At 41.3% G+C, this 288,358-nt stretch overlaps 1 protein-coding gene across 2 annotated transcripts; it reads left to right on the top strand.

Annotated features, from left to right (window-relative positions):
* The first annotated feature begins 57,826 nt into the window (after positions 1 to 57,826).
* Positions 57,827 to 276,695, top strand: Rnf150 (ring finger protein 150). 2 transcript variants are annotated; one of them, XM_051205857.1, is made up of 7 exons: positions 57,827 to 58,404; positions 187,246 to 187,370; positions 204,375 to 204,446; positions 206,655 to 206,737; positions 223,874 to 223,970; positions 232,521 to 232,731; positions 276,329 to 276,695. In XM_051205857.1, exons 1-7 carry the CDS (start codon positions 57,930 to 57,932, stop codon positions 276,445 to 276,447), a joined length of 1,182 nt encoding a protein of 393 aa, XP_051061814.1. In that variant the 5' UTR covers positions 57,827 to 57,929; the 3' UTR covers positions 276,448 to 276,695. The 2 variants fall into 2 exon arrangements, with proteins under 2 accessions (XP_051061814.1, XP_051061813.1); XM_051205856.1 differs by having other exon boundaries at positions 187,246 to 187,496.
* Positions 276,696 to 288,358: the final 11,663 nt, after the last annotated feature.

The raw sequence follows: 288,358 nt of genomic DNA, 5'->3' as shown, positions 1-288,358 counted from the left end.
TAAAAATAGAACAACATATTCTGACTCTTTGAATTTATATTTGTCTTGCCATGAATTTTTACTATAAGGTTAGCAACATAAAATAACACCCTTTAAAACTGCTGGACCACAGAGATGAGAAAGTGCTTGCAGTGCAGGTATGAGGACTTGAGATCAACCTCCCAGAACCCACATAAAGAGGAACCAGGCACAGCAGTGCATACATAATCCCATTGCTAGGGAGGCAGAGACAGAAGAACACTTCGGGCTGCCTGACCAACCAGGCTGATTGAATCTGCATCATCCAGGTTCATCAAGATACACTGTCTGGACGAATAAGATGGAACCTGACTGAGGATAGTACCTAATGCCAACCTCTGGCATCCATATGCACAGGCATTAATATGGTGTGTGCTTGTACACCCAGGAAGAGATACACACGTGACGATTTCTAGGGGCAAGTTTTCTGGATGGCTTACTCCTGCTTCAAGTGTCATAATACCAAACAAAAGGTGTCAGCAGGACTAGAACCATGAGGAAGACTCCTTCAAGCGTGTTCAGGTTGTTGGTGTGCTTCTGTTGTTCACATTTGCAGGAATTGCTCCTCTTTCTGGGCCACCCCAATCTCTTAGTGGCCAAGCATTGCCCATATTCCTTCTACTTCTACTTTCCATTTGGAGTCACTTGTCTTACCCAGTTCTCATCTCTGATTTTTCCTTCTGCTGCATCTGACTCTAGCCACAAAAATGGGCCTGTATTTAAGTGGCTGAGGTCATATTGACCCAACCCAGATAAGCCAGGGTCATCTCCTATCATAATTCAATCTTCCATTATACCTGAAAGTCTCTTTTAATATGTAATGTGTTCATACATTCTCAAAATTAGGAAAATTCCAGAGCAGCACACAAGTGTGTTTGCCTAGCAGATCATCTATGCAATTTGAATCTACTTGGATTTCATTTATTAATTACACTTTACCATCTGTCATCCTCAGTTTTAAAATCTATTATTTTCTCTTGTATAAAATAATCTATTGGTTTATAGAAACTTCATTTTTAACATGTTAGAAAAAATATTTTATTTTTAATTCTGTGTGTATGTGTGGGAGTGAAGGTTTTCAAGGAGGCCAGAAGAGAGTCAGATCTCTTATTGGTAGAGCAACAGGTGGGTGTGAGTGGCCTGCAATGGTGCTGGAAACTGAATATGGGTCCTCTTCCAGTACATGAACTTTTAACTGCAGAGCCATCTGCCTCATCCCTGGAGACACTTCCTTAAGTAAAGAAAGGGAAAGATGGGAGAAATGACCAATGCAACAAAGGAACAACAATGAGGGCCCCAAAGTGACTTGTACAGAGCCAGTCCTCAAAGGCCACCATGCAGACTTGGGGAAAGTGGTCACTTTTTAGGGGTAGCCCCACGATCGTTTCATTTAAAAGGGAAGATGCTAAGTCTAAATCTTTTCCCTGTCAATCAACCACAAATATTAACTTAGTGACTGTGCAGTCTCCCTTCTAACAAACACACGAGCAAAACTGGAAATGTAGCAGATCTCAAAAACTCCATTTGGGCCCAAACCCACTTCTAAACTAGAGAGAGAACTGAATTTTCTTTCTTTTAGATCTGAAGGTAAAGAACCCTACCCTGAAGGATGTGAAGACGCAGCTGGTCACTATACAGAAGCAATTTTTCTATCGCTGTGTAGCTCTATAGAAGAATGAGATGTATCGCCCAAGGATTGTCATGCAGAAAGAAGTATCTGATTGTAATGTATGCCCTACCACGCAAACCCAGAGACATATCTGTGCTTTGATGTGGAACAAAAATAAATATGCATTAGAAAAACAGTTGGGCCTTTTGTCCTATGCCTGAAAATCTTATCATTTATCTCAACACACGGGCTATTTTCCTGCTCTAATTTTCTCTTCCCCAGTCCAGTTTTCTCTCTTTTTGTTGCCTTTACTGCCTATGACACACAACATAGAAAAGAAAAATAAAATTTTGAGGGAAGAATAATAGTTTGAAAAAAAAAAAAAAACCTGTTTCACCTCCTCAGGTCCTTTGGTTTTCATAAATCATAAGGGAAAAGTAGTGTATGAAAACATTTTATAAGCAACATATGTAAATAGCTTTTGTACTTTTACCAGATGCCAGGGGTGCAACAAAAATCACAGAAACTCAAAATAAAATAATATGACTTCTTAATACTTCAAACTTATAATGTAAAAATAAATTCAGTTATTTTCTGTTCTACTTATTGGTGAAAACTCACACACCAGTCAGTCTCCTGTTGGTATTCTAGCCTTGTCTCAGATGACCTTTAAAAGGCATGTCAATATTTATTTGATGCAAAATCATTTTATGTTTACAATGTTTATCCCAAATGGGTTAAGCATGTTCAGAAAAGACCCGAAAGGCATGCATTTATAGGAATATCTTTGACGACCTTGCCAAAATTTCACACTCTAAAATACCTTTGGGGTTTCTTGTGTGAAAAGGTTCTTTAAAATAATGAGTAGTCTTAGCTTGCAGTCATATTGAGATGAGAATTTTCATATCTCTGACCCTAAAAGCATGTATTGATATTCCAGGACCAACGCAGCAAGCATAAAATGTACCAAAGTGCTTAAAAAACAAACGTTGCCTGTGTGTTGAACTTTCCCATTTGCTGAGAAATTTTACCTTACTTACCATATTGAAGAAATTCAAGTGTCAAGATTTGGAGCCTGAATCCCAAGAGCTGCTTCCAGCCTTGTCTCAGTCATCTCATGCCGATCTCGCTTCATCCTTACAGAGGAAAATGATCATTTTAAATGGCACAGGTAGAAAGGGAGAGATGCAGATGGTGTGTAATTAATTCTGTGTAAGCACAAAATTCTAATTAATACTAGAGATGAGAGTGTAAATAAATACAGGCTTTCCATCTTTTTGTCAAAAAGCAACAAGAAGCCAATGAAGGCATTGTAAGCAGGGTGAATAGATTTTCATAGCCATTCTGCAGAGACTCTCTCAAATTCCTCTCGTCCACTAGCTTACAAGCACTTTCAGGCTCGGTATCTTCCACACCTTCTTTTCCTCTCTTTCCGTGGCTCTTCCATACACTTGGGTTTCTGCCCCGTTCTCATCATGAAATATTCTGACTCAGTGTTTTCTCTGACTGTTGGATCTGCCCATATCCTTCCTTTAGCTGTAGCCTGGCCATATCTTCACACCTGCAGCCTGCTTGTATTACCTCTCTGTTCTGAAAGAGCCCCACAGTTTGCAGAGAAGTCCAAATATTTTAACAAACCACAGATCTCTGCCTCCAGCTTCTAAGTGGCTGATTTCGAGCACTGAGCAGCTGTTATTGCTTCCCTGACCTATTTCACATATCGTTCCCAACTTTTTAACAGAAAGGTTACCTTCTGAGCCGGTCCAGAGAAGAGCTACTCTCAGCCCTCCATATTCAAGGGTGTCACTGCCTTAGAGTCAGCCAACCAGTGATAAAAATATCCGGAAATACATGTTCTTATTGAACATACGGAAAGCTTACTTCTTTTCACTGCCATCCCTCAGTGATACAAAATGACTATTTACATAGCATTTAGATAGCAGTTGGTACAAAACAGAGGCATTTTGTAGTCAAAGGACATCCTTTGCCATGAATAATGTAGGCTTCATGCATTATTTATATAGCTCATATATCAATCTGGGTCTTGGTATACCTAGACCATCTGCAAAGGAGCAAACTCACAAAAACACTTTGTTGCTTCACTTATGCCTCATAATTGTTTGTGTGCTTGAAAATATTTGGAAAGTTTGACAGAGTAGGGTACCTGATCATATAAGTAGAGGCGACTGTCTGTCCTGTTGTCTATTTCCATGCTCAGTAGCCAGTGGGCCAACATTTTACCCTATTGTTTAATCTAGACGAGATAGAATTCTTTCTTTTGCAGCAGATGAGACATGACCAGTGCAACAGACATGACTGAGGTTATGATTCCAGCACACATAATTGAACTTTAGAAGCCTACTTTTCTCAACTTCTTTCAGAGACATTGGTAAGTAGAATGAAAAACCAAGGGATCCTATAGGATGGGATCAGTTGTTAAGATTTGTTTTTGTCAGAACTGATGAGATGGCTCATGAGGTAAAAGCACCAGATGCCAAACCTCATGACCTGAGTTCAATCCCTGGAATGAACATATGAACATAGTGGAATGAAAGCTCAGACTCCTAAACGTTGTCTTCTGAGCTCTACACATGTGCTGTGGTACATATATTTCCTCACACACTCATAATTCACATGTACACACAAAAATAAATAAAAGCAATTTCAAAAGATTGCTACTCATCAACTTTCTGGATGTTGCCTTGGGAATCTCCATGTGTCTTTATACTTAATTTTCATAGGCTTCAGGAAGACAGACTGGGATGAATTAAATGTTTGTGTCCTATTAAAGTCCATTTGTTGACATCTAACTCCATCAGGACAGTATTCAGAGATGGGGTGTTTTGGAGGCTGATAGGTTTTGAAGGTGGGTCACTTATAAAAGGTATTAATGCCTGAATAAAAGAGACATTAGCCCTCTTCACTACAAGAGAAAACATAGACAGAAGATGTCAGTGTGCAGTTCACTGAAGGGTCCCCACTAGAACCCAGCTATGCAGAGGCTCTGACCTCCAAACTCTACTTCCCAGAAGTGTGTGAATTAATATCTGCTGTTTATAAGTCACCAACTTCAAGGATCTTTCATAGATCCCTGAAATTACCATTGTGAATATTAAGATGTATATAGTGTATGCTCTTGCTTGCTCATTATTGAATCCCCTTGTTAATTAATTCAACAAATATTGAATTAATATATTTTGGGCATCATGCTTTTCTAGATCATTTATAAAAATTTGGTCACTGTCTTTGCAAATGCAAATTCAAAAAGACTTAAGATAAAAAAAATTTGGAGACAAAATAGGAGAAGCTTTTTAACTTATTTTTCTTATTCTAAAAAATATATTTTAGGGGCTGGAGAGATGGCTCAGCAGTTAAGAGCACTGGCTGCTCTTCTAAAGGATCCAGATTCAATTCCCAGCACCCACATGGCAGTGCACAACTGTCCATAACCCCAGCTCCAGGGGATTTAGCACCCTCATATTGACATACGTGCCTACGAGTTACAGGTTGGAAAGGGTGTATATTTTCTTTTTCAATATCTGTGCTTACTTTTCATAAAGAACAGCTAATAGAATTGTATATATGCCATGTGTCCACTGCTATTCTGAATGTCTTAGGTGTTTTAACTACCCAACCTCCCATCTACCCAGTGTCCACAACTACTCAAACTATAGAATAAGGGATTGAGGCACAGGATCAAGGAAGCAGAAAAAGTGGGATTCAAACCAAGGCAGTTGGCTTCAAAGTCCATGCTAAGGCACTCTTCCATATGAACGGTGTGAAGATTCCACTTTTTTTGCCTCTAATTTGCTAGATCAGTCAGCCTGTGTGCCTGTTCTTTGATTCCTCCTACTCACACTGAAAGGCTCTGTATGTGAATTCCCACTCTCTATAAGTTGTCATTGTGTGAGAAAAACAAATGAGAACATCAGCCTCCCTTTATCCCAAAAGAGCTGACTATTGCAAGTTGCAACACAAAGTGTGGTGGCAATCTTTTTTTTTGTTTGTCTAATCAAGTAGAATTTTAAAAGGTCTGTGATTCTCCGTATATAATTATACTGAATTTTAACACTATGAAGAACAATTGGGATTCATAAGAAAGGACTCTTTGTAGTTCAACATAAAATAATAAAATGACACTTGTTAATGTGGTGTTTAGTTATCTGTGAAAATACTGTACATTTCATTAAAATGCAATGTCTAGATGAAAAATATCATATATAATGCATACATGCATGTTAAAGTGTCTTTTAGACATAGTTATATAAAGCTTCCAATTCTTTTGTATATGTGTGTGGTGTATGTGTTTGTGTGTGTGCACATGGGCATGTGGGTGTGCTTGCACATATGCACATGTGTGTGAGGAAGCCAGACAGACTCTTGCTGAAATTGTAGCCACTGATTTGGCTATGCTGACTGGATAAGGAGCTTCAGAGATTTGTCAGTCTCTATTTCTGTCCACACTCAATACTGGGTTATGATGAGTACCCGGCTTTTACATGGTACCAAGGATCCTAACTCAGGTCCTCATGTTTACACAGCAGGCATTTTCCCAACTGAGCCACCTTCCAGGCCCTCCAATCACCTTTCATTATCTGTAATAACTAGTAAAAATAAACTACTGCCAGCATTCTCTCGGGTATCTTTCAACACTTTAAATGTATATAACACTATGTCTTGGATGCCATTCACAGTACTTGGTGAAATGCATGAGAACCCACTATAGAAAGAGGCCAGGGCCAACCATGAACATCTGCCATGTTTTTCCATCTGTGATTCCAGGTAACTTTCTTATATTTTTGGTTGTGAGCCTAGCCTTTAATGGCTGACACATCTCTCCAGCCTTCCAGTTAACTTTGTATTGGCATTTGTCACACTGGAAATGTGCAGCTTCAATAGGATGATATATGTATTTCAAATTCCAAGTTCAAAAGTGTGTAATGACATTTTGTAAAATTATGTACTTACAGAAATCACAATGACATTGATCTGTTGTTCTAGTATATTATTTATTTATTTATTTATTTATTTATTTATGTGTATGTGTTTTGTCTTTATCTATGTTGATATACCACATGGGTTGCCTAGTGCCGGAAGAAGCCGAAATAGGGAATTGTATTCACTGGAACTGGAGTTACATTCAGACAGGTGTGGGCCACCATGTGCAAGCTGGAATCAAACCTGTATCTTATGAAAGGGTAGACAGTGTTCCTAACCAGTAAGCCTCTTTGTTCTTTGTTGGTTACATGGATATAGCCATTCTTCCTCAGTGGGCATTCTAATTTGCTAAAAAAAAAAAAAAAAAAAAAAAAAAAAAACCTTTTAGCTAATTTGCTAAGTGAAAATGAGATCAGGGAATGATTAAAAAACAGACATGTGAGGAGATTTAACCAAACCTAAAGATGTATGAAGAACCCATGTGAAATCTCATCAGTTTGTAAGCTAATTAAAAATATTTTAAAGAAAATTGAGCATAAATAATAATTATTACTTAAGTTAATAAGCAATGTTGTTCCCAGATGACATGGTTACTAAATGAAATTTTCAGTTCCAGGCATGGATTGCATCTCTAAAAATTAATGGTTAGAGAGAAATCAGAGACATTCAAAACAGTAAAGGTAATTGCTGTTGCTTTTAGTTGCCTACCTTAAATATCTAGTAAGACCCTATTGTTGAAGACACCACAAGACTTTGGCTGAAGGACACAGATAAATCAGTGTTAAAACAACCTCCTGATGGCTAGCTTTTATAACACTAGAAAGTGCTATACACTGCTGTGAAAGACACCAATGTTCTTATCCAGCACTGGCCCCCAACCATGAACAGACATGCCAGGCAAAATATACCCACTGGTGCAATAACAGCAAGATGGTCTATGGGGTAATTAACCACTGCCTTTATTGGGTTGAGGTCTGTTCCACAGGAGGTAAGTCATGCCTAATATTGTAACTAAGGTCAAAACCCATGACTAGGGAAATCATACATGTTGGTGTATCTACTCTCTGACATCCATTAATCTGCCTATCTACCTACCTACCTACCTATCTACCTACCTACCTACCTACCTACCTACACATCTATCAGCCATCTATCCTTATCAGGCTTTCTATTGTTTTTTATAGCAATTTAGGAAATTTTTGGCTGGGAATTTTGTTTGGCCTTGTGAGCTAAGGATTGGCACTCCCACTGCTGGGCATTTTGTAGGTTTATGTTCCAATTGCTAAAAGTTAAAAGCCTAGCACATTGTCTTTCTCACTTTGCTTGGGATAGTCATTTTGCCTGACATCTCTCTCATACCCTGGCAGTCCTTGATTTTGTTGATCATTCTATCCTCACTGGCCTCTATCCCCCACCCCCAAATCTTTCTAAACAAATTAGATATTTCTTTTCTTAGTTTAAATTTTCTGAATAGCATGATTTCCTTTCACTGGTGCAACAGAGAACCGGTTCCTAAGTATTTGGATCTTAGTTTACTAAAGAATTTAGAAAATATTAACTTTCTTTACATGCCTTTTGGAGATGGATTATGAAAGTGGCGGGTGACTAAAAGCTGAGTTGGAACCAGGCAATCTGATATTGGACTTACTACATGGGTAAAGGGTTGGAACCAGGCAATCTGATATTGGACTTACTACATGGGTAAAGGATTAAAACAGAGTATACAACCGTGAAGATAGGTAGAGCAAGACTATGTGAGACAGGGAGTGCTAGAGACTCAAGCCAGATCAAGAGATAATGGCCACAACTCATACCATCTACAAATCAGAGGTAGACACTCACACCATGGCCAGAGATAATCACTAGTAGTTTAGTGGTCATTACCCAGAGAGAAAGCCAGGCCACCATCTTAACAGCTGGCAGCAGTAGGGCACCACTGAAGGGTTCTGCTCCCTCCTCTGGCAAGAGTACACCAGAAACATACATTCTCAGTGGGCTTAGTCAACCTGGGCAATGGGGGATGGAAACAGTAAAGGATGTTGCAGTGTTCCTGGTGGAGCTCGACTTCAAATAGTCTGCAAGTCTGTATACAATGTGAAGGTCTGGAGTGAGAAAGGCTGTGTGCTCAGGAAAGGCTCCTTTCTTACTAACTCACAGTTAATCGATTAGGGAACTGAGTGTTTGGAAGTTCTTCCCCTTTGCTGTAGAATCTATCCAGATGCATAGCTCCTCAATGACAAGGGTACAAATCTTCCGACATCTCCATCCACACATGACTGTAAAAGGACACTGTATCCTGTGGACTTTGACCAGATACTTAAGTGAGTAAAAGTTTCCTTTTCTACATGTTTGATTAGCAGCTCTCTGACACCCTAGCCATCAAGTGAGTTTCATTTCTTTCTAGTATGTTAAGATGGGGAGTCTATGTCTTAAGGCTTTGGATCTCCATTTCAGATGGGCATGGAAGTTCATCCAAACCCTGAGATATCCACTTATGAAAGGCTATGAGTTACTGGATCCTGCTTCTTGGGAGAGAACTGAGAGAGTGAGAAGGAATAAGACAAGCATCAGGCCTGCATTTGGTAAGGAAAAGGCTTACTAGCTCATCCTGGTTCTCAATCTTGCCACTTCCTCCATCTTCCCACTACTGAGCAGAACAGTTCTGGCTCCATCTCTACCAATATATTTCCCATTGCTGTGACATGAATAGCTTACCATTTAGTCTCAATTACCATGCATCCCAATAACAATTATGCACATCATTAAGTATGTGTCACATTAACTTTGTTATATATTTTAGTTAAACACTGAACTTTGAATGTTTATTATGTTCATATTTATAGATCATGAAGCAGGGACATTTGATAGCTGCCAAAAAATAAGTTAGAAAGAGCATTTGTATGCAGAAAGAAGAATGGCATTGGGTGAGTCAGTAAGAGTTTCTATGCATGAGTGATTGCCCAAGCCCAATCAAAGAAGCAGAATAAATACCATAGCTGTGGGTGTTTTCACAGAGGTCAAATCAAGACTATCAAATAAATGCATTTCTAAAAATATTCCATTTGCAGAATGCATTTATTATTAATTATATACAGATGAAAAATCTTGAAATTGTTCAGGTCAATCAATTTCTTCACCTAATCACAATTATAGGAGGATTATACATAGTCTATTTTCTTTCTTTTATATGAAAGGTTAATGTACTGAGTAACTTTCAAAGCATTACATAATGTATTACAAACAATTACCAAGGACATTTTTATACTTATTTTCTCTTCATTGGTGATGTGAAATGTGAATCTTGTCACTCTTCAGGGCCACTTGATGATTTCCAATACCACAGGTAGTAAATCAAGGACAGATTATGTGATATGAGTTGGTGATTGGGACTAAAAGCATTGGTGGAGTGGCACTTTCCTAATGGAGGGTAATATATCTGGATGGAGTGGTGAATTGCTAATATTTGATAGATGGACTATAGGCACCTTAACACAGGATAATGTCTCTGGGTGGACTATGGGTCCCTAACATGGTACTATCTCCTAGAATACACAGATATTGATGAAAGCATGTTAGGGGGTTTTATATTTCTTCTTTTTGTCAGAAATAACAAAACAAACAAACAAACAAACAAAACAAATGAAATACCCATACTCTTATAATCCCAGCTACTGAGTGGGGTGAGGCAAGAAGACTGCTGGTGCAGAATTCTACCAGACCTTCAAAGAATGCTCCTCAAGTTGTTCCACACAATAGAAACAGAGGGAACATTGCCAGATTCATTTTATGAGGCTACAGTTACCTTGATATCTAAACCACACAAAAACTCAACAAAGAAAGAGAATCACAGACCAATTTCACTCGTGAACATAGGTGCAAAAATACTTAATAAAATGCTGAAAACTGAATCCAAGAACACATCAGAAAGATCATCCATCATGGTCAAGTAAGCTTTATCCAAGAGATACAGGGATTGTTCAACATAGGGAAATCTGTCAATGTAATCCACCATACAAACAAACTGAAAGAGAAAGACATTATCACTTCATTAGATGCTGAAAAAAACCTTTGACAAAATCCAACACCACTTCATGATAAAAAGTCTTGGAGAGACAATGGATGCAAGGGACATACCTAAACACAACAAAGGCAATATATAGCAAGCCAGTTGCCAACACCAAATTAAATGGAGAGAAACTTAAAGCAATTCCACTAAAATCAGGTACAAGACTAGATTGTCCACTCTCTCCATATTTATTCATCATAGTACTTGAAGTTCTAGTCACAGCAGCACTGAAGGAGATCAAGGGGATACAAATTGAAAAGGAAGAAGCCAAAATTTTGTTATTTGTACATGATAAGATAGTATAAATAAGTGATCCCAAAGAATTCTACCAGGGAACTCTTATAGCTGATAAACACCCTCAATGAAGTGGGTGGATACAAAATTAACTCAAAAAATTAGTAGCCCTCCTATATACAAACAATAAACTGGCTGATAAAAAAAATCAGAAAAACAACACACTTCACTGTAGCCACAAATAATATAAACTATCTTAGGATAACTTTAACCAAGCAAGTAAAAGACCTGTATGACAAGAACTTTAAGTCTTTGAAGGAAGAAATTGGAGAAAATATCAGAAGATGGAAAGATTTCCCATGCTCATGGATCAGTAGGATTAACATAGTGAAAATTGCTATCTTACCAAAAGAAATGTAGAGATTCAACACAATCCCCATCAAAATTCCAATGCAGTTCTTTACAGACCTTGAAAGAACAATACTCAACTTTATATGGAAAAACAAAAACAAAGGAGAGCTAAAATCAATCATGTATAATAAAAAATCTTCCTGGAGGTATCACTGATTTCAAGTTGTACTACAGAGCTATAGTAATAAAAACCATATGGTATTGGCATTAAAACAGATAGGTTGATCAATGGAAACAAACCAAAGACCCAGAAGTAAATCCACACACTTATAGACACTTGATTTTTGACAAATAAGCCAAAATTATATAATGCACTAAAGAAAGCATCTTCAACAAATGCTGGTCTAATGAGATGTCAGCAGATAGAAGGAATGCAAATTGTTCCATCTCTATCACCATACATACGTCCAAGTGGATCAAAGACCTCAACATAAAACTATATAGAAGACAAAGTGGGGAATAGACTTGAATGCATTGGCACAGAGACAACTTCTTGAAGAGAACATCAATATCAGAAACATTAAGCTTGACAATTAACAAATGGAGCCTCATGAAACTGAAAAGCTTCCGTAAGGCAAAGGACACTGTCAAGGACAAAATGGCAGCCCACAGAATGGGAAAAGATCTTCATCAAATCCATGTCTAACTGAGGGCTAACCTCCAAAACACATAAAGAATTCAAAATACTAGACATTATAAAAACAAATAAGCCAACACACATAAAGAATTCAAAATACTAGACATTATAAAAACAAATAAGCCAACCAAAAAATTGGGTACAGATCTAAACAGAATTCTCAGTAGAGGAATATCAAATGGCTGAGAATCACTTAAAGAAATGTTCAACATCCTTAACCATCAGGGAAATGCAAATCAAAATGACTTGGAGACTCCATCATATACATGTCAGAATGGCTAAAATAAAAAACACAAGTGACAGCTCATGCTGGAGAGGCTCTGGAGCAAGGTGGGAGTGCAAACTTGTTCAGCCACTTTGCAAACCAATGTATTGGTTTCTCAGAAAATTTGGAATTGATCTACCTCAAGCCCAGCTATACCACTCTTGGTCGTATATCCAAAGGATCCCCAATGCACCAAAGGCATTTGCACAACTATATTCATAGCACCTTTATTCATAATAGCTGGAAACTGGAAACAACCTAGATGCCTCTCAACTGAAGAATGAATAAAGAAAATTTGGTACATTTATACAATGTAGTATTTATTACTCTGCTGTTAAAAACAATAGCATCATGAAATTTGCTGGCAAATGGATGGAACTAGATAAGATGATCTTGAGTGAGGTAACCCAGACCCAGAAAGATAAACATGGTATGTACTCACTTATGGGTGGATATTAACCAGAGAGTAGAGAATAACTATACTATAACACACAGACCCAGAGAAGCTAAGTAGTAACAAGGAGGGCTCAAAGCAGAATGCATGAATCTCACTGTGAAGAGGAAATAAACTAGACATTGACAGTGAAAGGGGGAGGGTCTGGAAGGGGAAACGGAAGTGAGAAGAAGAGGGATCAGATAGGAGAAGGATGGAGGGAGGGAGTACTTGAAGAGACAACTGGAATCAGTGACATATCTGGGATGAACTAGAAACCTAGAGCAATGGAAGCTCCCAGGAATCTATGAGGGTGACCCTAGCCAAGACTCCTAGCAATAGGGGATATGGAGCCCAAACCGGCCATCTCCTGTAACCGGGCAAGACTTCCAGGGGAGTGACTGGGACATCAACCCAGCCTCAAACTCTTTGAACTACATTTTGTCCTGACTACAAGATGTGCTAGGGTAAAGGTAGTGCAAAATTTGTGGGAGTGACCAACTAGTGACTGACAGGGATACAGACTCATACCCTGAGATGGAGCTCACCCCTGAGGTCGAGGACCAGACGCAGGATACCCCAGAGTTCTAGAATGGAACCAAACACAAATGGGGGAAAAAGTCAATAAAATGATTCCTAATGACATTCTGCTATACTCATAAATTGGTACCTAGCCCATCTGTCATCAGAGAGGCTTCACCCAGCAACTGATGGAAACAGATGCAGAGACCCACAGCCAAACATTAGGCAGAGCTCCAGGAATCCTGAGGAAGAGGGGGAGAAAGGATTGTAGGACCCAGTGGTATCAAGGGCACCACAAGAAAACCTACAGAATCAACTAACCTGGGCTCATAGAGGCTCACAGAGACTGAACAGACAACCAGGGAGCCTGCTTGGAATGAATTTAAGTCATCTACATTTACGTTACAATTGTGTAACTTTTTTTTTTTTTTCTGTGAGACTCCTTACAATGGGAGCAAAGGCCATCTCTGACTGTGTTATCTGCTTTTGGGATCCATTCCTCCTATGAGATTGCCTCATCCCAGCCTGAATAGAAGAGGAGATGCCTAGTCTCACTGCAACTTGTTATGCCATGGTTGGCTGATACCCATGGGAGGGCTGCCTGTATCTGAAGAGAAACAGTGGGGGAGGAGTGGATAGGGCAGGGTGGGAACTGAGAAGAGAAGAGAGGGGAGAAACTTTCTTTTTTTTTATTTTATTATTTTATTTTATTTTATATAACAAAGTCCAATTAAATGAAAACAAACATTTATACACAATATTTGGGAATTTGGGCGTTGTTCTTTCCAAACTACTTCCTGCTGGTAAGGGGCGCTGTCATGGGGGATTCGAAGAAGATTCAGATATCCTGGCTGTAGTCTGTCAGGCTGCTTTCTCCAGCTGTTTTGAATGTAGGATCACCTTGTACTCTGTTTCAGGCGGTCTGGCGTGATCAAACCACATTAGTCTGGAAGGAATCCACAGCTTTTCATTTTCTGTGAAACAAAAATAGAAATCCTTTCCCCCAGTAACTTGTCCTTCAACATAAATTTTGGAGTCAAAGCATTTTTTAATTTGATTTATTATTTTACATGTCTATCCCAGTTCCCTCTCCCTCCCTTCCTCCCTCCATCCCTCCCTCCTTTCTTTCCTCCCTTTTACCCTCTCTGCCCTCTCACATGCACTCTAACCACCCTCCCCTCCCATCCCCCCACCCCAATTCCATATGTAGGGGAATGCCATATGTGCCATATGTGGGGTCATGTAGATCTGACAGGTCCTGTGAAGTAGGGACTAGGGCTTCTCTCCTGTCTCTAGATTGAGGCAGTTATCCCTCCATGGGGGATATGTTCGCAAAGTCCTTTTGTGCACCAGGGATACATCCTGGCTCCACTGTCTGAGGTCTCTTAGACTGCTCAGTCCTTCTGGCTGAGACCCATATTCAGGAGGGCCTGAGTCAGTCCTATGCTGGCTTCCCAGCTATCAGTCTAGTGGCCATTAGCTCCTCCTTGTTCAGGTAAGCTGTCTCTATGTGTTTCTGCCGCATGGTCTTGTCTTCTCCATCTGCATCTGGGTTCTAGTTCGACTCAGTGTTTATGTATGGGTGTTTGATCCTGTTTTCAACAGGCATTAGTTGAGGGCTCCATGGAGAAGTTAGTTGTTGATCTCACTCTCCAGGAAGGGCATTTATGATAGCCTTTCCACGGAAGCTGAGATTGTTAGTTGGGAGCAGTCTTGTAGTTGTCTAGACCTTTCTTTGTGTTCAATTTTATCTTCAAACCAATATTGGCTCCGAGAGGGGAGAAATTTTCATTGGGATGTAAAAACAAAATAAATAAATAAATAAACAAAATAAAAAGAAGGTTTTAAAAAATGAAGAAGACGACTGCAGGTTGAAGATTATCCTAGGGTACAGAATGATTTCAAGGCCAGCATGGGCAATTTCGTAGGACCTTTCTCAAAGAGAGAGAGTTAATAATTCAATAATAGAGTATTTTCCTCATATGCAGGGCATCCTAAATGCAATCCCCAGTAGCACAAAAAGAAAATCCACCATAAAGGGTTTCCTCTTGAATATTATAAACCACAAAATTACTAAATCTGACTTAATTTATACAAGCAAAACTTGTAGCTAGGTGTGATGGTACAGACCTATGATCCCAAAACTCGGGAGATGAAGCAGGAAGGTCACAGGCTGAAGGTCAGCCTGGGCTACTTAGTGAGACTCGGCCTCAAAACAACAAAGAATACTGTTTTGGCATGGGGAAGCTGCACATATCAAGGAAAACAACACCATGCTTCAGAGTTGAAGAGAGAAGCATTTGGAATAAAAAGAAAGACAGAATATTATGACAAACACAGACATTCTGTTCTTTTCCAGAAAAATTCAGATGGACTAGAAGGTCACTCGAGAAGATGGAGCACGTAAGGCTGAGGAGACTGTCACCAAGAAGCCAGCTCATGTGATAAAGAGATTGCCAAGTGCTGAGTAGAGAAGTCAAACTCCCGCAAAGCTGTGTCCACTCTCTGTCACCAACAGAAGGATGGAAAGATTTTCTTTCCTTCAGAAGGGGTAGCCATGAAACCTGCTTCTGGCCAAAGAAATATAAGATGCATTAATAGAAGCTGGAATCTCATGGGGAAATTTCTTATTTCTGACTGAGAAATAAGAGAGTAACAGAGAAACTACTTCTTCTTTTCCCTGCTCCCTGATCTTGAACATGGTGTGTGAGCAGAGACTGCTGGGAAGAGACATGGGTGTCACAGATATACCTGCCCGGGTGAGTTGTTGGCTACACACCTGCAAACAGCTTCCTGACTTCCTGCTGTCTATCTTACTACTTTTAAAACAATAGTCAGCCAGGCATTTTGGGACAGAATATCTTCTTGCTGGATACCCAATTATTCCAGATGTGTGGCATCGAAGGACAATGGACTAATTGGATGGTTACCAGAGATGACAGCAGAGCCAAGGTAGATTGTTTTCTTTGCTCTGGTTTCCTTTGTTTCCCAGGAAAGAAAATATCAGCAAGCCTAGGTCTGGATGGTGGACCCCTGTCTTTATAACCAGTTGAGCAAACTATGTAAGGAATTTTACTGTCTCTTGTCACACTAAGAGGATACCTGACCAAGGATAATTAGCACTAATTAAGCTGCATCTCTTTCCCCTGGAGATTTGTATTAAATAAAGACCATGCAAGAGCTCAAGGGCTGATAGCTGTTGTGCATCTAAGGGGCAGAATTACTGCCTGTGGCCATCAAGAAATAAAATGAAAACAAGTTTTCCCAGGTCCCATGGAACAGTGTTAAGGGGATTATGAGGTGAAAGCATTCTTTGCTGGAGTTGGAATGTATTTAAGCAGATGTAAGGGGACCCTGTGCAAAGGAAATATTTATGATCAAGCATATTTAGCTTTAAAAATATGGGGTATTTATGCAACTGAATGACTCTTCTTTACAAAACAAATAACTGTTGAGTTCTTTTAAATGTTAAATCCCATTGGCAATGAAGGAGAACCACAAAACACTCACAATACTAAAGAATGGGGCCAACAGAAGGGTGATTATAAAATATTAGGACAACCTCATAAATTCCAATAGGAAGAAGTGAGAAAATATTTATATGTGTTCACTTGGGATGTATTGACCAGCTGTCTACCAATCAATGCACCAAGTGCTGCACCATCCTGGTCTAATGCTTGCCCTGACAGGCATGGCTGAATGTCAAAAAGCTAAGCTTCTAGCAAGTAAGCAATTCTACTTTAGATTAAGGGGTCAGCTAGAGTTTCCTGGAGGAAGTGACACTGAACTTGGCCATGAAGAAGGAGTAGGCATTGATCAACTGAAGAGCTAGCATTCTGGTCAGAAGAACATAGAGTCTTATCACATTCAACTTGGCAGGAATATTTCTCCTGGTGTAAAAACACATAATGGTACAGTAAAAACATTAAACTTAACACCAGGTAGCAGTTATAGGCTACTTAGCTTTCCATCGCTGTGACAACATACTTGGGATATGTGAATTGATAAGAAAGAAAGGTTTGGGCTCATGTTTTCAGGGACATGGTGGCATATTACAGCATCGTGTACGAGCATGGTAAAAGAAAGCTGCTCACCAAATGGCATTAAGGAAGCAGACAGACAGACAAGAGCAAGCAGAAGGAGTGGGTGTTCCAAAATTCCCTCCAAATGCACCCTTTTTTTGACTTCCAACAACTAAACCAGTCACCTCACAAGCTCCACCATCTACCAATGGTGCCTCAGCCTGGGGAACAAGTTTTCAACATACCCAACCAAGACCCAAACTTAGCAAGTTATAAGCATAAACCACGGCCCACATGTACCAAAACTGCCCATGCATCTTACTCCTGCACACCCTTGTCCTACTCCTACAAAATCTAAAGAGTGGGTCCCTGTTGGTCTAAACACAGTGTGTGAATAGCAAGTAGGCTCTTGTGTCATGTTTACTACTTTAAGGCAGCCCCCACTCTTTGTCCCTGAAACCCCTTCAGTACTTGTCCTGCATCCCTGAAACCCCGTCAGAACTTGTCCTGAATCTCTGACACCTCTTCAGTACTTGTCCTGCATCCCTGACACACCTTCAGAACTTTCCTGCATCTCACACAAAGAAAAAAGAAAGAGAACATGTAAGAGAAAACTTACTTCTGCTATCTGAAGTGTGATTCCCCTCACACTGCTTATCTACAAAGTGGCCACTTGGATCCTTAGTATCACTTTGAACATGAAGCTATCCATGCTTAGAGAAGATGGTGCATTCAGGAATGCATATATGAGCACATGCACACACAGGAACAGTCACATTCACACACACACACACACACACACACACACACACATGCACACATTCACACACACACACACACACACACACACATGCCAAGGTCAAAGCACACACTGAGGACATATTGGAAACTCAGCTTCAATCATTAAAAGTTCTGTCTGAGGACACCACTAAAAAGAGTTTATTTTACTACCTTTCTAAATTTTTCTTTTCAATGTTGTACATGTTCTATAATATGCATAGTACTGTAATGTAATGCAACTTACAGCCATATCTAGTTTGCTTGCCACTAGTGAAATTGATCAAGTTCGTCAGTTGATTTGATATTTGAGGACAAACTATTGCCATTTTAATTGAAAAATATAAAGCCACTATCTCCTCCTTCAAACCTTAATTACCATATTTGTTATTGTATGTATTATTTACTTGGAGCCATAAAAGTATGATGTTCTTTATGGTCAATAGGGCATGAAAATAAACAAAAACAAATATAGAAACAGTGTTTTGTGCTGAAGGAGTTATCAGCAAGTGCCTCTTGATCTCCCCAAGGTATCCATTTAATAAGCTGAATTGTTAAAATGATGAAATACCAGGGCTCATAATTTATTCCGTTCCATTAATATTCTTCTATGGGAGAAAACAAAAATTGAGTATGAGAAATAATACAGCCAGGAAAGAGAATGCCACTGAGTGCATCAGGGACGTGGGAGCTCTCCATAGAAAAATTGCCTTCCTAGGAGAGTTTGACATTGCAGAATAATAAAGTGCCTATAGTTTCTGCCTTGATATTAATGTGCTTACAGATTGGAGAGGATGGGTGAGGAAGATGGAGAGAGAAAGAAGAGGGGTGAAAAGAAGAGAGAGACTAGGAGGGGACAGGCTTGTGGAGCCAGAAGATCATGCCAGCCATATTCCACTTTGGTCAGTTCAGGTAAGTTCCTAGGCCTGGGCCCCTCAGTTTCCTCTTCTGCCCATGGTATCTATTCTGCAGGATACAGGGAGATTGGAAATAATGATTGTAATGTGTCCAGTGCCCATTCCTCTTTGATTTATCTAGGCTTTCACGGTTGTTTTTAAGATGAACACAGAGACCAAAATATTCTAAGGGAGGAGAATGGGTGGGTAATATAACACAGGAGATGTTAAAGCGGGAGGGGAAGTGAGAGGACAGAAGTGCGTGAAAGCAGAGCGCTGGAGGGAAGGAGACCAACCAAAACAAACAGTGGATAAAAATGTGTTATTGTGTGTGCCAATTTAAAAGAGCGGGTGAAAGCAAAAAGATTGATACTATCAATAATAATGTCATGCCCATAACAAATGCATAGTTCAAAAATTAGGTTATTACAAAATAGTATTACTGACTGTAGAATTGTTGTTACTATACTTTATAAGTTTATTGAGCTTTTTGTCCATTTTGTGGATTATATAGAAGAGAACATTAAAATATATACTTGCAATTATTTTTTTTTAAAAAACCCACAGTCTAGAATCTTCAAAAGATACAAACTCTACAGAACCCCATAAGTTATCATTGTGAAGGCTTCTGGTGATACTGATTAAGGCACACTCTCAACTGCTTTTCCTGTTGTTATGATAAAACCTGGACAAAAGCAACTTGGGGAGAAAGCGTTTAATTAGCTCACAAGTCCAGGTCTTTGTCCATCACTGCCACAAAGTCAAGACAACAGGGAATTCAATCACCTGGTCACACAGAATCCCCCACTAACAGCAATGTGCTTTCAAATGGTCAGCCTACTTTCTCTATTAAAAAGATGAGTTTGTGTGTGTGTGTGTGTGTGTGAAATATATGTTTGTGTGCATGTATATGCCATCACTTTATGTGGAGGTCAAAGGGAAATTTGAGGGAATTGTTTCTTCTTTCTACCATGTGGGTTCTGAGGATTGAACTCAGATCATCAGGACTGATAGCAAGTGTATTTACCTGCTGAGTCATCTTGCCAGCTCAATATTCTTTAATCACATATAATTGAATAGTCTTATCATCTCAATTAATATAATGAAAATAACCCCCTAAAGCCATGGCCACAGGCCAACCTAATCTAGACAATCCTTTGAGATTCTTTTCCCAGATGATTCTAGATTCTGTTAAGTTGAAAATTACAATTGACCATCACAGGCACCAGTGATGATAAGGAAAAGCTTTATAAAGGGTGGTTCATTACTCCCATCATCAAACAGGAAGAACCCTAATATTTAGTTCAAATAAAGAGTGCTAGGACTTATATATGAAATGTCCCTTCAAGAGGTTCATGTGATGAAGGCTTGAGAGAAAACTTATAGAGCTCTTAGAAAGGAATTGGAACATGACGACTTCAGCTTAAACACTCTTGACCCATGTGGTAGTTTGAATGTAATTGGTACCCATAACCTCATGGGGAGTGGTACTACATGGGGAGGTGCATCTTTGTTGGAGGAAGTGGGTCACTATGGGGTGGGCTTTTTGGTCTTATATATGCTCAAGCCATATCCAGTGTCTCAGTTCACTTCCCCTCGCCTGCAGATCAAGATGTAGAACTCTCAGATACCAGTCCACCACCATGTCTGCCTACATATCATTTTGTCCCACCATGATGATAATGGACTGAACCTCTGAAACAGTAGAGGTCCAATTGAATTTTTTCCTTCATAAGAGTTGTCATGGTCACGGTGTCTCTTCACAGCAACAGAAACCCTAACTAAGACAGTCCAGTCTTCTTCATTCCTTTCTTTCTTCTTACTGGATTCCATGAGGTGAACAGCCTCCTCAATTATATGCTCCATCCACCATGATATTCTCTCTCATTTTAGTCTCCATGAAACAGAACAAGGTCAAGGGCCAATTCCATGGGCAAAACAAATCCTTTTATGTTGTGCCTCCTATATGTTGTTACAATAACAAAAAGTCTAAGCCACACTGTAGCCTTAGGAATATCACAAGGTGATGAGCTGGAAGCAATGTCTCTCCCTCATTATCCTCTTTTCCCTTCCTCCCCCTCACTTACAGATCATGTTCCTAATATACCTTTATTACAAACCAAGATGTATCTCTTGATTTTCATACACCTGGCTGTTTACTCTAGTACAATTAAATCCCAAGTGAATATTATCATTTTAAGTCTAAAGGAAGGCAGCTCCAATCTTCGAGGCTCACGTTGGCATTATGAGCACATGCCTCTCCAGTTAGTTTGGGTATAGTTGAAGCCTATCTCCTACAATGGTTAATGTCAACTGGTAAATTTGTTATCTTAAAATTCCTTTCAGTCATCTAAAGAACAAAACAACTACTGTATATAAATGAATGAGGAAGAACACTTAGCAGATACTGGTCCATTTTTCCTCTGTTCACATCCACATTGCCATCAGAGGTGAGTCAAGGTAAAGTAGCTTCTCTGCTCCTTGGCACAGGGTTTGGTTGTGTGACATCCTTTAGCTCATGAAATATAACCAAAAGTATCTAAACCATTTCCATAGGTCCCATGAGTTTACATTTGACCCTTTCAACTCTACCATCACCATAAAAAAGCAAATGACCCAGCTCATTGTTGTGTCTAGAGGAAACCAAGAAACACATTGAGTAAAGCCACTCTGCTGACCACACTCTGAAGACAAAATGTATCCACAGGCCAGCAAGTGCCTGAGGATACAATCAATTCCTATTGTGTACCACTGAGTGTCTGTGGTTCTTTCTAGAAAGTACTATCACAGCAATAACTAATTAAAGCATTAATCTTACATATAGGTATTAATATACAGTGGAAACATATTCTATTGTATATATTTAAAGCATATAACAAAAGTAATGTATTTTACCTTACTCTTAGCAGGGCTAGATATTCACATGAGAAGAGGCACTGCAGTATGATACCCTCTGGTGACAAGCTTCCCAAGAGTCACTGAAATATGTCTAATACCTTCAGGAACTTGAATTGAATATCCATGGAACTTTATGCCAAGTAGTCAGTTGCCTTTGATGTGGGCAGTGGTGTACTATATTATATCCACCTGAAGGATTGTGGAGACTCAGAAGCCAGCATCCATTCTTGAATTCAGAGCTTTTACAGCATGCCTGAAGGAAAAACCAAGACTAATTGAGAAAGTAGATCCAAATCCTCTGGTTTGTGCCACTTACCAGCAATTGATGCCAGTGGTCATTTCATTTTTAATCTCTCTCCTCTTCTACACATACACACACACACACAATCTGCTTTATTGAATGCATAAGAGAGTCCAATGTGAGTCACTGTGCCGAAGGATAATCTCTCCCCATGTATCGTGGAAAAGTAGAAAGAGTTCTAGAAAGCACAAGAAGCTCCAAAGGAGAAGAGAGATCATCTTTCCAAGCTGTGTCCCCATAAGCCAGTCCATACAGCCTTCTGTTGGGAGCTGTTTCGTTCATTTCCTAAAGAGACTGTGTTTGTGCTCATCACAAGAACCACATGGCTATTGAAATTATTCTTCTGCATTTGTGTCTCCTATAGAAGATTGTGGCTTCTCTGGAGAGCTGTGTCACAATTCTTTGTATACCTTATGTATGAGTAAGTACTATGAGCTATGGACTTATGCCCAATGTTTCAAATAGGAACATATCCATCCAAATGGAGCTAGTCAATGAAGATGTTGCTGTCCTGTGGAAAGCCTGCTTGTAACCTCCAAGACCATTGAAGAGTGAAGGTTTAATTTACCCCCCAGGCCACTTTCATGCCAGGTAACACATAAATATATGTTCCCTGAGGCCATTCCAAATATGAAATTGTTTGCCAACTGTTTTAATATCCCTGAATGGAAGCCTACTACATATTTCCACTGTAATGATTGCACAATTTTGGAAATCAATATGAAGGCTAGAGCCCTTTTTTATGAAAAATAACGATAGTTATTTTGACAGTTTAAACAATAGACTTTTCTCTTTTCAGTCAGGAAAAAAATTCTAATCCCACTTCCCTAAGCAGAGAGGCAATATTTCACAATAATGACAAGTATAAATTAAAGGGGGAGTATTTTGTCTTCTATTCAGTCAATTGTGTGAAAATGTATTTTGAAGGGCTAGAGATATGGCTGAGCAGCTAAAGACTCTTACTGTTCTTGCAGAGGACCTCAGCTTGTTTCCCAGTACCAACATGGTAGCTCACTACTACCTGTAACTACAGCTCCAGGGAAACTTAGTGCCCTCTCCTGGCTGCCACAGGATCCTGCACACACATGGTGCATGTAAACTCATGCAAGAATACACACATGCATAAATAAAAATAAATCTTTTTAAATGACTTTATATTTTATTTTTGAAGGTATAATATAATTACATCATTTCTCCCTCCACTTTCCTTCTTCCAAAGCCTCCCATACACGCCTGCTTGCTCTCTCTGTAGTGGATCTTGACAGTTCTTAAAATCTAGAGTCAACTTTTAAGTATTACACAATAACTCCTGTCTCAGGAAAAAAAATCATATACAGGGCCCCAAGAGATGAAGCAAATGTCATGTGACGTATGACTTTCCTTTAAATAACTTAGAAATTACAGAAGACTTGCCCTAAAGAATACTTATCAGTATGTTGTGTCTCATCTGATTTACAACTGTTACAAATTTTTATAATAACAGAATGTATTGTTTAACAGAATGAAATCTGAAAAGGCTCATCTTCTCTAAATTTGGTTCACTCTTTCTATTTCTTTTTATTTGCAGACTCATGGTTCCACAGCCTTATTACAGGAGTGATGAACCACCTCTAAGTCCAAACATACATTAGCATTGCACAAGACAAATGTTAGTGCTGCAATTTTTGCTTCTGAAATGCTTTCCTGAACAAATTCATCCACTCTCTTTACTTCTCTTATCATTACTGCACAAGTTAGAATTGTAGAGTGATGGTATTGAGGAGTCAAAGACCTCCAAAGTCACAGAAAAATGTTTTCAGTGACTTACAGTTGTCATAAGCCAGATGATTTTTAAGGAGTCTTAAAGATTTATCTTTGTAAATATCAAAAAAAAAGCAAGACAAACACTACAACAAAACAAAAGGCAGACCTAAAAAGCAAAAGTGAGTTAAAGAAAAAAGAAGAGTTCGAGTTAATAGCTAAGACTCAGACCTAAACAGGTGATAACTAGGGAACGGAATCCCACAGCATGTGTTCCTTTAACATCAACTCTTATGTGTGATTCATGAGGCTTTTTCTGTTACTAAACATAGAAATATTTATATCTTCTCCATAGCCTAGATGAAGCATTCTGATTCTTTAGCAATTGTAGCTATTAAGTAGTAGCTAGGGTAAAGCTATTTGGTAATAAATCCATTAATTCTCATTGTACCTTTTTCCATGAGTGGGCACACCTTCACACTGCTTGTGAAAACATCACCACTTTCTTTGTGAGGACATCTCCTGCAAACACACTTTCCATTAGATCTACAAAGCTAGATGGCCACTAAAACTTTGTTTTAGTTTTCCCCATTTCCTGCAGGAGGATTCTGTTTCCCAAGTGTTTCCCTTCCACCTAAAGGGATGCCTCTCCATTCTTGCCTTGATCTCCATGACAACCTGCATACTTTTCCTGTCCTTGTCTCAGTTTACAGTGTGTCCAATTCATAACCAACGACAAATAACAATGTTGTTGTTCAGATTTTAGCATACATCAGAACACAAGGGAGGCCTTGTAAAAACAGACTACAGAGCCAGCCCAATGCCGGGGTGAGACCTGGGAACATACATGTCTAAGGAGGTGCCAAGTCACTCTAATGCTGGTGCCCTTAGACAAGGCTTCTGGATCACAGCCAGGGCATTTGTAAACAGGGGTGCCATACTATTAAGGAGTGCTACAAAATGGTCATAGTATCTCACGGTTGCAGATTGTGACAAACAAATAAAGCACTCATGTGACTGAAAAAATAAATAATAAAACACAAGGTTGTAGAGATGTTCAAAATACTTTCCAGGCAAGCCTGAGGACCAGGAGTTCAGATATCCAGCACCCAGATGAATACCAGAAGAGCATGGCTTTCTGCCTATAATAGGAGTTGGGAGGCAGAGAAAGGCAGTCTTTGGAGCAAGAAGACCACAAAGATTAGCTGAACCATGGAGCTCCATTGAGAGACTGGTGAGTAATGGAGGTAGATGCCTGATACCTTGCCTATTGACCTCTGACCTCCACATGCACGTATGCCTATCTGCAAATATGCAGGTCTACACACACACACACACACACACACACACACACACACACACACACACACACACACAGCCCCACAATGGCTCTTTGGCTATGTCTGAAAAGTCAAGTGAACAAATCAGCACTAAGAAATATGAGTTGAAGACCAAGATCTGAAGACTCTAACACTAACTCTAAAACCACATTCAGGTGGCCTCCACTCCCACAGTATAAGCCAACTTTCCATGCCTGCATCCAGGTTCTTTATTTTCTTTTACTCACTTTCCAAAGCTATTTTGATTTGTGCTGACCTGACATTTCTAGAGTGTCATTCTAGAATGTCACATCCTTTTAGTAGGCTTATTTGTTTTGGTTTTTTTTTTTTATTCCCAATGGCTCTTCAAAACCAAACAAACAAAACGCTCTGTTATTTAGATGTTGTTTTCCCTGTGGAGTGAAGCCTTGCCAGGATGATTTGTGATCAAAACCTTCTGAGTCATTCTGCACTCACATGAACCCTTTTCCCTGCTCAAAGACCCTGAAATGGATTTTTTGAAATATCAGGGTAAAGTGTAAGTGATTTTGTCTTTTTTGCTCTTTTAGTGCCAATTCCTAAAATACTATTAATTACCACCTTGGCCAACAGAGAGAATGGTATTCCACCAGAAACAGAGACCACACCGTAATTTCACTTGATGACATATACTTGATGGCTTGCAGCATGGTTCACAATGTCAAAACTGAAAGCAAGTAAAATCTAACTGTGGCTTACATGAGAAGATACCACTCTCTGGCTGTGTGGGATCCATGGTTAGGCCTGAATGGGAAAATTTAACTCAGAAGATACACACATCATACCAAGTTCAACCGGCAATAGTTGTCACATGATTCAGCTAAACTAGAAAAGGGTAGAAACTGAGGCTGAGGATAGAGGCAGCAAGTGAACACTATGTCTCCTGCAGAAACTGCAGAATCAGTATTTGTTATGTTTGAGGAAGAAAAGAAAAGGCTACAGTAAAATTAATAAAACAGAACCTCACACACTTTATGTGTTGCTCTCATTTCATGCTTGCTACAGTGCCAGATATCCTGATCAAATCAAGGGAGAAAATGGTTTATTTCAGTTCACAATGCTGAACTGGAGTCCATCATTGAGAAGAATGGAGGTAGGGCCTTCAAGGCAGGTCTGCTTGATAGTCCTCTGACCAACGAACTCAGTCACAGCCAAAGAGGTTTAGCAGTGAACATGGACAATGCCCCAGGATAATGCTCATCTAACTTGCTTACATAGTTCTGAACCATTTGCCTGTGGAAAATTGCTGCAAAACAATCCTCTATAGACAATTTCTCAACCAAGGCTTTCCTATCAAATGATTCTAGGCTGGGTCAAGTTGACAGTTAAGCTAACTAGAATATACATGAATGGTACCTATATTTATATCCAATTTGACTTAACAAATAAAACATTTTTGTTTGTAATTAGCTTCTCCTCAAACATATAGATATAGATGAAGGAAGAAAAATATAGCAGAAATTCATGGCCAAATAATTTGTGTCTTTCAATTTTTTTATCTTCATATTCTATAATATATATATATATATATATATATATATATATATATATATATATATACATGTGTGTGTGTGTGTGTGTGTCCATGATAAGTTGGGATAGTTTTATATAAAGTAGCTCATGGATGTGTTTAAAGAAAGCAGGGATGAGCTACATTTTCATATAAAATGTTATATACCCAGGGTATACATTCATTACGTGAATGTAGTCTTATTTTTTTACAACCATCTTCTCAGACAGCTTATTGTCATACAGATGTGGAAACTGAGGTGCATTAATGAGGTGCAATGATGAGGTCATGCAAAATCTCAGGTTCACAGAGTTGAAAATGACACAGCACATAAAGAATGCACTTTCAGTCACCATGGAAACTGTCCCAGCCTCAGGCAATGCACAGATGTAGAGGCTGGAGGCTAACCTGCTCACAAATGGCACATGGGAAGACAGTCTGTATGGAAAGACAGTCAGAAGAGCAATGAGTCAAAGCGTTTTTAATAAAGACATAGTAACTTTCCCTTCATACTGTTGCATCAGAATTGGCACTGAATCAACTGGCAGTCAGGATCATGTAGTTCCAAAGACTACAGTCTAGAGTCTGTATCCTTTGGACTCCTCATCCAAAGAGACCTTGGACACTCATGTTTATCTTTCCCTCCATGAATTCCTAAAGTCAACAAGAAAGCTGTTTGGTTGAAGTCCAGTTGGAAAATCTTAGTGTGCACTGTTTCCCACATTACATCATCAGATTCCACTTAACCCATCAGAAACTATATGGAAAACCAAAGTGGGTAATGACAGTGAGCCAAGAGGTGGGCAGCCACAGCCTAATCTGACCATTTGGTGGCAACTATGAGAGATAAGCAAAACTCATAAGGTGACTAATTTGTAGATTTTATTTTAATGATTGTAACATCAAATGAACGGTATTATTTCAAATGTGGTGATTACTTGAAATTCTCATTTTGGTGTCTATACACAAAAGTGTGTTGGATGCCACTCTCACAGTTGAATGGCCTAAAGCTACTGTGGAGACTCAACAGATTTGAATAGTTCTGACATAGAGCCCCAATGACCCAAATACCTTAAAACATCTCCTTATCTGGCCCCTGCTATGACTGCTGATCCTTAGCCAAAGAACTCAGAAACCATCTCTTGCTAAAGCTTGCAGAGTGCTCTAACCTGACTTTGCTGAGGAATTTCTTATTTGTGGAATATTTCTTGCTACACTGTCAGAAATATGACATCGGTGGTTTTATTCTCGGCCATCAACTCCGAAGGTGGCAATGTTAATGGAAAGGAAGGAATGGCTAATGGAGAGGTTTCGGTTTTTCTGTATGAGACAGTCCACGTAAAAGTAAGGATGAGTTCCACACATCCTCCATCATACCTTTCTGAGGAAGAGAATGGTGGGGCAGACAAGTCTGGGACAAGAACATTAGCCATCACTAAAATTACCCACTGGCTCTACACTCTTCTTAGGTTAGGCAGTGAGGGATAATAGCAAATAAGCAAAAAAGAGAGTAAGCTAAGAATTTTTGTGCTACTGTTACATATCCTAAGACTAAGCAGTGTAAAGTTATAATTCCTAAAAACCCTGGGGAGTCAATAAATACGACCTGACAACTATTGGCATCATTTGACTTGGAATTTTAAAGCAGGTCAGGTGTGGCTCGCTGACCGGAACATTCTCCTACTGTGAACTCACAGTGACCTCCAGTGGCTGAGGAGGTAAAGTACAGACATAATTTGGTGCCCTTTTCTAAATTTTAAATGTTATTTCTACTTATTTAATAAGTGAGTACAGAGTGACACTGTGTTCTGTACATAGGCAGGTCTTGGAAGGAGCACACTGTGACAGATGAGATGCACAAGATTGTTTATCACTGACCTGAGCCCTGGGCGTAGCTCATGAAGATGCACTCCATGCAAGAGTGCATGTTTGCAAACAGGAGGTGCTAGTGTGTTGTTATTATATATAGCTTCTTTCTCCATGTTGTAAATCATGCTCTGCCCCAGTTAGGGCTTATGGGATCAATATAGGAATGGGCAATAAATCAGCTGGGCACACAATTGGGAAGAAAGTGCTGCTTCCTGAAGCCTAAATCATTAAGTTAAACCCAAGAGCACAGGGAAGCAAAAGTAACACATCCCCAGTTCTGGTGAAGTCACCGAGGTAAACACTGAGGGTTACTACTGCTTCCCGCTTCCCCATTACTGTAGCTCACTAGTCACTAAGTCACCCACAAGTCTCTTCCTTTCTCAGCAGCTGAAGTTGGTTGGGATTAGAAACTCAAACCCAGGCTGCTGAGAGCTGAACTCCAGACAGCAGTGGATGGCCATTCCAGGTATTATTTTTATTGTTACTTAAAAGGGTTCTATTTATTCATTTATTTTGAATTTAAAATATAATAAGATCATTTCCATCTTCCCTTTCCTCCAGCCCTCCCCATCTGGTTCTCTTTCAAATTCATGGCCTCTATTTCTTTAATTGTTGTTACACAGGCACACGCGCACACACATGCATGTACACACACACACACACACACACACTTATGCATATATAGATTTCCTAAATATATAAATACAATGTTCTCTGTCCATATAATGCTACTTGTATGTATATGATTACAGGGCTGACCACTTTGTATTGGAAAACCAATTAGTGGGCTCTTCCCTGGTAAGATGAAACCTGTTCTCTATATTCTTTATGACAGCATTGCATTCTCGTTTTCGGTGTGTCATCGCCTTTGTGTGCAGCAAAGCTTTGCTGCTGCTCATTTCAAGAGGACACACTGATGACATGCTGAAGGACTAGGGGAGAAAAAGTAGAAAGCACCTGAATTATTTTCCTTTATTTTTGAGAATTTCATACATAACCACAATGAAATATTATATCTACTCCCATTACCCCCTGCTCCCAACCTCATGTCTTTTTTGTTTGTTTATAGCCAACAAGTTCAATTAGTGCTGCCCATAAGACATGGATGTGGTGTTACCTACCGGTGGATAGGAATCCTGCCATGGGCCACATCCTCAATAAGGAATGATCCTCCCTTCCCCAGCAAGCATCACTGTTACAGCTCCTCAGCAAGGGGTGGGGCGGACTAACAATCATCTACGCCATCTGTGCTCTAACTCTGGCTGGCTTACCTTCTGTCAGTCTTGCACTGGTAATAACAGCTGCTGGGAGTTCATGACTGTGATAGCCACCTCCTGTTCAGAAGGCTACATGTCACAGCATCCCTTCCATCCTCTGGCTCTTATGGTCTTGTCACCTCCTCTCCCTGAACCTTGGTAGTAGTGGTGTGTGTGGTGGGGGCGGGTAATGTAGAAGTCCCATTTAGCACTGAGCACTTGGCCTCTTTGCCAGTTATCATCTGTCCATTGACTGGGTTCTCAAACTAAGGTTTAGAGAAGCCCAGGTCTGTCGACACCAGGAGCTGAGCAGGCATGGAAAGTTTGGACCCAAGCACCAAATTCTTGACAATAGTGCTATGCTGTAGACTCAGCCAAGCATATAACTGTTCACCTCTGGACTTCTTGCTGTCTGAGAGGTTATGGCCATTGTTTTGAATCTAATTCTACCCAGAATCCTGCCATTTATTGCCATTTCTTCAACACAAGCTGTCATCAGTGTCTGAGACCCCATGCTTGGGGATGTATGCACACTATACTAGGATAGCGAGAGCTTAGATAATAGATCACTCTTTATAAAAGGGAAGTTTTTGGTTAAATGTCTGAGTCTGATGAAGGGTGATATGAGTCAACATTGATTTTAGTGACAGGTCCACACCATCAGCTGGGCACGGAAGTGGTTCCCTTGCTCCGCCTGCCCTGAGGCTTACAGCTGAATTAAATGGGATGCTGCACTTGGAGTCTAAGCTGTCGATGGACACTGGTTGTCCTCTTTTCACCATCTCCACTGGCCTGAATTTTAAACAGAGCTGCTTAATTTTCAGTTATGGTGTATGGGGTCTATTTTGTCTCTAAATATATACAAGTATAGCTGAGGCTTTGGTCCTCTGAGTCTTTGCTTGCACCAATTCCTCAGTACCATTAGCCTGGACATAATCATTAGTCAGTTAACAATGAGAATTGCTCATCTTAGCATCTGTACTAACACAACGTGATGCTACCCAGGCAAAGTACAGAACAGAACAGCTTCTCTTTTTTCTGCAGAGGCCTTGGGAGTTTCTCTCCAGCCTTATAAAAGCCACATCCTCTGCCCAGGCCAGGAGTAGTCAGCCACTTATGTGGAAATAACGTAAACTGGTATTTGGCCAAAAAGCTGATAGCACTATCAGCCGGACACAGCGTCTCTCTGCTTTATGTCAACCATTAAGCAGAAATGTCCCTGTGACATACTCCTTCTGCATTGTTGAAATGACTCAATTAGCAGCACAGACTCGTCGTGTGGGGATGAGGACTAGAGCCCTTCTAAGTGCTTTTACACGTGTGCATTCATTTCAGCCTCATGGCACACAAAACGACTTGTCACACTGGAGAAAGAAAGGCACAGAGAGGCTAAAAGAAATCAGCTGAGCACAGGTCTGAGGTTTGACTTTGACTACCTGACAACAATCTACTCTTTCCCCTACACATTGTGTAGTCTGTGACCCTGGAGCACACCTTCCCTGTATTAATTAATACTACTGTATTAATTAACCAAGATCATCTACTATGTGCAAGATAGGCGATGAAAGGCAAAGTACCCGTTATCCCTATGCCATCTCACAACTAGGGAAATGGATGATGAAGAGCCTGTGTCCCTCTGGACCCTTCTAAAGTCATCTGCCCCATCACTGCCCTCTTCCTAGCTAGGTGGGTGGGTGTTTATATTGAGGTTTTCATTATTGCTTTGCCTTTACCCTACAAAGGCTATGTCAAATACAAGGCTAGTCTGCTTTAAACCAATGGATTTTACTTCTCACAAGTCTACAAAGATGTCAACCAAGTTTACTCTCCTGGGGCCTCTTCTCTGAGCTCATGGACCACAGCCACTCTGTGTCTTGCATTTCCTTTTTTATGAAGATGTTGGTCATACTTAAGATCTTCCTGATGTCCTTATTTTAATTTAAATTCCCCCTTTAATGATGCTTTCTCCATTAGTCACATTGAATTTGGTGGGGGAGGGGTTACCACTCAGCCCATAACACTGTATCAATACCTATTCCAACCACATCTCCATAATGTGCTTAGATGTCCGTAATGACTACATCCCCACCCCAACACACGTGAAGACCTCTCCCAGCCCAAGACAGAGAAAGAACATAATTATGTACACTATAAACAAGCATGCAGCTGAGAGATACTGTGAGTGCTTCCTGGGGACAGACAACTTTTCAGCTCTTCAGAATCGCCATCAGTAACCATTTGCATAGGTTAATTTAGTATCTCTCTCATTAAAAATGTCATGCAGACTTGAAACATACAGGGAAATTTACCTACCAAAAACTAGGATGGCTTTCCCCGGATTTCCACCACCCAGAAGCAATGAGTCAAATAGCTGCTGGGACATGATAAGAATAAGTCCTGAACACATCCCCCATGGAGGGATACTGCCTTAACCTAGAGACAGGAGAGAACTCCTAGTCCCTATTTCAAATGACTTGACAAATTTACATGACCCCACCTGGATGGCATTGCCCTACATGTGGAATTGGGGTGGGGGGAAGGGAGGGGAGGGTGGTCAGGGTGCATGTGAGGGGGCAGAGAGGATAAGAGGGAGGGATGGAGGGAGAGGGAACTGGGATCAACATAAAAAAGAAAAAAAAAAGAATAAGTCCTTAAAATGGGTAGGAAAATCAAGGACGTTTGGAGAAAACTTTGCTATATCATTCACAGTGAGTCTATTATCCGCTGCTGTGAGAGTGAGAACAACGATCCTATAATAGGTTTCACCTATTTCCATGAAAATAATAATAAATTTAAGCAATAAAATATGTAACAAAGTGAATGGTATTTTATTGACTGTTATGTGCCAAAATAATCATATATTCCATGTTTGCCTTTTCAAGATAGTACATCTTTTCTTTCAACATTATATAACTACATTCAACGAAAAATTTGATGCTTTTGAAAAATATATAACTGTACAATGTTCTCCACCCTGTGGCTATTAAATCCACAATAAATGTGATTCTTCAAATGGGCATCGTTGTGGCAGCAGTCTGCCCCTGAAGATGCCTTGCTGTGAGCAATTCTACAATAACATTAGTGAGCTCAAACTTGCATGTAGTGCTAGTGATTCACAGTGGACTCGCCACATCACTTACAAAGGACAAACAGGGCACAGAAAGGCCCATTGTTAAAACTGGATAGCCTGAACAGATGCCAATATTCACCACAGTTGTTAAAGTCCATGGTTTTCCCATTTCTGAAAGACAACAGTGAGGTGAGGACAATGGAGGAGTAGACATGTGTCCTGAAGTTTTCCAAAACCACCAATCTATTCCATCAATGGGGACGAAATCCAGAGCTGGAATACTGAAGACTTTTTCTCTCTGGAACATTTGCATTCCTTAGAGAACTTCAAGTTTTTGTAAATAACAAATATTGAAATATTAGGAGCATTATTTTCTTGTTCATGAAATCAAATAGCAAAAAATGTCTGGTCAATGAAGAGCCAATAAATAGAAATAATAATTTCCATGGTGTCAGAAGCTCCTCTGGACTCCAAGGTAAAGTGTTAAACTAGCACCCACTGTGTAGGACAGGCTGACCCCAAACTACAGAGATCTGCCTGCCTCTGCCTCCTAAGTTCTGGCATTAAAGATGTACACCACCACCATACCCAAGTTTTACTTTTAATTTTAATGTTATTACAATTATCTGATTCCTCCAGGTTAATCTAAAATGGTATATTTCAAAGAATAACCTTGATAATTATATAGACTGCGTTTTTTAAAAATACCTGCATCTCTGCAAGAGGGCAATGCAGTAAAGGACTCCTTAGCAAAGGTCATCAGAAGGCATGAAAGCACCCACAGGATTGAGTGCCTTGCTGCAGGATCAGATATAGTCAGTCCCCAGCACTTGTGGCCACATCAGAATATAGCCATTTGCCTTTAATCTCCAGGGACTTATTCTGGGGAAAGAGGTAGACAACGAGATAAACCACAAGAAGGAGAGTGGGTTGAGAAAACTAAAACACATTCTAAAGTCTCCTGACATGTCCAGCACATCCCATAAAATGTGTGTACCAGGAAAGCTTGTCACATTCTAGGCCCTGATGCAGACCATCCATCCTCTGAAACTGACTTTGCTCACGCTCAGTCAAGAAGGGACCTGTCCATTCCTACTTTGTTCTTTGAAGATTTCCAACTTCTTTTGTTCTTTTTATTTTAATATATTTATTCTAATTTATTGATTTAAACATAATTTTTAATTGATTCACATAATGCTCCTCAATCCCTCTCTTTTCCCAGTCTTTCTGTATCCACCTTTCACCCTGTAATATTCCTTGACAAAGGAAAACTAAAAAAAATAGATAATAAAGACAAGATAAAAATAAAAAATACAGATAAGAATATTAACTAACAAGTCACCTCCCCCAGAAGTTCCTATTAACCCTGCCTTTCTGCCATACTCTTCCATCTATTACTTCACTCATTTAGTGTTATTTTATGATATTATTGTGTATGTTTATACATAGTTGTAAAGAATTCATTCTCATTGTAATACAATTTGATTGTGCAAGAAAGAATATTAACTAACAAACAAATAACAAACAAGCAACAATAAAAAAAGCAAACACAAAAACAATCCTTTCACCCCTCTGTCTTTCCTGCCTCTCCATTACTTCTTTATTAGTCTTGGTGGCTGTGAGAGCTGCTGTGTATCATGCAGTATACCCTTGTCCACAGCTTTACTTGCAAATGTTCATTGTGTAATGTGTTGTTGGTCAGGTTCAAGGCCACTGGCTTCTGGTACGCCATCAACACTGGACTCTCACCGAATCTCCTTTCAGATAGCCTGCTGCCTGCTGTTGCCCTGGGTCACATAGGCCATGATGTCATGGTTCTTCAGGACCAGTCCCTTTATGAGCTCTAGCCCATCATGATTGGGGTAGATATTGGAGGAGTACCAACTCAAAGCCCCGGCTGAGTGTTTGAGTGGCTACTGAGTTGGTCTGATTGGCCACTGGGACCATTCCTCTCAGGTGAGGGGCAGAGCCAGCTCTCCACCCTTGTGACAAGGGGTGGGGCCTGCTTTCCCAAGTGTGTGTGGAGTCAGGTCTCCTTCAGGAGCAGGGCCAGCTCAGCATGGCCCTTGCACTTCAACACATGGGTCAACATCTGGTTCACATGGGCCCCTGTGGTAACAGGAGCAATGAACATCACTACACACCCTAACTGCACACAGTACCATGGGTCCAGACATGGCCAGCAGCAGAGCAGTAGCATGGTACCTGGACTCCAACGTGGCCCTTGGTGGTAGCCTAGACCCTGGGCAGTTTCATAGCCTTTGATGGTAACAGGAACCACAGAACTCAACAAAGACCCTAGCTGTGATAGGGCCACAGACCCACACATGGTCCCTGGGCACACCTAGGGGCTAAATGTCAACAAGGTCCTGGGTGGCAGTGCAGGCCATCCCAATCTGTGTGACCCTAAGTGGCAGCACAGGCTGCTTATATTGACATTACTGTGGCTGCAGGGTAGCCCTCAGACACCAACATGGCCCTAGGTGGGGGACAAGAACCTGGGAATCCTCATGGCCTTCAGTGGTAACAGGAGCCATGGGCAGCAGCCCAGGAGCAGATGTCACCCTGGCTCAGGGTGGAAAGCAGACCTCCCTCACCAGCCTGTCCCTCACAGCCTTCACATCTTCAGATGTACCTCTCTGCAGGACAGGAAACATTCTGCCCCCCCATACCCTACCATGTGTTTGCTCACCATCAAGATACCTGTGGCTTCTTTTCCCCACATGGGGTAAATGGTCCTAGTGGGCATATGTGTGTCCATCTCTACCTGCTTGGTCCTAATGGCTTCATTTTAATATAAATATGTATATATGTGCTTACATACACATATTTGTAAAGAAACTGCAAAGTTACTGAAATGGACCTTAAGGTTGGGTATGGATTTATCCCTGTAATCCGGAACTTAGAAGGTAGAAGTAGTGAAAATCAGAATGTCAGGGCTATCCTGGGCTAAATGAGACCCTGTCTCAAAAACTAACAAAAAGTACAAAAACAAAAAGAAATGGTAATATTAAAACTCCATTTAAAATGTCAAAGGGTGCTGGAGACCTGGCTTAGGAGTTAAGAGCACTTGCAGCTCTTCTGGAGAACATGGGTTCAGTTCTTAGCACCCACATGGCAGCTCACAATCATCGGTCACTCCAGTTCTGGGAGTATTGTCTGGCACTCTCTGCTGTCAAGGTGAACATACACACATGCAGGCAAACACTTATTCATACAAAGTAAAAATACATAAGTCATTTTTAAATGCTAGACATGGTGATACACGTCTTTAATCCCAGCATTTGAGAGGCAGAGGCAGGCAGAGCTCTGTGAGTTACAGGCTAGCCTCATCTATTTCACAAGTTCCGGAGTAGCTGAGACTATATAGTAAGATTGTACCTCAAAAACAAATCTCAAAGATGTATTAAGGATACTTTTATTAGTAATTTAAATAGTCTGTTTATACACAATGTTTAATTGCAATGTACTCCAAAATTTGTAGGGGTTTTGATGAGATGGTTTTGAAGAGAAGAATGTATCAAAAGATGATTTACTGTTGGTTCAAGGCAATTGCTTAGTTCCTGACCTGTGGGTGACGCATTTGTTTTGTGCTTCTCATTTTTCTAAATAGACAAAATTCGTGGAACAGCTATTTTCTTCCTTCCTCTAAAGAATGACGCTGGACAAAATTCATCATGTTAAACCGACCTTTTCCTCCACTCTTTGGACTCTGCCTTGCTCTGTACTGGGAACATCTTCAGCTATGCTCTGTGCTCAGTTAGGCTGATTCTGCCCTTAAAATACTCACTTGCTGTTTTTAGAGGTTAGACTAAGTCAGAGAAGAAATAATAGCAAATTCACATCTAACATCTACTTGAGTCAAAATGGCTGTTTTTCCACGCAAATCCATTTTCCTTGCCCTGTGTGCATTAAGAAGGACTAATTTCCCCAGTTTACTGTCCATTAGGTAGGATCATGTGACCAGACTCTAGGCTAAAGAATGTGAGTTGCCTTTACGCATGTGACATCTAAAAAATCAAAACCCTGCTGTCACCTTCCAGTCTGTGCGGCAGACTATGAAACCCCAGAGGATGAAGGAGCCACATGATGAAAGGTTCATTGAATGACCACTTCAAATGCTAAACTAGAACTTCATTTTTTAATTTATAATAAGAATGTGTGAACATGTATGTGTGTGCATGTGTATGCATTTGTGTGTATGCATGTGTGTGTGTGTGTGTGTGTGTGTGTAGAAACAATTAAAGATACCAAGAATTTAATAGAGCTATGTGGGGAACAGGAGGAACTAAAGGATGAGGAAGGAAAAAAAGAAATGGTGTAATTATATTTAAATTTCAAAAAAGAATTGTTAGAAAATAATTTTGTTAAGTCACTGAAAATATAGATGGAAGTAAAATAAAGACCAGAGTGAAAACAGTGTGGCTAGACCTTTTAATTTCCTCAAGAAGAGATATGGAATGTGTTGCCATCTGCAAGCTAAAACTATTTGTCCAGGAGCAGTTACTGAGAAAAAAAAATCAAAGCACATTCTAAAGTCTCCCTAATATGTCCAGAACATCGCACAAGCTGTTTATTCCAGGGAAGCATTTCATATCCCAGACCCTGATGACAGACCATCCATTGTCTGCCTCTAACATCACTCATTCATAGTCTGTGAGGAAACTGTCGGTCTTTGTCTTGTTTTATTGCACAAATAATGTCAAAGCTATGTAAAAGTAGTACATGTCATGTGAATGTACCAAAAATAGGTAAATATATACCATATGTAAATATGTCCCATATGTAAATATATCCCACATTTGTAACTATATATGGCAATGTTGTTGAAATTTTATTCAGTACAATTATTACAATAGTAAAGTCACATTCTCCTCAGGGAATGAGACATGTAAGATACTGATGCTCTCTATCTGAATGCTGGCTATTTCTCTAATGTTGATAGTGCAAAGAAGGTGGTACTGACTGAACCCTTAATGCCACAGCCAATTGGGTGGTTACTTTGGATTTAGGTCTAGCATAAGTGTCTTGGGTGGGATTTAGGTTTTATCAGATGAGCCAATCTACTGGCGAACTTGGGTGAGCTTCAGAAACTACAGGGATCTAAAACCAGCCTAATGTTTAATGCAAACATTGTTTAAGAAATATACTGCCAACTGCTCTTGGGTAGGAACATGTGCTGCTTATGCAGACAACCTGAGCTCAGTTCCTAGCACCCATGCCCAACCACCTATAACTTAAATTCTGGGTTCTGATGATTCTGGCCTTCAAGGACACCTGCATGTGTCATCTGTGTGTATGTGTGTCGTGTGTGTGGAGGGGCGGGGTTGGTGCATCCTTGTAGTCTTGGTGCTGGAGAAGCAGGGCAGGCAGATCCTTAGCTTATTTGTGAGCTTCATTTGGGTCTCAGTGAGAGACCCTGTCTCACAAAGGGAGGAGGGACCTTCTGAGAAATGACACAAGAAGTTGGCTTCTCACTTCCACATGCATGTGCACACACATACACCTGTACATATATGCACAAGTATTTGTGTGTGTGCATGCACACAAAAATACCATATGGTCACTTTATCAAAATTGTTAACTTCTGCTAAATTATATACTCTGTAAGTTTTTATGTGAGCCATAGTGATAACTGTGGAAAACGGTATGTTCTTAAATATTCCTAGAGGGTAACCCAGAGTCATATAGAAGAGATGGCCTGCCCTGAACATTGAGAATAGTTCAGTGATTTGTATCATGCTCATATGCTGACCTTCTCTCTAAAAGAATGCAACTGAATTCCTTTGCACAATCCAGGGAATGCTTGTCAGTGTTAGGTATTGTGCAATTCCTGTATAAATATTCCTATTAAGAGGCAGGACAAAATATGAATTTCAATTAATGTGAGGAACTCTTGTGTAGACATATTTTTTTTTCTTCCTTGGGAACACAGGACCAAATACTCTATTGCTTGGATTTACAATGGAATATGAATTGTTTTAATGGCTCAGTGAAGGAAATCAACCTTTCTTTTTTTTATAATTCCTTGAATATTTACATGCCATTCATTCACACAAAGTAATTGATCACATCGAATAGCAAGTCCTTTACAGATTTTACTAGTGCAGTCAGGCCTAACTTAGTCAGTGTTCTATTGTTATGAAGAGATGCCATGACTATGACAACTCTTACAAAGGGAAGAATTTGATTGGGGCTGGCTTACAGTTTCAGAGCTTTAGTCCATTATCCTCATGAGGGAGGGAGGAACATGTCCCACACAGGCAGACTTAGTAGCTGAGAGTTCTATATCTGGATCCACAGACAGCAGGAAAAGAGAGCCACTAGACCTGGCTTGGGCTTTTGAAAATTCAAAGGCTATCCCCCAGTGACACACATCCACAAACAAGGCCACACCTACACCAACAAGGCCACACCTCCTAATCCTTTCAAATAGTGCTACTTCTTATTAATCTATTGGGGCCATTTTCATTCAAACCACCATACCTTCCTGATAATGAAGTGAAAAATGTGGCCAATGGGATACAAGCAGTGTCTTGGAGAGCTTCAGGTAGAAGCAGCAGGCAGTCACTGAATATATAGGAACCCCAAGTACAAATGGAAGCAACTGCCTTTGAGACTATAGTTTCCTGATATATAGATACTCTGAGATGTAATTTGGCTCCTGGAAATCTCCCCCAACATATAAAACTTAGGAACCTGAACCCCAGTAGAATGTGAGCACTGGGTGTTTCATAAGATAGCCATTCAAGCCAGCTGGAGTTACACAAGACTTCAAACCTCTTAGGTGAACAGATGAACATTGCAATTGATACCATGTCTGCCTTGGCATTTTTGTCTATACAGCCAAAATTGTAGTTTAAAAGAAAAAAAAAATACTTTTGTACAAACTGAATCTTAGGATTACTTACTTTAGCATGATTGTTCCAAGTAAAGCAAGAGTTAGTATCAGCAAAATCATTATCTAGACCACAAAGTTGTTCTATTATATATGAGCAAATATACTAGTTCTGTGATTTTTATCCCTTGTCCCTTTCTTCCTCTTCCTCTCTAATCATCTTCCAATTGGAAATGATTTATTTTAGCCACAAAGCTTAATAAGTTTCTTATTCTTAAAAAGCCATTTTGGTAATAGCTATATATTTCTCTATTCTATGCTTCATATCTAGACAAATTTTGCAATTTGCTTATGTTTTTAGTTTTAATAATATTAAATTTAATTGAAATTATTTCTAACTCATATTCATAGACCAGTGGGTACTTTCTTTTCTCATATCAATAATATTTTGCAGCTAAATAATATCTACACCTTCACTTTCTAGTAAAACTTATATAACAGACTTTGGTGAATTTAGGGAGTTATTTAGCCAATTATAAGGGCTGGTTACTTTAGGTGTTTCAGTCACCATCCATTGTTTTTCTATTTTCGTGTGTGTGTGTGTGTGTGTGTGTGTGTATGTATATATGTAGCATGCATGCTTATATGTGTGTGGGTATGGGGGAAGGTTGCACTCACACACTATGGATGACCAAGTTTGGTGCTGTGAATCATTCTAGGTCTCTCTTCCATCTTATTCACTGGAGCAGGGTCTGGTAATCAAACTCAGAACTTGCAGATTTAGCTATTTCTGGTAGCCAGCTTGATCTGGAGATCTTGTCTCAACTTTCTGAGGCTTGGATTAAAGATGGCCTACCATATCCACTAAGTTTGGGACATCCAAACTCTGGTTCTCATACTTGCAGGGCAAGTCCTGTAACTACCATCACCTGCCAAGCACACTTCATTAAGGTAGGAACCTGTCACTGAAGACACTACTCACTTCAGACAAAGAAGTTGGAGGAATCAATCTGCAACTGACCTTGAAGCCTCTTCCCTGATAATTATCCCCCATAGTATCTGAAGGTGCTCTATAATCTACCAAACAAGGAAAGCAATCAACAGCCCTACATAGCTCTAAAGCCCACAAAACTAACAATGACCACCTGGCAAGATATCACCAATAGTACAATAGTGGTGCTTACATCCTGGAGATAAGCAACATCTGTCTAATTGGAATTAAGGCCCATTCAATAGGAAGAGATTCATGCATGGAACTATATACCTAGCCAACCTATGTCTTGAAGGGGTCATAGAACATAGAAGAGAACCTACCAATGTCATTTTTTTTTAATCAACATAGCTTCCAATTATATCCTAAATACTTATCCTTACACCAACAGGTTAATTGTGGTTCTTCTTTGTAGCAGATGGAGCTATTACAGAGACAAAATCTCATTAAAAAGTGATAATAGTTGTCCAGCCTCTATTGGTACATCCATAACACAACTACTGCATCAAGGACTTTAGGAACATTGCAGAGGAGGAAACAGAATGAGTATAAGGCCAGAGGATCAGGACACTTGCTATGAGATAGTGTCTTTTAGATATGAGAGATGCCACACCCATAAAGTCTCAATAAGTTTGGTTGCCTAAACAATTCCTTCACAATGACAACATTGATTGATATGCCAACATATATGTAGGAAAATTTACAAGGCCTTACCTCTAGATTGATATAGGCAATCAATGACCTCTAAGAGAGAGAGAGTTTTCTATAGAGATGAAACTCTGGTGGGTTATCCAACACAAAACCATGTAGTCAGCCATAAAGACACATACATACAAAAAAAGCTCATCCAGGCCATATAGTAGAAGTACTGAATTGTTTTTAGAATTGTCTGTTCAGGGCATAGTAGCACATTCATTTAATCCCAGAACTAGGGAAGCAGAGGCAGGTGGATCTCTGTGAGATCAAGGCCAGCCTAGTCTACATAGAAAGTCCCAGGCTAGCCAGGGATCCATAGTGAGACCTTGTCTATCACCTATCACCTCATGACTCCAAGCCAGCTGAATCCAAGTTTCTGAAGATATTATATAAGAAAACAAGTCTTCCCAGAGGCATCTAACAAGTAGTTATGGTTGGGAATGTTTATTCTTAATGAAGTACTGAAGTACTTCAACTTCCTGCATCCTCCAGCCCCAATAAATCTGAGGGCAAGGTTAAAATTGACTAGAAACCCACAATCCACCCAGCTACACACTCTAAGTCAGTCACTTACCGGTATTTGGTTTTATAGTTTTAAATTTTCTCACAATCACTTCTATATTCAGGAAAAAAGAAAGCTTACACACATGCATTTATACACATAACTACATGTTCCTGTTACTTTATTATGAAGCCCTTTAATATGGGTCTTTGTCAACTGTTTGCCTTGACATCATAGGTAGAGTTCCCATCTTATATCACATCATCCTTTACAGTCTTCATTTAATGATAAGTAGATGTGATACTGACAGAAGATGTGGCATGAAGTTATAGCAGCAACAGCTATACTGTTTGTTGAGAGGCCACTGTTCTTTGCTGTTTAGATTAGTGAGTTTTAACCTATTTTTGTGGGTGTTTTATCTCCATGTTAGATGCTTTTCCTTTTGCAAAACTAGAGACCGAATCTAGGGCTGCGTGCAAGCACTCTATCTTCAAGAAATCCACAGATAAGTGTTTATTTATTCAATAAATATTTATTTGTTATCTTGAGATAGATAAGAGTTTAAACTCTATTGTTGTTCAGGTAGAGTTTAAACTCACTCTGCAATCCAGTTATATCTTGAAATGAATCAGACTAATCAGAGCCACAGTAACTAGAATTACTGGCCTGTGCCATCAGGCCCAGTTTCTGTGGAATTATTTTTAAACATTCTCCCTTGATCTTTATAAATATTCCTAGTTTGCTTCCTGGTTCTGTGACAAACACTATAATCAAAAGCAACTCAATGAAGAAAGGGTCCATTTCTATTACAGTTTACAGCCCATCATGATGGAAAGTCAGTACATGAACTCAAAACAGGAACTATTAAGTGGGAAATGAAGCAGAGGCCAGGGATCTTACTGACTTGTACCCCCATTGCCTTACTCAGTCTGCTTCCTTATACAGCACATAATACCTGCCCATGGACAGTATCACCCAGAGTAGGCTGGGCTTCCCATATCAATCAATTAGGAAAATGCCCTACAAGCTTGCCCACAGGGCAATCTGATTAAGGCATTTTATCAATTGAGGTTCTCTCTTCACAGATAACTGTAGCTTATGTCAAAATATCATGTACATGTGAATGTGTTTTTTTAAAGTACAGTTTGATTATTAGTTTAAGATAACAGTCCAATGTAAAATAATAAATTAAATTAAAAAAATTTTTTGACTCCAAAATTTAAGTTGAAGGACAAGTTACTGGGGAAAAGGATTTCTATTTTTGTTTCCACAGAAAATGAAAAGATGTGGATTCCTTCCAGACTAATGTGGTTTGATCACGCCAGACTGCCTGAAACAGAGTACAAGCTGATCCTACATTCAAAACAGCTGGACAAAACAGCTCTACAGACTACAGCCAGGATATCTGAATCTTCTTCGAATCCCCCCTTACCAGCAGGAAGTAGTTTGGAAAGAACGACGCCCAAATTCCCAAATATTGTGTATAAATGTTTGTTTTAATTTAATTGGACTTTGTTATATAAAATTAAATAAAAAAAGATAACAGTCCAATGAATATTATAAAGATATTTATGACTTTGTATCTTAACCCATTAAAAGAAGTTTTTCTCTTTTTTGTTATGAAACTGTTGGCCTATTACTAGCAATTTTTGCTGGCTATCTCTGTCTTCAATATTAACTCATTTCTATCAATCTAAGTGTTTCCACGTGGTCTTATCTTACCAGAGAGATGGTCTGGACCTCTTACTCCTCTTGCATTCTACATTTTAGCTCAAGAAACTTTTCTACTCCATTATATTCTAATCCATTACGAAAAGGACCAGATATATAGCAAAAAGACAAATTTTCTATATGTTTTTATGAAACAAACAAAAAATATGTTTAATCCTTTATAAATGACTTTAAGCCCAATTTTTAAAATTCTGAACAAATTCACCCATCAAGAAGAGTAACTAGTAATAAATAAATTCTATTCCCATATTTCCTTTCTATTCCTTTTAGCTGATTTCATTTTCTTCCCCTCACCTCCCTCCCCCTCCCCCCCGCCCATTGGCCAACTTTTTATTGTAACCCGGCTCCAGAACTTAGTAGGCCTCCAGGCCTTAGCACAACTGACTCCATGATAGAAGTGCTACTCTGGCTGTAAAATTCAGCATGTAGACCGTGCTACCTGCCAAAACTAAAACACAGACCTAAGACCTAATTCATCAAAGTCCACAGTTCTGAGAAAGTCTCTAACTGTTCTTGTTTACTGAAGTATGTCAACCAAGAACACAGTTTTATTCTTAAAAACTCTCCCTGAAAAAAGGCTCAGGGATACACTGGAATTCTGAACATCCACTATAGTCGCCAGTCAGTTAATACAGACTTTCTTATTGGCTCAAACCTATGTCCAAGCAGTCTTCTCTGGTGAATACCTGACAAGGCTATGTGTTCCCTTTTTGATGCCCATACTCATTGTGTTTCTGGCATAGGTCAGACACAATATGAAGTCACTGTCTTAAATAACCAGAACTGCATTTCAGTCCAGACTTTGTGACTGGAAATCAGACTTTGTGACTGGTCAGCTTGGTTTGTTATTTTCATACATTAACACCTTTAGGGAACCCACACATTCAGCAATCAGAGAATAAGTAGTTTGTGGGCTCAATAAGTATGGTTAGGAACTTAGATTTTTAAGAATTTTATTTATTTGCTGTGTGAATATTCATAAAAGAAAAGGCCCATAGTCTAGTCAGAAGACTCCTGAGGACACAGAAGGATGAATAACCAGCTGCTGGATTAGCTACTTGGAAGTGGGGCAGCAGACCTCCAGGACAAAAGAAGAAAATAAAATGACCCCAGTTTAAGAACTTGAACAGCAATGGTGTCACTGCAAGATGAAGACTGGTGTGAGGGTAATTTACATATTCTTTCTAGGGAAGAAGTGACATGAGGTATGAAATGGGAAGTTCTACCTACTAGAGAAATACAGTAGGATTCCCTGAAGATGCCAACATGTAGTCTACCCCCTAATCTCAAAGTAAAATTGATGTGCTCTGTTGTCCTTTGACAATACAAATAATAATAATAACTGGTAAGGGGAAACTGCCCATCTTTTTACCATCCCATTGTTCTCCCTAGTGGAACTGACTGGGTGAACTTCTAGTCTTCTTGAGCCATGGTTCTCATACTTTCTTTCAGTCCTTGCACCCCCAGTCAAAGAGGAAAGTGAAAAATCTGCTCTTGTATCAATGGGCTGCTAGGACGGTTTCATCCACCACAATTCCAAGTACCCTCTGCAAATCCATTTTAAATTGCTAAGTGAGTCAAGCTTGAATAATAATGTGGATGGAAGGCAATTGCCCTTAACTTCCCTCATCCAAACACCAGGAAGAGCAAGGAAATGCAGATACAGTTACTGTGATCCAATGGAGAGAATGAATGCTGGCATTGCAGTTAGGAACGTCGTCAATTCCTAAGATTGTAATTGCTTTATGCTTCAAGGAAACTGACTCTACATTGGAGCTGTGGTGGGGGACTTCCAAAGCACCTGTGCGGTCCTGGGTTCAATTCCCAAGATTACAGGTAGACACAAACAAACTGAACAAAGAAGAGCCTGTTATTGGCATCTGTTGTGCATGATAGTGTCTAAGTTAAGAAAGCTTGTAAAGGCTTCTGGGAAATAATAAACATGTTATTTCCTTTCTTCCAGTGGCTTATCCTGCCGTGATCAAATCAGGGAATGGCAAAATATTAAGGCTGTTGACATGAGACCAACTGAGGCGATTACAGCTCAGTAGATACTTAAGAATTAGTACAGTTGGCCAAGTGTGCCAAAAGGAGTGATTAGTCTAGCTTGCAGTCTTGACCTAAATAGCAAATCAGGCATAGAGCTGGGATTAAAATTCTGACACCCAGGTTTTCAGTAGAAGGGTATCTCTCTTTATCAGCCCTGTGTGGTGAGAATTCACTGTAAAGTAAAAATTATTCTAAGGAACATCTTCATAAACAGCGAAATAGGAAGGGCAGGGAGAAGGCCTAGATTATTTCTCCCCTGGCAATTTTGAGGAAGAGTTTGAAACTCTGCTAATAGCTATTGTGCTCAGTGGTCAGTGTGTCAAACTCTTGAGTATCTTGACTTGTAGACATAACCTCACCCATCCTAGCTTGCTGGTGTATGAGGACAAGCTGATGCTAAAAAGAACACTGAAGAAGCATCCAGTTGTTAATCACACCCAATGAAAATCAGGGACTTAAAACATGAAGAACAGAAATAAAAGCACAACCATGTGAAAATTTTTTTAAAGAAAAAGGAAAAGGATGTATTGTGGTAAAGACATTTCTGTTGGTTTTGGCTCAAGTCCCAAATGAATTGTCCTAAGTTAACTTTCTATACCTTGCCTCTCAAAACATATCTGTGAAGTAAAGTCACTTGGAAAGTTTCTGGCTAATGATGATATGAGCAAAGAAGCCTAAATGAAATGTCAGCAGTTTGTCAAGGACTGTAACAGAAAGAAATCACTTGATATGTCAAAGCAGTGAAAAACAAAACTAGCTGTTTTAGGAGGCTGGTCTCCTGTTGTAAAATGGGAGAGGTTAATAAGAGAATGAAGGAAGAAGACACATGCAGCATCAATCCCATGCATCAGAAGTCAAAGTCTTCCACTTTTATTTGCAGAAGACAGGGTCTCAGAACAGTGAAGCAGGCCAGCTTCAGTAGCAAGAACCCAGGACCAGAAGAGGGGAAATGAGGGACAAGTGACAGCCTGGGAGCAGAAACAGAAAATCAGCCAGAGGCAAAGTAAGTGAAGTTACAAATCAGAGTTAAATTAAGAAATAAGGTGGGGAAGAAACATAAAACAGCCTATCAAGCAACATTACACAGTTCTTAAAACTATAGCCCAGCGCCAGATTTCTGGAGGGAAAGCCACACTCCGGGACACACTGGCCTTATGACCTCATGGAAGCTACTCCACTTTTCTTAGTTCCTGTGACCTCTTGTGTGTAATGTCAGTGATTAAACCTTCAAATTCATGGTGAAAGCTTTCTTAGCAGCACAATCTATGTCCATGCTTAGCACAACAGCTACCTGCCTCCAGAAAAGTCCTCAGAAACCTTAGTCCTGGTTACAATGTACCATTGGACACTTAACTATGTATCTTTCAACACTTACCAATGCCTACTCTAGTCTTGGCACTGTGGCAGCCACTTGGATCCTATGCAAGAAACCCAGCCTTGCTGAGTACTACCTGCCAGTCCCTCTGTGAGATTACCTTCACTAATGTGTAAAATGGAATCAACATGACTTGTGCTCTCCTATTTTTTTTCTATCTATACATAGAATTGTTAATTCCACTGTGCTAAACTGGTATATATGTTTGTAGATCTGGCATTCACCCTTCACTTGGGTTATTATGTCTGATGATCAATCATTGATGGGCAAAGTCATATCAAGTTCTTCTGAACACCCAGAAAAGTACAGCACCTTATAGAGAGGAGGTGACCATGCCCAGAGAGCAGAGATTTTCAAAGTTTTGGTTTATGATTACATAAGGTATTGTGTCGTTATTGTATTTTGAATCGTGTTCTTTCTCAAGCTAGGAGTGCACAATATGAGCTCCCGAAATAAGAGCATAGTGAGCTGCAGCTTAGGGTCAACCTGAAGTCACGAGGGTGAAGTGCCCATATTCTGTAGTGTACCCTGTTATTAAACTGTGGCATTCATCTGGGATAGGTATATCAAATGACTTTCTGTCTTAACAGTATTTTTCCTTTATGGTAGGTTTATAGGGCAACAACCCCACTGTAAGTAGGTCATCTGTGCACATAAATGAATAAACTGACATCCTTTAGTTTGAGGGTGTCTTTCCTTGACCCCTTCTTAATGTCTCCCTTATGCTTCCATGTGTCTAACACACATTATCTTCTAGAATTTTTCAAGTCTTAGGAGAAAATGTAATCCCTCATGCTTTAAGGGGAAACTTGTGGTTCACCACAATTAAAACTGCCTGCATGACCACTGATATTCTCATCATGATTTGCCTAATGACAAAATTGAGACTCTCCTCCTGCAGCATTGAATCTCCCCTTCATGTAAATATGCAGGACTGAGCAAACGGGATTGTCTATGGCTGGACACAACAAGTCTGAATAGCACAGTGTACTCTTTCATAGGAAGCTGCTTTTTAAAAATAGACATGGCAGCCTCAATGCTTAAGCTACCCCAGCAGTGCTCTGGGGTATTTGGTGAATTCCCCCCACTCCCTTGTAAGTTTTTTGTTTGTTTCTTTTGTTTGTTTGTTTTGTGTTTTTTTTTTTTTCTGGTTGCATATCAATCCCAGTCCCCTTTCCCTCCCTCCCTCTTTCCATTTCTGCCCCCCAACATCCCTCCCTTCCCAGTCCCCCCACATGCCTCTCAGGAGGGGTCATCTAAATCTGCCAAGTCATTTGGAGTAGGGACTAGGACTTCTCTCCTGTCTCTAGGTTAAGGGAGTATCCCTCCATGGGGGAAGTGCTCCTAAAATCCTTTTGTACACCAGGGATACATCCTGGTTCCAATGTCCAAGGTTGCTTAGACTGCCCAGGCCTTGTAGCTGAGACCCATGTTCAGGGGGTCTGAGTCAGTCCCATGCTGGATTCCCAGCTATCAGTCTGGGGGCCTGATAGCTCCTCATTGTTTAGGTCAGCTGTCTCTGTGTGTTTCTGTAGCCTGGTCTTGTCCTCCCTCTCTGCATCTGGAGTCCAGTTCAGCTTAGTGTTTAGTTATGGGTGTTTGCTTCTGTTTCCATCAGCTACTAGATGAGGGCTCCATGATAGTGGATTAATTAGTCATCAATCTCATTATCAGGGAAGGGCATTTATGGTAGCCTTTCTACTGTTGCTCAAATTGTTAGTTGGGGTCAGTATTGTAGGTCTCTGGACATTTCTCTAGATTCAGTTTCCTCTTCTAACCTATAATGGCTCCCTCTTTTATGGTCTCTCTTTCTCTCTCTCAGTCTTGTTGAACATGTTTTGAAAGATTTCTTTCATTTTCAGGCAGGGGTCTGGTTATCTAAGAGTTTATTACTTTGTTAAGTGGGACTGATCAATCAATTTCAAACAAAAATGTAAGGTAAAACAAGCCCATATATTGAAACTTCTACACATAACACTTCTATTAAAACAATAAGGCATGTATGTAAAGCTCTGGGAAACTGTATTTCTAAATTATACAATCTACTTTATAGAATGTCTGAGGTCAGTCTCTTCAAGCATGTCTGGCACATGGTACATGAAGGGATGTGGAGGTAGGCAGTGGCTGTAGAAGTCCATAGGACTGGGACTTGGGAAATTGAGGCTTTGCATTCCTTGCTACAGCTGCCTTTTGCTTCTGACTCAGACACAGACATCCTGTAAATTTTAAGGTCAAATCAGCTCCCCACACCAAGAACCCCTATAGTAACCTATCATTTCCACCTGGTCGGCGCTGTGGCTGCTGGAGTGTCCTCAGACAGGCAGAAACTCATCACTGTTACTATTTTAAGAACTGCCTTAAGGAGTCCACTTTATTTTGGTGCTTGGTGATGTCAACCTTTAGAAATGCAATTTGGCCTTCTTTTAGCGTGACAATAATGAAAATTCTTCATACACTCTGACCTAACTTCCTCTCTTCTGAGACCTAATACTGTGGTAAATTGCAACAAATTGCCATCTTGATACCTCTCGGCATGTTAAACTAAATATATCTAAACTTGTTGGTTCTTGACCCTGAAGCTCCTCTTGCAATCTCGATCATCATTAGAAAATGACAACTCCAATTGCTTTGCAACTTCTGTCTGTCTTTCCTACTCACACGGAATGCCCCAGAGAACAGTGCCTGGTCCTCCTCCAAAACACTCTGTGGAGCCAATCACTCCTCAGCATGTTCTAACACTTTCCCAGCACAAGTCACTCTTCAAGATCTCCTCAGTTACTTTTGGAGATCCTTAATTGCTCTCCTTGCTTCTTCACTTCCTCTAGTACTGTCAGAATAAACCTTAGATGTTCTCATATGATACCACACTTTTCTGTCCAAAACTTTCCCAGAAATTCTCCTCTCGTCCAAACTCAGTTACAAGACTACCCCAATCTTCCAATTCTTTCACTGCCTACTTCTCCCCCTCCTCTCCACCTGTGAAGAGCTCACTATTATTCCTGAGCACATCAAACACCATCTTCTGTGTTTCCAGGCCTATGTCTCCTTCCCATTACCAACAACTGATCCCCAAATATCATTCAAGTCCTTCACTCCTTGGGGACTGTATTTAGACATCATCTTGTTGGGACAGTCAACTCTGACATAAAACAGCACCTTGTGCAAAGTAAATCTCCCTCCCCTCATCTACTGCCTTTTGTCCCTTTGGAACATGTTATTAATTTGACACAAGCAAAACTTTAGAACTTAGTTCTCTCCAATTCCACCATGCATGCAAGAATCCTGCTTAGCTCTCAGTTGTCTACTCCAAGTCTCTGGAAAGCTGTGTAATAATAAATAAACATAATCAATCTTATTGCTAAATGGAAGACTGCTGTGCAGCCTTCTTTGTTGGGATGTTATGTGCTGGGAGGAGGATACAGAAAGGTTTTCTTTCTCTTTCAAGGGGCTACCAGCTCAGTGCTCCAAGTTATCCCACTGGAGTTGTGAGGAGTCGAGCTGGGAGAAAACCATGGTCAGCACAAAGCAGAAGCCTGTTAGAGTGTATCAACATCAAGAACTGAATTCCAGGTTCTCCGGAAGCCTGCACTGTGGAAACCAAGATTTTCTAGTTAATCATTTTCTCACTTTTCTTGCTCTCCTCTATTCCTCCCCTGACTCAGTCTTCCTTGGTTTAAAGAGAAATCTGGCACTAAGGAAATGTTCAGAGATCCATAAAGATGATCCCAACTAAGAATCTAGGCAGTAGTGAAGAGGCCACCTTTGATGCCCTTCCCCTATAATGAGATTGATGACACCTTAATTGCCATTCTAGAGCCTTCATCCAGTAGCTGATGGAAGCAGAAACAGGCACCCACAGCTAAGCACTGAGCCATATTCCTGGAATCCAGTTGTAGAGAGGGAAGATGGATGAGCAAAGAAGTCAAGAACATGCAGGAGAAACCTACAGAAACAGCTGACCAGACCTAATGAGGGCACAGGGACCCCAGACATAATGCTGGGTAACCAGCATTGGACCAAACCAAGCCTTCTGAATATAGGTGCCAGTTAGGAGGCCTGGGCAGTCTATGGGACCTCTAACAGTGCACAAATGGACTTTGGGAGCCCATTCCCTATGGAAGGATACTATTTCAGCCTAGAGATATGGAGGAGGGACTAGGCTGATGGGAGATGTCATTCTGTAAATATGTTTCTCATACTGGTTAATGAATAAAGCACTGTTGGCCAATAGGAAAGCAAGAGAGGAGGGACTAGGAGACAAGGAGGAAAGAGGAAGTAGGAAGGAGGAGTCAAGATGGAAGACAGAGAGCAGAACGCTGGCCCCTCTCTCCAGTAAGATAAGACCACATGGAGATTAATAGAAATGGTTTAATAATTAAGACAGAGCTAGCCGATAAGAAACAAGTAACTAGCCAACAGAATTATATCAAATACAGAGTCCCGGTGTATTAATTGGGGCTGGTGTGGCGGCGGGACAAGACCAGTAGCGAGTGGAAAAACTACTCCTTACATATGGCACCCAACATGGCTAATAAGAAGTTCCACTGAAAATTTAACAAAAGTAACAAAAGCTTAAAAAAGGGTTTTAGAAACAAAACAAAACAAACAAACAAAAAAAAAAAACAGAGAAAAGCAAGGCTTTTTGGTAGCAGCATTTTTCTCGGTTGGGTTCTGTTTTGCTAAAAACAAACAGAGATTTGTGCTGCTCCTTTAAGGGAGATTTCCTGAATTAGCATAAATGGCACAAAACCACATGGCTTTTAAGAAGCACTGCTAACAATTTATTGGTGTGAATCAGAGCTGGCAATGGCAGGGACCACATCTCCAAGCTGGCAACATGCTGCTGGATGGCAGCGTATACCAAGACAGTTACCACAGCTCTCAGTGCTGGCGGTAAAATAGCTGCCACCATCTTGGATAAGACTGGGGCTAACACAGCTATGACTTTCATTTTAGCAATGTTGTTGTTTACCAGATAAAAGACTTGTGGCCAGAAAAAGATAAAGATTTACAGTAAAGACAGATTCACACTAAGAAAAAGCGCTAAAGGCTTACAGTGTGTTCTAAAATATACATAGGCTTGGGAGAAAAAAAATAAATAAAATGGTTTTAAAAAGACAAAGAGGAACCGGGTGTGGTGGCACATGCCTTTAATCCCAGCACTCAAGAGACCGAGGCAAGCAGATTTCAAAGTAAACCTGGTATGCAAAATAAATTCCAGAACAGATAAGAGTTACACAGTGAAACCCTGTCTCAAAAAATGAAAAAATAGAAGAAGAAAGAGTGATAAATGAAAAGCTCAGAGAGAATCTGTATACTCTATGACATTATATTGTCTTTATATCGTTTGACTGCTGAAGAAACAACTGTTAAACTGGATTAATTCAATTTATATATTTTAAAAATGCTTTGACTCCAAAATTTAAATCTAAGGACAAGTTACTGGGAAAAAAGATTTCTATTTTTGTTTCCACAGAAAATAAAAAATTATGAATTCCTATACGACTAATGTGGTTTGAGCAAGCCAGACACCCTGAAACAGCATTCCTAGTGACCCAACATTCAAAACAGCTTGAACAAGGCAGCCTTGCAGACTACAGCCAAGATTTCTGTGTCTTCTTAGGATCCCCATGACAGCGCCCCCTATCATTAGGAAGCAGTTTGGAAAAAACGACGCCCAAATTTCCAAATATTGTTTATAAATGCTTGTTTCCATTTAAATGGGGTTGGTTATAAATGGTTAATAACCACAACCAATCTTTTTAAAGGTAAAAAGAGGATTATGGTATAGATATGATTACTTTGTTTTGAAATGTATTTTCATTTATTGATTACTTTGCGTTGGAATGGATTTTCATTTATTGATACAAGTTAAGGTCAATTTTGTGATGTGTATATTCTCCTTGTGTTTATATAGCTCAGTTAGAAATGTAATGTACAATTTAGTGCAGATTGTAGATAGTTATCTATAATAGTCAAAACTTATAGTTAGGTGAGTTAGTATTTCTAGATATATAGAGATGTATTTGAGATGAATAGGCATTCTTCAAACTTTTCAAAGACCTACAGAATATGGCATTTAAAATGGTTTAGGGTTTTTCTTGACAGTGAGACATAATTGCTCCTGGCAACACCACCTGCACCAGAAAGGAAGAGGGAAGATGGACATTGAAGAAACTCGTTATGGGGTTTACTTCCAATATGGCAAGATTAGCCATTTGGACAAGATACTGCTCTTGTCTGGACTGTTTGACTTTATGCTGTATAAACTGGACATGCAGGACCCACAGAAAAGTGACTGCTGATTCAAGATGGACATTGCTACAGAGTTTCTGCTTCATGAAAGAGTCTGCAAGACAGTCTACAGGACACAGAGAAAAGTAACTGACAAACTGCTAATACAAGAAGACAGTTTAAAGTTTCCTGCTTTGCTGAAGAGTCTGCCAGACACAGTATGGCCTATGGGCTGAAGAACTTTGGGTGACTGACCAGGCAAGTTGTCTCTGTCATTTCTAGAGTTTATATTTTATCCTTCTGTGGTCTTTGAGGGAGTTGAAGACAAATAGTTATGGTTATAGTTTTCCTTAGTTAGGATTAAAGATATGTTACATATAGGACTTTAGACTCACAAAGATAGAATAGATGATGCAATATTTTCTTAAATCTTACTAAATGTTAATGGACTAAATATTGTTAACTGTGATTCTTACTTGATAACTGTTGTGTTATATATTTTGCTATGTTAAGGTTAAAACCCTCCTTTTCATTTTAGACAAAAAAGAGGAGATGATGGGAGATGTCATTCTGTAAATGTGTTTCTCATACTGGTTGATGAATAAAGCACTGTTGGCCAATAGGAGAGCAAGAGAGGAGGGACTAGGAGACAAGGAGGAAAGAGGAAAGAGGAAGGAGGAGTCAAGATGGAGAGACCAGGGAGAGCACAACGCCAGCCCATTCCCCAGTAAGATGAAAGCACATGGAAATATTAGATTAACAGAAATGGGTTAATACTTAAAACAGAGCTAGCCAATAAGAAACAAGTACCTGGCCATCAGCATTATATCTAATACAGAGTCTAAGTGTGTTAATTGTGGCTGGCGCGGCTGTGGGACAAGACCGGGGGTGGGGGAAATCTTACTCCTTACACTAGGCCCTCCCTAGTGATAGATTTTGAAGATCCTCAATGGAAGGCTTCACTATCCTTGGGGAGTCAGTGGGGGTGGGTTGGGGGAAGTCAGTGGGGGACATGGGAGGATGGGAGGGAGAGGGAACTGGGGATTGATATGTAAAATAAAATTGCTTCTAAATGAAAAAAGAAACTCTTGAAAAGCATAAAAAAAGATATTGATATTTAAAAATTGACTTATTACAGGAAATTTCAAATGGTATCTCCCTAAAACTTTAACATTTTATGTTCCTATATCAAACAACAAATTCTAAATAAGAAAGACTGATCAAAAAAGAAATTTGATCTTCATAAAAGCATTATTTTAGGACTCTCTGAAGTTTTATCTGTGTATAGATACTTGGTAGTCAATAAAACATGTATTTATATGGAAAAAAATCATTTTCTCACAACCATTTAAGAGCAAGTTGCAGACAGACTGCCTGGTCAGTACTCAATACCTTGGACACACAGACCCCCTTCCAAGGATGTTTTTCTGCAAAACCGTGATGTCACCTTCCAAATCAGGAAATCACATTATAAACGTACCTCGAAGCCCACAGACCTCATTCAAACATGTCCCAATTATTTATTTTCCCATCTATTCCAGGATCCCCTCCTGAATCATCTGCTGGTTTTCATCAGGACAACTGATTCTCTTAAAGTGGGATCTACTAGTTCTGTCTTTCATTGGCTTCAGAGTGTTAGCATAGAGCTTTCATTTCATAGAATAGATTCAAAGCCTGTTTCATGTTTCCTGGTGTACATACCTGGGATATGTATATTGTGACAAAATGCTGTTGTGGCTTCTGGATGCCTCTCACAGAAGGTACACACATTGTGATTTGTTATATGACTGGTGATCTGCACCATGAGCACTCATCTGCTTTGAGCCTTCCAAGGTTCTCTTTAGTAATAGCAACTGCCCCTTGTAAAACGTATTTTTAGAATACATATGGCTAACACCCTACTCAGCATCAATGTCTATCCCTGCAGCTTTATTACCCACCCTTGACTCCTTCATGAAGCTACTCACACTCTGTCTAATGGAGTCTTCCCAGCTCCATCTCTCCCCGTGGACAGACTTTGCCACCATTCACAAGCAGTTTCTTCTCCCTAAGTTGTTTGCTTCATCATTTATTTATATTAGCATAGGTAACATCTTTTTCATTAGGTTATAACCAACTACTATCTCCATTCCAAGGCTCAAGTTGGCCTGGGTTTGGCTAAGAGCCTTTTCCAGCAGGACTCTGTGTTTATGTCATATTCCAATCATGCTTTTTAAGTGTGTCCCTGTGATAAAGTTCAGGATTTGTTTGTGCTTCCTCAGATGAAACTCCAGACTCAACCCAAATTCTTTATAGGGGGAATCACATGAGAAAGCAAAATCTTTGGGCCATTTGGTGCATACTTTGCTTACAGGCTCTGAATAAAAGGAATGTTGTGTGTATTTCTTTCCATATTCATGCACTCACACAGTGACAAACATAGGTGATAGTGTTTAAAAAGTGATTCCAAGTTCATTTTAACCCAATCAAAAATTTCAGGATCTTTTTTAAAAAATCTCTATTTGTAAATTCTGCTACTCACTGTAAAAACAAATAAACAAACAAATAAAACTTGGCTTCTGCTTTACTTAATATTTTACTTATTTGCTCCATGGCCCTGGTTTGGCAAGCTCTTGGTCTGAGCTGCCTCCTCAACCTGGCTGTCCATTCTGTCTTAACTTTTCTAAGGGAAATTGAGAGGAAGAAGTGCTTGTGTATTCTTAATGATGCCTCTTCAAGTCTGTGTCTGGGGAAACATGTTAAGAGGTAGGGAGATGCAGAGAACCACCGAGCTTTGTAAAAAGAACAGAATCCAAGTGTTCTTTCCCTTGATCTGAGGGGCGGGGCTGCGAGCCAGCAACCTTCTGCCTCCTCAGCATTGGGCACTATATAAAAAGCACTGCTCTAATTACCTAAAAGCCTATTTTTTTTAAATACAAGGAATAAGCTAGAAACACATACAAATCCAGCACATCAAGTACCATAGAGACAGAGTCTTCTAAGCCTCTCCTATGCCTGCTGCTAATTTGGTACAGCTGGGGTTCTCTCTACTCTCCTAGCAGCCACCAGCAGCCTATATAACTGCCCAAATAAGATAGGTTGTGATGGTAAGTAGACAAAAAGGCTGTACACATGTGACGGTCCCGGAGAAAGTGGGTTTTATTTTATTTATTTATTTTTTAACTAACTGGGCATCGTTTCTCTGAGAGAGCACCATGTGGAAAGAATACTGTGGGTAATTGAGAACCATCACATAAATATATAACTAAGTAAATAGACACTTTATATCACTGGTGTCCGAAGCTATGGAAACCATTTGTGAGGAGATATAATAAACACCCAGACATTTCATTGGTAAGACATTCTGCCGTTAGAACACTGCTCTAGGGAAACTATTATCCACTGGGTTGTTTTAATCCACTGGGTTTACTTTAAAACGGTAGCCTAAACAGCACTCCCTTTGGAGCTGAAGCAGTGAGTCCTCTATCACAGGAAACACAGTGACAAAATGTCCCATTCCGAGGGGGTCTTTGGTCTGAGGAAAGATGCATTTCTATGCTGCAAACAAACGCCAGGTATTGACTTCCAGAGAAGAACAGGAAAGTCTCCCATATCTACACCACAAATTGGTCCCTAAACCAGCAAGTGCACATCAACAGGGACCCCACCCCTGACCCAATAAACTTGAAACTTTCCTGAATTAGAGCGGATCAGTACTGGTTTTAAAATGGTGTTCTGACAGACACTGTCCTAGATATTCAGGGCTGGGGGGAAAGGGCCTCGTGACTAACCAGCCCTGGGACCCTCTGCACATCTCCCAGCCAATGAAAAGGTTGTTCAAGAGAGGTACAGACACTTCTCTGTATTTAAGGCTCTGGCCTTGTGCCCAATGTAAAAGCCCAAAGGTCTTTTCCCTTTTGCTCTAACTGGTCGAAGTGGCAGGCTGAGACTGAATTTAAAGGCCGGCAGAGGTCGCTGGCTCCCAGGAAGAGAGTCAGGGTGAGCGTGACAAGAACACAGAAGCTTTGACATCATACTAAGCTCCTCCTTGCACGCACACATTACACACACACACACACACACACACACACACACACACAACCGCTGTACCCCTCTCTGCACGCACGTCCCCCGTACGGCCTCCTTCCCCAAGTGACTGTCCCGGGCGTAGTCACCTAGTCCGGCCAGGATTGCAGCGCCCACTGCCCTAGGGAACCCACGCGTAGCCGGAGCCATCGCCGCGACTGCAGCTGGACGGACAGTCCTAGCACCCAGGACCTTGAACAACCTACCCCCGCCCCTCCCGGCCGTAACGAGCATAGCCGCCACCCCTCCAAACTCCAGGACCCCCGCAACCCCTATGAGAGAAGGCGACGCATAGCCAAGAAGCAGGACGCCCGGCACCCCGACTCCCCCGCAAGCGCGCGGCACCGGCTCAGTGTTGCCACCGCTATCACCCGGAAAGCCGGATGCCAGCGCCGCGCCTCGGCTGAGAGGGGACAGGGCCGGCTTAGCCCGCTCGCTAGGAATCCTGTCTCAGCAGCAACTGTGTGTCCCAGCCAGGGCCCCGCAGCCCCTGGAGTGAGCCACAGAAACAGAAGGACCGAAGCGGCGGGCCGGGGTTGGCCGGGACTGGAGAAGGAGGGACGGAGCGGGAGGAGGGCACAGGGGGCGGGGAGGGGACCCTGGAGGAGAGAGGTGGCAATGTCTCTCATCCAAGCGTGCCGCAGTCTGGCTCTCTCAACATGGCTGCTTTCCTTTTGTTTCGTGCATCTGCTCTGCCTGGACTTCACCGTGGCGGAAAAGGAGGAATGGTACACCGCCTTCGTGAACATCACCTATGCCGAGCCGGAGCCCGGGGCCGCGGTGGCGGGCGGCAGTGGCGGCGCCGAGCTGCACACGGAGAAGACCGAGTGCGGACGGTACGGCGAGCACTCGCCCAAGCAGGACGCGCGCGGCGAGGTGGTCATGGCCAGCTCGGTCCACGAGCGCCTGGCTTGCGACCCCAACACCAAGTTCGCCGCGCCGGCCCACGGCAAGCACTGGATAGCCCTCATCCCCAAGGGCAACTGCACCTACAGAGATAAGATCCGGAACGCGTTCCTGCAGAACGCCTCAGCTGTGGTCATCTTCAATGTGGGATCCAACACGAACGAGACTATCACCATGCCCCATGCAGGTGAGTGACCCCGGGGGTGCCTGGAGGACGTGGGGGAGGGGAGCCCGAGAAGCGTTTGGGAGACCCCGTGCTGCCTACTGGGCACCTCGGCTTGGAAAGTTCTTGAAGCACCAGGGACTGGTCTCTTATGTATGGACCTACTAAGTTTTGTTATGCATCGCTTGGGGACAGGGAAGGAGGTTACTAGCAGGAGAGGTTTCAGTATGTTGGGGCATATCAGAGATTCTGGTTCGGGAGAAGGTTCACAGTGGTGGGCTGACTGACTTCTCCCAGGAGATTTTGGAAAGTGAGGTTTGGGGGACAGAGCTGGTATATTCTTGTTAGTGACCCGCCCCTGGCACCTGTTTGAAACCAAAAGATCCGATAACTCATCTCTGTGCTTCATTGTGTGTCTCAAATATACATACCCGGTGCAAGTGTTTGTGTATCATGAGGCAGGTCAAATTGCCTGCCTGCAGCTGACCACTTACAAACTGCTCCCACAAAGTCAAAGTCAGGTTCCATCCCTTCTCGAGAGCCCCTTGTTGAGTTTATACAGACCATAAGTAATATTCGATGTACCAGCTCTGGTGGGGCTGTCGTCTAGACAGAAGCCGACTGGAGAGGCGCAGTGGTGAATAATAGTAATGTTCAACAAGCCATAAAGTTAGAATTACTTTGCACTGTTGTGTTGTCCTTTACCTACCTGTTTCGGTATGCTCAGGACTGTGATGCAGAATGGAGCTTGTTGGTGATCACAGGGGCAGGACTAGAAATAAGCATTATTATCCCGACTGAACACAGTCTATAAGCAGTGTTTCAGTGGGAGGGGATAACAGAAGCAACAAGGCTTTGCTATCCATAATTGTTAGCACAAGCCGCTGGTTTAGGAAACTACCCTCCTGAGTGCAGGCTTCTACAGAGAGGTGCCCGAGAGCTGGATCCTTTTTCCTCACAGGGTTTCCTGAGGTGAGGTTCCTGCAGGCAGTGGGGGGACAGGGTATGAGAGAAATGTCAGAAGGTGTTCTGAGTGGAGTAGCCCAATCAAAACTATTATTGCAACTAAAGCGCAAAGTTTTAATAAGCAGACAACTGAGATGGAATGTCCGGTTTGGCTGTGTGCAGCCCTGCTTTCTTTAGAGACAGGGTTTTCTTTCAATAGCTCATAACACCTATTAATAAACTATACAATTAACTTGCCCTGAGTGGTCAACACCAGCTATTATAGTCAAGGGCATATGTCCACCTTCAGGCAAACACGTTGGGAGGGGAAATGCCAGAGGCTTATGAAAAACAGGTCACAAAATGACAGCGTTTTTTTTTTGTGTGTGTGTGTGTGAAGAAAGGCCATTACCTTTTTAGAAAAGTTCCAACTCTGCACATCAGAGGCATCTTCTCAAGCTCAACAATTCTCCCATGGAGAGGCCTGTACTCTGACCTTGAGTCACAGGACCACTGCTTAAACTTGATCTCCAAGGATGTTTGCACTATGGAAGAGTACTCAGAGTCATATAAGGTATCTCTCAATTAACATTTAATATGGAAAATATAGATTCAGGAGTGGGAAGTAGGGCATCAGGAGTTATTCTGGGTTTTGTAAACACCAAGGTTGTTGGTTGAATTTACAGAATTCCATAAATGCTTCTTTGTGTCTGAACATGAAATCTTAAACTGGATTTCTCTGTACACAACATACTGGCCATCATGTGTTCCTGTCCAAGAAACTGTTTGCAGAACTGCAGACACATTGGATCAATTAATGGCTCACCCGTCCTTGGAGAAAGCTATAATTTGATTTTCCGCACAAAGGATGCTTAAGGCATACTGAGAGGAACAGGTTTGGTGATAGCCTAAAAGTTAGAAGCCTCGGGGACATAGTATTTCTCCATCTCAAAAATAATAACTGTTAAAGTTGTATCTACTGTCAGCTTTGAACTCCCTGTTATGCCTTGGTCAAGTTCCTGCCTTCATCAGAGCAGGAATCTTCTACAGGACAGTGTGATCTATAGGATGAGCACACTAGCCTGGCAGTCTATGGCTTACACTTGATTCTAGAACCTGAAGGCTCAGTTTCTCCTCATTACATGTGAGTCAGACTTGGGAATTCACATAAGAAGCCATGTACAGATTGCATGTCAATGGAATATTCATATTTCATTAGTTTGGTATGCAGAACACCAGGGGAGACAGTTCTCTAGCCCCTGAGAAGTTTGGAGGAAAATTAAAAGCTAATATTGCCTTACCTCTTATCGATGCCCTCATTTTGGGAGCTAATAGCTTTGAGGAGAGAAGATTTGAATTTGGAATTCTGGAGACCACCTATAATATCTATGCAAGTGCTATGATAGACCCCTAACATACCCAATAAATACAAATTCAATTAAATAGAAATTATTTTCTTCACTCTCTCCCTCTTTTCTTCTATGTTCTTTCTTTCAGATATTTTCTTTTTCTGAATCCATGGTTTTGAATTTCTGCCACTTCTGCAGCTGTCACTTCCCAGTCACAAAGATGTGGACATTCCTGATGTCAATGGCAGTTTACTTAATAGCGGATCACTCTGCTTCACTAATCCGTGGTTTTCACACTATGGAATTCATTATTTAGACAGTACTGTGTTGCTTCACATCGTGAGTGATTGAGCTAGGTGGCCCCCATGCTGTCTAATCCCAAGGACATTTCCACCTGCCTGTGGTTGTTCCTCCAAACCTGTGCAGTCAGCCCCAGTCAGATGCTAGCCTGCTTGCTTTCTTTCTGTCTCTATGTATTTGTCTCTTGTTCACAGAATATGGTTAGAATTCTCCAACATGTGGAGTTGGTCTACTTTTTTTTTTTTTTTTTTTTTTACATACTGTGCTTTCCCCTGTGTACACCATGGTTGGAATAAGTGTCACTGATTATTATTACATTTATTTTTACTGCCAAATAGTATTCCATATTTTATTTATTGCCAATTGATGGACGTTGGTTTATTTTTATTTGGGGAGTTTTACGAATGGTGCTGTTATGCATATTCTTAAACCATTTGTGTGTGTGTATTTTCTGTACATGTGTGTATTCCTCTTAGGTTTATTTTGAGGAGTAGAATTTCTGGGTATTATGGCCACTCTATGACTTTTGAGGAACTTCTACACCCCTTCCTTATGCTAGTTTTTGTTGTTGTTGTTGTCATTTGTTTGTTTTGTTTTGTTTTTGTCAACTTGGCACAGGCTAGGGTCATCTGGGAAGAGGGAGCCTCAATTGAGAGACTTCTCAATAAGACTGGACTAGAGGCAAATATGTGGGGTATACTCTTGATTAATGATTGATGTGTAAGGGCCCCGTCCAGGGTGGGTAGTACCATGCTGGGGCAGATGGTCCTCAGAAGTATAATAAATTATGCTAAGCATGACCCTGGCAAGCAACCATTAAGCAGTGTCGTTCCCCTGTGGTCTCTGTCTCTGTCTTGAATTCTTGTCTGGACTTGCCTCAGTGATGTATTGTGACCTGAGAGTTATAAGATGGAATAAATGCCATCTCCCCTAGATTGCTTTCAACCTTGGTCTTTATCACAGCAACAGAATGCAGACCAGAGCATTCGTTAAGTATCCAAGTCTTTTCCTATCACTACCACCATTATGAGGAGTTATTTCCTGAACCCCCTAACTGGCACTTGTTAAACACATTTTAATCAAGGTCAGTGTCAGATGGTATCTTCATTATGGTTCCATTTTAATGACAGTTAATTTTTTTGAGGCATGATCTTGCTGTACAGCCCAGCCTGGCTGCACATTCCCAATCACCTATCATCAGCTGCAGAGTCCTGGAGTTATGCCTATGCCACTGTGCCTAGCCTAACAGTTACTTTTCTCGAGTAAACTTTTCCCTTTTCATTTTTTTCTCCTCCCCTCTTAGGTCAGCCAGTACTTGTTCCTTCTTAGACTTTCAATTCATGTTGTTTTGTTCAGGAAAGGTAGGAAAGAAGAAAAAGGAGAGGGCAGAAGAGCCCGGGAAAGCAGGGGAGGGAAGAAAATGAATATGTCTCAGTGAGGGCTTGTCCATTTGAATTTGTGTGCCTACTACAATGAGATAAGAGGTGCATCATCTTTAGAGAAAGCATCAGGGATGAGAGCAAACAGTTGACCCTAAGTGAATTCTCCCTTCTGCTGGTGCAAGCCCTGATTTGAAAATCCAGATGCACACAAAATCAGTGAGGCCCTTGGAGTTGATCTGATGCCTGCCCAAGAGCCTTCCTCCAGTGTCCTTTGAGGGAAGGACACCGAAGCTCTCTATAGGCCTTTTGGGGGACATGTTAACTAGAGCACAGCTCCAGAGGAGACAAATGGCTTTTATCCTGGCTCTGCTGTTCTCACACTATGTGAGTTTGAGCAACTCATTCAACCTCCCAGGGCTAAAGTGGCCTCCATTGTGACAGATGTCTGCATCTTACCTACATCTGAGCTGATCCTCTGCAGGGGTCTCTCCATGAAACTGGGATTCGCCATTTTGGATAGGATGGCTGGTTAGCAGCCCTTAGAATTCACTGGTCACCACCCTCTCAGGTTGGTTTTTGTATGTGGCTGCTGGGGATCTGAACTCAGATCTTTGGGCTTGCAAACACTTGATACACTGGGTCATCTCCCTAGCCCCAAACTCAGCTCTTATAACTCAGTGACACGGAGCAACAATCAGAAACTATAGATAGACCACCTTATCCCCTGACTCACCAAACCTAGCAACCTTAAGAAAGAGCTCTTAATTCATTCCTTTATGCTTTAGTGACAGAGCAGCCATCCCATTTCCATTGGCCACCTCCACTCTATGAAAGAATGTGTTCTGCCCTTCTGACTCTCATTACACAGATGCTTTCTCTGGGCTGACACTTCATATCATCACAGTGAGGACATGAATGGTACCTGTGGTGAATCCCCATGTGAGCAGCTGTCTTCCTGAGTTACCTTGTGGAAGAAGTGGTATTTCTCTCTGTTTCAAAGACTGGACTTGTTAGCTTTCTGTTTATTGATCACAAGAATGTAGTTAAGAGGTAAATAAATCTCTAGTTGCCTCGAAAGGACTTTTGATAGCTCCTGAGAGATGGGGGAGGGAAGGGAAACTACAGAAGCTATGGATCATTTTCAGTACTTGGAAAGGAGGCAGATAGAGAACAATCCACATATTCTTGACTTCTCCAAGGTGGCAGGGAGAAAGGAGATAATGGGAGCTTCCTATGCTGTGTCTAATACTTTACTGCACAGTTTCATGCTACCTTGATGGTCCCTGCCTTACTGACTAGTCAACTTCTGCCCTTTCCTCCATATAGCAGTTAGCTGCTTTGATTAAATCAATTTTTAGGGCTCTTGTGTTTCTAGAATGCCTACCATGCAGTTTTATTTTATATTTTCTATTAAGTGTCATACTTACCTCTCAGAATATCATAGTTTTTCCTTTGGGTATTGATAATGTGGACCAAATAGGGCTTACTCTGTAGTGTGGATACCCTGAGAACTATTATATTTATCCTAGTTCTTAGAATACTGAGACAACTCCATTAACTATCACAATTTCTACATGAGAAAGTGTAGGTAAGCTGGTATCAAGGCAGAAAGGTATAGAACTCAGCCACAGATGCTGGTAGCCTACTCTTGGCATCTGTGTTTACAGTTATTTCCTCATGCTCCCTATCAGCCCAAAAGCTACTGTGAAAACTGACAGTGGTCATTAACCCTGAGCATGGGGCAATGCTATCGGGTCTATTCTTGTTTCAGAACATGTTCATGAGTCTGTATGCAAATCTATCACCAACTGGAAAATAGCATATCTGCAGTAGAGGGACAAGACTTTACATTTAATCTCTCTTCCCTCACATCTATCTCCAGCTCATCTTTTAGTTTAGCTCTGTAATGTTCTGTTTTTGGTTTCAGTTTTCTTCTTTATGGAATGTAAAGTTTGGATAAATTGACCTCTAAGAACTATTAGAAATGTATTCTTTATGCATCAAGAAATTCAGAATACATCTACTAAAATTCAATTTTTTTTACTTTTGTTGGGTTAGAAAATTCTTCCACATGCCTGTTTCCCTGCCTGGCAAAATGTAGGCTGGTTATAGCATGGTCCAAATCCACAACACCTTTTATGGCTCTTGGCCTGCCCCTTTCACTTGTGTTCTCAGGCTCAGCACAGGTAGAGTATGTTTGAACCTCAGCTTTATCTCAGTCCAACTAGGGATGCTGAGATGAAGTTGTAGAGAATAGAGTTTAAATTTAGTTTGGGGCAGAAGGGGCAAAGCATTTGTGTTATAAATGTGTTTAGAAATGGAAGGGGTTGCTTTGAGATGTTAAGCTTTCTCTGGCACTGCAGTGGGCCTGGCTGGGAAACTGAACATTGTGGAACTACCAGTCCCTGAGTTCCAGCAGGTGACTTCTGAAGGGCTCTCCCAGGCCTGAGATCACATGATCTGCTATTTAGCTGATCTGATTTTACTTCACTTTTCTGCTAAGATCCACATAAACTCTGTCCTTTATGTTGGGCCTTAAGTTTACACATCATATCACCCTCCCAACTAGTTTGTGTGCCCTTGTTTATTGCACACTAAACCATAACTCTCCCCCATCTTTCCTACAGACAGCAGTCCAAAAGTCAGGAACTTTAGCCTCTGTTATTAAAGGCCATAATTCACCATCAATGTTAAATAACATTCTTGGCAGTTGAGGTTAATATGGCCAGGGCATTTCCAGAAACTGAGTAAGTGGTTTACACTTTTTTTTTTTTTTTTTTTTTTTTTTTTTTTTGTCATAGAAATGCATGTCTGGGGGTTTGGAAGGAATTCTACCCCCTTCTTCCTAATCTTTGGTTAGAATTTGATCGCCATTCCTGGTTGGTCTTTTCTTAACTTCACCCACCCCTCAGATTCTCTTATTGGCTGTGAAATTTACAAAGATCCAGAGATCCAGAAAGAGCTTGGAGATTTATATTTAGAGCTCATTCTTGCAGCTCTCAAAAAGGGTGGTTATACCTCTGATATGGAATTAATAGCTTAGAAACAAGGTTTTTAACTTAAAATGAAGGGCCTCAACCATGTTAGTCACCGTTCTGGATGGGAACCTAGCCTACAAAGAACTGGATGTTTTGACAACATCTAAAAGTCTTCAGTTTATTCCCAGAAGGGATGTTTCATTTTCATAGATTCTTAAGAGGATCTTAACATTGCTGAGTGAATAAGAGATGTCAGGCCTGTGTCTTTCCTACTGTAAGAGGAGAGATGCTAAATTTGAGCTAAGATGAAGTCCAAATCTTGTTCAGTTTATCTCAGGCCTTGAGGGTTTGCTATAACACAAAACTCCAAGAAACGAGGCAGCTTTCAAGACAGGATTGTGCTAAGGGCCAGTTACAAGTGCTGTATTAAGTGAAGGTATTTTACAGGTACATGGTAACAGGGGCTTTTATTTTAAACTTAGATGGATTAACCATTTAGTGGTTTAATTTGTAAATGGATATTCTTCCTATAGTGCAACCAAAATATTAATGATTGTGGTTAGATCTAAATCTTACTCCTTCCTTCCTATCTTCCTACCTTCCTTTTTTCTTTTATGTGTATGAGTGTGTGGGACTTCACATCCTGTGCCATGAGTGTGGAGGTTAAAGGGACCTTCTGGACATTAGTTCTCTTCTTCCATGTGGGTGCAGGGATTGAACCCAGGTCTTGGCAGCAAACACTCGTATCTGCAGAGTCATCTCCTCACTTCTAACTCCTAGTTTTCCTACAATAAAAGAGAATTAATTGTTCTCATTGTTTCAAATTATAAATTAATTTCTATATGTAACATTTGTTCTTTGCTTGGCCTGTTCTATGATACACAGTGCTGTGTAGAAAACCTTTTAATCAGAAAGTTGAAGGTTGATTCTGGGTTGTTTTGCACTTTAGTATGCAAGGTATGGACATATATTTAAGAATAATGGGAAATTTAAAAATAATTTTGTACTAATTGTGTGATTTCTAGGGCTTGTATTAGAGTAAGGTAATGGGTACCCATATTAGGAAGGAGGTCCCCAGAAAATTCTGTCATAACCAATTCATCGTGGTGTTTCTCAATTGTTGATAGCCATTACTACTGTACCATCCACGTATACAAAGGTGGACAAAGCCAAAAGGGCACACACACACACACACACACACACACACACACACACACACACACACTTCTCCCCTGTTTCTTTCTTCTGGTCCTTCCTTCCTCCAGAAGTGGTTCATCTGGCCATCACACCATTACAAACTGACTAAAACTACACCAGAAGTGTAATACCAGATGACCCACCCAGTAGAGAGACAGAAAGAGATGTTTTGCCCTTCATTTATCTGGAAAGTTTCTGGAATAGAATATTCTTCTCGTGATGCTACAAAGCTAGCTGCCTCTTCTGCTCTCTTCCCTAACTGGCCTCAAGGCAAGCAAATGCACCCTTGCCCACTCCAAGGAGAATGACAGCAGTTGCTGATTCTCCTCCTTGGAACTTTGCCCCTTCTGCTTTCATCCTGGTACTGCTCTTGACCAGTTTTCTATCATCTGACAGAACCTAAGCTCCGTGAAAGCAAGGCTTCTAGACATTACTTTGTTTATGAGTAAGTTCCCCAAGGATTGAAGAGCCCTTTACACATGGACAGTGCTAAATAAATGTTGCTAAGTAGCCTAGAGACCAGAAAGATGGATTACATTGTACAGTAATTTTAATTTCACAGGAAAGTTCGAGTCTGACATTAAGCTCTCGTTTTCTTATGTGTCCGGTGGAGTCTCATTTGAGATGCATACCACAAAAGTGTGTATCCATTTTGAAGAATGTGAAAGAAAGAAGGTACTTGGATCAATCTTCAACTAAGAGGAAAAAGACATGCTAGCAGCACACCAAAGGATGTAAGGCATCAGAAGTGTCTGTGTTTAGATATGAGCAGTGTTTATTATCACTCAGCACTATGAATAAACACATACACAATAGTGTTTAAGGTCTCATTTTAAATGAAATACATATGACAAATAGACATTTTTTTTCAAGGAACCAGATTTTCACAGTGTTGTTTATTAGAAACATCAATCAGGAGAAGTTTTCATGTGAAAGACTTGAAATTTCCATGTCTTCTTCTGCAAAACTGAAAATCAAGAAGAAAAAAAAAACAAACGTTGAGGACTGGAGAAATGGCTGAAGAGTAAGGAATAACAGTTGCTCTTCTAGAGAACCCAGGTTTGATTCCTACGTGATGGCTTGCAACTGCCTATAATCCAGTCCTCAGGGATCCAATGCCCATTTCTGGCCTCCATGGCACTGCAGGTGATGTATATACATACACACAGCAGACAGAACACCATATTTAGTTAATAAAAGTATCCCAGCACTCAGGAGACAAAGGCAAGTGGATCTCTGTCAGTTTAAGGCCAGCCTTGTCTACAGACTGAGTTCCAGGACAGCCAGGGCTACACCAAGAAACAGTGTCTCACAAAACAAACAAACAAAAAGTTTACAAGTGAAAAGTAAAATTACTTATTTAGATGTTGTGGTGGTTCGAAAGAGGTCTCTCTTATATTATTGGACATCTTAACACTCAATGCCAATTGTGCCTCCTTGCTAGAGAAAGTGTGTCACTGGGAGTGAGTCTTGAGGCTTCACAAGCGTGTGTTCTTCCCAGTGTGCTTCTTTCGCTTGTTGCTTCTGGTTAGAGATGCTGTGGTTAGCGGTTCCTGCTGCCAAGCCTGGGGCTGGCTCCCTGTGATGATGGTTGACTCATACCCTCCTGGGATGACAAGCCCCAAATAAACACTTCCTCCTGTAAGTTGCCTTGGTCATGGTGTTTAGTAACAACAGTACAAAAGGAGTGATGCATACATAGACATGCACCCCTACAAATATAATGTGTACATACAAGCATGTGTATGTATATTTACTGTCTGGGGCTAAGGAAGGAAGACTAGAGCTTATACTTAATGCATTCAATAAACACACAAGTCATTTTCTATGTCAGAGAAAAATTAGTGTAAATCTTGCCTTTAATGCTATGCCAGTGCCAAAAAAGACAAACTTAAAACTGCTGTATATTTTAAAAGTCAGAGGAAGGTAGCAAAATCCATCCATAAGCCAACTATTCACCTACTCTATTGATTGATTTACTGAGTTTCTTGTGTGTATGAGTATTCTGTACTTATGTGTGTGCCTGGTGCCTGCTGGGGGCAGAAGAAACATTGGATTCCCTGGAACTAGAGTTATGGACGGTTGTAAGCCACTGTGTGGGTGCTGGGAACTTAACCTCTGTTAGAGCAACAAGTTCTCTTAACCTCTGAGTCATCTCTGCAGCTCCTACTCTATTTATTTACTCAATTCTACTGACTTCTACAAAATTGAGAATGTAAAATATATGTGTATATGTACATAGGTTCCAAACCGTTCAATTAGTCCAAGACTTTCTAGTTTGGTTGCATAGCAGGTCTGTGTGGTTGTTTCTTTTGTTTTATGGCCTGGCAGTGAGATATTTGGGTGTTCTTCCGATGTATGATGCTTGAGTGGGGGTATAAAACCATGTGTCAGTTGCTGGTGATGCTGATACTGAGCAGTCTTGCCCTACCTTGTCAGCCTCATATGGCTGCAAGCTGGACTAATTTGGCAGCTGAAATAAGCCACAGGAGATGGAGAATCCCAAGCAGTAAGTGATAAAGCCATCCGGCTTATAACTGGTGCTGTTCCCCCCTGCTTCATTCTATGTCTAGGAGATATTAAATGTAAAGTATCAGTAGCGCTCAGGAAACTCCAGTTACATTTGCAATTCTACTTCAACTTGTCTGTACCCTTGGCAACTCACTCCCCTCTGGGTCTCATTTTCTATCATTGGATCCTCCTGAACAGGACCTTGGTTTCCTTTACTTCCTCCTTCTGCTTGCAAAGCTGCCCCAGACAGTCCACAGAGAGCCTGATATGATCAGTCTGCCATGAAGTGGGTCCTGGGATGATGCTAATTGACAGCCAAGACTGTCAGCCACTACACGAGATGAAAGTCCCCTCAAGTTTGTTTTGTTGTTGCTGCTGTCACCAGTAATAAGATCAGGAGATGGTATGCACAGTAAGTACCAGAAAGCATACAGTGAGATTGAAACAACAGTAAGTCACAAATAATTGTGACAAAATGAGAATTTGAAATGGCATTTGTTTAAATCTAAGATTTCATTTGTATGCTAAATATTCATTATTTTGCTTATAGTCTGTTAACCTGAAGAGGGTGAAATACCACATTGTTTTTTACCAAGTGGATAGATCCCATTTCTCTCACACAGTTGTCAGCACATAGGTTGGTTTGCAGAATAGATGATGGTGATGGAGATGACTCTGGTGCCCACTGGCCTGGTCCCATGCCTAGACACCAAAGCCATAGGGGACTGAAGATAGAAGTCTGAAATCAGCCAGTGGATGAGCATGCATGCCACCTTTCTAGGAGGAGAAAGGCAAAGGAAACAATTAACTAAGACCAGATGCTTGCCAATTCAGGAGGTAAAATTTTACCCCAAGCTTTGGAGTCCCTGTTTGCTAAATGAACACAGTGAATCCACAGTCATATCTTACAGCATGTAATGCAGTAAAAGAGTACTGAATAAATGGGAACTATAATGATGATCAAAAGAAACATATTCTGAATACATTTCACCTGACCATCAATGTTCTTATCATATGAGCCCCAGTGATCATATCTGCCTAGATGTCTGTCATCCCCAATCCATAGATGCCAGCTTCTATTCTGGATGTCTGTTGTCCCCTCTCCATAAATTCTGGGTGTCTCTTGTCTCCTCTCCATAAATTCCAGATGTTTGTTGTCCCTCTCCATAAATTCTGGGTGTCTCTTGTCCCCTCTCCATAAATTCTGGGTGTCTCTTGTCCCCTCTCCATAAATTCTGGATGTCTCATGTCCCCTCTCCATAAATTCTGGATGTCTCTTGTCCCCTCTCCATAAATTCTGGATGCTGTTGTACCCTCCTCACAGTGGCCAGCTTCTATTCTGGTCTTCTTCCAGCAAGCACATGACACACTTAAAAAAAAAAAAAAAAACACCTAAGTTAAGCATTCTCCCAGTCAGGTATCACAAAGGACTTCCCATTAGGCCAGGAACCAAGTCAGAGGTCTCACCTTGCCCCCACAGCTTCCTGATACTCCACCCAGTCCAGCCTCATGCCATGAATCCCTTTTCATTACTCCTGTTCTTTGCCTCTTGCCTTAGATGGTCCAGGCTTGTTCCAAACCCAGAGTCTTTGGAGACCTCTCCCCCCAACGCAAATTTTGAAGTAGGATTATTTAAATAACTCCTCATGCATCTGAAATATTTGAGAATGACACCAAAACAAGAAAATGTATATAGCCATTTACCCATTTCACCAGACTTAATCACTATTTGTAAATCGAATTTGATATTTTCTCACACTAAGAGAAAAATACTTTCTGGTAAATATAATTTGATGACTCTGTGGAATTATGTGAATCATCACACAGGTGAGCAGGAATTTTACCTAGCTGCCACCCTCATTTTCTGCAGATTTTCCCCCCATATATGTCCTTGGATCAACCCTTCATCTTCCTGACATCGGTGAGTCATCTTCTTCACTGAGGAGTATTTCTGGACACTGAAAAAAGTTCATGTGTTTCTCATTTTCTTACATTTTTCCTGCTATCTCCTGGAATTATGTTACTTCATTCATCAATTATTCTATTCCTCTCTTTCTTTCTCCCATGGAAACACATTCCATGGGGGGAAAATAAATTGTCTGAGGACACACATGTACATACATACATACATATTTCTAGACCCTGAAAAGAAATGGTATGTAATAAATAGTTCTTGAAAATAGGAATGAGCCAGAGAATATATACTACCCATTATTCCCAGAGGCTTATGTAACAGATGGGATACTGACTTTATATTACATATTCTTTATTTGGTTCATATTGAAGATACTATTAATTTGGAGTGATTAACTATTCCATGACCTGTCAGTAGCTAAGCTGTTCTCACCTGGACTGTGCCCAGAGAACTCTCTTCTAAGCTGAATGTAATCCCTGATCAGTTGCCACCTGTTCAGAATGCTTTTCGTCTGTTTTATGGAGCTCTGCTGGGGTGGTCTGAAAGCAGACATTTATAGATAATAGCAAACAATAGTCTTTGGGAACCAGCTGTTATCAAACACAGAAGTGAATCTGAAATAAACTGTGTATAGTAGTGCTGCCTGAATTATCTTCCTGGGATGTGGGTATCTGGTCGACATTGGCCCTCCAGGAACCCTGAGTGTTTCCATAAGGACTTTTGTGGGCTGATAAATCTGTTACTCGATGTAAACACTACTTTATTCCAAACAAATTTGAAGTCCTTGGCACATGAAGAAAGATGTCAGGGTTCTCCCAAATGAAGAAAAAGATAAATGACTAATGGTCCATGAGATATGATAGGTTGTGACCTTTAGGGCCATGGGAGAGATACTGGAGAAAGCTTCAGATTTTATTTCTAAATATGAAAAGTGGTATCTGTGAAAGTGGATTTTAGATCCAATAAATGAAGTTTTCTGGGGATTGGATTTAATGGATGCATCTGAGTGTCTATGTTTTAGCTCAGAAAAACTATAGGCGTAGATAGTTTGAAGTAATGAGGTAATTCCCAAGATACTTTATCATTTTATTTCCATATATAATATCATACTTGCTATTCTTAATGGTTTCTTAACCTTTCATAAATACATTTATAATGTCAAAATGTTCCTCTTTTATCAAGTTGAAGTCTCCTGCCATCACTCCCGTGAGCATGTGCTTTAGTTTCCTGTGAAGAGTTCTCTGAACCCAGACCTTGTACACTGGCGACTTGTATAGATGTTCTGATGGCTCCCAATCTTTGAGAATATCAACCAATTGTCTTGATTAACTCTGAACCTTCTTGATGACTTTTACCTGGTGGGAGGCACCTGGCTTTTAGAGCAAGTATTTGAAGGAAGGGATAAAATCTAAACAGCTCACCTTAAAACACAACTACCTAACCTATGTTTTGTAGATTAAGAAGTCATTATGCTGTTTTCAGTCTCTCGAGTTTTGACCACCTTGAAATCCTCTCTACCCAATTATAACTCAATTCATTTAAAATAGATGCCTCACTAAATAAATAATTAAATGACTCCTGTAATTTGGCTTCTTGCTATCTGATAACTCAACTTTCTTGAACTGAGATAGCATATTAAGTAGTAACCTATTATTTACAAAAGCCTTTTGTGTTTGCTAATTTAGTAATTGTGTGAAAATATATTATAGGCAAGATGAAGAAAGGCCATTTTCCTTAGTGATGCCAATTAGAATTGTACAGTATAATCCTGAGTCTGCTCAGCATTTTTAAACTTACTCTTTGAAAAGGTGGTACATAAATGCTACAGTGGATTTGACTAGTTTGAGAATGTGGGAATTTAGTGTTAAAATGAAATTTCTGAGCAGGTTAAGATATTAAAACATACTATAATGATTATGTTAAAACAATTATAACTCACTGATTTATAAAAAATATCTTCTGTTGTTTCCTATTAGCAATTCATCACATTTAACACTATACCAATTTAAATAAGAAAATATAAACACACACACACAAAGATCAAATTTTACCTTTTAATTAGTTTTTCTGATGATTTCCATATGCCAAAATAATCAAATGACAACAGATTATATCATCATACAGGAAAACTAAGGATGCAGTCTGTCCAAAGCCCTATCATTTGGATGAGTCTCAGTCTCAGAGTCCATACATCTTTTCTAAAGAAATTTTGATGAAGCAAACATGTCAACCTTCTAGAGGTGGGGGGAGAGCTGAGCAAGATGATATCAGGATACTTACCATGCCATCTATAAATGTAGAGGTCTAGTTTTTTAAAGTGCTCCAGGTTTAGGGAAAGACCATTACAGAGGGAACCTCAGATCAACCCCAAGTGGAGTTCATTTGTCATGCCACTGGGGGCATGATGGAGTCTTCCTGACCTCCCAAGGACTCTCCTTCTATAAACTCCCCTGAAACTCAGATTCAGACCTAGGCACAGGACTGCTCAGACTTAGAGCAGTCCTGACATGAGGTTACCAAGGACTGGAGTCTGTGTACTCCTCGTTCAGGTTATGAAGTGAGAGGACTGAGGGGAACACCTGCCATAACCACCTCTGAGGGACAGACCAGCTACCCTAATAGCTCCAGAACTCTGCCTCCTGCATACGCTGCCCTCTTTCATTCAGAAAACCACACTGTGCAGGAAAAGGAGCCAAGGAATCCTTTCTACAAAATGTCTTTTCAGTTCCAGGCTTATATATTTAATTAACACCTTATTAGAGAAACTCAGAAAACCTTCATTGGATGTAATACTTATTAGAAAGAAGAGAGATTGTTGTTTATTCTGAGAACATAGGTATTAGGGAGTACATCCTGTACCTCAAGATTACTTATATTATTTCCACTCACAATCCCTTTCAAACCAAGAACTGTGTGTGTGCAATCCCAGGCATATAGGCATATGAAAGATACACAGATCAAATATTTATCGATAATCATCAAACACTTATTTTAAAACAACTCTTTGGTTTACATATAATTTACTATTTATTAAGGACAAAATGCTATTGAGATGCACATGCTTATTTACTTTTACATCTGAGATTGCTTGTGTCCTTAATATCACAAGATATAGAATATATCATCAACAGCTTTTGGAGCTGATCAATGTTTTGATTTTATAATCTAGGGCTGATAATTCATCTTCCCATTAACAGTACAAAATGGCAAAAGTGTGTAGTACAAGGTCATTTCAGAAATGGTTAGAAATTCTGTCCTAATCATAAGTCAGAATTCATTTAATAACTTTTAATGAAATGCAAGTAAGCAACACAAATAATTGTGTGTGTGTGTGTGTGTGTGTGTGTGTGTGTGTTGCACTCTGAGCAGTGGGTACTGTGCGAAGTGAACATGTGTGTTCAGAACAAAGACTGCAGTGAAATCTCCCAGACGCAGCACAGGTGACGCTGCCAAACAAACACAGTCTGGATTCATTATATGTTGGTTTTTAACTAATCTGTGGTTAGTGTTCATTCATAATTTTTGGCACTGCTGTTTTTGTGTGACCACCCCTACATTTAGTTATGTAGCCACATGTGAGGCTGTGACCCACAATTTAAGAACCAAAATGCCCAAAAGTAAAGCTGTGATTTTAACCTAGAACTTTTTAAGTTTCAAATACATTCTGAGGTGTATACAGTTTTTAACTCACTATGGTTTTTTTTAAATGTTTATATTGTTTTATAGGGGCAGATTTTCTTAAAGCTAATATGCTGTCTGGAAATATTGTTTCCACAAAAATTAGGTAATTTAACAATTTTCCATTGACATTCTATTTATGACATGTTTTCAGAATTGTTAAATTTTGATGAATAAGATGCACTTTTTATTGTAGATTTAATTACTCCACAAGGTGCATGGTAATGGCCTTTGATAGGTTATACTCCTTGTCTGTAACATTTTGGCTGAACTAATAGTTACAATTTTCATAGAATGATTTACTGTTGCTAGTCAAAAGTGATGAAATTCTTGAAGAAATCAGTTCCACTCCTACCCACAATGCTATTACTATAACGGAGGCCTATGCAAATTCATAGCAATAAATGCCAATTTTTCTTTTATACAAATCATCCTATTTCTATTCTCTGACTGTGATTTTCATAAATTCGTACATTAGTATTCACATGTGCAGACCTATATCATCCAATTATTTGAAAATATTATATCCAAGTCCAGATGAGTGACAGGACTTCCACCATGTGCATTAGAAGTGTGCACATGTAAAGAACACAGAAGCTTAGGCTGGGATTGAGATTGGCTAGTGCCTGATCTGTGTGATGGCAGAGCACTTCCACTTGCTCATTAAATTGCTACCATCTTGATCTTAAATAAGATCTTCTTTAATTGCATTTGTGATTCCTTGGCTCAGTAACTCACTTGTCTGTCTTTAGTGCTCTTTTGGTTGCTTATTTAACATCAATCTTGGTGCTGCATTTATGAAAGTCTTACAGAAAACATTAATCATCTTCATCTCCCCATCTGATTTACATTGCCCCATTCACAGAGCTGTGCTGTGATAGGCCAAGAAAGGTCTAATTGTGCAGATTTATACTCTGCATAAAGGTATATTGGTCTATATTAGTTTTCTGTCTGTAGCATCAAAATTGCCCATATACTACCATGTTACTTTTAAAGTGATTACAAAACAAATTCATATTTTCACTGATGGAAGAGATTTTAGTGGTCATCAAGTTCAGCTCATTATTTGGTTAAAAGGCATGAATTCCTAATATTATTTTGCCAATGAGATACAGCAAGTGACCAAGTTTATTGCCTCCCTCCAGCCCATGTGACACGTGACTTGTATGGCTGAGAGGAAGACTTTCCTCAGTGCTCCCACAAAAGGTTTCTAGAACATTTCCTCAGACCTCTGTCCCTCAGCCCCAATGCAAGCACTTTTAGCCTGTTGATCTGTGGCCTGGCAATGAAGATGTGGCAAAGACTGCTCTGACTCCTGGAGCACAGCTCTCCAGGGATTTACCAGGCACGTGTCTCCTTGGTGGATGCCAAGCAACAATGTCTGCCCTCTAGTCCTCCCAGCTTACTGGACTCGCCAGCCAGCTTTTCACCCCAACAGCTGCCTTCTTCCCTGAATTTATGGCACCTTACCTGATAAAGAGCAAGCCAAGAAGTCCCCAGGCACCACGTGGAAACCACACAAAAAGGTTCATACTACCTATGGCTCTTTTTTGCACTAGTCCTTCATCCCTCATGCTCTTGTAACTTTGGGAGACCTTGTCATCCCTTTTTCTCCCTCTCTGTTCCAGTGAGACTGCACTCCAGGCTGCTATTTCATGGTTCCTGTGTTTGGAGACCCAAATTAGCAAAGCCCATGAGAGGGAAAACAGCAGCAAATGTAGGGCTTAAAAATGCATCCCAGTGTGTCTGCTTCTTTCCAGGATCTCGGCTCCTCAAGTCCTTCCTATCTTCAGTGTGACTGGCAACTTAAATAGCCACCTGCTATTTCTTTTGTCTTTTAATGCCTTTTCAAAACCCTGTGTATATGTGAATGTTCTTGAGTGATTATATATGTACCATGTGCATGTAGGTGCCCATAAAAGCCAGGAGAGGGTGTTGGATTCCCCTGGAATTAGAGTTACAGGTAGTATGAGGCCCCTGACGTGGGTGTGGGGAACCAAACCAGGATGCTCTGCAAGAACATCAAATGTCTCTAACCATTGCACTGTCTCTTTGGCCTCTGTTTCGTGTCATTATTGAGAAGTTTATTTTGACACAAGCTATTACAGCATGAGCGGAAGAACAGGTCTATGTACTTTTGCTTTTGCCATTCTCTGTTCTAGAACTCCTTGCGCTCTCAGTATCTGCCATATAAACTTGCCTTTAAGAGACATCTAAAATACTTTCTCCATTTTAAAGATTCTTCCATGTGACTCTAGATATGGATGCTGTTTAAAATATTCTCTGTTACATTTCATTTGCAATTATGTTAAAGCATTTACATCATTTCACATGAATCTGACTGAATATGCTTATCTTTACACATTACATTTCAAAGGACTCAAGGGAAGAACAATTTCTTATTTACCAGGAGTAGAACTGCTGAGTCTCTGAATATGTTTTATAGAACTGAAGTGATCATAGAATTCCAGCTAATGTATATGACAGACTTCTTACCAAGTTTAGAGTTGTAATTTCTACCATGCAAAACATAAGGAAGAGAGAAATGACAATTATGATAATGTCTTATCTGGAACAAAATTGTGTTGGGCTAAGCAGCTCCACAAACTTAGCCAGGTACAGGTTTCTCCTGTAAGTTATGAAAAGGTTGTCGTCAACACCATCATTCACTAATGTGCCTTGCTCTTAATGCTGAGAGTTTTAAAGTAGATAATCTCGCTGATTGTCTCAGGAATCTAGGATGAGGGTTATTTCCAGGGATTTATGGATGAGGTTGATGTGTTGAAGCAACACACCACAAATCACTCAATCATGTAGTAACAGAACTGGGACTCAAGCCCCAGAGGCTTCCAAAGACTGAGCCATATTGATGAAGGGTGGGCATTACGGGATGCCCTATCTTTGAACTGCAATTGTCAAAGAAACAAGGCATTAAAGTCCTCATCAATGACATATGGAAGTGCTTATTACCTCCTAAAAACACACTAACTCAAGCAAATCTCTCAATATACAGAGAATTCCATTTGTGTAACTTTCAAATGGAAATATGGTACTTAAAATTCATGGGATCTAAAATGTCACAATTTAAAGAGCTAACAGTGGGTGTGTGTGTGTGTGTGTGTGTGTGTGTGTGTGTGTGTGTGTGTGTCTGTATCTATTATCTATCTATCCACTCACTCTAACAATTTTGATGTAGCTGATATTGGGTTGTATGATGCATCATTATTTCAGAGATGTGGAAATGTTTTCTAATCTCCTTAGAATTAATTAAATATGTCAGAGGCTTAGTGGGGAAATGTTATGAAATCATGAATATAGTCATTCAGTATAGAACCTGGCACATGGAAGCACTAAATAAATGATTACTAAATATAAAAATATAGATGAGTAATAATGTACCAATAGATAATCCAAGCCCTCCATCACTAAGACTGGAAATGCAGGCAATTTATTCAAATAGAATACCAAATACTAGGATACATTTTAAGAAAGCAATTAAGAGCATGCTAATACCAAGCGGGATGGGTGAAAATCACCTCTTCTGATTGGAAGAGCTATGAAGGCAGTATCCCCTTCAAAATGCAAGCTTTTGTGCCCCTGTAGGTCAGAAATAGCCAGGGGCATTGCAGAAATGGGGCTATTTTAGAGACAGCACATTCTCGCCATCCCTTCTTGAATGTTATGCTACAGAATAATGTACAACATTTCACTGTGGGATCAGCAGCAGGGAAGGGGAACTGGGGCGGGTTAATGCAGCATGAACCCTGCAGGTTGTAATAGAAATGTAATTGGTGTGCTGGGGTTTTCAGAGAAGAACTGGCAAATCCTCTGACTTTGCCTCAGGACAGTGTGATGGATTTCTAATGAGCTAATAAAAGAATTAAGTAGTTTCCCATTTGAACAGCTGCATTTTAGCTTGTTAAAATGGTTTGATCTTTCCCTGTTTTCTGGAAGTTATTTGTATGGAAAAGAGGTAATATACTTTATAGATAAAATAACTTTTTCCCAGCATGCAAATGATATGTGGGTTCTATGAGCAAAGGACAAGTGTGGGCCTCTTAATCACTGCATGTGGACTCACCATCAACAGAGAACCATTTTAGCTGAAAGCTAAAGAAATTCTCATTTGTCAAGACTATACAGTGGCCCTTGTTATTTAGAGAGACGGCTGGGTTGAGTGGCTAAAACCTGATGAGCAGTCTACACAGTCATGAAATCTCAGCCCTGTTTCAGGATGATTCGCTACCTGCCTCAGTTTCCTTGTTTATCAAATGCAAACAAACTGTGTGACGACGCTTGTTCCCTGGGTTCTTCTGCATGTAAATAGGTGTAATTTATCTTTCATTATGTTTCTCCTTATGTGACAACATTCCTGACAGAAATGATTTAAGAAAAGAAGGGTTGATTTGGGCTCAAAATTTCAGGGGATTTCAATTCACCCTGGTAAGAAAGCATGGTGGTTGCAGGGACTGCACAATGAGCTTTTCCAAGTGCCACTGACCAGGAGGCAGGGAGCCAGAGTAGAAGAGAGATGGGTACAAACTTCAAAGGCAGGACCATGTCCTATGGATTCCACAATCCCCCACAACAGTGCCACAAGCTGGGGACCAAGTGTTTAAGGCCATGAGAACAACATCTGGCACTCACAACTCCCGGTGCATGAACTATGAACAGCTGAACTACGCATGCACATGAGTTCTGATTTTGGTACCACATAGATCTTTCATCTTTGTATGTGTGTGCTGTAAAAACCATTTGAGAGTGAAGGGAAGGATTCCATGGTGCTAAGGTTCATGCTTCTTTCAGTGGAGCTGTTTCTCTGCATCAGACTTCTGCCTGTTAGCTAACATGTAATATCATGTTGTCATGAACATCATACTAAACCCATGCCACTCCTGAGGTGTAGGGGCATTAGGATGCAGGGTAGAGGTTATATCTGTGAGTTAATGGCATTATATGTCTCTTCAGTTTGGACGCTGCCCTTACAGTCTCCTGCCTTCAATAGATTTTGGGTAAATGACTAGAAATGAAAAGACTCTGATCTGAGAGCTTATATTCGGCATTGTGCTTTCCCGTACCTGATTCCATCTGTGTCTGATGATATTTCACACAGAGAAAAGGAAATGAATTCATCTTCCAGATAAATAGACTCACAAGAGCGTTGAGTCCTGGCTTTGTCAGTTGGTGAGAACTCAGCTATCCCCTCACTCTCAATTCAGAATTAGTCACTGAGTACGCATTTTTGAGTAGTTGCTGAGTAACCACCTATTCTGAACAGAGGGTGTGAAATCCTAGTCATGTGAAGAGAGAGCAAGACAGCATCTTCCTAAATGATAATGTCATCTTAGAGGGATGGATGTGTGACATTATTGTTGTGAAGAAAATATAGCTTGAACCCTCAGAAATGTTAAATGGACCAGAGTTTTGGGGAAGACTCCATATGTGTGGGGGATATTTTCAAACAAAGCAGAATGGAGGAAGCATACCAAAGCACTTAGGGCAAAGGCCCAGTTGGGTTGCAGTAGCAAAGTGAGCAGACTAGGGTGTCAAGTCAGGTGACCTGGTGACAAAGTGAGACTTCAAAGCCTATTGAGATGAAAAAGGTGCTGAGGGGCTTGAGCACTTTCTTCCAAGTAAAAAAAAAGCAGAAAAAAAAGGCATTAAAACAAACAGGATTATAGCTATTTTAGAAAATAGCTGTGTGCAGTGTACTGCAGACTGCCTGGGTGACACTGGGCTTATGGATATGCCCATTGAAAGGCTGATTGCAACAGTGTAAAGATACCAGAAATACGTTCTAAAAATCTGTGTTTGAAAATTAGAGCGTAATGACAAATAATTGGATGAATGGTAGGTGATAGCCCCATTGCAAAAGGCAATGCAGGAAAGAAAAGTGGTTTGCAAGAGAATGTGGTTTCTGTGTTGGGTATTTGGAGTTTGAGATGGAAAGGAATGTACACATGTTGGCATTATTTGATCCTGCATGGGTAAAATAGTTGCAGTGAGTGGATTCAATATGGGAGGCTATGCGAGCTGAAAAAAAGAGACCCAGAGGAGGAAATGACACCCAGAGACTGCTAACAGAAATTGAAGTTTTAATTAGAGGAAGGTCGAAATTGTGGAAACCAAGGAATGCAAGAATTTCTAGAAAGTGGTATATTTCAAAGTCTGGTACTGCTGAGAGGTCAAGACGTTGAGGCTGTCAGATCTGATATGCAACCCTGAATCGTTGCCAGTTGTGAGGATAAGTTTGAGAACTAGCTCATTGGGAGATTTCATCACTGCAAACACTGCAGGGCAGTCTTGGGCATAGGTGGTAGAGTTTTCTCCATGCTGAGGCTTGAAGTGTAGGCAGTGCTCCCACATATTATGGTGAAATACGAAACACCAGTAAAAGGCCCCCTCATGACCAGAAACTGTTCCATGTGAGTCATTGGGTGAGTTGAAGCAGAAGGCCTAGAATATACATACCCTGCCTCCTGCAACCTTTATGACTCTCATTCATGTGGAAATACTAAATTAATACTAATTTGATTTTCCTTTAAAATAAATTAATCTTAGCATACTGTACCTTTTCTTTCTTTCTTTCTTTCTTTTTCTTTTCTTTTTTTTCTGGTTCTTAAAGCATTCTTTATTAAGATCATTAAAAGTTGCAGAGACAACTTTATATTTTATAAAGGCACAGGGAGATAGTTCTGATAAAATATTCAAATTAAACAGTACAAAAGACAATTTAAATGCACATAAAAACCCCAAATGTTTGATGCAAAGATATTTTGTCGTGTCTATTAATGGTCAATGATTAAAAATATAAATTGCTGCTGTATAATAAAGATCTGGATGTGAACATCTTGATAGCATACATATTTTCTCTGTATTTTAAATTCCTAATTATTTTACTATCTCTAAGGGAAATTAATCTTAGCATACTGTACCTTTTCTACTTGGTACATTCTAAGCTTTCTAAACACTTTGATGCTTTTGGATAAATATAACTTAAAGCAGAAACACATTGTATAGCTACAGAAATTTTCCTCCTTTATATTCTTATTACATAAGCTTTGTCTTTTGATTATTTTAAATTAATAAACATTTTTGCTAAAAACAGACACAAATGTACAGATTAGGTGAGACATACACAAAGTCAGGATGATCAGTATTACTGTCTCCCACCTCTACAACTTGTCCGACTTAGAGGGTCTTTAGGGTAGTAACATGCATGGAGCTGTAAACTCCTGGACGATATGGCCTTATTCTAGAACACTTTCTGATGGACTTACTTAAGGCTGCTTTATGATGGGAGATGTCATCCTGTGAATATATTTCTCTTATTGGCTAATGAATAAAGTGCTGTTGGCAAATAGGAAGGCAAGACAGGCAGGACTAAGAGACAAGGAGGATTCTGGGAGATGTAGTAAAGGAGAGTCAAGATGTAGAGATATGAGAGAGAAGAGGTCTGGACACTCTCTCCAGTAAGATAATATCACTTGGAAACACTTAGGTTGATAGAAATAGGTTAATATTTAAGACAGCTAGCCAATAAGAAACACTAGTAAGTGGCCAACAGCTTTAAATCTAATACAGCATCTCTGTGTGTTATTTGGGGCTGACGTGGCTCTAGGACCAGGCTGGCAGGAAAACTGCTCATAACAGCTTTACAGTTAACCGTATGTGTGTGTGTGTGTGTGTGTGTGTGTGTGTGTGTGTGTGTGCACGTGCGCGCGCACGTGTGCCCGTGCGTGTGCGTGTGCGTGTGTGTACATGTGTGTGTGCACATTCCTATGTATACATTTAAACATGAATATTATTAAATGTGTGTGTATTTAAAAAGTATACTCTAAAATAGTAACAAGAGAGGCTGGAGAGAAAGCTCAGCAGTTAAGAGCAATGGCTGTTCTTCCAGAGGACCTGAGTTTGATTCCCATCACCCATATGGTGACTACTACCATCTATAACTCTAGTTCCAGGAGGACCAATGCCCTCTTCTGGCCTCTGTAGGCACCAGACATGCACACAATATGTTGATATACATGTAGGTGAAACATCCATACACACAAAATAAAAGTTAAAACAAAATAATAACTGTTTATGATAAGTATATAGGCATAATGTTCATTTTCATCATCAGATATTATGCTGTATATACTGTATCTACAATAATTCTGTATGACCAGACATATTCTCTTAACAGCACATTTGTTTACATGTCTCTGCAATATGTTTGTCTATGCCAGCTTCCTTCTAACATGAGATGAATATGTTGTGTTTTGAAGGCTACAGTGTCACTAGGCAATAAGAATATTTTTAGCTCCATCATAATCTTATGGGACTTCTATTGTACGTGCAAACTGTTGTCAATAGAAATACTGTTATTTAGTGCACGACTCCATCAGACAAGTCATCATGAACATGCTGTCTATCATCATGATGGCCCTTACTTTGAAGGTTTTCATAGCCTTCTCTAAGGGAAAACAATGTGAGTGGATAGGAAAGCCTAGAGAACCCTTTATTCACAAAACTATCCCCAGGGGCTTATTTATCCTTGCATAAAGACATGAGGTTGGTGCAACCATTACAATTTCTGGCATTTCACTCTTGAGGAAGAATTTTCAGAATGTTTGACTATATGGACTACGAAGAATTTAGAACAGTCTAAATTTAACTCCCTTACCCTAACAACAGCATACTGGATAGAGAGAACAGCACATAGTCACCAGCTTGGTGTAGTAGCACAGTTGTGTAACCCTATCACAGCAAGACAGGATTGTTGCTACCTGGAGGCCAACCTGGGCTACATAGTGAGCTGAAGCTACACAGTAAAGGTATTATATTAGAAGTGGCTAAGTTCCGATGTAGGCCTTACTTGGATGAGCTCAAAATATATATATTCTTTCCAAACTTGCAAGTCATGTACCAACAGGCTATATTCAGATTTTGAAAGGTCATCATTCACAATTAGGCTAACCATATTTTTTAACAGTAACTTTTTAAAAATAATTTATTTGTTTTTATTGTAGGTGCATTGGTATTTTGCCTGCATGCATGCCTGTGTGAGAGTGTCAGATCTTGGAGTTACAGACAGTTGTGAGCTGCTATGTTGGCGCTGGGGATAGAACCCAGGTCCTCTGGAAAAGCAGTCAGTGCTCTTAACCCATCTTTCCAGCCCCAGTAACTTTTTTGACAAAGGAAAGTTGAGGATTCTGTCTTTTCTTGTGACTGAACCAGTGTATGTGTAGAACTTTGGGTGGAATCCCCAGTCACTGCTGTTAGTATATGAAGTATGGAAGGTTTCAGAGAGGGACAAGCAGCCTTTGCTCAACATTAAATGTAGCATTCACAACACATGAAGTCATTTGAATAAGACACCTTGTCACTGGAATCTTACAGGTACTCAATTAACTTCTTTTTTTCCTATGGAACCTATGCCTGCCTCAGCCTTTCTGATGCTGGTTGCTCAGCTCTGAATTCAACTAGTGCCACTGGTCAGTACTCAGAAGTGATCAAATAAAAAGGGTCTGAGAAGGCTGAGGAGGACACTGCTGTCAGCATCTGGGAAAATGGAAGCAGTTGGGTTATGCCTGGTGTCTGTGTCAAAAACGGCGTTCCTGGATATGGCTCTCGAGCTCTTGCTTACATTGGAAGCATCGCCCACCCCTTCTGTGCTCGGAGCAGCCTTTGCCCAATATTCTCACTGGGATTAGGAGTGAGCCAATTAGGTTGGCATGCACAAACCAAGAAAACACAACCTTTGCTACTTCCCTTGCGGCAGCCAAGCCTCCTCACCCTTTGCTTTCCTTTACAGTAGCTGATGAAAACACACCATCATCATTAAGTGTTTCCTGACTGCAGTGTGACCTTGTTATATGAGTGTGGCTCAACTCTGAACTGAAGCAAAACTGCTTTCCCCCTGCAGCTTTACTGCCCTTCCCTTTAATAAAAAAAAATTAAATAGTGTTTCCAGACGTATGCATTTGGACTTGTGTGTAAATAGAAGAAATCTCAGACTCAAGCAAAAAACCATTACCTCTCAAGTTTGCATCCTAATGTATCTGAGATTACTTGCAAATAAACTATTCAATTGTATTCCACTTGTCTCACTGCATTATGATTTTCTAACTGAAGTCCAGAAACTAAATGTTGAGGAAGCTTCTGTGATACCTTCAAAATGAACTGGGGGAAAATATTTCAATTCATCACATGTAAGATAGGTAGTTACTGCTTTGTGAGATCCGTTTCATTACATACCCGCAATGGGTGTGTGTGTATAATGTTACTATGAATTTAAAGCTATGAGCTCAAGTGACAGTGTTGGATAGTTAAGCAACGCGATGCCCACAATACAGTAGTGAAACAATGTAAAGATGGCTCATGGTTTCTAAGCCCTCAGTCTAGCATGTCAGGGAAGACCACCAGTGTGTCATGGTGATGGGAATGTCTGGTGGAGGATGTTCCTATCCCAGCAGACAGGAAGCAGAGATGGCCCGGAGCCCAGACAACACCTTCTAGGCCCAGTCCCTGGTGACCTAGCTCTTCCAGGGAGGCCTCTCCTAAAGGTGACAGAGTCTCTCCAGATAGTGCCACCGGCTAGGGAAGAAGCGTGGACAGCATGAGCTTGTGGGAACATTTCAGGCTGAAACACTGAATGTGAGTAGACTCTAGAGATTTATATGTTGGTCCTTCTGAGTTGTAAAAGTGTCCCCGCGGGTCACATGTCCTGTCTCTTATCGCCTGGAAGACAGGTAGCCATTTGTTGCCTGCTGCCATCCAAATGTTAGCTAATGGCTGCTACTAGTAGCTTTTGTTATTTCCTACCATTCTAAACGTCTTTATTATTTTTAGTGTAGCCTATAGTTGTTACTTACTGACTAAAGATGAGGGTCATCCATAAGTTGGGGGACAATCTTTGTCAACTTAAAGCCAGGAGGACCTGCAAAACTTTCCTTCCATTTCACAGGAAGACGGTCTCTATAAATTTTATCACAGGCAGGGAGTTATGGGTTTACTTGAGAAAAGGGTTTCCAGCAATTCTCTCATCCATATGACTCAAAGGAGCACCTGAGAGCCACAGACAATAAAACAAACTTCAATGATCTTTCTTTTTACTTTTGTTTAGCTATTTATATTGACTGAGACAACCTTTTGGTAAGCTGTGTGGAGCTCATTCCAGGGTGTGGGCACCCTGTCTATCCCTGTGCCAGTGGATTCCCATAGTCCTCTCCTTGTGAGTTCTCCATAGGTCTCTGAGCTGTACCAAGTTTGTGTCTCATTGAAATCACTCTGCTAATGCCCAGGTGTACAGAAAGGCAGGAGGGGTCTCTGCACAGGGCTGTTGTTGTCTGAACACTCTCCCTTAGGTAGGAATTCACAACAACAGGGAGGAGGTGACATTATCCACTTCCCTTTCAGTATAAGAACAACGAGTCTGTGTCTGGAAGATGTCTAACTGGTTGAATATTGTACTGGAAGGCTGACATGTTAGTAGGCTTTAGGAAAGGCCGATGTTGGATCCGGAAGCAAGCCTTCAATGTAGGTCATTGAGTTTCCCCTGGTTTCTAACATTCCATGTTTTTAGGTCATTCTAAAATTTTAGAGCAGGGAACTCTATGGAGAATTTCTAATCAATATTTCTTCTTGCTAATAGTGCTGGTGAGAGTGATGGAGAAAGTACTTGAAAAGATTGTGGTTTTACTTCTTCCCATGGTGGACAACTGAAAGGCTGATCATAAATATGCCCACTTCCCTCTGCATCTTTGCACAGTCAGCTCAGAAGATGAATCTCAACTTAGATGTCACTGAGCTGAGTAAATGTCAAAACAGGAAAGGGTACAGTAAAATCATGCTCCTCTGTTTGACTCTGTATCATAGTGGATCAGTCTATGAAATGGAAGTCAGAACATTCCTGGCACCGTTATTTATTTAGTAGTAGCTGTACAATGCTTGTGAACAGATATGTGTTTTTATTATCACTTTGGATATGACAGAAGAAAGAATATTGCTGTATTCTATTAGGCAAGTTTCCAGGACATAAACCAAAATTACATCTTCAAACACAGAGAAAAAAGAATTTTACCTTAGGTGACAGTGGTGGCACATGCCTTTAATCCCAGTACTCAGGAGGTAGAGGCAGGCAGATCTCTGTGAGTTCGAGGCCAGCTTGATCTATACAGTGAGTTCCAGGACAGCTCAGAAACAAAATATTTTGAGCTGACCCTGGGGTCATAAGATCAGGGGAGCTGTCCATGCATCTCATTAGCTGCAGCACTTGGGAGAGTGACCCCTACACCTTGACTGAAAAACATAGTAGAGCGGGTCCTGAAGATGTAGGTATGGGAGAACTGGCCCTGAGGATGTGAAAGGGGGAGCAATGCCCCCACTCTTGCTCATCTCCACAAGGGGTGAACTAGACAGGACAGTGCTAGAGAGTGCCCCCTAGTGATAGAGACCGGATGGGGGTGGAGGGATTGGCTGGCTGACTAGCCCTGTAGCTGCCCAGGCCCAGAAACAAGTGTTGGGTATTGGCCCACTCTGACATTCACCCCATCTGTGACCTGCAGAAGCACAGTGTGTGTGTGTGTGTGTGTGTGTGTGTGTGTGTGTGTGTGTGTGTGTGTGTGTGTGTGTAGGAGGTATCAATCACATGGGCCCAGGGCTACAGGATCTCCATAGCACAGGGTAGCAAGGGGATGTCTACGAATCCCAGTGAGGGCTCAGCATTGATAATGTAGCCCTCAGGAACCAGGGACATCAAACCAAACCAATGATTCTTTGTGATGAACATCTTCATGTAAAGATGTATGGGTAAAGGGGGTTACTGTGTGACTCACTGTGTCACACTGTAGCTTCCATGACAAGATTTTCCCTTTCTCCCCTTTTAAAAATTTATTTTGATATATTTTGGTTTGTAGGGGCAGAGGGGAGATGCAAGAAATGAGAGACGGGTGGGACCAGGATGCATGATGTGAAAGACACAAAGAATAAATTGAAAAAGAAAAATTTTTAATAATCTCTCAGCTCATTCTGCCATGAAAGAATAATTTGTCTGATTCTTTCTGGAAAGTACTTTTTTGAAAATAAAACCTTGAAGATGCTAAGAGTCAAGACATGACTAAAATATAATTGGCATGCTTCTGAGTTATGTAAACAAGATTCAGATAAAGGAATACAATCTAGTTATCAGTTCAGTACTCCTACTCTAATCTTTATGATGTTTAAAAGACTAAATATTTCTCTAAGAGTATTTTAGCTTTCCAGGGAGCTTTTATTTTTGTGGCTATCAAGTGTCCCTGCTGGTGTCTCTCTCAGATGCATTAGATGAAATGGAATTGGATTTCTAATATACATCTTTGCATGCACCCGGCTCTGTATTGGTTCTGAAGATCTGAACTCAGGTACTCATGATGGTCCTGTACTACTGAGCCATCTCTACCAACAGTTTTGTTTCAGTGTGCAGCATATCAGTGAAACTGGAGGGGCCCATCACACCATATCTGGCTCAATTTTGCATACAGAAAATGTGATCGGCATATTCTGGCTTTTGTGGCCCCACCAATGATAAACTCCTAGGTATAAACCTTTCATTCAAAGTGGAACTTTTGGCCTCTGGCTTCACCATCTGCTTCGGTGAAATAGACATTGTGTCCGAAGTTAAAGTAACTCCTGCCTCCTCACAAGGCTTCTTAGGGTACTTCTTGCGAGTCCCCTATCCTTCGTTCTGGGCAGAAGACACATGCGTGGGCCAAATTTCCCGTGGTAGCTGAGCATGACTTTGACTGCTGGTCACCAAAAGTTTTTCTTTCTCTTCTGTCTCATGTAGATTCCAGTCTTACTTCTCCCCGGCTTTCTCTCCTTGTTTTTCTCTTTGCAATCAGACTTTTCTCTTCTGCTTTGTTGCAGAGAGATTCCATCCTCTCCCTGAAGCTAGGAGGCAGTCAATGCTCTGCTCTGAGAACACTAAAAGGCATTTCCTGCTTCCCCAGGCCAACTCTTTCAAAAGTAGTGTTTTCCCATCCTTTTATACAAGCAATAGTGAGAACTGTGAGCAGCACACAAGCCATACTACAGCTATAGTAAATCTTAGGATTAACTTCACAACAACTGGAAACACAGGGAAGAAACCCTAAACAGACACATTTCAGGTGGAAATACCCATAGTTAGATAATTGTAGAATAGACCCTTGCAGGGAATGGGAAGAACTCCAGGCCTGTGATTGTTAAAAACCAACTGGAAAAATACTTAGATGTGTTTTTAGGACCATGTTATCCTGGCTACAGTGAGTGGATCAAAAGCCCCATAAAGCTTCTGATGTTTCTAACCTTGACTTTCAAGTCAACTCCACTCCTTGTGCATTGAGAAAGGGAAACACAAATCAAACTGCTTCTGCTAACCCAGGAGGGGCTGTCACAGTGACTTAAAGACAGGAGCTGAGGAGAAAAACTTCTCTACTACTGGTTTAATTTTGTTTAAAATTTTGTTTACTTTTTAGGAAAGTGTGTGTGTGTGTAAGTGTGCATATATGTGTGTGCATGTGTGCAAATGTGTATGTGTCTGCATGTGTGTGTATGTGTGCATGTGTGCAAACGTGTGCGCATGTGCACGTGTGTGTGTGTGTAAAGGTATGTACACTGTGGAGTGCAGGTACCCACAGAGTTAGGAAGAGGGCATTCGGTCCTCATGTGGGTTCAGAGAACCAAACTCCTGTCCTCTACAAGACCAGATGGCATTCTTGTGCAGAGAACCATCTCTCTAGTTTTAATTTACCTTTGTGTGTGCATATATGTATGTATATATACATTTATATATGTGAAGCTATGTGAGTGTGCAGGTGGAGATCAAATGGCCACCTCTGGTAAAGCTCCTCAGGTGCCTTACATCTTATCTTTTGAGACAGGATTTCCCACTGGCCTGGGGCTGGTCACAAAGGCAAGCTGGCTGGCTACTGAGCCTCAGGGATCTGCATGTCTTCAGCCCTCCATGCTGTTAGCACAGACACAAGCCTTCATATCCTGGGTTTTTAAAATATATGGGTCCTAGGGATGGAACTCAGGTCCTCAGGTTTACACAGCAAACTGTCCATCCAGCCTGCTTTAGTACAACAAAGGAGGAGAGTTAAGATGAGTATAAAGTACAGACCCAGAGGCAAAGATGACAGAAATTCCACTAACACCACTGCACCCATCTGAGTGATAAGGTCAGAGAACAAACTCAGAAACTCAAAGTGTGTTTTCTTTTCAAGATCTTATGCCTATTCATGACAGAGCTGTGGTTAACTCCTGAAATGCAACAATGTCCACTACACCAGTGGTTACACTTTTCCTTTGGTATCACAGAATTTGGTTACACTGTGTGCTAGCCCATACCATTGATGGCTGGCTGACCAAGTAGAACACTTGGAAATCCAACTCTGGCCTGGGCAGAGGCCAAAAACCTCGAGACCTGTATACAGAAGAATAATTAGAAGGGAATGTTTCTCATTAGATCAGTTTTACCCTACTCTGGCAAATATAAGATACTTCTTTGCAGCCTCTAAAGTGATGTAGAGTGGCTGGTCTTGGGGAACAGAGAACATCAGTCTTTAAGGGGAAAATGTGGTCAAAGCTGAGGAATGTCTTTCAATTTGAGATACATGCTGAATTTTCATATGTAGATGTATCATCCATTTGCCCCCTCCCCCATGCCTGTCTATAAGGAGTTTATACGATGCCAGGAGCCACATGAAAGCAATGGCAAAGTTATCAAGTTTGAAAAACTGGCAACCCTTAGCAGTTGAATTTGTCTCTAAAGTGCAATCCTACCATTAACAAAGCTCAAATGATGGGTAAAACTGAGAAAAATGTTTGCACATATAGATCAAAGATTTTTTTTAATTATTATTATTTTTTATTTTACATGTCAATCCCAGTTCCCTCTCCCTCCCTCCCTCCTTCCCTCGTTCCCTCTTACTTCTCTGCCTCCTCACATGCACCCTGACCACCTTCCCCTCTCATTCCCCCACCCCAATTCCACATGTAGGGCAATGCCATCCAGGTGGGGTCATGTAAATCTGTCAAGTCATTTGAAGTAGGGACTAGGACTTCTCTTCTGTCTCTAGGTTAAGGTAGTATCCCTCCATGGTGGATGTGTCTGCAAGGTCCTTTTGTGCACAAGGAATACATCCTGGCTCCACTGTCTGAGGTCCCTTAGACTGCTCAGTCCTTCTAGCTGAGACCCATATTCAGGGGGTCTGAGTCAGTCCCATGCTAGATTCCCAGCTATTAGTCTGGGGCCCCATTAGCTCCTCCTTGTTCAGATCAGCTGTCTCTATGTGTTTCTGCAACCTGGTCTTGTCCTCTCCCACTGCATCTGGATTCTAGTTCAACTCAGTGTTTAGTTATGGGTGTTTGCTTCTGTTTCCAACAGGTACTAGATGAGGGCTCCATGATGGTGGATAAGTTAGTTGTTGATCTCACTATCCGGGAAGGGCATTTATGGTAACCTTTACACGGTTGCTCAAATTGTTAGTTGGAAGCAGTCTTGTATGTCTCTAGACCTTTCTTTAGGTTCAGTTTTCTCTTCAAACCAATAATGGCCCCCTCTTTTATGCTCTCTCTCTCTCTCTCTCTCTCTCTCTCTCTTCTGTCTTCTATTCCTACCCTGACTCAATCTTCCTAGGCACGTGCTTTCCTCTCCTCCCCTTCTCTTTCTCCTACTTCTCTCTCCATTCACTGCCCCCCACACTTCCCATGTGCTCTGGGGGACTTGTCCCTTCCCCCTTCTGTGAGGGACTTTATATGAATCTCTTAGAATACACCTTGTATCCTAGTTCCTCCAGTGGTGTGAATTATAGGCTGGTGATCCTTTCCTCTAGGTCTAAAATCCATATATGAAAGAGTACATACCATGTTCCTCTTTTTGTGACTGGGTTACCTTATTCAGGATGGTTTCTTCTAGTGCCATCCACTTGCCTGAGAATTTCAAGATTCCATTATTTTTATTCTTTTAACTTGTAAATATACTCCAAACATTAGCAAGAAATGCTAAGTGCATCAATAGAACAATAGCTGGATATATAAAAAGAGGCAGTTTTTAAAAAGAGCTACAAATGATCCTAAAGTTAAAAATTATTTTTAAAAAATTAGGCTGTTAGGAGCACTGGCTGCTTTTCCAGTTCAGAATCCAGTTCCAAGCACTTAGGTTTAACAGCTCACAACCACTTTGTAACTCCAGTTCCAGGAGCCTCTCTGGCTCCTATAAGTCCCCACACACATGTGGCTAGCGTGCGCACGCGCACACACACGTCTGAAAACAAAATACCACCAAGTAAAACGAGAAATGGCTCTCCTCCATATCATTCGCCATACACTTGACAAAGCTTCTTGCCATATATTCTCACAAGACTTTCAGAATCGAGTGACTTCTGGCCAAGAAACAAAGCAAAACCATACTACACCACAATAAACTTGGATGAACACTGCCAACAAAGTTAGATAAGACTCCAGGAGAAAACACTGTAAGAAAATGAAGCTCGGTTTGTATGAATTCACACACAATGGCACGATTGACAGTTTTTGCAGAATCATGGCTATCCATCAATCCTACCAGATGTAGTTGAACATTTTTCATGTTTAAATTGCGTGTCCGGTTTACTTTTTATCTCCTCTGCCTAAAACAAAATTGGTAGGTTCATAATAAAATGTGTAAAACCTTAAAAAAAAAGTGAGATGAGCAATAGTATCTTATCACTTAAATTTATCTAAGCTATTCTTTATGTATTACTTGTACCCTTTAATTATTGCTTGCTCATAAATACAGATGGGAAGAAAATATAAGCAAAGTCAAATGGATAAACTAATATTTTAAAGGACTTTTGCAGACTCTGCTATTTCTGAATGACTTGGCAATGTAAGCATCAGTGTCCATGTTTGTCCAACCTTAGGATGACAGTTCCCTTGAGATCCCTTAAGATACAATGCCATTGAAGCATGGCTTCATTCTCTGGGAGTTTTTCCCAAGCCAATGACACCAATCCTATAAGACTTGGGGGTGACATGCTCTTGATCTTGAAGATGTAAAGATGCCTGTACACCGTACAGCCATACCTCTCCTGAAGTGATTGTTAGGTGATTTTTCTGACTGAGTGTTGCAAAATGGTACAGGAAGTGACAATGTATTACAGCTGTCACATGGTGGGCAGTGATTGGAGAGTACTATAGAATATTAGGTAGTTGGTGATTTCAGAGGCATTAACACACAAAAAGCAAGGTATCAATGGGTTGTGGGATTTGTTACCATAGAAACATATCATTGCAGTCTTCTTCACATTTGACAATGAGTATTCTAAAAACTTCTCAGTCACGTGAACAGTTTTGACATAGAAATAAACCTCTTGGAATGAAGGTTGGTTACTGTAAATGAAAATGTTATAAAGGGATGTGTTACTTTTTTAAAAAGTAAAGACTTAAAAATAACCCAGAGATGTTTGTAGATGGAGAGTTGGTTAAACATTCTTTTAGCATGTAGTCACTATACCAATTATGGTCATCCGTCTCTTTTCTAGAATGCAGTTGACTTTATTAAGAGTTGCTTGTTCTTACCCAGATGCAATAACGCTGCATGACTGATGAATAAAAGAGGGGCTACAAAACAGTGTACCATCATCACAAGTACTTTTTCCTTCATGTGTGGGGCATTTAGTGATGGAGATAAAAGAGCAATCCTGCTAATCTTTTATTCACCCACACTAGCAAAAGAAAGAATGCATTTCTCTCTACAGGTTATGTATGGTATGTTATGCAGAATAAAAAGATTCATTAAAGAGCCCTCAATAGCCCAGGAAGAGGTCGTGTGGAATACAGTTCAAGGGGCAAAATGTTAAGTGTTGATTTGTTTAACAGTGTTAAAGTACTTTGTGTAACATGAATACTAATAGATGGTGAGAATATTCAGTAGGCTTAAAGAAAGGGAGATGCCTAACAAAATTCTTGGAGTTCTGCAGGGAGAATTTTCGCTTGACTTTGGGGTTCTACAGATATTTTGGGGAGAATGCTAAGAACACTGTTTGCCTACAAGAACATTAAGAAATAGATACATATGAACTGTAAGCTTTTAAAATATTCTGAGTTGAACGTTTTATGAAGTCTACCACAAACAGGCATGAAAGTGCACAAATCGTAAAGGCACTATTGGCTGTATTTTCAAAGATGACAGACCATCCAAATTAAGAAACAGAACACTAATATCACTGATTACTTCCTGCTTCCCTCCAGTCATTCAGTCACTAACATCTCATGGATGGCCACAATCTCTACTTCAAATTCCATAGATAAGACTCACCTGCGCTTGAACCTTATATAAACAGCATCATACAATAAACTCTTGTGTCTGACATATTTCAGTTAGCATTTCCTCTAATACAGGCTTGGCCTCTTTAAGGACATAATTGTATATTAATCATGTTTGTAATCTTGATTTTTGTCCCAAATTGACTCAGTAGTACCATAAATAAAAGTTTTCAAGATGCATGGATGGACATTTGAAGGGAATAAATTTTCTGACTTCCAAAGCAAGCAAACAGACCCAATAACAAGGTTTCTGTTGCTGAGCCTCCTGGCACGGAGGCAGGCCTTGGCAATGTTGAAATAGATGCAAGATGGTCCCTTGTTTGATGGAACTCAGATTCTACCTGCAATTCTACAGATTCTAGTCTGCTTTGATAATCAGTGTTTGACTTCCTTTGGCTGGTATCTCTTTCTGGTAAGCACAGAGATCATAACTACTCATTCAGCTTCCAGTTGCTGAAGACATAGCTATGTTTTTACAGAGCACAGAAGATTTTTAGACCCATGGGGAACATCAGAGAACATTAGATACCAGAAGCACTCACATTTGTTAGTATCCATAGCTAGCAAGCAAAGGAATTTTGAAGTCATTTAGGGACAGAAGAAACATGATAGCCATGATTCTTGAAGTTTCTTGGGATTTCAGCCAAGTATTCTGAGGACTTATTTACTTCATGGGGCTGGTGAGAACTTGCAGGGCTCGTATATGCATAACGAAATATGCAGTCTTATAAATCACTGTTAAGTTAATTAGAATGAAAACATGAGGGATTATTTGATCCTAATAAAGTTAAATGCCATTTTTTAGAAAGTCATCAAGCATGGAAAAATATTTAAAAATGTCCTTAAGAGAAGTAATTGTTTTTATATTTGTTTACTGGCTGGTAATTTAACAATGTGGATGGTATATGAATGCTATGCTCATATTTTAATTCCCTTAACAGGTAGCAGAGAAATGACATCCTAAGATCCTAAATTCATTGTTATAGAAGCTAAAAATATCATTAAATACCATTATTTCCTTTGTTACTACAATCAGTGAGGAGACAGAGACATAACATTAGCCATTTGTACCGTTTTGGTGGCTCTCAAGTTATTTCTCAAAGATTACTAAGAAGACTTAGTAATCTTTTTTTGTAGTATGAGTTTTGTAGATGAGGTGGCAGATGCTGGTAATTCTGTGTGATACTGCATCTAGGACGGTGCTTCTCAACTTTTGGGTCTAGACCCCTGTGGGTCACATATCAGATACTTATGAGTCATAGCAGTAGCAAAATTACAGTTGTAAAGCAGCAATTAAATAATTTTATGGTTGGGGGGGTCACAACATTAGGAACTGTATTAAAGGATCACAACATTAGGAAGACCAAGAACCATGGAGGTAGAGCATCTCTTCTACCACACTCTTTTGGCAAAGGAAGTCATAAAGGTTGGCCCAGCCAGAGTTAAGGAGAAGGACTTGTATCCGCCTCCCCATTGGAGTAGTATCCAGGTTACACTGCAGAAAGAACAAATGAGATGGGAGCTATTGCAGGGTTTACATGTGATGTCCAAGCTGTCCAATCCATACTCTTTATTGACAGCATTTATTTCAGTCTATAGTCCTCAGTCCGTACTCAGGTTCATACTGCCCTTGCTCTAGAATTACCTGTGAGCCTAATTTCTGCTGATCAGAAGCTCAGTCTCGAGTCAGCTCCAATTTACCCCACAGGCTGTCAAAAATATCCTATGTAGGAAGAGCGGAAGTGTCTTCTTGTTGATTCAGACATCTTTGTTACCACATTGGGAATAGTTTAAGAAATGTTTTTCTGTAGAGGAGTATAAACAAATAACAACAGCCTGCTAAAACAAATTATATGAAATGAACTCATTCCTATCCACATAAAATTAGAATCCATGTGTTGAGGAAACTGAGGTCACAGGGCTCTTGTTTTCTTGGAGTTTTCTCATAAGCACTCAGAAATCTCCTCACACCAGTACATTCTTGGACTGTGTTTAGTCAATCCCTAGGATAAAATACCTGATAAAGCAGCTTAAGGAAGGAAGAAGGGTGTGTTTGGATCACAGTCTCAGGGTACAGCCAGTCTCAAGGTACATGGCAGGGGAGGCAGAGACACATGAAGTTCTCTAGTGTTGCATCCACAGTCAAGGAATGTAAAGGGAGATGGCTGCTGCCACTCAGTTACCTGTCTCCTGGGACCCTAGGCCAGAAAGCGGTACCTGGCATATTTAGGGTGAATCTTCCTAACTCAGTTATTCTAATCTAGATAATCCCTCACAGGCAGGCCCACACCCTGTCTAAGTGACTTGAGAACCTATCAACTTGACAGTATTAACTATCACACTCAGTATTCGTTAATGCGTGTTTTGGTGATGTCTTATTTAGTTGTCACTGGAACTTCACATGATGTGAGAGACTTCAGCTACACAGCTTTGAGCATGTAAGCAGGAGGTGTGTACACATTCATTACACTGGCAGGAAAGACTCACAACCAGTCATGTGGCCTTTCTCAAGGTCTCTGTGCCTTTGAGCAAAGGAAAAGACAAAGTGAGACATATAACACAACTGTACCCTTGTCACGATGGTTTCCCACCGACCGGACTCCTTACCTGTCCTTCACTTTCCAAATGTCTTTTCATGACTCTGCCTTCTCCCTGGCTTGATTCTACTTCTGTTTTATCTTGCAAGTGGAAAAAAAATGTCATTTTCTAAGGACATTAGCTCAGTCTCTACCTATACAAATCAGATTCAATTAGTCATCTTCAGGTGCTTTAAAATCTGAAATGTCAGGCTATGGTTTGGGAACAAATTGCATTCTATTGTTATTTGATTGAACATCTTTTAGGAGACATTTGGACAGCTTGTTCAGAGTATGCCTTTTGCTTCAGGTATCTAAAAAGCCTGAAAGCATAGTGTAAACTTACCTGTAGACAATAGAGTGTCTACAGAGGTTAAGAAAGTTGGGGAACACAAAAAGTAGCAAGTTACTGTGTGTATATTGTACCCATTGCTTTCAGTATATAGGCCTTTTGCTTGATGGTTGAAGAAAGCCATGCTTGCTTGATGTCTGTAAATGTAGGTAACATAAAGATAAGTAAATCTGCTTCTTGATATGGAGGCTATGTTGCTTTCCCCCACCATCTTCTATTTTGTTTTCCTTCCTACTGCATGAGGTGGAAAGTCAGGATCCAGATTACACTGAGGCTTCCCAGAATTACTGGTCTAAGAAAATGTGTAACAATCCAGAAACACTAGGGGAATCCCGCTGCATGGTTATCAGTCAGGAACTGAGCCAAACACTCAAGTTAACCTTGTATTCCCAGGATACAGTCATGGTTCACCATGTATGTGCCACATAGTGTGGATCATTGACTTTGGACTTGGTTTGTAATCTTTCAGGGAATTTGGTCAATAATATGTGTAACAACACTGGATTGTTTTAGTCCCTTTCTCTGAAGCATTTAAAACAGTGGAATAACTCTGAGCTCAAATGATCCATCTCAGTGATGCCTCTCACCCAAATGTTGTGACTAGGAATGAACCCTGTGGCAAAGCTGGAGGTGCTTTCAGGAAGTAACTGCACTTGCTTTCTCTGGTACGAACACGTAATTATAGCTTGAAAGTGAAACATTATTGAATGCAGAGTGACCATAAAGTTCAGAGAACCACAGGGGGCAAATGGAACTGCTTACAGCTTTGAAATTAAACAGAATTCTCCACAGGGAGTGTCAATATGGAATAAAACTAAAAGCTTTTCTATTCCACTGATAGTGAATGGTACTAGGGATGTGGCTCATTTGGTAGAGTGCTTGCTGAGCATGCATGAAGCCATGGGTTTGATCCCCAGCTCTGTACAAACCAGACATCATCATGTATACACCTGTAACCCCAGTACTCAGGAGGTCAAGGCAGGAGGCATACAAGGTCATCCATGCCTACATAGCAAGGTTTTTGGCCAGTTTGGAATATGAGACCTTGTCTCAAAAAACAAAAGTGAATGGTGATATATGCAAAAAATCTATTATTAGCTTTAAATGGTTCTTTGAACACATTAAAATTTTGTATCTTTAAAGGAATTTTTTAAATGTTTATTGTTGTTATTTTATATTTATGGGTCTATGCGTGCTCTTGAATATACATATGTGTGCTACATATGTGCAAGAACTTCCTGAAGGTCTGAAACAGGAAGATCCCATGAAACAGGAGTTACAGGTGGTTGTGAGCCACCATGTGAGGTCTGGGAATTGAACCCAAGACTTCTGCAAGAGCAGTTAGTGCTCTTAACTACTGAAACAGTCTCTTCAGCCACTAAAGGAATATTGTTTTATCTACCAATATACTCTAAATACAGGTAGATCCACACATTAAATGATTGTTCAATTCTTATCTTTTAAAAGATCTTGTGCTAGGGTTATAACTCAGCTAAAAATAATTAAATAAGATAAAAATTAAACATCTTGTTACTTGCTTTTGTCTTTGCTTATAAATTTACATGCTTTAACATCAGGGGCTTTGTTATTGTTCAATAGTCTTTAGAGGACAAATCTGTAACACTTTCAATATTTAAATTTATGAATCTGAAGTTTCCAACATGAATCTGATCCATGTTAAGATTTTTCTGGGCAGAACGATTTTCTCAAGTTCACCCAGTGCAAGCAGAAATTCACAAGTGTGTTCACTGTGGACAAAATGGAATTCCTCCAGCGTCCTCTCTTCCCTGTCCCCAAACCCTTATTTAGTGGATAAAGCTAAGACTGGAACCCTGAGAAGCCCTGAGAGAAAAGTGGAACAGTATATCCTTCAAAATAGCAGCTCAAGTAGCATCTAAAGGTCACTGTAGTGACTGAAAGGCTGGTACAGAATATAATTCCCCAGTGTTGACATGTCCTTAGTTAGCCTGGCCTTTGCTAGAATGTGAGCATGGAAGCTGGGGCTCCGAGGCTGCCTGCATCTCCCATTGCCCAGTTTAAGCTCTCAGGCTGACTGTGCAGATAGCCTGAGGGAGATGCACACAGACCCTGTGGTGACTACAATAAGGTGTCCATCAGAAAGGCTCTCTTGGTACCTGATTGGTGATACTACTGAGAGTTGATTGGCCAATGAGAATACTGGCTACACGAATGGGTTAATCCAAGGACAAGTGTTGTGAATGATGTATGAGGGGTTGGAGCTTGGTTGGAGAAGTAGGTCACTAGAGATGGAATCTTGTGCCCAGTTTCTGTCCCCATCTCTGCCCCTCTTCCTTTCTTGCTCCTCTCTTTTTTCCTCCCCATTACTTTCCTCCCCCTTTTCCCTCTTAACTCTCCCCTCTCCTCTCTCCCCTCCATCACATGCCATGATCCTCTGCCTCACCAAGGCCCCAAACAATGGAGCCAACTATGAACTGAGGCCCCAGAAGCATAGGCCAAAGGGAATCTTCCTGCAAGTCATTCCCTCTGGTATTTTGTCATAACGTTGGACATGAACATAGGTTCACATATAAAGCAGTGTTGCAATGATAGCCCCTTATCTAAGGACAACACTTTAGAGTCACCCACTGTTCCTCAGTGGTGACAGCTACATCAGATGACCCCCATCCAGACCTGGACCTGAAAACCTGGTTGGGCAATCAGACTTCTCACCTTTGGCCCCAAAACTGTTCCTCTTTTACAGGTCACTCAGTGCCTTCCCCAAAGGGGTGGGGGGAGCTGCTGATTCCCCGACCCTCTCTGCCCCTTCCCTTTCAACATAACTTTCCCTAGAGGACTGTGCAACTCCAAAATAGTAATATCTCCAAAGACTATCAGCCTGGCACTGAATCTGAAGCCCTCCCCCTGAGCAGAGCTCTAACTGTAGCTGCCAACACAGACACAGATTTCTTCTTATCACGAGGGTCTCATTAACATCCTCAAAGGCTCATGTAGAGGCAGAAAAGAAGAAAAAGATGCAGTTCAGGCAAGTAGTTGGTCTGTCACAGGTGGACCCTTCCAAGAAGTCATCCTTAATCATTTGAGATGGTTAAGAGAGACAAAATGAAGCTTACAAAGAAATCAGAAGACAGGCCATCAGCAGACACAGGGTTGAATTTTAACAATAAAAAGAGGGAGGCAGGGAAAGTGGGGGGGCAGAGAGGCAGGGGGCAGGGAGACAGGGGGCAGGGAGGCAGGGGTAGGGGGCAGGGGGCAGGGAGGCAGAGGGCAGGGAGACAGGGGTAGGGGGCAGAGAGGCAGGCAGAGGGCAGGGAGACAGGGGGCAGGGAGGCAGGGGTAGGGGGCAGGGAGGCAGAGAGGCAGAAGGCAGGGAGACAGGGGTAGTGGGCAGGGAGGCAGAGAGGCAGGGGGCAGGGAGACAGGGGGCAGGGAGGCAAGGAGGCAGGGAGGCAGGGGTAGGGGGCAGGGAGGCAGAGAGGCAGGGGGCAGGGAGACAGGGGGCAGGGGGGAAGGGAGGCAGGGGGCAGAGAGGCAGGGACGCTGGGGGGCAGGGAAGGGGGGGCAGGGAGGCAGAGAGAAAGAATCTAAATGCATGACAGTGCCCACTATTGCATTGGCTGAGGACAGGATGCAGGCAGGCAACTTCAATTTGATAATGAACCAGGGGCCTTGTTTTATATTCCCCATTCCTAGCAGAAACAAACAGAACAGCAATCAGTTGATCCAAATATCCAAGTGGGTCAGGGAATGGTAAAAGACAGACTTCAGAGATGACAGACATGGGGCTTCCAAGCAGGTTAGAGGAGGTTCACTTCCCAGTCTGAGGTGAATCTTGGTGTCATAGATTGCTCTGGCCTCCTGGGAAGAGTGTTTTATTGCAAATGGTTTGTTTCCATCTTTTGGGGGGGGGAATGGAAAGATACTTTTCATGTTTTTTGTTTAGAATTTTATCTGAGTCTATCTTTTATTTTTAAATAAGAAATCATTTACCCAATTTCCAGCAGGATGTAAAGATGTAAATACTTTCAGGGTTTTTTTTTTCTGTCTTTAAGTAGCATTCTCAGGGTCCTGCCAGGTCTTTATGTGCCTTATGCTGTACAATCCTGTGGTGACATTGTTGGCCAGTGACCCAGTCATTCTCAGATACTTCCAAGATGATGGAGGGGTTGGGAGGCTGGGAATTCACCTAGCATATCAGAGGAGTCCAGCTCCAGGGCCTGGTGTTCTGACCACTCCTATCAAGTGTCAGGACATCAGCTAAGAGCCAGGCAATAAGCCTGAACCTAACAGCCCCATCCTGAGGTGGTGTTGGACCTGGTTTGTGGCTGAGGAAGCTGAGGCTCTGAGGAGAGATTCTGCAGTCAGGAGTGGGGGAAGTAAGAGAAAGGCCAGGCCGTCTGGCTGCACACCTCGTTCTCAGTGCTCTAGCAGCCAGGGCAGCAGCAGCTGGGTTTCACTATCACTCACTAAGAGTGAATTACCCTGTTGAGCACTGTGTGGTATTACATGCATTTTTCCTCTTTCATGAGGATATTGGAGGGTAAATCATAGGAGTGAGATTTATATATTTAACCAAATACAAATGTAAACTATTTGAAAAGTAGAAACATTTACATTGAAAGCACATATATTTTGGTCATTATTCTCTATACAAGAGAGGTCATATATGTTGAGTACTATAATTTAGAGATAATCTAAATTATGTAGATGCTATAAATAGGTTTTGTGCAAATAATAATGAATCATATAGAATAGATTATTTAATGTAGCTGACCTAGGAATTCTGAAGGAAATTCCCCAAAGAGTCCTAATTGAGGAGCCTGGAGGATAACTGTCTGTCACATCTGTTAGCTTCCTAAATGAGCTCCAAGTGCTGATCACAGGTAATAGACCTAGAACCTGGGCTATAAAGGGTCATAATCTGCCATGTCATCACTTCACATTTTCTTCAAAGGATACATGTGAAAACTAGAGGGAAAGAATGGGAAAAAATGCATAGTGCTTTCTTTGGAATTTTTAATTGGCTAATATTGTTTGCATTACAACAGTTCTGATTCGTTCCCTGAGTTGGGGAGAGTAGAAAGTCGGGATGCACAGCCCAAAAGTTGCCCTTTGTAAGTACCCATCACACCATGATATCACAGTAGCCAAATGTTCCTCATCATTTGTCACAGAAAATCACACACACACACACACACACCTGTTAACCAACTGCCCACATTTGAACCCGACAGATGATAAACACAAGGAGACAAAGAGTTTCTCCACAAAGCACTGTTCCAGCCATGCTGCCTTTGGCTCAGCTATTTCATGTTTGAGATGGAAAACTCTTTTGATCAACATTTCTTTAATCTTGGTACTCATTTGAATTGTGTCTTCTTTGACTTTGCAAGTAAATTAACATAGGATTCCTTAAAAATCTCACCAAACAGAGCAGTACCTAAGATGTAGCCTCTCCCTGCCAGCCCCTGGCCTGAACATCCCTTCTCAAGACCGGATGAAGCCTTCTGAGATTTTAACAGGAAGGAGATGAGAGAAAAGACTCTAGTTGCTTTAATTTTGTAGACTCCCTTTGTGGCTATAAGCAAATTCCTATTATACTTTCTAGTTTGTCACACAGACCCAGATATGATCACGTATACCCATCTAGTAGTTGTATACAGTTTTACTTTGGAAAAGGATACATTCATGTAGAATCAATTTAACCTTTTATACAGCCTTCTCACCTTCTACTATGATGAAATTTTATAAAACTCGTATATCCCTTGGAATTCAAATTTCTATGAAAACACAATTTTCTTCCTCAATAAAAACTGAGACTGATACACACAACAGTTGATTGGGTTTTGTTTCTATTTCAAAGCTGTTACAAGAAAAAAATCAAGACTTGATAATTTCCAAAAAAAAAAAAAAAACTTAACCTTGGATGCCAAAGGAATAAAAGCAGAGGAGAGATACAGAGCAAGGCTATAAGCAAGGCCATTCCTTGTCTAGATCCCCATGGCCTCAGAGTGTGAGTGCTAAGCACTTTCAGCATGGTTTAAGTTCGGGTGACCCAAACCTCTGCAGAAGTCAAATAGTGCATGTGGCAAGAACAGTGTGGCAGTGTGGCTGGCCATTTAGCCAGGAAGTGGACATGTGGGAGAACCAAAGTCTTCCTCAAGTTGAGACTGAACAGTGGGCTGTTTGCTTTCTTGGGCTCTGTTCTTGTTTTTATGGTCACAAGAATTCCTTTATAATTTGGACAGCGAATTGTTCAACCTTGAACTTTTAAAATCCTACTGAATGACCCCCACTTCATTCTCTCCTATGGGCCTATGGGGTTTGACCAGTCATGGGCCATGATCACAAGCAAGCTGCAGAATAAATCTGCAAACCCCAGATGTCCTTGTGTAAGCTCTTTCTAGTCACATCCTCCTGACTCAGCTGCACCCTGAATCTGCTTCATGCCCTTATCATGTGACTTCCCTGGGGACATCACAGAGATAAGATCTCACAGTTGCCTTTTGCATCTGGCTTCTATTTGGCTTCAGCATCTGAGGTTGTGTGAAATGTAGGTGTGTCAATAGTTCACTTCTAGACAGCATTCTCCCATGTTCCATAGTATGTGCATATGTTCATTCCCTGAGGACATCTGGAGTGATTATAAAGCTGCTATAATCACTGTGCCAAGGGGATCCTGGTAGCTCTGTGATTTCATTTCTTTGGGTGTCCTCTCTGTTTAAATGGATGTCACTCCTTGAAATTGATCCCTGGGCTTTGCTGCTTCTCTTCCGCATAAACAGATGGAAGCTTACTGTGAATACATCAGATTGCCCAAGCTCCAGACCAGGCAACATTTTCAAGACCTCTGACTTCTCTAGCTAACCTCCTTAGACTTCTATTTTGGGGATGGGGAGGCAACATAGCAATTGTGATGGCATCAGGTACCTGGAATGTGATAGAACCCTACACATGGCTTCCTACACACAAGGGTCATCTTGATCCTGCTACTCACTATCATGTGCATGGACTGAATATTTAAAGGTAAACACATTTTAATTGATCTGTCATTTCACACTCACTATTAATTTTTGTGGGTGGATATTTGTATTTTGTGGACAGTGGGTTTTTCATCCTATGCAGAAACAATAGGCAAAGCTTGTGCCTCTCTTCCCTGGGAGACCCTGATCTAGCTTCTTCAGCCAGGATCATGACTGTAAGAGACTGAAACACCCTAACAAAACACAGAGGTCACTATATTTAAGACAAGGGATTTGTACTTTATTATTTTATAATCAGAAATTTAGCAGCCAGGAGAAACAGAACACATAATACACAGGCTCTTGGTTTCCACGCACTAAGCAAATGGTGGCTAAGCAGTTGTTTCTAATGCATACAACTAATAGTGAGGGTTGGGTTTGCTGTAGTGCCAGCCACTCTTGATCACAGTTGCCAGGTCACCTGCAGATGTGCCCTTCCTTACCTGTGTCACAGAAGGTTCTAGGCTTCTTAGTGTCAAGGGCAATGGTGCAGCCCTGGGCAAGAAGAGAATGGGGTATTTTTCTTATGCTATAGGGTGTATTTCTGGAGTGGTATGCATTTCCATTTTGATCCAGATCCCACCCACAATCTCTGGGCTTCCAAACCATACTGAGAGGAAAAAGAACTTCCTGGCGGGGGGGTGGGGGGGGATTCAACTTCTGCATGGCTTCAACTTTCCCTTGTGAACCCATTTCCTTTGTTTAACATGGTAAGACTTCTTTTTATTTTCAGATGTTAGCCAGATTGATTCAAGCTTTAAGCTGGCAAGAATAATCCTGGAGTCACCCTTTCACCTTCTTATTGTCCCAGTTCCCCTTATCTCATTCCTGGGTCCATCTGCCCTTACATTAACAGTCTGAAGTAATGCTAGACAAGGCTTGCTTGTAAAGAAGCCACTGTGGTTGTGAGTTTGATGGTGTGCAAACTCAAGTCTCTTTCACAGGGTTATCCCTTAATGTCATCCACCTCTGCGTTAACATATTTTATTCAGTACATGTTATTTTTGGAAGAGTTTTTAACATCCAGGATTAGTCATCCCAATAAACTACAGCATGCTCCATATATTTGGATGTTCCTTCCTATATTGTCTGAAAACTGCCAGATTTTACGCTTGCCCAGAAGTCTGGAAAGAGCAGTATCTCAGGAAGAATCCTCCACTTTAGGAATCATCTCCTCAATTGGCTTCCTCATCTAGTTAGTCAGCCTCCAGGGATGAATGCATTACCAAGCCCACCCTCACCAGTCTGTTTCCAAGAACTCCTTTCTACTATCCCCTATCCAAAATAACCCTGTTCATCCTTCCTGTTTTGGCTAAGACTTTGGTTTCTATCATCTCCACTCTTCTACAACCACAGATATATGATTATAGAGGTGGCCACCAAGCTTAACTAGTCAGATATAAAAATAAGAACTACATGGCATTCCTGCCTAGGGACTACTGTCTTCTATGGTTTAATACCTAAATGTTTCACTGAGTACAAGAATTTATTTGACCTTTTGGCTGATGCATTTGAAAAATAGCAATAAGAAGTATTATGACTAATTTTATTCCAGTTTTCCCACACATAATATCACATTTAATTTCAACACTTCTTGCACTGGGACATTCTGACTGTTATAAAGATTAAGGAACAGATGCATAGGGACCAGAATTGACAGGTAATGGCTGATCTTCTGGCATTTTACCCCAAGTATAGGGCTTTCAACTGGCTGTAGACACTTAGGAAGACTAAAAGAACTGAGCTTCCTGCCAGGGCTTCAACCTGTCCTCCTAGGGTACGGGCTCTGAGGTACCCAATTGCTGATTTCCATGGCTGGTCTCAGGAAGCTAAAGAGGATGCTATGGCCATGGAGGGACCTTGTCCCTCTAAATAAAGCTAGTTCCACTCTCTTTGGGTGCTGTCCCTTCTTTTGTCTTCTACTGGGGTATCATGTCCCTTGTTCTCCTGCATCTGGAATTTGTGATAGATTGGGAAAGCAGCACTTCTAGAATCAACTGAAAGCTCTAAGTGTTCGTTTTGGTGACTATTACAAATACCTGAGAAAAAGGGAAAAATGGAAAAAAGATTTATTTTTGGCTCATGTTTTCAGAAGTTTCAAACCATTGTTGTGGGCCCTGTAGTGAGTCAGAGCATCATGGTGAATAGGTCCATCACTGTGGATCAGTCCATCACTGTGGATCAGTCCATCACTATGGATAGGTCCATCGTTGTAGATAGATCCATCACTGTGGCTAGGTCCATCACTGTGGATAGGTCCATCACTGTGGATAGGTCCATCATCTGTGGATAGGTCCCATCACTGTGGGCCCTTCATTGAGTCAAAGCATCATGGTGGAAAGGTCCATTGCTGTGGGGCTGCAGCGAGTCAGAGCTTCAATGAACCTATTCCATGTAATCCCTCACAGGTATATATAGTGACTAGTCTTCTAGGTGATTCTAGTTCCTGTCAAGTTGGCAGTAATATCCTTCATCCCAACCAATCCAAGCATATGGCACTGAAAAACCACAGTTGACAAATAAAAGGACAGAAATTTCCAAAGTGGAAGCTCTAGGTTTCTGAAGGAAATAAAGTTGTCATTCAGTACTTCATTCAGCTTTTTTTACTTTAGGTCTTCAATTCTTGAATGTGATTCTCCTATTGCCATGAAGAACTAAGCTGAGCATGGAGCTGTCATATTCATAGATTCTGGGTATCAAAGGAAAATGAGACAGACACTGAAGTGACTTTGAACAGAAATAGAAAGTTAAATATTCTTTACACATCTGTTAAATGTTATAATTCACAACTTTAAAATATTTAAAGTAAAACTATTTTAAACAGACATGTATTTCTGATTGCCTTTTTATATACTACTTGATGCTGTCAGAATTATTTCTGCTTCAATGGTATCATAGCACCTGGTGCTATGCTGTTAGAATAGCCCCTACGGGTAAATTAGGAAGGAAATGGTAAGCTTAAAGTGTGCCAAACTTCCCTTCCTTTGCTCATTTTATTTGTTTTCTATGAATGAGTGGGGGGAGGTACACACAGTCACTGAGCATGTGGAGAAGTCAAGAGGAAAACCCATGGGGTCTGCCTTGTCAGTGCTCTATTGCTGTGGATGAAGAGACAACAACACCATGGGAGACTCTTATGAAAGAAAGCATTTAATTGGGAGCTTGCTTACAGCTTCAGAGGGTTAGTCCATTATTATCATAGCATGGAGCTTGGCCTAGCATAGGGCCTAGCACATTCCCAGTGACAGATTTTTTTTTCCAACAAGGCCACATCTCCAAATCCTTCTAATCCTTTCAAATAGCTCCACTCTCTGGTGACTCAGAATTCAAATAGATGAGCCTGTGGGAGTCATTCTGATTCAAATCACACAGGGTCAGTTTCTTCTTCCCATCATATAGGGTTCAGAGTTCCAACTCAGGTCATCAAACATGGCAGCAAGCACCTTTTCCAGAAGAGCCTTCTTCCTGTCCATTTTGTCACTCTAAAACTTGTAGCAGGTTTTTCTTTTGGGCCGCAGCCAGCTCCCAAATCAAGACATGAAGACTTCTTATTAGTTGTGAATGCCTTATTTTAGCTCTTATTTCTTGCTACCTCTTATAACTTAAAATATCCTGTTCCTCTTCATCTACATTTTGCCTTGAGACTTTTTGCCTTCCTTCCTTCTGTCCTTCCTTCCTCCCTTCCTCCCTTCTTTCTTTCCTTCCTCACTTCCTTCCTTCCTTCCTTTCTTCCTCCCTCCCTTCCTTTCTTTCTTTGTTTCTTTCTTTCTGTCTTACTTTTATGCTTCTCAAGTCTGGCTGGCTGGAGGCTGCCTGGCTCTGGCCCAGGCATGTCCCTCTCTTTCTTCCTCTTACTCCTCCCTCTTCTCTTTACTCCTCTTCCTACCTATTGTCTCAGGCCACTGCCCTACCTACCCCTTTTTATTAGACTGATCATGTGCCTTACATAGGCAAGGTGAAACAAATGAAATACATCTTTATATAATTAAACAAATTCAGCACAACTAAATGGAACACACCTTTACACCGTTAGAGTAACATTCTGCAGCATAAACAAATGTAACACATCTTTACATAGTTAAAATATTATTCCATATATAAAACATGCCCAAGCCATAAAACACTATAGAAGTTTCTGGGAAGAGACACCATGCCTACGGCAACTCTTATAAAGAAAACATTTAATTGTTCACTTACAGTTTCAGAGGTTCAGTTCGTTATCATGGAGGGGCATGGCAGCATGCACACAGACATGTTACTGGAGAATTAGCTGAGAGTCTTACATCTTGCAGGCAAACAGGAAGTTGACAGAGACACTGGGCAGTGTCCAGAGCACAAGAAACCTCAAAATCCACCCTCACAGTGATACAGCAACAAAGCCTTACCTACTCCAACAAAGCCACACCTCCCAATAGCCTAATAGCACCACTATGAGATTATGGGAGTCAATTACATTCACACTACCATAGTCAGTTTCTTAGCTTCCATACACTGTCCTCAGTAACTCAACAGAGGCCTTCGCTGCAGCAGAGGTTCATGACGATGTCATTTTCAGAGAGTCAGTGTCTAACAGAAACATTCAGCTCTCCATCATATGAAGCACAATTACTGTTCCCTTCAAAATGGAGAACAAGCTGCTGCCCCTGCTCTTGTGGCAATATTCAACAGTTGCGGGTAGACAAGCTCCCTGTGGTTAAACTGTGGCTCCTAGTTGTCACAGGTGTTCCTAGCAGCAGCAGAACCACCACCACTGAGACTTGGTGACAGGCAGATTCTCAAGCCTTAAAATTACCAAAGCAGAAATCTGCTTTTTAATAAACTAGCTAGATAATTTATGTGTATACTGCTTGGAAATGCTTAAAATTATATGAGGATCTCTTGCTTTAATCCTAAACTCAGCTGACTCCCACTAAAATATATGTTATATGTAAAGGAATTTTTTAGACAATTTTAATTACTCAAGTATATACTTTATGGAAAAAATGAAATTGATATTCTAAAAGCAGATTGTTTTGCTTATTACTAAGGCAATTCCACCCAATAGTGAACTATCTAAGCTTTCGTGTATTTGCAAGTAATCAGTCTGAAGTTACTTGAAAACATAATAGTAGACTATAGGTATAATTATTAGTAATTAGTAATTCAGACTTTATATTAACTTATAGTCATAGTTAGCCAAATGTTCCATATAGTCTTTATGGTTTTCATCCTTTCACTTTGATCTGGGCAGGGGGTGAATATTTATTGAAAATTTTGTAAAATTACTGTTGAACAGAATAATATACTGTTGGACAAAACTGATATTACAAAGATCTTTTAATGTAGCTTGCTTACCAGAATTGTATAAATTTTTCTCAGAAAATTTTATACCAGAAACTCAGGGATTGCTATATCATTAAAGTGTCTGTAATTCAAGGATGTAAGCTTGATTTCAGATCCCAGCATCCATGTAAAATTCAGGTGAGGCTGAACAGGTGTGTAACACAGCACTAAGGAGGAGACACAGTCAGTCTGGGCATTTGGTGAACTCTGGGTTTAACCAGAGACCCTCTCTCATAAGCTAAGGTAAAGAATGAGAGTTGAAGGCACCTGATGTAACCTATGCATGTGTACATACTGCACACACATACAACACACACCACAACAAAGACAACATTAAAATACATACTTTTCATTTAAATTATGAGTTTTTCAACTCATAATTTCTTTCTGGTGCAAAATAATGTTATGAACCCTGAGTATGTAACTATAAAGATAGGAATAAAAGTAAAATGTGTAACATGAATAAATAAATGACCCAAAGTCTGATATTGAGATTTAAACTTCTAACTGACGTTCAGACAAAGCATCAGGCTACTAGCTCTCACCTCAAGCTCAGGCTGAAAGGCCTGATCCACACATGAGCTCTTCTCCAAGCCTCAAACTGCTGCCTCTCCTCAGTGTGGCTGGAGATCCTGAGACTTCAATGTCTTTCTATCCTAGAGAATGACTAGAGAATGAATCCTTGATACTGAGCCTTCCTAACTTCAGTGTGGCTGAAGAATGAATGCCTCCTACTGAATACTGAAGACCCTGCTTCTATCTTTTATACTACTCTAATGCTGGGGTTAAAGGCATGTGAGCTGTTACTCTTATAGACTAATTCAACTTCATGTATTCCTGGGTGGCCTTGAACTCAGAGAGATCCATCTACCTCTTTAATCCTGAGTTCTAGGATTAAAGGTGTGTACCATCACCTCCTAGCTTCTGGCTGCTGGGCTTAAAGGTTTGTGCCTGGCTTCTATGACTTGTGGCAAGCTTTAATAAATCACAAATAATATATTACTACACAAATGTTTTCTGATAATAAATTAGACAAAATCATTTCAGAACACCTAGTTTGGTATGGACATCATTGTACCATTTGTTAGAAAAGAAAATAAAGTATCATATAATAATGTGCTTAGTATATTCAAAATGTACAAAGCTGATAAGATGAACAATGAGAGTAGGAAAATACTGTCTTGATTTATGTAGCTAAACTATTACATATCTATAAGAGCAGAAAACTCTGAATGCACAGTGAACACACTGCAATTTACAATATGCAGTCTCATATCAGAGCTAAGGTATATTAGGCATCATTCCTGGGCATCATGTGACTTGATGATATTCATGGTGCAAAGTGTGTACGTTGTGTGTTTAGAATCAAGGCTACAGTAGAGTTGTAATGCAACATGGGCAAGAACTACTAGGAACACCTTGGGTTCATTACACATTTGGTTTTGAATTAGTTTTTGGTCAATGTGAGTTCAGGAACCTTTCACTTTTGCTCAGTTACCCACAATCTCCATGTTTACTTATACAGCCTCGAGGAGGCTCTAAACCACAGTTTGAGAAGTTTTGATGTAAGTAACTTACTTAGCAGTAAGACATTCTAATTTGCATAGAAATTTTGAAGAGTAACTAATTGAAAAGTTACATGATGTAGCACTGATATCATTTTCTGAGATTGAGGTTTTATATCTGACTTAAAATATTTTTTTTTTTTTTTGTGCTCAGTCCAATGATCTCTTTTCATACCACTTTTTGTAGAAAGGAAACACACTCCCGCTGCAACAAATAAGCTTAGATCTTAAAAGGGGTGGTGATGTATGCTTCTTCAGTTTATTGCTGAAGAGTTAAAATTCCCAAGCCACAGAGATGGGGCATATCTATAATCTCCATTGTTCCAGAGGTAGAGGCAGAAGGATTGGGAGTAAGGACGAACCTCAGATGTTAGTGACTTCGAGACCAGTCTAGGCTACATGAAACCTTCTCTCAAATAATGAAGAAAACATTACTAAGGAACAGGTTAAGGGTTTTTTGTACATAAACTAGACAAATGACAGCATTCAGCATTCACGGGTGCCGTTTCTGCATCTAGAGGCAAAGAATTAGCAGAAAGAATTTCACAATGAAAAGAAGCTTGTGTTGATGCATCTCTCTTCAAACTGGATACCCTTGGACCATGTGAATGGGCTCACACAGAGAGACACTCAGAATGAAAGAGTCAAGGAGATGAAACTGCCTGTGCAAGGGGAAAGCAAGCAGGGTGTTACCTCCATGTAAACAGACTCAGGAAGAAACCTTTTGGGGCTTCCTCTGTAGAGATCTGAGGTACTCCCCAGGCCATTTCAGCATCACAATAGAGACCTGTTTGATAACTGAGCATCGTCTGCCTTTAGGGAAGATGTGCCAACTACGTGACTTTGTGTGATCAGAGCAAGGTCATTTTAGTTGAAGGAGCTTCACAAACTCATCAAGGTCAAATGTCAGTATCTCAGTCAAAGGGTCTTGAGGACATCCCAGTAAACTTACATAATGTTTACCTGTATAGATAGAGATATCACTGTTAAATTCCAGAGTCTATTTATCTTCTAAGAGTAACTGTAATTATTCCTTATCTCATTTATACATAGCCCATCTTACTGCCTTTAAATTTTGACTTTTCATTTAGAAAACTTGAACTCTATTTTTCAGATACTTTTTTTTTTTCCAAAGCCTCACAGATTAGAAACCTCAGGAAATGCTTCCTGTGTTTACTTTCCTTCCCTGCATCCATCCCTCACACACTGACAGGATCCCATGATTTCTACTTAGACGCTAACCAAGAATGTGATCGCTCATTGCTGCTATCACAGAACCAAGCATATCCAAGGACACTAAGCTTCCTGATACACATAGAACTTCAGACTTGTCAAGATGCTGAACTAACCGCATATAAAGTCATATAGCATGCTGCCAAACCTGCCTCATTTTTAATTCAACAAGCAATGCTGGCAGCACACCACTCCTTACCTTGTTTATTATCACCCCTCCCACTTCCCACCCATCACTGCTGTTATTGGATTGGCTTTGTCTTTGATTTTTGTTATTGGGTTTTTAATGCATGTGATAGGGAAGGAAAGTTAAGCCACGTACAAAGCCTTCTGAGCCATACATAACATCACAATGTTCATAGCAGCAGGCCAAACAGAAAGATACATGGCCAATGACAGCTAAGACTCACTAGGTCTTCAAAACAGTTCATATTTTTAAAATTCAATCTACAGAGGCATAAGTTTCACCTCTGCCACTTTCTGGCTATGTAGGTGTGGACTTGTTGATTGAAAACAATGGAATTAATAGCACTTAACTCATGAAGACAGGTTTTGAATAGAAGTGTCCCTATAGGCTCACACACACACACACACACACACACACACACACACACACACACCCATGCTATGGTTCAGGAAGGTTGGAACCTTTAAGAGGCAGAACCTCACTAGAGGAAGTAAGTCATATGGAACCTTTAAGAGGTAAAATCTCACTAGAGGAAGTGAGTCATGTGGAACCTTTAAGAGGTAGAACCTCACTAGAGGAAGTAAGTCATGTGGAACCTTTAAGAGGTAGAACCTCACTAGAGGAAGTGAGTCATGTGGAACCTTTAAGAGGTAGAACCTCACTAGAGGAAGTGAGTCATGTGGAACCTTTAAGAGGTAGAACCTCACTAGAGGGAATGGGTCATGTAAAACCTTTAAGAGGTAGAACCTCACTAGAGGAAATGGGTCATGTAAAACCTTTAAGAGGTAGAACCTCACTAGAGGAAGTGAGTCATGTGGAACCTTTAAGAGGTAGAACTTCACTAGAGGAAATGGGTCATGTAAAACCTTTAAAAGGTAGAACCCCACTAGAGAAAGTGAGTCATGTGTTTTGTAACCTAATCCCTCTTTCTATTCACACTCTGCCCTATGCCTATGTATGCAATGTTACCAGCTAGATTTCTGCTCCTGCAGCCACAACTTCCCACATGCTATAATGTCTTCCCCTAGCAAGAAGAAATGATCCCTTCCCACTGTAATTCAGAATAAAATCTTCCTCTCTAGCTTCCCATCATGCTAGGGATTTAATTAGTTATGTCAATGACAAACGTAATTAATGCAGAGTAGTTACAACAATAGCTGATAGACTGATAGACAACGAATGCTTAATATGTATTTATTAAGTAGAACTTGAAAAATAGGGGAGAGTGAGAAGAAACGCAAATCATTTTGATCTAATCAGAGGTTTGGTATTTAGCTTTGATTAAATCTGATTATGAGTCGCCAACCCCCTCACTTAAACCTTTCCTCACTGAGTCATTGTGAAGGCTTAATGATTAGCAAAGGTGAGGGCCCGAAATGTGTACATGGTAAAGGGCATGACAACTGAACACTTAACTTTTGTATTTAAAGCCCCACCCGCTACAGATACTCATATACATACATGCATGGGGTCAAAGCAAACACAGAAACACAACGACCAGCTAGAGTCTACAAATCTCTGCAAAGTCCTTTGTGGGTCCAGAGTGTAGCTTGTCAATTCACAGAGAGTGGACTCTAAAAACTCACTGGTTTACAAACTGGAAACCAAATTTTTTCCCTTCTTGAGGAACTAAAATTCCATACTAGGGTGTCCTTCTGCTCTCAAAATGGCACTATCTTCAGAGGAGCAATTGGCTGATTTTTATCAAGAACCTTGAAAGAAATGAGCCCAGCCAAATGGGGGTGTAAGCCAGATGTTTGGGGTACTGAGGCAGGAAGATTGCATGTTTGAGAACTAACTGAGATAAGTGAGTTATAACCAACCTGGATGCTTAGTGAGACCCCTACCTCAAAACTTAAAAAACAAACAAACCCTCAAAGCAGACACTCTTGGGAAAGATTTAAACAGTTTCCCTATACATTTTAACTCATGATTGTTGTTTTCTTTTCTTTTTTCCAGATATAGTTTCTCTAAGTAGCTCTGACTGTCCTGGAACTCGCTCTATAGACCATGCTGGCCTCAAACTCACAGAGACCACCTGCCTCTGCCTCCCCAGTGCTGGGATAAAAGGCGTGAGCCACCACTGCCTGATAACAAATTTAACTTTTTTAAGAGTTTCACATGAGGAAATAATAACTTTGGCACAAACATGTTTATGTCTGAGTTTATTAAAAGTAAAACTTTCACAAATCTAGGTAGGATGAAGAAGACAGAGGAAGATGAGTGACTCAAATGTGGATGGTTAGTAAAATTCAAATACTTATTCCCCTGAAATAAATTCTTTTAACTTTGGCATTTAGTTTATTATGCCAATAAAGTTAGAGAGTATCTGTTTAATTCAGATTAACTTAAGTGGTATAATATGCTGTAAATAAATTAATTGCCTAATGACTTACTTAGTATAATATTTACTTGTATAAGTTTGTGAATATTTGAGTCATTAGATTTTTTTTGAAAACATACTTTCAACAATAAATAGAAGTTATCTGAAAAAAAATACAAATTAGAGTCTTTACTGTATAAAGCCATCATTTCTCTGTCTGTTGGTGAAGGTCAAGTGTGGCATATGCTATGTAAACAATCCACAGGAACAAGATTAGCTGTATGAATACAGAGTTGTTCAAAGGTTCTGCCATTAACAATAATAAATATGAGTGATTTTCCCATGCAACTACTTTGTACATGTGGTTGCCTTGAGATTTTACTATAACACATGTATAATGTATATATTTCCCTCCACATATATGCACAAGTATATTGTTATGTACACATATATGTCTTTTATAAAAGAAAGGAACTTATGTGTGTGTGTGTGTGTTTGTCAACAAGACACAAACTAGAGACACCTGGGAAGAAGGAAACTCAGTTGAAAATTGCTTCCATCTGATTGGCTAGTGGGAATTCTCTTGGTTGCAAATTAATGGAGGAGGGGCCAGCCCACTGTGGGTAGTGCCAGGTAGTCCTGGGTTGTCAAGAAACATAGTTGAACTTGAGGCTGGAGACAAAACACTAAGCTGGGTCCCTCCATGGTCTCTGCTTTGCTTCCTGCCTCCTGGTTCCTGCCCGGAGCTCCTGCTCTGGGTTCCTTGGAGGACAGACTCTAAACTCCAAGCAGAAACAAACTCTTCCCTCCTTGGGTTGCTTGCAAGCATGGTGCTTTACACATTAACAGAAAAGCAAACTAAAACAGAGCTTAACAATTTTATGCAGACTCAAAAACTCATCATTTCATATATTTTGAAAACAGATTTAACTATAGTTTTTTTTTTTAACTTTCATATTTCCTATTACCTTGGACATAATAGAATTGTCTTATTTTCATTATGTGTGTGCATGTGCATTCATATATGTGTCTAACTGTAATAAGCACTTGCAGCACAATGCACATGGAAGTCAGAAAACACCTTGTTTTAGCGGGATTCTTATTGTTCACCAAGAGCTTCTGGGATTTTCCTGTCTCTGGTTCCCATTTTGCCAAAGGAACATAGAGATTACACACATGCTATTGTGTCCCTTCCTGGAGGACCTGGGTATCCAAACTCAGGTCCTCACACATGCACAGCAGAACTTTACACTCCGAGCCACTTATCCAGCAACTTATTTGCTCTTAGTTTTCTGCTCTATCAAAAAAATAAGCCTTCCAACTTTTTTACCTTTAAGAAATCAAACGTTCACTGGCTACAGGTCAGAGGGAACTACCTTTCACGATCCATCAGATTTATTCCCTTACTTCAAACATTTTAACAGATTTCAAAATCCATCTGGGTTTCAGAAGAAATTCCTTCAATTTTTAAATCTGGTTCCTGTGTCCTCTAAGATAGAGTCTGCTTAACTGGAATCTTTCAGAGTGCATTAACTGAAATCTTTCAGAGTGCAGGTGAAATGTGCTAATTTATGACTTTGCTAAACTCAATTAAAATATGATAAAATGTTTTAAATGTTGGTTTTTATGAGAGCATTATTTCTTAGAAGTTTTTGTGAGCAGTTGTCCCTGCTCTCTACGTGGAATGGGACGAGATTTCCCTGGCTTCCTTTGAAGCGATTTAAGAATTGATCAACATTTTCTTTGATATGCTACAATTAATTTCCTCTAGCACAAGCCAGACTTCCTCCTCCTCCTCTTCCTCCTCTTCTTTTTCTTATGAATTTGATGAGATTTTTCACTGTTGTGTATTGTATGCATTTTCTCTATCTTTTGTACCGCTTGTTTATTTGGAGCCACACTGGACTTAAATGACAATATCACCCTCCGGACATTTTCAGTCATTTCTGCTGGTACTGTGTAAGTAGATTCTCAGACAAACTACCTCAATTGTCAGTTCTTACAGATGAAGCCATGTTTTAACCAGAATTCTGCATGAATTCTGGTTGATAGTAAATAAGATTATTCTTAAAGATTTATTTTTATTTTTAACTATGTTCTGTGATCTCCTAGATCTGGAGCGAGCTGCCCAATATGGGCATTGGGAGGCAACCCCAGGGCTCTGCAAGAATACTAGTTTCTCTGAACCATTGAGCCATCTCTCTGGCCACCTAAAACAGGAAATTTTAGTTTTTAAAAAGTTACTGAAAAAGTGGTAGTGAATTATAAAAAGTAAGAATTATAAAGAGATGTGGGAGAATCAGCCTTGGGTAAAAGTAGCAAACATCTGATAAAAATGTACAGTCTGGTAGAAAAGAAGTAAGTGTGGGTGTGCATTCCTCTGTGTGTGTTTGTGGTGTGTGTGTGTGTGTGTGTGCGTGTGCGTGTGTGTGTGGTGTGTGTGGAGTGAGGGATGTGTGTGATGTATGTACATGGTAGTGGTGTTGTGTGTGTGTGTGTGTGTGTTTGGAGGTAGGGAGTATGTGGTATGGCAGAATGGGAGTATGTGTGTGGTGTGTATATGTGTGTATCTTTATAGTTGAAAAGAAAAACAAACCATGAGGAAAACAACCTGTTAGATGACTCAGTATAGTCAGTCAACAGTTTCTTTGGGCATAATATATTTAGACTTTGTGGAAATGATGCCAAAGCCCAAACCACTAAAATGCATGTCTGAAATAGATGAGAGGATGATGGACTTAGAAACAGGTGATTAGGGAATTAGTGACTTAACAATGTGTATATCTCGTCATACTGAGAAAGGGACTGCCGGGAAAGAATGTCTTCAGATATTTTAAAGTGCTACTGGACTATTTGCCCTCCTGAGTTATGATAATGAATCTGAAAAATGGATCACAATCAGATAAACATGAATGCACAAAAATCTGCTCCCCCCTCTCCATCCATCCAGTTCCATGCCTTCTTTCTTTCTCTCTCTCTCTCTCTTTAGGAAACAAACAGGCAAATAACACTACAAATCAGAATAGAACAAAACAAACAAACAAAAATCAGCAGGGCATAAGAAGCAGTCACCTGACCCCCTCCTCCCACCTCACCTTCATTTCCCTGTGGAATCAGCTCTAGGTGCGGACAGGCCCCTTAGTGCTTGCCTGAGACCCCCTTTAACCTTTTCCTAGTCCCTTTATTCCTGTCTGCCACCCACCAGCCCTCAGAAGCACTCCCTACAGTGGAAATGTACAGTCACCACACTTCCCTAAGATCCAGAGAGGGCAACAGAAACCAAGGAACAGAATGCTCACTCAACAAGGCTAGATGTCAACACCTAGAATCATAATCATCCCAAACACAGATGCCTACACACCAGCTGAAAACCTCAATCAATGACAGCCAAGACAATCTGTCCCCACCAGAACCCAGGCTCCTAAGACATACTGTAGGCCCTGAGAAATCTATATAGCTGAAGCACAGACAAAGACCACACTGACATGAGTATGTTCAAGCACCTCAAAGAGGATATGCGTAAATCCTTTAATGAAATCTTGAAAAACACAAACAGTGCAATGAAATGGTAAAAACAGTTCAAAACATGAAAGCAAGAACAGACTCTCTAAAGAAAACCCAAATTGAGATAAAATGGTTTTATCTTTTCTTTCGTATTTTCTATCTCCAAAACCATGCTCCATTCTGGGTCATTCTTTTCACTAATTCTGTGTAAGTCTGTGGCTTTTGGGGTTCATCGTACTCAGTTTTTACATTTGAGTTTCTTTTATGTTCACTTCTATCTACTTTTAAGAATGAATGTTTTCTGTCTATACACACCCTCCCCCCCCCCTTTGGTTTTTTGAGACAGGATTTCTCTATGGCGTTGGAAGCTGTCCTAGAACTAGCTCCTGTAGACCAGGCTCGTCTCAAACTCACAGAGATCCGCCTGCCTCTGCCTCCCAAGTGCTGGGATTAAAGTCATGTGCCACTACTGACCAATGCTTCCTGCCCTTTAATGTTTCATGGGAATCACCTAAAAGCTTGAGAGATTTGCTGATTTTTAATAGAACAAAATCTATTTTCTCTTAAAATTCTCATGACTACATTGAATCCTTTACTACCATCTTCTTCTGCAGATAGATTATAAAATGACTTTCAAATGTAAGTGATGAAAAGATATAGAACCAGATGGTAGACTGTGTGTTTCCTGATACTCTCTGAATGAATTATTTTTTTTTTAATCTCAGTAGTCACGTTTTTTTCTAAAGATCTCATTTTCCATTCTCCTCTTTTATTGTCTCCTGCTGCTTGCTTATTTTCATGGTTCCCTTTATTTTTAAGCATCCCATGAATACTTTTATTTCATATATGGCATCCTTGTTGTCTAAAACTGTTTCTGTTGTTTCTACTCTCACTCATAATGGATTCTGGATGTAGCTGACATAAAATAGTAAAGAGGACATAAAATAGTAAAATGGCCTAAGTGATTGCCACATAAATGTGTGGACCGAAATTCAGATCCCCAGCACCCACCCCCCTCCCACACACACTGGAACCTGGTGGCTTACCTGTGATCCCAGTAGTCAGGAGGCAGGGACAAGGCATTCTAGGATGGGGTGATTATCTAGACCAACTGAGTCTGCTGAGCTCCAAATTGAAAGAGAACCTGCCTTGATATTGGGTTGAAAAGTGACTGGGGAGCATACTGGAGGCCAACCTCTGACCTCCATAAGCATGCACACACTTATGTGTATAGACATAGCATGCATATCCTACATGTATACATATGTAAGAATGTGGGAAAGTGGAATAGCTAAGAGAAGGATACTTCTTTCTTGATTTTTAAACAATTGCATTTATTCATTTACTTACTTATTGTATGTGTGGCGTTCAGAGGGCAGTTTGCAGGACTTGGTTCTCTCCTTCCTCTCTGTAGGTTTGCGGACTGAACGGAAATCATCAGTTTAGCTCTACGTGTGCTCACACACCTTGCCCACCCTCTATTGAGGATACTGTGCTTGCCAGTGGGGTTTGCTGAATCTGTCCATTTGGTGTCTCAGGCTGTATCTGGACATGTGAGGCTGGCCTCTGCCATCTTGGTTCTGCCCCTGCCTCCATCTCCTACATCTTTTCAAGCTTGTGGTTCCAAAAACCTTGGAATCCTGTGAGTGCAATAAAGCAGTTAAACTTTTAAATCCGTGATGTTTCCCACTTCAGACAATGCTTCACAGCATAAACCACCACCCACAGAATTAGATCTACATGTTGTTACAGAACTTCTGTGGTGCAATCGCCTTAGACACATTTACTATAAAATCTTAAGAAACCAATGTCCTGAGCTACAGCTGCTTGTGCCAACGAGAAGCCAGGTGAAGGCTGTGGTTATTCAGAGCATCCACAGAGATGGCTGCTACTGTCCAGGCCTCAGGGAGGATGGCCCAGTGTTGAGGACATCATGCTTTTGTTCGGCATGTATTCATTTCCATTTTCAGGGTATCTCAGGATGCCTATATCAGGGTGCACGGTAATCTGACAGTTACCTGAAATTGTGAAGCTCCCAGGATGGGAATCTGTAGTCCCAATGAGTTGAACTAAAATAATTTAGGCATTCTTTATTTTAAATTGTTAGTATGAAATGAAACTTTGTAACTATCCCCAAGAGTTTTTGTCTTTATCAAATGTACCAATACTCCCTCCAATTCTTTTTTAAACTACAAGTTTCTAAATTAAAAACTCTAACCAAAGCTGTTCCTATGTAAGTTTTATTTTTAATTTGCTGAATTGCTGATTTTCTTTAAAAGATAATTTTTTTTGTATTGATTCTTTGGGAATTTCACATCTTGTACCCCAATGCCACTCATTTCCCAGTCCCTCTGTATCTGCCCTTTACCTTTCAGCACTCCTGCCCAGCAAAGAAAGCTTAAAAATAAGTAATAAAAACGCAAATAATATTAATTAAAAACAAACAAACAAACAAAAAACCACTTTGCTCCTCCATCTTTACACCTCTCCATCCCCTCTTCTTTTGTCTTGGTGGCATTTAACAGCTGCTGTGTATCATGCAGTATGCCACCTTTGTCCACACAGCCTTACTTGGCAAGTGTCCATTGGGTAATGAGTTAAGTTCAAGGCCTCTGGCTTCTGCTACATCATCAATGTTGGACCCTCACCCAGTCTCCTCTCAGATATCCTGAGTCATGGAGATCCTGGGTTCCCCAGGACCAGTCCCTTCACAAGCTCCAGCAGGCCATAGATTGGGTCATGTTGGGGACTGCAATCTCAAAGCACTGGATATGTGACTGGGCAGTAGCTGAGTTGATCAGTCCAGGCTGCTGTAACCACCCCCTTCAAGTGAGGGGAGGGGCAAGTTCTCCCTTGCAGGGTCATCAAGATCCATTATCCCAGGGCCAGCAAGGGACATGGTCAGCTTTCTGGTAGGGAGGGGACAGGTTCTCCCTGTGAATTTTATTTTTAAGTTTTCATGTAAGTGTATATCATGTGCTAAGCATATCATCCCACACATGCACCCTGTCCCTCAATAGTGTTCTTTAGTAACAGTAACTGTAGTATTTCTTCTATATGTGTGTTCTAATTTTTCTGTGTATCAGGGGAGGTGGCATATCACAGTGTGTGCTTATGTACTGAGGAAGGTGGCATATCACAGTATTTATGGAGGTCAGACAAGAACTCCTAGGAGTTGGCTTCCTCCTTCTACCATGTGAGTTCTGGGGTCCAAACTCAGGGCATCAGGCTTGATGACAATGCCTTTGACTGCCCAGCCATCTCTCCAGCCTAGTATATTTTGAGTAATGGCATTTCACAACCCGCTGTGGGTTTTTTTTAACCCAGTCTTGTTCTTCATTAGCACCTTTACTTTAGCAGTTTCTCAGCAGAGTGCTTGATATATGGCTTTAATTTGATGTGTGCTCACCTCTCAGCCTTTTATTATGTTAGTGCCGAATATGGCTCAGGGCTATGCCTTGCTCACATTTCTCAGTACTGGATAATTCTTGTTTATTAGATTTACAGGCTTGTAGATTCACCACCACCTCCCTTTTGAGCCATTTGTCTGTAGAGCAGGGTAGTTGTTCATTTCTCCATCATCAACACATTAACTTTATAAGAGGAACTGAGGGGGAGTGATACGCCTGACAGTCTATTAAAGAGACAGTTTCTAGTGTGCTTAAGCCCTTCTGAAGTCATGAGTCATTTTTAGAACTGAAGTGTAACTTAGTATAAATCATCCTCCAGGGAAAGTGTCTGTGGCTGCACATTCAAAGTCCCCCAGGTCCCTTACGTAAGTAATGACTGTAATGCTCACCTCCATAGATGGAGAGGAAAGGAAAATTAGATTTTTTTTTTTATAGTTTAACTTAGTCTTGTCATTCTTTCAAATTTATCCCTGGGTAATAATCCAACACCATTTAAAATACAAATAAATGTCTTGAGCAAAATGATGTCCATCGAGGCACTTTCTGTAATGGAAAAAACATGAACACTATAGAAATGACTGATGTGTCAGTAAACAGAGAGGCAACAACTTGACAAACTGTTAAAGACAAGCAAGTTAACAGTGCTAGAAACCCGGGTGGGAGGGGGGATTCTGATCCACACTAAGGCAAACAAAATAGATAACAGACTGAGTGTGTCCAGTCATGTTAATATGACAGCTCTGGGGATGGATGGACATAGATGCAACAGGAAATCTTAGGAAGCAAAGGAGTTGTGTCGGCCATGGAATTCAAGATAGTTTTATTCATGTGAAATAATTTGTCCTCAATGTCCCTTTGTGGTTTTCACAGCAAATGTGCAGAGAGAGAGAGAGAGAGAGAGAGAGAGAGAGAGAGAGAGAGAGAGAGAGAGAGCAGAAAGAAAGGTGTGATACGCATAGCCCATCTCTGTTGCCTCATGGAGCAGGTTTTCCCCCTTCCCGGTGAATTTCCAGGGTGATCTGAAGTGTCTCAGCATGCCCCAGGGACAGAGAGCCAGGGCATCTGAAAGGGACAGCTCTAGCAAAGAAAGTGGGCTTAGATGGTTCATGGGTGTTCTTTTCCCCTGCAGTTCACAGGCTGCATCCCAGTTCATCATCAAGACCCAGGGCCAATTCTCTCTTGTCCTGAACAATTTCTGTAGGTCTGCTTTCACCAGGGAAGCTGACACACACTTGCCACTCTCTTGACTCGCTACAGAATTCTTTTCTGCTTTCCCCACCCATGTATACATGCTTTTTGTGGTCCTCTGAGAAGCTACTCTGTGTGCCCTCCTATGTCACACCATTCACTTGTTAGAGCGGCGCTGGTTTTGTTTATAATTTGGCTCTTTGCATTGACTCTCCAGGGTCATCATCTATTGACAGGGCAGCTCTAATGTACCATACATGTTGAATTTTGCTGTGTGCACTGTTGATTCCTCCGTTGTTAGTTGACAGGGACAATGCTATAGCTGGTGTCAGCTTTCCCTGACAGGGGGACAGTTTTTCAAAGCCTTGCTTTCTGGAATGGTGATGTTGAATGTTGTTGGACACTTCGGAGGTAGACACTTAAGGGGGATACTGAGACAAGTGAGAGCATATTGTCAAAGGGAATTATGGGTGCCAGGACATTTCTTCTTTTCCTTTTAGCTCCCTAGACCTATGCTGAATACTTTACTCTCCCACATGCTGTTCACTGTTGTCATCCTGAAACCCCACCAAGATCCCAGGGTGACCTGCCTAAGAGAAGCATTCCATCATAGAGCAGTGGACTTGGACTAGAACCCTCCAAATGTGAGCTAAGGAAATTATCCTTTTGTAAGGTTAGTGTCTCCATATTTTGTTAGAGTGATGCAAAGCGGACTCACACAGTCAGGCACCCTGTATCATCTCCTCATCAGTCTGCACAGCTCTCAGAGGACGTAGCAGCAGTCGTTGTGGTCAGGAAATAGCACTGAGCCCCTCAGATGCTTCAATAGTTTTAGCTGGCGACAGATGATAAGGACTTACATTTTACAGAAGTAATACTGCTTTCGAGGACTTACTATGTTTGATAAGAAACAAGCAAAACATTTTCCATTTATTCTTTTGTAAGTATGTATGCATGTGGTATACATGTTTGTGTGTTCATTTGTGTTTGTTCCTCTTGTGTGATGCTCACTGGCTGACCAGAGAACTCCAGGCACCCACATCTCTGCCCCACTTCAGTCCTGGGATTTCAGGTGCACACCACAAAGTCTGGCTTTTGTGTGGGTGCTGAGGATCTGAACCCAGGTCCTCATGCTGCATGATAAGTATTGTATGGACTGAGCCAGCTCCCCAGACTCGCAGATTATTCTTAGCCACAACCTTGCTATATAGCTGTGGCTCTTGGTCTTTTTTTTCCAGTTAAGAGGTCAAGAAATAGAGAGGCTGTCAAAAGAAATGTTTGAGAAGGTATCCCAGGATGGAAAACAAGCTGCTGGATATGAAAAATGCACAGCCGAGAGTATGTGATGATGGAAAGATCCAGGGAATTTCAATATTTCATGACTGGATAGTTTGCAAATGCATGTGAATTGGGCTTTTCCTAAAATATTAAACAGTTTAACCATAATGCCTCAGAGCTGACCAGAATCCATTCCTTCAGAGGAGAATGACTCCTGTTTGGCTTGTCACAGCCAGCTTTTTCCACTCATATCACTTTCTGTGCTATTAAGTAATCAAAGTGTTTTCTTCTAACGTAAAAGTTTGCTTTAGTTGTTTTTTAACTATTGAAATATAATTTACAATATTAAGAATTATGGGGAAAACAGCTTATAATTCCCAACTGGCTTGAGACTTTGTCATTAATTAGTTCCTGTGAGAAAAATTTGTTGAACATACTCTGATGAAGGTTGTAGGTCATAGACAAATAAAAACTGAAGTAACTAGGCAAAGAGAAAGCTTGGCTCGCTTAAAACAGCCTAGGAACTGCACTAGGAGAGTGTGAGTCTGCTTTGCATCACTCTAACAAAATACGGTGACACTAACCTTACAAAAGGATAATTTCCTTAGCTCACATTTGGAGGGTTCTAGTCCAAGTCCACTGCTCTATGATGGAATGCTTCTCTTAGGTCACTCTGGGATCTTGATATAAAACAAAGTATAATTCTTAAAGGAGGGTTGTAAAGAGAGTCAATGGAGTCATCAAACTAGCATTTAGTATTTCAAGGTTACTTGACACATGTGAGTGTGTGTGTGTGTGAGTGTGTCTATGTACTCTCATGTGAGTACATATATGTGAATGTGCATTTGTATGTGTGTGTGTGTGAATGTGGTTGTGTGAGTGTGCATGTGTGTGTTAGAGTGTGTGTGTGTAATGTACATGTGTGGGTGTGTGTACATGTGCATGTGTGAGATTGTGTATGCATGTGTGTGAGTTGTGTGTGTCAGTGTATGTGCATATGTGTGTCTGTATGTGAATGTGTGTGTATGCATTCATGTGTCAGTGTGTGTCTTTGTATGTGAGTGTGCATGTGTGTATGGGTATGTGTGGATGTGCATGTTTGTGTGCATGTGTGTGTTTCTGGAACTATAAACTATAGTAAACTATAGAAAGAATTTGCTGGATATCTGGGATTGTAGCCTGTTTAGTAAAGCACCTGTATGCAAGCATGAGGACCTGAGTTTGAATTCCAGCACCCTGTGGAAAGGCAGGCACTGTAGGACATGCGTGTGATCACAGTGATAAGGAAGCAGAGACCAAACAAAACATCCTTGGAACTAGCTGGCCAGCCAGCCCCGCCGAGTCAGTGAGTTCCAGGGTCAGTGAGAAATCCTGTCTTAAAACATATGGTGGAGAACAATTGAGAAAAACACTTGGTGTGCACTGTGTGCACTCACGCCTGTACACAAGCACAAACGTGCACACACATGCACACAAACACCTGAAGTTGCTGGTACTTTACTCTGTGTTAATAGGATTTTTATGTGAATGCTTGAGAGTAGATATTTAAAATATTTGTGTATCCTTTGGTTTCTGTTCCTCGAGGTAAATGATTTATGATAAATATCTTCTGGGCTAGTGCTTGAATTTATTTATTTTGGTGAAAGTTTATCCTGTGACTCACCATGTGTTTTCGCATCAGTCTTTGATCAGTTCTAGGAATGTGCAGTTCCAAAAGACGAGATTTTTTATCTGGACCAGCCTCCAGCTGTCTGTGCTGCATGTGAAACCTGTTGATGAGGGATTGATGCAAGTGACAGTGCAGGCTGGGGCCACAACTCCTGCCATGGGAAATATGGGAAGCATTTTGGCGCATTCATTCATAATACTGTCACAACATTTCAATGCATAGAAAAGCTGTTTGATGTATAGAAAAGCTGCCCTTTTAATGTATAGGAAAGGCTGGAATTTTTTAGATATAGGCAAGCTGCAGCATATTAAATCTTGAGATAAGACATAAACCCATACATGTGCACACACGCAGAGTGTTGGACAGACAGTGTGTGTGTGTGTGTGTGTGTGTATGTGTGTCTTCACATAAGTCCCAGAAGGTCTACACTGATCTTTAAAATCAAGTTTCAGTGCTTTCTTCTTTTCTCTTGATGTCAGGGAGTTTCTTCTTTACTAGTGTTGGGGTAGGTGTTTCAGAATGTAATTCAATACAGTGAATCTGCAAGGTACCTCTTTAGATCCTCTCGTGTATTTGTAATGAATGAGGAACACCCCTCCTCTCTCTGAGGCCCAATATGCATGAAGCCACATGAGCTGCTAATTAGCAGCAACTGTAACAACCTATGGAATAAAGGAGTAGAAACTGAGTACAATGAACTGCAATTTGATCTGATCCATTCTTCAGCTAGCAAAGGTAAAACAAAATAAATAATGGTCATGGGATCGAAGCAGCACAGATGTTCAGAAGCCAAGGGAGCCATCAGCTGTTTGGGAACCCTTCACACACTATGCTTCCAGAGAAGTGGAGTCAGTGACTCATGAGCCTGAACTTCAATTCTGGCCCTGGTGGGTGTCAGTAAATAACAGTTGTGTGAAAGCGGAGTCTGCTCTTCAGCTTCCTCCCAGACTGTGGTTGTGTGTTTCCTAGAATGCTTCAATAACAAGTTTACATAATAGCCACAAGCTTTGGCAACTGCAGAGTGGAGAGTGGTCCAGTCAGGGATGTGAAGGATAGAAAAGGACATGTTCGTTTTCAAGAGGAGCCCTCACATCTGTGTAGGTAGGAGGCAGAAGCACAGAGATTCTATACAAAGGTAATTGCCCCAAGCCCTATCCTAGGTTATCAGAGGGACAGATATTATCACCTGCCATTCGTTAGACTAAGCTTATATTTCATAACCTGTGGCTTGTTGCACTCATCTCATCTTCAAGTCATAACCTCAACATTTCTGTAATTTGAAAATGTTGCAATTGCTATCCATCTCCTGTAGTTTTTCCTCTGTACCTAAACCATTATCTGTGGCTCTTCTGCCAGCTCATATTTTTCTTCAATTTTTTTCTTCATTTTAACTTGAGTTTACTCAGAGAGTTTTTACAATTTTGTAGAGGATTTCATACATGCACAGTATATTTAATCATTCTCACACTTCTCCAAAATTTCTCATATCCTCCCACTCCATCTCAAATTCCTAGTCTCTTCTTTAAATACACACACACACACACACACACACACACACACACACACACACACACTTGACTTGCTGACTCCATTTAGTGTTGCTAGTATGTGTGTACATTTAGGGCCGACCACTTGGGATTTTCCTATAGCTCTCCATCTTGGTGTGGGGGAGCCTTGGGAGATGTCTCCTATCTGTGTTGGCATGTCAGCTGGTGACATCATTAGGCAGGACATTTTAGGCAGTTATACTGTTAAGGTTTCAAGAGTGCAGCTTTCCTGCTGTGTCCAGAGGCCACCATCTCCCAGCAGGAGAATCCTCAGGCTCCCAGTCATTCTACCCCATTTCTTTGGTTTTCCTTGAGCCTTAGGTGTAGGCGTTTCATTGTAGATGCATTGGTTGGAGCGGGATCTCAGGCTCATTTATTCTCTGCATTTTGACAAGTTTTGGATTTCTGTGAGAATCTCCATCTGTTTCAAAGAGAAGCTTCTTTGATGAGGGGTGAGGTGAGAGCTACACCCATCTGTGGATATAAGGGTGAGTATTTAGAATGAAGTTAGAAATTATAGTGATAAGAAAAAATAGAGTCTGTGGCTCTCCAGCCATGAGTGGCTGGTTTGAGTTATAGTGCTGGGTATTAATTACCTCCTGTTGAGCTGACTTGAAGTCGAATTAGACAGCTGTTGGTTCCCCCCAAAACAAAGGTGCCACTCCTGCACCTTTGGAAATGCCTTGTCAGGATAGTCATTGTGGTTTACAGGTTTTTCAGTCACAATGAAAGGAAACTGGTTTCACAGATGACTGATGGCTGAGAGGGTCAATGACCAAATTTTTTAATCCAGAAAATACAGTGGTTTGGTTGATACTCATACCTCTTGTATTGTGTAGGAGAAATAAAAAGGTGATCTTACAAGAGAATGTAGATGTGAAAGTAAAATTAATACTGGGAATTCATGGGCTAAAAATCCCACTTGAGATTCCTAAATAAATCATCTATCTCCCCAGTGCATACTGATAAGGTTGGTTATGGGTATCTGCCAGCGACAGGAAAGCTCAATACAACTAATGTTTAGTAAGTACTTGGGCTCTTTATATACTGTGTCTCATTTAATATTTAAAAAGTCTTCCTTAGTCTGTTTTTGTGCTGCTATAATACAATACTGGGGCTGGATACTAGGTAAGAAAAGAGATTCTTTTCTTAAGGATCGGAGACAGGGAAGTCCCAAGCCATGGGCCTTACAAGGTAGGGGTCTTCTTGCTGTATCAGCTCATGGTAGAAGATGAAAAAACAAGGGAGTGTGTGCTGAGGACGGAAAGGGTGGTATATTACTCCCTGGTTATATAGTGAAGCCACCTTTGAGGGCAGAAAGGCCCATCCCACCTCCCAACACTATGGATGGGAATCTGGGAGGGACATAGACTGTGTCCAGTAGAAACTGCATTTTCACTATTTTGATCTGCATCTGTTACTAATTTTGCATTTGGAACAGTTGGCACCTGCCAGCAGCTTTTGTTTTCCAAGTGCTTTCAGGACTTCATTTCTTTTTCTTTTCATTTCATTTCATTTCATTTCTTTCTTTCTTTCTTTTTTTGTTTGTTTGTTTGTTTGATTTTGTTTTGTTTTGTTTTTTGTTTTTCGAGACAGGATTTCTCTGTAATGATTTGGAGCCTGTCCTGGAACTCACTCTGTAGACCAGGCTGGCCTTGAACTCACAGAGATCCACCTGTCTCTGCCTCCCAAATGCTGGTATTAAAGATGTGTGTCACCAACACCCGGCAGGACTTCATTTCTTTAGAGCAGTGGTTCTCGACCTTCCTAATGCTTCGACCCTTTAACAGTTCCTCATGTTGTGACTCCCACCACCATAAAATCATATTCATTGCTACTTCATAACTGTAATTTTGCTACTGTTATGAATTGTAATGTAAATACAGGTGTTTTCCAATGGTCTTAGGCAACCCCTGTGGAAGACTCATTTGACCCCCAAAGGAGTCAGGAGCTACAAATTGAGAACCACCACTTTTGAGTGTAGTGGAAACTGAGGTCACCTGTGATAGGGTTCCATTGTGTTTTTCAGACTGACCTCAGTTTGTGGAGAACAAACCACAGAAAAGAAAAAGCAACTTGAGTGGTTGAGCCAGTTTGTAAGAAAAGGTTGGATTTCTCTGTGACTGGGCTTGTGGGTGGCAAAATAGGGAGACCTGGAGACAACATTCCACTATGCAAACATGAACATTGTCTATGTCTCCATGTAACTGAAGCATCCATAAATCTCTGAAATATTTTCAGTATAAACATCTTGGTAGATTTTCTAGTATTTTATGTTTGGAAACACTGCTGTGAATTGAATTAAAACATTTTCTTACTAGTTGTCATCTACAATCCATTAATATTATTGCATGTCATACGTGTATATTAGGTATATGTTATAATTTTTCTCTTGTGATTTGTTGCTGCTGATAGATGGGTTTGATTGACCTCCAAGCATTGAAGAAGTTTCACATGACTGCCATAAGTCTCACTGGAATTATGGTCACTCATTTATTGGAAAATATGCATTTAATTTTTACTGATGACTCTACAGTTACAAACTATTAAGATTTCATCCAGGAAAGTGTCTGTATTTCTAGCCTGGGATGCACTAGCTCTGTGGGCACATTATTTTTAATAACCTAGATAGGGCTTGGTGGCTTAGCTAATTCTTGCCACACCTCTTCCTTCTTTGTGTGCTCTCAATCCCCCCTCCCATCTTCTGGCCTTTCCCTCCTGCTTGTCATCACTCTTGCTAAACTCAGAGTTCTCACTTCATATTCCATTCCCACCTTTGCCCCTTACACTAGCTAAGGAAAATATGCCTGGGGTGTGTAGTTACAACATTCAAGACTATAAGCTAATTATTGGTCTGACTATCTCCCCAACTGAGCTTCAGTCTTAACCCATAAGCAACTGTGTTTACATTTTTTCAGGGAAGGCTTCACACAGCATACTAGGTGCTGGATTAACTTTTTTAGATAAATGAATGTTTGTAATATTAGCCAACATTTACCAAACAGGTTACAACAGTAAATATTTTGGATAACAATAACAAGAAGTAATTTTAAAATCTTAACCAGCCAATGTTGTTACTGATAAGATTAGGAGCCACTGAGTGAAAAATAAACATACAATGGCGAATCCCCATGATGTCATATCATAGAACGCTAGGCTCTCCCTACAAACTATAAGTACTTTAACTTCATGAATAAACACCACTGTCTTCTGATGCTGGTATATATGTGGTCATCCGTTCACTTCAAAAATGTAATTTCTTGTAAAGTAGGTATACTCTATGAAATTTAAATTTTTTCCAACCAGGTTGACATCTCTGTGTGCACAGGACTTAGTAAGTAACTTGCATTGCAAATTACTCACTGTCTTTTCTTAATATTATATGAGTGAGAAATCAGTTTCTTTCAGCTATCCCAGGAAAGATGAAATCTACTTTCACAGCTGGGAATAATTCGGTCCTTGGCATACATGTCTCAGATCTCTATCTTGGGAAAAATTCTTTTTCGGTCCAATAGTTTATTGCAAAAAAAATGATTCAGGCTTCTGTTTACATGATGAAAAAAAAACAAAATAAATGATATTATTTTATTGGGAAACTGGGACCAGTGCCTTCAAAGCAATTTGAAAATTCTGTTTGAGCTGCTTTGTTTCCTTTAGAAGTGAGGCTTATAATGTTTTTAACCAACTATTTGGGGTTTTTTTTTTTTTTTTTTTTGGCCTCTTCTATGAAACAGATTTTTCTTCTTGTCTGATCTGCACATTGAATGCACATTGAAATAAGATTTTCCCAGTAAGTTCCAGGCAGTGGTTTTGTAAAAGTATGATAATGCATTAACTTAAAAAAAAAAAAAATTATTTCCCTGACAATGGCCTTTGGAGTGAGCATGCAGTGAGTTTTTGGGTGCTAGATTTCATGCCTTAGAAAAGGCTAAGGGGACAGGGAGATGCTGAGAAGTGATCCTACTGACAAAGAAAGAAAGCAGGCAGACACTTAAATGGAATGTCATATTTTAAAAAGAACTAGAGGAACTAGAGAGCTGTCTCAGCAGTTAAGAGCACTTACTGCTCTTGCAGACACCTACATTGGGCAGATTGCAATCACCTGTCACCCATGACCAAGGCAATCTCTTCTGGCAGTACACTGCACTCACATGCTTGCACACGTGTGTGTGTGTGTGTGTGTGTGTGTGTGTGTGTGCGTGCATGCACACGCACATACAAAAAAATTAAAGGTATTTTTTAAAAGAGAACTAGAACCCCATGTTTATTCCAGTAGTAAGGACAGCAGCCAGCCTACCACCCCCCTCATATAATCAACCATTATAAACACCACTTAAGTAAGATTGAGAATAATATGACAAAAATAATGGGACATGATGATGAGTCTAGTCAAAGCCAAGGAATCTACCCATCAGAAAAAGAATAAAAATGTTTTGTCTGAAAAACTCAACAAGCATTCTATGACTTGCAGTTTTTTGAACTAAGGGTTTCGTAGGGTAAGATAATTTTATTAAAATTAAGAAATTCATTTGCTTTGGCTGTGCTGTTTTGTCATGGGTATTATTGTTAATAATTTCTTTTCTTTTCTTTGAATATTGTCTAACCAGTGTTGTCAATGTTTCTCAGATAAATTTATAAGCTAGCAGCACCCTAAGAATGTAGCAATTAAGAGTTTCCTTGTCAAAAAAAAAAGAAATATAATACTGTGACCATTCACAATAGAGATTGGTAACTAACCAATGATTTTCCCTTCATGCAGCCCATTATACTAAATGAGTGATGCATTCGCCAAAGTCTTTAGAGGTCCACTGAACAATGCATATAGAGCTAACACCACTACAAAAATGTTTTGTTTTGTTTTGTTTTTACCATAAGGAAGATAAAATCTGAAATGTAAGGCTGATATTTTCACACAGTCGTGATCTGGTCCTTAATTGCCACGCTCACCTCATCTCCTGCTTAGTCACTCAACATGTTTTGCAAGTGCTTACTGTGTGCCAGAGATGCTTAACGTGTCATAATGGGATAGGCCAGGTACAGCCCTGCATGCAAACTTTAAATCTCCCTAGGGTGGAAAGGGCGGCTGTATTTTTTCTTCTTCCTCATGCCTGTGCCATGGATATTTTTAGAAACCTCCATGTGTATTTCCTGTACGTACTTGTACAGATTTATGACTCTCTCAGGCCCAAATGCCCTGTACTGCCGTGTCATTCTGCCTCTCAGTTCCTCTTTCCTTCTAGAACCACCAACTGCCCCTTAGTCATTCTGGGTGTTGTTTGAATGTGGTTTCAACACTACACTCTTCCTCCTTGGACTGCCAATGGGACTCTCTCCTTTAGCTTTTCTTAGACCCCAGGCCTGAACCCAATGATTGACAGAATGACTAGTACTCTAGCAAACACTAACAGACAGGCATTCACTAAATTGAAAATGGCCCCATGAAAACATCTTGGCCAGTTGTTCTCCAGTTTATACCAAATACATCAGTTTAATATTAATGTTTACTGTCTTGCTTTCCTGGCTCTAATGTTGCATGTACACCACCAAATATCACCTGTGCTTTCCTTGTTCTAATGTTGCGTGTATACCACCAAATGTCACCTGTGCTTTCCTGGCTCTAATGTTGCATGTATACTACCAAGTGTCACCTGTACTTCATGATGAGTGTTTCACGTGGACAGAGACTCCCAGGCTCTTGAGGAACTGAATGGGCTAAGGGCTTCACTGTAGGTAGGCAGAGTAATTGGTGAGGGTCTCTGTCTCAAGTTGTTCTTATAACTAGTATATCTCTGAAAACACTATTTGACCAATATTATTAATATTACTATATAATATTAATTTACCACTTTGGCATTTTGGAACACATGAGTTTTTCTCCACTGCTCTTAAGAGCAGTGCTTCATTCTGTCCTTATCTTGTGGCTCCAATGAGCATTCCATAGCTTTGTTCTCAGGCTGTGTGAGGATTCTCTGCTCATGACATGGAAGTTTCTGAAGGTGAGCCACTCTGGCCTGGAGCTTGTCAAATGCTGGCTCACATCAGGGGACCTGTAACCTTGGGAGTGTCGCTCCCCCAACTCCTTGAAGGCAGAGCTCCTAAGAATTTGTAGTAAACTTCTCCAAATTTTTGCTTTCCAAAACTGGAACTCTACCTTGGCTAAACAACACCCATCCTTCCTCTATCCTAGCCCCAAGTACTACCCTACCCACTCTACTTTTTGTTTCTGTAATCTGATTATTTTCATTGTTTTTATCTTGTTGTGACTGAATGATTTCATCTAGCATAATATCAAGTCTCATCCATTTTGCAGTGATGTGACAGTATCTCCTTCCTTTGTAAGGCTGGGTCATATTCCATATAGTATACCTTCCTACATGTGTGATGCATTTGCCTACCCATCACTCATAGATGAATACTTCTATTAATTTTACATCTTGGATATTATAAACAATGATACAATGAGCCTCTGCTACTACGGATCTCTCTTTGAGAACTTGCTTCACTTCAGGACATTTGATGTCATAATTTATAAAGAAATTGTGTTTGGTTGGCATAACCAGTGATTTCTTCTGCCCAGAAAGGTATTGTGAGGCTCTACTGTTTCATAAAGTTACCCAACTTCTCTTAAATCGGTAATGATAGTAGTAAGAAGAGTCATTGTCAACTTTCTTATACACTGACATTTTAGTAAAAAACAGCCTGGTACCTATGGCTTGCTAGCAGGCATTCTGAGTTAACTACCCTAGAAGCTGAACCAGGGTTGGAGGTGGTATGCAAGGAATGTGTGACCAATGGCCTGGCAGGCATGGACTTAAGTATTACAAAGAATGTCTGATTTACACTCTGCAGTCCCTCCCCATGGTGAGTAACAAAAATATCAACCGTCCAGTAGAGCGAGGGTCTGGATGCTGCATGGAACGGCATGTGACAGAGCCTACTTCCTAAAGAACAATCCAGGGAAAGGATTTGCTTAAAGATATATATACTTCCTGTGGTTTCAACATAATTTTACATCACAGAGAATATCAGCGTGTTGACACATTATAAATAGCCAGGTCCTCCATTAAAATCAAGAATAGCTGTGGAAAATATTTAGGCCATCCATTCTTAGAATCACCTGCTTCCTGAGCACTGAGAAAAGGAATAATCATTAAGGAGTGGTGCGGATATGTGGGTGGGTATGCATGTTCACATGGGTGTGCATGTATATGCACATACGTGTAGAGACTAGAGGTGCATGTGTCTTCCTTTATAACAGTCTGCCTTGTTTTCTGAGACAAAAATCTCTCACTGATTCTGCAACTATGATGGGCAAGACTAGCTGACCAGCCAGCTCCAGGGAGCCTCCTGGCTCTGCCTTACCAGCAGTGTGATTATAGGCTGCCATATACAGCCCTTCCCACAGATGCTGGCATCAAGCTCAAACCATCACACTGGGGCAGCAAGCAGCTTATCAAAGTCATCTCCCTGCCCTGACACAGAACTTTCTGACAGATGAGGATGATCTTGGGAACAATGTTGCTCTTTTCCAGATCTTTCTGAAATTGACATCACTGGATCAAAGACAGTCCACTAAATTGCCAATTGCTTTTTAGAACATGGAATTTGCCAACAGGTGCAGGTTTTCATTTGAAGTGATATTGGTTTTTTACTATTGCAAAGCATGAAATAAACAAAATATTGAAATTACCCTTGAGGATTGTATAGTGTGTTAAAGATAAGAAACACTTCATTTCCACTGTAGTCCTCAGACTGAGACCAGCACTCAGAGTCTCAGTTAAGCAACAGCTGATACCTAGAAATAAGCTGAGCCCTTGCAACCTTGCAATCCTCACAAAATCACAGCAGCTGACAGCACGAAACAGTGCTGATGATCCTTTGCCTACTTCGTTTTTCTTTTTTCTCCATTGTTCCCTTCTGACAGTAAAATTCATACTCTTTCCTAATGAGTCATAAAACCGGAGTTTCCTCAGAGCACTGTCTATAACAGTGGAGGCAAACTTCTAGACTTTTCCAGCAGGGAACAGGCTTTTTCTCTCTTAAACTCTCAAGCGATTGGCAAAGGCCAGTCCCCTATTAAATGACTAAATCTAAACCACTGGTTTTGGAAACATGCTCTGTCCTTCAGCAGGAGCCTAGAAAAGAGCTGGCTAAGTGACTGGGCATGGGCATCTCTTGTGGTCACATATAATGGAGATTAATCACCAGGGATTCTAACTAATTCCAGCCACTGCCTTTTAATGAATGTCAAATGTGAGCCCACCAGCCTTTGTTCCTCCCCACATTAGGATATCTGAATGCCTCTGTTGTCTAGTGCTCTGCACAGTAATATGATTAATTCTTCACAGGGGGCTTTAGTTCCAGCTTGTCCCGGTACCACATATACAGCATGCAAAGTAGGATTTCCACAGTGATTCCATCAGTAGCAGAATCAGCTCAGCCCTGGGACATGTCATCTGTCATAGTTTAGCTTTAACTTCCTGTCAGATTTATTCTGCATTACACGTGCATCTCAGTGGAGCAAAGCTGGTTCAAAATACTGTGTGCACATTCATGTGTATGTGTGTGCACAAGCATGTGTATGTGTTTAGGTATGTGCTTGCAGATGTGCTTATGTGGAAATTGGAGGTCACCTTAGAAGTCCATCCTCAGGAGATACCCACCTTGTTGGGTTTGTTTAGATTTGTTTTATTTTACATTATGTATAGGAATGTTTTGCTTTGTATATATGTATTCCTTGTGTGTTCCTGTGGAAGCTAGAAAAGGGTGCCAAATCCTCTAGACCTGAAGTTGAGAAGGTACCCAGTGTCTTTGGAACCAATCGCTCCAGAGTCAAAGTAAGATTATCTGTGACTATAGCCATGGTATTCGTTTCCTCCTTATTATCTACTGACTTCACTTTCCAAAGCTGGTGCACTACCAGAAGGGATAACTGCACCTTCCTAACTCTAACCCTAACCCTAACCCTACCAAGCACTGGCCCTGCAGTGCAGTGGAGATGCCTGTGTGGACCATGGAAGGACTAATGTAGTAAGAGCTCCTTCCCCCACCCTTCCTTTGGGTTTTAAAAATTGAAAAGTATTTAAACATTTTATTTCACACAAAGTTTTAGCCTGTGCATTTGACCAAGCTACATCACCAGCTTACTTTAAATAATTAAGGCTTATTTTAAAAGATTAGCAAGGTGTCTTTTTACTGACACTCTTTGACAGAAAATGCTTTAACATCCCTAAATGCTGCTTCGCCCAGTGGTCGAACTGTAGGCCATTCCCTCACACTTCATGAATCTTCTCTCCTAATCTCATTCGAGATGGTTGTTCAGACTGGGGTTCCTTCCTTCCTTAGGTGAATGTTCATATTTAACATTGCAAGGGCCATTTGCTCACTAGTTTTCCAGTTCCTGGATTTTGTTTTGTTTTTCTCCTTTATGGTCTTTGTTCCTTACAGGGTTTTTCCAACTCCTTCCATGACATATTTCAGGGCTATGTATTTTACAGGCTCTCTCTCTCTCTCTCTCTCTCTCTCTCTCTCTCTCTCTCTCTCTCTGTCTCTCTCTCTCTGTCTCTCTCTCCAGAGTTTCTTGGGACAGTCTGGCTCTGTTACAGGGTCTGTCAACTAATTGCAATGCAGTATGCAGGTTTGTTGTTTGCTTTGTAATTAAAGACTATGAGTTTACATTTGGTGACTTGTAACCAGTAAGGCTCCCATGTGTCTGGCGTGGTGGTCTGTCCCCATGTTTTATGCCTGGTCCTGATTTGGGGGTTCTGGAGACAGGTACATTTGAATATTTACTTACATTTCCAGCACATTTTCTTACATTTGACCCCCACAATATATTTGAAACTTTTTTCCCTTCTCAGAGGCCAGGCTGCAATGGACAGTCTCATCCTATGACCTCTAGGGGAACTGAGCATTTTCCAGATTTGTTGTTGTTAAGTTGGAACATTGTCCCGTGGTCCCAGTGCTGAGACAGATCCCAACTTCAGCTCCCGTCCTGAGCCCTAACAAGCCTCAGCATTGAGTCTGTGGATGCCAGGCTCCGTGACTAGTAGCATTAAGCCACTAACGGCTCAGACACCACCACCTCCATCCCTTGTGTGGCTTTTAGCTTACTGTAGTTTTGCCTCTAGAATTTTCTCTAAGTTTCTATAATTACAGCTACACATTACAAGGACTAACTGCCATTGTTTAGGGAGCATTTCTTGAGAGGACCATTCCCTAATTATCTAGCCATAGTCTCAGTAGCTGGGCAGAATTCATAGAGAAAATATTTGAACATTCTGGGAGGAGATGAACTAAGCAAGTCAGAAAAGCAGAAAAGCTTGGGGGTGGTTTGTTTTTATTGTTCTATGTGTGTACAGACTCGTTCTCTGTCCCGGGACCCACTAGCTCTCTGAAGACATTGAGGGCTTGAAGTTCAGGAAGTGAACTGAGTCACTCCAAGGCTACAGAATACAGACTAAACATTGTTGATGGTATAAAGTATCTCAGAAATATTTACAGTTAGCAATAGGCTAATATATGATTTTGTCTATGCTGGCCAAGTAAAATATATGGAAGTTAATTCCACAGAATTCTTTTTTATGTGCTTGATAGAAATTTTGAAATTCTGTGTGTGCCTCCTCTATCTCTATTGGCCAGCACTACTATACAGAGTAAGTGCACAATAAATTCTATTTGAATTAATAAGTAAAGGCAGATGGTAATGCCTTATTTTCATTATTCTAAAATTTAGTAGATTTTGAGTTCTACAGTATCTAAGGACTTCCTGTTAGTAATCTCACATCTGTGGGAATTTGAGGTGAGAGAATAGAATTTAGTTCACTGCATTCAACAAATAAAAATGAAAAGAGGCTGAAGGAAAGGCATTTAACAGAATACATTCAACAGCCGCTCCAGGAGATTATATAGGCATCTTCAGTAATATTCTTTAGGAAAATGTCAGCCTTTGTGAACAGTGTAGGAGAATTTCAGGGGTGGCACAATCTTCCTCAGTATTTGCATCAGTCCTCTTCTCCAGTTGCCTCTCGCTCATTCCCCGTGTGGGTAGTCAAGGTAATAGCGGAGTGCCAGGGTGAGGAGGTGCTACATGTTCTCTCAAATGCTTGATTATTCCCATGCCTTTGAAATATGGACTGTGTGTTTTCCCTCAGGTTGAGAAATGAGCTACAACTGGCAAAGCCAGCCATAGATACCATTCGTTCCCAGCTCTTAGTAGCCAGGAAGCCAGCTATAGGACATTTTTAAGGAACCTAGTTTTTCCTTGCCGCTTGCTATATTTCCCAGGAACTTGCTAAAAAAAAGTACATATGTTCTTTCTCTAAGAGGGATGTTGAAGGAGGGAGAGAAAAACCAAGAAAAAGAAAACAAAAGCTTGAAGATCTTGCGCTTCCTAAGAACTGGTAATCGACCTCCTGGTGAGCAGACCCAGACCCAAAAAGGCACCTGAAACCCAGAGCCAGCTGACACACTGACACACTGTCACCACACCTTTTTTGCTTGTATAAAGAATTCCTTTCCCATGATCCTTTATTCCTGAAAGTTGAAACTAATGTCTTCTTCACACGTTTTCCGAATCTTCATTGTTGTCATTGTGACTGTCATTGTCGGTGTTGTTGGCACAGCTAGGAATGGAGCAGGAGTCACAGTTCTGAGTCCCCCATTGACTAGTTGCAGTGAGCTGTTAGTGAGTGAGCTAAGGCTCAGATTGAGCCTCAGAACTTCCCCTTTGAATGCCACAGAACCATTTGCATCATACATACTTCTCCCCTGTTCAGAGTATTGGTCCTGGGGACCCAGAACAGAGAGGCACAAGGAACAGGGCAATAATGGAGACCGGACACAAGGGGCAGGACTTTGGCAGTGGGCATTATGGACAACCTGATTGCCTTGAGTTGGCTCCTGCCAGGGCCTGTGATGAGGAGACAGGCATATGGACCCAATAGCTGAAGCACATGGGAAGGAAGGCTGTCTCTGAAGTGCAATTGTCTGTAACGTTTATCAGATGTGCTTATTCAATCCTTATGCTTAGATGCAGTTTGCAGGCAATAAATTCTCCACACCCCAACTCTGTCAGCCATAGGAACAAAAGGTCCCTTAATGACCGTGCCTCTTTTTCTCTGTGACCTCTCGTTTTTTATGCCACTCAGTGGTACATGTCAGCAGACATGCTCCTTCATTGGAGTGTACAGCCACACTGCAGAGGACCAGGAATGGCTTTTACTGTTTGATGCCCTTATAAAGAATCTTTTGATCAAACTCTACCCAGGCTCCCCTGAGCTCTTCATCAACCAGTGGAGATTTCAGTATTCCAATTTTTTTTTTAAATCTTTTAATTTGTCTCTGTATTGTCAGTGTTCAAAAAGAAACTGCTAACTTGGTTCAGCCAGAACCCTCTTTACTCTTGACATTCCATCTGAGCAATTCCCCAGCCACTGACCCCTCTATGTCTTGACTATATATTCCCACAGTTTATGCATTTGTTTTCAATTGAGCTGTGTTCTAGACTATGGCAACTCTGCGGAAAACATGCTCTAGAATGTTAGAAACTGGCAAGTTCTTGGAGTCATTGACACACGAAATCACAGTGTCTAACACCTCCTTCAGTGTAAAAGACCTAGTCTAACCCAGCTCTTACTCTCAGCTCCCCATGGATGCCACTCAACAGTGTAACCAAGTCAAAGAGCCTCCATTATGAAGATATTATGAAGATCTCCTGAAAGAACAAGTCATGAAAAGACACGTGCTATGACTTTAGCCTGCCTGTCACTTGATGAGTTGAGGAGCTAGGACAGATGTGGTCATCCACGGGGCCTAGATGAATGGGTTACCTTTGGGCTAATAGGTTCCTGCTTTGGAACTGAGATAAAGAATGTCCACCAGCTGAGGTATTGCTAGGAAATAGAAAAGTCACTGCAGACAGGTCAAACATGAGAGCCCTGTCTTCCGAAGCCATGTGTGTTCTCTGGAAGATGCTTCTGGAGAATCTGATGCCTCAGACTCCTAAGTCCTGGTCTTGCTGGCAAAGAGTAGGATGGACTCCACCATCCCATCTCCTCTCAGCTGGTGCCCTGTCCAGGTAACAGTAACTGTGTGTCACTTCAGGGTGTGGAGTTGCATCCTACCTGCCTGCAAATTATCCAAATGAGGCCACACCTTCTGGAGAAGAGAAAGAGGAGACATCTTGAAATAGTTCCAGAGACCAAAGATTCATGCAAGGATGCTACAGGGAAGTCAAACACAAATTTTGAAAATTATAAAACATATATATGAAGGACTGTTTTGCCATGGACTATGGAAATAAAGCTATTTCTAAAATCTGGTGATCAGAAATGAGAAAAAATAGTTCTTTGTAGATTAATAAGCTAAGTAATAGAGACTCTGGAGAATCACTGGCTATTTTTTTTAAAGGACTGGGAATATGATCTAGTGAGGTCTCAAATTCAGGATATAATCAAGCAAGAACTAGAATTCTAGGTATCTGGCCCTGTGAGGCTGGGGAACCCCTGGGATTTACCACCCTGCCAGTTTACTAAAATCCAAGAGCTCCAGATTCTATGAGAAAACTTTTCTCAAAACATACAGTGAAGAGAGGTTGAGGTAGTTATCTCACATGAACCTCTGGCTTCCACATATACACAAATACAGAAGTTAAGAAGTGTGATGTTTGCCAAGCAGCTGGCACCGTGTGAACATGCCAAGCTTTCACTTTCATCTTGTAAGTGACTTGAGAAGTTTCACAGGCTTGTTAGAAGTCAACCGTGAAGCTCTGATTACTGTCCTTGTGTTTTAAGAGACCATCCCTGTAAGCTTGATAGACTCAGGGAATCAGAAATAACATGCCTTCTGGAAACACTGATAACTCAAATAGCTGTTGTGCAGAAATGCTCTCCAAATGCATAGCATTAGAGACACGGGAAAGCTGTTTGTTCAAAGCAGACTTGAAAATGCAGATTTTCATAAGTACTTTCAGATTGTGGATGTTTAAGTCTCAGTTTAGTCCTTAAACATATACTGCAGGCTGGCAGCAGTGGAGGTCAGGAGATGCTCTGGAATGATAGTGGATATTCATCACACATTTTTCATCTTTTCAAACAGCTAGCTAAGCCATCACTACAGCACTCTGAGAACTATCCACCAGAACTAACATATGTTCCACAGTATCTCAGTTGGTACAGTGTCCACCCTTCCATGTACCAAGTCCTGGGTTTGATTCCTAACATTTGGTAAACTGGGCATGGCAATGAACACCTATTATCCCAGCACTCAGCAGTTCACAATCACCCTTGGCTAAATAGAAAGTTCAAGGCAAGCTTGGGCTATACAAGACTCCATTTTAAGGAAAAATATTTTAAAATTAGCAAGCTCATGAAAGCCAGTAAAGTGGTCCTGGTTGGAAGTCACTCCACACAAAAAGTGGTCATCTTGAAGATGAAACTCACAGCACTGAAAGCAGCCCCCACAGCTGCACTGATGTGGATACAACTGTGGTTATCCTGGTATAGCACCAGCTACCACAAGGATAAGGAAGTCACCACGTGGTCAGTGACAGAGAGCATGTAGCTATGGTCACATCAAGTCCACAAGGAGTTCTGTAGACCACATCTTCACAAGTGTCTTCAACAAGCATGTCTCCAGAAATCCCACTATTAACCACAGGGCCAAGATCAAGTTCAGAGAAAAGGAGGGAAATGGAGTGAGTAGCTTTTCTAGAAAGTTCAATTTTGGATGTTTATCATTTAAATCATTAAAAAATAAAGTGTCTGAAGAAAATAAGTTTAAATACAATATTGCTTTGGAATTTTCTCTTAAAAGTTATTTTAAAGATTTGGTATTCTTGGTATTCTCCTAAGTCTAGTCTTTGGACAAAAGACCATACCAAGAGAGGAAGGAAAGGAGGAGAAATGATGCAATTACATTTAATTAAATAAAAACAATATATGTACAAAATAAAACAATCCAATTAAACTAAAAAAAATAACTAAGTCAACGTTTTTAATCTAAGGTGGATTTGTACAAGAAGTTAGGGAAAACAGACTTGGAAAGAAGCCAAGTAAATGGATTTTGCATTCAACCTGATGAGTGTTTTGAGGGTCTACCATGCTTAGTCACAGTGCCATTGACATTTTCTTGTTTTCTTTTCTTCTTTTTTTTCTTTAGGTCTTTTTTTTTTTTTTAAATCATTACTATTATTGAAACTGTTTTTGTTCTTTTATTTTTTTTCTTGTTTACATATCGATCCCAGTTCCCTCTCCCTCCCTTCCTCCCTCTTTCCCTCCCTACCTCCCTCTCTCCAAGCCCCCCAACCACCCTCCCATCCCATCACCCCCACTCCACAAGGAGGGTGATGCCTTCCAGGAGGGATCAACAAAATCTGTCAAGTCATTTGGAGTAGAGATTAGGCCCTCCCTCCTGCCTCTAGGTTAAGGGAGTATCCCTCCAGGGAGAATGTGCTCCCAAAGTCCTTTCATGCACCAGGGATACATCCTGGTTCCACTGTTTGAGGTCCCTTAGACTGCCCAGGCCTTCTAACTGAGATCCATGTTCAGGGGGTCTGAGTCGATCCAATGCTGGTTTCCTAGCTATCACTCTGGGGGGGGGCATGAGCTCACCCTTGTTCAGGTCAGCTGTTGATGTGGGTTTCTGTAGCCTGGTCTTGTCCTCATTTTCTTATCACTCCTCCCTCTCTGCATCTGAATTCTAGTTCGGCCAGTGTTTAGATGTGGGTGTCTGTTTCTGATTCCATCAGCTACTAGATGAGGGCTCTATGATGGTAGATAACTTAGTCATCAATCTCATTATCAGGGAAGGGCATTTATGGTAGCCTTTCCACTGTTGCTCAGATTGCTAGTTTGAGTCATCCTTGTATGTCTCTGCACATTTCTCTAGAGTCAGTTTTCTCTTCAAACCTATGATGGCTCACTCTTCAATGTCTCTCTCTCTCCTCTTTCTCTCTTTCTCTCTCTCTCTATCTCTCTCTTTCCTCATCTATTCCTCCTCTGACTCAATCTTCCTAGTCCCACATGCTTTCCTCTCCTCCCCTCTCTTTCTCCTAGCTCCCTATCCACTCACTGCCCCCCACCACCACCACTCCCAATATCCTCAAGAGATCTTCTTCCTTTCCCCATCTGTGAGGGACCTTGTATGATTATCTTAGGTTCCTCCTTGTATCCTAGATTCTCTGGCAGTGTGAATTATAGGCTGGTGATCCTTTGCTCTATATCTAAAATCCATATATGAGTGAGTACATACTGTGTTCCTCTTTTTGTGACAGGATTACCTCATTCAGGATGGTTTCTTCAAGTGCCATCCATTTGCCTGCAAATTTCTAGATTCCATTGGTTTTTTACACTGAATAGTATTCCATTGTGTAGATGTGTCACATCTTTTTTATCCATTCTTCAGTTGAGGGGTATCTAGGTTGCTTCCAGGTTCTTGTTATTACAAATAATGCAGTTACGAATATAGTTGAGCACATGTCTTTGTTGCATGGATATGGATCATTTGGATATATGCCTAAGAGTGGGATTGCCAGGTCCTGTGATAGACTGATTCCCATTTTCCTGAGGAATCACCATACTGATCTCTAAAGTAGCTGTACAAGTTTGCACTCCCACCAACAGTGGAGGAGAGTTCCCCCTTTCTCCACAGCCTCTCCCGCATACTTGTCATTGGTGTTCCTAATTTGATCCATTCTGGCAGGGGTAAGATGGTATCTCAGAGTTGTTTTGATTTGCATTTCCCTGATAGCTAAGGATGTTGAGAACTTTCTTAAGTGTCTTTCAGCCTTTTCAATTTCCTCTATTGAGAATTCTCTCTTCAGTTCTGTACCCCATTTTTAAATAGGGTTACTTGATGTTTTGTTGACTAATTTCTCGAGTTCTTTGTATATTTTGGAGATCATCCCTCTGTCAGATGTAGGGTTGGTGAAGATCTTTTCCCAGTCTGTAGGCTGCCTTTTGGTCTTGTCAACTGTGTCCTTTGCCTTACAGAAGCTTCTCAGTTTGAGGAGGTCCCGTTTATTAATTGTTGATCTCAGTGTCTGCTATGGGTTATGTTCAGGAAGTGGTCTCCTCCTGTACCAATTTGTTCAAAGGCACCTCCCACTTTCTCTTCTAAGAGGTTCAGTGTGGCTGGATTTATGTTGATGTCTTTGATCCATTTGGACTTGAGTTTTGTGCATGGCAATAGACATGGGTCAATCTGCAGTCTTCTACATACCATCAACCATTTGTACCAGCACCATTTGTTGAAGATGCTTTCCTCCTCCCATTGTATACTTTTAGCTGTTTTGTCAAAAATCAGGTGTTCGTAGGTATGTGGGTTAATATCAGGATTTTTTATTTGATTCCATTGGCCTATCTGTTTTCAGTACTATAGCTCTATAGTAGAGCTTAAAGTTGGAGATGGTGATGCATCCTGAAGTTCCTTTATTGTACAGAGTTGTTTTGGCTATCCTGGGTCTTTTATTTTTCTATTGTTGGGTGTTTTCTTGTATTGCCCATCGCTTCTTCCAGTGGGTGCAGTCTTTCTCTACTCTACACTCCCAGTGGGCGTAGGTAGGTCAGGAGTTCAATGTCTGTAACTCTGGATGGTCCAAGCTCTCTAGGAGGTCTCTCCTCCAGCAGAGGCCTTGTGATGGGGGTCAAAGATCAGGCAATTGGGAACTCAGGGTGGTTCCGCATGATAGGCAGGTCCAGTGTGCAGAGCAGATCCAGGAAGTTTCCCAGAGGTGGAGGGGTTGTTGGACCCACACCCTGGACCAGTGCTCAGCCTAAGCAGAGGAGCAGAGGGCCCAGTAGGACACAGGGTAGGGGAAGGGCAGGTTCTGGGTGAGGTGGTTTGTGGATCAGAGAACTAGGACTGTTCTCTCTAGGGACAGGATATAGGGGGGATCAAGGTTTGGAGCTAACCCAGGGAGTTCCCCGGGAAGGGTGTGGGGGGGTGATTCGGCCTGAACTGGTCCCAGACTCACCTCTGGCAGAGGCCTGGTGATGGGAGTCAAAGATCAGGGCACCACTGACATTTTCAAAAGAAGTGATTTTTTTTTTTACCTACCAGGATAAAATAGTTTAAACTTCACTGCATAGAACAGAAAGGCATCAGCCACAAATGGGTGAAGTGATTTTTCTTGATGAGTATAACATATCACGATTCCAGGTGTCTGACCATTAGGGAATGAATAAACTCTGAAGAAATAAAAATGTTGGAGGACTGAGTAGAAGACTAGAATGAAGATACAGAGACACAAGCTTTTTAAGGACTTAAAGTACAATGACTGATACCACAGTGACAAATACATGTTGTCTTCCATTTGTTGGCAAGGACTAATAGCAAATTCTAAGGGAAACAATGAACTTTGGATGGTAAAGGTGTGCAGGGGCAGGTTTATCAACTAGCAAATACACTCACTGGTGTTTCGTACTGATGGAGAAACAGTAGGGTAAGAACTCGGAAAGAATTTACTGAGTGGGAGGAGCATGTGGGGACACCATCATTTTGGATATGAAATAAAACTGTCCTAAAATTATATCCATGATGTGTGTGTGTGTGTATGTATATATAATTTTACTTATATTTGAAACAAGCTTACTTTACATATCAATCCCAGTTCCCAGACCCTCCCATCCTTTCCTGCTCCTCCAATCAATTCCCATCCCATCTCCTTTTTGCTCCCCAGGGAGGGTAAGACCTTCCATGGGGAGTCTTCAAAGTCTGTCATATCATTTGGAGCAGGGCCAAGGCTCTCCCCCATTTGTCTAGGCTGAGAGAGTATCCCTCTATGGGAATGGTCTCCCAAAGTCCATTCATATACTAGGGATAAATACTGATCCACTACCAGAGGCCCCATAGACTGCCCAGTCCTCCCAACGAACACCACATTCAGGGAGTCTGGGTTGGTCCTATGCTTATTTCCCAGCTATCAGACTAGAGTCCATGAGCTCCCCCTTGCTCAGCTAAGCAATGTCTATAGGTTTCTTCAGCCTGATCTTGACCCCTTTGCTCATCATTATTCCCTCTCTGCTACTGGATTCCAGGACTTTGGCTCAGTGTTTAGCTGTTGATCTCTGCTTCTGTTTCCATCAGCTACTAGATAAAGGCTCTAGGATGGCATATAAGGTAGACATCAATCTCATTATCATGGAAGGGTATTAAAGGTTCCCTCTCCACTATTGCTCAGATTGTTGGAGTCACTCTTGTAGATCTCTGGACATTTCCCTATGCCAGATTTCTCTGAAAACCTATAATGACTCCCTGTATTATAGTATCTCTTTTCTTGCTCTCCTCCATTCTTTCCCTGACTCAATCTTCCTGCTCCCTCATGTCCTCCTCTCCCCTCCTCTTCCCCCTAATTCCCTCCCCTCTCCCTGCATGCTCCTTATTAGCTTGGGAGATCTTGTCCCTTTCCCCTTTTCCAGGGGACCATATATGTCTCTCTTAGGATCCTCCACCTTTCCTAGCGTTTCTGGAAGTTTGGATTGTAGGCTGGTTATCCTTTGTTCTATGTCTAAAAAACATACATGAGTGAGAATATACTGTATTTGTCTTTTTGTGACTGGGTTACCTCACTCAGGACAGTTTCTTCTAGTTCCATCCATTTGCCTTGGAATTTCAAGATTCCATTGTTTTTTGTTTTTTGTTTTCTGAAGAGTAGTATTCCATTGTGTAAATGTACCACACTTTCTTCATCCATTCTTCAGTTGAGAGGCATCTAAGTTGCTTCCAGGTTCTGGCCATTACAAATAATGCTGCTAATGAACATAGTTGAACAGATGTCCTTCTTGTATGAATGTGCATCTTTTGGGCATATGCCTAAGAATGAAATAACTGGATCTTGAGGTAGACCGATTCCCATTTTCCTGAGGAACTGCCATACTGATTTCCAAGGTGGCTGTATGAGTTTGCACTCCCACTAACAGTGGAAGAGAGCTTCACTTTCTCCAGCATAAACTGATTTTGGTGTTTTTTATTTTAGCCATTCTGACAGGAGTAAGATGGTATGTCAGAGTTGTTTTGATTTGCATTTCTCTGATGGCTAAGGATGTTGAACACTTTCTTAAGTGTCTTTCAGCCATTTTAGATCCCTCTTATTGAGAATTCTCTATTTAGATCTGTACCCCACTTTTTAATTGTTTTATTTGGTGTTTTGGTAACTGGCTTCTTGAGTTCTTTGCATATTTTGAGATAATCCCTTTGTCAGATGTAGGGTTGGTGAAGATCTTTTTCCATTCTGTGGGCTGCCATTTGGTCTTTCCCACTGTGTCCTTTGCCTTACAGAAGTTTCTCAGTTTGAGGAGGTCCCATTTATTGATTATCGATCTCAGTGTCTGTGCTACTGGTGCTATGTTCAGCATCGTGTCTACCTCCGCCAGCAAGAAAACACGACCACAGCTCTTCTTCAAGTAGTTTATTCAGGAACCTTGTACATCAGCTTCTGCTTCCCCCAGCCCCAGCAAGCCCTTAAATGTGCACTCACTGCCCAATCAGCTCATGCCACCTGGCGATCCTGGATAGGCCACAGAAGGAAGAAGCGCACCAGATCCATCAAGCATTTCCAAATAAGGCTTGTTTACAGCTAAGCTTGTACTACCTGGCATCCAGCCAGGCGCCATCTTGGGGCTGTGGCTTCCCACAGTTCAGGAAGCAGTTTCCTGTGCCAATTCATTCAAGGGTACCTCCCACATTCTCTTCTAAGAGGTTCAGTGTGGCTGGATTTATGTAGAGATCTTGATCCATTTGGACTTAAGTTTGTAATTGGTGATAGATATGGGTCTATCTGCCGTCTTCTACACACCAGCATCCAGTTATGCCAGCATCAGTTTTTGAAGATGCCCTCTTTTTTCCATTGTATAATTTTAGCTTCTTTGTCAAAAATTAGGTGTTCATAAGTTTATGGGTTAGTATCCAGGTTTTCAATTCTATTCCATTAGTCTTCCTGTCTATTTTTTACAACAATACCAAGTTTTTTTTCAGTACTATAGCTCTATAATAGAGCTTGAAGTCAGGGATGGTGATTACTCTGAAAGTTCCTTTATTGTACAGGGTTGTTTTAGCTGTCCTGGGTCTTTTTTTTTTTTTTCATATAAATTTGAATATTGGTCTTTCAAGGTCTGTGAAGAATTGTGCTGAGATTTTGATGGGGATTGCATTGAATCTGTAGATTGGTTTTGGCAAGATTGCCATTTTTACTATGTTGATCCTACCTATCCAAGAGCATAGGAGATCTTTCCATTTTCTGGTGTCTTCTTTAATTTCTTTCTTTAGAGACTCAAAATTCTTATCATATAGGTATTTCACTTGTTTGGTTAGCATTTCCCCAAAATATTTTATGTTGTTTGTGGCTATTATAAAAGTTGACGTTTCTCTGATTTCTTTCTCACCCACTTTATCCTCTGTATATAGTAGGACTACTGGTTATTTTGAGTTGATCTTGTATCCTGCCATTGTGCTTAAGGTATTTATCAGCTGTAGGAGTTCCCTGGTAGAGTTTTTCAGGTAAGGTATGTAAACTATCACATCATCTACAAATAGTGAAAGTTTGACTTCTTCCTTTCCAATTTGTATCCCCTTGATCTTTTTTTTTTTTTTTTTTTTTATTGCCCTACCTGGAACTTCAAGTACAATATTGAAGAGAAGATATGGAGAGAGTAGACAGCCTTGTCTTGTTGCTGATTTTAGAGGAATTGTATTGAGTTTCTTTCCATTTAGTTTGATGTTGGCTGTTAGTTTGCTCTATACTGCTTGTATTATGTTTAGGTATGTTCCTCTTATCCCTGATCTCCCCAATACCTTAATCATGAAGGGGTGTTGATTTTTGTCAAATGCTTTTTCAGCATCTAATCAAATATTCATGTGGTTTTTCTTTTTCAGCTTGTTTATATGGTGAATTACATTGTATTCTGTTTGTTATGCTTGCATCTGTAGTTCCTGATCATTTACCCGGCTTTTCTATTTCCAACATTCCCTTAGTTTGTGTTTTCTTTACTGTCTCTATTTCATTTTTCAGGTCATGTATGGTTTGAATTGTTTCCTTATCTGTTTGATTGGGTTTTTTGTTGTTGTTGTTTTGTTTGTTTGTTTGTTTTGTTTTGTTTTGGCTTTCCTTGTTTTCTCTAAAAGATTTATTGATTTCTTGCAATTTTTGGGGGGGGCTTTTTTTTCCAATTCTTTAAAGGATTTTTTTTTCATTTCCTCTTTTAGGATTTCTACCATCTTTATGACATTGTTTTTAGGGTTGTTCTCATTCTCTTCTGCTTCATCTGTGTTGGGATGTTCAAGCCTTGCTGGTGTGGAGTCCCTAGACTCTGGTGGTGTCATATTGATCTTTCTGTTGTTGACTGTGTTCTTATACTATCATCTACCCATCTCTTCTTCCAGTGCATAACGGTGGGGTCTCTCCCTCCCTGGTGAGTATGGGACCAAGGTTCTCTTCTGGTGGGTGCAAGCAGGTTCAATACTTTGATGTCTCTCCTCGCCCAGTGGGTGGAAGTGGGTCTAGGGTGCTGGCGGACTATGAATGGGGTGGTCCCCTGGGGTGGGTTACCCTGTCCATAGACTCCAGTCCTCAGGAGGCTCCAAGCAGGGCACCGGAAGGCAGGCTCCCTCCTTGGATGGTAACCAGGACAAGGATGCTGGCAGACTCTCTAAAATTATATTCTAATAATTAAGAAAAAATAGGTACAGGATGACTTTAAGATCTTAAGACTGGGCATAAAATGATGATTGGTGCCCTTCACAGAAATAGGAATGTGAAAAAGGAAGCTGGCTTCAGGGAAATAGGGGGAAATAGGGTGGGTTCCATTTGAGTTGACACATGAAGATGTCCAGCAAGAAACCAGAGAGGCACTAGATCTTACTAGACACAGCAGTCTACGTTCCCTTGCAAAGCAAGTTGGCAAACTGATAATACTGATTTTGCATTTCACAGACAGGAGTCACACACATACAGAGGAGAGAGAGAGAGAGAGAGAGAGAGAGAGAGAGAGAGAGAGAGAGAGAACAGATGGATCATCTAAATGGTTTCTGAGATTTCTTAGGTCAGTGAAATGCTCTGACCTCCAGGGAGATACTGGCTGTGACCAAAATGTGCAGTTCATCTCTGGAACCACTGAGAATGGGGGTGGGAGGTTGCAGGCAGGGTACTTCCTCAGAGACTGAAGTGGAGGAAGAGCAGGTATTGAAAGAGATAAAAAATATTCACAGGAAGAGAAAGAGGACACAGTAGAGCAGTGAGTCTGGCACACAGGCCAGTTTTCAGCACCTCTGAGTGCTGAGGTAAGTCACACCATGCAGGACCCTCTTTGTTAGTAAGTGGGAATTAACCTATTGACAGCTTCTTTTAAATGGTATAATGTCTCTTGTTTCTAGCATCAACAGAATAGAGCGGGAGATGTAACTCAGTAGGACACACTTTGCAAAAAATCTCGGGTTCCTGACAATAATCCCAGAACTTCTCCTAATTTTAGTAGCAGTCACCACACTCTGAACTCACCATGAGTTAAAAACTCAGAAACTCCACACTCTCGCACTTTCTGTGGACATAGGAGCCTTTGTGTGAAACTGTGACCTCAGTGTACTCAAGTCTTCTTAGTGTTTCCTCTGAGACCCTGACAAAGTGCCCAGTTTCAGCATTCCTCAATCAGAGGCTCTGTAGTTACTGCAAACACAGCAGAAATGTACATGTCCCTGCATATCCTTCTTTAAAGGGAACACTGGCAGCTCTTCAGTGAGCAGCCCTGAGTGGATATCCTTCCTTTAGTCTAGAATAGTATCATCTCAGATAGATAAAAGTTGTTGAGAGTGTTTTGCACATGTGTGTGTATCAGCTCTGATTTGTTGTGTTAGTGTGTACAATGCAGGTGTGTAGGTGAGGTGCATGCACATACAGGTTTATGTGCAGACCAGAGGACAACGTCCGCTGCCTCTCCTTGCCACCAACTAATTTTGTTTTGCTTCTTTTACATTTTGAATCAATTTAGTGTATGTGCAATGCACACATACTCCTGTGGACAGCCCAATTCATACCCATATGGATTCAGAGAGCAACTCATGGGTATATGTTCTCGCTTTCTATCTTATTGACTCTAGGGATCAAACTCAGGTCATTAAGGTTGGGGACAAGCACTCTCTAAGCCTCTTGCTGGCTCCTACCTAGATTTAGTTTAGAGACAGTTTTCCTCATTGGCCAAGAAATTACCAATTAGGCTAGCCTAGATTTGCCAGTGAACCAAAGGGGTCCACTTGTCTCCATTTTCCTGGCACTAGGATTACAAGTGTGCCATGGTACTTATTTTTAAACAATAGAAAACAAAAACGGGCTCCAAAAACTGGAGCTCAGCTTATCATTCTTGAAGACAGAACAGTTAGCTGCTGAGCTGTCTCTCCAGCCCTCACATTTCCCTTGTGTTGCTTCAGCACACAGCACACTTACACACAGACTCAAGACACAGACATTCACATGGGGTGGAGAGAGACAGAGAAAGAGAGACAGACACGCCGAATGCTGCAATAGTACAAAGTGTAAGGGACTATTTGTTTTCCTCCCTTAAGCAGCTGCTAGACTACAGGACAGAGGAACTGGCCTCCTGCTGCATCACAAGCAAGCAACCCGAGACAGTGGCTCACCGGTCAGCAGCCTCCAGGACCCTGGAGATCAGGGCTAGGCCTGGCCTGAGGCTGCCACAGTAGGCCTGAGAAGGAGCAGCTGCCCAGGAACTCTCAGAAGTTCTTTGCTGACCCTGTGCTTGGATTTTAATTGTGGCTTGCTAAAAGAAAAGATACTGTATTTTACAATAATTTTAATGTGATTAGCAAGGAAAATGATTTCTAAAGAGGAGTAGCTGTACTGTCAAAAATGGGTTAACCAAAAAAAAAAAAAAAAAAAAATCAGCTAAAGCCTAAGAATACGACAAGCTAAGTTTCATATTAAAAGGGCTCTCTGTTCTTCAAAACCACCCAGCACATCCCATGATAAGCTTCCAAAATTCCTTTCACTCTAAGGAGATGTTTGTGCACGTGGATCTGGAGCTTGGTGCTCTCTGTCCTGACACGGAACTGTATAATCACTGTTACAGTCTGTTTGAGTCTTCTTCCATCTATGTGGTGATTTAAAAAGCTGAGGTGAAGCAGGGCAGAGACCCAAGGGGAAGGATAACAGGTGTTGGTTGAACATCTTGGCACTTCACCAAGACCTCTTACATAAATAACTGATTCTGTTTAAGCCTCACACACTTAGGACTTCGTGGTCTGACCCACATCCGTGTCACTCAGTGATGGCTCGCCCAGCTGAGCTAGACTTTGACTCATGCCCAGTTGAGTTCAGTGTTTAGTGTTTAGGTACACAGCCATGTTTCCTTCTCAACATACAATGCTTTTGTAGCTTTTGGTTTTCCTCAAAGGAAGTTCTAGAAGCCATGTTTCTGAGGTGACAAGGTTCTAAAGTGAGGTCAACCTTGGAGTTCCTTGCCAGGAAAGGGACCTTCTGGAATCTTCATAGATGGCATGGGCAATTACATGGTTGTTTATGAAGTCCACACTTATCTCCTTTGGTTTTGAATTTGGACAACAAAGCAGCCCACAGCTTTCAGAATTACAAGAGGGGAAAAAAAAAACAAGAGTAAGTGCATCCTGTCTGGCATCTAGTCCATTTCCTTTAGAGAAAATCCTCTAAAGAAGGTTTCCATCTGGGCGAGGGGAGTGACTTGTGAGTTTTATTTAACACTATAAAAGGATGGCTGGAATAGCAAATGGTGCATACAAATACAGATTTTTAAATGCCCTGAGATAAAACCATCCCTTGGTTATGCAGAAGAGACTTTTAGAAACTTCTGTCACTCAGACACAAGCCAGGCAGGCATCTGCACAGAGTCCACAGTATCCCTTCCCTTAGTCCCATGCTCACATGCCCAGGACCTTAGGACCCTCAGTTCCAGACCTAGGCAGCAGCCCATTGGCTATGGCCATCATCTAGAGGCTGTCTATCTGTCTCTGTGACTACTACAGGTTCCAAAGGTCTGTCCACACATGCTCATGAAGGACCTGAAGGAGTGGGCTGTGAAGAAAAGTGAAAATCTAAGTCATGAGAAACTAGTCTTGAGTGCAGAAAGGCTAAGAATCCTAAATTCAAAGCTGCCTTTTCTGTTATTTCCTTCTTGGGGAAAGAAGAAAGACCGAGTTTACTTTAAGGTTACCTTAATATTTCCTGTATAGCCTTTCCTGTGTATCATATGTGTGCTTTTTCCTGGAAACATGAAATGTGTGACCTGAGGAATGTTAAGATTCAATAATTGAAAACACGGGGCAAAGGTTGGTTCTTATTCAACATTGAAGCCCCAGACTGTCTAGCCACAAACTCAAAACTAAGTAAAACAAACAAACAAACAAACAAAATAACATGCCTCCTGTTAAACATTTAGATGTGTTAGCAGTCTGAGGCACTTATTGATTTTAAAACTGCATTTGGAAAATCACCATCAACCTCAAGTTTTCATTAAGAGGGTATCTTGCACCCCAATTTTGCTGTTCCAGCCTGGCTCTGAATTTCTATGCCAGTATTTGGGCCCTGTTCATGAATTTAGTTTAGTGTTGTTTGTTAGGCTAGTGACTTACTAGAAAAATCTATAGTAGTCCCCTTTATCTACGGTTAGTTCCAAGAACTAGAATAGATGACTGGAACAGTAACTAGTACTAAACTCTGTGTATGGTTTTTCCCTCTACTTAGAAATCTATTTAATTAAACTGAATTTCTAAATTAGGCACATTAAGAGATAAATAATAATACTAAAACAAGGTAACTATGATAATAAGCTGGAATAGAATGTGTTAATTTTCAAACCTATGAACTGTTTCTTTCTAAATTTTTCCATTTCGTGCTTTTTGGAGACTACAGTTGGCTGTGGGTAGCTGAAACCCCAGAGAATAAAACTCTGGGGAAGAGAGGGTTCCTCCATTGATTGCCAGCATTTAGAAGCAATTCCAACAGCACGCTTCTTAGAAATCAAGCTGATCAAGCAGTATTATTACCCAGGTGCACCTCAAAGTTTCCAGGAACCAATATTATTGAACATGGGAAAGCAGATCACTATTCAGAGATTTCTTTACAGATGTCTACAGCCTGAGTAGTCTGCTAACACCTACAGTACAGCCCACAATAGCACACCTGCACAGTATGATAGAAGATGAAAATCAGAAGTCAAGACAGAAGAAGGAATATTCAGTATTTTCTTCCTCTTCTTCATTCTCCTCCTCCTCCCTTCTTCTTCTGGATATAAAAATTCATAAAAATGATGCTATATAAACTGGAGAAAACTTTTTAAGATAGAAAAATAATAATAATTAGTTTTTCTAAAATTCTTCCTACATTTCCAGAGACTTTTCTTAAATGGTCCATCCCACCAGTTTTTGAAACACATCATCCTCATAGATGAGTGTCATCTACTTCTTTCTCCCAGTTTGCAGATGAAAGTGTTAAGTACTGAGGAGGCCTGATTAATGTTTAGTCCATGGGAACCACAGTAGGCTTGAGTGTATTGCTCAGAGTCTCTAGAGCAGGACTTGGCCCTAGAACATGAATTCAGGAAACACAACTCACGAGTTTATGATTTAAACCACGGCAATGTGGAAGGAAAGGTCCTGCATACTCTGGAGAAGGAGGGCATCCTGTAAGTAGCATGGGGACTGTCAGTCTGAAGTCACTGATGAGTTGAGCTTACCTTTATAAGACCTCATCACATGACTTTCCACAGTGTGGCAGCATATGAAAATCAAGTGGTGGTCATTGGGTTAAGACAGTGTTGGTGTGAGGATAGACAAGTAAAACAGAAGGGCAATGAGGAGAGTCCAAAACCAGACCAAAATATAGAGGGTCTCTCTGAACTGTCCCCACTGCAAAAACAGAGAGGGAAAGAGACATTCCAAAGAAATGGAGTTAGTCACACCGGGCACCCATGTGAAGGAAAGACCCTTGACTTCTGCCACATGAAAGCATTAACTTCAGAGAGATGATATAGCTAAAAATAAAAGCTAAACAAGTAAATATTTCAGTGAACAAAAGCCTAGCTCCATATCTTTGTGACCTTGGGTAAAGATTTACTGAATAGAGGGTAGACAGGATCAGGTGAGAAGTATCATCATCTAGAGTTGATCTGAGAGTGCAGAGATTTCAAGACTATTGAGAGAGAATGAAAAGAGCCACCTGTGACAAGATATACTCATCATACATAGACAATAAAATGTTTGTATTATAAACAATAAGAGAAAGACTGTCAATTTATAGTTAGCAACTGGCTTGGACACTGTGGACTAGTATATGTGAAAATAGCAACTTTGAAATGATCAAATTGGTAAGACATGTTGAAATGTACTTCTTATGTAGTAACCCAAGGCCTGAAAGTCCGCAGCACACAGCTGCAGAGTGTGTTTATCTCATGACAGGGTGACAGCCTGAGAATAAAGGAACGTTTTGTTCCTTGTGTCTGGGATCCAGCCATGATGACTGAGACCCACTGCAATTTGTATGGCTTGAATTGGCTGCATTCCATCGTTTGTGATCACAATTTTCATCACCTAGGGTCTTCACCCAGACCCTTTAGTGGCTTCATTTTACCAAATGGAAATCTACTCAAGCTCACAAAACTTTAATGAGCCCTTCATGCAGGGATTCCTACTGTTTGAAGACAAGAATGGAGCTGGTGATTCTTCTTTATGTTTCAATAGGAGCCGCAAGACAGGAATAGCAGTCACTTCATAGAAATGTGCAAAGGCATAAAACCGACAGGTTACAGTGAGCAGGCACATACTTCCCTTAATCCTATTGAACATGAACATACACACACACACACACACACACACACACACACACACACACATGTGTGTGTGTGCGCGCACGCACACACATGCATATGAATACTCAGCTCTCAAGCACTAGGGACCAGAACATCAAATACCCCCAATACCAAGAAGAAAATGTGTCAGTCCACATACACAAAGACCTTTAAGAGAAGAGCTGTCATTCACCCAGTACACAAGTGTACCAATTCTGTGGTCTAAGCCTGTGACATTATCGATGAAAATCTTTTTATCCTATCTTCTGAAATTTAAGGAGCTTCTTAAACTCCTTATAGAAGAATTGATGTTCAATAATTCAAGAAATTTCTAGCCTTGCAATGTGATCTCTTGGAAGAAGACTAGTATAGAGGAAAGAGGACATCATCTATAGTTAGCCTGGCTCATACTGAATGGTGACTCTCCTAAAACCTACACTGCTGGCCTTCTGGCAGCTTAATGGAAAAGACACTCTCAAGTTCCCAGCTCAGTCCTAGCTTGAATTACAGTTTCTCAGCACTAGAAGGAAGGAGGTGCATATGAACAAAGTTAGCTTTGAAGTACTCACAGCCCAAGTGTAGGACATTCACCCATGGGAAGGGGTTGGGGGTGATGCGGGCAGGTCACCTCTAGCAACCATTCATTTGTGTTATCCCTGCTACACCAAGGAGCAGGACCCAAACTGCCTTTGGGACCTACTGTTGACCAAATGAAACTTCCAGGATTTTATTTTAGTGAAGTTATTGGGAAGTTTGTCTTCAATATCTAAGTTCTTTTTTAAAATAAGAGAAAGTAAATGTATGAAGAGTGGATCTCACTGCCATGCAAATGCCCAAAATTATTAGGATTACTGAAATTGCCTGTAACCCCCTGACAAATGAAACAATTATTCTAGATCTGGAATAAATTGCCAAGTATGTCTGTCTTCTAAATATTAAGAAGCAGTTGTGACATTAATAAATATTATTTTTAAACCACAATTCTCCTAAATTCCTATATTTGTTTCCCAATTGCACTTGAGAATATAACACATGGTGGGGGAAAAATAAGATTTTAGATATTTCTCTCTTCAAAAAATATGTATATACTTGAATTTATGCTGTATTAATAACAGTGTTGATTTAAAATAGAGACATTAAAAAAGCCCACAGGTGTCTCAGAAAGTTAATCCCTACTGAAGAAAAGCAATCCTAGCTCCTAAAAGGCACAAAAATGTTCCCAGTCCTGGCTCATTTTGGCTCATTTTGCATTTTCTGACTTTTTGGTTTTCAGTGTAGTACACTGAGTTCCTAAGGTTACAAAGGAATTAAAACATTAATAAATTTTCATTTCTTCTTTTTATACTCTAGCTCTAGTAATTCATTTCCATACACTGGAAACAGAGAACTGTAGAGCAGCCTGATCTTGCCTTTGTTCCAATGTAAGAAGGATTTGTCAGCTGTCCAGATTTGTCAGGTGTCCAGATTTGTCAGGTGTCCAGATTTGTCACTGTGCAGGTACACTGGGCTCACTTAGCCATGAAGCACTGAGAATCAGATATGAACTACCCTACATACCAAAAAGGTGATGCCATTATGCTGCCCATACCCGTAAAAACCTTTAACAGACAGGAGTTGTCACTGATCTAGTATGCAAGCATACAAATCACATGACCTAAGGCTATGACAGTAGTGATAGAAGCCTTGATTGCATAGCTGGTTCTTGGTGCTTCTGCTACTAAGATAGTCCTCTGTGAGTGATCTGTGAAAATGTTCATGGGAAGGTGAGGGGCCTTAGGCACAAAGCTAGGAGACTTGGTCCTATTAAATGTGTGACCTTCACCTAACCAGGAAATGACAATGACACTCATCTTCTGTCCCTTGATACAGAATAAAGCAATCTCCATGCTTAGTCTATCATTTCCCATCTTATCATGTGTCCACAAGAGGATTAAATTTAAAGGCCCTGGACATTGATCAGTGGCTTTAGCTGTGCCTCTTCCCACTGCTTCTTGTTGCCAGATGTCACTTCTGTGGGGTCCCTGATGGTCACTTCTCATTTCTGTCACTCTAAAGTAAGGGTTTGATTAGTGTTTAGGAGACTACAGAGCTGAAAGCCATATTGGTCAGTGAGAGACAAAATAGAAATACACAAGACACACAGACACACACACAGATACACACACACACATACATACACAGACACATACACAGAGAGACACAGATACACACACATACACACACACACATACATACACAGACGCATACACACACAGACACACAGATACACACACATACACAGACACACACACAGACACACAGAGATACACAGACACATACACACACAGACACACAAATACACACACACACAGACACACACAGAGACACACACAGAGATACACAGACGCATACACACAGACACACAGATACACACACATACACACACAAATGAATATGTATATTGTCTTGCTCCCTTCTTTGTCTTCATTCTAGTTGCTAAACATACAACTTAAATTTGTAGCAAAATTCAAGAACCAAGTGCTGTCTTAAGAAAAATCCTAGGCCTGAGGAGATGGCTCAGTTGGTAAAGTGATTGCCATGCAAGCATGAGGACCTGAGTTCAGATCGCCAGAGCCCTCACAAAGGTGTGATGTGTCTGCATGAATCTGCAGCCCCAGCACTAGGGAGTTTGGGAAGATTCCTAGAGCATGCTGGCCAGCCACAGCAGCCAGATCAGTGAGCTCTGTCTTCAGTGAGAGACCCTGTCTCAAAAATTAAAGTGGGCCAGGCATGGTGTGGCACACCTTTCATCCCAGCACTCGGGAGACAGAGGCAAGCAGATCTCTGGCTAGGCCAGCCTGATATACATAGTGAGATTCAAGAGAGCTCTGTAGAGAGACCCTATCTCTCAAAAGAGAGAGAGAGAGAGAGAGAGAGAGAGAGAGAGAGAGAGAGAGGGAAGGAAGGAAGGAAGGAAGGAAGGAAGGAAGGAAGGAAGGAAGGAAGGAAGGGTGAAAAGCAATTAAGAAAGACATCAGTGTTGACCTGTGTCTTCCACACAAAAATGTGCACTAACACCTGCATGTACATATGCACCCAATAAACTCACAACACACACACATATACACACACATACACATATACACACACATACACACACCCACATACACACACACACTCACACACACATACACTCTCTCTCTCTCTCTCACACACACACACACACACACACACACACACACACACACATACACACAGAAGCAAACAAAAGGCTGTCTACTGAGAACATTTAAGGTCTCATTGAAGTAAAAGGAAAACGTTGGCTGCAGCCACATGGGATAATCACACTTCTCAGAGGATTTCCACCATTCCAAAAACACATTCTGGATATTTACATAATGCTTAGGCTCCAGCCTCACCTTCTAGGCCCACTCAGTTTGGAACTATTATATCTGAATAGCTGCTCCCCTTCTCAACAACCCTCATTTCAGAACAGGCACATCTGCTTGTCCTCCTGTCTCTAGGAGACACGTTTTCTGACTCGGGATTCTAGGTTCTCCCCACATGCTCAGCACTAGGGATGAGATTTCCCAACACTGGATCCTTGCCCACCTCTGGTCTGTTCAGTCCTCCAACTGCCATCTTTATTCATGCAGTTTGGAGTTCACCTGTCACTTTAGAACTCTCCATATAACCATCTTCTCTACTTGGATTCTCCACGCCAATGAAGATTCAGCATGTCCAAAATTATACTGTCTTCCCAAAATTTAGATTACTCTCATGTTCTTCAACTCAGAGAGTGGCTAGATTAGAAGAAGTCAAACCATTCTTGCTATTGTGTACCCACCTGTTCCTCACCCATCCTTCATACACTGTTCATTGTCTATTGAGTTCTTACTTCTTAATCTACCTACTCTATCCAAACAAGCATACCATGTTCTTTGTTTGTTTGTTAACCAGGGAGACTTTGATCATGCTGTCTGTAGACACAAAAATCCCTCACTTGCTAAGGAGATAGCTGAGTTAGTAGTGTTTGTCATGTGAGCACAGTGACCTGAGTTTGCTCTCAAACACACATGAAAAGCCAGCCAGGTGGCTTGTGTCTGCAATGCCAGCACTAGAAAGACAGAAAGGAAGGTCCCTGGGGCTTACTGACTAGCCAGTGTCTCTCAGTTGACAAATCCCCAGTGAGACACCCTGCTCACAATACACAGGTGAGTGCTCCTGAGGAACAACAGCTGAGGTTGTTCTCTAATCTCTACACACATGTGGACATACACACACACACACACACACACACACACACACCACACACCTCGTGTGTTTCCTGTGAGAGTTCTTGTTCAAGGGAATAATCTGCTGCAATAATTAATCTATAAGTGCATCAGACCAGGAGAAAGGCAAGCAGAGTGTAGGGATCTGAGGCTCTTCTCGTAACAACCACATTGAAAACAATTTTTTTTACAACAAGCAGGAAAAAATGCTCACATTGCAAATGCAATAACTCTTGATGCCCACATGTCTCCAAACAGCTTTTAAAGAAACATATTCCAGCTGAAACAATTTTGTAGATGCAAAACACAAAAAGATGTTTGACAAGATATAACACTTGTGACCCAAGGGTCACTAATCAGAATCCTGTTCCTACAACAAGATATATGGTGTCCACCTGTAACCCCAGCAATAAGGTGTGAAGAAGGGGAATCACCAATACAATCAGCCTGAGCTGCTCTTCAAGAACCATTCTCAAAGAGAGAAAGGAAAATTAAAGAGAAAAGACTTCTGTCTCCAAACTCACCTGGATCTTCAGGCTCTGACCTTACTGGAGCTTTCTCGACAACAACTGTATTTTTTAGAACATTTTCAAACATAATTCTATTAGTGACATTTGAGTAAGAGAAAGTAGAAAATTATAGACGTTAAAGTTCAAGGTGTTAAAACTGTCTGCCTCTTCGTTCTCCCTCTGCCTCCCACCCCTCCTCTGCTGATACGTTTCCTACTTGGTCCTAGAGCTGTGTTAGGAACTTTCTAGAAAGCCTTTCCTGATTTCCAGCCCTAAGAAAGATTGTTTCTGGAGCATTCTTGGGAAATAGTATTTTGTTTTATTATTGGTTATCACACTAGTAGAGATTTTTTTTAATTAGTATCTGTCACTTCCATTAAACAGCAAACCCCATAGAAATTGGGACCACACACTTTTGTTCAATGCTGTAACCCACAGCACAGTCCAGTACATTGTAAACACTCAGTAGATACCTGAATTAAAGAGTACACAGAACAACTACCATGGTTTGCATTCAAAACTCCTTGACCCACTGCCTTCTGCTCCTGTGAGAGCCAGCCTTTCTCTCCGGATTGTGCTTACAGGCTGTTTTGAAATATAAACAGTCAATAGGATTCTAACAGCACAATTCTAAGGCCCTTCTCAAACCAAGATGAAGTAGGGAAGGACTGAGAAGTCAAACAGTACAGAACTGGAGTGCTGGATAAGGTAGATGTCAGCCCTCATCCTGTCACCTGAGCTCTTCTTGGGATCCTCTGTCTGTGGTAAAGGAAATATCACAGCCCTGGGATTTCTCTTGATATACAGATCTCTCTATGGCCTTCCACCACTCCCCAGAGGTTTCAGAATTTACGGAGTGGGGTGTAAATGTGAGGGATTAGAGTGTGGAAAAGAGTACCAAAATAGGAACAGGAGATAGGGAAAGTGAGAATCAGGAGAATAGAAGCCATTCCCCTTCCCTCTGCCACCTTCTCATTCCCTGCCCCTCGTCCATCCTAGGACTTCATCAGGTGGTTGGGCCTGGCACTTTGTTGTTAAATGTGTTCATGGGAGGGCTCTGCTCTCCTCTCCTTCACATCTCCTATGAGATTTGCACCAGGCTTTCCTGGAGTAGCCAAGTAGGAGAACAATACACTATGAGCTTGCCTCTTGTCAATATTTCCATAGCTTGTTCTTGCCTTCTTTCTCAAAATTCAGTCCTTACTCATGCTCATAGTTGGCATGTCAAGTGGTAAAGAGGTTCTGCAACCTCCTCGGTTACAGTCATGTCAGTGGTGACAATGGCCATAATTCTTTATTCATCCTTCTAATTGGGGTGGGGCCTACCTGAGTACATGCTAGGCAAGTGCTCTGCCATTGAGCTTTATGCCAGCTTTTGCATTTTGGCAACAGGGCCCAACTGTATAGGTCAGGTTTGTCAGTGCTATGGGGCACCAAGTGTACAGTGATTACTGCAGGTAATGTTTCTTTTTGGCGTGGAAGCTCTCCTACTGAGCATATCAGTCATAGCACCTAAGAACACCTTTGAGATCACTAAAGCTGACATTGCTATTGGGGGAATGTTGGCTCAGTGAGGCCAGGGAACTTGTCCATGGTGACAGGGCTGAAACAGGAGCACAACCTCCTCTTAGCCTTGCCTCAGTTTATTCCCACTACACTCCAACTGCCTCTGTCTTGCTTAATAGTTTCACACCTTGTTAAATTGCAGTTCTATTTCCTGTGCCTTGCAGCAGCCATGCATGACAGGTTTAGCAATTTGTCAGGAGGCTTAGACTAAATAGGACCATTTTCAGTGCAATCCCAGGAAGGAGATGCATCCTCTGATGTGAGGAATGTATTGAATAACTCATGGAGGATGTGTTTTCATAAGACAGAAATAGCAAATATTTATATAACCACATGGTTTTGACCCAAGCTCTTAGTGGTTCAGTAGCACAACTTGAGACTGAGAAAGGGATGGGGTAAATAAAGGAGGTGAATGGATAGGGTTGACATCACAGATCTGTTCTTAGGATGAGGGACTGTTTATGGAGCTATGATGGGAGTCAGATAATATGATCTGGTAAGTGCTTCATCATGAGCAAGCTGTGCACACACTCCTCTATCAGTGGAAAGCAGGAAGGCAGAAAGGGATGGAAGGGAGGTAGAAGGGAGGGAGGTCTCCTCTGTGAAAGACAGAAAAACAATCGACAAAACTCAAAACCACAAGCCAAGAAACAAATAAGCCTGTCTTAAGTTGGGTTTTGTCTTTATCTTCTTTTACAACTAAAAAGTGGGAAATGCACCCAATAACTGAACAGGAGGTGTAGGAACTGTGAGAACCATGGGGAGCATATGAAAACCATGGGCCAGAATTGGAAAAATAACAGAAGGTTGACACGGCCCCCAAACGTGTAAGAGAAAGTAGAGGACAGATACTTGGAGAGATAACTTTGATGGGCCAGCCTGGAATTCATTTCATTCTGAGAATTTTCACAAATACTTTCTTAAAGGTATGCTGGCTTTATGCAAGTATTGGCATAAACAGGGCAGACAGTTTTGAAGATTTTATACAGCATGAACTTCATGGACGCAGATGTGGGCAATATGTGGCTTGTGCCTTCATGGGACTTGATGGGGGGGGAGAGCTTGGTCCTGCCTCACCTTGATGTGCCATGCTCTGCTGACACTCACGGGAGGCCTGCCCCTTTCTTAACTGAGGAGGAGTGGATGGTGGGGGAGTTGCTGGGAGGTTGGGGGATCTGGAGAAGAGGGGGAGGGGAAACTGTGGTTGGGATATAAAATAAATGAAAATTTTTAATTAATGAAACAAAACTTTAAAAAAGATTTTAGGTAAGTACACATTTGGCTTATAAAGAGACAATTAAAACTCCTATTCCTTTGTATTGAAGTTAGAGTAACCCAAGAACCAAGTCAGAGTTTTGAAATCCAAACCAGCACTATACACATCTGCACATTGGTGTCTATTCCATTATCCTTTGATTTATATATGAAAACGTTATTTCATTTTCCTTTCATGTTCTGAAGAAGTAGTTAGTCCATTGCAAGCATGGTAACTTGGTATATTCCAAATGTAATATATTTTGTTGGTAAGCCAATGTCTCCTTGTTCTTTGAGAATTCAATAATGATTCCATGGGGGGGGGAAACATATTTCCACTCAGAGTTCTACAAATTTGTCAGTATTAAAAATTGTAACTGAGGCTACCAGCATGGCTCAGCAGGTAAAGACATTTCCTGCCTCTAAACCTGGCAACCTGGATTCAGTTCTTGGGACCCTTGTGTTACACACAGAGAGCTGGGTCACACAAGTTGTCCTCTGACCTCCACACACTTGTCATGGCATACACATAAGGACACATGCACACACATACACACACATACATATAAATGAATAAATGTAATTTTAAAAACATTGTAACAATGGAAAGAACACTATACTCATAAAGAAAGATAGCCATGGTCCAAGTGTACAGGGAAGAACAGTTTCCACAAGGGAAGACCTAGGAACTAATCTATCATGTTTGGCAAAGCAGGAGAAACCCCAGAGACAACAGGAGAGATAGAACTCAGATGACTAAGCCAACAGGGAAACAAAGGGGCCTTAAGTGGGAAGAATAAAACCCAAACACGGGAGTCTAGACCCAGGGATGCACTTTTCATCACAACCAGTCTATTTAGAAGACAGGCAAATGCAAACAATGTCCCCAGTAGCTGCCTCTGCAGGCTAATGAGGACAGGGTGTCTGTAAAGCAATGATTTTTCTCATTAGCGAATTGAATTGTGCACTCATATCTGTCCATTCCCTTAATGTTTCTCATAGATTATGTATTTTGCTCAAATATGAAATGATAGAAATAAAATATCCTAAGGCGAGCTGCAGAGAGGTACACAGTAACAGAACCAGAATATGGTCAAACATAGGTACAGCATTTTATTCGGACTGGCTTTTTGCCACCACACCCTGTAGCTTCATTATGACGGTGCACCAGTGATGGCAGGAGGTCTGGGTGGGTCTGTGTCTTCTGTGTCACAGACTTCTTTGTTGTGGATGTCCACTTAGTTCCACTTCCATTCCTGGGCGAGCTGCGGGGACTGCAGTGCCCTTGTCTGTTAGTGAAACAGAATGTGTTCTCACTGCTCCTCCTTGGAGGGCCGAGGTTTCTGAACAATGCCAAGGGGATACTCAGCCCTGCCTAACTTGAAGACAATAAGTGGATTCCGTGGCAGAGGCAGCTCCTGGTTTGCAAGCTGAAGTAGATCTCTCACTGAGTGGGAATTCTAGTTACAGGTTGCTATTTATCTCTCCCAAGTGTGAAGCTGCACTATTTTTGGGAGCTGACTTGGCAGAGCATGCTCTGTCTGTGTGGTGTGGATCCTGGATCCCATGAGCTGGGAGAAGCAAAGAGATACACTTGAAACAAATCCTGCCAATGAGGCTGATACAGAACATCACATAGCATCAGTTGATTTAGCAGAGCATCCCTCTGCAGACCAGGGCAATAGGTCCTCTCCCCAGAGCTCAGCTGACCCCTGGCTAGAGGATATCCCTCCTCTACAGTCACATCTGCTTAGGTGACATGACACAACATCAGGGATTGGGTGGCTTGTTTTCTATAACAGAACCCAACCACTTGCTCAGTAAAGCTCCTAGGGCCCTGAATGGGACCCTGAATTAGGCAGTTTTGTTTTGCCCTGATAATTTCCTGAGTCAACTTCAACCGGGGGCTACACTGAGCCTGTGTGAGGATTGCTGCCTACATTGAAGTGCAAGGCTTTAACTTTTCTGGAGTCTCTGAAGCCACCCAGTCAGCAGAGAGCACATTCAATTTTTTTTAATTATTTGTATGGGGGAGGGGTTGCACATATGTGCCTGTGGTCACAGAGGCCAGAAAAGGGTAGGTCCCCTTGATCTGGAGTTGCAGGCAGTTGTGAGCCCCCAGTTATGGGCACTAGGAACGAAACCATAGTCTTCTACAAGATCAATATGAGTTCTTATCTGCTGAGCCATCTCTCTGGCCTCTTAAGGTAATTTCTAAGTGAGTAATATGCAAGTGTGATGTGGAACTCCAAGGGGCATATGGTGAAAACTTGTTTCCCTCTCAATCCTTCATCCCTGCCTGTTACTGGCAACTTGAATGAGCAGTCCAGTCCTGAGGACGATTTCTTTCCCCTTACAGGGATTGTTGGCACTTTGGAGGCAGATTTATAATTTGTGTTTGTTTGTTTGTTTTTCATTTGACATTAAACAGGGGCAATTAGTAAATATTCATTCAAGTGAAGCTGATGTTTTTTGCATGTTCCACAGAGTTTGTGAAATTCTGCCCTGTGGACGTGCTGTAGTTTCCTAAACAATCTGCCATAGCTAGTCTCTAGACTACAGTCCTAGAGTTTAGATTACATTCCTATCAAAAGCATGAACTGGGCTGCAGCAGGGACCTGCATAAATCTTACCTCACACGCATGCGTGCATGTGCCTCTGTGGTTAGCAGTTGCTAGGAGTGGGAGGACTGTGAGGAAAGTTACGTGTACCTGCACGTCACAGAAGTAGTGTGTTGTTCCCAGTGTGTTCATAAAGAGGATTCCAAGTGGATGGCTGCTGTGGTCAGACGGAGTTTCCTGCAAGTAAGGAAAACATGCAGATTTATGGCCTCTGTGTATCTGGCTCACATTCTCATATTTTGGAATGTTCTCACTGCTTCGTTCCCCAAGCTCAAACTCTTTTCCCCCAAGGTATTTTCCCTGGTGATTTCTTCCCTCCCATTGTTCCTGATTTGAGCCCACAATGGACATTTGCTGGTAGCCTGATCCAGGACTCCCCAAGCACTTTTTATTTTGTTTATGTTTGTTTGGGGTTTGGGTTTTGGTTTGGTTTTGTTTTTTGGTGTCTGTGTTTTTTGTTTGGTTTTGTTGTTGTTGTTTGGGGGTTTCGTTTGTTTCAAGATGAGGTTTCTTTGTGTAGCATTGGCTGTCCTTGAACACTCTATGTGGATCAGTCTGGCCTCGAACTCACAAAGATCTGCCTGCCTCTGTCTCCCAAGCACTGGGATTAAAGCTACCAATGCTCAGCTTCCAGCCACTTCTTAAATATGGTTTTGCTCTTTGGGTATTTCTTGCGTAACTTTGACATCCATGAATAGTTCCTTCATTGTCCTTCTGAAGTGTAAAGAGCAGTGGTTATCTCCCTGTGGACACGAGGCCACTGTCCAAGTGAAGCCGAGAAGCAGCAGGGTTAGAGTGTTCTAAGCATCAAGTTTTTCTCCATTGTGGTACATAGCACTATACTTCCTCTTAACCAGGAATGGTTAAGTACTGGGTGTTGGGCCTTTCTCAGAAAGAGGAGAGAGACAGAGAGAGACAGCGATCTAGACTAAGCTTTGCTCCCACCCTGATGAGTCCCTGCAAAGCCAGGGAGCAACCTTGAATAACAAACACTTTTGCTCATTACTGCCAAGTCTCACAAGGGAAGGCCTGCCCTTTGTCAGAGAGGGAATGCATGAAGCCTTTCCTCATTTTTTCACTGCAGAGAGTCCCTTACTTTCAGAACTGTTGGCCTTGATCCCTTTTAAGTGTGGTTTCTGTTGTGTGGCCAGCCACCACAATAAGATTACCCTTCAACATTAGTCTCTGGCTTCCTATCATAGGCAGGTGTGTGTGTGTGTGTGTGTGTGTGTGTCTGTGTGTGTGTCTATGTGTGTGTGTGTGAGTGTGTGTGTGTGTGTCTGAGTATATGTGTATGAATGTGTGTGTGTGTGTATGTGTGTGTGTGTGTGTGTGAGACTGTGTATGTGTATGAATGTGTGTAAGAGTGTATTATCTGTGTCTCTGTCTGTGTGTACGTGTATGAATGTGTGTGTCTGTGTGTATGTGTATTAGTGTGTAAGAGTATGTGTGTGTGCATGTTTGTGTATATGTGTATGAGTGTGTGAGACAGTATGTATATCTGTATATATGTGTATGAGTGTTGTGTGAGAGTGTGTGTGTATCTGTGTGGAAGGCTATGTGTATGTGTATGACAGTGTGAGTGTGTGTGTGAAAGTATGAGTATGTGTGTAAGTGTGTATGTGTGTATGAGTGTATGTGTGCCTGTGTGTGTGTGTGCGTATGACTTTGTGTACATGTATGTGTTAGAGCACATGTGTGTGTATGTGTGAATGTGTGTGTGTGACTAGCATTATGTTTTTTAAAAAGAAGCTTCCTCCAGTGTTGCCCTTGCCATGGTGCTGTGCATCGCTATATGTCATGCACACAATGGCTCAGGGGCTCTAGCATCTACTCCTGTGGCTGCTTTAGGGCCTTTGTCTAGTAGACAACCTCATCACTCAGTGTGGGGAGATCGGGCTTCAGTTTTCTTTCTGGGTCCCTTGCAAGTCCTTCAAGGAGCTCAGCATGGAGCATTGGCCTCGCATACAGGGAATGGGGTTGACTTCAGAATTTGCCTAGACTCTTTCAAAATAGAAAAGAACTTGAATTTCTTCTTGGCTTTGGTTTTCCAGTTTTTCATTTAGAGGGGTAGGAAGCATGCATGTGTGCCTCTTTACGATTATGAGGGCCTTGAGGGAGCTGAGATGGAGTAGATAATTATTTGGAAAGCTCATGCTCTATCAGATGCTGCTAGCAACTATTTTTAGGTCTAACAAGGCAACTCATAACTGTTGTGCCAGCAATTCCCACACATGCAGCCTTGATTTGTGTCGAAATGAACCAGGCCTGTGGTCCTTCTTGGACAGGATTTATGATGTATGTCACTGCCTTTCTTAGAATTCTCTGCCCAACAGCTGAATGTTGGCTGGTGCACTGGAATGTTCTCCTTTTGAGGGGATTGCCAGGGTTGGGGATCAAGGAAGTAACTCTCCTCAGCACTGTGGAATACAACTGGAGTGTTTGCTGAAATCAATTCTCAGCTGTGGTCAATCTATGCCAATCCAAACAGAGCTTAGGGAAATCATAATCCTAGTTCCCCATCCATATAAACATGATGTAAACAAACAGCTGGGAACATGAGGGGACTCCGTTGTGGTTGGAGAGGATCTGAAGGCTTTGCCCACTCCTGTAAGTTATTTTTTAACCAGTAATCTACCCCACTGCAACCCCCCTTGACTGTGGCCAGAACAGTGATGTTTATAGACATGGCACCTTTCATGGTCAAAGGCATCTCATGGATATGGTGAAGTTAGAATCTTGAGATGACTATGTAATTATAGAGTTCATATAAAGATGTGTGGGGGTGGTGAAAGAGTGATGGTCATGGTGATGTAGCTCCAAGCCATGGCGTGTAGGCCACCTCTGGGAGCTGGAAAAGCCAGAACAATTTCCTTCAGAACTTCAAAGAGCTGCCCTGCCTGTGCCCTCAGTTGAGAACACTTGTTTCACACTCTGGATCTCTAATACAGTATGCTAGTGCTGTAGGTTTGATTGATGCAGTCATCTATGACAACCCTTGGCTGTGTCTTCCAATCTGTGGGCCTCTTCTCACAGAGACAAGAGCAATAAAGCCCAGTGAGACCACCCTTCCAGGGTTGGAGAGAAAGTTCAGATGTTAAGAGCACTTGCTGTTCTTACAGAGGATTGGAGTTCAGTTCTCAGCAGCCACACAAGTGGCTCACAACAGCCTATGCCAATTCCTTCTACCTGACACCTTCTCATGGTCCCCAAGGGATCCCTCTTGCATTGCACACATAATAAATAATAAATTTAGTCATCTTTAAAAATCACACTGCAGCCCTGCATGGTGGCATATATCTTTAATCCCAGCACTTGGAAGGCAGAGGTGTGTGGATCTCTGTAAGTTCAAGCCCAGTCTCATCTACGTAATAAGTTCAAGGTCAACCTAGTCTACATAATGAGTTCAAGGTCAACCTAGTCCACACAGTAAGTTCAAGGGCAACTTGGTCTACATAGTGATTTCTAGGCTAGCCAGGGCTACACAGAGCAACCCTGTCTCAAACAAACAAAATCCCCCACACTTCCTGTGGCTTCCAAGCACCACCCTTGGGATCACTTTGTATCACCATCATTGCTTGTGATGGACACCTGTATTCTCTGACAGAGAAGCTGGTCTGAGGGGCAGAGATAGCTTAAGTGAGGAAATACAAGGGGGGCCATGAGTCTCCATCCTTCAGTGAGAGAGAACGAGAGAACTTTGAGAGCTTGTCAGATGGGGTTGCCAGCCTTCTTCCCTAGAGGAGGAGGGGTCGAGTAACTGTGGATTTTCCAACAGAATTTGTATTATTTTAAGAACTTTAGCTTAGACTGAATTGGAATTTGAACTAAAGGTCATATTGTTAACTCAATTCAAGTCTTTCTGAACTTTGAATAATTATTCTGTAACTATACTAGGAAAGAGATCAAGCATGTTTTTCCCTGTTTCTCTGTACTTATAGTTAGAATTATTTCTAAATAAGTTATTCTTCTTCTCAAATTACAGTCACCATATATTTGTTCAGGAAAGAAACTTTTCCATTATTCAACAGCCCACATAAGTGACTGTCTTTTGCCCTAATCCAAATCATGTTAAAGACTAAAGTCCTGACACTCTGTATTGTCTGTTTCTAGCAAGAAAATGAATTTTTATGGTTTTAATTTGTTAGTCTGTTTCTGAGCTTTTAAAAAATAGTATCTGTGACATATTTTCTCAAATGAAAGCCAGTGAGCTAAAGAAAGCAATGGTTTTGTTGTTTTCATGGCTACTCATAAAAGAGAAGGTGGTTACAGGAACCAGCAAATGGAAAAAAAATTTGCACCAGACAATAAGCACACTGCCTTTCCCTGGAGGTCAATTTTCAGAAAGCCATTTGCAGAAAATAAACAGGTTGCAAGGTCTAAGATGATGCATCAGAGGGTTTTCTAAGGCTGGCGTTGCCACTCATCGGTAGAGTCAGAGCCCATGAGTTTCATCCTCAGCACCACAGAGAGAAAGCAAAAGAAGCAGTGTTGCATGGAAACCTGCCTCCAATCTAGAACATTCAGACAGGTGCCAAAACAGTCATGAAGGAAGAAGGAAGGAACCCCTCCCTCTGGTTACTGCCCATCCTCCATTCCCATACAAATAGTCAGGGACGGACTTGAGTGGGACAACCCTCTCTCTGAACAAACCAAAAATGTCCCTCATTCCTGTGCCTGGTGAGACTTGCTAGAGCCACTGTAGCTGTCATCATGCACCCCAGCTCTCACATAAGGTACTGTCAGACTATAAGCATGTAACAAATCAATAAAGGTTGTGTTTCACATGTTTAAGATAACAGAGATAACAGAGCTGTGACTCTGTGCTTCAATTTATGTGTTCACTTGTTGTAATATTACAAAGACACATACCCAAGGATCAGAATTATTGATGTGACTACATAAATTATTCCTATCCTCTCCAGAATGTACAGTTTGTACAAAAAATCACATATATCCCCAATGTGATAATTTGTTAGGAGTCTACGACTTCCATTACTCTGAATGTTTTTAAGCTACTTACAAGCTGAAGCTAACCCTCCCTTTGTCTTGGACCTTGTCTCAGGCATCAGCATCCTCTCTACAAAAACTGTGGAGGACTGACTCAACAGCCATTCCCTGGTTGGCCCTAAGAAAAGTACTACCTCTGATCCATAACAGATCTTCCTAGCTTTACCCACATCTGAAACATCTTCTGAGGTCTGTTTAGCATTGGGATTTTCTTCAGCTGAGCATAAGCCAAGAAGAAATTGCCATGACAACAATAATGTAATCCTGACTTCAGATTCCAGCTCAACTTACATGGCTTTGGTGTAAAGATCTCACAACCCAAAATTTCTTACAATGATGAGCTAGTTATTAATTAACAACAGAATTGTCAGGGAAATATTTGGACATTAATATATGTGTACCAGTCCCTATACCATCTTGGAATAATCAGGCTTTAGCTTCCTATAATAGTGTAAACCACTACAACATGTAGTAGCATTGGCTAGATAGGTATCCCAGGTACTCTAAAATGTTACAAGTAGGGACACTTTTTGTCTATCTCAAATGTTTAGAGAAACTACTGTTTTGGTTGGAATGAAAGATGTCCCCTATAGGCTCATGCATTTGAACACTCAGTTCCCAGATTGTGTCACTGCTTGAGAAGGATATGGAACTTTGAGTAGGTGGAGCCTTACTGGAGGAAGTATGTCACTGGGGCTGTCTTTGAGAGCTTCTCTTCTCTTTCTGCTTGTGCCCTCTGCTTCCTGTGTGTGGTTGAAATGTGATCTCTTAGCTTCCTGTTCCTGCTATTATATCTTGCTACCAATGTGGCTATCTGAAACTATAAACCAAAATAAATTCTTCCTTAAGTTGCTTTTGGTTACGATATTTTATCACAGTGACAGAAAAGTGACTAATACAAGAACAAATTCATACTTTAAGTATCTGGAATATTTGGATATTTGTGGTATAGTCATTACTATTATACTGGCATTTAATACATGCATGCCTATGAAATAGTAATAAAACATAGTTTAAAGTTGATTTAGGGTTGTAAAATCTCTTTTTTATGTCCCTATGTAAGATAAGTTCTTGAGCTTGGAGGAAGCTTCATTCAGGAGCTGATGACAGTGAGATTCAGAGAGAATGTATCCCAGGAAAAAGAAAAAAAGAAAAGCCTAAAAATGCAACCAGTGTGTTTGAAGAAAATTGGAAAAATATCTGCTGAAAAAATGACTGAGATACAGTAGCATTTTCAGGGAGAAACAATGTATTGAAAGCCAGGCAAATAAAAACTAATACAGTTATCAAATCCAGGAAAACCAAATAATCATATAATCATATATATCATATATCACTTGAGGCCATGCATTGAATTAGTACTTACATGGAATTAGTGCTGGTTCATCCAGTGAGGCATGAGAAAAGAGTTGAGGGTGGCAGAGATGATTGACATCAAGACTTTATTCACCATAGCAATATGTCAGTAGAAAGGATCAAGTTTAAAGTGAAGTGTAAAATCCAACGTGGAGCTCCACAGCTTCCTTTCCAATGACGGCTCCAAATGTGTGGGGTTTCATGGAGTTGAGGCATCTTTGCAGCTGATTAATTTTCATTTGTGGATTTTTACTTGCCATAGTTTTTAATAATAAAGTTTAAAATAGAAAGCTGTAAATCAAGAAATGTTAGCTAAATTATTCAGAAATGTGGAGGTAAATATACAGAAGAGTTGGTGGTGGGTGCTTGGAGTGGAAAAGCACAGGCTTTGGGGCTACAGAAAGCTTTGCATATAGCAGTATAAAAAGTGGGCCAGAACTGATGTTTCTCCTCTTCTTTTGTTGAGGAAGAACAAAACAGGCCTAGGCCTTGAGCTGGCCACCAGACCAGGCTAGGCCCTGTTGTCTTACTCTGTACAGCAAAGAAGTAGTTGATATCATGGACAATGAAACCTACTCCAGCACCTAATTCCCAATTCTGTTGTGCCATTCTCATTCCAAAACACTGACAGAGCAGAGTGTTCCATCCACTTCCAGGCAGAAGCATACTTGAAGGTGTTGCCTTTTAGACAGTGGAATTGCTTCTTCAATCACTTTACTCATACAAGGAGGTAGCTGCATGCTTAAGAAGATGGTGTAGCCTATATCTTCCACTGGGCTTCAATATACCAAGCCTTTAACAGTCGCTTTAAAATGTTAACCCCTTAAGAAGACCAGGTGTTATTTTCTTGTCCTGACCCTTTTGGACAGCAGTGACTGTGCCCACTGGGCTAGAAAGTCTGCTTCCTTTAGTGTATGATTGATCATACGTTTCCAAAGGCAATGATACATCATTGCTTTCAATACTAGACTTTTCCAGCTGCCACTGTTTAGTCGTAGAAGAATAGAGAAATGGGAAACACTGCATTGAATATGGCTTAAACAATCTATAATATCTGGAATTCATTTCAACATTTACTCAGAAAAAGAAACTCATTTCAAATATCTAAATATCAATGGAGTTGGTCTTCTAATTTCCATGTATATTTTACGTTTAAGCACCTTACACTGAGGCTCAGGTGCTCAGTTTTCTTCAGAAACACTTGATTTGTATTTAGATTTCATGAAAAGCAGGGTAAATGAGAAATTATTTCAAACACTCATGGTGTCTCAAATGTACTTTAAACGTTTTCTGATAATTGAGCCTAGTAATGGCTTTAAATTAAGACCAAATTAGTGGAACCTCAGATGGAAAGATACCTTTCCTTGGACTCATAGTTGCACTACAGATGCCAACAGCAGGTGGCTAGAGACAACTGTTGCTGAGTGCCACACTAGAATATCCCATCAAGAATTCCAATGTATAGCACCTGTTCAGTGTTCAAAATTATTCTCTCTTCCTGTAAGAAGCAAGGTAGACTGGAGTCTCCAGCCACAAATCTTCAGAGCAATGATACAGCTAAAACGTAAGATACTTCTAAAGAATGATTCTCCCATTATACTGAGGACAAAATTCAGGTTTATATATTTTTATTCTCATTGGACATGGTTACTGATCCACTTAAAGACACATGCATACAAGTATATCTTATGCATTGCACATGTTAGATTTTTTCCTATTTATAAAACAAATAAAACTTAAAGGACTGCATGTAAAAAGCATGGAGGTGTTGCTGAGGCACAAGCCACTATAGCTTGCATTAGAAAGCCATGGAGAAAGACATGGGGTTGTAATTTTGAGTAAGTCTCAGTTGACCCAGAGGCAGAACAAGATGAGGATTTAGATTCCAAGTGTTTGCTTAAAAGGTAGTTCCAGGAAACTCCTGTTTGCGTATGGAAGCACGTGAGACAGAAAGAAGGGTGCCCATAAACGGAACATTATCCAGACGCCTCCTATGAGGAATGAGCCTTAGAAAGTTGGCAAAATGCTGTAGAAAATGTGTACAGAGCTATTCTAGCCCTGGGAGTGAGGCTGTGGTATTTGTACACAATTTTCCTCAGACATTGGGGCTGCACCCAGGTGGCAATCATTCAGTGCCCAACCCTTAGCAGGCAAGAAAAGCTATTTGGTCAATGAACTCCAGGCAATGGCAGTTGAAAATCAGAACAGTGTGTCCTAAAAAGCATGAATAGGGTTTATAGAAGGGTAATGGTCCAGATCTGCCAGACGCTTTGACTTATAAACATGAAAATTGGATATGTTTCCAATTCTAAATCCACTTCACAGTGCAGGCTCATTGCCCAACTGTCTCCCAGATTAAACCCAAGGACCTGAGAGAATTCGCTGGTTCCTCTTCTCTGAGAACTACTGGCAGAGAAAGACCAAGGAGATGTAGGGACCAATTGCGTACATAAGAGTCAAAACTTTTATACAGCAAGGCTGGCCACACCCAGTCTACACTATTTACTCATTGTGTCAAAGCCTATGATGCTTTGGAAATAAGAATGCCTGTCTACTGTCCACCAAGGCTTCTCTGCCAACAAGGCTTCCTCGTGTTTCCTCGTTCCAATGGTTAATCGCTTATCTGATCTTAATATGGCTGACTTCATAGTCCATGTCATTTTACCACAGGGAACACTGTAGAGATTCCGACCATCCAGAAATCAGAGTAACAAAGTTGACTTTCAAAGAGGGAGTTTTTCCAGTGTGAATTTTGAATAAAGAAATACTCATTTCTTTGACTCAAAAGGCAGCTTGTTGAATACTAAAAGAAACAGATGAATCACATAGTGAGACATTTTATAATTAGACAGTAAGTGGGGAATTCCAGATCACTGACAAATAGACAAAATATGTAAGAGGCTGTTCGTTCACTTACCTGGCTTATGTAGTACTGTGTAGGTACAGTACATTGTATCTAGAGTCCCATTAGCTCAGGATACTGAGTACCTTAAGTTCTGGATGTGGTTTGTTAAAGGTAGTCTAACTCTGAGTAGATGATTTTTTTTCTAGTATTTATAAATAAGGCAGCATGTCTTGTTTAATCATGTAACTGATTCTGACTAAAATATACACTTTTTTTCACTACCTCAATAGAATAACATGAACTTGGCTGTTAATTACTAGCCCAGTCATATTCATCTTTGACCTTGATGAACTGAATTTTGAATTTTCTCTTTATCTGCCTTAGAATATCCTTTCTTCCACCAGTGTGGGTAGGATGCCAATCTGCTGGTGTTCCAGAAATGGCTTTGCTAGCTTTCCATGACTGCAATATAATATTGAGATGATCAGCTTAGACAAATAGAAGTTTCTTGGTTCACGATTTTGGAAGTGTCTGTCCATAGCCACATAGATTTGTTGCTTTGGGGTTTATGTTAGGGCAGCATATCATTGTGGGAATACATTATTGGGGAGCTGCCAACCTCATGACAGAGAGAAAACAAAGGAGTCCGGGAGTCCAATACCACCTCCATGAGTGTGTCCTGATGTGACAGAAGTCTTCCAACCACATGCCCCATCTCTTAAAGATGCTGCCCCTACCTGATAGCATCATGGATCATGGAATGAGGCATTAACACAGGAGCTTTTACAGGATCCTTTCCACAGAGTGACTTGCCTAGTCTGGGTTCCCTTACAGAAGTCAGGAGTTACAAGTTGTCAATAAATCCGTGCCTGTTTCCACACTGGTGACAGTTAATATAACACTTCTTTCCCTGCATCTTTGGGTCTAAATGCAGGGTCTACACTCTGTAGTGTCAGAAACCTTCATTTTATAAATAATGCAAATGATGTAATAATATCTTATTTATTGAGCATATAGGTTTGAGTTTTATTATTTGAATTTGTCCACTTCATATCCAGTCAACATTCTGGATTGAGTTCATTGACCATCATGAGCTACAATGAGACTAGCATTAAGATTACTTAAGATTTAATAAATCTTGTAGAGTCCCCCAGTTAGATGTTATAGCAAATGATTCTATTTAATTTTAAGAGTTTTAGGAAGAGAAAAATGTGCTGGAGAATTTTAGACCCTCATAATCTCCTGTCTTGTGATTTCATTAATCTGATCCTAAGGGATAGACAGATCTAGAGCTTTGTCCAAACCAAAATTCAAATGTAAAATGTTTTATAGATGAGCAGAAGATTCTTAGGCTTATTTTCTGTAATAAAAGTAACTCTAATTGAAACTCCATTATTATAAAACCAATTAGTACTCTGTAATTTATTTCATTTCAACATCAACGCTATTACATCATAATCATTACAAAGGCTAGAAATAAGTGATTTGTGAGTCTGATTTACTAATCATGTCCCAAGAAAAATGCTTCATTCCATATTCCATACAGATTTGATAATAGGAACATATGTGAGTGTTTCAAAAAGTATTTCACATAAATTCATAGAGATTTCTACAGACTTGACAAAAGGAACATACATGAATGCTCTGAAAAGTATAGTAGTATAGTCTACTAGTTAAGTTATGATAGCTGTTCCCAGGAAAGCATAACTCTTAAAGGTATGCTTTTTTCTGACCCCCATAAAAGTTGGTTGTTATTGGTTGAAATGATAAATCCCACTGTGAGGATTAAAATGCACTTTAGTGACCACATTGGACTGTTTCAAGTTTATGACAGAGAATTGGGGTGGCCCAAACTGCTCAGTGTTTATCAAACAACCCCAAAACATTCTTGTTTTAAACGTAAATATCTTTTGTAAAAATCCTATCAGCTGGTTTGCATTAAAAATTAATTGTTTTAGCTCCTAAATAATGGATTTTAACCCTCAACTAGTTATACTTTGAATTTAAATATTCATACATAAAGTATATTTACTGTCAAAACTAAGAGTATGTTCCCTACAACATCCTTCTTATCCCCCAAATGTGTGAAAATACATGGATCTCATAGAAGGTGTCTGCGTCAAAGTAGCAGAAGCATCTCCCCGAGGTAGGAAGTCTACTAGAATACTTGGGAGCTGTGTGGAATGGCTACTCTTCCAGTCTAGGTGGCTTTTGAGTGTGTGTACCAGGCAGGTGTTCACAATGTAACTGGATGTAGTAGACATTCTTTTCCAATATATGAAGACACTCGATATGAAGTCTATTGTGAATGTTTCACAAATTAGTTAAAGTAAAATTAAGTTAGACAACACATAGAAAGGCCATGAAAATACATCCAGCTTCCGCACCAACAGTGTGGAATGCAGAAGAGCTGTACGGTTCAGCATTTGGGGGATTGTCACCAAGTGATCGTGTTAAATGGGAGCAATAGGAGAAAAGTCCAGAGCCAGGCTGACTTCTGATTGAGCTTGCTCATGACTCAATCTTGGTGTCAGCTGTTTCTGGCTCTCCTCTCTTGGGAAGGTTTTGTATCCTTTGTCCCTTGCAATGCTAATGTGTTCCATAGCTTAGACCCAAAAGACCACTGGGGTACTTGTGAAGGTAAGCTGTGGGAATCAAGTTATACTTTCTCCACGGCTCAAACTTCCTGGGTGCCCAGTCTGTACCTTAGGGAGACAGGCGACAGGTGGGGCTCATCACATTGATGGGATTTGGCCACCTTAGCACAAGGAACGTTTATTATGTTGTGACAAGAGAAGGGCGGTGGAAGGCGGACTGATTTGTGTGTTTGGCACTGGCCAGTTAATGGTAATGGTATCAATAAAAGTTGCCATATACTTAGTGGTTTTCCTATGACTGCCCTGTGCCAGGTGGTTCTGTGTGAATTACCTCACTTCATAACTGGACAGAGCATTTCCTGCTGCTAGGTACATTTCTTCAAAAACTCTTGTGGTTAAGGTCAGTAATTGAGAACATGGGTGGGAAGGGGTGTGGAAGATTGTCAGGGAGACTTTAGATATGGGGTCATTGTTTGGAAGGAAGGAGAAAGGCGGAGAGGAACAGGACTATACACAGTGCTCACTGGAGCACGGTGATCATGCACTTCAGTGAAAGCTGATGGCTTTTGAGGCCTTTCTCTCTGCTTGCCTCACATGGTGGCATGGGTACCTAGAAGAGGTGCAGTTGGCCAGGGGACTTCTGTGGATATAAACAGAAGAGCAAAGGAGTGAAGGGTGTGATGTGTGATAAGAGTCTGGGTTAGGAGAGCCCACCAAGAGGGGGCTGATGGGAAACAGGACACCAGAGGGCAGTGCAAAGATGGGAAGTAGCATTTGAGAAGTTTCAACACTGACAGGGTCTCTAGTGGGGGCATGGGCAAAAGAAAACATATCTTGAAGAAAACCAGAAGAAAGGAGTTGTGTGGGGTGTGGGCAAAAACCTGCCAGGGCAAAGCCTTCAGTAGACCTCCTTAAATGCTGGAATTCCAGTCTGAGGAGGTGATGGTAAAAGGGGTGATAAGAGGAATAAACAAGAATTGGGACCGAAGCAGGAAGAAGCTTCAGGAAACAGAAGAAGGGACCATTCAAGGAAAAGGCTGGGGAATTGTTGATCAGACTTTCTAAGAGACAGAGGAAGGATTCGGGAACAAGAGTGTAAAATTGGGCCAGATTAGATGATATCAGGAAGTTATAACCATTTATAGTTATATGGTTTGCCATAAAAACAAAATGTGGCCAGGGTGTGGGAAGCCTGGGATCCAGCAGTTCTTCAGGTAAAGCTAACAAGGGCCATCTGACAGAACACAGCACCAGCACGTCACAGAGAAAAGTGAAGGGAGAGGCATTGGTTGTCCACTGCCCATGGATGGAGTCAGCCATACTTCTCTCTCTTCTTAATCTCCCGCAGCCACTAAACAAGGCTTCTGACTGGGATTTTCCCAAGACATAGTCGATGGAGCCAGCATGAACTCAGAGGCAAGTTCAGGAGACAGCTGCTAATGTTATTAATGATGGGACAGGCTGTGGTTTTACCACTTGAGGAGGAATGGTTTGAAAAATGAGCCACAAGCATTAAGTGGTGACCAATGCAGCACAGAAGGAGCTGGAAGCTGTGGAGAGGAACTTGTGAGAAATATTTACTGTGAGGAAAACAATAATTTGAAGAAAAAGCACAGTCAAGTATGCTAAACTGTGAAATGGATGCAGCCGAAGAAGAATTAGGGGCTGAAGTCTCAGCTTCGGTAACAATTACGGCTTGGATCCCAAGTGCCCCCAGGTCTGATCCTCTACTTGTGGCAGTATTTGGAAGTGGTGGGGCGTTTTGAACTGAGGGCTCCTGGAGAAAGCTTCAGTCACCAGAGACACACTTGTGATGGGAATTTGGAACACTAACCTGTGATCTCTCTTTGCTTCTTGGTCTCTTTTATGTGCCTGTACTATCTGTCACATGTTTCTGTTGTGACTGACATATATGACAGACACAAAGGCTATAGGATCCAGGAAACCATAGATTGAGACCTCCCATGCTGTGGTCCCGAGTAAACCATATCTCCTTAAATTGCTTTATTCTGGCATTTTGGCATTTTGTCTCAGTAACGGAAAGGTAATCCAGAAGCCCACAAATTAGCCAGGAGGGGGGGAATATAATGTAAAGGCTTCATGAAGTTCTGATGTTCACATGTGAGAACAGCTGAAAGAAAAATCAGCATCTGTATCGAAGCCAAGGTAACTTGGTGGCAAAGTAGAAAATTAAGGCATTGCTGGTGGGATGCAAAGTGTGAGTGCCAGTCTACAGAAATCTCACCATTTTATACAACTCAAGCACTCAGCCTCTGTGTACCCTAGGAGTTGCACCACTTGGCTTTTATCCCAGAAAAATGAAAATTTACATTCACATAAAACATCTACATGAATGTTTATAGCAGCTTTACTTACAAGAGCCCCAAACTGACAGTAAACACATATCTATCAATCCACTAATAGTTGAATGAGCTGTGATTTTTCATAGTCCATGCTATGAAATGCTATGAATGCAAGAGTATTGAGTTAGTGATGGATCTTTGGGTGAGTACTGGTCATTATGCTAAGTGAAAGAAAACTATTCTGAAAGAATTTATATATGTGTGGTTCCATCTACTTGATGTTCCCGAAATGACTGTCTGTGTGTGTGTGTGTGTGTGTGTGTGTGTGTGTGTGGTTCTTAAGAGTTAGGGAAGGGAAAGATAACAGGAAGGAAATTCTTGGTGGAAATTGAATATTTCATTGTCTTTCCTGTATCATGGCTTTATGACCCTATGCATGTGATAACTGTCAGAGAATTATGGACACATTTTTTTAAAATCTGTACATGCAAAGTCTTGTAACATCAAAATAATTTCTATATTTAAGTTAATTGTGCCATTCAGTTCCCTGTTCTCATAATGTAATATAAATACATCAGAGAACACCAGTGAGCAATGGAAAAGAACAGGATACATGTAGAAAAGGAGAGTGAGGTCCATCAATAGGATAATAGGAATTACAGAAGTGGAAAAAGCAGTGCAAGTTATATTTGAAGAAAACATGAAGTCAAACATTCACGAATTAAAGGATAAAATGGATGGCCTCAGCCTGGATACACCAAAGTAATGGAAGAGGGCTCATAAGCAGACATGGTAAATTTACGACAATATCTAGCATGCAGCTTCAGGCTAGAGAGGGAGAGCAGACTGTCACTAAGGAGAGAAGACTGTGATATGAGAATGCTCAGTTGCAGCAATGCAGTGAATGGGTAAAACCATGGGACCCACATGCAATTGACTATAGAAACCCAAGTACATCAAAGGGCAGCCAGAAAAGTTGAGAAAACAAACCAAACAGCAGTTTAGGTTGGGTTTGTTTGTTTGTTTGTTTGTTCGTTTTGCTTGTTCATTTTTACTTGTGTCTGCACACTTACATGTATGCAAGCACATAGCTGTGCATCTGCAGTTCCACACAGAGGCTCCAGGACATGAGGTGACTTCCTTGACCATCTCCTCATTGCATTCTGAAGCAGGGTCTCTCAATCGAGCTCAGAGATCACAGAATAGCAACTAGTCTAGGCAGCCAATCTACTCCAAAAATCTAGTATCTACCTTCTAAACTCTGGAAGTCCTCAGGAGTGGCCACTATGCCTACCCAGGTCTTATTGGAGCTCCAAACTATGGTCCTCAGGCTTGCTATTTGTGTGGCAAGCCCTTTAACTGCTGAGTAGTTTTAATAGACTATTGATTGTCATTACACTATGTCATGAAACTGATCAGATCAAATTAGAGAAAGATATAGAAGATTTGACTAAAATTACATGTTTAATCACTGAGATATTTGTAATCATTGGGGACTAGGTAGTGCTTTTTTAAAAATTTTAAATAAAACCTCTCCTCCAAAACGATGATCAATTTCAAAAGACTGTACTCCTTGGCCATAGTATGAAAGCAACAAAGTCATAGCTACCAATAACTAACTAAAAATCACCATGTGCTTTATACAAACTACATACTACTAAATAAGCAACCCTTAGGTTTAAAATGATATCTGTTCCTTTGGAATTTTCTTTGTCTTTTAGAGAAAAAATATTGTATGGTTTGCTTCATTTAGCTCCAATGTTTACTAAGTTAGTTCTTAGTAGTTTCATGCTGTCTACCATGCAACACATAGACCACTTTTCCCTTAGTTTCTCATAGACTGCAGTATGTGGGAGACTCTTCATTTTTGGATGTTGACTTGAGTGTTGTATTTTACTAATTAGTCTTCTGATTTTCCTTTCAGAACTATGTTGACTTTTCTGCACATGGTCACAATTGGCATTCTTCTTTTCCATTTCAGAGTAAGACCCTGGAATGGAAAGCATCATTTCTACCCACAACTCAGAATAGTAAGCATGCAGCAACATCTAGCTGCAAAAGAGTCTTAGTATTTGCATTTGGACTACCAGTCTGTGTCCAGTTGAAAATAGGAATACTGGAAAGAAAAGCAGACCAAATACAGGCAAATAAGTTCTGCAAGATAGTCATATGCTTTATTACTTAAACTTGTTAATGTCCCAAAACGTTCTGCAATATTTTCTGACATTAGGTTATTCTCATTTTCTAAATAAATTCTACTTAGGTATGAAAATTGTTTTAATGTACTGCTATATTCAATTTAGGAGAGCTTGATTTAGAAGTTTAGCATCTGTGTATATTAGAAATGTTTGTTGCTACAGAAAATAGTAATAACTTTCAATTTACATGGTACTTTACTGTTATTAAAGCATCTCATACATATCACACTTGAGGATTAACAGTAGTCGGAAGCTGACTACATTTTTAAATGAACTATTTTAAATGCATAAGTAGAAAACATTTACAAATGAACAGTGAATGTTTTTTCTTAATTTCCTAACTCCTAGAGAGCTAACAGTTAAGACAGACTAAATCTTAGATTAGGGAAGAGAGGCAGGTGTAGAGATGGTCACATCACCCAAGGGACATAGAGAGGAACGTGTGATGGGCTCCATACACCGCTTTGTGCTCTGCTGGTATTCCAGAGATTTCACTAACACAGTGACTAAGCAGCCTGGCTTGAGTGTTTAAGTAGAGGCTTTCTCATCATTCAACACCATCAGGCTTTGAAAGCTTGGGATTCCTGATGTACACACATAAATCAAATAAGACTATGATTGCCGAATGCAGTCATGGATAAAGAAAGCACTACAATACATTGTGTTTCTGCTTGTGGCAGTGGGAGTGTCTGTGTTGATCACACAGTATTGTCTCTAAGTGGAGAAATTTTCTGGGATGAACAGTTATTACATAACAGCAGTCTCTCTCCACTCCACAGCCTGAAGTACGTTTGAGAGGAAAATAGGTGGTAGACTGGGGCCATTTTACCAAAGCAGAAAGTACCTCGGTGTCACGATAAACAAAATTACCCTAGTAGCTTGGTCAGCATGGGTTTTACCCATACAAAATATGCTATCTGTGTATGTCACTGCCATAGGCCTGGGGGTCCCTAGCGTGTCATAAACAAAGCAGCCTCCAACCCCAGACTGTTCTTGTGATCTCTCAGCAAGCCCTGCCACACCCCACCAGCTCCCATTTCTCTCCTTTCCTGTCTCTTGCACACCCATGGCTACACTTCTGTTCGAGGTGTACATCTGGAATGAAGTAAAGATCTGGGGAAAGTGTGACTACTCACATAAGTACACTTGTTCCCGTCAACAACTCAGGGCCTGAAGCAGCCTCTGGGCCTGCATTCTGCACTAATCAGAATAACTCATCCAAATGCAGCTAACTCTACACTAGCTCTTTTGGATACCTTAGACATCCGTGTGTGTGTGTGTGTGTGTGTGTGTGTGTGTGTGTGTGTGTGTGTGTGTACACCTGCATGAGTTTATGTGCACCATGTGCATTCAGGAACCCACAAAGGAAAAAAATCAGATCTTTTAGAACTGGAGTTACAAGCAATTGTGAGCTCTTTTGTGGGTTCTGGGAATTGAAAACAGGTCCTCTGAGAAAGCAGAAAATACTCTTAGCCACTGAGTCATCTCTTGAGCCCCTATGCATCCAGTGTTTAGTGACTATTCCCACTGGGGTGGATTCAAATTCCAATGCAATTTACTGTACAAAGTGTACAGCCCAAAGTGCAAAGAGAAATACAAATGAATAAGATGTGTCCAGAGCAATAGACCCACCCCATTGTCCTATGTGCTTTTCTCCAGGGCATGTCATGTGTCTTGAAGTCCCCACAGTGGTACAGACAAGAAGCAGCCACTAGGCACTTCGGTTTAAAACAAACAGTTTAAAATAGTTAATTATACCTTACCCTGCAGAAAGAGAAAATGTTTTCTCAGATCCCTGAAAGCAGATAATGAATAATTTAGAAAGTCTCGGCTATCGAAAACTTTCGGTGCCTATTTTTAAAGTGCTGCACTGGATTAAAACACGATGTCTGGTTCCAGAGAGCAACTCGTAATGATTTCACTGCATGGCCTCTCAAGTGTGAATTCCTAATAGAACTGTAGGCTGGAAGTGGAGTTGGAGGAAGGCAGACGCCGGGCATTCGAGCCACCGAGTGGGAAACACGTTAAAGGCTTTAAGACTAAAAGCCTGGGGCAGGTTCCGCAAAAAGTAGGTCAACCTCACAGAAAACACAAGATAGAAAATAAAGCTGAGAATTCAGGGGGAAACTAAATCACACTCTGGTCTGTCCGCTCTGCTTATCCATTTAGAGAATTCAGTAAATACTGTTTTCTCCACAAGCTATATTGAGTTGCTAAAGATTTAAATATGGAAGGTAAAACTATATGATTTAGGAAAGCTGTTTTTAAATGAGTAGTTCCATGGTCTTGAGTGGAAACAAACCTTTTGAACAGACAATCAAAACTGGAAGCAATTAAGGAGGGCCTTCATTTGACTATTAAAATAAAAATGTGTGCCTGTCTGAGCATAGAAAGCCTCTTAGTTTACCCCCACATCCTGTCTTTACAAAAAAAAAAAAAATCTAATCTAGAGCTTTAAATAAGCCTAGAGAATATAAACAAGGAAATAAATAGAAAAGCATGACCCTCTCTCAAGTACTCATATGTCTCTAAAATAGCTGCAGCCCTAGAATGAACCCACCCCCAGGCCGGATTAGTCCAGAGTACAAAGCAGATCATATTTCCCTAGAGTCAAAACCTGGGAGTGCCCTTAATCCCTTGCAAACCCCAGACCACAGGAAGCCATTAGCCAGAATAAACACTGCTTGAGAAGGGGCTACAGGATGATGGCTACATCCAGCCAAGTGAGAATTCAAGCCATCAGTTTCAGTAATTCTTATAGGCATCCACAAAACTTGAACACTCTGCGAATAGCTTGATGGTCTTCTAATATCAACACAATTATGGGAATGTTGAAAATACATGACCAATGGCTAGTCTCCTTTGTGCATACCTGTTTTTTTTTAATGATGTGAAAGAAAATAGGTTATAGTAACAAGTAAATAGTCCTAAGGCAGTTGAGTTATAAAGTATTTAATCAGCCTGAATGAGATACACTGTCAAGGATAAGAGACTGAAACTGAGACTAGAGATTAAAGTCAAAGAGACCTGCAAAACCATTCCCCACTACCCCCCACACACACACACACATAATCTGGCTCAGCCTAGCTGAGTGATCCTGTACCAGCTGGCCTTCATTTTTTTCCTGAATCTACAACTCCCTAAATAGCAAGTGGGTTCCATTTGGTTTAATCACCTCAAATAATGGGATATGTCCTACCTGGAATTGGGACTGTGTGTACCACTCAGCTTGCAGCTTTTCCTGCATATTCAGCTATGGGGTTCTCTTCCATATGTCAGCCACAGTGATGGGTTGGGTTGGGGTCTTTGAATTTGGTGTCCTGCACGTATGAAAAGGCCCTGTGTGTAAGTTCTTGGTCCTTACTGAAACCTGGTCCTCACTCAGTGCCAAGACATAGGGACAAGGACATATATAACTGAGGTCCAAGAAAGGGGTCTCTGTATTCCAACTGTGCAAAAATAATGACACCATGGTGGAAATACATGAGAAGGGCAATTGTTCCAGGATCGTCTACCTTCATCTTCCCTTTGCTTGCATGAGGACACGTAACTGCTTCCTTTGGATTGGGTAAACTATGCAGAAAATAGCTCTGGGACCATTATATCAGTTAGCCCATCCTATCAGAGCTCTTCAAGAGTCCCTGGCTTTGGTTGCTTGGGTACTCACTGTTGGAGAAAACTCTCTTTAACAATGGTACTCAGAGATCTGACCCTGAGAGTTTACAGAGTACGTGAGAAGGAAAGAGGGAGCAGTGAGGCAGCTGCCAGAAGCTGTGTCTGGCCTCTTGCTGTAGAGCAGAAACTCCTTTTGTTCTCTTCAGGTGAATATACGAAGTGGTCCACTTTGACCAGATTCAGGGGCAACACCTTAGAGAGTAGAAAAGTAACCTGGACATGACCTTCCTGATGTCTAACTCATGATTTCAACTTAGTGCTGCGTGTGTGTGTGTGTGTGTGTGTGTGTGTGTGTGTGTTGTATAAGTTGTGTATGTGTGGTGTGTGATTAAGTATGTGGTGTGTGTGTATGTTATGTGTATTCGGTGTGTGTATGTGGTGTGGTGTGTGTGGTGTAGTGTATGATGTATGTGTGTGGTGTATGGTGTGGTGTGTGTGTGTGGTGTGTAAGTTGTGTATGTGTGGTGTGTGATGTAAGTATATGGTGTGTGTCTATATTATGTGTGTGCAGTGTGTGTGTGTGTGGTGTGGTGTGGTGTGTGTGTGGTGTGTATGTGGTATGTGGTTTGTGTGTATTGTGTATATGGTGTGGTGTGTGTGTGGGCGGGTAACAGCAGCATTTCTGAGGAGCTGAAGAAAGGCAAAATGAGACTCAGGCTCCAATTGTTAGGTAACTCAACTTTGGAGAAGATTCTGAAAATAGAAGGCTTTAGATTTAAGGTTCTAGGGAAACATTGAGTTGACTGTGCTTTGAAGCGACAGAACTTTATTAAAAGCAGTATTGACATCATGAACAGACAGCTGCGTGGCAGGGGGTTTGAGAGGCATTGGGACCCTTCTTAAAAGTTTCACAGGAAGGGGAGAGTCTATATCATGTGGCTGATGGCAGTCCTTAACACATATTTGCAGCCAGTGATGATGACAGGGAGGGCACAAATCTAGAAACACAAGTTATCTTTATTCTGGAGACCAAATTACTATAGTTTGTGGAACTGTTGGTCAAAACAATGGCATTTTATAGAGCGGTATGGCCCTGGCTATCACTTGGACAGTGCCCTCCCAAACATTTCACTCTGATTGTTTCCCCTCACCCAACCCTCATTGCCCACTTCCTCGCCCCTCTCACCACAGGTGTGGAAGACATCGTGGCTATAATGATTCCTGAGCCCAAAGGGAAGGAGATAGTAAGCCTGCTGGAAAGGAACATCACTGTAACCATGTACATCACCATCGGAACCAGGAACTTGCAAAAATATGTGAGCCGCACTTCGGTTGTGTTTGTCTCCATCTCCTTCATTGTCCTGATGATCATTTCCCTCGCATGGCTCGTCTTTTATTATATCCAGAGGTTCCGATATGCAAATGCCAGGGACAGGAACCAGGTGAGTAGTACATTAAGAAAAGCATCGCTCTATAAACTTAATGCAAATGACACATATTATGATATAAATTTTGTAACTCACAAGTAACAGGGTGAGATCAACAATGTCTACTGAATCCATTCCACAAACACTGTTGCAGTACAGTTTTTCAAAAAGTCCTTACACGTTTGTATTCTGATGTTTCACTGATACTGACATTTAGGATGTTGGTGGTTTATTCCATACTTCTGCCCATTGCTCATTTTTAAAACAGTTGTTTATTTAAGGAAATACAGAAGGAAGGGAGAAGGGGAGATAGACAGGAGCCTAGATGGTACTAATAGTGACAACATGACTGGAAAATAACCAAGATTTCCTCCTTGGGAAAGTAAGAGGAATGGGAATTAGAGTTTTGTTTTTAAAATAAAAGTATTTTTTAAGCAGTTCATTTTTGAGCATATATACACTGTATAAAATATGACTGTTGTACAATGGAATGCAATGAAAAATGATTGCCTTTCATGTGTCCTGGCTCCCCACTTCTACTCCAGAGAGTATTTTCTAGAAATATTTTACGCATGTCTAAATGCATATGCTTGCATATATAATCACATGTCTAAATACATACACTTGTATAAATAAATTCACTCTTTAAAACCAAATAAGAACATATGTAACTCCGCACCTTTCTTCATCTTGGAGATGAATTCATGCCAATACAAAATCAAACAGCCTTCTCATTGCTCATGAGTGCCTGACATTGTACTGCCTTCCTATGTCATAATCATTTATCCAGTTCCCATTAATGAACATGTTTTCTCTTTCAAACAGGACACACACATGTGATACTTAGCACATTTTTTAGTGTGTCTGTAAGATAAATTCTAGAAGTTTAATTGCCAAGACAGTACTATATGTAATGTTGACTTCAATGTTGTCTTCCAAAATAATATTGTGGAACCAACAATACTTAAAAAGTAGTTTCTAGGGACAGATATTTGGTTCAGTGGGCAAAGGTACTCAACTCCATGCCTTAAGCCTTGCGTCTAAGCCCCAAAATCCACAGAATCAAAGGAGAAGTGACTCCCACAAAGTATGACTGCCCCATATATATCTTGGGACAAGCACATGTCTATATATACGCAAATAAATGTTAAAAAAAGAACAGCTTTCCAAAGCCTTATCAAAGTATCAAAGGAATGTTACAGCTTTTTATTGATTTGATAGATAGCATCACTTCTGGTTTTTTGTTTTTTGTTTGTTTGTTTGTTTTGCTTTGTCTGTCTTGTTTTCTTCCTGTGGAGCTGGGTATTGAGCCCCCAGTCTTGCACATGCTAAGCCACAGCACGCCACCATGCTACATTTCCAGCTGTGGCACCACACTTTTTAAATTAGGAGTAGTGCTAAATATGTTCTTGAGTACAGTGTAAACCACGAAGCCTGTTTATGTACCTGCTTCTGTGGTCTGATGGTTCTTCAGCTGAGTTGTTGGCTACTTTCTTATGAGTGTGTACCAGGTGTTTATCAGTCAAGGAGATTAGCCAATATTTTATGCTACGGGATGGCATTTCCCCCAGCTTCTCATCATCTTTGCCTTTACCTGTGATTCTTTGAAGCCTGAAGATATGCTGCTGTCGTTGAATAGCTGAATCTATCCAGTTTTGAATAAACCACTAGAGCTTGTATAATTAGATCTTCTCTGAGCCAAAACTTTAGAAAAATATTCTCTCTGTTTTCCTCTACCTCATATTTATTTCTCTTTTATAATTAAATCTTACATATTTTTTCTTTACAAAGAATGAGGAGAGGTGAAAATTTTTATGATGACCTTCCATTTTTGTAACTGGCACCTGTTGAATAATTAACTTTCCCCTGATATGCAATAGCCTCCTTAACAATATGAAATACCCCTGTGAGAGACACTGGTCCTTTTTCAACACTCTCTGAGCTGTTCTCATCATCTACCTATGCTCCTGCTCCAGTACCGTATTATTGTAAGAACTTCAAACTTGTTGCGTGCCTTACAGCTGTCCCTGTTGGTCTGCTCTGTTGCATTATCTTCACTGTGCTTGTGTTATGATTTTGGAATTGTGGCAGCTTTCAAAGCTATAGGGTAACTCAGGATAAATTTATAACTGTGTTGTTGAATCTCCTAAGTGCAGTTTTGCTTTTGCTGACCCTTTAGTCTCCAGTAGCACTGTTAAATTATCCCTGTCAACCTGACATCGTCTTCTTACACTTGTCCCAGGTAGGTAATCACTATGTGTTGCTTTAGTTGCTTCTAATTTAAACATCCTCTTTCATTTTGCTGGCATGTCTGATAACCCCTCTGAATAATCTAAAAGGATAATGGTGAGCTAATCTCTCATCCTATAGTATTTAAGGGAATAATCTCGATTTAATGAGATTTTAAAATTAATTTCCATAGTATTATTTTCCATTCAGTTTTATAGATTAAAATCTTTTCTCATGTTACAAATTATGTAACATGAGAAAATATCAACTTAGTCCTACTTTACTGAGGTTTATTAATCAAGAATGGATATTTAATTTTTCAAAGGTGACTTTTTGACAGCAGGTTCCAGTGAGTGGCATTCATTATTACAGTCATGTTGGTTGCTGGATGACTACACATGAGTTCAGTTCTGTGTCCTCACTAAATGTTCTGCAGTGGTAATGCATATAATACAGTTAGACTCAAGGCAGAGAATGTAGAATGTGTCAGTCCAGTTATAAAGTATATATTTGTATATTGGTTACTAAAAAAAAAAATAGTCACCAGTTAATCAGACAGTCAGAAACAAAATATGTGTTTTTATGCCCATGAAGAATCGAAGCAGCTAGTTAGCACTTTAGGTAAGGATGAAATTTTAAGTTGTGAACTAGTTAAACCTTAGATTAGCTGCATAACCCTTTTGATCACTCTACTTTCTGCAGGTAGATAGGGTTTCCATGTCCACTTAGGCACATGCTTACTCAGTGAGACATTTATTAACTTTCCTTGAATTGCAGTATGTTATCACCAAGGTCACTCAGCAGTGGAACCATGTTAAAAGTTAGCCCTGTTTCCTGATCAATGTGAATACTACATTTTTGGCCCCTTTTAAAGGATGGAATAAGAACTTAGGAAAAAATATCTTTAATAGACAGTGTTCCACTCTGCTCAACAGAACATTACAGCTGTGCAAGTCACATCTATAAAAAGCAGCAGGTTGACTTAAATCATTTATTTTTATTATGGCTTCACTGTCCTTCAGAGAGAGTGAGCCTTCAGATCTTTATAGGACCACAGCCTGAGGTAAAACAGGACAGGAGTTCATCTCAATCAGATTGTTCTGCTGGAGAGGGACTGAGATTGAATTAGCCTGTTGTAGCTATCCACCTGGCTTCATGTGGTTCTTAATATAAAAACCTTCCCCAGCATCTTATATGACAATGACGATTTCCATGCTGGACAGTATCCATGTTGGGCCATACACGCAGATGGTCATGTCAATGCAGCTGCCCACAGAGTGAGGTCCGCTGCATAATCACGGCAAAGTCCTACATGGAGACAGAGAATAAGAGCTACACCTGAGAATGGATAAGAAACTTGGCTACTGTGCCTTCTTGATTCCCAAGCTGACTAAAGGCACCAGCTTGGGAATCAGGACCAATGTGGATCAAACATTTGGTAAGACCTAGAGGGATGAACTTGCATGAGCTGTTTCTCCTGCCCAGGCCCCAGTCACCTAAAATATAAGGTCAGAATGATAGCATGCTAGCCCTGGAGTCTTGCTGTGAGGATCAAACAAGAAATGTATGGCATTATCAAAAGGATGTCAATAAAATCACTTGTAATAGGCAAATCAAGGAATTCTTAGAAAATAGCATTTAATTGTAAATAGCTCATTTCATATATATATATATATATATATATATATATATATATGACTAGATATGAGGGTTTTAGTCCTTATGACACAGTTTGAAACAAAGTGGGATCATCTTTCCAACCTTTCTCTAGAATAACAGGAAAAGGGGTTTTATAAATATCATATCCAGCTAGCCTTGGTAATGCACACTCATCTCCTCAAAACAAAACATACACCAAGAACCTCTCTCAAAACAAAATAAATTTTTAAAAATTTCACTGTAGATGAAAAATCTAGTTTTTTTGGAGACTCACATCCCATGGAGCACTTTGAATAATTCAAACCATAATGTATAGGCAGAGTAAGAATATAGTGACGAAAAAGCAAAAGGTGTGCATTTCAGAGTAAGTATCCTTCCCACACCAGATTCCCCTTAGCAATTATCCCCCCAGTCTTCCAGGGAAGGAAAACCTCTGACCATATCCTGTGTGTGCTTCTGGAAATGCCTATGTGACTATTAATATTGTTTAAAGTTTTTTTCACATGTGTAACCTAGACAAGGACTCTGCCCTTATGGCTGTGTTATAGTAGCAGCAACAGGAACACACACTAAAACAGACAGCAGACACTGAGTTAAGAACTGTAATTGCTGTGACCAGTGGTGGATTTGGACTACAGTGTCGTAAAAAGGCTAAGGTGTCAAATTAAGGCACTCTCTCAAGTTCTTGTGGACCCAATAAAGAACATAAAAATATGCCAGGAAGTGGTGGGGCAAGCCTTTAATTCCATCACTCTGGAGGCAGAGGGAGGCAGATCTTTGTGAGTTCAAGGCCACCCTGGTCTACAGAGTGAGTTGCAGGACAGGCTCCAAAGGCACAGAGAAATCTCGTCTTGAAAAAAGAACATAAATAAATCCTAGTTTACACCTATTGTGCTAGCCCATAACAAAGGGGAAAGAAACCTTGGTTTCCTTCTCTACTTTCACTCAGATGAGAACACATGCACTTTTGCCGCAAACATAGGTATTTCTCTCACAGTAACTGATTGCCTAACACCAGCCAATATTCTAACTCCATTCTGACTCAAGGAAATATGTTCAAACCCCAAGGTGAAGGAAGGGCTCTGTCCCACAAGACAGATGTGGGTGAAGTCCACATACCTGCAGATCTGGAAGACAGGCTGCACTCTCAACTTAATGTCTTCGTCGTCATTCTAAAAACTTACAGCTTGGAGACAGCCTGGTTAAAGGGGACAGAATGCTCAGTATGGAAGACAGGATACTGAACTTCCGTACACTGTCTGAGAGGGACAACTTCACATGCTCACATCCTGGGAGGTCTCTGAACCCTGTCTGGGGATGTGTGGAGGCTTCATTGCCTATGCAGGAGGGATTAAATCATCATTGTTCATTGGCAATCGATTCAACCTCCAGTCTCTCTCTTTCCCAGGGAGAGAGAGAACAAGTTTATTTTCAACACATTACGCTGTCAAGGCCTCTGGCCTCACAGGACTTCTGTTGTAACAGGATCAGCAAGCAATGCGGCACTCAGGGCACAAGTGATGGTAGGTCTAAAACCACACCTCTAACCACAAAGTCATGAGGCAACCAGCCCCATCCTTAGGGACTTTCCAAAGGCCACTTTATTAATATAAAGCCCAGGGTGACGAAAAGTTCTGGTTTTGAATAATAAGACTGGTTCACATTTGCCACTCCCATCACTAAATTGCAGGGATTTGGGGAGCTCTCACCAGGAGCTAAGATAAAGAACAAAATGTGTATTTTGTATTATATGCCACAGTATCACACAGCCTAATCATTAACTCTTCCGTTTACTCTCAAGAGTGTTCCACTTTGGCTGAGAAGCAATATGTTTGCGAGAAGCAAAAAATTAAGGGTGTAATTAGCTTGATTTCAAGCCTCTACAGTAAGTGGGGAAGGCAGAAAAGGTCCAGTGGGGTTGGTTTTGACATTGCATTTGGCAACATTAAATTTAGAAGATATTAGAGCAGAAATGCCTGGGAGAGGTTTTTCACTATGAGGCTGCAGCTCAGGGAAGAAGTCAGAGATGGAGAAAGGAATATGGAAAACATCAGTTCATGGTACCACTTAGCCACCAGGAGTGGTGGGCTAACCTGAAAAAAGGGTGGTCTGGAGAAGAGGTCTGAGCCCTGAAATTGAGATATGCAAGTCTCTTCATTTTGATGCTATTACAGTTATGGAGAGCAATCTCTTTCGTTGTTCATCATAAGGGCCATGGCTAGCACACCACTAACACAAGTTAAAAAGAGATCAACATAGCAATTAGAGGTCACCAGTTTATATTTGGTCTTCCAAAAAGAAGACAGAAGAACTGGGAAGGAAGTACCTATCACCCTTAGGGGTCAATGAAGAATGGGCAAAGAGCACAACCTCCTAGTGACAGACACGGTGGGGTAGCAGTGCCAGCCTGCTAAGGTTCTTCTTGGCTTTTTCTATGCTGCATTTCTTTCACCTGAATAAAGGCAGACTTCTCAGAAATTAGAACTTTCAAGGAACAGGGATGAACAAGAACTTTATGGGTTTTGAGTCTGGGTTTTTGTTGAGGAGGAACTATGGCTCCCATGACTCACCTTGGAGCAGAGGAGTTACAACTTCTAGAACTTATTTCAGAGGAGCAGAAAGCGGTCCTTGTGAAACCTGACTTCTGAAGCTGCTTCCTAGACCCCAGGCCTCCCTCAGTTCACAGAACTCAGCACACCAAAATGGCTATGATTGTCTGAGACCAATACTCCATCTTGCCATCCTAGGTTCCACGTTTTCATTTTGTGTATTTGCTCTCCCCTTCCCTGCATTTTGAATACTAAGAAAATGAAGAGGAAAAATGTCTTATTTCCCCCCCTCCCAGTTTCCTAAATATTTAGAAAATTGCCAATTTAGTACTTTGAGTTTAATGGGGTATGTCTCCACTTAACATCTTGTGGACATTTATAGGACCTTTTCTCTTTTAATATATACTTCTTTCTTTATTTTCCACAAAGCAATTTATCTTCACTACTGTCAAAAGTTACCAATAACCTTGATAAACTTTTTTTCCACCTGTTCAGAAAAAAATTGACTGATAAATCCAATTACCAGCATGCCCTACTCTTGACAAATCTTTACTAAAAAGCAGAATTTGGAATTACTTGTGTTAGAAAATATCCGTAAACATATTAACTAGACACTGTGGAGGATGTCCCTGAAACAGAAGTATGATAGACACCACTGTGGTTTCTCACTCTACCTAAAGTGATCCCTAAGTCTTCCATCGCCATCACTTTATCTTAATCTATTAAGATTCCAACATGTACCCTCTCTATTCAGGCTCCATGAAAAGCTGGGAGCAGCCTCCTTTGCTTTTGCTTTTGGCACAGTTGAAAACTAGACACTAAGAATGTACCAGGGCGGTGGAACATCCACTCAGCACATGTCTTAGCTTGGACAAGTCTTCAAGAACACCAAGATGAAAAACCAAAGAAACAAGCATCCTGAAGGCAAGAGAGATCACCTACAAAGGCGACAATGCTTTATGGGGGCTTCTTCCTGTCACTTCCTTGCTGTGACAGAACATCACAGAGAATGCTGTGATATAGGGAAGCCATTGAAAATCCGCCTCACAGGATTCGAGCTTTGGTTGGCTTGCTCCATTGCTATGGACATGTCACAAGTCAGAACATCATGAAGGAGTTGCTCAGCTCTTGGCAACCAGGAAGTGGCAGAGAATAAGAGAGAGTAAGAGGGTGAGAGAGATAGAGTAAGAGGAAAGGACAGAGAGAGAGAGAGTAGACAAGAAATGCCCTATAATCCACTTCATCACATTGAAATTAACAGCCCATATTGGACCAGAAACACTGAAATTATTTCTTCCATTTCCATATAATATACTATATTAAATATGTATTGTTTCATAGATTTGATAGTATTCTCTAAATATTTGGGGCAGGGAATGTTCCTAGACCCTTCAGCTAGGAACATATCGATGGATGCTGTAATGAACTCAGCATCCTTGTGGATCTAATCACCTCTCAATGGTGCCACCAGCTGAGGAACAGCTTTTAACAGGTGAGCTAAAAAGCTCATGTGTTTATGTATAAGCTGGTCATGCTGGCACATGTCTTTAATCCCAGCACTCAGAATTTGAGGCCAATTTGTCTACATATTGAGTTCTAGGCCAGCCAGGGCTTTATAGTGAGCCACTGTCTCAAACAAATGAAAGTTTGTTTTTGGGACCTAACGGTATGGCTCAGTAGTAGAGCATGAGTAACATTGGAAAAGCCCCAGCTGTATTTACCATCTCCTTAATTTGCATTTTTGGAAACCCCAAATACTAGTTGAGAAGTGCATATTTTTTAAATATGGAAAGTAGGCTACTCTTTTTCTCCGTGTGATTTTCATGTCTCTTGAAAAGCATGTGCATGATTACAGACCTAATACTAGGGAAATAGAAATAGGTAGGTCCCTGGGCTCATTAGCTGGTCTGTCTAGCCTAGTTGGTAGGTGTAGAATAAGAAGAGACCACCAAAAACCATGGCATTATATGGCACATACCCACACAGATGTTCATACCAAAATAAATATTGTGTGTGTGTGTGTGTGTGTGTGTGTGTGTGTGTGTGTGTGTGTGTGTGTGTATGGAAATGATATGGCGATACAGCATTTAAAACTTTTATGGCATTTTCCCCTTACATTATTACTCCAGAACAATAACAAAAACCTCATACTACCTGGCTCCATAACCACCATATGATATATGATATATGTCTCAGAAGTTGAGTTTCCTGTGCTGTGGAGTCTGAGCCATCTGTCCTGCCCCTGCCAGGTCTGGCTGCCATACCTTTCCTGAAACACTACTGAAATGGTGTTAACTATCATAATGTACAGAATGAGGCTTGATAGCATGTTTCTCAGAATGATGAGATGAAGTATGTCCCTCCTACCTTTGCTATCAGTCTTCAAGTCATAGAAAACCTGACTTTGGGTAGATTCAACCTATCAGATCTTGCCACTCACCCTAGGAATCAAATAGAAAGTCACCAGGAAGGCCAGAAAAGAAATGTACGTAACAAGGTACAAAAAAAAAAAAAAAAAAAAAAAAAAAACCAAAAACAAAAAAAACACAGGGAAGCAGTCAAACATGTCTTTGTCCTGCCTTCAAGAGTATTGACACACATTCCAAGATTATAGCGGAAGAGGCAAGAAGCATAGGTAGGTATACCATGTTGGTCAAAATGGGCTTTGGTTAATCGTTATCTCAGAGCTGTTTCTCTGGGAAAGTTGGAGTCCTCATCACTCAAGGGCAATTCAGTTCCCATTTGGAGACCAGCTCTTCGTTTACAGTGCATTGTCCTAGGCTCACTGTTGTTCTTAGCCAGTTTAGGGAAATGACTAGTGACAGGCAGGTTCCATTCCCAAAGTTCAGGACAGGAAGCTGGAAAGACTCAAAAGCTGTTATGTATGATGTCTCTGTAAATCTTAGAGGCTCCTGGAGGTATGGGGTACATGTATGTAGAATTTGTTTGCATTCACCTGTAATAACACAAAGAAACCAGGGACTGATGTTGGCATTTCTGTCTCTGTTTACCTTTGTCTTTGAGACAGGGTTTCCCACTGAGCCTGGATTTTGAATTTCAACCAGGCTGGCCAGGGCCTAGATCTTCCCATCCCCACTCCACTCTACTCCAATTAGAGATGGGGTCACCACACCCAGTGTTTTACCTCAGTGTTGAGAACCCAGACTTAGGTCTTCATGCTTGTCAGCAAGTACTCTGATCACTGAGCCATCTTCCCAGCTCCAGGTTCTAGTGGCTGTCATCCTGGTATCTTTGTCCTTAAAGGGGAAGGGCTACCTGCTTCATATGAACATGTCTTAAATAATTAATGCGGATGTGCAAACCAATCAGGAAATGGTCCAAAAGTTGAAAGCAGTGATGGTGCCAGAAATAAAATGAAGGCACACATGCCTTTATTTACCTCATTTTCAGTTAACCCTGAGTATCTGCCAAGAAGCCACTCCTGCCACAGCTTTGACAATCATTTGATTTCTGGGGACTCCCTGGAGGGGAGGACTACGAAGCCTCAGCCTCATGTCTAGGACTTATCTGTTTACTAGTCCGCTGTCTGCTGGGCACTAGGAACTTAAGAAGTCCAACTCCTAAGGGATGACCCTTCAGGAAACCACTTGTACCATCTGAAATGGGGTCATACCAATGCCAGGAAAGGATTCAGTCTTTCTAATTCCTTAACCACTAGCTATCTTGTTAGTCATGATCCCAAGCATCTTAATGTCAGCTTGTCATTTCCTGAATGGATTTCACTATTTTTTTTTTAAGAAAGGGAGCTTGCAATGTCTTTTTAAAGGGAATAAGAAGAACCTTTTCTCTGGAAGAGAACAGGAATGCCCTCAAACATTGGTCACAATATAGCTCTATAGTAGGGTGCCTACTGTGCATAAGACTCTGCCTTCAAACTCTAGACCACAAAACATATCTATCCAGTTTTTATGTAGATGTAGACAAAAGTGAAGACAAATACATGGCCAAAATTGAAAGGCATTTTTTCTTTATTATTATGTTTTTTTCTTATTTTACATATTGATCCCTATTCCCTCTCCCTCCCATCCTCCCATGCCGCCACACACTCCCCCCCCCCGTTCTATTCCCCATCCACTCCCCAGGGAGGGTGAGGCTTTCCAGAAGAGATCATCAAAATCTGTCAGTCATTTGGAGTAGAGCCTAGGCTCTCCCTCTTGTCTCTAGGCTAAGGGAGTATCCCTCCATGGGGAATGTGCTACCAAAGTCCTTTCATGCACTAGAGATACATCCTGGTTCCACTGTCAGAGGTCCCTTAGACTGCCAGGCCTTCTATCTAACTGAGACTCACGTTCAAGGGGTCTGAGTCAGTCACTCCTATGCTGGTTTCCCAGCTATCAGTTTGGGGTTCATGAGCTCCCCTTTGTTCAGGTCAGCTGTTTCTATGGGTTTCTCCAGCCTGGTCTTGACCCCTTTGCTCATCACTTCTCCCTCTCTACAATTGGGTTCCAGGAATTAGGCTCAGTGTTTAGCTGTAGGTGTCTGCTTCTGTTTCCATTAGCTACTGAATGAAAGCTCATGGATGGCATATAAGGTAGTCATCAATCTCATTCTCAGGGAAGGGCATTTAATGTAGCCTTTCCACTATTGCTGATTGTTAGTTGGGATCATCCTTGTAGGTCTCTGGATTTCCCTAGTGCCAGATTTCTCTTCACACCTACAATGGCTCCTCTATTATGGTATCTCTTTTCTTGTTCTCCTATATTACCCCCTACCACTACTCAGGCTTCCTGCTCCCTTTTGTTCTTCTCTCCCCTCTACTTCTCCCTTCTCTTTCTCCCAACTCCCTCTCCACTCACTGCCCCCAGGCTCCCAATATGCTCAGGAGATCATGTCCCTTTCTGAAAGGTGTTTTTTCTACCTTATCTTACATGCTCATGTTTAAGGGCATACATTGTTTGCTAAAACATGACTTAAGTGAAATATAATTTTGAAAGCATTATTTTTAGCCAGATGTGGCATGTGCCTCTAATCTCAGCATTCAGGGGACTGATACAGGGTTATGGGAAAGACCAACCTGAGTTCCTAGGGATACCCAGACAGAGAAAAACAAAATAGGAGTGGGGGGGGGGAAGAGATGGATTGCATCTAGGTTAGCTGCATTTTAGGTTAGCTGCATTTTAGTATAATCGGTGGCAATTGTTTGAAAATACTATTTTCTACTTAATTACTTGATCACTCATTGGGGAAAAAAATTAAGCTGGGCGGTGTTGCCCCACACCTTTAATCCCAGCACTTGGGAGGCAGAGGCAGGTTGATATCTGGATTCGAGGCCAGCCTGGTCTACAGAGCTAGTTCAAGGACAGCCAGGGCTACACAGAGAAACTCTGTCTCAAAAAAGCAAAACAAGACAAAAAAGAATTTAAGTGATTGAATTGAACACAACATTATAAAATACCAACTAAACGTAATTGCAAATTTCTCTGAACTTTACAAAAGAAAAATAACCAACATTTCATGATACTGAAGAGATGGTTCAATAGTTAAGAACACTGGTTGCTCTTCCAAAGGACCCAAGGTTAATTCCTAGCACCCACATGATGGCTCACAACCATTTGTAACCTTAGTTTCAGGGGACTCCATGTGCTCTTTCTGGCCTCTAAGAGCACCAGACACACACATGATGAATGCACAAGCATGTTTATAGGCAAAAGGCTCATATGCAATATAATATATACATATACACATATACATATATACATATATACATACGTGTATATATGTGTATATATATACATATATATAATGATTTAAGTAATTACTAAAAATAAAAATGAAAGAAAGCTATCCAGTCAGCAATGCCCGTAGCATATCCCCACTTGGGAGGGCCAGTTGCAGCTGGCAGGAAGAGCCAGTCCTATTGGCCTAGCCCTGGACAGCTGATATTTTGCACATGATTTTCTTCTTCTAACTCTCAGAGACCTTAAAAAGTTGTTTACTACAATGTGAATAATTTTAAAAAAGAAAGAAAGACAGCTACCTAGCATCTCTTTATCTGGAGTCCCAATGTCTTATTTTAAACGTAATGTCCTGCAGAGCTGTGCCATTTGCTACTGAGAATAAAATGACATCAATGTTTTCCCTTTTTTCCAGTACTTAGTGGCTACTGGTCAAGACTGGAGACTTCACCAGACTGGTTACTCAACTTCACTACCTGACATGTATCTCTATAGTCCAGCAGTTCTCAACCTGTGGGTCATGACCTGTATGGGGTAGAATGACTTTTTCACAAAGGTTGCCTAAGGCAATCAGAAAACTTAATGATTCATAACTGTAGCAAAATTACAGTTATGAAGTAGCAATGAAAATAATTTTATGGTTGGAGGTCAGTACAACATGATAAACTGTATCAAAGGGTCCCAGCATTGGGAAAGCTGAGAACCACTGCTGTAGTTCCTTTGTAATTCTCCACTTCCTAGTTAAATTTTTAAAAATCTATTGTTTGAACATTTTATTTACTTCTCTTTTATGGAAATTCTTCTAGGTGATAAGCTAAAAAGCAAGCTTAGGAATTTGGGAGATTATAGTTCAGTACCATTTTTTTCTAAAACCTAGATCTGCATTTGACAGAAAATGTAATTAAAAATATGTGCTAGGCATGGTAGTGCATTATTCCAGTCCTAGCACCAAGGAAACTGAGTGGATTTTGAGTTCAATACCAACCCAGGCTACATAGTAGGACCTTGTCTCAAAAGGCAAAAGGACAAAATAAAAGTAAGTGTGTGTGTGTGTGTGTGTGTGTGTGTGTGTGTGTGTGTGTGTGTTAAGCCAATTAATGGCTGAATTCTAAACAAAATATCAATGAGGAAAATGAAATAACATGGAGCAAAGCTCACTTTCTGCTTATTTAAATGAGAAGTGATTTATAGGGACTTGATAGACTTTGATTGTTGGCCAGCAGGTTGGTTGGCTAGTGGCTTGACACCTGGCTGCAGGACTGGCCTGCTGTCTAGCTATGCTGTGGTGTAGTTTTTCCCAAGCTCTGAAACTGTGACACTGCAGTGATTTCTGAAGAACACACCTTTCTCGTGGGGCTGGAGGAAGGGTAAAGGAGATAAAACACTTCAGGGGTGCCTCAGACATTGTAGGACTCACTGCTAGTGTGGTTTGAATTAGATGTCTCCTTAGTCTTGAGTATTTAAATAATGGGCCTCCAGTTGGTAGTGCTGTTAGGAGAGACTTGGGGAATGTGGCCTTGCTGGAAGAAATATGTCAGTGGAGATAGGCTCTTGGAGGCGAAAGCCTTGCACCATTCCCTGTGTGATATCTCTACTTCCTGTCCAGCCATGGTGCCTGCCAACTGCCAGGTATCCCCTCTGGGATGGTTCCCTGTGGAACCATAAGTCCAAATATACACTTCCTGCTCTAGTTGTCTTGATCATGGTGTTTCATCACCACAATAGAGAAGTAACTGAGACAGCTAGTATGTTCAGCATTCATAGCAGAAAAGTATGGGGATGTAGTCCAACAGTAGAATGCTTGCTTAGCATGCATCAGACCCTATGATCAATCCCCAGCACAAGGAAAACAAAGCCAATTTAAATTTTAAAAAATTAAAGCAGATAAAAGAAAACTAAACATTATTATTATTATCATTATCATCACCGTCATCATCTGAACAAAACCAGTCCCCTCTTAATTTGAATCCTTCAAACACATTTCCCTGCTGCAGATGCATCTATTGTAGGCCAAACGCACGCATGCTAAGAGTGAGGCAAAAACATGAGGGAAACATGAAAGCACACACAGAAATCCCATTTTCCCTCAAAAGATTAAGATTTAATCCCCACACCTTTCTTCTCATTGCCTTGCCATTGCAGGGCTCATTAGGACAGCCGTTTTCCCTGTGCAAAATTGGGGCATGATGAATTCCTCTTTGACATGGGTGATAATGGTTCCCCAGGTGTGTAATTTGTAATTATTTGCTAACCTAAATGCTAAATAGTGTGTGTCTGTCTGTGTGTGTATTAAATGTGTTCATGTGTGTGTGGGCACATTTATATGTGTGTAAACACTCATAACAACTCAAATGCATGTGAAAGCCAGAGGCAAATGTACCTTTCTCTGTCAATCTCTATTTTTTGAGACAAAGGTTTTTCACTGAACCTGGCATTTAATGACTGGCTAGACTGACTGGCCAGAGAGCTTCAGGGGTCCATCTGTCTCCACTATCTAACTCTGGGGTTACACACTTGGGGTGCCATAGCTGCTCTTCCAAGCAAGGGTCCTGGGACTCTGAACTGATATCCTCATGTTTACATGGCAAAAAAATTACATAATGAGCCCACATAAGGGAAAAGGCAGTAGGCTACATCAGCTGGTCTATATGAGCAAACTGAAAGACACAAGCAATACAAGGTCTTGGTGGCGAAAAAGAGGGGCTGTTTTCTCAAGTCACACACTGGTCAGCTATTTCAACAAGTTAGGAAATACTTTATTTTTTTACTAGTTAACCAGTCTGTGCAGATATACACTGAAGCTAGGAAGTTTCTATTTCACATGCTAACTCTGTGTCATGTGAGGCCAACACTAGGAACAAAGGACTCTCTCCAACAGTGTTTTCATGGACCTTGATTCCTAGAACCACTCTCTGCAAATGTCCAGGCCCTGTGTCTTCGCCCTCTGTAACGAGTACAGGTTTTTCCGCCTGCCGCCCGGTCTTGTCCTGCAGCTGCGCCAGCCCCAAATAATACACAGAGACTCTGTATTTGATACAATGCTGTTGGCCCTGTTACTTGTTTCTTATCGGCTAGCTCTGCCTTAATTATTAACCCATTTCTGCTGATCTATGTATTTCTCTTACCGGGGAGCCGGCGGCATACTGCTTTCTTCAGACTCTCCATCTTGACTCCTCCTTCCTCCTTCCTATTTTTTCCTTGTCTCCTAGTCCCTCCTATCTTTCTTTCCTATTGGCCAACAGTGCTTTATTATTAACCAGTATGAGAAACATATACAGAATGACATCTCCCATCATCTCCTCTTTTCTGTTTAAATAAAAAGAAGGGGTTTAACCTTAACACAGCAAAATGTATAACACAACGGTTATCCAATAAGAATCACAGTTAACAATATTTAGTCCATTAACATTTAGCAAGATTAAAGGAAACTATTCTATCATCTATCCTATATTTGTGAATCTAAAGTCCTATATGTATCTTATCTTTAAACCTAACTAAGGAAAACTATAACCATAACTATTTGTCTTCAACTCCATCAAAGACCACAGAAGGATAGTATATAAACTCTAGATATGACAGAGACATCTTGCTTTGTCAGTCACCTGAAGTTCTATTGTAATCTTCCATCTTCAGCCCATAGGCCATAGTGTGTCTGGCAGACTCTTCAGCCAAGCAGGAAACTTTAAACTGTCTTCTTGTATTGGCAGTTTGTCAGTCACTTTTCTCTGTGTCCTGCATACTGTCTCACAGACTCTTCCATAAAGCAGGATCTCTGTAGCAATGTCCATCGTGAATCAGGAGTCACTTTCCTGTGGGTCCTGCATGTCCAATTTATACATCATAAAGTCAAACAGTCCAGACAAGAGCAGTAGCCTTGTCCAAAAGGCTAGTCTTGCTATATTGAAAGCAAACTTCATAACACGTTTTTTCTATGTCCATCTTCCTTTCTGGTGCAGGTGGTATTGCCAAGAGCAATTATGTCTCACTGTCACGAAAACCCTAAACCATTTTAAATGCCATATTCTGTAGGTCTTTGAAAGGTTTGAAGAATGCCTATCTATCTCAGATACATCTCTGTGTATCTTGAAAACCTAACTAACTTAACTCTAAGCTTTGACTATCATAGGTAATTATCTATAATCTGTATTGAATTATATATTACATTTCTAAATGAGCTATATAAACACAATACCTAAACAAAAGGAGAAATATATATCTCACAAAATTGACATTAAATTGTATCAATAAATGAAAATCCATTCCAAAACAAAGTAATCATATCTAAGGCGTACGGTTTTTTCCGCCTGCCGCCCGGTCTTGTCCTGCAGCTGTGCCAGCCCCAAATAATACACAGAGACTCTGTATTTGATACAATGCTGTTGGCCCTGTTACTTGTTTCTTATCGGCTAGCTCTGCCTTAATTATTAACCCATTTCTGCTGATCTATGTATTTCTCTTACCGGGGAGCCGGCGGCATACTGCTTTCTTCAGACTCTCCATCTTGACTCCTCCTTCCTCCTTCCTATTTTTTCCTTGTCTCCTAGTCCCTCCTATCTTTCTTTCCTATTGGCCAACAGTGCTTTATTATTAACCAGTATGAGAAACATATACAGAATGACATCTCCCATCAGCCCTCTCCCCACTGCCCTTAGCATTCATGACATGTGTATGGTTTAGCGAGAGCTCTGGTTTATGAAATGCCATGAGATGGTAAGAGAGGACTCATCTTTGTTGTTAACCAGCAACTTTTGGTTTTTCAGCGCCGACTGGGAGATGCAGCAAAGAAAGCCATCAGCAAGCTCCAGGTCAGGACCATCAGGAAGGGCGACAAGGTGAGAACAGCTTTTCCTTTGGGTGAAGACATAGTCGACAAAACTCTTGTCTTTTCTAACAGCCAAAGTAGGAGAAGAATGGAAAGGGTAAACCTGTGCTGTCTACACGTATCTGGTACTTAGAATGTTTTTATTAAACATATTAAGTATTTATAAAATACATGCAATCTATTGGCAACCGAACTTGAGGAAGTTTGAAGTTAAGCATGAAACTATAGCCAAGTTGTACTGTCAGCATCAGCTGCCCATCAGCAAATGAATGGATAAAGAAAATGTGAAGTGTATGCACGATAATAAATGGAACTAGTTGTCATCATATTAAACAAAACAAGCCAGGGGCAGAAAGATGATGTATCACTTTTTCTCTCACATGCACAATCCAGAATTTACAAAAGGACTTAGAGGTAGAAGGGTTCCCTACTTGAGAAAAAGAAGAGCCCAGGAAAGGATGGGAGGACAGGAGAAGTTAGTGAAAAGTGAAAGAGTGTGAGACACATGCATGAGAGTGTCACCGTGAAACAATGGAGGAGTGTGACACTGTGAAGATGTCACAGTGAAGCCAGCATCATGTACAATAAATTCATACTTTAAAAGGTGTGCAAGTGGCCAGGTGTGGTAGCTCACCTCTAAGCCCAGCACTGAGAAAGCTGCAGCAGGTGGATTTCTGGGGATTCCAACCCAGCCCAGTCTACATAGTGAATCCCAGACTAGCCAGAACTACACAGACCCTGTCTCAGAAAAACAGAAACTACAAGAAAGCATTTAAAGCCTGGGGGATGCGAGTCCACAAAGGTGTTCCTTGACCCAGGTGACAAAAACTGGTCTTCAACATAGGTTGAAGCTGTCTAGCAGCCAATACAGAAAGAAAAACAGGAAAACAAAAGCTCAATATTTCAATCAGTGTTTGCTTACATTATTCCAAGTGATTCACAAATAAAAGCAGAGTAGTTACTCTTAGTATGACCCTGTGGAAGTTTTTCCAAAAGTCCTGGGAAAGAGAGCTGGACTCTTCATGTAAATTTAGAGTAAAAATGTGTAAGTGATAAATTTAGCTCTTCTGGACTCTAGGTCTTAGAATCCTAGTCATTGCACCAGCCTCCCTCACTGTAGAAGGGTGACAAGAAATCAAAGGTCCTGATACACCTCTAGGAAGGACGGAAAGGCAGCACAGTCCAATCTTAAGGCCTTTAAAGGCACCCTAACACCCGGTCCTTAAGAACAATGGATTACAATACAACATGCAGGTTTAGCATCCCCTGAAGATTTGGTAATAAATTCACACTCAAATGGACATCAGGTGTTTTCTCTGCTCTGAATAATTGATTTTTCTCACAAATTATTTGCTATCAGTTTAAATAATATGGAAATGCTGTTGAGATTGGCAAGAGACAGTTCATTTAAAAGGATAACCAAGAGTGTGGGAAGATACCTCGGTTGGTAAAATGCTTGCCCTGACTGAGTTTGATCCCCAACCTTCACAGAAAAGTCAAATATGGTGACACTTGTAGAGATAGAGATTGGAGGATTCCTGGGGCTTGCTGACCAATCAGTCAAGCCAAGCAGGAGAGCTCTAGTTACCGTGAGAGACTCCATCTCAATAGTAATCATAATAATGATGATGATGACAATGACAACAATGATAATGATGATGAGAACAGTTCTAATGCACACACAAGTGCCCTCACACATACACACACACACACACACAACAACAACAACAACAACAAATTTAGAAGTAGCATTAATTTTCATCCGTTTCTTTCCCCCTCAACCAGAGAGTGGAAAGTGCAGCATGATAACACAAGTAAACCACAAGGTGCCTCTTTTAGGTTTGCATACAGAAAAAAAAATCAAAACTCCATTTGCATTTACACTTAATATACACTTTAGATTCCAGAGGACCGAGCACATTATAAATCCTTCAGATGAACATCATTACTCACCCTTGAGACTTTGGCATCACCTGTAATTGTCATTTACAACATTTTGGGAGCTGCACATGGGAATGAAGTTTACCTCACAAAAGCTCTTGGAGTGGAAACAACACATGAAGGTTGGGAGGGATGGAAAGTAAGCCAGTTGATGAATTATTGATTAAGTAGATCAGTAATGCTGCTAAGAGGCTGGCTCCAGGCAAGCTTGCCTTTGGTTAATGACAGTGTTTGCTCAGGATGGAAGCTAAAGTCAGCTCTTCTGTTTCTGTTGCAGGAAACAGAGTCTGATTTTGACAACTGTGCCGTCTGCATCGAAGGGTACAAGCCCAATGATGTGGTCAGGATCCTGCCCTGCAGGTGAGTGGTGGGGCTGCCTGCTCTGGTGCAGAGGGGCAGAGTCCTCTGTGCAAGCATTGCAGACAAGTAAACGCTACTGATTTTGTAACTTCTGTCCTGGAAAACATGCAGCCACATGAAAGTAGAAGCCTTTCTTACCACCCTGTCATTGCATGAAAGGCAGACCTAACAAGACAGAATGAATGCATGCTGTGTATGTGAGGCAGCACTGTGGATAGCTTGGTAATGCTCCAAATCGTTTCTGGCTTTTACTAGTGCTATTTTAACTAAAATAGCAAATTCTAAAAAAGATGCTGTGAAAGGTCAGAACACACTCAGCAGTAGGCAGGGAGCGGAGGGGGGGGGAACAGATTCCATTTCCCTTGCAGTTTACCAGTGGAAAGACAATGTGTCCAATTCCCCCAGAATTCTAGAATCTCAAGGAACATTCTAGCATGCAGACTTGGGGAAACTTCCCCCCAAATGATGCTCCAATCACTTTAATTTTTCTCCCTAAGTGTAAGTTAGAATACCTGACATTTTCTTTGAACATCCTAATTAAACTAAGTAAGTTAGAGTTGCATAAGAGCCATAGCCTCACAGAAAATCTCTTTTTAGTTGCATCTAGGCAAGTGTCCTAAAAATAAAAATGTAATTGCCTCAATGAAAGGTACTTCATGTAGAGAAAATGGCTTGAAATATTCTTAAGTTTAAAAGCATATTACACAGAAAAGGGCATAACATGAAGATATCAACAGTCTATTGCTTTCCCCAAACAATACAAATTTTAAAACTATGTGTTAGAAATAGAAACAGAATAAAATAGCATTTGGGGAATTGGTTTAATAATCTCTAGATGATGAAGTGACCAAAAAACAAATAAAAAGACTGGATGCTAGATAGAACTCAGCATCTCTCAAGAGATCTTTCTTGAAACACTCATAGCTATTGGCCGTTAACAGTTTGAGAGTAAGAATTCTCTCCACCAGAGAGCCAGCAAGTGTGATTCAATTGTCTCACTTTCTACATGCCCAACTGCCCCTAAGTGGAACCACAAATGGGGTCACATCGAAGCTTAGCAGTTTCCTGTGGATGAACACACTCTGAGTAAATTTGAATGCATTGATTCACTTATTTGGGGGATGGTACACAAGCCTCAGTATGAGTGTAGATATGAGAGGATAGTTTGTGGGAGCCGGCTCTCTCCTATCATGTGGGTCCTGGGAATGGAATTCAAGTCATCAGGCTGTATGGCAGGCACCTTACCCACTGAGCTGTCTCACTGACCTGTAATTACATCTTTCTGGACATCACAGTGTGCATGCAGTGACTTCCAGAAGTCTTTCTGGAAATGGTAGCATGTAGACACCAGGGATCCCCTCTGCTCCCATCTTATTTTAAGGGATTAAAGCTCCAACCTCAGAAGCAGCCAGGTGTTTCTCCTCTTCGCATGGTTCCTACTGACACTCCATCATAATGAACAAGATCTGGTTCCAAAGATTATATGTACCATCTCCTTAGCTCTTCAGCTCATACTGTATAAAATAATTTACTCATCTACAGCTTTACCATAACTACATTTTATGGATCTATGTGAAATTGCTGGAGACTTGAAATTGTATAATCACAGTGTGATTTCATATATCCTGTTTTAGTGTCTACTTATGACAAGTTACATTTCTTTAATAACATTTATTTTTTCTTATTAATGCAGATATCCTTTATAATATAGTTATTTGGAAATATTAATCAAGAAAACAGTATTTTACTGCATACTATGAAAATGAACACTTTTGGAAGCTCAGTGTTATTGATACTAACCTCACTCTGGGCTGCTCAGTTTGGCTTCAGGTTCCTCCTTCTCTATGCAATTGGTTATTTCCAAGCCCACACATTGATTTTTTTCCAATATAATATTTGTGTTAATCCTTGGAGAATTCCATATATGCATACAATGTATTTTTATCATATTCACCCCCATCCTTCCCTCAACTCCTCCAGGGTCCATCTCATTCTTTCTCAACTTCATGTCCACTTTTTCTTCACAACTCACCAAGTCCAACTTATACTGTCCATATATCTGTGAGTATGGAACCATCTGCTGGATCTCTAGTGACCTAGTAAGGACCAAACCCTTACAGAAAACTTTCCTTTCCCCAGAAGCCAGCTGTCCATAGCCCCTCATTTAGAGGCTGTCCTCCTGAGCCCCTCCCATCCCTGAGGAATGCTGACTGGCTTGATCTTGTGTGGTCTTGATTAGGCAACCTCAGCTGGAATTCCTGAGTGCAGTGATGCTGTCATGTCCATAAGACACTTCTACTCCTTTCTTCTCTGAACACTTGCATCTTAGTCTTCCCACCTCTTCTTCCATGATGATCCCTGCACCTTGGGAGGAGGGGGTCACATACTAGTTCTTTGCTCTTCAAGGCCCTTACTCTCTGGTGCTATTTTCTTAGTGTGGATCTTGCTTTAAATGATAAAATGCACCAAGATTTATAGTTAATTACTGTTCTGTCTTACACTAGTCCACTAGTCACACATATGCACCCCCTGAATATCTCATGTGCTTTTTCCATGGTAGATTCAAAGTCAAGGTACTTGGATGGCTGCTGTTGGCTTCTTGCAGGCAGTGAGCACTAATGGATGCTATCAAACAGATGTAGGAGCATTGCTTCTTTGCTCAGTCATTCCCTCTGGGGTACCCTTAAACATTCCCTTCTGTAAAAATCATAAACTCGCTTTCCTAGTATTTCCAGTCTAATTCGTCCCTGGAATTGATTGTATCTCCTTGAAGTAAAAGCTATTTCAAAAATTATCCCAAAGAATACTAAGTCTCTCCTTTAAAATTGTGTTCTGTGGCCTCACAATCCCTGAATGCTGTTTGCATCTCCTCCACTGTTTGGGTACCTTTCCCATTGTCTATGTATGTACTTATACCATGATAGTTTCAGAATTGTCCTATTGTTTTCCTTCTCTGAGAACTCTACAGGAGTTACAATAAATAAGTAGTCTTCCCTTCTCATCTGTCATCATGGTGATTATCAAAGTGAAGTCACATACATTTAGTCCATTTCTTTCTTTCTCCTCTTTCTTCATCCAATTCTTCCCTAACACATGAACACAAGGCTTCATTGATGTCAGCCTGGACCTGTGCCCACAATGTGAGGGGCAGACATGCAGTGGCATGCACTGCCAGTTGGTGACAGGATGTTCTAACTTTCGTGATTTGGATTCAATCCCAATGTACCACTAAGGCATTTTCCAGGAAACTCAGTTTTGCTATGTCATACACATATCAAGATGTGCCAGTTGCTGTGTTTTGGGGTGGACTTGTGACTTAGGCTAGAGCTTGTGGTTATGATTCTTAGCTACACGCTGATCTTACTGTGTTCTCCTGTGAAGAGTACAGGTAATGCTCTCTGCTTCTTTTAACCTGTACCTTCCCAACTTGTTTTTCAATAGTTATTCATCTCAGTCTAGTTAACTGTTCAAGTTCAAAGGCACAAAGTATCAAGAAGAAAATGGATTCCTTAGGTGGATCAGAGTCCACATTTGCCTATGTAAAAAGCAAAACGATATGTTTTTCTTGCCTGTGTGTCCCTGTAAAATTCTTTCCTATCTATAATTTATCACCATCTGGTGAGGAGATTATTGTGTTTTCCTTTAATTTGGCATACTCCTCCACAGTTGGGGATAACTTCAAGAGTACCCTTGTAATAAGCAGGTTTTGTGACAAGCTTTGTAGTACATGAGAAACTCTTTTGAAACAATAAATATTTTATGGTAGGGACACTAGGAGGTACCACATATGGGATGGTAGTGGTGTGACCTCATGGGAAATAGGAATCTCAATGGATAATCAGAACACATCATGATATGGATATCCATAAGTACAAATGTCTGTAAATACTATGGGGCTAATACCAGGCACAATGATTGAGAAAGGCTTTGTAATCAATTAACCAATCAATCAATAGGAGGATGGGAAAAAGAAAGCATCTCTTTGGTTTATTTTTCCTTTTTAAACATTTATTTTTATTATATTTTATGTATATAAGTGTCTTGCCTGCGTGTATGTCTGTATACCACGTGCCCATATAAGTCAGAAGAAGGTGTCAGATCCCCTGGAATTGGAGTCATGGGCAGTTGTTAGCCCCCATGTGGGTGCTGGTAACTGAACCTGGGTCTTCTGTAAAAGCAGCCAGTGCTGTTACACTGACCCATCTCTCCACTTCCAATATCTCCTCATACTTTTTTAAAAATCTTTTTTTACAGCCAACCACAGTTTCCACTCTCATTCCTTCCCCTCACTTCCTTTCTACCCGACCCCATCCACTCCCCAGAAAGGGTAAGGCCTCCCATGGGAGTCAACAAAGCATGGCATACCAGCTCCTCCCCACTACATCAAGGCTGAGCAAGGCATGGCACCATAGGGAATAGGTTCCAAACTCTTCATACTTTTAAGTCGGGTTTGATCTATCTTGCATACATATTCTCATTATAGAAATGTTTTATAGAACAAAATATCTAAATATCTACTTAGTTCTCTCATGCAAGTAACCACTACTGTCATTTTCATGTTTCTTCCCTTTGCTTTCTCATCCTCAGTTTTGCAAGTTGGAAGTATTGTTGTCAACATCATTTGATATCCTGTTCTTCCTTACCATTGTAAGAATTTTCCAGAAAGAACACTGAGTTATTTGTGGCTCGTTTTGACCTTCCTTTGGACTCTGAAGCAATAACCAGACATTATCAAGCTCTTGCTTGCATAAATCACCCAAAAACCTTGGGGTTCCAAGGCTTCTGTAGAAAAAGACTTGCCAGAATTTTCCACTGAGGTAAACCATGAATGCACCCCACTTTGCTGGAGCTTAATTCTTAGTAATCCACCGGGGGAGGTGTTCTCATTCACATTCCACCCCCACAGACATGCCAAAAAGCAGCTTCTCACACACAGATGCTCTTGTCCATAGAGATCATGTGACCCGCTGGCTTATTACCATCAGGGGCTGATTACTAAGCAAAACCCTCCCGAAACTCCAACTCTTTGGGGTGTTCTCCAACTTTCACCTTCTCCCCAAATAACCTTCCATACCTATAGTTTGTAAACAGCATTCCATGGAGGGCTCTGTGTAGCAACCTTCAGAATGATAAAAAGGTCTTTATACTGAAGCAGGGGAGGGAAGATAAAAGAAAATCAACAACTAGCAAGCTGTCCTGAAATCGCTGAGGGTGAAAGTGTGCCTCTGCAGACTGACACCCCAGGGCTGCCTTGCTCCAGAGGAGGGCCAGCGGGGGGGGGGGGGCGCAGCACGTTCAGAGGGCCCTGTCCCTGCATCTTGTCTGCAGGACTGCAGCCTTGGGGCTTCCGGAACTTCTCATTGAGACAGATGTCTGTTTCCCTCAACAAGTTCATCTAAGGTCAAGTAATCCTAGGATGTACCTCTGGGCTTGTTTGGAAAGACTTTGTACTACACTTCTTACCTTTGGGTCATTTCCTCTGTGGTGTTAAATTCACCCACATAATGATTCAACCACCACCACCACCCATCTCCTACTGCACTGGACCTCCTGAAGCACAGCTATCACTCAAAAAGAACATACCCTCACCCGACCCATGAGAATGTTTTTGTGTGTTTTAAACTGTGATTTGACCTTTCTAGCTTTTGCCACAGAAGCCTTTTGGCAACATTGAAAATCCAAATTGTGCAGCCATATGATATACACCATAATTTACTTGCTTATTTGTGTCATTTAAGCTGTTCCCACATAGGCCTTTAATGCTACTATTAAATAAAGGGCCTTGATAAATAGCTCCTTACTAATATTTGAAGGTATTTTCTACTTTGCAAGGTCAAGATTCAAATTGATTAGCTGCACTCCCCAAAGTGAGGCTGAAGGTGTTTTCTGATCAACCACAGCTAATAACATTCCAAGAAAGGACAACTAGAACTACCTAGACTATTAGAGTGAAATTCCCATGTCAGGGATCAGGTAGGAAAAGAACTGAACACTGCTGAAAGGCCTCAGTTTGTCACTGTGTGCTGGAACCTGTTGGGTGAGGAGGTGCCATTCACACACTGGCAGAGGCTTTGGGAATGACTCAGAGGTATGTGGCTGGACTCAGAGGGACTAGTTATAGGATGTGACTACAAAGTAGGTGAAATACCTTGGAGGGCTGATGTGGAGTGTTGGCATGGGACTGAAGAGGGGCACTGGAGAGGGAGATGCTGGGGTGGGCTATTTCAGAAAAAAACAGGAGATAAATTATCAAAGCATAGGTGCCTGCTTCCCAGTGTGTTGAATGATGTCTATGTATGCATTTGTTTGCATTTAAAGCAAGTCACATCTCTTCGCTCAAATTTAAATAAAAATTACAACATTTTCCACACTATCTGTCAATCATTGTCCCACAAGGAGTAGCTTTCAAGGGTGGAGTTTTTCTTTACTCAGGGAGGAACCTTGACCAGAGTTGGTTTATATTTTTAATATTTTATACATTCTTCCTGCCCTAAGATATCCACCCAACTGAATCATGTGGACAAAGATCCTTGTTCAATAGACAGTGTCTTGATTCGGGAAATGCATAGTAGTTAAGGAACAAAAGTCCATATACATAAGTAGGGTGATAGATAGCCTAACATGCAAAAAAAAAAAAAAAAAAAACAAAAACACAAAACTGAAGGGGATAGGCCAGGAAATATGAAATGGGGAGTATTTTAGGGCTTGTGGAAAGCCAAGGTCTTAATCTAATGTTTCAGTTTCAGCAGAATCTTTGAAAGGCTGTTGCTCATAAATCATCCCTGTCCACCAGCCAAACACCTGCATTTCTTTCTTAATTGACATAACTGACGCATGTTATTAACATGGATCTGTTTGCTGCCTCCCTCCCATTTTAGTATTCCAATAACTCCTGCCCCCAAGGAGAGGTGGCAGAGTACATGAGAAAAAGGAGACAAGTCCATCTGTAAAACTTATTGAATAAACAAGGGCCCTATGGATCAAAGAGAGACCTTCCTGACTATAGCCCAAACACCTTTATACTGAATTAGTAAGATTCACTGAGCTCCTGTGGGAGAAAACAGAGTACATACACCAAAACTTCCTCAAGAACAGAGCATGGGGCAGACAAGCCACCCACAACGTTGTTCAGCCTGTCTCAGACGTTCACATGGTCTCAGTAGCTGCTTCCACCAGGCTTTCCTGGGCTTTACAACCCACCCCACTCAAAATGGAGATGCAGCTTAGAGTGTAAAGTGTGTACCACACAAGCAGGAAAACAAGGATCAGATCTAAACCTGACATAAAAGCCCGATGGGAATAGTGGCTCACCTGTGTCCAGCCTTCAGAAGGCAGAGACCGGATCCCTAGAGTAAGCTGGCTGGCTGCACTAGGATGAGCAGGCTCTGGGTTCAGTGAGTAAGTACACAGCAATTAAGAAAGATATCAAATGTCAAACTGGAGCCTCCATGAACACCCACACACACATATACCCACACATGGAGACATTCACATGCATGCACACCATATTACATACAAATACGTAACAGTGCCCACACACTGTCCTCTCTCTAAACTCTCATGCCATGAATCCCAAATGACAGCAGAGGGTAAAATCAAATTAGACTGTCATTCGGGTGTAGACTCCCCTTTTAGGGCAGGAGGGGACTCTGCTAGGAGCAGATACAACATGTGCACGAGAAATACCCTAACGTGGAAATGTATAGTCTGATGTAAAAAAAAAAAAAAAATTAACATCCTTTTAATATTTGAAAATTGGAAGAATCACAACTGAGGAATTCAAGCATTGAAAACAGGCCTACCCTTAACATTTTAAACCCAGGGGCCAGTCCTTCTGTAAGACGAGCCAAAGATGCTGGAAGTCCATAAGGACAGGAAAGCCAATCCTTGCAATCAAAGGAATGTTGTAAAATGCTGTGGTATGGATGAAGTTCTGGATAAGAGCCTGTAACTCATAAAGCAGGAAACAAGAGCATTTTCCAACTGGGCAGAAACAGTCTGACCTGAGTTTACCCCTGTCTCCCTCATGCATATTTCTGGTGAGGAATAGATACTTTCTGTGTTGTTTTGTTTGGAAAAATATCATGGCTATGACTATAGAAATAAGTCACTTAGTTAAGAGTGAATACTGCTCTTGCACAGGACCCACGTTCCCTTCCTGACACCCGTGCTTGTCAACTTACAATCTGCTGCAACCCCAGCTCTACAAGTATCCATATAGCCTCTGGCTTCCCAGCACACCTGCACTCATGTGCACATACCACCCCCACACATACATGCATACATATAACTTAAATTAAATCTAAAGATTGATGATTATTAACTATATCCACCAGACTTGACTTATTATATCATGCCCTTGTTACACAAATTAGATTATATGACATCCTATTGAGTTATTATTTATAGATATTAGATTAGTTGTATTTATTCATTTATTGTTGGTGGTTAGGGTAGGGACTGTGTTCAGGGGCACTGGAACTCACGTGGAGGTCAGCGGACATAGCTTGTGATAACCCATTGTCTTTCTGCTCTTACCAGTCCAGATGTGTTTTGCTTTGTTTTGTTTTGTTTTTAAATAAATAAATAACTTTCAAAGGTCCCATGGCTCACTTGGAAAATTGTTGAAAATAGAGAAAAATATTTAAAAACTAACAAAGACAATAACCTCACTCTTGGCACTAACAGTACTGAGTGTAATTAATTTTATAATGCACTCACTTTGCCTTACATGCATATTTTAAATGGTGTGCCACCAACAATTGGTATAGTTGTAACTCTAATTTCTAGGTTACCATTAGGAAGTAAGCCCTTCCTTGTAACTTCAGAAATCGCTTAAAAATAGCTAGGTGATAGCATAAGAGTCCACTCTTAGAATTAATTTAAGTCTGTTTACTCAGTACTTAATTTGCTTCCAATACATCATTCTGTAATCATAGAGTTTGAGGTTCTAAATTTAGTCATAGAGTAAATGCTTCAAAGTTGACTGGCTGGGTCCAATGCTATGTTGAAGTATCTTGGTGAGTTTTCTCAAATTGCTTTCTTAGAAGATAGTGATGATTAACAATTCACCAGCAGCATTGCAGGTGGGGGGGGGTTCTATTAGTGCCAGCTGGAACTAAAGCATCTCTCCCCTCTGAGAGTCAAATATTAACATAATTTTAATTCCTGTTTTGCTTTATTGCTCTGAGACATTACTCTTCACTAACACAATTTTATGACTTACATAAATCAATGTTGATTGGACCATGTTTCCTAGTTTGACATGTTAGAATAGAAAGGGACCTGTGACCTAAAATTGGTAAACATGTTAACTAGTTATAACATCTTTTATTTTGAGTAAATAATGTTTTTCCTCACCTGAATACATTTTATGTTTGTGGTGCTTTTTGGTTAGTGAAGTTCTAGAAGTTACATTATAAAATGTGTGTGTTTTAACAGTTGGAGAGATAGCTCAGTAGATAAAGCATTTGTCTCATGAAAACCTAAGTTCAGATCCCCAGAGCCACATTGAAATAAGTAAAAAGCTAGATAAAATAAGTAAAAAGCTAGTAACCCCAGCACTGGGAAGAGCAGAGGCAAGACTGAATTCCTGGAGCTCATCAAGTCAAGTCAGGTTTAGTGGGAAATGGTGTCTCAAATATAAATGTTTAAATGTGTACCCAAGGACTGTGTTCATAAGCAAGCATACCTTTACAAGAGTGGCTGGACCATGCTTGTTCATATGTCAGAATGTGAAAACAACCATACCTCTAACTTTAGAAAAATGATCAAACTAATTGGGAGACATCTATTCAATGGAACACTACTTAGCAATCAACAGAAGCTACTGATATTCAGGGGGGCATAGGTAAATTGGAGAAACATTATTTTGAGCACAAGATATGCCAGAAAAAAATACCTACTTTTTAATTCTGTCTGCATACAGTTAATAACAAGGGAAACTAGCCTCTGGGGACAGAGATCAGAATGGCAGTTGAGTGTGCTGACTATGAACTGGAAAGGACTTGCTGGGGTGACAGTGATGTGCCTCTTTATCTGGGTGCTGTATATGTAGCATACTCACACCTGGAGGCCACCACGTGTGTGAAAAAGCCATGACTTCTGCATTACAACTTCACTTAAAGTAGTGGAATTACTATACATGTCATGTGGACTTTATACACCAGTTGAAACCACACATTACATTCAAGTAGAAATTTGGCTGGTGGGGATTTTTAACCATTGTCTTTGACTACTTTAGATGTGTATGTGCACAGACAGCCCCAGTAAGAGCCAATGACAACATGCTACTTAATGGAGGGATTAAAGGAAAGAAGTGGCTGGGCCAGAAGACCTCAGTGTGCTCATTTGTGTCATCTGTAACAGAGCAAAGGCTAACTTAGGACCGAGACCCTACACTGTAGTGATCCCATTAAGTATGGCCCTCAAGTATCCTGGTCCCTAGCCACAATAATCAACTAGATATTGGATGAGTGCCAACCAGCTATACTGCTCCAGCCAAATAGTATAAATAGACCAGGGTCAAGTTCTAAGGACAGAGTGTTGTAATTTAAAAAGCAGTGCACACGCGAGAGAAAGACGCCATGAGACAGGGTTCAAGCAGAGGGTTTTTTTTTAATTAGGGAAAGGGATCATAAAAAGCCGAAAGGGGAGGGGGAGACTTGTCTCTGGGGACAGGAGCAGCAGGAGAGAAGAAAGAGGGGCAAACGAGGGGAGGGAGAAAGAGACAGACAGACAGGAGAGAAAGAAAGAGAGAAGCAGGAGGATGGGAGGTGGGCAGGGCTCTTTTAAAAGGGAACATAGTGAATTTAGTTGCAGCTGAGGGTGTATCCTGTGAGAACCCCAAGGACAGACCAGTACAGATGCCTGAATACTAACACAGAGCCTAAACTAAAGTGAGGGCAGTGCACTTCCCTCCTCGCTTGCATTCTCAAAGCATCTGTGTCTACCACTGGAACGGAAAATGGTTAGCCTTGAGAGATCCAGTCTAGCATTGTTCCTTTTAGTCTTGTTGGTTTTTCTCCAGCACTACTTAAACCCCATAGGAGACAGAAAGCTGGGTGAAATGAATAGTTGATTATCAGAACAGTTTAACTCTGAGAAGCACTCTATAGTTTACAAATCACTTGTGCATTATTGTACAATGCCTTCTCTACCTTTTCTCCATCTCTCATATGCCTGATCCACCCTCTCTCCATCAATGAAAACCACTCTCTAGTCATCTTGGTAACATAGAATAATCACATTTATAACCTCCAAAATATAGTAGCTACTAGTTCTGGACACCAGTTTTTTTTTCCTCCCCTTTTATTTTCCTTTAAATGGCAAAAAAAAAAAAAAAAAAAAAAAAGGTGGCCTGTGGCCCTCACCCTTGATCTCACCATTTCCAGTAGCAGTGTTCTGTCCACTGGGAGGCGCTGGAGTGCTGGACCAGCAGGATAGAGTTTTTGACCAATGAGAAGCATCTGAGTGGTAAATGGGTCCACCCCTCCTCCCATGTAGAAGCCTAGAAAGATGAAATAAATGGCTGGAAGGAGATTCTGATGGCGAGGGTGTCAGCAAGAGGAATGAAGGAATGAGTGGTACAAGTCTGTGATTTTTCTTCTCACCGTCTCATGCTAACTGCTCGGCCCATTCACCTTATTCACAATGTAGACCTGGCCCATTTTTTCTAACTGTTCCTGTTAGTATTTAAAATATTCTACAGTTCAATGCACCTAGATTTCCCATGAATATGTAATACTGCCTCTTTACCCTGACCCCAATGAATTCCTTCTCAGAATTCTTTCTTCCTGTCTCCACTCTTCAAGACTCCCAACTCTTTAGACTATACAAGAGATCCTGTGATGCCTCATCAGTTTATAAATTCCTCACAATGTAGTATCTCCCCTCTGAGCTCCATGGCAATTTTACCTGTATCTCCTAATGATGCTGTCTTAATAGTTCATATCACTTTCTCATCAAATACTTGCCATGCAAGCAGTTTGCAAAAACAGCATGTGATTGGATCAACCACTCTTTTGCTACTTTACTAGTCAGGATAGACTAGGCTTTGCTGCACTAACAAAGAAGTCTACTCTCCATGGCTTACCACAGCCACAATTTCTCACTCACACTTTGCTGTCTTCTAGTGCCTGTGCTAACACAACAAGCAACTGAGTCAGCAGCACAGTCCTGTTCTCCATGTTGGCAAATGACAGGTCAATCATAAAGTATTGTTGTGATTATTATTTTTCTCTCAATAGCAATTTATTCAGTATCAGTCACATACCTGTAGCTGCCACTAAGATAGCTTGTGACTTTCCTATGTGACTTAAAAAGGGTTGTTCAACATACTAGAAGGACACTGTTGAGGTGCCAAAACTCTTGGTGTTATTCTCCTTCCGCAGATGGGAAGCTGAGGTTCAGAAAGAATAAGCGCTTGAAGCAAGAGCATAAGGTTATTCTAGGCAATAATAGGAATGTGGCCCTCCATCCCCCTGTAAGTGAAAAGAAAGAAATAGATAACCAGGCCAACACACGGGTTTGATGACATGGTTTGCTGTGGTCCTGATGCTGGCTCTTCATTTTTCCCACTCGCTGGAGGTTTGACTTCAACATTCAGAGTTTCCTCCTCCAAAGATCACCAATAGTTTTTACCTCACAGAATGGTAGTGAGTCAATTATGTAAGTGGAAGACATTGTCGGTAGCATAAATTCCATTAAATTCATTCTCATTTCATTGACAGCTTTGAAAATATGATTCAGATGTTCCAAAGAGACATTTCAGCTACCCATAGACACACAGTAATCATTGTAAAGGAGCTGATGTTGCCCCAGAAAATGAGTTTCTAGGGCACCTCATAGTTTTCAATATGCATGCCACAAAAAAAGAGGGCACTGTGCTCAAAGCACAAAAGTTTTCTTTTTTAAATGTATTTTAGTTTTATGTGCCCAGCTGTTTTGCCTATATATATATATATATATATATATATATATATATATATATATATATATGTCTGTGAACTACAGAGGCAAGAAGAGGACACTGGACCCCCTAGAACCGGGGTTACAGAAGGTTGAGTGTCACCCTGTGGATGCTGAGCTTAGAACCTGTTTCCATAGAAGAATAGCTATTGCTCTTCCCTGCAGAGCCCTCTCTCCAACCTCCAAAACCACAGAATCTTAGTCCTAACTGCAGGGTGGTGGTGGCAATGAGTCTGTAACAGTACATGAGGAGGGAAAAAGAAAACAGCACTTCTTCTCCAGAGGAGAAAAGAAACATCTGCTTAGGCTGGAAATCATACATAGAGTGGGTGGGCAGCAGAGAGCCCTGGGTATGGGAGTGAGTGTGCCCTGCTTTACCATGACTGCTAAGAACCATGAGGACTTACTTTGTCACATGTCCACAGCACCGCTTCTGTATCCTCACTGTCTCTATTACTCTTCTGTCGTTGTGACAAAATATCCCCACTGCCTTACAGTTCCAAGAACATAATCTGTAATGATGGGGGTGATGCAGCAGCAGGAGCAGGGGGCAGACTAGCCATGCTGCAGCCACACTCAAGGCAGAGAGGACTGGTATTAATGCTATTATTAGTAGCTTACAGTTAAGGAGTGCTAACACTTATGTTTTGTTGTGCTTGGCTGGCTGGCTGGCTGGCTGGCTGGCTGGCTGGCTGGCTGGCTGGCTGGCTGGCTGGCTCATTGCAGTTTTATTATGCTCATGGGGGTTTATCTTAAAAATTTTTATATGTACCACCGGGCTGGCTTTGAACTCAATATTCTTCTGCCTTGGCTTCCTGATTGCTGAGCTTACAGATGTGTGCTATGACAACATAAACAACATAAAATACTCTCTATCTATCTATCTATCTCTCTCACACACACAGGGGGAGAGAGGGAGGAAGGGAGGGAAGGAAGGAGGGAGGGAGGGAGGGAAGGAAGAAGGGAGGAAGGCAGGGAGAAGAGAGACTCATTCTCTTACAAACCCCTTCCCCATAAGATAAAATGTTGCCAATTGAAGCTGATTTTGGAGAGCTAAGACAACTTGCTAAGAGTGGAAAGACAGGAAAGCCCCAGTCTAGGAGTATGGACCTTCTATGGTTTCTCCTCCATGTGTAAGATGGAACTGCAAGCCAACTGTGGTACTTCCATGAAGGGAGAAATCTTGTCTTAGTCATCTTTGTACCCAGTTCTAGCACGGAACAGGATGGAAGGAGGGAGTAACGTAATGAGCACTCTATTTTCAGAAGACAAATCTGGCATCAGTGAGTAGGATGGAGAGAACAGAGAAGGCCTGGCAGCACGGAGAGCAGTGTCAATGCTATTGCAGTAATGAGTGAAAAATCATGAGATGATCAATGGGGAGCCACATTTTTAAAAGGGAGGGAGGGAGGGAGAAGAGCAAATGGACAGAGGAGACTAGGAAGAGCAAGTGAACAGGAGTTGACGGTCACATGAAAGCTGGGAGAAGCGTTATGTCCTTTGATGAATAAATACACACAGCAAATGTTTCCTGATCATCATCTGTTATAAATACTGAGGGTGCTGTGACGACACAAATAAGGACTTTGCTCTCATTGATTTCATTGAACTTGTACACTCATTGAAAGAGGAGCTGATTGAGGCGTCTACAGAGGAACAGAACCAATCCACAGAGATGGATGACAGGAAGAGAAACTGGGGGGACACACAAGGAGGGAAGAGATAGAGGGACGGGTTTTGAGGATTTAGATTGCTTGAGTGTAGAGCTAGCAGGTCTAAGGTTGATCTACAGTGTGGGCCTTGAGTTGCACACTTTTGGACTGCAGCTGATGCTGCCAGTTCCAAGGCAGGATGACTTCTCCAGGAAAACAGCTATGCTGAGACCCGCCAAGTGCTTGGATGAGATCCACCTAGACCAGAAGAGTATCCACCCACACCTTCACAGCAACTCCTGATCAGTGTTGATTGGCAACCAGGCAGCATAGCATTGCTGAGGAGACATGCGGGGTGATGGTAGTGTGAGAAGTACTGCTGGCTCCTGTGGAGACTCGGCTAGAGCCTTCCATGCTTGAGCAGACAGATCCTCAGTTCACAAGTGGTTGAGGACATTAAGCAACTTGTCTAAGTGTTAAGAAGTGCTAACAGTTGGTGCTGCTGCCATCAGATCTCCCACATATATGCAGAAACATATGTGACAAGAAAAAAAAAGTAACAGATCCGCCACCCAAGAGTAGTCAAAGAGATCAAAATGGTTGGCTTCTCCCAGGAGTGACACAAGATGAGTTAACAGGTGTAGGCAAGAACCTTAAACCCTCAGTATTGATCCTGAGCCTGAGGAGATCAACATTGCTTTGGGGGGACAAGGAGCAGCTTTATACAACTGGGTTATCAGAAGCCTCTTCTAACAGTTGTAGTTATGGAGATCTGCCTTCTCCACATTGATGCAGTGAGTCTGGCCATCTTCCAGCACAGGGTGTTCCAGGAGCCATTTTGATTGGACCCCTCATTCTGCCAAGAACATTCTCCTTCTCTCCCCTTCTCATGGGGTGACCACAACTCAGCTCCCAGCTCTGCCATTTCCTCAATGAGACGTTTTCCATGCACCTAAACCCTGGTCAATCTTCCAGTCAGAACCCCTCCCCAAAGTCTGTGGTTCATCAGGTAATTTTCAAAAAGTAATTTACTTACATTTGGTTTTACTTTAGGTATTTATTTTATGAGTTTCTGCCTTAGAAGAAGAGCTAGGTTTCCAACATTCTTAGTGCTAGTTCTAAGTGTTGAACTCCTTTGTCGGCATATATCCTCATTAAAAGAACCAACGTGTGAACGCATTCCAAGAACATGCATGTGCAGGGTGTCCTGAGCAGTAGGCTGGAAAGAGACCCATGCAACCTCAGGACTGCTCTTCTCTTTCTGATCTACTCCTGCCAGGGTTTCAGTTCTGCAAGCCTGCGTGTACATGTATGTGTGTGTGTGAGTTCTTGTGGAGGCCTAAGGTCAACCAGTAGTGTTGTGCCTCAGGAGCTATCTGCCTTGCTTTGGTTTTTTGTTTGTTTTTTGTTTGTTTGTTTTTGAGACAAGATTTCTCACTGAGACCTGGAGCTTGCCATTTTTAGGCTAAGCTGGCTGGCCAGTGTTCCCTGCCTGTGCCCCACAAGTGTGTGCAAAGATGACAAGCAGAGCTACCATACCTGGCATAGAGGGTGGGGATCAACCTTGGGTCCTCAAGGTTGTACAGCAAAAACCATCATCAACTGAGCACTCTCAGCCATGGTCCTCTCCCATAGACGGCTCAGACATCCTCAGAATATGAGTTCATCTGCATTTCACTTCACAGTATACAGCTGGTTGCTTCCTGAACCTCTCTAGTTAGCTACAGCACTTGTTTATGGAACCGAACAGATCCAGAAAGGGATGGGATGTTCTAAATGAGCCTTCCCACTCAAAACAGAAAGTTCTGCCTCTTCTTGACTCAGGTGGGAAGTTCTAACACCTCTACCCATGGGAAGTGAGAAATCTTTTGATGCAAACAGCCCATGAAGTCTCCAAGCCAGCTCCTGAGCCATATTGAAAGTTCATATAAGATGCTATATTCATTCATATGCCTTTCACCTGCCAGACTGACCAGACCTTATAGCAACTGTCATTTGAGATTGACAACCAAAGGCTCCTTCACATCATCCTCTTACTTGACAACCACCAGGCCACCAGGACAGCTCAACATGTCATTTGTGTTCCTGTTTCCAGGAACTCCTGTGACCTTCTGTCTTAGACACCAAAATACGAATAGAAATCAGCCTTTACTTTGCAGTTGTCTTCTGATTGTGGCAAAGTAAATTTTGGGGGAAGGGAACACAAGCCTTTACCAACTCATCCTGCAGGAGAGTGTCCCCTCTTGCATTCTTGCCATCAAGGGAGGGGAGATCTCTGTTTCTACAGCCTCCACAAAAGAAAAAAAACAACCTTGGAAGAGTCTGTTGCAAACCTTATGGGGCACTCTGCTGATCCACGCAGATTTGAGGTCAATTAGCACAAAGAAATGCTTTGCTTCAGGCGTCCCAGCTCTGGCACTCATCAGCTGAAGGACCTGGGGCAGGTCAGTGGGCTGTAGCAGTCTAGGGCGTGCCTCGGTTACCACTGCTCTAAGGTGTATGGTTCTCATTCCAGGCATCTTTTCCACAAGTCCTGTGTTGACCCCTGGCTTCTAGACCATCGCACCTGTCCCATGTGCAAGATGAACATTCTTAAAGCCCTAGGGATCCCGGTAAGCACAGCATAGCCTTGTCATGTCTGTCTTTTCACATTGCCGCCAAAGCAGAAAGAAAACATCTTCCTTGGATTTTCCACGTCTCCTTGTTGACATCACCCAATGACCCCTGTGTTCAAACATCCCTCCTTTCACCTTTGCTCTGTCTGATCACACCATGTCCACCATTTGTCTGTGAGTCAAAGAAGGTGCTGCTTGCATGGCTCATAGTAACTCTTCAAGGACAGGTGAGATGCAGAAGACATTCAATGGGTCAGTTGAACATTAATGACCTCTTGGGTTGCCATGCCTGCTTTGTCCTCAAGGAGATCCACAGGCCGCCATTTGGGTGCTTGCTGCCTCCTGATCACCAAACATTTAGGGAGGAGTAGTCACTCCCACCCATGGAAGGAGAGGACCGAGACCAAGAATACTGCTCAAAGTGTCTGCTACATTCACATCTCTGCAGACTTTGAGCAAAGAGGAAGTCAGAATCAGAGCCACTTAAATCCAACCCTGCCCTCAGCTGCTTCTCAAAGTCATGTGTTCTCTGACATTTACTGACTCTCCCTAGGGTTAGAATCCTGCCAGCTGGCTTGATGCTTCAGGGAAAACCTACCCCAGGATTGTATCAAGTGGACGCCACAAGTGACAGTTAATGAGACCCCCCCCCCAGCTGCTGGGTGTTATCCTTTCTGGGCTGATGAGGACAGGAAAGAAGCCAGACCAACAAATGCAAAAAGTCCATGGGGAGATGTGAGGGGCTGACCATAGGCATTCTCTAAATGGAACCTCCAAACCCAACACAGAAGCCAGCTCAACCCTGCCCCCTCCTTGCTGCCACCTGTCTATTGCCATTCCTAGCTGTTGTGACAGTTAAGAGAATGCTAATGGTCCCAGGATATCACTAGAGAATGAGGCCCAGATCATGTATCAGTGTCTTGCATGGCAAAAGGCTAATTAGGACAATGTGCCCCCTCCGCCAGAGTATTCATAGATCCTGCCTTGACTGGCTTGACTGCCCTATGCCAGCTGCCTCAGTGGCAGCTGATCCACCAAACACAAATCCACTCAAGAGACTGAAGCTTTGAGCTAGATTGTGGACATGGCATACTAAATTTTCAGACCAGAGTTGTCATGCACAGTGCTCTCAAGGCTCAAACCGTTCACAGTGAGTGTGGAACATGAGAGGGACATCCACATCTACAGGGACTGGTGACTGCCTTTCACGTTTCTAGCTGTAACTCATTATTTTAAGGAAGAAGGAGAGTGTGAACATGTTTGCTTGCAAGTGTGCATGCTTGCATGCTTGCATTTGCATGGATATGTGTGTGCAGCTGAATGTGTACACGTGTGTGTGTGTGTGTGTGTGTTATTGCACATGTGCATTGTGTGCTTGTGTCTGTGCTTGTGGTTCTTAATTAGGTTCGTTTTCTCTGCCAGTTAAAGAACCAAAAAGCAGGAAATATCTGAAGCAAAGCAGGTGGCAGCTGAGAAATCTCATGCTGGGCAGACAGAATCAGCTGTTGGAGGGAGGCATTTATTGGGGGGGGAAGAAACACAAGCACACAGCAAACATACAAAGAAAAGTCCCCTCTGCACAGCAGAGTGGGGACACAGACAACCAGGCCTGGGGGTTTTGGAGCCTCTGAAGAGTTTACTACCCTACTTTAGGGTTGGTCATTTTGAAGACAGGTAGGATGGTTGATTAATCCACAACTGCTGTGTGACAACGTCTGACCTGGCCACCCAACATCAGGGGACCTGCTGTCAGGAGACAAATGCCATCAGAAGATGCTCTAGGTCTTAGCTGATGACATGAGACATGAGGAAAACATAGGAAGAAAAGCTGGCCACCTTGGAGATTCACCATTTGTTACCAAGCCTGGTCCCTCTCCCTATCTGTCTGCCTCCAAGGGAACCTGTCTAACACCTAGTCTCTCACTTGCATGCATGGATGTGCTCACATGAATGTGTGTATGTGAGTCCTTTTGTCCTTGCATGAGTGGACTTGCATATATAAGAGTGTGTGTTGACATGTGTGCATGTATGTTCTTTCATGTGTGCAATATGAGCTTGCATGTATGTGCTCACACATATGTGTTTACATATGTGTATTGCACATATACACTTCTGCTTATATGTATGTGCATCACCCACATGCTCCCTGTGCCTCGGGGTAGTTTCCCAGCCTTCCTCATAGCACGTCCCCTTCTTTGGCTGGGACAAGAAAGCAAAGAAACCCTTGCTCTATGATGAAATTTTGTGCTGAATACTTGATTCCAGATTTCTTTTCCCATGGAAGTGCAATTTCTCCAGAAGCTACTTCTAACTGGATTCCAAATATTGATGTTAATTGTTTCTAAAATAGAAATACTGAGTGGCCTTTTGGCTTACTTCCAAACTAAATAACGTTTTAACTTTTAGCAGTTGGATACTCTGGCTGGAACTCCAATGCCTGACAAGTCTGTGTGAGACTTGACTTAGCACACTCAGCTCCCAGAAAAATAAACATCAGTAGCATCTTTGGGCTTTGCCAAAGATTTTGAAGAGCCAGCTGAAGAACATGACACATCCACACTCACCCCACAGAACAGAACGTTCCCGTGAAGAAGGAGGCACATGCACCGTGTGGCTGCTTTGGAAGAGTCAAGGCATATGGTCAACCTTCTGCCTCCCAGGCTCTTTTGTCCTGATGAAGACAGATTCAGGGTCTGGGGGGTAACTTAGGGTTTAGTCCCATCCCATAGTGTTGCTCTCAGAGAGCACTTTGCCTAAAATGCATCAATGCAATAATTTGTTTCTTTCTTAAACTTTGCATATGATTGGATCAGCACACAGCTGTGTTAATTAGGAAATATTTCTTGTACAGACACTTCTTTAAGGTACTTTAAAGAAATGGTCTTAATTTTTCCCTATACTCTAAATTTAAGTTTAGTTTAATTTAGTTTACCATAGAATCCCCCTAAGCAGGCAACCAGGATCAACTGAAGCTTGTGATCCTCCTGCCTCCAGCTCAGAAGAATCTCTGGAAATTCAGGTGTGCACCCCCACACTGGACTAGGATCCTGTTATTTAAGGACTGTTGAGGAAGAGCCCATTTCTGCACTCTGATATCTGTTGGTCCTTCACCTCAGATCCCTGACTATGCTGAGTGCTCTTGCAGAATTTGGAGCCCTTCAAGTCTTTTCTCTTTTTTTATGATAATATTTTTAATTTAGATTTAAAACAAGCTTATTTTACATGTCAATCCCAGTTCCCTCACACTCACCTCTTCCCCTGCCTCTCCTAACCCCTACCTCACCCCCTTTCTGTTCCCCAGGGAGGATGAGGCCTTCCATGGGGGATCTTCAAAGTCTTTCATATCATTAGAGCAGGGCCTAGGCCCTCCCCCATGTATCTAGGCTGAGAGTATCCCTTTATGTGGAATGGACTCCCAGAGTCCATTCATACACTAGGGATAAATACTGATCCACTGCCAGAGGTCCCATAGACTGCCCAGTCCTCCTAACTAACACCCACATTCAGGGAGTCTAGGTGGGTCCTTGCAGGTTTCCCAGCTTTCAGACTGGGGTCTATGAGCTCCCCTTTGTTCAGGTCAGCTGTTTCTGTGGGTTTCTCCAGCCTGGTCTTGACCTCTTTGCTCATCACTCCTCCCTCTCTGCAAATGGATTCCAGGAGTTTGGCTCAATGTTTATCTGTGGGTGTCTGCTCTGCTTCCATCAGCTACTGGATGAAGGCTCTAGGATGGCAATATAGGGTAGTCATCAATTTCATTACCAGGGAAGGGTATTTAAAGTAACCTCTCCACTATTGCTTACATTGTTAATTTAGGTCATCCTTCTAGATCTCTGGACATTTCCTTAGTGCCAGATTTCTCTTTAAACCTATAATGGCTCCTTCTATTATGGTATCTCTTTTCTTGCTCTCCTGTATCCCCACACACACACACACTCAATCTTCCTGCTCCCTCATCTGCTCTTCTTCTCCCCTTCTCTTTCTCCTAACTCCCTCTCCCCTACCCTCTCCCAATTTTCTTGGGAGATCTTGTCCTTTTCCCCTTCTTCAGGAGACCATGTATGTCTCATGTATGTCTGTATAGCACGGACACTGAGATCAACAATTAATAAATGGGACCTCCTGAAACTGAGAAGCTTCTGTAAGGCAAAGGGCACAGTCAACAAGACAAAAAAGGCAGCCCACAGAATGGGAAAAGATCTTCACTAACCCCACATCTGACAGAGGGCTGATTTCCAAAATATACAAAGAACTCAAGAGGCTAGTTACCAAAACACCAAATAATCCAATTAAAAAGTGGAGTACAGAACTAAATAGAGACTTCTCAATAGAGGAATCTAAAATGGCTAAAAGATACTTAAATACTCAACATCCTTAGCCATCAGGGAAATGCAAATCAAAACAACTCTGAGATATCATCTTACTCCTGTCAGAATGGCTAAAATAAAAAACACCAATGACAGTTTATGCTAGAGAGGATGTGGAGAAAGGGGAACCCTCCTCCACTGCTGGTGGGAGTACAAATTTGTACAGCCACTTTGGAAATCAGTATGGCGGTTCCTCAGGAAAATGGAAATCTACCACAGGACCTGGCAATCCCCCTCTTAGGCATATACCCAAAAGATGTACATTAATACAACAAGGACATCTGTTCAACTATGTTCATAGCAGCATTACTTGTAATAGCCAGAACCTGGAAGCAACCTAGATGCTCCTCAGCTGAAGAATGGATGGAGAAAATGTGGTATATTTTACACAATGGAGTACTACTCTTCGGGGGAAAAAAATGGAATCTTGAAATTCACAAGCAAATGAATGGAACTAGAAGAAACCATCCTGAGTAAGGTAACCCAGTCACAAAAAGACAAACATGTTATGTACTAATTCATATATGGATTTTAGACATAGAGGAAAGGATCACCAGCCTACAATCCACACAGCCAGAAAAGCTAGGAAACAAGGAGGACCCTTCAAAGTCTTGAATGCAATTGATCTCAAAATCATGATTGCAAATTACACACCAGGTCTCCTTGCTAGAGTGGCAACTCAAGAATGACATTGTTGTGATTTTGATCCATTTGACTATTCAAATACAGGCAGTTAAGGTATACAATAGTTGTTTGTATTTTTGTTATTTTTAGTTCAGTGCATATGTACTACCTGTGGTAATCAACAAATAAACTTAAGTCAAAATCCAAGAGCTGGGACAACATCTTGCATTCTGTACTTCTCCACAATGGGCTAAACAAGAGTTCATCTCATGACTGATGAAATTCTCATAACAATGAACATTTTTCTGTAGCATTTTGTCAAAAGAACTCTTAAAGGAAGAAGGAAGGGGTCTTTTTCATTTTTCTTTATTTCTGAGAACTACATATTCTTATAAAGTGAAATCTAGTGGAAGGGTTCACTATTTCCAGAAGTTTTCTATCCTTGGCCTCCATTGCAGTGTCTCAGCCCCCACCTACCCATCTGATGCAGGTGTCTCTTACAGAACAATAGTTTTAGTGAATCCTCCTCCCAGCTCTCACAGGACCCAGCTGTTGAGGCCAGAAAACACCTCCCACCATCATTGTTCTTCAGATATGAACAGGATGCCAACCACCATTGAACAGGTAGCCAGTGAAGTCACAGCTTTAATTATTAGCCATTTATTTATCTGAGGACTTTTCTCATGCTACCTAAATCTCACTGCCTAGACAAAGTTGGTTAGCAGATAGCCTTAGATATAGTCTTTAAGCAGTAAGCCTTTGGCTTTTTCAAGAGGCAGAAAATGTCTGATTATCCACGTAGAGTGACTATAAATTGGGAGGTTCTGGAAGGTTGATCCATTACCTAATACATCCAAGCCAAAGTTGCTGTACTTGTTGCCATTGATACCTCATGAAGAAGAAAGCAAAGTTTCACCTGACCCACAAAATATTAAAGTGCACTGCACCAAAGCTGGAGCATAGAAAAGAGAACCACTAATGCCTGCAAACAAACAGAGTCACAATTTCAAAGATTGAACAAGTCATTGCATATGCATGCACTGGACTATTTATGTTTGTGACAGAGATTAGTGCTGTCTGCCTCTCGTGAAGTCTCTTCCACCCAACACGGTGCCCTTAAGCATTCTACTTAATAAATACCTTTACCAAGCATGTCTCTCAGTCTTGCACAGAACTTTATGGTCCTTCCAGTATTTTCTAAAATCCTTCTCTCATTGATCTTGACAAGAATCCAATAAGCCCAAGTTTGGCAGCAGAAATCAGAGACTTGTAGCATGGTGTGGAAGCCTGGGATTCAAAATTAAGATGATGTGGATGCTGTGACTCTTGTCAACAGTGGCCAGAGAACAAGACATTGGCAATTGATCACCAAACCCAAGTGCCACATGATGATCAAAGACCAGTGCTTTGAAGAAGCACTACTTAGAAATAGTGACACTGTTGGGAGTTAAAGAGAGATTAGCAATCCCCAAGGATCAGTTTGAAAAGAAGGAAGGTAGCACATGTCATCATAAGCAGAGGGACAGTTAAGAGAAACCACTGAACTAAGGGATCATGTGTGTTCTCTGTTTCTTCCAGCTAATGGTGAGGACAGAATGACAAGTTGGATTAGGCTTACAGTGTGTTTGGTCATGCTGACTCATATACCCTGTTCCTTATACAGAGAGAAGACCCCTACCTCTGCGGTAGTTGTTTTGCTCTGGTGCTGGTGGTGGTGATGATAGATGTGGCTGTTGATGGAGGTGTTGCTGGAGATGTTGAGATGTTTGCTTTTTGGGTTTTTTTGTTTTGTTTTTTTTGTTTGGGTTTTTCTTTTGGTTGGTTTGTTTGTTTGTTTGTTTGTTTGTTGTTTGTTTTGGTTTTTGAGACAGGGTTTCTCTGTATTGTTTTGGAGCCTGTCCTGGAACTACTAGTTCTGTAGACCAAACTGGCCTGGAATTTACAGAGTTAATCCCTGCCTCTACTGGGATTAAAGGCATGTGCCACCAACACTGGACTTGTTGTTGATGTTCTTATTGTGATTGTTAATGTTGTTAATGTTGTGGTTGGTATTGCAGTTATTGGTTTTGTGGGTTTTGGTGATATGTTTCTTATAGATGATGTGATTGTTGATGTTGTTGTTACTGTAGATGTTGTAGTTATTGGAATTTTTATTATAGATGCTGTGTTTGTTAGTATTGTTATTGTGGATGCTGTCGTTATTGGTGTTGTTACTGTAGATGCTGTGATTGTTGGTGTTATTGTAGATGCTATGCTTGTTGGTGAAAGGACACAAAATAGAGAAGAGACCAGATAGAGATAGAGAGACTGCTCGTGGGGAGAAAATGTTGATAATAATGACCATTCCCATTCGAAGTCAAAATCAACAAATTTAGTCAACAGTGAATTAGTCTGTAAACTCTCTTCTGGCAAGTTGAGTGTTGGTGAAATGGCTCACTGCAGACAGAGATGGCAAAAGCAAAGGGGCAAGAGCACAGAGAAAAGACACAAGCTGCTTGGAGGAACTGGAGGATGGTGGCAGCTCCCACCTGTCTATTGTGACTGTGATCTCAAGAGACCCACAAATAGCTCTGCAGATCTCCTCTTCGGGGCTCCCCACTCGCTCCTGATTTACAGGGCTCTGATTTCATTTACCTGGGAATATCAATGTGGTACTCATTGAATACAAACCTGGAATTCCCTTTCCTTGGCTATCATGCTCTGCAGACTCTGAGGGCAGGAAATCATGGAATCATCATGCTTCATGTCAAAGAAGCCAGCATACAAATCAAACAAATACATGGAGAGAAAACTTCATAGCAAGTTCAGGCAGTCAAGGCTACATATTGGAGATGGGAGTCTCCAATAAGAAAAGAGACAGAGGCCCATTGGAAGAAAAAGGGAGTAAGGGATTTGTCTAATATGTATCTAGCCCCATGTTAAGTACATAGAAATATTTTTCTACAGCTGATTTTTGGCTAATATTTTTTTAAAGTAGCCTCGCCCTGTGTGTTTACAAGTGTGAATGTGTGTGTGCATGTATCCTCCCTGTATAATTCCCAGTTATACTCTGCTCCTTCTCACTTCCATATCATGTTTATAAACAATTCATGAGACTGATGATAATTAGCAGGCTGCTGGCTCCATTCTGTGTGGGGGAATAAACTCTCTATATAAAAGGAAGTCCTAGTTTTATCATTATAAATAAAGATCATGTATTCATCCTAACTAGTTATCTACATGTAGATATTTTGGTACACTTGAAATTAAATCTTTGTATTTATATCTAAAATCAAACCTTAGAAAGGAAATGCGGGACGGTCTTCTCATGACAATAAAATTTTATATATATATATATATATATATATATATATATGTATATATATGCATACATGTGTGTATACATATATACATATAAGTAAAACTACATATAAATGTTTTTATTTTGATAAAGCGGCTTAAAAATAGAACAATGAAGCAATGAGCTTAATTTTGCATTCAGACAAAATATTTAGTCTGCAGACATTGCATCTCTGAACCAAGGATATGCCCTAAAGATGTATCCTTCTTGTTCCCTCAGCCCAATGCCGACTGCATGGACGACTTGCCCATTGATTTTGAGGGCTCTTTAGGAGGCCCACCAACAAATCAGATCACAGGTGCCAGCGACACAACAGTAAATGAAAGCTCAGTCACTTTGGACCCTGCTGTGAGGACTGTGGGAGCCCTGCAGGTAGTCCAGGACCCAGACCCTGTGCCTCAAGAGGGAGAAGCCATCTTTACAACTAACAGTAAGTAGTGTGTTTCAGAGGATCATCACCAATGGAGTTATTGCCTTACAGAGATTGGAGAGCAAATAACATAGCATATCATTGTGTGATGGTTGAAATTGTCAGCTTGATAGAATGCAGAATTACCTAGAAGACAAGCCTGTCGGCAAGCCTATGAAAACATATCTACATTAGGTGAGAATCTGAGCACACCTATATAAAGCCTGTCTACATTAAGTTCATTGGTGTGGGAAGGCCCTCTTTAACTATGGGCAGCATCATTCCAGGGGCTGGGGTCTTAGCCGAATAAGACAGAAGCAAAGAGCTGGGCAATAACATTCACTGATGTCTGCTTTCTGGCTGTGAGGGCTTCTGACATCAAACGGCAGATGAGAGAAACAAATGTCAGGGACACAGCTTCCACCTCCATTGTCTTTGCTATATATGGGCATGTACAGGAGGGTGCTCGAGCCTCGTGAGTGTGCGAGTGTCTATAGGAGCCGGTTTGACCTATGTGAAATAGCAGCTTTCCCATTTCTGGGGACTCAGTTGTACACAGCACATCTTTATTTCAGTTGTTTTATTTTATTTGCTTAAAACAGGATCCTATTATGTTGCCTAAGCTAAGCTCAAGTGTCTAAGATGATGCTCCAGAGTAGCTTGGACTACAAGTGTGGCTGTTGTTTACGGCATGCCTTCAGGTGGGCATTGTTAGGTGTTTCCTGGCTACCCCACATAGACAGTCACTAAGTCCTGTGCTGTTCGCTAGTAATGTCATGGAAATACTTAAATATTTTCATGAGACTGAGGCTCAAATCTAAAGCATCTGCTATTTAGTCAAATATAATAAGATAAAGGCCCCAGGAGTTCTAAGACAGTCAGTGTTCAAAATTAACTGGGTTAGGTTTAAATTCAGAAGACTGGGTGAGTGATGTCATCTTAAATAAAGTGTACTTCTTTCTCTTGGTAGAAGCAATGTATTCACTAAGGAAAACTATAAAGGCAGATGGAAACATCTTGGGTTCTTCCCATTAAAGTCAACTTCTTTCTTATATCTTTGTGATTTTCATAGAATCTATAAAAGTAGGATAAGATGAGATATAGAGACTGGTATTTTTCTGATTAACTATAATCTTAATTATCGGAAGAGTGACAAATAATAAAATTTCAGAAACTTCAAGTGGGGCATCACAATCCAGAAATAGTCACTTTTAATAATAAAATAAAGTAAATAAATAAATAAAATTTTATTTTTAGATGTATTGGGGTATGGGGTGTGCCATGTGTCACTGGGTACACGTGGCGGTCACAGGGGAACTTATAGAGTCACTTCTTCCTTTTTATTATGTGGGTTCCAGGGATCAAACTCAGGTTGCCAGGCTTGATGGCATGCACTTCTCCAGGTGAGCCCTCTCTATTTGCTGAGAGAGTGAAGGTAGCCCTGCAGATGTTAGCTGCAGAGCGCTCTAACTTTTGGATGCCCACAGGGCTCCCACAGGAGTAAAAAGAGAGAACTTTAGTGCCATGCTCCATGCCAGCATCATGGGGATTTGTTTTGTTTTGTTTTAACAAAGAAGAGTTGTAATTTCAAAAACTTGACCTTCATGGTGTAAGAATCTCAGATTGAAACACGGAGCCACAGATATTTGAGATTCCTTAGAGACTGATTCGATCCTGTTGTTTTCACAATACTAATGTCATGGAAGCCGTGCATGTGATATGGTATGAATTTGATTCCATTCTGTTGTTGTCACAGTACTGATGTCATGGAACACACATATGTGATAGAATGTGAATCGTCTAGTATCATAGTGCAAACTGTAAATGGGTAATGCTCACTCAATTAATATGCTTTATTTAGGCAAATATATCCAAATATTTTGTATTCTTTTTCTAATAATTGATCTTTGGAATATGAGATGTAGTCCATACTTCCTATGTGTTTGGTTTTAGGCTAGCTAGCCACATTAGAAGTGCTTGGTAGCCCTGTGTGACAAGTGGCTTACCATAGTACAGCACATAGAAATTATCAGCGCAATGAAAGAATCTTGAAGATTGTTAGTTTCTCTCTCTCTCTCTCTCTCTCTCTCTCTCTCTCTCTCTCTCTCTCTGTGTGTGTGTGTGTGTGTGTGTGTGTGTGTGTGTGTGTGTGTGTGTGTGTGTGTGTTTGAGACAGAATTTCTCTATGTAGCCCTGGCTCTCCTGGAACTCAATCTGTAGACCAGGCTGGCCATGAATTCAGAGATCTGCCTGCCTCTACATCCAGAGTTCTGGAATTAAAGGTGTGCACCACCACCACCTGGTGTTGCTTTTGGTCAGAATAAGCTTGTCTTTTTTGTTTGTTTGTTTGTTTTTTGTTCATAAGAAAACTACAGCCCAGAGGAGTGAATGTCTGACCCAGGTCCACATTGAGTTCTCTTGCAGTGAGCAAGTGGGGCTTGTGGTTTTCCTATTACTGGTATCTGCTGTTACCTCGGAAATCTGGACAATTGTGAACTCAGTAAGAACATAGAAGGTCTGGGAGAACCTTGCCCTTGCCAGTAGTTCAAAACCATCCAAGTCACAGACATTTTATAACCCCATGCAAAAGAAACAAAATAAAAAAAGAAAACAAATGGGTCATTCTCCTTGCAATAGAATGGCTGTTGATTGACCAAGACAATGTATCACCTGCTGTATGCCTTAATATGAAAATCTGTGCACACTTTTCACAGACCTCAATTAAACCCAGGACACAAATGAAAAGGCATTTTCGCTTTAATGTGGCTAAATATCATCTAAAACAAAATAGATAGAAATATACTGTGGGTAAAATCCATCCACAACAAAATAGAAAACTACAGTCTGTGGCCATGTGACCTACAATCCTTGAGTAAAATAGAATTGGAATGTGCAGGTCAAACCAGCCTTGTTAGATGTCTATCGAATGCCATGAAGTACAAGTGTTCAATTTAGGTCTGAAGCAGGGATCTTCTGTTCAGAACCAAAGGAAAAATTGCCATGAAGTTTCAGATCAAGCTTTTGTGAAGGCAAAGTGAAATGGCAGATGGGACCTGGCCATCCTGCCCATGGTCAGAAAGCCAACAGACAACATGAATGTGCACAGAGAGAAGCCTTGCTTAGCATAGCAACCCAGTGTTGCCCAAAATATTTTCCTAGGCCATATACTTGTTACTTGTTTTATTTATTTGGATTTAGCAGACATGAACAAACAAAATAGCTATAGATGCCTTCAGGAGAGAATTTTCCATAAAGATTTTCTAATTTTCTAGCTTTATCTTCAAACAAATCAGTTAGTGAGCAATTGTAAACCTACCACGGATTTCAGTTCTCATCAGCATCATTTTCATCTTTCTGATGCTGTCTGATAGTTGGGGCTCAGTGTAGAGGGTTTGCTTCACACTTGGGGTTCAGGGCAGAGGGCCATGAATATGGCTCAAGTTCAATTCCTAGCACAACAAGCAGAATGTAGATGGGACACTGCTATAAATCACAAGAAAAAAGCCAAATGGAAACCTTGTCATCAAATCATCCTCTATCCTTACATCTTCGTGAACCAGAGGATACAGAAAATGAAGAGCTCACAGTAATTTATGGATGTGCAACTGGCCAACTGGCACCCTTTGAAGCCTGTTTCATAAGTCACTCCTAACCATGTTGTGAGGTAAACATTATTTCTATCTCCTGATGTGAATGTGAGGTAAACATTGTTTCTATCCTCCCTTCACTGATGTGGGTGTGTGTGGAGACCCTGAGAGAGGAAAGGTTTCACACTAGTAACAGATGCATCTGGAACTCAAGCTACTGGCTATGGGTATACAGTGGCGGACCAGAGAATGCATCCTGGCTTGCTTATTTTTTCATTTAGTATAGTTATTCACTTCAGAGCTACTGTGCTATGTTGTGTCCAATGTGTGGCCATCCTGTCAGCACTCAACTTGCAGCAGGAAGGCGGAAGGAGATCGCCACTGTCAGCTCCCATAAAAGGGAGAGGAAGAAAAGAAAATCATTTACAAAGTCACAAAGTGCCTAGCTTGGGATTCTATCACTGGGAGGAAGGAGTTTCCATTTTCTACTCTCAGTGCTCCTCACCATCTCTCTGTTGACATGTTGACATAACAGTCCACATCACATTCTCCTCGACCTCAAGTCCTGTGGATGGGTGTTCTGGTGCTCCTTCAGCACTCTCTGCCTGCAGGTCTGGCCATGCCAAACCCTTTCCTCTGACTCCCAAGAACTGAATGCAGATGGTTGGGATTGCTCCCGCTGGGGGAAAGGGTGTCATAGGAACAAAGGGTAACACAGCTAAACAATCATCCCCAAGTGTTTGAAGACTCTAGAGGGGAGCCAGAAAATGATGCCAGGGGAAGAAGACTCATTGCGCCTTCTCAAACCCCCCGAGCTCTAGTTGGCATCTTCTCAAGAAATTCTGAAGCCTCTATTTTATTTTTCAAGAAGGTTGTTGATTCCACAATCTGCTTCTTTCTTTCCCTATTGAAACACTCCAAAACTCTGCCTCAAAAAGGCTGCCTAAGGAATTGGATGCACTGCTACATCCCACCACAGCCAGCCCAAGTGGAGAAGGATAGAGATGGGCAGAATCACTAAATCTCAGACACCCAGAACCTTCTGAGAAGCACTTGGCATGACTAGGAGTGTTGGTCTTTAGGCTTCACAGAAGGAAGCAATACATGAGAGCAAGTGCAGAGGTTAAAGGCACTTGGCCAACTAAAGTAAAAGGTGAAGAGGCTTTCCTCTGGAAAATGCCCTTTGCTAACTTCCTGTTAGACTTGATCTATTGAATACATATGGTCTGTAACATCTTCATGATGCATTTTTACTTTTGTTTTACTGGTGAATAAAATGTACTGCATGAGTATATTGTCCCACCCTGCCCCACCCCTATCCCTGGAGAAGTATTCCTGCAGCCACAGGGTTGTCTATTTCCTCTTAGATAACTGACAATTAGGAGTTTCAAATTTATGGGGCAGTGGTGGCACATACCTATAATCCCAGAACTCCAGAGACAGGAGAAGGTGGATCTCTGTGTGTTCAAGGCCAGCCCATTCTACAAAGTGAGTTCCAGGATGCCAAGGCTATGTAGACAAACTCTGTCTTGAAAGCACAAAACCAAACCAAACAAACAAAAAGTCTCAAATCAAAAGGAAAATTTGTTTTCTTCTGGGACCTTTCCATTCTGATTCTTGAACCTCACAAGAGAAGAATCTGTGTTGGTTACTCTCCAGGGTCTCTGCATCCTACACACCCCACAGTCTGCTGGTATCCAGGGATTCTCGTGTTTCTCTCATCCTTACTGGAGTGATGTTAGGACAGGCTGTAAATGCAGGTGCACACGTGCCACACTGTGCTTGTGGAAGCCAGGGGACATCATGTGCTTTTGTCTCCTGCCACCTAATTTGTGTCAGGGTCACTCTATTAGTTACTGCTGTATGACAGGCTAGCTGGCCTGGGAGCTTCAGGAACTCTGTGTCTCTACCTCCCACCTTTCCACAGGCCTGTTAGGATTAATGAGACCTGCTACCATGTCTAACTTTTTACATGAGCTCAAACTCAGATACTCGCTGTGCACAGGAAATGCTTTACTGTCTGGACCAGCTGACCTATTCAAACATGCCTGGAAGGGGGAATGAGGATGAGAAAAGAAAAAGACAAGAGACAGAAGATAGAGTCTGGAGGGCTCTCAGTGAATACGGCAGTTGCCCCAAGTTTATTACTCATTGCCTTTATATACTCCAATCAAAGGGGGAGAGTAAAAGATGTCCTTACCAAGATTCAAGGAACAAACAAGCACAATTACCTCCTTAATACTAAAAATGTCTAGTAACCATGCCCTAAGTCAAACATCAAACATCCTATTATTTAGTCTTGAGGGTCAAGACATCTAGTAGCCACACCCTTGGCCAAACATCCTGCTGTTTAACCTTGAGGAGCAAGAATAGGTTTGAACTCTCTGGCCCTAAGTCAAGATGGGACAGAGTCAATAACAATGAGTTCTGGTAATTTGCCCACCATCTCCCCAGCCTTTTTCTTCAGCTTCTTTGCTACCCACATCTCTTCAACAGAAACAGAAACATGAATAGTCTCAGAAGAACACAAAATAATTAGTCTCTGGGTGTCGATGCTCTTGATCTGCAAACTGCACACTTAGCTGGTATCAACTATAAATTGCTCATTTAAAAGAACTTTGAGTGGATTATTATTTATCCCTAGTGTACTAATGGACTTTAGCAGCCCATTCCACATAGAGGGATACTCTCTCAGCCTAGGCACAAGATGGAGGGCCTAGGCCCTGCTCCAAATGATAAGATAGACTTTGAAGATCCCCAAAGAAGGCCTCACCCTCCCTGGGGAGCAGAAAGGGGATAGGATGGGGGTTGGGAGGGGGACAGAGAAGGATGGGAGGGTGTGGGAGCTGGGATTTACATGTAAAGCAAGTTTGTTTCAAATTTAAATTAAAAAATACTATCATAAAAATAATAGAAAAGAACTTTGAGGTAGATAAGTCCTTTTATGATGAATAGATATATGCACACAGCCAACCCCATGAGTGTGTGTTTGTACACACACACACACACACACACACACACAAACATGTCTGTGTGCTACTCATACTCTGCAAAATGTACTCACAAGATGAAAATCATTGAACATAGAAATTGCAGTATAAAAGTGGTTGTGACATATCAACTCTAGCAACTGTCACAGGGACCAACTTGGATCCTCCAGAATCACATGCTTCAAGCTAATTATGGACAAAGCTTCCAAAGAGTTTATTCATAACTATGTGTTTAGCTCTGAAATGGCTCCCTGTCTTTGATTCAGAGAACTCAACAGACAGCTCTCTGGGGACTCTTCCTACTGAAATGTGTGTTTTGGTTTGGTTTGTTTGCTGTGTTTTGTTTTCCCTAATCAGGCCAGAAGTGACATTCCATTTTTGAAGTCCCATGATTTTTTTACATGATCATTTGATGAATTGCTTATAAATATCAGCACTGTAAATGCCCCAAGGCCTGCTCTGACCTCAACATGAACATATAAACACAAGACAACAAAATATGGACTTTTCCAGAGAAACTGACCTTGAACTATGGGAATCTAGCCACCTTAGGGGGAAGGAGAGTGCTGGTATGAACATCACAATATATTTTTGATATGCAACTATACTTAACTGCTTTTGCAAAGTAGACATTTTCAGAGTTCTGTGTAAGTGTAAAATATATGGGTGTGTTCAAAAATAAACACACTGAAATGAAGTATGTCATTGTCTATGAAGGAATAGCCATGTGAATAGCTACATCTGCTTTTCTACCTGACATTAAAGCCAGAAATGGCAGAGTAGCTGTCCTGAATGATGGATTAATACACCATGAAATGATTTCCCTCAGTGCCCATAAGATGCACATTTTCCCAAGTAAGATTTGGGTATATGTTCCCTTGTGGTACACCGTCAGCTTACCTCAGATGAGAAACACCACTGCCACTTCCTTTCCAGAAAACTGGCATGCCACAGTGAACTACTTTTGTACAAAATGAAGTGTTTGCAGCTGGAGAGTGCACTCCAGACAGGCCTCCATGTGTTGGGTCCCTGGAGCAGTATCAGCCATTGTTCTACAGCCCTCCAGCTCAGTGACAGCCTCAGTGGAGACACGGCTGTGGTCAAGAGCAGAGAGCCTTCCAGCCAGCACACGCCTTAATCATCAAGTGCACCCAGATGGGGCTGTCCCATCCTCAATCCACCCAGCTTTCCATAACAACATTCCTCCTCAATTAAAACCACTTGCCAATCTCAGGAAGTCCACTTGGGGCCAGACTCCTGGGGTTTTCCTGTCTTGTGTGTCTGGTGCCTCTGCCAGGGAAAATTGACAAGCTGCAGATTCACAAGCAACCTGAGAGAAAATTAATCAATTTCGACTACAGATTGCCACTTGAAGTGCAGTGTCTATTTCTGACACACAGCATACGCACAGAAGAAACTTGTCCCCTTGGGACAATTGAACCCATTTGTTGTTGGGATTTTTGTCTGAGATGCTCTGAGCTGCTCATGACAGCACTATCTCTAATTTGATTAATTCCTCACAATGCTGTCTCACTTTTGATACGTGCCCTGGCTCACCAGCTGTTACCCAAGCAAGCTGGGATAGGGCCAAGGAGCAGACTGGCACTTTTCCAAAAACTGCCGCACTGAGCAGGAAGTCAGCAGTCCTGCTAGTCCTGGCTGGAAAGTATGCAAGCAGGCCAGTGACTCCTGAGTGTTCCAACAGCACCAGGTATAAATGAGATGACATTTATGCTTGCATTTCAACTGTCAAATCATGCCAAAATGCCATCATTCAAAGACTGAGAAAGCAAGGACAGCCGCGGATGCCTTTCTGATGACATAAGGACTAGCTTAATAGGTCAGAGACTGGAGCTTGAGTATGTCCCAGAATTATAGGGAGAAAGGATAACCAATAATTGCATTCCAGGAGCTACTTACAGTAGCAGATACTAAGGGAAGGCTATTAGTCCCAGGCAGGAAATTGAGCCTTATTCCTGGTGTGACCTCTGGTTATTGCTGTGACCTTGAGCAAATCACAGTGTCTCTTTTTTCTTAGACAATTACACTAGTAGGCAATTCCTGAGAACATTCCCAGGCCTGTAACTCTGTTTGTGGCAGTTTCCCTATCTCAGGAGAGCTTTGAGTCACACTAGGACATCTCAAGATCTTGTATCCTCACCTCCAACCTCCTTCTATCATCTCTGAAACAACCCAGTAAGAGCTGTGCCTCTCTTTCTCCAAGCCACATTTTTAAGACTACAGAGGATCTCTGTGACACTTGTCATCTGCCCATCTTCAAGTATAGTGAATGGTGCCAAAGACTGTAAGCAGAGGCAGCTAAAAGTGCAGCAGCACAGTTGCCCTTGCTACAAGCTGCAGCCTGGGCTCTTTCTAGGAGGCTCTGCTTACGGGGCAGTTTTGCTTTATGTTCTAAATACCAGCAGAGTTTATGTCATAGGTATATTCAATGCACATTGAATGTATGTATGTAGGTAGGTAGGTATGGGTGGATGGGTGATAGGTAGATGATGGACGGACTGATGAATTAGTGATAGACAAATATAGGTGGTTGGTGGATGGATAATCTATGTGTAATAGATGAGTGGATAGATGTGGTGATTTGTTTGGAGGGTTGTTTTTGTTTGGGTTTTGGGGTCTCAGGGGGGACTTGGGTTTTTTGGTTTAGTTTTAGTTTTTCAACATGGGGGTAGCCTTGGCTGTCCTAGAACTAACTCAGCATACCAGGCCGGCCTCAAACTCACAGAGATCTTCCTGCCTCTGCCTCCTGAGTACTAGGAGTACAGGTATGAGCCACCACCACCTGAGCCAGATACAGTGAATTTAAGGAAACCAACAGTGGTGACAGAAGGTGAGGGATATTGTACTATGGCGCATACACTGTGTTTTGCCTACTGATGAAAAATTGTGTGTGTGCGTGTGTGTGCGTTTCAAGCTGTAGATCTGATCCTGTGGCCCTTCTCCCATGGAACACAGGTACACAGTGATAAACTGGTGCCAAGCCACAAGCAAGGAGGGTGACCAGTGCCTTGTGGACATGTACTGGTGATTTGTTATTTATAGTTATAGAAGTGGTGTGTACTGGGCAGCAGAAACAGGAGTAAGAGCAGTGAAGAAAATTGAAAGAGCAGAGGCAACAGCAGTGGGAATTGCCCTGGAGAAAGGCTTCAGTGCCTAGCTACATATACTTCCTGAAAGAACCCTAATAATATCATGAAACCAAATGCTCAGAAACCACTGTGAGCTTCATGAAGCTCTTTAGTCTTGTTTTTTAATTATCAGCATGACTCTTAGTGCTTTATATTAATCTAGAATAAATGGAGATGGCCCCACAAAGAGGGATTTGGCATTGCACTAACTTCATGACTTTTGGTGGTGGTGGTGGTTGTGGTGGTGGTAGGGATTTTTGTTTGTTTGTTTTGTTTTGTTTTGTTTTGTTGGGTGTGTGTGTGTGTGTGTGTGTGTGTGTGTGTGTGTGTGTGTGTGTGTGTAGGATGCCAGATGTTCTACTCCATCAATCTCTGACTTGACTTCTTCCTTTGATGAAGGGTCTCTCACTGAGCCTTGAGCTAGATCGGGAACCATAAAGCCTCAGTGATTCTCCTGTCTCTGCCTCCCACAATGATTACAGGCACATGCAGGACCACACCCAACTTTTTATGTGGGCATTGGGGATTCAAACTCACATCCTTTTTTTTTTTTTTTTTTTTTTTTTTTTCAGGATTTAAAGCCATTTCTTGTTCAAAAGTCAAGGTAAATATATAACGACAGATGAAATTCTTCTTAACAAAATTACTTAATTTTTTCCTATTTCTTTTTAAAAATATTTTTTTTATTTTTTTATTTTATTTTTTTTATATTTTATAAAAAAAAAATATAAAAAAATATAAAAAAATAAATATAAAATATATTTTAATAAATATTCCTACTTCTAACAACAAAAAACTAAAAAGGAAAAAAAAAAAAAAAAAAAAAAAAAAATAAAAAAATACAAACAAAATTTAAAAAGTTAATTTGTAAAATAAAAAAAAATAAAAGGCAGGAAGAAGGGGGGAAAAAAAAGAAAAAAAAAAAAAAAAAAAAAAAAAAAAATAAAAAAAAAAAAATAAAAAAAAAAAAAAAAAAAAAAAAAAAAAATAAAAAAAAAAAAAAAATAAAAAAAATTAAAAAATTTAATTTTTAAAATTAATTTTTTTTTTTTTTTTTTTTTTTTTTTTTTTTCCTCCCTCTCTCTCCCTCCCCCCCCCCCCCCCCCCCCCCCCCCCCCCCCCCCTCCCCCCCCTTTGCCCTCTCTACCCTCTCCCATGCACTCTAAACACCCTCCCCTCCCAACCCCCCACCACAATACAATATGTAGGGGAATGCCATCCAGTTGGGGTCATGTAGATCTGACAGGTCCTGTGAAGTAGGGACTAGGGCTTCTCTCCTATCTCTAGAATAAGGCAGTTATCCCTCCATGGGGGATATGTTTGCAAAGTCCTTTTGTGCACCAGGGATACATCCTGGCTCCACTGTCTGAGGTCTCTTAGACTGCTCAGACCTTCTGGCTGAGACCCATATTCAGGGGAGTCCGAGTCAGACCTCTGTTGGCTTCCCAGCTATCAGTCTAGTGGCCCTTAGCTCCTCCTTGTTCAGGTAAGCTGTCTCTATGTACTTCTACCGCATGGTCTTGTCCTCTCCATCTGCTTCTGGGTTCTAGTTTGACTCAGTGTTTATGTATGGGTGTTTGCTCCTGTTTTCAACAGGCATTAGTTGAGGACTCCATGGAGAAGTTAGTTGTTGATCTCACTCTCCGGGAAGGGCATTTATGATAGCCTTTCCACGGAAGCTGAGATTGTTAGTTGGGAGCAGTCTTGTAGTTCCCTCGACCTTTCTTTGTGTTCAACTTTATCTTCAAACCAATATTGGCTCCCTCTTTTATGTTCTCTCTCTCTGTCTCTGTCTCTCTCTCTCTTTCCTATTTTCCATTCCTAACCAGGCTCAATCCTCCTAGTCACACATGCCTTCCTCTCCTCCCTCTCATTTTCTCCTACTTCTCTCTCCATTAGCTGTCCTCCCCCACTATACCTGAGGTCTGGGGGACTTGTCCCTTCCCAGTTCTGTGAGGGACTTTATATGAATCTCTTAGAATACAACTTGTATCCTAGTTCCTCTGGTGATGTGAATTATAGGCTGGTGATCATTTGATCTAGGTCTAAAATCCATATATGAGTGAGTACATACTGTTTTCCTCTTTTTGTGACTGGGTTACCTCATTCAGGATGGTTTCTTCAAGTGCCATCCACTTGCCTGCGAATTTCAAGATACCATTATTTTTTTCTGCAGAGTAGTATTCCATTGTGTAGATGTGCCACATCTTCATTAACCATTCTTCAATTGAAGGGCATCTAGGTTGCTTCCAGGTTCTTGCTATTACAAATAGTGCTGCTATGAACATAGTTGAACAGATGTCTTTGTTGCATTGATGTGAATCCTTTGGGTATATGCCTAAGAGGGGGATTGCCGGGTCCTGTGGTAAACTAATTCCCATTTTCCTGAGGAACCGCCATACTGATCTCCAAAGTGGCTGTATGAGTTTGCACTCCCACCAGCAGTGGAGGAGTGTTCCACTTTCTCCACATCCTCTCCAACATAAGTCATCACTGGTGTTTCTAATTTTAGCCATTCTGGCAGGGGTAAGATGGTATCTCAAAGTTGTTTTGATTTGCATTTCCCTGATAGCTAAGGATGTGGAGCATTTTCTTAAGTGTCTTTCAGCCTTTTTGATTTCCTCCATTGAGAATTCTTTCTTCAGTTCTGTACCCCATTTTTTAATAGGGTTATTTGGTGTTTTGTTGACTAGTTTCTTGAGTTCTTTGTATATTTTGGAGATCAGCCCTTTGTCGGATATAGGATTAGTGAAAATCTTTTCCCAGTCAGTGGGCTGCCGTTTGGTCTTGTCAACTGTGTCCTTTGCCTTACAGAAGCTTCTAAGTTTGAAGAGGTCCCATTTATTAATTGTTTCTTTCAGTGTCTGTGCCCCTGGAGTTATGTTCAAGAAGCGGTCTCCTATACCAATTTGTTCAAGGGTACCTCCTACTTTCTCTTCTAAGAGGTTCAATGTGGCTGGATTGATGTTGAGGTCTTTGATCCATTTGGACTTGAGTTTTGTGCATGGCGACAGACATGGGTCTATCTGCAGTCTTCTACACACCCTCATCCAATTGTGCCAGCACCATTTGTTGAAGATGCTGTCTTTGCCCCATTGTATCATTTTAGCTGTTTTGTCGAAAATCAGGTGTTCATAGGTGCATGGATTAATATCAGGATTTTCAATTCGATTCCATTGGTCTACCTGTCTATTTTTATGCCAATACCAGGCTGTTTTCAGAACTATAGCTCTGTAGTAGAGCTTAAAGTCAGGAATGGTGATGCCTCCTGATGTTCTTTTATTGTATAGGGTTGTTTTGGCTATCCTGGGTCTTTTGTTTTTCCATATAAAGTTAATTATTATCCTTTCAAGGTCGGTGAAGAATTGTGGTGGGATTTTAATGGGGATTGCATTGAATCTGTAGATTGCTTTTGGTAAGATTGCCATTTTTACTATGTTTATCCTACCTATCCAAGAGCATGGGAGGTCTTTCCATTTTCTGGTATCTTCTTTAATTTCTTTCTTTAGAGTCACAAAGTTCTTATTATATAGATCTTTTACTTGTTTGGTAAGCGTTACACCAAGATACTTTATGTTGCTTGTGGCTATTGTAAAGGGTGATGTTTCTCTGATTTCTTTCTCTGCCTCTTTGTCGTCTGAAAAAAATAGGGCTACTGATTTTTTTGAGTTTATCTTGTATCCTGCTAGTTTGCTGAAGGTGTTTATCAGCTGTAGGAGTTCCCTGGTAGAGTTTATTGGGTCGCTTATGTAAACTATCATATCATCTGCAAATAGAGACAGTTTGACTTCTTCCTTTCCAATTTGGATGCCCTTGATCTCCTTTTGTTGTCTTATAGCATTAGCTAGAACTTCTAGTACGATATTGAAGAGATATGGAGAGAGAGGACAGCCTTGTCTTGTTCCTGATTTTAGAGGAATTGGCTTAAGTTTCTCTCCATTCAGTTTGATGTTGGCAGTTGGTTTGCTGTATATTGCTCTTATTATGTTTAGGTATGTTCCTGTTATCCCTGACCTCTCTAATACCTTTATCATGAAAGGGTGTTGAATTTTATCGAAGGCTTTTTCTGCATCTAGGGAGATAATCATATGGTTTTTCTTTTTCAGTTTGTTTATATGGTGGATCACGTTGATAGATTTTCATATGTTAAACCATCCCTGCAATCCAGGTATGAAGCCTACTTGATCATGGTGGATGATTTCTCTGATGTATTTTTGAATTCGGTTTGCCATTATTTTATTGAGTATTTTTGCATCGATGTTCATCAGGGATATTGGTCTGTAGTTTTCTTTCTTAGTTGTGTCTTTGTGAGGTTTGGGTACCAAAGTTATTGTGGCCTCATAAAAAGAGATTGGCAATAAACCTTCTGTTTCTATCTTGTGGAACAGTTTGAGGAGTAGTGGTATTAGTTCTTCCTTGAATGTCTGGTAGAGAATTCTGCACTGAATCCATCTGGCCCTGGACTTTTTTTCGTTGGAAGGCTTTCGATGACTGCTTCTATTTCATTTCGGGTTATAGGTCTATTTAAGTTGTTTGTCTGTTCTTGATTTCATTTTGGTAAGTGATAGTTATCCAGAAACTTGTCCATTTCCTTTGAATTTTCAATTTTTGTGGAATACAGATTTTCGAAGTATGACCTGAAAATTGTCTGGATTTCCTCTGTGTCTGTTGTTATGTTCCCCATTTCATTTCTGATTTTGTTAATTTGCATGGTCTGTCTCTGCTTTTTCGTTAATTTGGATAAAGGTTTATCAATCTTGTTGATTTTCTCAAAAAACCAACTCTTTGTTGCATTGATTTTTTGTATTGTTTTCCTGGTTTCTATTTTGTTGATTTCAGCCCTCAAGTTGATTATTTCCTGGCGTCTGCTCCTGCGGGGTGAATTCGCTTCTCTCTGTTCTAAGGTTTTCAGTTGCGCTGTTAATTCATTTATGTGACTATCCTCTGTTTTCTTCATATGGGCACTTAGTGCAATGAACTTCCCTCGTAGCACTGCTTTCAAGGTGTCCCATAAGTTCGGGTATGTTGTATCCTCATTCTCGTTGAATATTAGAAAGTCTTTAATTTCTTTCTTTATTTCTTCTTTGACCCAGGAGTGGTGCAATTGCACATTGTTCAGTTTCCATGAGTTTGCCGGTTTTCTGCTATTTGTATTGTTGTTGAATTCCAATTTTAAAGCATGGTGGTCCGATAAGATACAGGGGACTATTTCTATTCTCTTGTATCTGTTGAGGTTTGTTATGTCTCCTAGTATGTGGTCGATTTTAGAGAAGGTTCCATGTGGAGCAGAGAAGAAGGTATATTCTTTTGTCTTTGGATGGAATGTTCTATAGATGTCTGTTAGCCCCAGTTGAGACATAACTTCTGTTAATTCTTTTGTTTCTTTGTTGAGTTTCTGATTTGTGGTCCTGTCTAGTGTTGAGAGTGGTGTATTGAAGTCTCCCACTATAAGTGTGTGAGGTTTTATATGAGCTTTGAGTTTTAGTAGTGTTTCTTTTACGAATGTGGGTGGCTTTGTATTAGGGGCATAGATGTTCAGAATTGAGACTTTGTGTTGATGGATTTCTCCTGAGATGAATATGAAATGACCATCTTCATCTCTTTTGACTAGTTTTGGTTTGAAGTCTAGCTTGTTAGATATTAGGATAGCTACGCCTGCTTGCTTCTTATTTCCATTTGATTGGAAAATCTTTTCCCAACCCTTTACCCTGAGGTAATGTCTATCTTTGGAGCTAAGATGTGTTTCTTGTATGCAGCAGAAGGATGGATTCTGTCTTCGTATCCATTCTGTTAATCTGTGTCTTTTTATAGGTGAGTTAAGACCATTAATGTTGAGGGTGAGTAAGGACCATTGATTGTTGATGGTTGTTTGATTTAGGTTTGTTGTTGGCAGTGGTATTGTGAATATATTTGTTCTGCTTCACCCTAGGTTTCTGGTGTAGTTGGATTATCTGTTGCCTACATTTTTGTGGGCGTAGTTACCTTCCTTGGGTTGGAATTTTCCTTCCAATACTTTCTGTAGGGCTGGATTTGTAGATACATATTGGGAAAATCTGGTTTTGTCATTGAATATCTTGTTCTCTCCATCTATATTGACTGAGAGTTTTGCTGGATATAGTAGCCTAGGCTGGCATCCGTGTTCTCTTAATACTTTTAGAACATCTATCCAGGACCTTCTGGCCTTGAGGGTTTCCATGGAGAAGTCAGGTGTAATTTTGATAGGTCTGCCTTTATATGTTACCTGTCCTTTTTCCTTCGCTGCTCTTAATATTTTTTCTTTATTCTGTATGCTAGGTGTTTTGATTATTATATGTCGAGGGGTCTTTTTTCTTTGGTCCAGCCTATTTGGGGTTCGATATGCTTCTTGTACTTTCATGGGCATGTCCTTCTTCAGATTTGGAAAGTTTTCCTCGATGATTTTGTTGAATATGTTTTCAGCACCTTTGAGCTGGGCTTCCTCACCTTCCTCTATGCCTATTATTCTTAGGTTTGGCCTTTTCATGGTGTCCCACATTTCCTGGATATTGTGTGTTAAGGATTTGTTGGATTTATGGTTTTCTTTGGTCGATGAATCTATTTCTTCTAGTTTATCTTCTGCGCCTGAGATTCTCTCTCTCCATCTCTTGAATTCTATTGGTTATGCTTGTGTCCTTTTTTTTTTTTTTTTTTTTTTTTTTTTTTTTTTTTTTTTTTTTTTTTTTTTTTCTTTTTTTTTTTTTTTTTTTTTTTTTTTTTTTTTTTTTTTTTTTTTTTTCTTTTTCTTTGTTTTTTTTTTTTTTTTTTTTTTTTTTTTTTTTTAGTTTTTTTTTTTTTTTTTTTTTTTTTTTTTTTTTTTTTTTTTTTTTTTTTTTTTGGGTTTTTTTTTTTTTTTTTTTGTGGGGCCCTATCTTTTTTATGTTGGTGATTTTTAAGTCATACCCTTCTGCTTCCTCTGCTTTGTTGTTGTGTTCCATTCTAGTTGGTGTAGATTCCCTAGATTCTGGTGGTGTCATGTTTGTCTTTCTGTTGTTAGGTGTTCTCTTGTATTGCCTTCTTCCCATAGTTTCTTCCTGTAGGTGTTGGTGGTGTCTCTTCCCTCTCTCTATGGTCCTTCCCAGATGGGCTTATGTGGATCAAAGATTCAATGTCTGTATCTCTGTGTGGTCCAAGCTCTCTAGGAGGCTTCTCTCTGGCCAATAGCCGGGAGAAGAGGACGAGGGCTGGACTGGAACTTGAGAAGGTTTTGCAGGGTAGTGGGATCTCACTGGAAACTGGCGCTCTCCAGCTGAGACCTCGTTCTTTGGCAGGGCCCGGATTTGGGGGTCAAGGATCTTGCCTGCAGGAACTCCAAGTGGACCCGCAGAGATAGGCGGATCTCTGGGAGGGGCCTGGGACTCCAGCAGAGGACTGGAGGCGGGGTCAGGGACCAAGCCGGTGGAAATTACAGGTGGTCCCACGTGGATAGTCAGGTCTCCTTTGTTCGGAGTTGCTCCGAGAGGTCTCCGAAGTAGGGTGGACTGTTGGCTCCACCCTCTGTCCCAGTGCTCAACCAGAGCGGCAGGACCGTAGGTGGGGTAGGGCACAGGGGGGGGGGGGTAGGCTGGAGGTTGGGATGGGGGGGGGGTGTATCAGAGCTCCAAGGGTGCTCTCAAAGGGGACCGGAGACAGGAGCAGCAGGATCAGGGGCCAATCCAGGGAGTTCAGGCGGGGGAGGGGGGTAAAGAGGTTGAAGGGGACAGGCAGCCCCGATTGGGCCCAGACTCACCTCTGGCCAATAGCCGGCAGAAGAGGACGAGGGCTGGGCTGGAACTTGAGAAGGTTTTGCAGGGTAGTGGGATCTCACTGGAAACTGGCGCTCTCCAGCTGAGACCTCGTTCTTTTGCAGGGGCCCGGATTTGGGGGTCAAGGATCTTGCCTCCAAACTCACATCCTTATGATTGCTCTTACTCACTGAGCCATCTCTCCAGCCCTGAAATTTCTTGATGGACTATTCATGTATCCCCAAGGCCTAATAGCTGTAAGCTAAATCCTAAACTGTTTGATTGTGGGGTTGAGAGCTGATGTCATCCTATTCTTCTCAGAATTGCATTAACTCTGGAGCCAGAGCTACAGGATTGCTTGTAGTTATTTTTCTTCTCACTAATTGATCATTGGAGAACTACTGAAATATTAGCTACAGTCCTTATGAGCATGATCTCATTTAAAATACTGCTCTCCCCATGGCATCTCTTACCGTGAGACCTCTCAGGTCATCAGAATTATCATTGCTCAGCCCACCAATCAATCAGCAACCCATTAGAGGCAGTTCATAAAGAGTCAGAGAGAGTACCCTCTCCATGCTGAGCTCTATACTGGTTATATAGTTTGAGTAGCCTTAATCTGAAAGGCTTGGGACCAAACATGTTGTGGACTTTAGATATTTTTTTCATACTTTGGAAGATTCTTTGCCAATATATAAATAAAATGGTATTATGAGCAAAGGACTCATGTCTAACCATGAAATATCTTTGTGTTTTTCATATATTCCGTTCCCACACAGCCTAGTACAATGTTTTCAGTGCACCTGCATACAGCTTGTCAGCTGTGGAAGTCTTGCCCATGCATTATGCACATGCTCAGAACATTGTAGACTTTGGAGAATCTTACATTTCATATCTTAGGCTTAGTGATGTTCAAATAGAGGGTCAAGACCAATTCCCTATGTCTACACATACTCTTGAATACACTTGATAGTACATGTACAAATGTGCACACCAAAGTATTACACGTGTGTGGTGTGGGTGTGTGTGTGGGTGTGTGCGCGCGCATGCATGCACATTCATGTATACGTGTATCAGTAACCACACCTGGGAGCCTGGATAATCATCCGGAGCCATTAGGAATTCCCAGCCATTGTCCTCAGCAAAAATACTCAGCCATCGCTCAGCACACAACTCCAACACTGTACTGTGCACATGAGCTATGTTTGCTCATAAGAATCCATCTGCTGAAGCTCAACTGGGAGCCAACATTCAAATATGGCAAGGTTTGCAGACAAACCTCAGTTCCCACCTAGAGATCCAGAAGTTGTGGATCATGGCAACAGTTGGTTCCACCAGAGTCATGGCAGCCCACGAGAGACAAATCATGCCTTCTACAGTTGAATGGATTTGCAGCCCCAGATTTAAGGACAGTGCAGGGAGTGGAACTGCCTTCACACTCAGTGGCTGATGTCTCACAGCAGGTCGGGGTTTTGAATGTCCCTGCTATATCTCACTAAAAGAAACAATGGGTAAAAACCTGCAGGGAACAATGTGTGAACCTATCTATGAGCTAACCATAGTATGAGCTAGTACTCTCCTGGTAACCAATGTTCACAACAGGGAGAACCAATTAATAGATTCATAGGCTGAAGTCCCATCAAAAATTAATAAAACAAATTATTTCTATATATAAAGATTTATACCTCAATCCAAGCTGTCAGTGCAGAAGTCTTGGCTGCTCTCAGGCACCTGCTGTGCAGCAAGAACAGTGGAATGGAATTTTAGGAAAAATAATGCCATAGTAACACAGTCACTGTTACTTTAGTAGCAGTTAATAAGAAAATTTGATTTGACGCATCAAACTTAATGCAGAGCAGTACATTAAAGAAAGTATCATCCCTGTTAGAAAGTTAGCAGGCAATTTGCACAGTATAGTGAATAAATGTACTGAACATATTCATACATATGCATTTGTGGAAATGTATGTGGACACCTACTAGTACACAAAAACATGTATGCAAATGTACACATTTATATATGCACATGTTTGTAAATGCATATTGCATAGTAGACATATATGTCTAAAACAGTTCTTATACAGACCAGATCTTATATATAAAATCTATGAGTATATATAGATGATAGATAGATAGATAGACAGACATATAACCTACCTGTACACCTACACATATGAATGTGTGTTACCACAGTGCTGAGCTCACACACTCAGGCTTAGGATGTGCTAATACACACACACACACACACACACACACACACGCTAAAGATGTGCTGAGTTTACACACCCATACCTAGGATCTTCTGGGTGTACACACCTATGCTTAGGATCTATTGTGCTTACACACTCATGCTCAAGATCTGCTGAGCTCACACACTCATGATTAGGGTATGCCATATTCACTCAGGGTTAGGATCTGCTGTGATCACACATCCATGGCTTAGGATATTCTTATCTTATTCCAGAATCACGTGAGTATCAAAATATGCATCCTCCCCTTAAAGAAGCACTATCTCTTTATCTCTCAGTCCACAGCTTTGAAATAGAAAGCACACTTACCTCTGATGCTACACTCACAGTTAAAGTGATGGACAAAAATACTAGGAGTCCCATCAGCTCTGTGCTGCCCATGCCCTCTGACCTGCTGCTGAGAAATTTGCTCTTGGAGACACTGAATGAAAACCAAAGGTTCTTCGCTCCACTGAATTGAAAAGTTTTATTACACATTTGAAATACTCAAGGGCCCAAGGTTGGCAGTTTCCTTGGGGATGCAGGGGTCTGCTCCACAGGCATCTCCTGAATTGGAGATGCTTTCTCAATATTGTGGCATGTCATGCTGCTGAGTACCAATTGCACACATTCAATGAGCTCCCAGTGTGTATGGGTTTTCAATCACTCTGCTGTACTTGTCATCATTGACAAAGCATCCTTCAATTGAAGGAAACATTGGAAATAGTCTCAGGAAGACATCCCTTTGTGACAAAACAAACTAGGTGCAAGCAGAAAAGAAGAAAACCCTGAAGATGGCAGGCTAGCATCAGTTAACTGTAAAATACCTCCTCTTGGTGACCTTGGGCATGCTCACATCTGCAGAGCTGTCAGAAATACAAATTCAGAGTATATATTGATTGCATGCTTCCAGGAAACATTGGAACAATGATAAGCACAGCATGCTACAACAATCAAAGGGTAGGGGCAGGCTCTTTTCTAAATAAACATCTAAGTGGTTTTTTGCTCTATATTTTTTGAGGTAAAAAAATGAAAAAGAAAGGGACTCTCTACTACCATTAATCCTACCAAATAGTAGTGTCATGATGCCTTAAAAAATTAAAACTTAGAATCTATGCATGCCTTGAAACAACTTTCTGTTGCAGAAAGGCCATAAAACTCCTTGAAAATCTGGAGGGAAGATGCAATTAAAATATCTAAGGCTCCTCTGTAAATGTCAGTCTGGAAGTAAAATCAGTTTTGCCCAAAAGGTGGGTGGTTCAGTCTTATATTTATGAGTACATATTTCAAGCTGGGATGAGACTGACACTCTTGTGAAGGAATGTAGATTCTAACAGGTGTAACCCAGATGTGTACTGAGAAGTTACTCTGCCAAGCACTGTTACTTTAAAACTGATGTTATTCTCTACCCTGCTACAGGCCCCGTATACTCAAGGGGTTTGGAGAGCCCTCATTAGTTTAAAAAGGAGAAGCAGGGGCAATAGTTCTTTGGCTAGTGGAAGAAATACTAAAACCATAACCCCTGTGTTAAAATCTAGTGACTCCCTGAAGGGTTGCCCAGAGGGCTGGCCTTGTGAACACATGTTGAGATACATTAGTATAGAATACTTTTGTCGCGAGTTTTCCATCCATAGTATTGGAAAACTGTTCATTTGTACATCTTGTGTGTAGACTTGCCCTTCCTGGCAGCCCACCCGTAAATGAGACCCTGTGGGTTTCTCACCTTTTCCCCTTCCACTCTTGGCCCATTCGCAGCCACTGCTGCCAGCGACAAGAGCAAAATTCCAAGCAGGTGGTCCTGCCTTAGGGAAGCATCTGAGACCATTTGAGAAACAGGAAAGTAAGGCAGCCGAGGTGGAAAGAACAGGAAGACATTTCCTGTCCTCCTCATAAATCCCGCAAAGCAAAGAGCCTCCAAGGCTTCCTTTGTGTCTGGGTCTCGTTGTCTAGCCTATGCTTGTTAACCTACTGTCACACCTGTGCCATGTTACACCCCATAGAACTGAAATCAAAAGAGCCAAGTTCCCTTCCAGTGTTCCCTTTAAAAAACCAACATAAGATCCAGAGCACATGGGGGGGGCAGTGAGTGGAGAGGGAACTAGGAGAAAGAGAAGGGGAGGAGAGGAAAGCACGTGGGACTAGGAAGGTTGAGTCAGGGGAGAAATAGAAAACAGAAAAGAGAGGGAGAGGGAGAGGGAGAACATAAAAGAGGGAGCCATTATAGGATTGAAGAGAAAACTGAACCTAAAGAAATGTTCAGCGACCTACAAGACTGACTCCAACTAACAATTTGAGCAACAGTGGAAAGTCTACCATAAATGCCCTTCCCTGATAATAAGATCAACGACTAACTTATCCACCATCATGGAGCCCTCATCTAATACCTGTTGGAAACAGAAGCAAACACCAACAACTAAACACTGAACAGAACTAGAATCCAGATGCAGAAAGAGAGGACAAGCGCACACTGCAGAAACACATAGAGACAGCTGACCTGAACAAGGAGGAGCTAATGGGCCCCCAGACTGATAGCTGGGAATCCAGCATGGGACTGACTCAGACCCCCTGAACATGGATCTCAACTAGACTGAGCAGTCTAAGGGACCTCAGACTGTGGAACCAGAATGTATTCCTGGTACACAAAAGGTCTGTGCAGGCACATCTCCCATGGAGGGATACTCCCTTAACCTAGAGACAGGAGAGAAGTCCTAGTCCCTACTTCAAAAAACTTGACACATTTAGATGACCCCTCCTGTAAGACATCACCCTACATGTGGAGTGGGGAGGGGTGGGAGTGGAGGGTGATTGGGGTGCATGTGAGGGGGGAGAGAGGAAAAGAGGGAAGGAGAGAAGGAGGGAGGGAGGGAAGGAGAGGGAACTGGGATCGATATGTAAAATAAAAATAAAAATAAAACAACAAAAAAACAACAACAACATAAGTGGCCCAGGCATTCTTACTCAGTTATTCCATTATTCCAGCACTAATTATTGCATTTCTCTTATTTGTATAGTATTGGGGATGGAGGCTTGTGACTATTGATGCAGAAAAGGCTTCTGCTATCTGAGTGGTTGGGACATTTAAATGAAGCAGTGCTGGTAGCTGGGCATGTAGAATATTGGGGGTTAGAAGGGCTCTTCAGAGAAGGGAATCATGGTGGGAAGAACCACTTTTGACCTTCAGCTGTAGAGTACTATTTCCTAATACTCCTTTTCAGTGGGAAGGAACTGGGACCAACAAAACAAGCCTTGCAGATCCCTAACCCATTTCATAAACACAGAGTGAGCACAGTGCCAACTGCAACTGAGTAGAAGGCATGAACTAGCCATAACCATTCCTCTGTGTGTGTGTGTGTGTATCTGCATGTGTATGTGCATACATGCATGTATGTGCATGCGTGCATGTGTTGTGTGTTTCTGCGTGTGTGTGGGTTTGTGTGTGTATGTGCATGCATGCATGTGTGTGCGTGCATGTGTGCATGTGTTGTGTATGTACGTGCATGTGTATGTCTGCATGTCTCTGTCTGCGTGTGCATGCGTGAGTGTATACAGGCCAGAATACAACCTTGGGTATTATTCTTTAGGAACTGTCCACCTTGTTTTTTAGAACAAAGTCTTCCACTGGTTTGTAGCTTACCAAGTAGACAGGGCTCATTTGCCTGTCCCTACCTCCCCAGCACTGGAATTAGAAACACAGACCACCAGATGTGGCTTTTGAAGTGTGTTTTGAGGATCAAACTCAAGTCCTTGGGCCTGCAAGGCAAGCGTTTTACCAACTAAGTCATCATTCCCCTCCTCATTTGGATTTTGTACAGCAAAATGGAAGGGAGGGAGGGAGAGGGAAATGGGATCGATATGTAAAATAATATATATATATACATATATATATATGTATATATATATATATATATATATATAATAAAAATCAAAGCCAGTATAGGCAGCTCTTGTATCCCCATGTTCTGTGGCCATGATTTCAATCAAACATGAGTGGAAAGTATTTAAGCAAAAAAAAAAATTTATCTGTACCTCATATGCACAGACATTTTGTCATTATTCTCTCAACAGTCCAGGATAACTCTTTACATATCATCTTTATTGTGTTATGTATTATTATAACCTAGAGATGATTTCAGCTACACAAAGGGATTTGCACATGGCATATAAAGTGCTACCAGGTTTATACAACAGTACTCAAGGACCTCAGTGTCCTTGGGGAGTCCTAAAACCAATCCCCTATGTATAGTTGAAATGCAGTAAACATATATATATATATATATATATGTATATATATATATATATATGTTTTAACTCTTTGTTGTTGTTTTTAAGCTATGAGAAGCAGCCAGTCCAGAGTCTAAAGAAGCCCCAGTTCTTTCTCCTTCCTGTTGCATCTCCTTAGGAAAGGGCACTTGGGGTTCATTTCAGCTGCCAGATGCTTGCTTTGTTTTGTTTTGGTTCTTCAGGAAATAGAGATCAGATTGGCAAAGGAAATGAAGATCAGATTAGCAAAATAAATGAGGTGGTTTAACAAATGGTTTCAACTAAGATTCAGTACTGTATTAATTAGTCATCTGCCCCTGTATATTACCATGCTAATTCCACCCATGGGGTGGAAACCAATGGGTTTGCAAAGAGCCAGCTCAGAGAAATTTGTCCCAGCTACTGTCATCATCTTCATTACCATCATCATCTGCCCATGCCTTGCCTCCCAACTACCCCCACAGAAACCCTCAGAGCAACCCTGAAGACCCCTGGGTCTTAACAGACAGCTGTAAAACCAGCAGAGCAAGCACAGCAGACCTGGGTTCGAACCCTAGCTCTGACACTATGGAGACTTTCTGAGGCAGGCAGCCTACTCTCAAGCAGCCTCAAGTATGGAAAGGAATACTATAATCTAAAGCAGAAGTGATGAAGTGGGAGGGGGAAAGGAAAATAGCAATGGGGGAAGAGAGGAGAAAGAGGGGGAAGGGCAAGAAGAGGACAAGGTCTGACAATAGCTGTTGCCATGAAAAAGTGGCTTCTAACAGTTCTGACACAAACTTGTTTTATTGTTTATTTTCTTTTTAGTTAATTAAAAAAATAGCAGCATAGAAAGTAACAGGGTCCATGGCGCCACTTTCCTACATTTTTGTCACTCTACTTCATTCTCGTTCATCTTGGTCCCCAGCTGTAGCACAAGCTACAACTATAAAGGCTGACATATGAGTAGCTATTATTATAATTAGCATCATGGGACCGAGGATGTAGGATGGCATTATTCACCCCTTCATGTCTTTTATTAAGTCGATATTTATTTTCTGGAAAGTGAAACACACAGTAGCATGTGGGTGCTGCTTTCCCAGACTCCCCAGAAAGCTTTCCCAGAAGAAGTTCTAAAAGCAAGGGAAAGAGGAAGCTAGCCGGAAGGAGGAAGGAACACTGGGGAAAACAATATGTATGTGTCTATTCTGGCTACTATAACAAGTACCTCAGGCTAGGTGGATTAAACATCAAACAGTGATTTCTCGTACTTCCAGAACTTAGGGCCTCCAAGATCTCCATGTCCGCAGGTTAGGGTTCCTGGCTGGCCTCCTTGCTGCCCCTTCACATGGCTGATTGAGAGCACGTGTGCAAATCTGTTATGTTTTTTATAAGGCACCAATTGTATAAAAACCTAATGACTTCTTAAAGACCTCACCTCACTTACATCACGGGAAGGATAAGGTTTCAACAAATGCATACCAAGCACAGGAAGAAGTCTCACAACAATGCAAACTATAATGAATTTCCATTGTGAAACAAACGAAATGTGGCATGCTAGTCAAGCATGGTGGTTCATGTCTGTAATGCCTGCACTTGGAAGGCTGAGGCAGGAGAACTGTGTTTGGTGCCAGCCTGAGCTACATAGAGAGTGAGGCCCAGGCCAGCCCAGTGTAGAGTAAGATCTGCCCCAATCAGAACACAAACAAGTAAGCAAAAGAAACATATTTGATAGAGAAGTTGATCACTAGCAGTTAATGAAGGCTAAATATTTTATATGATTCATATTATAAAACCCGATTAAGAGGTAAAAGCATGTTTTATAATAGAACAAAATACGCTGTCATTTTAGAAGTAATACACAAATCAATGACTGTTCTTTGGTGTGTTTATCCACATGAACAACAAACAGATGCACACAGAGTCACATATGTTTGTAATGTACTGGAATGCAGTCCAGTCTTAGTCTTGAGGGCTTGGTTGGGGCAGAGTATGCAACGAAGGCTAAGGTTCTGCAAGAACTGCTGTAGGGTGTTCACTGGCTCATCACTTTGCTAAAAGGGCAGGCTTACATGTGTACCAGGATTATTTGGTGAGCGTTGTTTAGAGCCTGTGGAAAGACATGCTGTTCTGTGCTGGGGAATCTGTGATGGTGAAAGCAGCTCCTGAGCCAGTGGGACCTCCATCCTACTGAACACGATAGAAGTAGAGACTGTATTGTCAAGATATGACTACCAAAACTCAAGTGAAAATAAGCCATGCAAAGTGTTGAGAAGTGACCAGAGCTTTTAACTAAGGTGCTTGCGAAGGGCTCATCTGAAAGTACTTACTGATGGAGACACAGTGTTCTACATTTTATATTTGTTCCTGCACTTGGGAATGTTTTAATGCCTTCAAACCCCTCCTAATAAAATTAATTTGGGGTTACCATGAGACTTACAAATGCATCAAATTCTGATGAAGCATCTAGATATCACTGACTTTTACATGTATTTAATAAATGGTGTGTGTGTGTGTGTGTGCATGTGTACATATATGTGTGTGTGCATGTGTGCATGTGTATGACACCCAGTACATGTAGAGGCCAGAGAATAATGTAGATCTTAAGGACTGAGCTCTGATGGTACAGCAAGAACCTTTGCCTGCTGAGCCATCCCTCCCAACAATGATCCAAGGAGGAGAAAATATCACATTAAGCAATGGCTTCATTTTATATGGAAAACCACAAAAGGATAATCTCTGTTTTTAAATGCTAACTCTGAAATTTGACAAAATCTTCTAAACCAATGGAGACTTGTTCAAGAAAGACAGTAATGATTCCTAAGGAGGAAAAATATGAGAATGTATACCAATCCTTCATGGAGAGGAAGAATTTTTCATGTCTTCAAAAGTTTATAACTGCTAGGCAGTGGTGGTGCATACTTTTAGTCCCAGTACCCAGGAGGCCTCGGCAGGAAGATCTCTGAGTTCGAGGCCAGCCTGGTTTACAGAACAAGTTCCAGGACAGCCAGGGAACACAGAGAAACCCTGATTCACACAAACAAACAGAAAATCAAAGTTGTGCAAAATTTTGTAACTGTGTTGCACAAATGGAAAATAGAAAGAGCTGATGGGTGAGTTAGAAGACCCGCATAGGACCAGTATGTGAGTATATCTCTATCTCCCAGGCACTTCTTACAACTGGAGAGCAGCCTGTCTATTCCAAGCACTGTCAAGATAAAGAACAGCTTCAGATCCATCATTGCATTAGAGCATCCATTTTACCCAAGCTGTTCTTGAAGCTAGTCCATGTTCTGTGTATAGTCTGACTAGACTGACTGAGTGAGACATCAGGTATTCCAGACTCCACAATAGACTTGAGGAGAAGTGGCCCGCATCTGCAAGGGCACAATGAAGGGAGGCCTCATGACCCAGAGCAAAGCTCCCACCCCATGTCCTAAGTTTGTTGAGCTCCCTAACACATGTGTGCTTCTTCGGGTCTAACCGAAATCCATGGTCAAGTCTGTTTCTGCAGGGGCAGTTGCTGAGTACAAGTTCAAATTTTGGTGTTCTAAACACAGAGCTGGAAATGTTTGTAAGCCTAAGAATGGGCTAAGTTATGGATTCATGACACTCATAACTGGCCCACTGCTATAATGTACTACATTTTCTAGGAAGGTATGTGAACACATCCAACTAAATCAGTTTCAGATTGGGACATTAACCTGTGCTTCAACCCAAAGTATCAGGCCTCTTCTCTATATGTAAATGTCATGCCACACTCTGAGGCCTGCCCTCACACCAGCTCCCCCCATAAACCACCAGTCAAAGGTGGACTACAGTATGTGTGAGAGGGGTGGTAGGATCAAGCTTTCTACTGCACAAAAGATCTGCTGTCTCCACACCCTTAAATGGACTTCTCTGTTTTGCTGGGGGAGCAGGTGATTCAGAACAGTCAGAAATTTAAGATAACCCAAATTTTAAACTGACCTTGGCAGTTTGAACAGATGGACGTAAAATGATCCCTGCACACAAAGCCAAAACACTCATGGCTGTGTTGAATCTCCAGTTTTACATTGAGCTCTGTAGCTTGTAAATTGTTTAGACACTTTGTAAGGACTTTGACTTCACAGATCTGTCTAACTACTTCCTCGTCTTTGAAAATGCTGTGTAAGAGGGCATGTTCCTATTTCTGTCCCTACCTCTCCATCCCTTCCTGGAGCAAGGTAAAGGAGCCCCACTTTGCTGTGTCCTGGGACTTGACCTTGTGTTCTTCCAGAGCCCTGCTCTCCAGTTTCTCCTGGCTCCTTTGCTGTGCTATCATGTAACAGGATGACAAGAAATGGACATGTGACTGTCATGCAGTAAAGATCTCTTCATGGAATGTGGGTACACTGACCTCCATCCAACAACACTAAATAAATACATTACAGAAACAAAGGGACAATGGTTAGAAAAAGGAAGACATCGTTCATCTGCCACTATGATGTTACTGAGTAAGGAAGGAGCCAAGGAGGTGTACTGTGAAAGGATGAAAGCAGGTTCTCAGTAAATATAGTACAACAACATAGTAATGATATCTATACACGTGGTGTGGTATTGCTAGACTGTGTGTGTGTGTGTGTGTGTGTGTGTGAGAGAGAGAGAGAGAGAGAGAGAGAGAGAGAGAGAGAGAGAGGAGAAAGATTAAACTTAGGGCCTTATGCATGATAATCATATATTCTACCACTTACCTTCATTCTTAGCCTCTTTTCCAAAGTAACCTGTCCTTGAACTTAAATTTTGAAGTCAAAGCATTTTCAAAATATGTACATTGGATTAATCCAGCAGCATTTATAATCAAATGTCTGTTAGCAGCTGTTGCTCTTTCCTCAGCAACCAAACAATTTGAAGACAACACAATAACATACAGTATCCAGACTCTGTGTATTTTCCGCCTTTATGTAGCTTTTTATTACTGTATTTCTTTTACATATATATGTATTTGAGACAGGGTTTCTCTGTGTAGTTTTGCCTGTCCTGGAATTCACTCTATAGACCAGACTGGACTTGAAGTCACAGAGATTTGCTTGCCTCTGCCTCTATAGTGCTGGGATTAAGGGCCACACCCAGCTACTCTACTTATCTTAACCACTTCATTCTTCTTTTCTCTCCCAAGCCTACGTATATTTTTAAACACACTGTAAACCCTTTAGAGGTTTTTCTTCACCTGAATCTGTCTTTACTGTATATCTCTATCTTTTCCTGGCCCTTTTAGCATTGCTAAAAGAGTGGTGCGGTTTTAGCTGCTTATACTGAGTCAGGAAGCCTCCCTTAAAGGAACCTTGAGCTGCCTTTGCTTGTCTCTAGCAAACAGAACCCACCCGAGAAAATGCTGATACCAAGAAGCCATGCTTGTCTCTGTTCTTCTGTTTAGAATCACTTTTTAAGTTTTTGCCAGTTTCTGGGTGTAAATTCATGCCATTTTGTTGCTGGTGGTTTTCTTGGCCTGCTAGGTCCCACTGCCCTTGAGCCCCAAATAAACACACAGATGCTATATTAATTATTTAACTGTTGGCCAATGGCTAACGCTTCTTATTGGCTAGCTCTCTCTTAATTATTAACCCATTTGTATTACTCTCTGTATTTCCATGTTATCTTGGCTTATTGGCTCCAGCATGTTTCTCCTTTAGCAGTTACATGGCATACTCTCCTGCCTACCTTTCCCAGGATTCTCCTCAGCTCCTAGTTCCACCTATCTTCCTGCCTCCATTGGCCAAACAGTGTTTTATTCATCAACCAATAAGAAAAGCATATATACAGAAGGATATCCCCCATCAAGGTTTTTTTTAATTCAAATATATTCAAATTACCAAAGGCAAATTGTGCTTCAAGAAAAATTTATATATATAGTATATAAACTCTTAAACCTTTAACTTTCTTATTAATGATAATTAAAGCTGGGTGGTGATGGCACAAACCTTAAATCCCAGCTTTTGGGAGGCAGAGATAGGTGGATCTCTATGAGTTTGAGACCAGCCTGATCGATAGATAGAGCTCCAGGACAGCCATACCTGCACAGAGAATCCCTGTCTCAAAATAATAATAATAATAATAATAATAACAACAACAAATGATAATTACACATATCTGCAAGGATGAGAAGGAAGGGGGCACTGAGGTAAACATGAATCCATCATTTACTATTGCTGGAGCTATTTCTCCTGCTAGGGTTGTCACCAGCCTTGGTGCCCAGGAGGAAGGAAGCTGGTGTCCCCTGCATGTGACCCTGGAGTCACAGTAACTAGAACAAGCCTTCCTGGCCCTCCTGCCTTTCCTTCCCTTCAGCTAAGAGAAAGTTCATTGGTGAGAGAGTCTGGAAAACGCAGTCCTTAGGTTCTTAACCCACCCTATCCCTCCTCCCACACCTCTACACCCCCTCCCTATCCCGCCTCCCCACACTCCCCCATCCCCACACCTCTACACCCCCTCCCCATACCCTCATCTCACACCCCACCTTCCCACACTCCAACCTCCCCACGCCGCCCCACCCCCCACCCTCCTGTGAAACAGAAAAGGCCTAAAGAGGACAGAGTGTATAAGCACCTATGGACTTTGCTTTGCTGACCTTGGGTGGGACTGGCTTTCTTGAAAGAACTGCCACTTTCTTTTGTCCCCATACTTCCCAGTACGTTTTAGATCCTCACTACTGCGCTGCGTCCAGTCTGATCCATGAATCCTCCTGGTTATCCAGTTGGAGATGAAATATTATCCTCCTAATTGTCTCGCTAATATTTTATTTCTACCTGTCCTTTAGCATGCATTCTCTTGTATATATGTTATCTCTTCTGCAGAGCCATCTATGGCTTTCACAGCATCCACCTAAAGTGTTGTGTACCTAGTGACACCAACGCCTGTTGAATGAGTGGGCAATTAAGTATATTAATGGCTGAACAAATGAGAGATACAGATATTTTTAGATAGTTGCAAAATAAATCCACATGACTGTGTCCATGAGTCTAGCCCCTCTGATAGCTTTAACTTTTCCATGTTCTTTTTATTTCAATCATGTGAACATGTCTTGAGAAACTTTCATCCACCAAATGTCTTGCCTTCAATGCTTAAGTTGCCACTTGGCAGGTAATAACAAATGAGATTGTGGGGTAGCTACTGACAACATAAACATTCACTAGATTTTTCTCTGTATCCTGTGAAAGTCTAATGAGAGCCTAAGAAACTGAAAATTAAATCTCCCTTCTGACACACACACACACACACATACATACATACATACATATATATATATATATATATACATACATACATACATACATACATACATCAGTGTCACGGAAAATGGAAATAGCAAGGAAGAGATCACAGCAAAGTGAAGTCCTGATTGTGTGATCTAAATTAATACACAAGCCTCCAGGGACCCAGGCTCATCCAGGGAAGCCCAAGCAGAAACACTACTTTAAGCCTACTTGTATGGTCACTAGGATCTTCCTCGCTGGGACTCATTTTGAGTATACTTAGAACCCTGACAAGGGGAATTCTGAATAAAGTTCAGAATCAGTTGGCCCAATGGGTGATTTTGTATTGTAAGCCTGGAATGTGTGGCTCCCAGTGGTGGCTGAACATTTTCGGAAGAACAAGTTGGCCAGATGTAAAAAATACATCCACAAGGTCTGCCATTTGAAATGGCACTGTTGTCAAAGCACTTGCTGGGGTTGAGGTCCATCCCCGCCTCTTTCTAAGTGCCTGACTGGACAAGTTGACTTCATTCATAACATGATTAATTTGTGGAGAACTCCAACACCTCCTCCAGTGTGGAGATGATAGACAGAACATTCATACTTCCCACTGTGCCGACACACAAGATGGAACCAGTGCAGACTAGCTGTGGCTTGTCAGACAGTGGTATAGCCTCTGAGAGAACAGTTCAAAGCCTGTCATGCTTGAAACAAAGGTCATTTGCAAAAGTCCTTCAAGTGAACCCGAGCCACAGTGTGCAAAATCGCACACTTTGTTAAAAAAGGCACTCTGCATTTGAGATCTAATTAACTTTCCCTCTAACAGAGATTATCACAGAGAAGACTGGGGAGGTGGCCTGATGGGAACTGAGTTTGGATCCCCAGCACCCAGTAAAAAGCCAGTTTGATAGCATATGCCTGGAAAGTCAGAGACTGGGGACCCCAGAGGCTCCCTGGCCAGCCAGCAGAAGCAGCAATCTTCAGCTTTGCTGAGGGAGGCCCTGTCTCAAAAACATGGTGGAGAAGTGATTGAAGAAGACACCTTATGTCAATCTCTGGCTTCTGTCCAAAAGCATGACCACATACAAACTGGGAGGGGGGGCAGTGCACAGATACTCAGGAGGCCAACATATGGGGAAAGGAGGAGTATAAGAAAAATACAAAATAGACCCTGCTGAAGCCTGAAGGAGCCTGCACACTGTGAGACAGAAGCTGAAAGGAAAGGCAACATTGTAACTCAGCTAGCTCCCCCACCCCCCCACCCCACCCCACCCCCGCCCACCACCACCACCCCCACCCCACCCCCAGCCGCATGTGGACACTGAACTGCTTGGGAGCCACCAGGACACCTGGGAGTTCCAGTCATCACCACCTTATTTTCTTTCAAAACAAAGCACTTATTCCCAAGGTGGTATTTGTTAATTCCTAACAGAGGATGGATTAAGGCAGCCTCTATGCTACTTTGCTAAGGCAAGCAGCAGAGTAAATACCAGTCCTCCAAGAAAGGTCATTTTCTGCTGTAATACGGAATGACTGTTGGGAAAACAGCTAACTGGGAAAGTGGGAGAGCCTGTGAAAAGTGTTAAGGGACTACTGAGCCAGTGGGCCTTTTAAAAGCATGGAGCTGGAGAATGGCTCAGCAAGTAACACAGACCTCTGCTCTTCCAGTGGCCTAGGCTTTGGCTCCCAGTACCCTCATCAGGCAGCTCACAACAGCCTATTAACTCCAGCCCTTGGGGAAAACTGATGCCCTCCTCTGGCCTCTATAGGCACTGCACAACACAATATACATGCATACACTCAAGTACACACACATACACATAAAATAAGTCTTCAAAAAACACAGACAGCTGTTCAATAGCTTGTAGTTCTATGTTCTCCAAGGAAGCAGAGTGCCTCGTGTAAGGAGTAGGTTTTTCCACCCGCCGTTGGTCCTGTCCCGCCACCACACCAGCCCCAAATAACACACTGAGACTCTGTATTTGATATAATGCTGTTGGCCAGTTACTTGTTTCTTATCGGCTAGCTCTGTCTTAAGTATTAACTCATTTCTGTTAATCTATGTATTTCCACGTGGTCTATCTTACCAGAGAGAGAGGCCACTGGTGTTCTGCTCTCTCTGTCTTTTATCTTGACTCCTCCTTACTACTTCCTCTTTCCTCCTTGTCTTCTAGTCCCTCCTCTCTTGTTTTTCTATTGGCCAATAGTGCTTTATTTATTAACCAGTATGAGAAACATATTTACAGAATGACGTCTCCCATCATTTTCTATTTTCTGTCTAAATAAAAAGAAGGGTCTTAACCTTTACATAGCAAAATATATCACACAACAGTTATCAAATAAGAATCACAGTTAACAATATTTTGTCCAATAACATTTAGTCTATTATCTATCCTATCTTTGTGAGTCTAAAGTCTTATATGTAACTTATCTGAAATCCTAACTAAGGAAAACTATAACCATAACTATCTGTCTTCAACTCTTTCAAAGACCACAGAAGGATAAGAACCTCACTTAATTGATTCTTGTTTGTGGGCTCTTCAGGGATCCGGGGAAAGACAACAGGGAAAAAAAAAAAAGCCTGTATGTATAATCACAAACATGTGAAGCTAGTTTTTAATTCTCAGGCCCCGTGCAACCCAGATAACCCCCCAGATTAGGCACAATAGAATATATTCAAGTAGCCGGGCGGTGGTAGTGCATGCCTTTAATCCCAGCACTCGGGAGGCAGAGTCAGGCAGATCTCTATGAGTTCAAGGTCAGCCTGGTCTACAAGAGCTAGTTCCAGGACAGGCTCCAAAGCAACATAGAGAAACCCTGCCTTGAAAAACCAAAAAAAAAAAAAAGAATATATTCAAGTATTCAAGTTTATGGACTCTGGAGACAGAAAAATGGGGCATCAATTCTGGTCCCAAGCATTATGGAGAAATTTTAACCTTTTGATTTTGAGGATTTGGTTTTATCATCAAAAACAAAAATGGTAAGGAGGAGTGGTGGTGCACACCTTTAATTCCAGATCTCAGGCAGCTCTCTAGGATTTCTGGGCCACCCTGGGCTATGTAGTGAGAACTCGCCTAACAATAACAGGAGGGGAAAAAAGGCAACGCATCTGTGTCCTAGGTAATTATGAGTACTACATTGTAGAATCTATTTAATGTACTCATTGCAGCTCCTGGAATGTAGTAAGTTCTCAGAAACCATTAATATTGCAATTTGGCACTTTTAGTAATAAGGCACTGAAAACGCTGTAGAGAAGCTTCCATTCCATTTAAATTGCACAAGCATTTTCCAGGTACCTCCCTTTGCTGGAGGAAGTGACAGGACACGGAAATGCATGCAATGACCCTGAGTTGGGGAACCAATGCAAAGCAGTCAGATGTCCACCACAGGACATAGTGCTATGTAATGTGACATAGCTATGACATAATGCCAGAGACAGAAACAAGTGTAAACCATGTGTTTCTTCAGCTCATGATTCTGGAGTCTGGGAAATCTAAGGCTAAGGGACCCCATCTGGTGAGGACACTCCTGCCGTTAACATGGCAATGGATAGACAATGAACATGCCTAAGACACTGAGAGAAAGCTGAGCCCAGCAAGTCCTTTTATTGGGGACACACTTCCCCAATAATGATATTAATTCTTTCATAGAGACAGAGTTTCATGACCTGGTGAACTCAAGGCTCCAATCTCTCAACACCACTGCAAAGGCCATTGAATTTTCAACATGAACCCTGTTTGCCAGTATGGATGGGGAGGGGGGATGTATTCCCAGGTCTTCCTTCCATTTTCAGCATGTATTGTCAGTAGAGAATTACATCAAACTCACAGCAAAAGTCAGCCTGATTCTTTAGGTGACATTTTCCATATCAAGCAGAGGAATAAACCAAAGATATTAATCATTATGACCACATGAAACTGATAAACCCCACCACTAAGAATGTCTTTTGTTGACCACAGTTGGCTACTGATGTACTCAGCATCAAATGTGAAAATCTACTAAGACAATAGTTAGGGCTCCATTTAAAATGACATTTTCTGTTCTGTCTAGTCCAGTGGTTCTCAACCTGTGGGTTGCCATCAGGGGGTAAGATATCAGATACAGAGCATATCAGAGGTGTGCATTGCAATTCACAACAGTAGCAAAATTACAGTTATGAAGTAGCAATGAAATAATTTTATGGCTGGTGTCAGCACAACATGAGGAACTGTATTATAGGGTCACAACGTTGGGAAGCTTGGGAACCATGGGCCTTATATATTGATCTGACAAGTACATTATTGTACATGGCAATGAAGAGTCAAGGCTGGGGTTGAAGTGTTGCTGATCTGCTATTGAGTTTACACTATGACCCAGTCATGCAGGACCTCATGTCAATGAATATGAATCTCACCTGGAAATGGGGAGGGGAGGTCAAAAGAGCATATATGAGGTAAACTGAGCAAAGGAACTCACAATATTTCCCTAATCTCCCTCTTTTAGAATGTCATGGAGAATTAGCCTTCTGTACTGTTGTGTCCTCACCTAAATAGGAGATTTCAAACTCAGGTATAGACACAAGCCAGGCAAGTAACAAGGCCAGAAAATGAGAATGTTTGGTGAGCGTAGCCACCCAGGATCTGTGAGCCTATCTAAAGGGACAGCAGCGACACAGTCTTCACCAATGGTTTCTGCCAGAAAATTAGGTAAAGTTTGGGAGATCATTCTTTTGCCAAGAAACGAAAAACCCTAACTTTTAGCCTGGCATGATGATACACATTTTTAAACTCAGCACTCAGGAGGCAGAAGCAGGAGAATCTCTGTGAATTCGAGACCAGCCTGGTTTACAGAGTGAGTTCCAGGGCAGCCAGAGCAACATAGTGGGACTCTGCCTTGAAAAAACAAAATTACAAACAAATAAAGGAAAAAATATTCTAACCTTTACATATTGTTGACTATTTCTCATCTTTTAACACTTTAGAAAACATCCTCTCTCTAGATTTTAGGGCTCCCTGAGAATCTTCCCACTCTACAGTCTCCTCTAGGCAATCTCACTTGTGCCCCAGCCTTAATACCAGCCATCACTTCCATAAACCACCCAAAGTGTATATGCCTACAACCTGCACGTCTCCCTTGAAGGTCCCATATGCCTCTCCCACAGCACATACACAGCTGGACTCACCATCTTCCTCCAATCATCCCTTTGATCTCTAAAATGAAAACAGCCCATCAGAGGTTTGTATTAAATAGAAGGCTACATTATTTTTACAAAAACTAATGAAAAAATAAGTAGCCTTCTAAGGACAGTATTTAATTTCCATGAATTTAGTGGTCTGTACAGAGCCTCTGTGAACCACCATGCTGCTTTTTTAAACATCCAACTCACACATTCCAGTTTAGAAAACACTCCTGTGAGTTTGAAGCCACAAACTCTGTGGTTGGTGCTGGTGGCTACAGAGACAAACTCTGTCTCTGTGTGAGTGAGCTCTGTCCCTGGGTGGTAAACTCTATCCCTGTGTGAACTAGCTCAGTCCCTTGGTGGCCAAATGCGGACTCTGTAACACTGTAGTGAGTTAGCCCTTTCTTTGTACCTTCTGTTAGGCTAGAGTCATAGAAAAATCATGAAATCAATCTGTGATAGTAAACTATTCCATTGGTTTGCCATGAAATTGTGAGGTGAAAATCCTGACTTGAGAGCTGAATTAGTTAATCACCATTAAAGAATTAGTTAATCACCATTAAGAAGAAAGAGCCTGAGTGTGATGTTTTACATATAATCCCTACTGCCTGGGAGGGGAATTCTAAGTCAAGGGCAGCCTGGGCTAAATAGTAAATCTTATCAAAATTAAATAAAGTTTTATTTTTAAAAAGAAGCGGTGGAGTAGGCAGGAGTCGGTTATTGATTTTACATTGTTGTAATTATGACAAATACCTGAGATAAACCAACTTTTAAAAGAGAAAAGGCTCATTTTGGCTCCTAATTTGGAGGTTTTGGTCCATGACCACTTGGCCCTGTTGCTATGGCCCTATAGCAGCACCATGTAGCATGGTGAAAGAGAGAGAGTAATAGAAGAGGTCTGTCCACCCAGAGACAGTCTGGAAGCAGAGAGAAAGAGCTGAAATGATATCCTTCAAGGGCACACCCCTGTAGATCCAAGACCTGCATTCACCCTCCTCTCAAAGGTCTCCCCACCTTCCAGCAGTGCCAAGTGAAGGCATCAAGCCTGTAACATCTGAGCCTTCCAAGGATGAGGGGATGCTCAAGATCAAACTAAAGGGAGGGAGGGAGAGGGGTGATGGGGTACAATTCCAGGTAGAGAGCGCTTTTGTTGCTTCTAGGTGGGGGGTTTGGATCCAGGGTAGCTCAGGCTGAGTCCAGATTCTAGATCCTTCTGTCCAGATTCCCAGGCCCCGGGTGATAAGCACACACCATGGCTGTTCACTCTGGCTTCATCTCTGAGAATAAAGAAACTGCAGCTTTCCCTGTACCTAAGGACTGACACCTCCACCCATGCATACATTTACTACACATGCAATAAGACTTTTAGAATAAGAAAATAAATGTGCCTGGAAAAGCTGAGTATATATTTAACATTTTAATTTGCTTCTTTCTCACTAGTAATTCTGTTGAACAATTACTCACTGATAATTCATCATGTATAGAATACAGGGTTAGATTACCATCAATGTACATAAAATAGTTAGAAAAGACTCTATATTTTCAGCCCAAATTCTCATTTAATGGTCAATTAAACATTAGCCCTGAAGGATGAAGGTGACTTATACAAAGTAGCGCAAACAAAAAATTGGTAGTAGCTGAGCTAGAATATTGCCTGAAGTAAGCTAGAGTTCCAGTTCTCCTAGACAGATATATAAGCAGCCAGACACAGTTTTGAGATCAAAACCAACACTGGGTTCAAACTCACTATACAGCCATCAATAACCTCAAACTCCTGATTCTCCTGCCACCACTTCTCAACTGCTGAGTTTATAGGGCAGTGTACCAACACACTCAGCTACTCAATGCAATTTTAAATGTCTATATCCCATTATCATTGTAAAGTGTTTAAGAGGAGCATTGGGGAAGAGGAGTGGATTAAACATAAGATGCTATTTCCAATCTCTCCTAAAACCCCACCAAAACTATAACAAAGACTGTTTTAATTAAACACAGGCTGTGGCATGTATAGTGTAAATGAAAGAAAAGACATTAACAAAATACGAGTCAGTAGGAAGAGTCAATGAGTACTCAATGACCTGGTGGATCTGAAGATGTGGCTGATTTGTGACCCATTGCAGGAACTGAAGCTCTCAGACAGAGTGGCCTGCAGAGGTGAAGGGCTAACCGGTAGGGGGAGCACACTACACTCTAGGACAGCCAGGTGAAGCAGTCCTGGAAAGGAGGTTCATCCCAGTTTGCAGCTATGAGTGCCCCGGTCAGGGACACAAGGCCCATGGCTCTGGGGCAGAAGTGAAGAGGCAGTTCACACACAGCCAGTAAGTGTGGAAGAAGTGTGTAAGGGGCCAGCTGGCAAAGTGGTCCGGTGTGAGGTGTGAGGCAAATTCAATTTCACTTTGTGTTGAATGAATAGTTTTATAAAGAATTCAGTGAATATCACCATCTTCAAATACCAAATATTTGTATGTCCTAGAAATGCCCTCAGAGTTGTGAGCTAGCCACTGGTCTGCTATGTCACTGAGAGCTCTGTTCTGTTCATGTATGAATTTGGGACATGTGAGAGCTCAACCTTCGGGTGGGATGATCCATGTGAAACAGCCCATTTCTCTAAGGCTGATTCCTCAGGGAACAACTCTTCTCTTTGTCTCTTTTTAAAGTGTCTTAGAAGCCCACCCCACCCCCCATTCTGCCAGGCATGGGCGAAAGATGCTCCCTCACCCCTATCCCCCATCTTTTGCTACCTGCAGCAGGCCAGAGAGCTGGCCCTGAGGTCAAGTCAGGAGGGTGTAAAAACTGCCCCTCACCAGCTGCAGCACACAGGAGAGTGGGCCCTGCATCCCACCAGGGCAGCAAACTAAAGCTAATCCTGTTGTAGGGGATGCAAATAAGCCAGGCTTGAGGATATGAGAGCAGAAGAGCTGATCCTGCTGCCTTTCCTATGCCCACTAATGCAATGAGGGGAGAGGGCCCTGTACCTTTCCTGTGCAAAACAGTAGAGCTGACCCGGTTGAGTGGAAAAACCTGGATCTGAGGGCCCAAGAGCAGAACTGGCTCGCTCCTCACTGTAGGCTTCACTGGATGAGCTAGTCAAGGCAATGCTGAAGAGCTCATCAGGTAGTGACTATGATAGAAAACTAAAAGCTGACCAATCCGGCTACCATAACCCAGACCCAGAACCAGAGCTATGAGTTGGCCCACCCCAATCTCCACCAAATCTATGAATTGTTAGAACATGCGAAGGGGACAAAACTACAGATCCAAAACAACAAGATCTCCATTACACAGGGCAACAACAGGATAGCCAAGAAGCACCTTAGGGAGGGCCCAGCAGAAACCAGAGGCCTAGAACCAGAACAGTGACTCTTTGCAATGAGCACATGTAAGTAAAGATATAAGGACTAAGGGGTTACTGTATAACTTGCCATGTCACTCTGCAACTTCCATGATGAGATTTTTCATTTTTTTCTTTCTTTTTTCTTTTGCTTTGCTTTTTTTGGGGGGGTCTTTTGTTGTTATTTTTTGTTTTGTTTTGTTTTGTTTGGGGGAAGAGGTTGCAAGGGCAGAGGGTAGATATGAAGGGTTAAGAAATGGAGTTGAGATGCAAGATGTGAAATCGACAAAGAACCAACAAAAGTAAAAAATAAAGTGTCTTAGAAATTTTCTACTCTTTGTTAAACACGTATATTTTCCTTAACTGTCCTCAACATGGAAAATAGTGTCAGCAACAGCCAAAGCAAAAGTATAACAACACCATCAATCTTTATTGCATAGACTTCTTTATTGGTTTTTAATTGCATGATTCTTCAGCAGGGGGTGGAAAGTATAAGACTGTGGATTACAGCTGCCTTTAGGCAGATCTTGAGCCTCCCCCAGACTACTCCCTAGCCTTGCTGTGCATTCCAGGCATATTTAAATATCTGCTGATGTCTGCCTGTCCCAACAGTCCCCATCACTTCCAGCCATCTGTGCACACTGTGACTGTTACTTAAACGATTATTCCATTTTCTCATCTGTCTAAAGCACAGATCATCCTTAGGACTGGGTTCGGGCAGTGTACCCTATGGTACGCACCTTCTTTGGCCCAGCATATGATTACACAGCCTCCTCCCCTGCTCCTACCATACTTGGGCCATCTTCTGCCAGAGCCAGTATTTACTAGCCTGTCTGACTACTGGACAGTAAGCTCCTTGAAGCACTGAGTTGTCTTGTTCTCACATGCATAGCAGCTAGCACAATTTCTAGCTTATGGTAGAGAGTCAATTAATACATCTTGAATGAATGTGGAATGTGCACTCATTCCTGGGTATTTGGAAACAGATCCTGGGGGAAAAAAAGGAAAGAAAGGAAAAACTACATCTTGAAAGGAAAATCAATATAAACTCTAATGTTTGATCAGTCTAGGTTACAGAGTAAGACCTTGTCTCAAAATAAAAAGAAAGAGAGAGGGTGCCCAAAGCATGAATACCTTCTCCTGTTAATGTTTTTAGCTCCTTGCTTCCAATTATAATAATTTTCTCACATGCTTTGAGTGCTTCTGTTTTCATTTACCAGTATATGGTTAGACTGGAAATAGCATTAAATGTTTATTCATGCATCTGCAAACTCTTGGGAAACTCCACTGAGATGACTATAGTAACAGTGTCCATTAAGAGTGACACTGTTTTTGAGATACTTTCTGTTATGGACCTTGTTGCTTGCCAAATTTTGATACTACAGATAATGCTGAAATAAATATTTTTGCACTTCTAGTTATTGCTCCTTAGAGCATTCTGAAAATAAAATTATTAGGTGAAAATTTTACAACTCTAATGGATGAAATGGAATAAAGCTCTCTGGGGACTGGGAAGGGTAGTGGGAGGGGAGATGGAAAGAATGTTAATAAGGGTTCCATAGTCACACTGGAGAAATTAGTTCTGGATTTCTTAAAATAGACTAGGGGTAACGATTAGTTAGAACATTATATGATATATTTTTTAAAATGAGTAAAGGAATAAAAATCTCCAGTTATAAAAAGGACTCATGTTTGAAGACATGGAAATGTGTATTATTTTGATTATTATATACACATATTAGATTACCATAATGTGCCATATTGAAGATGTGCAAATACTACACCTCAGTTTAAAAAGAAAACTTTACATTTCTGCTTGCAGTGCTTCAACAAAAACATCTCAATACACCCTCACTGCCACACTGTCTTTTTTAAAGAGTGAAGCTTACATGCAAAGAGGAACACTTAGTTTTCACTTCCCCTCAAGGAGCATCTGTGATGCACTCCCCTGTGCCTGCTTTTCTGCTGGATTATGTTTCATAGTAACATTAAAGTTTTTGCTGGGTTGGGAAAAAAAAAAAAAAAAAACATTCTTGAGACTGAGGAACTGGGTTCCATCCCCACCACCCACAGAGACACCATGTGCAGGGATGCACTTAATAATCCCATCATGGGGTTAAGGAAGGGGGCAGAGACAGGGCTCCTGGAGCTGGCTGTCCAGCTACTCATGTCTAATCAACAAGCTCCAGAGACCCTGAATCAAATAAAGAAGGTAGGAAGTAGCTGAGGAAGGAACTTGATGTTGACCCGTTGCCTCCACAGGTACACACAGTGCATATGTGTACATGTACCAAATACTGTAAGTTCGTGAGGTATTTGACATTCTCCCTCTAATATATGCCTTCGATACTAATTTGTATTTTAGCATTTTCTAAAATTTAAGCTCGGCTCTATGAATTACTCAACAACCTTTCTTGCCTTCTTAAATACATTACATACACATCTTACAGCTCAGAAACACATTTTGTCGTTGTCCCTTTTTCTACTGCCTCGATAAAATACACTGACAAAAGCAGCTTGAGGGAGAAATGTTGAATTCGGCTTTTGAGTCCAGTCTGTCACTGTGGGGTAGTGGAGGTGGCAGGAACTTGGAGCAGCTGCTCACAGTCAAGAGCAGAGAGAGGATGCTTGCTTGTGCTCAGTTCACTTTCCCCACTCTCGGGATTCCCTGCTGGGGAAGAGTGTTGCCCACAGTGGACCAGTCTTTCTGCCTCAGTTAACAATTAAATGTGATCAAGATCCCAAAGACATGATTATTTCATTGCTACTTCAGAACTGTGAGTTTACTACTGTTATGAATTGTAATGTGAATATCTGATATGTGCCCCTTGTGAAAGGGCCATTTGACCCTGCAAAGGGTGAGACCCATATGTTGATCTAGACAATCTCTCGTCATGACCGTCCTGCCAGATGGCTTTAATTATATCAAGCAGACAATTAAACTGACCACCACAATTAGACACTATGTTTTCTTCTAATTGTTGCTGTTGTTGTTACTGTTTTTGTAGGGATGTTGATGTGTGATTTTCTTATTGCTATGATCAAACAACTACTAAGCCAATTCAAGGCTACAGTTTGAGACACAGGCATCTTAGCAGGAAAGTTTTGACTGGATTTTGAGGCACCTGCTCTCATTGAGTCTTTGGTCAGGAAGCAGAGAGAGATGATGCTGGTGCTCAGGTAGTGTTCTCTCTTTTATTCAGTCCAGGACCCCAGTCCTCGGAAAGGTCACTGCCAACATTTAGTATGTGTCTGGTTACCTCTGTAAGGACATCCAAAAACTCCTATCCAGACATGTACAGAGATATACCTCCTAGGAGATTCAGGATCCTGTGGAGCTAGCAGTCAGTATTAGCATCAGAGATGTGTCTCCCAGGAGATTCAGGATCCTTAGGAGCTGGCAGTCAGTGTTAACATCAGAGATGTGTCTCCTAGGAGATTCTGAATCCTGGGCAGCTTGCAGTCAGTATTAGCATCACAGTGATGTTGGGTTGCTGCTAATTTGACTTTCCTATTTTGAGGCAGGGTCTCACAAAGCAGCTTGGGATAGCCTCAAACTCTTTCTGCTTCCACCTCCCCAGTGCTGAGATTACAGGCATTACATTTAACTTTCTCACCCATTTAGAATTTATCTGTGGCTGTATTTTGAGGTGAGGTTTGAATGAAAGTTTTTTGTTGTTGTTTTGTTTTGTTTTTTATAGAACAAACAGTTTTTCCTGGGTTAGTGCATACTGCACTTCCATAGGACATAAATTCAGTTCCCGGCATGCATATCAGGAGATCTAACGCCTCTGGTGTCCAAAGACACCTGCACCCAAGGGCACATGCCCACATGAAAATCCACATCACACATGTAATTTAAAAGCATAAAAATAGATCTTTTAAAAAAGAAACAATATAGGAGCCAGAATACTTAAAAAAAAATACTTAAAAAAAAATCCAAAGATTTAGCTTGATGTTGACCGTAAGCTTTGCCTTGTCCCGCAGGTGATCAAGAGCCGGCTGTGAGCAGCGACTCCGACATCTCATTGATTATGGCACTGGAAGTGGGACTGTCTGATGTAGAACTTTCCACTGACCAAGACTACGAAGAGGTGAAGTCTTGAAATGGTACAAACAGACGAAAGAAAACCCAGGACCCAGGGGGGACAGGAAGGAAGCATGCTCCGGGACTTGAACTGGATACACAGCCTTCAGCTCATCACGGCAACCCCAGGGCTCTCTGTTCAAGGGTAGTAACGAAAGCAATATCCAAAGTTTCCAGAGTCAGGATGCGGGTTCCCACCTCTGCAACAATCGTGGCCTTGGTGTGGAAATTGAAAGCTGGATCCCTCCGCGTCGGTGCAGACACGCGGCCGACTGGAAGATCTGTAAGGCTTCTCTCAGGCTTCTCCCATCTTCTTGTTCTTGTTTGGAGAAGATGGCTTCATTCCCCTAATGATTTCTCTTTAAAGATGATGTGTAGTTTACATCTATTCCTTTGTTTTCCCTTTGATTCACTCCAATCCATGTACAGAGGTGTGTTTAGAGGTCCTGGTTGCTGCTACAATGATTGGCTTATACCACATCTCTGAGGTTTACCGTCATGAGCTCTCAGTGTAAAGTGTGTATGACTTCTAGAATTGCCCAGCACCCTGCAAGGGTGGAAGGCCAGAATTCATCAAGTGTCTAACTCCCTCCTCTAAGTGAGTCTTGATGAGCCCTGCTGCCAGAGACAGCAACACTAAGTTCTGGATCTGGTGAATCCATTGCCCGCTGTTTTCACCTACATCACGCAGGCCTCCACTTGCCATGCTCTGTCCAGGGACACCTTGGCAGAGAGAACTATCAGGGAGAAGGGTGGTTCAGCTGCTTCAGGGTCTTAGTCTAAACCTCAGAAGTTCCTCACAAGGCACGAATGCCAATGCTCGAAGTGTGTGGCACTATAAACCTAGTTTAAAAACAGGGTACCCCTTCTTCCCAGGGCAAGGAAGATGTCTGTCCCCCTCCCTGGTTATCCCCAAAGCCTCAGCATTTTCTCCTTTGTAAGCAAGTTCTGTGGGACCAAGCTGTAGAAAAGATACAATCATTTTTTTTTAAGTCACTAGCATCCAGCCAGGTGTGAGCTTACTTCTGGTTCTTTTCCTCACCAGCCAACATGGAAAACTCTAAATAAATCCTTAGCAGTTTGCAGCTTGGGTCTTCCTGAGAGCATCCCGGTACCAAGAGGAGGATGAGGAATGATATGATAAAGTGCAAACCAAAAAGTACATCATGGGAAATTGCTGAATTGAGTTTCTCCTGATTGTGAGCAACAAATAAGGAAGAAAAAAAAATAACTATCAAACTCCATCTGTGCTATAAAGTGATTTATGATTTTATTCTTTTTGTTTGCTTGTTTGAAACAATGACAAAAATGTTGTTTTCCAAATGGACAGTTTTGTGACACAGGCAACCAGCCTCTACAGAGGCAGAGGCGGTCACCAGAGTCACTGGGTGACCAGGAGGATCACCTCATCGTCTCTAGCAGTTGGCAGGGTCACACAGCAGGGATTAGCCAGTAAAGCAAGCTCTTCCCACTGAGCTGTATTTATGTATTTGATTTGGGCTTTTCCACCTCATTACACTAATACTCATTCAAGCAGGGCTTGGTTGAGCTGTAAATCCTTGCTGCCCACTGGAATCTTGAGTCAGGGGCAAGAGAGTTCTCCACTGCTTTTTCTTGCCTTTAATGAGTTCCTATTTGATGGTGTCTGAGTATACAACAAAGCAAGGAGAACAAACGGCCTTCAGAAAAACCTCTTCTATCTAAGGTCCTGCACTTCCCATAATTCATTCTAGCCTCCAGTGGCTGAGGAGAGCCAGGTAGCAAGCAAGCACTGAAGCAAGATCTGAACAAGGAGGGAGGCATTTAGCAGATGACACACATGGTTCCCTCTCTTTTGTATTACTCATTGGCACTCCTCCAATGGGAGCTGTTTGTGAAAACAGTTGTGTCTCATAGCAAATTTTGATCTTAAATCTAACAAAATTAGGGTAATTCAACAGCAAAAGAAATACAAATTATATTGCATGCCCAGGGAGAAAAGGATTTGGTGAGTATTTTCTGTGTTTGGTGGGCATTTGCTGGCCAATGATCAGATAAATAACTGATTACATAGCAGCCCTTAACCTGATGTCCTATAGGATTGCTGAATGGATGATGAAGGTTCTAACAGGTTCGTCTTCTTAACTATAGCCTTCCTGCTACTTTCCACAACAAGAGACTCTGACTCAGTGATCCACACATGGCTATGTGGCCCAGAAATGCAAACTGAATAGGCATTTACAGGCATGCAGTTTTTTGTAACAAGTGTCTGCACCAACTCTGTACAAAAGAAAAATAGCCCAAGTCACATACATTTTTTTAAAAATTTCCATTACCCATATTTTAAGAAGCAAAAGAGAAACAGGTGAAAACAATTTATTAATATTTTAACTTAACCCAATATTATTGTTTCAACATGTAATTGATATGGAAAGTATTATGGAAATATTCCCTCTCCTTTTCAATATGTAACTTCTACATCTGTTGTGTCTTTTATACACACAAGACATCTCAATTTTTACTAGCCACAGCTTGAGCTTTCAGTAGCCATATGTGCCTAGTGGCCACCAGCTGGACAGCACAGCCTGAGACTCTTCACAAGTATGCCTGGCTCTGACAGAAGAGAAGGGAGACAATTACCTCAGCTTTCACAGGGATATTCGGACTCCATCCAAGCCACCTAAGCAGAGGGCCAGGGGTGTACTTGTTTTATAATTAATATTGGATCAAATAGCCTTTACCAATTTTCTGCTTCAATTTTCCAAGCAGTAATGTCCACTATCATCAACTCAACTGTTACTTCTCTGACAAGTTGTTTGTTAAAAAAAAAAAAACAACAACAACAACAACAGGACAACCAAACATGTTGATTTGGTGCTTAAATAAAATTGTACCGCTCACTTCTATAACGCCCCTTGAGACTCGTGTGTGGCACTTAGCCAAAGAGAATTTACCTCAATCCCTAGTTCTTCCTCAGAGATCTGAGGAGAAGCACAGGGGACTGCATACTGACCCCATATACACACGCATGCGGCCTTGTGAAGAGGGGATCTTGGAGGCTTGTGACCATCCAAGCTTGGTGAATGATGAGCCACCTTCTGTTGAGCATCACCCATCATGTATAGGCTATGGGAGGAAAAGAGCCTTGAATTGCTAGCGTTGCTTTCAGAATGGCTTCCCCCAGTGTGGTTAGTCATCCTGGAACAGTCGATGCCTCATAAATGCTGCATTTGAATATTGACTAGACCCTAGGTTTTAGTCTTGCCTTCCATGTTAATTCTGGTCACACAAAACCAAGGGAGAGACACAGTGTAGAGAAAGTAGATAATAAATGTAACAGAGGTGCCTAGCTAACTCAACACTGCATATAACATCCTGCCCGTGGAAACAAGTCTCTGTCCAAAGAAGTTTTGTTATTTTTGCTTTGTATTTTTCATAGGTCTTGCTGTGGTTCTATTAAGAATGGCTGTGCCCAGTAGCCATTTCTGTTACAATGCAGACACCCCGGGGGCCACCACACTTCCAGAATCATGAAGGATGACAGATAGTCTGTCTAGGACATACTGTTAGAAACTTAGTTGGTGTGAAATAAACTACAGAGCATAAGAATTTATCCACTGAATGTATATCCTTGGGTGACCTTGGAAATTACCAAATAACAATGTTCAGAAATTTTAGAAAATAGTGTCTCACCCTGTATGAAGGGAGAGCCCAGCCTTCTGCAGTACTGAGACTATTGAGGTGACGTTCTGTAGCAATCTCAAAATCCCTGGGTTTCTACTGTGCTTCCCTGAGTTTTTGACAGCCTGGGTTTTTTTGTTGTTGTTTTGTTTGGGGGGTTGTTTTGTTTTTTGTTGTTGTTTGCTTGTTTGTTTTTGTGTTTTTGTACACATATATGTGCATGCATACACACATGCACACAATTTCCCTATCTTACTTCTCATTTCCTTTTTTTCTTATTCTATTCTTTAGTTCATCACACTCTCTCCCTACAAGGAATGCTCCATAATGGCTATCTGGGCTGTACTTTTTCCTGGCTTGTGCAGGAAGCCCCCTGAGTAAATACTAACAAGGTTACAATTCCAGAGTGCTGTGGAGACCTGCTGTCTTTCATGGCCAGAATCTACAACCTTCTAGTTCCCGTGCCCTGGGAGTAGGATCTGTGGCTGCTATGTCTGACATCTGCCCAAGCTCCTTATCAGCCAGCATCAGGGCTTACTTCTTGGACAGATCCATAGGCCACTTAACATTGTCAAGGACCAACAGAGGCACTGCCCTGCAAAGGGCCAGCTGCCTGCCTTTTTGAGTAGCATCTCTGTCTCTGATAGGAAGGGACCAAGGATCGGGGTTAATGGCTGCTTTCACAGGGGAGGTGACCAGTGACCGCACTGAAGGACATCAATGAGGAGGTAGGATCCCAGGCCAAAGCAAGGCTGGCTAAGTGGGAAGTCTCTCTAGAAAAATGCCCCTGCTCTGGGTTCAGAGCTTATTAGTGAGTCCCAGGGAGAGCAGGTGTTTAAAAATTCAATATTCATGAGTTAAAACACTCTTGAATTACAAAGAAGGTTGGAATAACCTGAAAATGAGTTAATTCTGAAAATTGGTTCTCAGTTTCTCACTGGTACATAACTCTTCTGGCTCCATTCTGCTCCCAACACCAAGCCTCTTGCAGCAGGGACAGTAGTGTTTCAAGTCTGGTAGATAGGAAGCTACTTTGCCCCCACTGTGAGCCTTTTGGTGGCACAGTTGTCCCTGAATGAATGAAGTGAGTGCAGGACCTAGATGTGGATTTTTAATTACCAAGTCCTTTGATCGCATGAAATCCTTGTTCTGTAAGAGCATGCCTCAGTCTCTGTCTCTGTCTCTCTGTCTCTCTCTCTCTCATCTTTCATAATTGAGTGGCTTTTTCATGAACCTCAGTGGCCAGCTCCTCTAAGCCCGTGGCACTGCTGACATCCATACTCACTGCAGGGCTGTGGACTCTCTGGCTATTGGACACATGTGTGTTGATGGTGATTGGGTGGAAGTATTTTTCTTGTAAGAACTCTATTCAGTCAGACAAAAAACGCTATGGAGAACAGAGAGAAAGCTGTGTTACCCAAAGTCATTGCTGAGTAGAAGGTCTGTGGGTCTGGTATCCTTAGGCCAGCAATGACCTTGGGGATCAGAAATGATGTGAGGACCATGTGTGCTACCTAAGCCAAAGACTGACCACCACCCAAATGAACACATGTTCTTCCATGAACTAGCAGGGTTTTCTCCTGTTGTTCTCATGAACAAAAGTAAAGATGGACCCTTTGTGGCTTTGATTTTGAGGGCTGCTGCTTGGTCTTGCTAAATCTACAACTCTAAAGTAAATGAACTGTGGCCTTGGTAACATCCATCTTTAATCTCTAGTGTTTAACCCCCTTTTTTCTTCAAAACTCCCAGGCAAATGTACCACTTATACTGAACTCAGAATATTGTTCTTTTTCTTTTGAGAATGTGAAGATTTTAGATAGCCAAAGAATTTTCATGTATAAGAGCTCGCTCACTGTAGTATATCCTGCTCTTTGAAGAAAATACCAAACTGTCACTTGTAGGGATAGAAGAGTTGAAGGAGAGTGCATAGGCTTCAAATTTGTGTAGGTATCTTCAGTGCTGTAGGATGTTACTGAAAGGGCAGAGCGCCCTCTGCTGGAGCAATACCTAGATTCAGCACACTTATTTGCCACAGGTCTCCATTTCAACAATATGTGTCTTACTCTTCATCCATACCATTCCCTCAATAGTGGAGAATTTGGTTAACACTTTACTGAATGAGGAGAGAATGTCATGAACTCTAAAGAGCTGTGGGAGACCTCAAAGCAGACCTGTTTAAAAACACTGCTGTGTTCTATTGCTGTCTGGGAAGACACCTCTGGCTGGTTTGTGCGCAGAATTATCAGCAGAGGTCTGATTGATTTAGCTCCACTTTCTCTTCAATAAAAGGACTTCTTCCGTATGAATGTAAATGGTGTGAAATACTGAAATGTTTTTACGTGTACAGAATCAACTTCCTTCCTGCTTCCAACTTGCTAGCAGGTAATGGCTGTAGCATTTTATAATTAGGAAGAGAGTTAGAGGTGGGAGAGGGTGGGGAGGGATGGTTATTTTTATGGTGGGATGTCCATTATGCTTAGAAAACTTGAAGTAATTTTGTATTGTGAAGTTACATCCCATCCATTCCCAGGGGTGGGGACAGGATGTTCTTTAAAACTCTTATCAGGTGGAAGGAAGAATTTTCTCATTTGCAGGAGAATCTCTTGAGTATATATGGTACTACACTTCTGTAACCTGCAGACCATAACCAGCAATTATCAATTTTAAAGCAGGGGCAGGGAGTAAGGTGGCATTTTTTTTAATTCTCTGTGTAACATATTATGATTTTTAAAGCAATTCCACAAAGAATGGACTTGCAAGCCTAAAATAATCAAGCATGGCATCATAAGTCAGTCTCCAACATCACCACTGCCATGAGCAAAGGGAAAATCCATTGGCTTTAATTTTCCTCCCTAACATGAGTTATGTGCTCCCATTGTAATAGGATGGAGGCACAGTCCGTATTTTATGGGCTTGCCACCAGATCACTTTGGCAGCGCCATGGGTCAAGTGTAGGATGGCCCCATCCCAGCCTTTCCCTTACCTCATAGTCTGAGGACATGAGCTGGGTTTTCCTAGGCTTGTTTGCCCTCTGACCCACAAATTATAGTAACCGACTCCAGGTGGTTTTCCATGAGGAATTTTGGACTCAGACTTTGGTTCTCTTATGTGTGGAGATGTGGTGGTGGCATAATCTATAGCCATGCTGGGAAGACTTCTTGTCCACTGCAGAGTCCCCTGCATATTTACAAGCCCAGTTAGGGCAATGTTATTTTCTGTTTGTGGTCTGTTTGTTTCCTTCCTCCCCACCCTGAACACCTATCCTACTTCTCTTAAGCACTTTATATCTCATTAAATACAAAAGAAATTGGAAAGAAAAATAACCAACCCAAACTTGACTTGAAAGGAGTCCGTCTTCTGTTAGGAAATGCAGATTCTATTTTGCTTCCTTGTCTTCTCGGTGTGCTGGGAGAGCATCTGAAGTTCATCTGGTCCTGGGCTAGGGATGAAACATCAAGGATGAGAGTTGGAAACATCTGATCAGACATGACTGTTTTCATTATATTAAAGACTATAATGTAAATAAGTGCAACGGTGTTCTGATGTATGGTCAAAAGATATCTCACACTATAAAAACTTAACACGAGGATTGTGACTTCCAGGTAAATTTTTTGTTTGTTTTGTTGTTTTGGTTTTTTAATAAAATGGAAATAGATTTTGTGGTTGTGCCATCTATATCCCCTAACTCCATCATCTGTCACCCAAAGTAGCCCTATGGGTATCAAAACATCAATATTTACTGTTAAGTCATTATCATGGTAAAAGAGCAAAATATAACAGTGACTCATTTCTGTCAGGTAGGTCAAGAGTCAGGCTCCCGACCTCATCACCTCTCTGCACCTCTAAATGAGTCCATTAAAGAGTCGATGACACAAGGCTGGTGTGATGGCTCCGAGATGAAAGGCATCTACTGTTGAGCTTGATGACCCAAGTTCAAACTGAAGCCAGAAGTCAAGGAAGGAAGAAATCAAATTCTGAGTTCTCTCACCCGCAAACACACACACACACACACACACACACACACACCACATACACACACACACACACACACACACCAAATGAAATATAAATTAATAAACTAAAAATTTTTAAGTGCCAGGCAGTGGTGGTACACGACTTTGATCCCAGCACCCGGGAGGCAGAGGCACCTGGATCTCTGTGAATTCAAGCCTAGCTTGGTCTACAAATCAAGTTCTAGGACACCCAGAGCTCTTATGCAGAGAAACCCTGTTTCAAAAAAAATAAATAAATAAAAAACCTCAGCATTTTGCAAGAATAGCTGGCAAGTTCACTGGTGATGCTGTGGGGAGGGAGTGGGGTGGTGCTGGACACTGTCCAAGGTCCATCTCCGTCCCCCACAGGTTTGTATTTTTAATCATGGTTGCAATCTGGGGGGCCTTACAGGTAGTCTGTGATACATCATTTATACCCACTTATTATTCATTTACACAGGGTGTGTGTGTGTGTGTGTGTGTGTGTGTGTGTGTGTGTGTGTGTGTAAGCCAGAAGTCAACCACAGGTGTTATTCTTCAATGCCATGCACCTTGTTTTTGGTTTTTGTTTTTAAGGGTTTTTTTCTTTTTTTATTATTTATTATTGATTATATACAGTGTTCTAGCTGCATGCCAGAAGAGGATACCAGATCTCATTACAGATGGTTACAAACCACCATACAGTTGCTGGGAATTGAACTCAAGACCTTTGAAAGAGCAGCCAGTGCACTTGTGCTTAACCACTAAGCCACCTCTCCAGCCCAGCCCACCCCCCTCCTTGTTTTTTGAAGCAGGATTTCTCACTGGCCCAAAAGTAGCCAAGTAGGTGAGCCTTGCTGGCCTTTGAGCCCCAGGACTCCAATAGTCTCCACTTCTCTATGGCTAGCTAACTTTACAATGTCTACCACATCCAACATTTTCTTCTTATGGGGAATATGATATCCAGGTCCTTGTACTCAGAGGACGATTGTTTTAAGGACTGAGCCCTTTCCCCAGTCACCCATTCCTCAATGATTTTAAGCAACAGGACGTTGGGATTAGCTTGGGGTTTGCAAAGAAATTGTAAAAGAGGCAAGACAGGAAGGCAAGGGAAGTGAATGGTAACCCTGGTCACTGAATCACCTACAGGAAGTCAGCAGAGCCTCAGGGTGGTGCAGACCCAGCACCTGCCCATCCAGGATCCCCACTCACACCTTCTAGGGGCAGGTCAGCCTGATCCCCCAAGCTCCACCCCCCCAGGAGATGTGGACACCAAGATGACACTGTCAAAGACTCAAGCATTTGGCTGTGGCCTCTAGAAGCTAGTATTTATGTACATAACAGTATTTTCACAGCTTAGCTTCCCCAGGGACAGCCCACATTTAAGCTGTACACAGGTAGATAATGCAAAAAAAGGATCATTAGGAATGATGGCTATACTGGATCGCACCTTGACCTTTAAGCTTCCGTTATGCAACTTTCATCTTCCAGACACCTACAGTCAACCGTTCTTCTTGCATATAAAGACATGAAGCTATTACCCAGAATCCAGGCACCATTGCTCCCAACTCCAGCCTTCACATCTTTCCAACAGAACAGTTCCTGCTCAAAATCACAGCACAGAGTCACAAGGTCAATGCAGGTGAAGATAAAGTATCAGGCAGTCCATATTAGCTGACCACAGCTTTCCGAACACTGCCATAAATCCATAGCGTAACTTTGTGTGTCTGCTTTTCCTGATGCTGAATGGTGTAGAGTATTTTCTCAGGGGTTTATTTTTCAGCTCTGTGTAAGTGCATCGGCATTCAAACTGAAAATCCCTGCCAGGCATTATTTCCCACGTGAGCCTTGTGTGTCCCACAGACCCTTGCCTATAATGGTTAATTGGGGTTGTCAACTTGACTGTATTAGGAGACACCTAAAGCACTTTAGAGTGTCTGTAAATTGTTTCCAGAGAAGTTTAACCTACAGTGGGGGTCACCTTGCATGGGGCTGGCACCACCCATGGGCTGAGATCCCACACTGAACTAAGGGAAAGAGGAGAAGCAAGTGAGGCCCAGCATTCCCTGCTGTCTCCATGCAAAGCATGGAGATGTGAGAAGTCCCACCCTCAGCTCCCATTGCTGCACCTGCCCCACCATGCTAAGCTGCCCCCTCCAACTGTGAGCTCCATTTGGTCACAGCAAGGGAAGTAACACATTGCTCCCAGCTGAACAGCGAGGCCAGGGGTGTTTAGTTTGCACTGTCACCAGGACATGCAATGAGTATGTCCAGGGAAAACACAGGGAGTCGTGTGTGGCAATGTGACATTTACCTGACTTCCCCTGAGGAAGTGGAGTGTGCAGCCCTGCCTCGCCCATCCACACCCCCACCCTCACTCCCACCCTGTTCATCCTGCTCATCCTCTGGAGAAAGAAAAGCCCCTGGAGCTCCAGCCAGGCCAGGGGTACCCTGTGAGTCTTGTTCTGAAAAAGACACAAAATTCAATTTAGTTAGTTTCTAAGTCAGTTTTTTTTTGAAGGTATTATTAGTGCTGGTTCTGGTTTGGTTTGGTTTTTGATTTTTTTTTTTTTTTTTTTTTTTTTTTTTTTTTGCCTTATTTCAGTGACACAAGAGGAGGATTAAGTAGGAAGAAATGGGTTGGGGAGAGGATAGGGTGATGAAGCAGAAGAGAGGGCTGGGGATATGGTGGGAGAGGGGATTGAGTAAGGGGAGGAAAGAGGATGGGAAGGAGGAGGGTCTGGGTAAGGACTGGGAGGAATGGGGATGGAAAAGAACTGTGGGAAGTGTGGGGGGGGACGAGGGTGGGATAGGGTAGGGATAAGGGTGAGCTCACACACACTCACACACACAGCCCACAAGGTGAGCTCCTAAGGAGTGCTCTGTGGTTTTACCTCCACAGACTAGAAAGCAGCCTTGCCATCCCAGGGTGTGCTATTCCTTTCTACAATCAGCCCTTCAGTCAGAAGTCCTTGTATTAGGCTTTCCAAGCTGGCTCACAGACCACAGCTGTCCTTCCTAGAGCAGCTCCTGCTGTGACTCCTGGGCTTGTACAATAGGAAATCAAGGAGAGGAGTTCCTGCTCATAAATCACAGCAACTAGATGTTGAGAGAAACTCCCCTCATACCAACCCACAAACAGAACATTTAAACCTCCTCCAAGATGAGTATCTGAGCTGGTGGGAAAGTAAGAGAAATTCCTGGTCACCAAGATGGAAAGACAGGAAAGCCACTGGACAACCCAGAGGGAAGAAGACCAACAAGCAAACTCATTCCTGCATGTGTGTGCTGACCCCAACACCAACATCCTGCTCTAGCTCCTCCAATAGATTTTTCCTGGAAAGTTAACGTGTAAACATTTGAGGTTCCATGGACCACGTATGGGTCCCTTCACGTGTTTCCCTTGTTGCTGATTTTTGAAGAACCACTTAACTTTTCCACACCATCCTTTGCTCAAAGCATGTGCTGAAATGAGATGGGCAAATGCTACTGCTTTAGGGAACATGGTCAGGATCAGTCCCTATGCTTAGGAGAGTTGAGAGTGGTCACCAGTGATGGCCTTGGTTCTAGAACACAGAGGAAAGACAGCTGTCTCCTTCCAGAGATGCCATCACCACAGACCAGCCTTCCTGTGGGTGATGGTCCAACACCCAATGACCCTCATGCTGTGAACACCTGAGCTGCACATGTAGCTAAGATCCTTGCTGGAGCAGTGCACTTTAAACCCAGGTCTCAAAGAAATGCTAGCGAGCCACATTCCAAAGATTCTAAATTTGTAAGCAACACTCCCAAAGCAGTTGGCATAACAGTAATCCCAGCACTTTCGAGGCTAAGCCAAGATAACCATGAGTTTGATGTTGATCTGGAATATATATTAAGATCTTTCTCAAAAATAAGGAAAATTCAAAACAAAGTACAAGAGGAGGCAAGCTATACAAATAAAATACAAATAATAAAATACAAAGGATTGGCGACATGGGAAACGATGGGGATAGGATACATAAGTGTGTTACATACGTTAGTGTATTTCTGGGAAGACTATGCATTATTTCAGGGTTCAGCTGAAGAGATGACGATTATGAAAGGAAGACAGAGGCGCTTTAGGTGGTTGAGTTGCTTTGACTTTAGGAAGATGGGTTCAGAAGAAACTGAATTGCATCTGTCAAAGGTCTTCTTGCTTTTGTGACTTTGGAAGCTATTTAATATTTTGGTTAGAAAAGTATTCTTAACTCACACTTTATCTGTAGGGTCCCATGTAATTGACCCTAGCTGGGGCTCTCAGTCAACTCCATCTGAAGT

Source organism: Phodopus roborovskii, unplaced genomic scaffold (genome assembly GCF_943737965.1).
Source record: "Phodopus roborovskii unplaced genomic scaffold, PHOROB, whole genome shotgun sequence".
NCBI classification, from domain to species: Eukaryota; Metazoa; Chordata; class Mammalia; order Rodentia; family Cricetidae; genus Phodopus; species Phodopus roborovskii.
This window is presented reverse-complemented; position numbering and strand designations above follow the sequence as displayed.

Coding starts and splice junctions, on each gene's coding strand:
- Rnf150 (XM_051205856.1), top strand. CDS start 57,930: ATGTCTCTCATCCAAGCGTGCCGCAGTCTGGCTCTCTCAACATGGCTG. Junction 58,405..187,245: donor TATCACCATGCCCCATGCAG/GTGAGTGACCCC, acceptor CTCTCACCACAG/GTGTGGAAGACATCGTGGCT. Junction 232,732..276,328: donor AGCCATCTTTACAACTAACA/GTAAGTAGTGTG, acceptor CTTGTCCCGCAG/GTGATCAAGAGCCGGCTGTG.